Source organism: Festucalex cinctus, chromosome 9 (assembly GCF_051991245.1).
Source record: "Festucalex cinctus isolate MCC-2025b chromosome 9, RoL_Fcin_1.0, whole genome shotgun sequence".
Lineage (NCBI taxonomy): Eukaryota > Metazoa > Chordata > Actinopteri > Syngnathiformes > Syngnathidae > Festucalex > Festucalex cinctus.
In genome coordinates this window covers 28,158,940-28,447,297 of record NC_135419.1, presented here as the reverse complement: position 1 = coordinate 28,447,297, position 288,358 = coordinate 28,158,940, and the positions used below count along the sequence as shown (strand labels likewise).

At 40.5% G+C, this 288,358-nt stretch overlaps 2 protein-coding genes and 2 long non-coding RNA genes across 6 annotated transcripts; 1 reads left to right on the top strand and 3 right to left on the bottom strand.

Annotated features, from left to right (window-relative positions):
• Positions 1 to 60,090: 60,090 nt before the first annotated feature.
• On the bottom strand, positions 60,091 to 282,158 carry LOC144025930 (uncharacterized). The gene is made up of 3 exons (XR_013284993.1): positions 282,101 to 282,158; positions 280,525 to 280,620; positions 60,091 to 60,182 (listed from the first exon to the last, which is right to left on the bottom strand). It is a non-coding gene; the product is annotated as an uncharacterized LOC144025930 (long non-coding RNA).
• On the bottom strand, positions 149,447 to 152,828 carry LOC144025904 (cystatin-B-like). The gene is made up of 3 exons (XM_077532306.1): positions 152,698 to 152,828; positions 152,498 to 152,599; positions 149,447 to 149,642 (listed from the first exon to the last, which is right to left on the bottom strand). Exons 1-3 carry the CDS (start codon positions 152,779 to 152,781, stop codon positions 149,514 to 149,516), a joined length of 315 nt encoding a protein of 104 aa, XP_077388432.1. The 5' UTR covers positions 152,782 to 152,828; the 3' UTR covers positions 149,447 to 149,513.
• Positions 163,728 to 164,883, bottom strand: LOC144025931 (uncharacterized). The gene is made up of 2 exons (XR_013284994.1): positions 164,677 to 164,883; positions 163,728 to 163,981 (listed from the first exon to the last, which is right to left on the bottom strand). It is a non-coding gene; the product is annotated as an uncharacterized LOC144025931 (long non-coding RNA).
• Positions 226,570 to 235,964, top strand: LOC144026024 (uncharacterized). 3 transcript variants are annotated; one of them, XM_077532494.1, is made up of 4 exons: positions 226,570 to 227,132; positions 227,281 to 227,364; positions 234,193 to 234,394; positions 235,327 to 235,964. In XM_077532494.1, exons 1-4 carry the CDS (start codon positions 227,055 to 227,057, stop codon positions 235,482 to 235,484), a joined length of 522 nt encoding a protein of 173 aa, XP_077388620.1. In that variant the 5' UTR covers positions 226,570 to 227,054; the 3' UTR covers positions 235,485 to 235,964. The 3 variants fall into 3 exon arrangements, 2 of the variants coding, with proteins under 2 accessions (XP_077388620.1, XP_077388619.1); XM_077532493.1 differs by lacking the exons at positions 226,570 to 227,132; positions 227,281 to 227,364 and adding exons at positions 233,171 to 233,409; positions 233,558 to 233,641; XR_013285025.1 differs by lacking the exons at positions 234,193 to 234,394; positions 235,327 to 235,964 and adding an exon at positions 228,097 to 228,214.
• Positions 282,159 to 288,358: the final 6,200 nt, after the last annotated feature.

The window sequence follows — 288,358 nt, the reverse complement described above, 5'->3', positions numbered from 1 at the left end:
CTTAGGTCTTGAGATGATAAATACCAAGTTTGAAGTCAATGGGATGAAAAATGTTTGCATAGGGGGAAAAAGCATGACCACAGTGAATGTGCCAAAATAGGCCAAAGTTGGACATTAAAAAATTCATAGCTCACTTCCTGTACATTTTAGCTACATGGTCCCAATAGACTTTTTTGTGCGTCTCGGGGTGCTACACGTGCCTGCCAATTTTCGTTGCTCTAGCTCAAACGTGCCGGGCTTGGTTTTTATTTTTCTATGCTAGGGGGCGCTATAGAGTCGCGTTGTTATAACGACTTCATAATATCAAATTTTTCGCCGGACCTGAGGAGTGTGCAAAGTTCGGTGAGTTTTCGTGAATATTTAGGTACCCAAAATTGCGATTGTTTGCGGAGAATAAAGAAGAAGAATAATAATAATAACTAGAGCTGCGAGCAGCTATAAAGGGCCCTCGCAGCCCGGGCCACGTTGGGGTCCTTGCACGTTGGGGTACTTGTACGTTAGGGTACTGGCACGTTGGGGTACTGGCATATTGGAAGCAAAATTTCTTTGAAAATGGCATAATAAACGTTTACATGTAGAATATTTTTTTTGCCAGTGTGTGTCAAGCTCAACGGGTTTTGGTGATTGTTAAGACCTGCAAAAATCAGCGTCCTTTTTTATTTTTAGGCAATGAGTTGCCCTGATTGGTATTTTTTGTAAAAGTGTATATAGACATCATCGCTCGTTATACTCATTGCACAATGTTACTTTTATTGTCCAAAGGGGCAATCAAAAATGAATAAAACAAAATGGAAACATACATACGTTTGGATCGGTGTGAAGCCAGTGAACAATTTGAGTAGTGGAAACTAAAAGAATATTAATAAATGACTTAGTTATCACACTTAGAATGAGTTTACATTTTTTGTACAAAATACCGTATGTGTTTTTTTTTTTTATGCCTCAAGGGCTAGATGGCGCTTTATTTATAACTGAATGTTTTCATAGAGATACCTTCAGGCCTTGATTATAAGCATACATGTCCAGTGTGGGATTTTTTTTGGAGCATGTACCGTGGAGTTATTAAGCATATCCTTCATTCACGATATTGCTTTTAATGTCCATAGAGGCGATAAAAAATAAATAAAAATATATATATGTTTGGATAAGTCTGATGCCAGTGAACATTTTGAGTGGTGGAAACTAAAAGAATATTCATAAATGACTTAGTTATCACACTTAGAATGAGTTTACATTTTTTGGACAAAATACCGTATGTGGGGTATTTTATTTTATGCCTCAAGGGCTAGGTGGCGCTGTATATATAACTGAATATTGTCATAGAGATACCTTCAGGCCTTGACGATAAACATACATGTCAAGTTTGGGATTTTTTGGAGCATGTACCGGGGAGTTATCAAGCATATCCTTTTTCATTGTGAAACACAAATTTTGATGCCCCGCCCTCATCATATAGTATTTCGAAAAGTCAAGATTTTCCCCCCTGTCGTTGGCTCAGGTCTTGACATGGTCCAGGTCAAGTCTTAACTCAGTTGGATGAAACGTGGAGAAGAAGTGGGCAAAAGTATGCCCCCTGTAAATGTGCAAAAATCATCAAAAATGGGACAATCGGGTTGTGGGGTACTGGCATATTGGAAGCAAAATTTCTTTGAAAATGGCATAATAAACCTTTACATGTAGAATATTTTTTTTGCCAGTGTGTGTCAAGCTCAACGGGTTTTGGTGATTGTTAAGACCTGCAAAAATCAGCGTCCTTTTTTATTTTTAGGCAATGAGTTGCCCTGATTGGTATTTTTTGTAAAAGTGTATATATACATCATCGCTCGTTGTACTCATTGCACAATGTTACTTTTATTGTCCAAAGGGGCAATCAAAAATGAATAAAACAAAATGGAAACGTACATACGTTTGGATCGGTGTGAAGCCAGTGAAAAATTTGAGTGGTGGAAACTAAAAGAATATTCATAAATGACTTAGTCATCACACTTAGAATGAGTTTACATTTTTTTGTACAAAATACCGTATGTGTTTTTTTTTTTTTTATGGCTCAGGTCTTGACATGGTCCAGGTCAAGTCTTAACTCAGTCAGATGAAACGTGTAGGAGAAGTGGGCAAAAGTCTGCCCCCTGTGAATGTGCAAAAATTGTCAAAAATGGGACATTCAAAAATTCGTAGCTCACTTCCTGTTCATTTTAGCATATGGGTCCAAGAGACTTTTTTTGTAGGACTTGGGCTCCCTCATACACCTAAAAATATTCGTCGTTCTTGCTTAAACGTACAACTGGGGCTGTTTCGTTAAAGATTTCTAGGGGGCGCTATTGAGTCATTTTTGTAAAAATAGCACAATCGCCGATAAAAAATTGCTCATTTTGCCAGGCCAGCTGTGTGTGCCAAGTTTCGTGTGTTTCTGTGCCAGTTTAGGCCCTCAAAATTGGCGTTGTTTTCTTGGCGAACAGCGCTTAGCCACGCCCACAGCGACTCGCGAAAACTCACAAACTTCGTGTTGTGACAGCATGAAGGCCGACACCCTCATCTGAGCAAATATGAGGTAGGTCCAGTTAACATGGTTGGAGAAAAACATTGAAGAAAAATCGTAAGAAAAAAAATTGCCAGTAGGTGGCGCTATCAGTAAGATGAAATATAAGTTTGTAGATGTCTTTAGGGCTGGACTCTCATCAATTGTGTACAATTTTGAGAAGATAGCATCATCTCGGTCAAGTTAATGCAGCTTTTGTTGTCACGAGAAATCTTCAGACTTTGCGGCACCGTAGCGGCCACGCCCTTTGGCGAAAAGTTACAATATTCGGTGTGGGGCATGATCAACATCTTAAGGCTTTTCTGACCAATTTTCAACTGGATCCCTTCAACGAGCTCAGCACAGTAGCTAAAAACGTAAAGTATGACAATTATTGTTACCACTAGGTGGCGCTACATGGATAACTGAATTTTATCATATAGATGTTTTTAGGCCGTGACTATTAAGTTGCCTGAGAAGTTTGAGATTTTTTGGAGCTTGAACATGGGAGTTATTAAGCATTTGCTCTTTCTGGACAAATGAAATTTTAAAGGCAATATTTGATGCCCCGCCCCCGTCATATAGTATTTCGAAAAGGCAAGATTTTTTCCCCAGTTGTTCTCTCATGTCTTGAGATGATAAATGCCAAGTTTGAAGTCAATTGGATGAAAAATGTTTGCAAAGGGGGAAAAAGCATGACCACAGTGAATGTGCCAAAATAGGCCAAAATTGGACATTAAAAAATTCATAGCTCACTTCCTGTACATTTTAGCTACATGGTCCCAATAGACTTTTTTGTGCGTCTCGGCGTGCTACACGTGCCTGCCAATTTTCGTTGCTCTAGCTCAAACATGCCGGGCTTGGTTTTTATTTTTCTATGCTAGGGGGCGCTATAGAGTCGCGTTGTTATGACGACTTCATAATATCAAATTTTTCGCCGGGCCTGAGGAGTGTGCAAAGTTTGGTGAGTTTTCGTAAATGTTTAGGTACCCAAAATCGTGATCGTTTACGGAGAAGAAGAAGAAGAAGAATAATAATAATAATAATAATCCGATCGAAAAACAATAGGGACCTCGCAGCGGTAGCTGCTCGGGCCCTAATAATAATTTTTACAAAAACAATAGGGACCTCGCAGCGGTCGCTGCTCGGGCCCTAATAATAATTTTTACAAAAACAATAGGGACCTAATAACTAGAGCTGCGAGCAGCTATAAAGGGCCCTCGCAGCCCGGGCCACGTTGGGGTACTTGCACGTTGGGGTACTTGCACATTGGGGTACTGGCACATTGGAAGCAGAATTTTTTTGAAAATGGCATGATAAACATGTGGATTTTTTTTTTTTTTTGCCAGGTGTGATGAGTGTGTCAAGCTCAATGGGTTGTGGTGATTGTTAAGATCTGCAAAAATCAGCGTCTTTTTTTATTTTTAGGCAATGAGTTGCCCTGATTGGTATTTTTCGTAAAAGTATATATACACACATCATTGCTCGTACTCATTGCACAATGTTGCTTTTATTGTCCATAGAGGCGATCAAAGAAAATGAAACTAAATTAAAAAAGTACATATGTTTGGATCGGTCTGATGCCAGTGAACACATTGAGTGGTGGAAAGTAAAAGAATATTCATAAATGACTTAGTTATCAAACTTACGAGTTTACAATTTTTGCAAAAATACCGTAAGTGAGGCATTTTTTTTTTTTATGCCTTAAGGACTAGGTGGCGCTGTATTTATAACTGAATTTTGTCATAGAGATACCTTCAGGCCTTGACTATAAATATACATTTCAAGTATGGGATTTTTTGGAGCATGTACCTGGGAGTTATTAAGCATAGCCTTCATTCACGATATTGCTTTTAATGTCCATAGAGGCTATCAAAAATACATAAAACTAAATAACAAAAATATGTATGTTTGTTTAGGTCTGATGCCAGTGAACATTTTGAGTGGTGGAAAGTAAAAGAATATTCATAAATGACTTCATGATCACACTGAGAATGAGTTTACAATTTTTGTAAAAATACCGCAAGTGGGGTATTTTTTTTTCATGCCTCAAGGGCTAGGTGGCGCTGTATTTCTAACTGAATGTTGTCATCGAGATACCTTCAGGCCTTGATTATAAGCATACATGTCAAGTGTGGGATTTTTTTTTGGAGCATGTACCGTGGAGTTATTATGCATATCCTTCATTCACGATATTGCTTTTAATGTCCACAGAGGCTATCAAAAATAAATAAAAATATATATATGTTTGGATAAGTCTGATGCCAGTGAACATTTTGAGTGGTGGAAACTAAAAGAATATTCATAAATGACTTCGTTATCACACTTAGAATGAGTTTACATTTTTTGTACAAAATACCGTATGTGGGGTATTTTTTTTATGCCTCAAAGGCTAGGTGACGCTGCATATATAACTGAATGTTGTCATAGAGATAGCTTCAGGCCTTGACGATAAACATATATGTCAAGTTTGGGATTTTTTGGAGCATGTACCGGGGCGTTATTAAACATATCCTTTTTCAGTGCGAAACACAAATTTTGATGCCCCGCCTTCATCATATAGTATTTCGAAAGGTCAAGATTTTTCCCCCTGTCGTTGGCTCAGGTCTTGACATGGTCCAGGTCAAGTCTTAACTCAGTCAGATGAAACGTGTAGGAGAAGTGGGCAAAAGTCTGCCCCCTGTGAATGTGAAAAAATTGTCAAAAATGGGACATTCAAAAATTCGTAGCTCACTTCCTGTTCATTTTAGCATATGGGTCCATTAGACTTTTTTGTAGGTCTTGGGCTCCCTCATACACCTAAAAATATTCGTCGTTCTTGCTTAAACGTACAACCGGGGCTGCTTCGTTAAAAACTTCTAGGGGGCGCTATTGAGTCATTTTTGTAAAAATAGCACAATCAACAATAAAATATTGCTCATTTTACCAGGCCAGATGTGTGTGCCAAGTTTCATGAGTTTCTGTGCATGTTTAGACCCTCAAAACTGGCGTTATTTTCTTGGCGAACAGCGCTTAGCCACACCCACAGCAATTCGCGAAAACTCACAAACTTCGTGTTGTGACATCATGAAGGCCGAAACCCTCATCTGAGCAAATATGAGGTAGGTCCAGTTAACGTGTTTGGAGAAAAACGTAGAAGAAAATTCGTAATAAAAAAAATTGCCACTAGGTGGCGCTATCAGTTAGATGAAATATAAGTCAGTAGATGTCTTTAGGGCTGGACTCTCATCAAATGTGTGGAATTTTGAGAAGATAGGATCATCTCGGTCAAGTTAATGCAGCTTTTATTTTCACGAAAAATCTTCAGACTTTGCGTCACCGTAGCGGCCACGCCCTTTGGCGAAAAGTTACAATATTCGGTGTGGGGCATGATCAACATCTTAAGCCTTTTCTGACCAATTTTCAAATGTATCCCTTCAACAAGCTCAGCACAGTAGCTAAAAACGTAAAGTATGACATTTATTGTAACCACTAGGTGGCGCTATATGTATAACTGAATTTTATCATATAGATGTTTTCAGGCCGTGACTATTACGTTGCCTGAGAAGTTTGAGATTTTTTGGAGCTTGAACATGGGAGTTATTAAGCATTTGCTCTTTCTGGACAAATGAAATTTTAAAGGCAATATTTGATGCCCCGCCCCCGTCATATAGTATTTCAAAAAGGCAAGATGTTTTGCCCAGTTGTTCTATCAGGTCTTGAGATGATAAATGCCAAGTTTGAAGTCAATTGGATGAAAAATGTTTGCAAAGGGGGAAAAAGCATGACCACAGTGAATGTGCCAAAATAGGCCAAAATTGGACATAAAAAAATTCATAGCTCACTTCCTGTACATTTTAGCTACTTGGTCCCAATAGACTTTTTTGTGCGTCTCGGGGTGCTACACGTGCCTGCCAATTTTTGTTGCTCTAGCTCAAACGTGCCGGGCTTGGTTTTTATTTTTCTACGCTAGGGGGCGCTATCGAGTCGCATTGTTATGACGACTTAATAATATCACATTTTTCGCCGGGCCTGAGGAGTGTGCAAAGTTCGGTGAGTTTTCGTGAATGTTTAGGTACCCAAAATCGCGATCGTTTGCGGAGAATAAAGAATAATAATAATAATAATAATAATAATAATTTTTACAAAAACAATAGGGACCTCGCAGCGGTCGCTGCTCGGGCCCTAACTAGAGCTGCGACCAGCTATAAAGGGGCCTCGCAGCCCGGGCCACGTTGGGGTCCTTGCACGTTGGGGTACTGGCATATTGGAAGCAAAATTTCTTTGAAAATGGCATAATAAACGTTTACATGTAGAATATTTTTTTTTGCCAGTGTGTGTCAAGCTCAACGGGTTTTGGTGGTTGTTAAGACCTGCAAAAATCAGCGTCTTTTTTTATTTTTAGGCAATGAGTTGCCCTGATTGGTATTTTTTGTAAAAGTGTATATACACATCATCGCTCGTTGTACTCATTGCACAATGTTACTTTTATTGTCCAAAGGGGCAATCAAAAATGAATAAAACAAAATGGAAACGTACATACGTTTGGATCGGTGTGAAGCCAGTGAACAATTTGAGTGGTGGAAACTAAAAGAATATTCATAAATGACTTAGTTATCACACTTAGAATGAGTGTACATTTTTTGTACAAAACACCGTATGTGTTTTTTTTTATATATATATATATATAAATGCCTCAAGGGCTAGGTGGCGCTGTATTTATAACTGAATGTTGTCATAGAGATACCTTCAGGCCTTGATTATAAGCATACATGTCAAGTGTGGGATTTTTTTTGGAGCATGTACCGTGGAGTTATTAAGCATATCCTTCATTCACGATATTGCTTTTAATGTCCATAAAGGCTATCAAAAATAAATAAAAATATATATATGTTTGGATAAGTCTGATGCCAGTGAACATTTTGAGTGGTGGAAACTAAAAGAATATTCATAAATGACTTAGTTATCACACTTAGAATGAGTTTACATTTTTTGTACAAAATACCGTATGTGGGGTATTTTTTTTTTATGCCTCAAGGGCTAGGTGGCGCTGCATATATAACTGAATGTTGTCATAGAGATAACTTCAGGCCTTGACGATAAACATACATGTCAAGTTTGGGATTTTTTGGAGCATGTACCGGGGAGTTATCAAGCATATCCTTTTTCATTGCGAAACACAAATTTTGATGCCCCGCCCTCATCATATAGTATTTTGAAAAGTCAAAAATTTTCCCCCTGTCGTTGGCTCAGGTCTTGACATGGTCCAGGCCAAGTCTTAACTCAGTCGGATGAAACGTGTAGGAGAAGTGGGCAAAAGTCTGCCCCCTGTGAATGTGCAAAAATCGTCAAAAATGGGACATTCAAAAATTCGTAGCTCACTTCCTGTTCATTTTAGCATATGGGTACAAGAGACTTTTTTGTAGGTCTTGGGCTCCCTCATACACCTAAAAATATTCGTCGTTCTTGCTTAAACGTACAACTGGGGCTGTTTCGTTAAAGATTTCTAGGGGGCGCTATTGAGTCATTTTTGTAAAAATAGCACAATCGCGATAAAAAATTGCTCATTTTGCCAGGCCAGCTGTGTGTGCCAAGTTTCGTGTGTTTCTGTGCCAGTTTAGGCCCTCAAAATTGGCGTTGTTTTCTTGGCGAACAGCGCTTAGCCACGCCCACAGCGACTCGCGAAAACTCACAAACTTCGTGTTGTGACAGCATGAAGGCCGACACCCTCATCTGAGCAAATATGAGGTAGGTCCAGTTAACATGGTTGGAGAAAAACATTGAAGAAAAATCGTAAGAAAAAAAATTGCCACTAGGTGGCGCTATCAGTAAGATGAAATATAAGTTTGTAGATGTCTTTAGGGCTGGACTCTCATCAATTGTGTACAATTTTGAGAAGATAGCATCATCTCGGTCAAGTTAATGCAGCTTTTGTTGTCACGAGAAATCTTCAGACTTTGCGGCACCGTAGCGGCCACGCCCTTTGGCGAAAAGTTACAATATTCGGTGTGGGGCATGATCAACATCTTAAGGCTTTTCTGACCAATTTTCAACTGGATCCCTTCAACGAGCTCAGCACAGTAGCTAAAAACGTAAAGTATGACAATTATTGTTACCACTAGGTGGCGCTACATGGATAACTGAATTTTATCATATAGATGTTTTCAGGCCGTGACTATTAAGTTGCCTGATAAGTTTGAGATTTTTTGGAGCTTGAACATGGGAGTTATTAAGCATTTGCTCTTTCTGGACAAATGAAATTTTAAAGGCAATATTTGATGCCCCGCCCCCGTCATATAGTATTTCGAAAAGGCAAGATTTTTTCCCCAGTTGTTCTCTCAGGTCTTGAGATGATAAATGCCAAGTTTGAAGTCAATTGGATGAAAAATGTTTGCAAAGGGGGAAAAAGCATGACCACAGTGAATGTGCCAAAATAGGCCAAAATTGGACATTAAAAAATTCATAGCTCACTTCCTGTACATTTTAGCTACATGGTCCCAATAGACTTTTTTGTGCGTCTCGGGGTGCTACACGTGCCTGCCAATTTTCGTTGCTCTAGCTCAAACATGCCGGGCTTGGTTTTTATTTTTCTATGCTAGGGGGCGCTATAGAGTCGCGTTGTTATGACGACTTCATAATATCAAATTTTTCGCCGGGCCTGAGGAGTGTGCAAAGTTTGGTGAGTTTTCGTAAATGTTTAGGTACCCAAAATCGTGATCGTTTACGGAGAATAATAATAATAATAATAATAATAATAATAATAATAATCCGATCGAAAAACAATAGGGACCTCGCAGCGGTAGCTGCTCGGGCCCTAATAATAATAATAATAATAATTTTTACAAAAACAATAGGGACCTCGCAGCGGTCGCTGCTCGGGCCCTAATAATAATAATAATTTTTACAAAAACAATAGGGACCTCGCAGCGGTCGCTGCTCGGGCCCTAATAATAATAATTTTTACAAAAACAATAGGGACCTCGCAGCGGTAGCTGCTCGGGCCCTAATAATAATAATAATAATAATTTTTACAAAAACAATAGGGACCTCGCAGCGGTCGCTGCTCGGGCCCTAATAATAATTTTTACAAAAACAATAGGGACCTCGCAGCGGTCGCTGCTCGGGCCCTAATAATAATAATAATAACTAGAGCTGCGAGCAGCTATAAAGGGCCCTCGCAGCCCGGGCCACGTTGGGGTCCTTGCACGTTGGGGTACTTGCACGTTAGGGTACTGGCACGTTGGGGTACTGGCATATTGGAAGCAAAATTTCTTTGAAAATGGCATAATAAACGTTTACATGTAGAATATTTTTTTTGCCAGTGTCTGTCAAGCTCAACGGATTTTGGTGATTGTTAAGACCTGCAAAAATCAGCGTCCTTATTTATTTTTAGGCAATGAGTTGCCCTGATTGGTATTTTTTTGTAAAAGTGTATATACACATCATCGCTCGTTGTACTCATTGCACAATGTTACTTTTATTGTCCAAAGGGGCAATCAAAAATGAATAAAACAAAATGGAAACGTACATACGTTTGGATCGGTGTGAAGCCAGTGAACAATTTGAGTGGTGGAAACTAAAAGAATATTCATAAATGACTTAGTTATCACACTTAGAATGAGTTTACATTTTTTGTACAAAATACCGTAAGTTAGTAGATGTCTTTAGATCTGGACTCTCATCAAATGTGTGAAATTTTGAGAAGATAGGATCATCTCGGTCAAGTTAATGCAGCTTTTATTGTCACGAAAAATCTTCAGACTTTGCGTCACCGTAGCGGCCACGCCCTTTGGCGAAAAGTTACAATATTCGGTGTGGGGCATCATCAACATCTTAAGGCTTTTCTGACCAATTTTCAACTGGATCCCTTCAACGAGCTCAGCACAGTAGCTAAAAACGTAAAGTATGACATTTATTGTAACCACTAGGTGGCGCTATATGTAGAACTGAATTTTGTCATATAGATGTTTTCAGGCCGTGACTATTACGTTGCCTGAGAAGTTTGAGATCTTTTGGAGCTTGTACATGGGAGTTATTCAGCATTTGCTCTTTCTGGACAAATGAAATTTTAAAGGCAATATTTGATGCCCCGCCCCCGTCATATAGTATTTCGAAAAGGCAAGACTTTTTGCCCAGCTGTTCTCTTAGGTCTTGAGATGATAAATGCCAAGTTTGAAGTCAATGGGATGAAAAATGTTTGCATAGGGGGAAAAAGCATGACCACAGTGAATGTGCCAAAATAGGCCAAAATTGGACATTAAAAAATTCATAGCTCACTTCCTGTACATTTTAGCTACATGGTCCCAATAGACTTTTTTGTGCGTCTCGGGGTGCTACACGTGCCTACCAATTTTCGTTGCTCTAGCTCAAACGTGCCGGGCTTGGTTTTTATTTTTCTATGCTAGGGGGCGCTATAGAGTCGCGTTGTTATAACGACTTCATAATATCAAATTTTTCGCCGGACCTGAGGAGTGTGCAAAGTTCGGTGAGTTTTCGTGAATATTTAGGTACCCAAAATTGCGATCGTTTGCGGAGAATAAAGAAGAAGAAGAATAATAATAATAATAACTAGAGCTGCGAGCAGCTATAAAGGGCCCTCGCAGCTCGGGCCACGTTGGGGTCCTTGCACGTTGGGGTACTTGCACGTTGGGGTACTGGCACATTGGGGTACTGGCATATTGGAAGCAAAATTTCTTTGAAAATGGCATAATAAACGTTTACATGTAGAATATTTTTTTGCCAGTGTGTGTGTCAAGCTCAACGGGTTTTGGTGATTGTTAAGACCTGCAAAAATCAGCGTCCTTTTTTATTTTTAGGCAATGAGTTGCCCTGATTGGTATTTTTTTGTAAAAGTGTATATACACATCATCGCTCGTTGTACTCATTGCACAATGTTACTTTTATTGTCCAAAGGGGCAATCAAAAATGAATAAAACAAAATGGAAACGTACATACGTTTGGATCGGTGTGAAGCCAGTGAACAATTTGAGTGGTGGAAACTAAAAGAATATTCATAAATGACTTAGTTATCACACTTAGAATGAGTGTACATTTTTTGTACAAAATACCGTATGTGGGGTATTTTTTATTTTTTTTTATATAAGCCTCAAGGGCTAGGTGGCGCTGTATTTATAACTGAATGTTGTCATAGAGATACCTTCAGGCCTTGATTATAAGCATACATGTCAAGTGTGGGATTTTTTTTGGAGCATGTACCGTGGAGTTATTAAGCATATCCTTCATTCACGATATTGCTTTTAATGTCCATAGAGGCTATCAAAAATAAATAAAAATATATATATGTTTGGATAAGTCTGATGCCAGTGAACATTTTGAGTGGTGGAAACTAAAAGAATATTCATAAATGACTTCGTTATCACACTTAGAATGAGTTTACATTTTTTGTACAAAATACCGTATGTGGGGTATTTTTTTTCATGCCTCAAGGGCTAGGTGGCGCTGCATATATAACTGAATGTTGTCATAGAGATAACTTCAGGCCTTGACGATAAACATACATGTCAAGTTTGGGATTTTTTGGAGCATGTACCGGGGAGTTATCAAGCATATCCTTTTTCATTGCCAAACACAAATTTTGATGCCCCGCCCTCATCATATAGTATTTCGAAAAGTCAAAATTTTTCCCCTTGTCGTTGGCTCAGGTCTTGACATGGTCCAGGCCAAGTCTTAACTCAGTCGGATGAAACGTGTAGGAGAAGTGGGCAAAAGTCTGCCCCCTGTGAATGTGCAAAAATCGTCAAAAATGGGACATTCAAAAATGCGTAGCTCACTTCCTGTTCATTTTAGCATATGGGTACAAGAGACTTTTTTGTAGGTCTTGGGCTCCCTCATACACCTAAAAATATTCGTCGTTCTTGCTTAAACGTACAACCGGGGCTGCTTCGTTAAAAATTTCGAGGGGGCGCTAATGAGTCATTTTTGTAAAAATAGCACAATCAACAATAAAATATTGCTCATTTTACCAGGCCAGATGTGTGTGCCAAGTTTCATGAGTTTCTGTGCATGTTTAGACCCTCAAAACTGGCGTTGTTTTCTTGGCGAACAGCGCTTAGCCACACCCACAGCAATTCGCGAAAACTCACAAACTTCGTGTTGTGACATCATGAAGGCCGAAACCCTCATCTGAGCAAATATGAGGTAGGTCCAGTTAACGTGTTTGGAGAAAAACGTAGAAGAAAATTCGTAAGAAAAAAAATTGCCACTAGGTGGCGCTATCAGTTAGATGAAATATAAGTCAGTAGATGTCTTTAGGGCTGGACTCTCATCAAATGTGTGAAATTTTGAGAAGATAGGATCATCTCGGTCAAGTTAATGCAGCTTTTATTTTCACGAAAAATCTTCAGACTTTGCGTCACCGTAGCGGCCACGCCCTTTGGCGCAAAGTTACAATATTCGGTGTGGGGCATGATCAACATCTTAAGGCTTTTCTGACCAATTTTCAAATGGATCCCTTCTACAAGCTCAGCACAGTAGCTAAAAACGTAAAGTATGACATTTATTGTAACCACTAGGTGGCGCTATATGTATAACTGAATTTTATCATATAGATGTTTTCAGGCCGTGACTATTATGTTGCCTGAGAAGTTTGAGATTTTTTGGAGCTTGAACATGGGAGTTATTAAGCATTTGCTCTTTCTGGACAAATGAAATTTTAAAGGCAATATTTGATGCCCCGCCCCCGTCATATAGTATTTCAAAAAGGCAAGATGTTTTGCCCAGTTGTTCTCTCAGGTCTTGAGATGATAAATGCCAAGTTTGAAGTCAATTGGATGAAAAATGTTTGCAAAGGGGGAAAAAGCATGACCACAGTGAATGTGCCAAAATAGGCCAAAATTGGACATTAAAAAATTCATAGCTCACTTCCTGTACATTTTAACTACATGGTCCCAATAGACTTTTTTGTGCGTCTCGGGGTGCTACACGTGCCTGCCAATTTTTGTTGCTCTAGCTCAAACGTGCCGGGCTTGGTTTTTATTTTTCTACGCTAGGGGGCGCTATCGAGTCGCATTGTTATGACGACTTAATAATATCAAATTTTTCGCCGGGCCTGAGGAGTGTGCAAAGTTCGGTGAGTTTTCGTGAATGTTTAGGTACCCAAAATCGCGATCGTTTGCGGAGAATAAAGAATAATAATAATAATAATAATAATAATAATAATAATAATTTTTACAAAAACAATAGGGACCTCGCAGCGGTCGCTGCTCGGGCCCTAATAATAATAATAATTTTTACAAAAACAATAGGGACCTCGCAGCGGTCGCTGCTCGGGCCCTAATAATAATAATAATAATAATAATAATAATAATTTTTACAAAAACAATAGGGACCTCGCAGCGGTCGCTGCTCGGGCCCTAATAATAATAATAATAATAATAATTTTTACAAAAACAATAGGGACCTCGCAGCGGTCGCTGCTCGGGCCCTAATAATAAAGGTTAGAAACAATATATGTGGGAATGCTGAAAGCATATTTACTGAGATGGGACAAAATATTGCCAGTTTATATTGCTAATGTGTTCCTATTGTCATTATGACTGTTTTTGTGATGTGTGAACCGCGAAAAAAAGAAACCAAACCAAAGTGAACACATCTGACTTGCGCATTTCGTTTAAGTAGCGCTGCTGTACTGACGTCATTGACAAGCTGACGTCATCGGCAGGCGCCCCCTGATCTGGCAGGCCGATCACATCTGGTACCGACGCCGGTTGCCTTCAGTATCTGTTACGTCTTGTGTTGAGGTATCGTGTTGTGTGTGTTTCGTCGTGTCATGCCTCGCCGTGTGTAGCTGCCTCGTCATGTCCACTCATTCCCAACCTCCCCGCCCACTCCATGTGGGCTACCTGGCCGAAGATCAACCTCGTGCCGCTGGCATGCAACAAATGGGGGCTCATCCGGGAGCCGCGGTAGCCACAGGGTTTGGGGTTTGCTTTGGTTTAAGTGGTGCACTTTTGTGCATAGGCTACATTGTAATAAGTTTGTAGTGAAGAATGTTGCAATGAAAAACAATAGATTAACTAAACAGCAGTAATATGCAGTAATATGTGGATGTAAACACTGTTATATGTAAATGGCCGTGCTTATGTAAAAATGTCGAGGAAAAACAAGCAGGAAAAACATGAGAAACTAAAAGCCAGTTTTACGGTGAGTGAGAAGGGAGAGGAGGAGGGGGCCCACTAAATCAGTGAGCCTCATGTCAACACATTCCCCAGGGCCTTCTGAATCCACTGAGCCGAGAATAACAAATGGCAGTCACTGGCCAGGCAAAAAGCTGTGATTATAATTATCACATCCCACACTGACCTTGCATAAACCTTAATCCTTCTCCAATGGAGCATTTAAATGGGCTGCCAAAAGCCACAGCAATGGAGAGCAAAAGAAGGAGGGAGAGAAGTGATGAGAAATAGAGAAGTGCAAAGAGAAGAGAAATGAAGGCGAAGTAAAATATGATTGCTTACCACGTGTGACAATTTAATTAGTTAATTTTTAATGACAAGTAATTTAATTAATTTAATTAAGTAATTTAAATTACTTATGACATCTACAAGCACTTTTTCGAATGCTTTTAAAATATAAGCGTTTCATTATATGTAGTAACAGCTGTATTTTCTTCTTTTTTTTTCTGTTGCCCTCCTTATTTAGGTCCTCCTTGTGCCTTGACTTCGCCTTCATTTCTCAATTGTCACACGTGGTAAGCAATCATATTTTCGGCTGTTACTAATACTATCAAGTCTTTTTAAAATCGATTATCCTATCGATTATTTTTATTATTATCATTATTATTAGGGCCCGAGCAGCTATAGCTGCGAGGTCCCTCTTGTTTTTTATTCGGATTTTTAGGGCCCAGCAGCTCCCGCTGCGAGGTCCCTATTGTTTTTCGTTCGAATTATTATTATTAGGGCCCGAGCAGCGACCACTGCGAGGCCTAAAAACTATTCCGGCACGTTTGACCGACAGCTATGAAAATTGGCTGGCACGTGTAGCACCCTGAGACGCACAAAAAAAAAAAGTCTATTGGGACCATGTAGCTAAAATGTACAGGAAGTGAGCTATGAATTTTTGAATGTCCAATTTTGGCCCATTTTGTCACATTCACTGTGGTCATACTTTTCCCCCATTTACGAACAGTTTTCCTCCGATTGACTTCAAATTTGGCATGTATCATCTCAAGACGTGAGACAACAACTTGGCGAAAAAATCTCGACTTTTCGGAATACTATATGACGGGGGCGGGACATCAAAAATTGCCTTTAAAATTTCATTTGTCCAGAAAGAGCAAATGCTTAATAACTCCCATGTTCAAGCTCCAAAAAATCCCAAACTTCTCATGCAACTTAATAGTCACGGCCTGAAAACATCTATATGATCAATTCTGTTGTGATTGTGATCTCAGGCTGTGTGTTTTTGTTTTTTCTGTTAGCCTCTGATTGAGGGATGGGGCGTGTCCTCCTGCGCTGCACCTGTTTCCCATCCTAAATCAAGCCTTCTTAAGGACTGTGACTGCTGACACTCCTCGTCGGAGTATTGACCTTGCCGTCTTCGCATTGTGCATTATTCTAACCTCGTGTGAATTTGTTAAACCTATAGCCTCGTCTCTTGTTTCCAGTTAGTTTCGTCAGTCCTTTTGATTCATAGTTTTCTGTTGTTTCCTCAGCTTTTACGCTTGATTGTTTGTTATTCTCGTGTTGAGCCGTTTCTGCTCCGTAGTTTTATGTTTCCTCAGCTTCACGCTTGAGAGTTTGTTATTCACGTGTTTTCTACGTCGCCTTTAGTTTTCCGCTTTGTACAGCGTGTTTTGTGTTTTGGTTTTGTTCGTGTAGCGCGGTTTTATAGCGCGGGTGTATTTTTGTTACTTCCTCACCTTGCAGCTTTTGCAAGCATCCTTTGTTAACTGTTTTTCTCCTGGCTTCGTCCAGCGCTTTTTGTTCCAGTCCTTGTCAAATAAATTGTTTAAATTGTCTCTCTGTGTTCTGCATTTTTGGGATCCGTCTTCCGGTTCCATCGGAACCCCTAACATAATACTCCGACCATGGATCCCGCAGAACACAAAGAGGTCCGACACACCCTGGCTAGTCAGGGACGCCGGGTGAGCCAACAGGAGTCCAACATCTCGGAACTCCAGGGAGTTGTTTCCTTGTTGGGTCGTCGGCTGGAGGAGTTGGCAACCCGAATGGAGCGGATACCGGCGGGAGGCGATTCCGAGCCTGAGGTGCCCGCGGTGCGAGTGCCACGGGTCCTGTCCACCTCATTCCGGGAGCCTGGTAGGGGTGGGAATCTCTGACATGAGGCCGATTCAATATGTATCTCGATACACAAGTTGCGATTCGATTGAAAAACGATTATCTTTCAGAACAGAACGTTTTGTGTTTTGGTTTTGTTCGTGTAGCGCGGTTTTATAGCGCGGGTGTATTTTTGTTACTTCCTCACCTTGCAGCTTTTGCAAGCATCCTTTGTTAACTGTTTTTCTCCTGGCTTCGTCCAGCGCTTTTTGTTCCAGTCCTTGTCAAATAAATTGTTTAAATTGTCTCTCTGTGTTCTGCATTTTTGGGATCCGTCTTCCGGTTCCATCGGAACCCCTAACATAATACTCCGACCATGGATCCCGCAGAACACAAAGAGGTCCGACACACCCTGGCTAGTCAGGGACGCCGGGTGAGCCAACAGGAGTCCAACATCTCGGAACTCCAGGGAGTTGTTTCCTTGTTGGGTCGTCGGCTGGAGGATTGGCAACCCGAATGGAGCGGATACCGGCGGGAGGCGATTCCGAGCCTGAGGTGCCCGCGGTGCGAGTGCCACGGGTCCTGTCCACCTCATTCCGGGAGCCTGGTAGGGGTGGGAATCTCTGACATGAGGCCGATTCAATATGTATCTCGATACACAAGTTGCGATTCGATTGAAAAACGATTATCTTTCAGAACAGAACGGTTCGATACGGTTCGATTAAGTTTGGGAACGATACAATTTTCGATTCGATACGATTAATTTCAATATTCAAAACTTATAGTGACATTTGTTGCTTGTAAACATTAATCTTAAAACACCACAAATTTTTACAGTATCTACAAATGTGTAAAAAAAAGAACAACAACAATGTCTTCTATATTTTTATATATTGAATCAATTATTTAAATGGACCGGAACAAAGGGCTGGGCGATATGACTGAAAAATGTATCAGTTTAAATATTTATTAGTTGTTATTGACAGTTATAATTTTTTTTTTTTTTTAATTCAAAATCAGGATCAGGAAAACAAAAGGCTGATAATTCAATTTGAAATATAAATATTTAACCTTTAAAAAGACACCAACACAATTAAACAGAATATGTCCACATTGTGAAGTATTTCAGAAACATAAATTTAAGACATGAAATAAACCTACCGTCCAGCCAAAAGAAATATGAAGCCACCTTATGGAACAATAAATCTATCAAACACATTTTAACAACTTAATATATCCAAAAATATTTCCAAAATTGCATTTCCCTTTTTATTAACAATTTTTGTTTTGAACAATTTTTGTTTTTCTTTGCCATCACATTCATTTTTGGTTAATGTATGACATCTTTTTTGTTTTTTTAATCTGAGACACAATGATGACCACAGAATCACTACTGTTTGTTTTGTTTTTTGGGCTGTCGTTCATTTTGAGTTTGATGACGTAATTGCGGGAACGTCTCAGTTCCCTGCTGCTCATGCTAGTTGTGTACATTGACAGGGAGCCACAAACTGAGAAATGAGATACTTGCAGTGTGCTTTTAGCATAGCTGGTGTGTTGGCTGTGGGACATACCTGTGTCGTTTGAATCCATGCATTGGATCGTCACGGGAGTTATTCTTTTTGGCTCGCGCGCAGTACCAACGCCGGCCCGGGACATAAAAGTGCACCGAGAGGACTCGATAGCCATGGGAAATACCGAGATGTACGGCACCGGCTTCTGCTAACTGTCTCCACTGTTGCATGTTGTCACTCGTTGTGCGCGCGCGCGCCGTGTCGCGAGCACGGCGTTGACGGTAGGCTCCCCCCCAAGGTGCGTAACGTCTTTGCATTATGTTTACAACATCCGGGGAATGAAGCGTCTCTGAGCGCTACTTTGCTAGCTCTCTGTAAACACGGAAGTAGCTTGAATAGTGCTGCTACTGAAATGTAAACAAAACAAGTAGAGCACGGTGCAGAACTCTTGCTATTGTTATGAAAACCATAAAGCCTCACTCGCAACCGATTCACAGCAACGCGATATCCGGTCCACAGCTTTACAAGCAATGTATCTAAGGATTCCCGGCGGATTTTGTATCGGTTGACAAGTCTGCTACCGATACGGCCGTTTAGCTCCCCTTGACGACCGATGGTTCGGTCGAATCGGTTTTTTGTCCCACCCCTACTGTTCTCTCACTCCCTGCACGCTACGATATGGTGAGCCCGCTGATTGTGGCCCGTTTCTACACCACTGCTCGATCATCTTTGATCAGAAACCTCAGACCTATCCTCGCGACAGTGCTAAGGTTGCATTTATGATGAATCTCCTGACTAGTCGGGCAGCAGTATGGGCGATGGCGATTAGCAAGTCTCGGCCGGATCTCCGGTCATCGTGTTCGGATTTTGTTTCCGAGTTCCGACGAGTTTTTGACCATCTCATTCGGGGGCGCGAGGCAGGGAGTCGGCTGATGGTGTGGGATCTGATTTTTGGTGCCGTCTCTTGAACTATTGACCTATTCTAGGCCAAATGTTCAAGTGAAACCCTTTTCATGCTAAACAACTTTATGATTGCTACTTGTGTTTAAATAGCTTAAGGAAACTAAATGCCAGTGTGTATCCTGACTTGTCACAAAGGGAATCATGTATTTGTTATCCTATAATCATTTATTTTACTTAATTTTGTAACTCTAAGGTGCCAGCTGAAAATACAAGAAATCACATATGTTTAATCATTTAGAACCTGTAAAAGAACGGTAAAGGTGTCAAAAACTTGCAAGTTTACTGTGGTCAACTGTTGGGAAAACTGCTCCTTCACGCTTAAGGGCTAATGAACAAATGATATCCTGAAAGTTTACAACCGTCAGCTGACGGGAAGATGCTCAGAGCAAGAATCTTAATTACTTTACAACTGTCAGTTGACGGGAAGATGCTCAGAACAAGGATCTCATTATTTTACAACTGTCAGCTAACGGGAAGATGCTCAGAACAAGGATCTCATTACTTTGGTGTCTGCAAAAGGTTAGTTTTAGCAAATTTATTAGATCATGCAATGTAAATGATAGGTCGGCTTATTATTTATGTATGAATAAGTCCTTTTGATACCAGTAAAAACCTGTTACTACTTCTGGTCTCAAGAATGGGGGGGATGCTGACCACTTTATAACAATTGGATACCAGTAGAAGTCACAAAACTAAGCTCGCACTACCCCCTAGTGGTCAAAAGCGGATACTATTAGCATTCAGTAAACTGCATCTCATAATAAGTGGGTTTGGCCGAGGCTTTACCTTACCAATAAGATCTAAGCGTGAAGTGGGCAGGCAGGTTTGATAGCCAATCAGGAAAAGAGGTTGTACCATGGATGATGCTTTATAAACTGTTGCATTTCCTGAGATTGTCAGATTTTTTCCATTTGCGCAAATTGAATGGTCTCAGTGTGCTTTTGCCAATAAAGCCGCTTTTTGTTCAGCTTGACTTTGGACTCCTGCCTGTTTTTGTTCTGACTTGCTTTTACTTCCAACTCACAACGCCAAAGGGAGACCTGGTGCATCAGCCTGCCAACAGGTGTTGGAACAGGTAAAGCTGCGGCTAGCCTCTCCGGCCCCGGCCTGGCCCGAGAGCCGACATTTTGGTGCCGTGACAACCGGATTTGGACAAAGTTCTGGGGAAAAACGGACAGCGTGTCACGCCAAATCGGTGCGTTACTTCCAGACAAGGCCTACAAAAATTAAGGTAAGCAGACCTTTTATTCTGCTTAATTATTAAAGTCTGGAAACTAACTGCCTGATCACGGCGTGTCTAGCTGTCTGACATATGCCCAGGTCCATTTCGAATTTAGTCAAAAGTAAATTGTAAATTGTAGGAGCCCAAGTCAACCTGACCGCGTGCATGTTGTATGTTTGTCTTGTTGTGTGAAAAACGGCCAAAGTATTAAGTAGAAAGTGTATCGCTAGCTCTGAGGTGAGCTGCAGCTGTGTGTACCCCAAGGAGGGGAGGTCCAGGACGGATCATTTTTTGGATGTGAAAGCCTAAAGGTTAGGCTAGAAGTGTTGTCTGCTCTAAGGTGAGCCATAACACTATTGTTTTAAAATCCCAGGACGGGTCGTCCAGGCGGACGTTGTTGCAGCTGTGTGAGGTTCAGGACGGATCTTTTTTTTTTTTTTTTTTTTTTGGATGTGAAAGCCTAAAGGTTAGGCCAGAAGTGTTCTCTGCTCTAAAGGTGAGCCACAGCTTTGTTGTTTTAAATCCCAGGACGGGTCGTCCGAGGTGGACGCTGTTGTAAGTCCGAGATGGACTCATTGTGATTTGAATTTGACTGGTAACTGAGCACCTGCTTGGGTTAAGGTGACCCTATTTTTCGGCCTCAGGGCAGGCCGAGAAGCATTGTGCTAAGTGTGTGAAATCCGGGTTGGTTTCTAGGTCAAGGAAGACCTTATTTTTTGTGTGTGTGTGTGTGTGTGTCCAAGAGCCTCGGAGTAGGCTAAAGAAATTGTATTGAGCCAAGTGATTGCAGTGTCCCCAGCCAGGAAGGTTTTGGGTCATTAAGGTCACTGTGTTTCTGTCTATAAGCTTAGTTCAAGAGGAACTGTTGTTGTAATATCTTTTGGTCTGTGACAGGCAAATTGTGTGGCAGGCGGCGGACTTGTGGATAAAAGTGGATTGCTAGCAGGAAAAGCATAACTGAAAGTTGTTTTTTAAGAGTCCAGAAGGGATAATCAAGAAAAAGTTGTTAATTGGAAGAAGGTTGCGTAGTGTTGTCTAGTGGCGTTTGAGCAAAGTTGGATGAAAGTGTGCAGAAGAGTGAGAAGGTCAGTGGTTGACGCCTGTGTGCTGGCCAGGTTAGCGAAAGACAAAGGAAGGTTTTCTGAGAAGCTGATATTAAGTAGGTAATTAGGGAAGGATTGTGGGATAGTGGAAATAGTGTTGGAAAGATTTGTGAATCGCATTGTGAATTATTCTGTGGGTTGCATTGTAAACTGTATGGAAAAATAAGAAATAAAATTGTCGAGCCTGCAGTGGGAGGGATAGAAAGGAAGGAGAGTGGGTATAAAAAAATAAAATAAATAAATAAATAAATAAAGTGCCTTTTTGTTATCGGCAATAATAATAATAATAATAATAATAATAATAATAATAATAACGATAGCAATAATAATAAAACAATTAAACGAATAAATAAAGAAAGGAAACAGGAAAGTAGGACAAATAAAAGTAAGGTGAGTGCTATGAACTAATAGTGGATGGAGAACATAATCGTACAGGAAAGTGCCAAAATTAAACATTCCTGATATTGACGAGCCCGAAGTGCAGGGAATAAGAACCCATTTCTGGCTTGAGCGTACCTTTCGTGACAAAAACGGAAAAGAACAGTGGCAAAGTGAGCTATTGATAAATTATAAACTGTGGAAAATAACAGATTTCTGTAATCTTGATTGTATTAAGAAAGATTTTTCTGGTATTGACTGGGACTTGCAACTTATGGAAATTTGGACATCAACAAAGCTAGCCCCTCTGTTGGACTATCTCTGCAGAAAATTTCAAGATCAAGCAGTTGTCCCTCTAAAACCTTTCTTGGGAATCCCCAACCATTTGCCTCTTGCGGGAGAAAACAAAATCTCAGAAGATCCAAAGCTCTGTATCTCAGTGGTTCCCCGAAAAGTGCATTGGGAGGTGGGTAAATTTGGGCAATTAACTAAGGAAATTGACTGTGACGGCGAGGAGCAGCTAAGGTTAACTTTCCACCCCCGAACAAAATTAAAAACTGCTATTACCGCGGGCAAGATAATTGTTTTGATAAAAGTAAGCGCGGACAACGAACCGGCAAGTCTGAATTCACAATCAGGTGAGGTTAAGCAGGGCCTCATGGGTGTTCGACACTCAAAGGGATTTGGGACATCTAGCCCAATGGCATTTGTAATCATGCAAAAACCTGATTTTGAGCAACAAATTCGACAATGTATGGCAAAGTGGCACAAAAGAACCTCTGGCCAATTAAGATGGCCTAAAGAAGGGACCTTTATGGCTGCCTGTTGGGATGAAATTGAGCAAAATATCAAACATTATAAAGCAAAAGACTTTAGCGCAAGCAGGCAAGGAAAGCGTGCTAGAGAACGGGAAGTGCTTCGATTTTTTAGGGAAGAGGGCAGAAAGCGGGCATTTGGAGCATCGCAGCTCCCGCTAAGGGAAGAAAGGCCGTCTCATCCTCAAATTCAAAAAAGTAAAGCTGAGGGGCCACTGTGCCTGCCCACTGCTCCAGCGTTGCAGGGCAATCCACCACCGTATACGTGTGAAAAGGGTGGGGGTCAGTCTGGGCAGTACGTCGTAAGGGGGGAGCAAAATAAAAGTCTAAGCGGGGAAGTTACAGGCACTTTTGAGGTGTCATTCAAAACACAGCCTAAAGCAGACAGAGAATATGGGGGGGTGGTCTTTGATGCAAGTGCTGGGGCGGGCGGTTCTTTGGGCCTGCCAACATCCACTTGTAGTCCTAGTTCACTAGGAGACATTTTAGGTACAGACATGCATGCATGCGCGCACACTGTTGATCCAAGCGAGCTCACACACGCGCGCGCGCACTCCATTGACCCTTTGACCTTTGCACACGGACGCGCTACTGAAGCTCACACACTCACACGCATTAGAGCCAAAGAGAATAATATAGATACATTAGCCCACAACCCCACAGCTCGATCAAGTTCATTCACACATAGACCTGACCCAAATACACGCGCACACACACCCATGATTGATGAGGAGGAACTGGAAGAAAAACTAAGTACCCTCCGTGAAGTAATACGAAAAGTAGGAGTTGATGCCTTGCCCCTGTGGTCGAAAAAAGAAGAAGTTCACAGATGACTCATTGGACTTCATGGAAATGCCAACTCGAGAAACGAGAGACAACAGAAAGCAATACAGAGACATAATGTTAGCAGAGTGCCTTAGAGATCAAGGGCACATTACACGTGCAAATGAGGGTGGCCCCAGCAAAGGGCTCCTTTCACTGGCTGAGATGGAGAAGCGGTACGGAGGGGGTGAAAGCAGGTGCCCAAAATCATCCCTGATCCAGCTGACAGAATGCGCTGCCGACCCGACGCCCCCAATTCTGAGCCCCCAGACTCCCTTGACGGCAAGACGGGAGTTGAACCTGCACCCTGTGCCCACTCCAGAAGGAGGCCAGCATCCACGCCAGAACCCAACGCCCGCTTCCTGCACCGCTCCCACACCCAACCAGGAGGCACTGGTGGACATCCCTGAGACATTTGATCCTCCCCGCTACACCAGCCAGTGGAGCACTGAAAGGCCGCTGCAAGGGGTGGACTATGAAAACACTCCAAGATCACCATTTCCTGGCAGGAATACAGCCAGGCCACATGGGCCTGGCGGGATACTGCACAGCGGAAGGGCATACCACCCAAGCAGCGAGCAGGGAGACCCTCACGGTGCCAGCGTCTCCCAGTGCCCACTGGTCACCAGAAATTATGGAAAGCGCCACTATGTTCCTTGGTCCTTCTGCGACATGATAGGCCTAGCTGACAGGCTGCCTGATTTAACGAACGGGGCTAACAAATGGATCACCGCCCTGGAAGAAAGCACAGCCGGAGTCACGCTGGCCTTGGGAGACATCAAAGCGCTGTTGATGCACCTGGTCGGAAAACATGCAGCGGAAGAGATCCTGGAGAGAGCTGGACTGGATGTGCTGCTGATGGGGAACCAGGCTGATCATGTTGGCTTCAATGGACACCGTGGTGATGTGTGGAAGCAGCTGCGACAATATTATCCAGAAAAAATGGACCCAGCCAAGCTGGAGGGCGAGACACTGAAAGAAGATGAATGCCCCATAAAGTTCCTTCACTCTTTCCAGCGGAAGTGGAGAGAGGAAACAGGCAGCGCCTGGAACTCCAACAGCACCACTGAGAGCCTGTTCAAAGTCATGGTGAAAAAATCAATGCCTGATGAGGTTCAAGGCCGGCTGGACAATGTGGTGGGACTCATGAAAATGGACTGGCCCCTATTCCAAGAGCACCTGGTGCACCATGTGGAGGCCCTGCGGAAAGAAAAACAAAAAGAAGAAGAGGCACATCGTCAGATGAACGCCAAGCTCACCCACTTGCAGCTGACTGAGCTGAGACAAAAGAAGGACAAAGTCAGGACTCAAGCTCCTCTGGTAACGGTGGGAGGTCCCCCGACCCCTGAGCCTCTGGCTCCAACTGTGGCCCCGAATGTGGCCTCCTGCCCCCAGGTGCCCCAAGTAACGGCCTCCATGCCCCAGACGACTGCCTTCACAACACAAGCGCCTGCACCTGTGCCAGCTGCTGTCCTGCCAATCCTCCCACTGGGAGGACCCCTGCTGACTCAGCCTAATGTGCCGCAGACCCTAAACCTTCCCATGCATCCTTCAGTGCCAACTGAATCCACGTGCACTATAATGAGTCAAGGGATGGAAGAAGCCCGCCTACAAGGGAGACTCACAACCATGGAAACCGGCGGACACCTGGTCGTGGAAATGCGGGCCAGCAGAGTGTTCCAGCAGGTCACCACGGGGGACCACCGACCTCATTTGCCGACCCCAGGCGCAACGTGGCTCATTGAGGACCAGCACCCCGGGGCACTTCATCCCAGAACCGCTCCCAGGGAAACGAATGCTGGGGCTGCGGCGAGCCAGGCCACCTCAGATGCGACTGTCCCACCAACCCCTGGATGGATCTCAGGGATCCACAATAGGGGGGCCCGGAGAAGCCTGGGGGAGGAATCATCATGGCGCCAGCAGTAACAATGCAACCACAAGATGTCCCTGTCCCTGTTGTCATTGAAGGATCAGAGCATGACTTCATGGTGGATACAGGGGCTACCTATTCCTGCGTGGGGAGCTCTGGATTAAAACTCCCCCTGTCTGGCTCATCGATTAAGACAATAGGTTTCTCTGGGAAAACACAGCTCATCCCCCTCACTCAACCAATTCCAATGTTGATATCAGGAAGAAAGGTAGTGGCGCCGCTCCTCATCTCTGACCAAACGCCTATCAACCTACTTGGACGAGACATTCTCTGTGCACTAAATGCCAACATCATGTGCACACCAGATGGCATCTGGGTCGAGCTGCCACCAAAAGACTCGCGACCAGCCACCACCCTGATGCCACTTCAGACCCCACGAGAAAAACAGCATTATGCCACTGTATACTCTCTGTTGCTCGTGAAGACTGCACCACTCCAGTCGGACTGGAAATTATGGACTGAATGGATACAAAAAATACTGCCCCATGCAAGAAAGCCATCAATGCCTGAACACTGTACACTCTTCTTTGATGAATTGCAAGACCACAAAGACTATGAGATTTGCTGGAAGGAAATTATGGACAATAATTGCTTCTATGTGCACATAGTCAACATTTATGTAGGACCCCAAGGGGCAGCCGCAGCAATTACACTTCCATTAAGAGCAGCCATATGGTTTCAAGCGCCAAATTCAACACCACACATGACAGTTTGTCGAAAAGGGACACAAATCATGGGAGCTTGGGCCAATGGTGAAAGCAGCATTACAAATTATTGCATGGAAACACACCGACAATCCGCGCGTCCATATTTCACCCGATAGACAATTTATCAAAATTTCATTTTTTGGTGTCAGTGAAGGCCGCGCTGTGACCACATTGGTGCACAGGCCAGCTTTTGTGCAAGCCTCACTGTCAGCAGAACATGAAAGCCTGCTTGGCCAGATACCCTCGCGATTGTGGTCACAACACAAGACAGATATAGGCTTTGTTAAGTCAGCACAGCCAGTTGTTATCAAATTTAAACCAAACGTGACACTGCCCAATAAAAGCCAGTATCCCCTGAAGCCACAAGCAGCCATAGGGATCAAGCCCACTATTGAAGGATTGATAGCAGCAGGGGTCCTGGTCAAAACGCAGAGCCCTTGCAACACCCCAATTTACCCGGTTCCTAAGCCACGCTCACCTGATTACAGACTCGTGCATGATTTACGACCTATTAATGCCATAGTGGATGCTGAGACTCCCGTGGTGCCGGACCCCCACACCTTGCTTTCCAACATCCCACCTGAATCACTCTGGTATACAGTGATTGATTTGTGTTCAGCATTTTTCAGCGTTCCAGTACACCCAACATCACAATACTTGTTTGCATTCACTTATGAAGGGCAGCAATACACCTACACACGCCTACCACAGGGCTATGTTGACAGCCCCACAATCTTCAACAGGGTCATGTCAGAGGATTTAGGTCACCTGGACGTGAGCAGCACTGTCATCCAGTATATGGATGACATTTTGGTTGCCAGTCCGACAAAAGAATATTGCGAGCGTGATTCATTGACTGTCCTCTTAGCACTTGAAAAGGGAGGGCACAAAGTTAGCAGAGACAAGTTGCAGTTCTGTCAAAAGGAGGTAGACTACTTGGGGAGGAGGCTATGTGGCAACTTGCGAAAAATATCTGCTACTCACCTAGAGGCGATTGCTAAAGCCTCACAGCCAAAGACAGTGAGTCAAATTCTAACTTTTTTGGGAATGACAGGATATAGCAGAGCCTGGATCTGTGACTATGCCATAAAAGCGGCCCCTCTGCGTGAAATGATCTGCGCGGCCGCACAGAACAATGGCTCAGCTAACTTGGAGTGGAATGAAAAAGCCCTTCAAGGATTCTCAATGCTAAAACGTGACCTCCAAGAGGCACCTGCTTTGGGTAACCCTGATTACTCAAAGCCATTCCTCTTGTATGTTGCAGAAAAATCTGGGCATGCATGTGCTGTCTTGATGCAGGATACTCCAACTGGGAAGCAGCCGATTGCTTACTATAGTTCTAAATTGGATAATGTTGAGTTAGGGTTGCCTCCATGCTACCAAGGATTAGCATCGGCCTTCTTTGCTTTTCAAAAGGCAGCTGTAATAACCATGGGCCACCCTGTGTCCCTTTTTACCTCACATCAATTGCATGCTTTGCTTACAAGTCCGCGTTTTGTGCTGACTCAAGCCCGGCGTACCGGATACGAAGTAATTTTGTCAGCACCTGAGTTAACGATACAAAGATGTAATACAGTTAATCCAGCTACTCGCATGATGGTCCCGGAATCAGATGTAACGCATGAGTGTATCCAATCAACAGAGGAATTTTTGAAACAGCGTGATGACCTTCATAATCAACCTATCGAGGCGGATCTCACATATTTTGTTGATGGGTCATGTTTTAAGGATGTAACAGGTAACCATGCGGGTTATGCAGTTGTCCAATTGCACTTGGATGGTTCATTATCTAAAGTGCAGGTGAAAAAGGTTCCGCAACCTTGTTCAGCCCAGCTTGCTGAGCTGATGGCATTGACAGCTGCATGTCAATTGGCACGAGACAAGCGTCATAATGCATACACAGATTCTGCATATGCTTATGGTGTGTGTCATATTAATGGAAAAATTTGGCAGCAACGAGGCTTTAAGCGAGCTGATGGTACTCCAGTTGTTCATGCAGAAGCGCTTGCCTCCCTTTTGGAAGCCATGATGCTGCCATCAGCTTTGGCTATCATCAAATGTGCTAGACACCAAAAGAATGACTCTTTGGTTGCCAAGGGGAATAACTATGCAGATGAGGTGGCCAGGGGGGTTGCATCAGCGGGGGCTATGGCCCCCCTGCTGGTTGCGGGTGACTGTGAGCCTTTGACTACATTAGTCTCCCTAATTGGGACCCAGGATGCGGCATCAGTGTATGAAAAGAGTGTTTGGAAGAAGAGGGGCGCTTCCAAATGTTTGACGGATGGCCATCAGAAAGACCTATGGCGCAGCTCGGAGGGACATTTTGTGTTGCCCCTGTCATTGGTGAAAACAGCAATTTTCGCTGCCCATGGCCAAGATCATTGTCATCGGGGTGAAGTGTTGCGCAAGCTAAAAGCGGTTTGGTGGACCCCTTTCCTGGCAGCCATGGTGGATCGGACTTTACACGAGTGCATTGTGTGTGCACAGCACAATGTGAGGAAATCCTTTTCAGCACCACTGGGCCACATACCTATACCAGAAGGACCGTTTCGGCATCTCATGATGGACCACATCGACATGATTGAACGGGTGAGGGGCTACAGATATGTTCTAGTGGTGATTGACAGGTTTAGTAGGTGGATTGAGGCTGTCCCCACGAAGGGTCCTGATGCCAGTTCTGCTGCTAAATTCTTGTGCAGGGAGGTGTTCCCCAGATTTGGCATCCCTGACCTGATCAGCTCAGATAATGGTCCAGCATTTGTTGCCAACATTGTGAAAATTAGCATGAAAATGCTTGGGATAAAACAAAAATTTGGATGTGTCTACCACCCCCAGTCTCAAGGTGTGGTCGAACGTGCTAATGGTACCTTGAAAGCCAAATTAGCCAAAATTAGAGCAAGCAGTAATGGTAAGTTGAATTGGATGGATGCCTTACCGCTAGCTCTCATGTCAATGAGATCACAGTCTAACCGCACGACCCATTTAACCCCGCATGAAATGCTAACTGGCCGGCGCATGCCTGTGCCCTTTTTGAGGGGCCCGTATGAAGGGCCCCCATTAGAACAGTGTGAAATGGAATTGACCTCCTACCTGTACCACTTAACCCAAATACACAAGGCTATCTCTCGACAGGTAATCGAGACCGCAGAGGACCGACAGGCTGAACTCCAGCCTGACCTACAGCGAGTGGTGCCCGGTGATTGGGTGTACGTGAAGACGTTCAAGCGCAGGTGGAACGAGGCTCGACGTGAAGGTCCTTTCAAGGTCATCTTGTCAACTCCGACTTCTGTCAAAGTCCAAGGTAAATCAGTCTGGTTCCACCTCAACCACTGCTGTCCTGCACCGCGGCCTGAAGGGCCTGCTGAAACGCAACCAGGCCTGGCCAGGGATGACCACGCCACCCCGCAGGGAGAAGCCAGGTCTCGGACGCCCGCGGCAGCTAGAGAACCCTCTGTGCAGCGCGCCCCTAGACGGTCCAGAAGGCTAGCACGAGGGGGCGACTCATCATCACCTAGTAGTGGCTCGCTACCTCCGCCTCTGAGCCCTAGCTGCGCAAGCGAGTTGGCATCATCTGACAATGAGCAGCCTAGTCCGGGTGCTGTCACAGGTGATGTTTCCCCCGAGGGGGGGGGGGAGTGCAGCTCTCCCACCCCCCACCACAGGAATGGGTGGAGATGCATCAGTTGGAGGAGACATTGGGGCCGGATCAGTTGACGATGGAGGAGCCGGCCCATCCTCCACCCAGACCGGTCAGGCGGACCCAGACCAGGCTGAGCCGAGTCGGAGTGACTGTGTCCCTTTCTCGACCATTGACCTTGACCTCCTCCGTGAACTGCAGGAATATCAGCCTGACCTTGCTGATCTGGCTGCTAGCCCTGCCGCCCCTGACGTATTTCACCTTTAGCTTAGTGCAGAGTATTGAAGATAGGGAAGTGCGACTTCACCAATGTGCCCTGGCTGCAGGACTTGTAGTTGCAGCACAGGGGGCCTGGGACAACGACTCTGACATAGATCTGACATATGTAAATACTCCCTCGAGCCGCTATACTCTGACTGTAGGACCGACTCATGACAAATTTGCGATGGAGGCACTGACTAGACAATGTTACGTTTATGGTTCAGTCACAATCATGTGCAATGTCACCCACTGTCTCCCGGCTACTGGTTATACAGGCGTTACTATGACCGTAGATGAAGCTTTTACACTGATGCGCGTGGCACACACTCGCTCCCGGCGTGCTGTTAATCTGCCTAATAATAATGAAATTGCTAATAATGATCATTCTGTTAAAATCTTGGGACAGGATAGTAGTCTGTTTTATCAATGGATGGTCTATTCAGCCCGACAAATAAGTAAACGCCCCTGTATAACGTTATAATCGCAAGCGCTTGCCCACTGTGCGGCCCCTGCCGGAATTAAGGGAAAATGATTGTGGTGCTGGATTATGTTTTACGACTTGTGCGCTGTGGTTAGCATCGGGTATTTACCCTGGATGGGTCACAGATAAGTTCCATCGCCCGCGGGTTTTGTCTAAAAATATGTCGGTAGCTGTCCCACCTATGTCGCGTATAGACCGAAATATTGTGCACCCGGTCTGTGTTGCTTTTGGGCTTAAATATAAAAAAATGTGGATAAAGGCAGCTAACCGTTCAATGGATGACCATCTACAAAGAACCCACACCCTGACTAGTGTCATCCTGGGTGGTCGCAGGCTTTGGTCAGTCATAAATTTAGTTAACACAACTGCCCTGTCCCCACTGCAATGTGCGCAGGTCCTCCAGAATGGAGGTGACCTGGTCCATGCTGTAATTGGCACTTCTGGAACCCACAGAGTCATCCCTGTTATTGCAAGTGATGCTCCCAGTACCCCACTCGCTGACGTCTTTTGGCTGTGCGATAATGATGATCACGTTAAGGCTGTAATTCCTGCCCGCTGGCGGGGGTTGTGTGCACCTGTTATGGTGACTGGGCAGTTGGCAGTGTTGGCTATTACTAAAAAGGCTGGGAAGAGGTCTGTTTTGCGTCCAACCGCACTCACTGAGGCCGATTCTGTCTATATTTCGTGGGACCAACAGCCAATAGGGGTCCCGGCTGAGCATTCTGCTATTTCTGAAGATTGGATTCGGTCCGGCCAAGGCACTGGCTGGATTCCGCACATTGGTCCAATTATTAATTCACAATATATTGCTCGCAACAGTAGATGGGTTAATTACTTGTGGTATAATCAACAACGTTTTATTAACTGGACAGTAATGGGTTTAGAGAATATTCATGAGCAGCTCCATGCTACCACTCTAATGACCTTGCAAAATAGACTTGTGTTGGACACTATGTTAGCCGCAGATAATGGCATCTGTTCCATGATTGGTGAAGAATGTTGTGTAGAAATTCCTATGCACACAGGTGAGAAAGGAAACCTCACATTTGTTTTACAACAATTAGTTACGCTGAAAAATGAGCATGTCCATAGTTCAAATTGGAACACCAAAACTGTGTGGCTGGACACACTCGCCAAATGGTTTGAAAGTATGTCTTTCGGGAAGGTTTTGTCCGTCATTGCCTCTGCGCTGGGCCTGCTCCTCTTGCTAGTGTTAATTACCGCCTGTTGTATATTGCCCCTGATCAAAGTGCTAGTTAGGAGATCTATTGATGCTGTAACCCACTTTCCAGTAGTGGTTGATTCTCACGACGCCGACATGCACTTGCCTACTGCCACTTCCTCTTTCCCTTGCGACTCTGTCTATGAAGTTATGACAGATAAATATCTTAACTGATGACTCATAAAATAAATAAGAAACTTAAATTTGGTTTACAGGATATATTGAATGATTTACCCCTCAGCCCCATCCCTTTTTGTCGCTCTATTACCCGATGTGCCCAAAGCAATAAAGTAGTACTTACCCCCTATCACTATATAGGCTCATTCCCCCTTCATGTTGAGGTTAGAGAGGTTGTTATTTACCCCTGGAAATGGTTAAAACATGTTTATGTTTTAAAGGGGGGAATGGCAATTTACACTGACTTATTCCCTGTTCACTACGTGTATGACGTTTTCAGCCAGGACCAACATAAGACTTTGAATACTAGGGCCCTGATAGAGGTGATAACAATTAAGCTAAATGGATATACTTTGTTTTCTACACGGAGAAAACTAGTTGCGGACACTATGAGTGATAGACGTCTTCTTATGACTAGATATCTCCAAAAAATTTACCAATATTGCGTGGCAGCAGGAAAAAGGGAAGTGGCGGTGGCAGATGCGTTTCTCCTTTATATCCCCCTCACCTAAGCAGGAAGAAGGAGATGGGGGAGACTCCCGGGAACTGGTGGCCGTGAGTGATGAGCTGGCTGGAAGGGGGAGTTACAACATACTCCAACCGGCGGGTCCCCCGATGCCGCTGGGGGAGCAACCATTGAACCCATCCAGGCCTTCCCCGACACTGCAACCAATCCGTCTGCGGCTGCGGACGCCTTCGGACCCATCGTCCCCTGACTCACCAGCCAATCCACAAAGGCGACCAACTCCACGGCCAGGGTCACAGCCTTGGGGCCCTCTGCCTGGAAGGCAATCACCTGCGCCAAGGCCACAGCCGTCAGGCCTGCCAACTGATGTTGCTAGGCCCAGCATGTGGTCTCCCCAGGCTCCCACCAGACTCATCCACCTGTTGACTTCCCCCAGTGGATCCTCATCTTATGTGGCCCCCAACCCTCCCCCACAACCGGGAGCAGCAGGGGTGCGAGGAGGTGCTCATCCTGCGTCAGCCCCACACCCGAGGCCAGATGAGGATTTGGCTCCTTGCCGCCATTCTTGGAAGCGGCATAGATTGAGGATGTCCCATGGCTTGTGCTTCCCAAGCTTGGGGCAACAAGGCAACAACTGCGCGACCCTGGCAGTGGAACAGCTGGCTGACATCTCCCGCCTCGAGTTCAGGATCCTGTGCAGCCGGATCCCAGATGACACTAAGGAGCTATACCATGTGTGGCGCGCTGGCATCATGAAAGCCCGTGCCAGACAGAGAGCTGCCTTACAGCGTAATCTAGCCAGGCAGCGTGGCCTAGCTGCACAGCCGAATCCTTAGCCTGAAGAGGCCTCACTTCTGACCACCTGTCCTGTCAACCAAGAAAGGATCTGGGTTGACATTTTCAGTCCCCTGCCGACGCCTGCACCGCCCCTGCGACTCTGGTTCACCTCTTCAGTACAGATGTGCTGTCCAGAGGACAACTGGACATCATGACCACACCTTTGCAGTCACTGTTCTAACTGGGGTATAATAATCCCCAGGGCAGTTGGAAATCCTTCCATCACATCTTGCATTATCACTGTTTTGTTGGGGCATAATAATCCCCACGCAGTGTGGAAATCATGATCGGATGGACGTCGCTGATCCACACACCATCCACCTGGCTCACTCATGAAGGGCACAGAGCCCTTGTTCGCTTACGGACGTTTGACGCCCCACACATGGACATTCGCATTCACACGCACACACGGACTCTCGTCACCGCTGACCCTCTCTATTTCTCTTTTGCATTTACACCCCTCCTTCCACTCATATCGTCCCCCGGACCATTGCAAACATTTTCACCCCCACCCATCATTAGCCCCACTCTCTCAGCCTATGCACTCCCTGAATCCATGCATACACCACTCATATTTTCTCCTGAACTGTCACCCTTCTGAAAGCCTCCCTCTCCCCTCCTCTCCTTGGACATAATATTGCATAGCAAATTTTGAGTACTGTTAGCATGTTGCGTGCTCAGCATTTATCTTAGCATGTTAGACATATATCCTTTGTTCTTGTCTTTGATGTGGTTTTACATTGTGCCATTTTATTGTTTTTGTGCTTTGAGATTTCAGTTTGTTCAAAAAAAATAAAATAAAAATCCACACTATGTTAGCCCTTTAGATCCACACGATTTTTTTTCATTTTTTATTATTTAGCCCTTTAAATCTACACTATTTTAATTTTATTATGATTTTATGCAATTCTTTATGTCTATGCTATTTTTAATTTACCTTTTAAACTTACACTATGTTAATCTGTCCCTTTGGCCGCCAGTCGGCGGATACAACTAATGGCATACAATAATTTCCCCTAGCCTTTCTTTTGGTATTGATGTGCTAAACTCTGTTATTTGTAATGAAGATAGCGAGTGTTAACTTGCCTTTTTGCTTGGTTATTGACTACATGACACTGGGCTGTAGGTGTCTAGTAGATCTTTCATTAGTTTAAGGCCGCATGCTCTTACAAAGAGCAGGTTGACATGTGGCCAGTCCCACGGTGTTAAGGCTCAAGCCGAACCGCTTCCAAGTTCCCCCACACTCTAGGAGGTGCCTGCCCCTCCGACGAAGTGCACACTCGATCTGTTCGGGTTCAATATTGGTCACTTGCAGAGTTTTACTCATAACACTAGTGTTAATGTGGAGGATTGCAAGTGTCGCTGTATGTAGTTATTTACGCTGTATGATTGGTGTTAGCGGTGCCAATAACTCAGAATTTGTATGCTGGTGTCTGTGTTGTGATTTCATGAACAACTAAGCTGTGCTCCTTGTCATCTTTGTCTACTTTGTTCATGATGTATTCACATCATGAAGGGGGGAATGTGGGATCTGATTTTTGGTGCTGTCTCTTGAACTATTGACCTATTCTACGCCAAATGTTCAAGTGAAACCCTTTTCATGCTAAACAACTTTATGATTGCTACGTGTTTAAATAGCTTAAGGAAACTAAATGCCAGTGTGTATCCTGACTTGTCACAAAGGGAATCATGTATTTGTTATCCTATAATCATTTATTTTACTTAATTTTGTAACTCTAAGGTGCCAGCTGAAAATACAAGAAATCACATATGTTTAATCATTTAGAACCTGTAAAAGAACGGTAAAGGTGTCAAAAACTTGCAAGTTTACTGTGGTCAACTGTTGGGAAAACTGCTCCTTCACGCTTAAGGGCTAATGAACAAATGATATCCTGAAAGTTTACAACCGTCAGCTGACGGGAAGATGCTCAGAGCAAGAATCTTAATTACTTTACAACAGTCAGTTGATGGGAAGATGCTCAGAACAAGGATCTCATTATTTTACAACTGTCAGCTGACGGGAAGATGCTCAGAACAAGGATCTCATTACTTTGGTGTCTGCAAAAGGTTAGTTTTAGCAAATTTATTAGATCATACAATGTAAATGATAGGTCGCCTTATTTTTTATGTATGAATAAGTCCTTTTCTCTTCGTCTCTCCAGGCAGCTGCCTGCTGATGACGGTTCGCCCATGCTCCCCCCAAGACGCCACATTCAGCTATCCACTAATCGTCTGACTCCACCAAGCCTCGGCATACAGCTCCCCACCCGCCGACCTCCATCTTTGGCTATGGAGAATCTCAACTACAGCTCGGTCTGATATGTTTTGGGTCCAGACTACATATACAATATAAAAAATGTGTGTTCCCAGAATAAGTCAGGACCCAAGGAAGCTTGTAGCATTCCTGTGATTACAAGAAATAGAAAGTTGGCAAAAGAAATGAGAAGAAATAAGTCAGAAGCTACAAACCTAGTCAGTATAGCTTGTGAACCTCTGACTAAACCAGCGTCTCCGATTGCCACTGTGAGACTAGCGCTACTAAATACAAGATCACTAGTTAACAAATCATTGTTGATTCATGACATTATTATGACATATGATCTTGACTTATTTCTCCTCAGTGAAACATGGCTAACAGAAGGTTCCTGCAACACGGTTCTCAATGAGGCAACACCAACAAATTTTAGTTTCATGAACAAATGTCGTAATGGCAAAAAAGGTGGTGGACTTGCTGCCATTTTTAAATCTCTATTTCAGTGTAAAGAAATTTCATTGGGAAGCTTTAATTCATTTGAATATCTTAGTCTTTTGGTAAAAGGTGAACCAAACATCGTCATTGTCATAATTTATAGACCTCCAAAACAAAAAGGCAGATTCATGGAGGAATTTGAAGAAATGCTGTCAGTAATTTGTACCGACTATGATTATCTGGTCTTAACTGGAGACTTTAACATTCATGTTGACAACAACTTGGATAAAAATACCAAAGAATTTTGTAATATACTTGATACTTTTGGTCTCTCACAACATGTAAAAGGTCCAACACACAATCAAGGTCACATTCTTGATCTCGTCATCTCTAAAGGTGTTGACATTTTATCTGTTGAGGTGAAAGATCTGGCTATTTCAGATCATTCCTGTGTGTTTTTTGAATTACAAACAATCCCAGAAGTTCAAACAACTACTGTCTCGATTAAAAAAAGGTACATAAATGAGAATACAAGCAACATGTTTATGGAATTAATGGCTGCATCACCAACTGTAAATGCAGAGACCGTTGATGAACTTCTGGATGAATTCACCTCAAAAATCTCAAATGTTTTGGATGCTGTTGCTCCTATTAAAACTAAGACCATTTCATCCCGAACTAAAACACCTTGGAGGTGTACTACCAACATAATGACTTTGAAATCTAAATGCAGAAAAGCAGAGCGAAAGTGGAGAAAAACTAAACTCCAAGTTCATTTTGACCTGTACAGACAATGTCTTTGTCATTTTAACCAAGAGTTAGTAATAGCTAGACAACAACACTTTTCTGAAATTATTAGTAGGAACCTCAACAATACACGCACTCTATTTGGCGTGGTTGACAAACTTACAAATCCCCCAAATCAAACAGCGCCAGAACTCCTCTCAACAGATAAATGCAATGAATTTGCCTGCTACTTTAGTGAAAAAGTACAAGCCATCAGGTCAAACATTGTTACAAACCAGCAAAATAACAAAACGATGCTGCACTTAAAATCACCTAGGAATAATTTAATTACCATGACAGAATTTGACTCAGTGGATCAAAATACTGTAGTAGACTTGGTTCAGCAATTGAAACCTTCCACGAGCTGTCTTGACACAATTCCATCTGGCTTTTTCAAAACCATTGTGAAATCTGTTCAGATCGATTTACAACAAATAATTAATTGCTCACTTCAATCAGGTGAACTTCCTAAATGTCTGAAAGTAGCCGCCGTCAAGCCCATTCTAAAAAAGAGAACACTGGATGTCTCCCTGCTAGCAAATTATAGACCAATCGCAAACCTTCCCTTCGTAACTAAAATAGTTGAAAAAGTGGTTTTTAATCAACTCAGCAATTTTTTGAGCTTAAACGGACTTTTGGATAAATTCCAGTCAGGTTTCCGACCTCATCACAGTACAGAAACAGCTCTGATTAAAGTACTGAATGATATAAGATTGAGCACTGATGCAGGGAAGGTATCAGTGCTCGTCTTGTTGGACCTCAGTGCAGCATTTGACACGATTGATCATAATATACTGTTAGACAGGCTGGAAACTTGGGTGGGATTAAATGGAACAGTCCTTAAATGGTTCAGGTCCTATTTGGAGGAAAGGAGTTACTTTGTGACCATTGGAAATTTTGAATCTGATCGAAAGGCCATGATATGTGGGGTCCCTCAAGGGTCAGTCCTTGGACCCCTGTTGTTCAGTCTGTATATGTTACCTTTGGGTCAAATGCTTCAGAACACCGATGTTGACTATCATAGTTATGCAGATGACACACAACTGTATTTATCTATGTCCCCAAATGACAGCAGTTCTATTAACGCATTGTGTCATTCTCTAGAGCAAGTTAACAACTGGATGAACCAAAATTTCCTTCAGCTGAACGAAAACAAAACGGAGCTCATTGTTTTCGGCAATAAAGAAAAGAGGATTGCTGTTAAAAAAACAGCTTGAGTCACTGTCTTTAGAAACTAAAGACCAAGTTCGAAATTTTGGGGTATTAATAGACTCAGATCTGACCTTCAGTAATCATATTAAATTTATCACTAAAACAGCCTTTTACCAGCTGAAAAACATATCCAGACTGAAGGACTGCATGCTTCAAGCAGACCAAGAGAAGCTTATCCATGCTTTTATCTCCAGCAGACTAGACTACTGTAACGGTCTTCTGACTGGACTCTCTCAAAAGAACATGAGACAATTGCAGCTCATTCAGAACGCTGCAGCTCGAGTTCTGACCAAAACAAAAAGATCAGAACATATTACTCCAGTACTTAAGGATTTACACTGGCTCCCTGTCAGCTGTAGAATCGATTTTAAAGTTCTGCTACTCGTCTATAAATCACTAAATGGTTTGGGTCCTGAATATATCCAAGAAATGCTGATTGAGTACAAGCCCAGCAGGGCTCTGAGATCTACAGACTTGGGCCAACTAGTGGAACCCAGAGTTCGAAGCAAACATGGTGACGCTGCATTTAGCTATTATGCTGCACACAGATGGAATAGGCTGCCAACAGAAGTGAAGTCAGCCCCGAGTGTAAATGCTTTCAAATCCAGGTTAAAAACTTTGCTTTTTTCTTATACCTTTGATTAGGGACTTTTAAACAGCTTTAATTAAGTGTTTTTTTTTAATTATTATTTTTATTTTTATTTTTATTTTTATTTTTTTATTTTTTATTTTTATTTTTATTTTTATTTTTATTTTTATTTTTATCATTATCATTTTAAACTTCCTTATGTTAAATTTTTTAAAGTTTGTTGAATAATGTTTTAAGATTGTTAGTTTGTAACCTATTTTCATTTATTTTTCTTCCTCTGAATGTTAACTACTGTTTCTTGATGCTTATGTGTTGTCTTTCCTCGTGTAAAGCACATTGAGTTGCCTTGTGTATGAAATGTGCTATACAAATAAACTTGCCTTGCCTTGCCTTGCCTTTTGATACCAGTAAAAACCTGTTACTACTTCTGGTCTCAAGAATGGGGGGGAGACATATAATCTGCTGACCACTTTATAACAATTGGATACCAGTAGAAGTCACAAAACTAAGTTCGCACTACCCCCTAGTGGTCAAAAGCGGATACTATTAGCATTCAGTAAACTGCATCTCATAATAAGTGGGTTTGGCCGAGGCTTTACCTTACCAATAAGATCTAAGCATGAAGTGGGCAGGCAGGTTTGATAGCCAATCAGGAAAAGAGGTTGTACCATGGATGATGCTTTATAAACTGTTGCATTTCCTGAGATTGTCAGATTTTTTCCATTTGCGCAAATTGAATGGTCTCAGTGTGCTTTTGCCAATAAAGCCTCTTTTTGTTCAGCTTGACTTTGGACTCCTGCCTGTTTTTGTTCTGACTTGCTTTTACTTCCAACTCACAACGCCAAAGGGAGACCTGGTGCATCAGCCTGCCAACAGGTGTTGGAACAGGTGACGCTGTGGCTAGCCTCTCCGGCCCCGGCCTGGCCCGAGAGCCGACAATGGACTGTGGACAGGGAGACGGCACCGTGGCCGACTATTCTATTTATGCCCTCTAGCTCTGCACCACTCGTTTTGGGGTTGCCTTGGCTTAAAATCCACAACCCAGACATTAACTGGACGGTGCCCATTTTAGAGAATTGGAGTGTGTTTTGTTATGGGCAGTGTCTACGCTCTGCTGAGGGGGGCCTCCTTCCACAACCTGCTCATCAGGAGGAAGAGGAGGAAATTTGCCTGGAAAATGTTCCCCAGGAGTACCATGATCTCTGTAAGGTTTTTAGTAAGGACTCAAAATATAAAAGGACGCTGACATTTGCGAATCATAACATTCACCAAAACTCATTGAGCTTCACACCCTCAACACACCTGGCAAAAAAATTCCACATGTAAAGGTTAATTACGCCATTTCAAAGAAATTCTGCTTCCAATGTGCCAGTACCCCAACGTGCCAGTACCCCAACATAGCCCGGGCTGCGAGGGCCCTTTATAGCTGCTCGCAGCTCTAGTTGTTATTATTATTATTATTATTATTATTATTATTAGGGCCCGACAGCCACATACATATACACACACACACATACACACACACACACACACACACACATATATATATATATATATATATATATATATATATATATATATTAGAGCTGTCAAACGATTAAATTGTATTTTAATCAGATTAATCACATCTTAAAATTTAGATTAATCGCGATTAATCGCTTATTTAAAAACTCTTTTTTTTTTCAACATTTTTTGCCCGCCAAATTTAAAATGCACCTCTTATGTGTTAATTTTTTCGGCATTTAATGTTAAGAGGACGTCTCATCCTCTTTTTCTAATCAGTTACATTACTTGCATAATTTAAAGTGGAAAAAAATGACCCATATAGTTTGACATGAACAAATATTCTGAATGTCACATGCAAACATTTATTAAATGCTTCACTTTAATGCATGTTATGTTCATTGTTCAAACACAACCTGTGCTACCTTTAACGTAGCCATCCGCTGTCAAGCTAAAGGATCATCTGCAGTCAAAATTAATAGTGGGATTAATCTGCGTGATTTTTTGTGATTAATTAATTAGTTAACTTTAACTTTGACAGCACTTATATATATATATATATATATATATATATATATATATATATATATATATATATATACAGACCCGTCACCAGAGCCCAGGCTTAAGGGGGGCACATGAAATGCATGGGTGGGCCCAATTATTATGAATACCATACTGACAGCATTAACTTGGCCAATATATTTGGATAAATTTATGTAGCACTGTCGTGCATCTATCCAATGAATGGCGCCTGCTGACAGTATTATCATAGACCGCATTTACAGTACACACACATAAAGTAGACTGAGGTGGCGTCGTGAGTACGTTGACGCCGCAGCCATATTGGAAGAGGCAAAGTGAAGCTATTTGTAAAGATGCATCCTTCTGTTTCTCCTTGGAGATGTATAATCAAGCCACAACTCATTGGATTAATAAGGAATTATTATTACCTTTGATTATATTATCCCATTCAAAGTCAATCTTACTATTTTTGCCGATGTAATGGCAAATACAATTGCCCCTTACAATCGGGCGGATGTGCTGACATATTGCTTCGAACGGGCCACCTGTTTGAACGGTGTCTGCAGCAGAATTAAAAAGAAAAAAGGAAAGCAAAATCCTACCTCATTGTAGATGCCAAAACGATATGTGGGTCCCGTAGTTTTTTTTTTTTTTTTTTCCAAGTGACTCTTTAGTTGCCGAGACGAAAGAAGTTTGTCCCTCCTCACTTGTCTTGTGCGCCAGCGTACTCAGAAACATGCAGCTTCACTTGTACAAAATGTACATGACTCTTGCATTGAACGCCGACATTGACATATTTGTCACGTATACGTATAAGTCAGCGTAAGGCATGCCAAGCATTATTTTCAGTAAGACTGAAACGAATCCCTATACTCTCACATTTTTGGGTGCTGGTGCTAAAAACAAAGGGATTATCAGCAAACTTCAGCTAAAATCAGCACAAATAAGTATGCCATGTCAGTCTACTTAGCACAAAACACAACTCCTCGTCCAATCAGATGGCACCTTAAAGTCACGTCACTTCGGCAGCGTTCCATTCATAACATTATTCATGATCATCAATGGACTATTGCAATTGGCTGGCAACCAGTTCAAGGTGCACTAGGTTCCTACTGCCCGGCTGAGATAGGCTCCAGCAACCCCGCAACCCCTGTGAGACGTAAGCGGCTAAGACGATAGATGGATGGATCATCGGACTAACAGAAAACAAATTTATCAGAAAAACGTCTTCAGAAATTCATTTTGTCATATCTAGTGATTTAAATGCAGTTTATAATGTTATTGTTTGCAAAAAAAAAAAGAAGCATTCACAATCAGTTGGGGTACATCTATATCGCTTAGCATAATGACCCTGGATATATTGCACTTAGTCTAGTTGTGTGAAGGCTGGTGGCCTTCACACATATGTTATTCATTCTTTATTGTGTGAAGGCTGGTGGCCTTCACACATATGTTATTCATTCTTTCTTCTTCTTCTTCTTCTTCTTCTTCTTCTTCTTCTTCTTCTTATTCCACCCACTTTTTTGACGTGTAACTACTTCCACATAATTCATCCGATTTTCGTCATTCCAATTTTAACATATTCCAAATATCCATGACATGCTTGCTTGCATTTTGTTTATTCCAAATATTCACCGTTTACCCACAATTTCCGATTTCATACCCGATTTTTCCCCATTATTCTTAATGGGAGATTCTACATTTCACATTTACTTCCACATTATTCATTCGATTCACTTCATTCCAACTTCACTACATTCCAGTAATTCATGTTATGAGCGATTCCTGCTTTTCAGGTCCAAAATTTACCATTTTTGATTTCGTAGCCGATTATTCCCACATTCTACATTTTGGAGATTCTACATTTCACATTTATTTCCACATTATTCATCCGATTCACTTCATTCCAACTTCAGTACATTCCAGTATTTCATGCTATGAGCGATTCCTGCTTTTCAGTTCCAAAATTCACAATTTCCGATTTCGTAGCCGATTATTCCCACATTATACATTTTCCTTTTACTTCCACATTATTCATCTGATTTACTTCATTCCAATTTCAGAACATTCCAGTATTTCATGCTCTGAGCGATTCCAGCTTTTCAGTTCCAAAATTCACAATTTCCGATTTCGTTGCCGATTATTCCCACATTCAACATTTTGGAGATTCTACATTTCACATTTACTTCCACATTATTCATCCGATTCACTTCATTCCAACTTCAGTACATTCCAGTATTTCATGCTATGAGCTATTCCAGCTTTTCAGTTCCAAAATTCACAATTTCCGATTTCGTAGCCGATTATTCCCACATTATACATTTTCCATTTACTTCGACATTATTCATCCGATTTACTTCATTCCAACTTCAATATATATTCCAGTAATTCACACCATGACCTCTTCCAGATTATCAGTTCCAAAATTCACAATTTCCGATTGCGTAGTCGATTATTCCCACATTCTATATTTTCCATTTACTTTCACATTATTCATCCGATTTACTTCATTCCAACTTAAATATATTCCAGTAATTCACACCATGAGCTCTTTCAGATTTTCAGTTCCAAAATTCACAATTTCCGATTTCGTAGCCGATTATTCCCACATTCTACACTTTCTATTTAATTCCACATTATTCATCCGATTCACTTCATTCCAACTTCAGTACATTCCAGCATTTCATGCTATGAGCTATTCCAGCTTTTCAGTTCCAAAATTCACAATTTCCGATTTCGTAGCCGATTATTCCCACATTATACATTTTCCATTTACTTCGACATTATTCATCCGATTTACTTCATTCCAACTTCAATATATATTCCAGTAATTCACACCATGACCTCTTCCAGATTATCAGTTCCAAAATTCACAATTTCCGATTGCGTAATCGATTATTCCCACATTCTATATTTTCCATTTACTTTCACATTATTCATCCGATTTACTTCATTCCAACTTAAATATATTCCAGTAATTCACACCATGAGCTCTTTCAGATTTTCAGTTCCAAAATTCACAATTTCCGATTTCGTAGCCGATTATTCCCACATTCTACACTTTCTATTTAATTCCACATTATTCATCCTATTTACTTCATTCCAACTTCAGTACATTCCAGTATTTCATGCTATGAGCTATTCCAGCTTTTCAGTTCCAAAATTCACAATTTCAGATTTCGTTGCCGATTATTCCCACATTCTACACTTTCCATTCAACACCATCCATCCATCCATTTTCTTGACCGCTTATTCCTCACAAGGGTCGCGGGGGCTGCTGGCGCCTATCTCAGCTGGCTCTGGGCAGTAGGCGGGGGACACCCTGGACTGGTTGCCAGCCAATCGCAGGGCACATTCAACACCATTCAATATCATTTAGTATCATTCAACACCATTCAAAATCATTCAACATTATTCGGAATCATTCCACAGGTATTCATTCAGTTCTCCAGCCTTCACACGCCATTTCTACAGAAATGGCATCTTCTAGTTATTATTGTTATGCTTTCAGCATTCATTCCCACATGTTGTTTCTAACCTTTATTATACTTATTGTGGGAATGCTGAAAATTCATTCCCACATATGTTGTTGCTAACCTTTATTATTATTGTGGGAATGCTGAAAGCAATTTTTTCTAAATCCCACTTTCCACGCCCACTTCCATACATACAACTGACCATCATTACCAGCTCTCTGATACTGCTGAGTGGCACAGTTGGGAGAGTGCGCTGTACAGTAACCAGGAGGACGCAGGTTCAAATCCCACCTCCAACTGTACATTGCAAATGTATCCGTGGCAATTATGCTAAGGGATATAAAAGTATACTTGACTGTCATATAAGGAAATACATTATACTGATATAATTAAACACGTGTCCCCAATTAGAGCTGCCTTTCAGCATCAGATTGTTATGTCTGTTCTCTTGTGTGCTTTGTCTCCGCCTAATGCAGAGTACTAGTTAGTGGTAGGAGGTGCCTAGGATCACACCTGTCACCCATCACTAATCAGCAGGTATTTAAGGCTGGCGGCAGCAGTCTGCTAGTGTTAAAGGATTGTTTGCTTTCGCCCATGTGCCCATCAGCTGCCTGTTTAGTGCTTGTGAATTAGTGAATTTTATGTACTTACGGGTTTTGTCCTTCGCGTTTAACCCTGCTAACGTAAGTACAAAGTTTTCGTATCTTGTACAAAAGTTATTTTGTGTTGTACTTTGAGGCTGAATTTGAATTTTGAATATAAAACGGATAATATAGAAACGAAATAATGGCGATACAACTTCGCATTAGCATTAGCATGCGAACTTAGCATTAGCATTAACATCTTAACTTATCATTAGCATTAGCATGCTAATATAGCATTAACATTAGCATGCTAAACTTTACATTTGGGAATGCTAACTTAACATTAGCTTAACATGAGAATCCCGGGCGTACCTAATCAATTGGACAAGATGGCTGCTGCACCGTGCGTGTGGGAGTGCGAGAATCCTGGGCATACCTAATCAATTGTCCAACATGGCCGCCGCTCTGTGCGGGAGGGGGCCGAGAATCCTGGGTGTACCTATCAATTGGCCAATATGGGCGCCGCTTCGTGCGCGCTGGGACGAGAATCCTGGGTGTACTTAATCACTTGACCAAGTGGCCGCCGCCCAGGGTGGGCGGGAGTACGATTATCTTGGGTATACCTAATCATTTGTCCAAGGTAGTAGTAGTAGTAGTAGTAGTAGTAGTAGTAGTAGTAGTAGTAGTAGTAATGGGATTTGTAATAGTCGTAGATAGGCCAAGCCTTGATTACACACAGAAAAAAAGGGGGTGAATTGAGTGAATTGAATTCATTCCCTGTATTTTTTTGTGAGGCTTCACATCGCATTCAACAAAAATGCAGAAGCATTCGACGAAAGGTGGGCATTGTCGTTGACAGGAACTGAGGATTTATGGATATGCCCAATGAAGCTTGTACAACTTATTTGTTTCATCCACTGTTCCACATTCACTATTGTGTAAGAATTACACTTCAGATGTAAACCTGCAGCCTCGGTCTCAAAAGCTATACATTCTCTTTGGAGCAGCTGTGCACTGGCACCAGAGCTTTAAAGGAACCTGTCAGCCATATCATTTCTCACCCCCAGTCTTTTGCTTTTTCCTTTGGCTGCATTTAGTTCAGGTTCTAGCACCAGTCATGTAGAAAATACTGTGACGCCTGACTAGTCCCTTGGGTGTATATGTGTGTGAGTTGGACAAATCCTGCAATCTATTACCCAATCCTAGTCCTGTCTCGTCAAACATTGCTCAAGTCAACCCAACTCAAGTTTATTTATATAGCGCTTTCAAACAGCCTCAAAAGCGCTTTACAGAAACACAAAACAAACAAACATAACACTAACACCAATACAATACAATACAATCACAAAGCATCATTGCTTAGGGGTGGGTCAATTTCCCGGTAGTCAATGTTGTACTAAATTCATACATAACGCTCCATATCCTGCTTAGCCACGCTGCCCCCAGCATGTTGTGGGTCGGGGCACGTCAAGCACAATTGTTCCTTCATGTTACTGCACACCTTTGGCGACACTGTTCCAAAATGAGAAAGAGTGTCGTGGAACCTTAATTGAATGGGCTGCTCTTGAAGCTCGCAATTATGTTGCATCTACAAGCATGAAAAGCACCTTTCGGTGAAATTTGCCGTTTTTAAAAGTAAAAGAGGGGTTCTACGTGAATCGTGCAGATGAGAAAAAAATTCTGTGGTGGGGGGAGGCGTGTCACTGAATGGTAGTGTATTTGCATGTCTCTCTCTCTCTCTCTCTCTCTCTCTCTCTCTCTCTCTCAAGAACAACCTCGTGGCACCTCAGCTCGGTACACCTGCACTCAGATAGAAGGACACACGATTGGCCCAGAGTTACAGTTTCATTACCACCCATCCCCATGGGTCCAGAGTCGACGCAGTGGCCTGCCTGGCCCCAGCCCCCTCGTACCGACCCGCCTTCGCGCGGGGCAGGCGCGGGCGCCGGTGGGAGGCGGGCGCAGGCCGCCGGTGGCTCACCCGGGCGGGCCCGACCCAGCCAATCCTTGTCCCGAAGTTAAGGATCTAACTTGCCAACTTCCCTTACCCCCCTTGCTCGAACATGCCAGAGGCTGTTCACCTTGGAGACATGCTGTGGATATAGGTGCGGTCTGGCGCGATATTTACACCCTTTCTCCGGATCTTCAAGGGTTGGCGGGGGCTCACCGCCGGAACAGCGGCGCTTTCCAGGGCGCGGGCCCCTCTCTCGGGGCAAACCCATTCCAGGGCACCCTGCCCTTCACCGAGAAAAGAGAACTCTCCCCGAGGCTCCCGCCGGCTTCTCCGGGATCGTTCGCGTCGCCGCACTGGGCGCATGGGGTTCCGGCTGGGGGCCCGACTCCCCTCGCGGGGGAAAGTGCGACCCCAGGACCGAGCACGGCCAGTGTGCCCCTCTCCACTCCTCCAGGTTCGGGGATCTGAACCCGACTCCCTTTTTATTGGGCTGGGGCGACGTAGGCCATCGCCCTGCGCTTCCAAAAAGCGCCCGCTCATCCCTTAGGACCGACTGACCCATGTTCAACTGCTGTTCACATGGAACCCTTCTCCACTTTGGCCTTCAAAGCTCTCGTTTGAATATTTGCTACTACCACCAAGATCTACACTCACGGTGGCTTCACCCGGGCGCGCGCCTGAGGCTTCCGTGGGCACTGTGGCGGCCTTACTACTCGTCGCGGCGTAGCTCCGACAAGCTCTCCTACTGCCGGCAACTGTGGGCCCGACGCTCCAGCGCCATCCATTTTCAGGCCTAGTTGATGCGGGCAGGCGAATTGTTAAACACTCCTTGGCGGGTTACGACTTCCATGGTCACCGTCCAGCTGTCTATATTGACCAAAACCTTTTCTGGGGCCTTAACCCGGCATTCGGTTCATCCCGCAGCGCCAGTTCTGCTGATCAAAAGTGGCCCACTGGGCATTCCACGCCAATGAGCCGGGCTTCTTACCCATTTAAAGTTTGAGAATAGGTTGAGATCGTTTCGGCCCCAAGGCCTCTAGTCATTGGCTTTACACCGGATAAAATTGAGTGTTGCTCGAGCGCCGACTGTCCTGAGGGAAACTTCGGAAGTAACCAGCTACAAGATTAGTCTTTCGCCCCTATATCCAGGTCGGACGACCGATTTGTACGTCAGGACCGCTGCGGGCCTCCACCAGAGTTTTCTCTGGCTTTGCCCTGCCCAGGCATAGTTCACCAACTTTCGGGTCCTATCGCACGCTCGGGCTCCACCTCACCAATGCGGTGGCCGAGACAGGCCGGTGGTGCGCCCGGAGAATGACCCCACGAGGCCAGGATCCCACCGCGGCTGGCGGCAACTTTCATTACACTGGGTTTGAGATTGGGGTTTGAGACTCCCTCCGACTCACACATGCTTTAGACTCCTTGGTCCATGTTTCAAGACGGATCGGGTGGGCTGCTGACATCGTCATAGACCCCTGACACCCGATATACGTGGGCCGGTCCCTGGACGACACGATGCAGCCGGCACGCACTGGGGGCAGTCCACAGACAGTCGGCCCAGACGGTCTGGGACAGACGACACGCGAGGCGCCCTCCCCCCGCAGCGCAAGGCGCAGCGAGTACGTGTCCGCGGCCCCGGGGAGGCGAGGTCTGGGCGGGGTAGCTCTGTAGAGCATGAGGGGGCCCGCGGCATCTTCGTCCCGAGCCTTTCCAGGCCGAACTGGAGCCGGTCGCGCGACACCGGGGCGGGGGAGGTGCGCCCACCGGGGGGCAGAGTGGCCCGGGGCGGCGGCGGGAGGACCCGCTCCCGAGGGGGCAAGGACACACCTGCCGCCCGCCCGCCATCCTGCTGGGTTGAATCCCCCGAGCGGACTGCGCGGGCCCCACCCGTTTGCCTCTCAACGGTTTCACGGCCTGTTGAACTCTCTCTTCAAAGTTCTTTTAAACTTTCCCTAAACGTACTTGTCGACTATCTGTCTTGTGCCGGTGTTTAGCCTTAGATGGAGTTCACCACCCGCTTTGGGCGGCATTCCTTAACAACCCGACTGCGAGAAGGCCGCGCCCCAGTACGCCGGGGGCCGCTACCGGGCTCACACCGTCCACGGACAGAACCTCCATAAGAAGGACTCGGGCCCCCACATGGCGGGGCAAGGCGGCCTTCCGTACGCCACATGTCCCGCGCCATCCGGCGGGCGGGGATTCGGCGCTGGGCTCTTCCCGCTACTGAGGGAATCCTGTTTAGTTTTTTCCGCTTAGTAATATGCTTAAATTCAGCGGGTCGTCTCTTCTGATCTGAGGTCAGAGGCGAGTGGGTGGAGACGGGGGGGGGAGCTGGGGATTCTCGTCAGGCAGCGCCTCGCCAAGAGGCTCGGTCAGTGGGCCGTGACGCGGGCTGCATGCGGTGGAACGGCTTCCTCCACCAGCGGCAGCTGTGAAGTGCCCCACGGGACAGGGTGGCGCTAGGGTATGCTCTTGGGGAGACGTGGGCCGCCCCAGGGTAGCCCGTGACAGCCCCAGCCGTAAGAACGCAACCGATATTTATGTTTATGTACAGCACTTTTTATACAGCAATACCTGTTCTTAAAGCACTTTATAAATAAAGTTGAGTTGAGTTGAGAGTTGGTGGGAAATAATTAAAAGTCCCAAGTCCCTATAACAAGTGGGGTTCAGAGGGTGAACCGCGCAGGTCAGGGGCACACACTGATCCGCTCAGTCTGGCGCGCGTCGAAATGCATCACAGACCTGTTATTGCTCAATCTCGCGTGGCTGAGCGCCACTTATCCCTCTAAGAAGCTGGACACCGACCGCGCAGGGGCCGCGTAGCTAGTTAGTATGAGTCTCGTTCGTTATCGGAATTAAGCAAACAAATCGCTCCACCAACTAAGAATGGCCATCACTATCAAGAAAGAACTGTCAATCTGTCAATCCTGTCCGTGTCCAGGTTTCCCGTGTTGAGTCAAATTAGCCCGCAGGCTCCACTCCTGGTGGTGCCCTTCCGTCAATTCCTTTAAGTTTCAGCTTTGCAACCGTACTTCCCCCGGAACCCAAAGACTTGGTGGTTTCCCAGGCGCTGCCCGGCAGGTCATGGGAATAATGCCGCCGGATCGCAAGTCGGCATCATTTATGGTCGGAATTACGATGGTAACTGATCGTCTTCGAACCATCGACTTTCATTCTTGATAAATGAAAACATTCTTGGCAAATGCTTTCGCCGTGGCCCGTCTTGCGCCGGTCCAAGAATTTCACCTCTAGCGGTGCAATACGAATGCCCGTGGCAATCCCTCTCAATCATCGCCCCGGTTCAGGAGGGAAAACCCACAAAATAGAACCGGGGTCCTATTCCATCATTCCTAGCTGCGCTATGCAAGGCGGCCACGGGCCTGCTTTGAACACTCTAATTTTTTTCAAACACTTCCGGCCCCGGGCGGGACACGCGTTGGTTTTGGGTCTGATAAATGCGCGCGTCCCTGGGGGTCGGTGCTCGTCTGCATGTATTAGCTCTAGAATTGCCACAGTTATCCAAGTAACGGTGGAGCGATCAAAGGAACCATAACTGATTTAATGAGCCATTCACAGTTTCATTGCACGGGCCGTGTGTACTTAGACTTGCATGGCTTAATCTTTGAGACAATCATATGCTATTGGCCATGAATGAGACCGCCCTCAAGCTCCTCTTCATCGGATATGATGAGCTGGAGCCTCCCTTATGCCGCTTTTCCATCGTGCCCGCACGGCCAGGTACCACACCACACCTATACCTCACGCAACCACACTAGACCGCAACCGCCGGTTTTCCCTTACAACTGGCGCACGGCGAGAAGGCTACATTTGAACCGTCCACGCCAAGCTTGCACTCCCGCATTGCGTGCGGATCTGAGATGACATTTCCCGAGTGGCAAATCGCACCAACATTGAACCTCTGCGCAAATCAGTCCATGCAGAAGCAGACTGATAAAAAAGGCCGAGGAGAAAGTCTAGGGTCTGCACGCGAAGGACCTATCGCCGTGAAACAAATCTGTGGTGCAAATCCTGCTGCATCCCCCTTGCACGCAGGGGATTGCTCCACAATATACCACACAAAAAGAAAAATTGTATAGTTGAAACATCCACACAATTGTAAATAGTAACACGTACACACACCACACATGCACAGTTGCACACATGTGTAAATAGTTTGTAAATAGTTTTCCAAATTGTTTGTTCGGATTGTTACTGTTGAATGTAAATAAACTGTTATTTTGCAATAAAAAAAAAACACTTTTTTTATTGTTGGGGTAATGTTTTATAGAAGTTTAGGTGTTTGTAGAATCACTCATGCAAAAAAAAAGTGTCAAATTCACTAGAGTATATGAAATAACATTTAACAATAACCTTGATTTCTCCGTATTTTGGAAGAAAATAGAGAATTTGGGTGAAACGAAGCTGTTTTCTATTGTTGATTACTGAAAATCTGAATAAGATAGAAACAAACTTTTTCTTTTTAAATGAAAGATGAGAGTTCAATCTTTCATTTGGTAGTATCCGCGTTTCCGTAGTCCTAACACAACATTTTCTGTGGAGCTTGAAATATCGGTAAAATTCTGTAAATCAGCTGGCACTATGGGGTGACCTTTTCCGAAAATGGCTGGCAGTCAAAGAGTTATGGATGAAATATTGCGATTCACGACCAGCTCACGAAGACAGCTATTTCTGAATGGAGAGCTCTGCCGCTGGAGCTATCATTCAAGTGAATAGGAACACACGACCAGCCTCGCGATGTTCTTTTAAAGCCACAAACATTTCAAATCCATCCACAAGTACCTTTTAAATTGTAAATATATTTCAGCGTTGTTGTAAACATTATTATATTTATTGTATATGATGTATTTTTCACGACTAGCCTCGTGATGTTTTTTAAAACCACAAACATTACAAATCCATCCACAAGTACCTTTTAAATTCTAAATATAGTTAAGCGTTGTTGTAAAACATTATTATATCGTATATACTGTATTTTTATGACTTTGGCGAAGACCGGCGGGCGCTTCTGCCTCTCTCGCTTGAAACAAGGAAATGGGCGTGTGCCACGGCGTTGCTTGAGGTGGCAGCGGCGTTGCTGTCGGCCAATCAGATGACATGTGACGTCACGGCCCCGCTAGTCCCCCGACGACCGGCGCTGCAGAACCGCTGCCTAAAGGGTTCTAAACAGTGGTTACAACGGAACGGCTCGGCCCCGAAAAAGTCCCATGGAGACACTAACATCCGGGGACAAAAATTCGCTTCGGTGTGGAACCAGTACAGTGGAAAAGCGCCATTAGAGGCTCTGGAGGTGGACCGGTCAGAGCCAGCGCCGGGGGGTCCACCACCCCCATGACCTTTATGAGGAGTAAGCGGTTTAGAAAATGGATGGATGGATTTTTGTCAAAGTTACTATGCGAATTTGTTTTGTTATGTAACGTATATGTACGTAAGCTGTGCTTATAAATTAACAAGCTAAACTCTTGACGAGCCAGTAACTCTCACACGCACGCGCACCTATTTTGCTTTCTTTCTCTCTCTCTCTCTCTCTCTCTCTCTCTCTCTCTCTCTCTCTCTCTCTCTCTCTCTCTCTCTCTCTCTCTCTCTCTCTCTCTTCGCTCTCTCCCTACTTAAGAATGTTTGGTAGTTAAAAATAAATAAATAAATAAATAAAAATAAACAACAATTCAAGAAAAGCTATCTTGCATATGACATACTTTTGTTCATGCATACTAAGTAGTTCATCATTATTTCCCACTGCATGTGCTGTGTTCAGCAGTATTACATATTATTTTCAAATGTTTTTCTTGAGTTTATAAAAAAAAAAACTTGTTCTGGAAACAGTTCCTTGATCATTGTGATCAAAAACACTGAATCTCAATTCTCAGACTGTTCAGTAAATATTTATTCACGCACATAAAGTTTCTGAGTTTATTAAAAAAAAAAAAACTTGTTCGAAAAATAGTTCTTACTATAGTGATCAGAAGCACTGATTTGAGTCTGAATTAGACTGTTTTGGAACTAGTTTTCAAATAAAAATTATAGCGACTTTTGATCAATACATATTAATTTCACACATTATTTGACCATTTTTTAAAAGTGTGAAATTGAAAAAAAATATTACTACCAAATTGATCTAAGCCCCACTTATTTACGATCAAACCACGGCCACTTACAGTTTAGCTCACTTCCATTTCTGGCTTAGGCCACGACCCCTCTGAATCTTAACTCAATTAAAATCAATTTTAGCATTTCAAGACACAAAATGAGCTACTGTGATAAACTATAATAATAAAAAAAGTTTATTTTTAGAGATCCGTGCCTCAAATGGGTGTCGAATTACGTGTTTCAAATCACATTAACGATCGTTAATGTGAAGGTGGCTTGAGCCACGTTGCTAGCGTCCACTCCAACAACTTTAGTGTGCTCAAGGGACACGCACACACGCTACACACATACACAAAAAAAGCAATGAAAATGTACCCCAACAACTATGATAGACGTAAGACAACCAGATATGACAGACAGGGCATATGGTGGTAAAGGAAGGATAGCTTGTTGAAACTGGAGAATGCCAGTGTCAATCGCGTAGGACAATGTTTTGAGGTGGAGAAAAAAAAAAAACTTTGCCTGTAGTCCGGCTCCTTTCCTCGTCTTTTTCAGCTCTCTACACGCAAGTCATCTCTTCAATTGACCATTAGTATGTTCTTCGACGTCTATACCGGTGAACTTGGCACCAGGGATATCATTCTCTTACAGAATTCGCAGATTTAGCGCCGTAGACATCTCGCTAGTAGACTGTTTACATCCGTTTAGCATGACTGGCCCGCTGAGTTTGACCCTCTTCCCTAGACTCGTGAATATTAATTAAGTCTGGTGACGTGTATCGTGCCGTTCCCCATTCTGGAAAAGTCAGCGATTTGATTAGGTCCGTGAAAACAGCAGGGGGCAGAAGGTAGGGCCGGTTTTCAAACCAGCCATCTCCAGTTTCTATAAATATCGCAGTCTATGAGCAGCTACTAAATGTTACACTTCTGCCGACAGGCGAACGACAGTTGAGCTAGCAGATTCCATGGCTCGATGGGCAATAATAACTTTTAATTTGTAAAATAAAAGTCTCTAAGTACCTAAATCGCTCCGCTACCTGTCCATTTCCATTCAAACGTAATTTCCTTCCGCCGCCCATGGTGGGGTAGTCACGTAGGGTTGCCAACTGTCCCGTATAAGCCGGGACTTCCCGTATTTTGGGCTAAATTGTTATGTCCCGTAAAGTCCTGTAAAATAATGCTGAATTCTGACACGAAATGCATAAAACGGCATCTTTACTATTTTTGGACCACGGCGGCTCCCGTAGGTTGACAAGTGACAAAGAAGTTGCTCGTAGCCAATAAAATGAGTCACTAGGTGTCACGTGAAGTAACTTTTTCACGTTTGGCGATTGACAGCTGAAGTTAGCCAATGACAATTGGGATGGGGGTGGGGGTGGTCAGACGCGGGTCCTTTGACATATGAATCTACTTCCGCGGTAGCTAGAATATGCTCGCCCGCCTGCCGAATTAACACGGATGCCATTTTTATGTAGAAAGCTGGGTCTGCCGTTGCCTTTTTGTGGATTTTAAAAAATGTGATGCAAAGCGACGTATTGCAATGGGAGCCGCCAACACGTCTCGTCCAGGCTGACACAGTTGACATCGCTGGAATTCCTGTGAGTCCTCACGTTATAACATTCACACGATCACGTGTTCAAGTGAGTGGGAAAACGTATTTTAATCAATCAAGCCACACACACACATCCCCAACCACACACACACACCCACCCACACCCCATACTCGTTTTTGCTACATAGTGGGGACTTGATGAGCGAGGGATTTTTTTTTTTTATTGCAACGTGAGGACTTCACTTCAAACATAAAAAAAAGTTATTTATGCAACTCATAAAAAAAAGATTTTAGGACACAATTTTTTTTTGGGTCCGTGCTCACCCAGTAATCACCTTCAAAAGCCATATTTCTTATTTTGTTTTTTTTTCAGGTTTTTGTCACCTCATGGGGACATGTAATGCCATAAACCACCAGCAGATGTCACTATTTTTTTTTAGAGCCTGTTTCAGGTCAGCAGTGGTTAATCAGAATATTTGAAAGGCATGCTCGTCATTTTAAATATTTATATGAGCTGTCAAACGATTTAATTTTATTTTAATCTGATTAATCACAGTTTGGAATTTTGATTAATTACGATTAATCGTTTAATTAAAAGGCTTTTTTAATACATAGTTTTGCCCGCCAAATTTAAAGAGCACGTTGCGTGTTAATTCTTTTAACATTTAATGTTGAGGGCGTCTTCAACATTTTTTGATTAACTGCACATGCTCATCCTTGTCTTTTTCTAATTACTTGCATAATTTAAAATGGAAAAAATGACCCCAATATTTTGACATGAACAAATATTGTGAATGCTATACGCAAACATTTATTACAACCTGTGCTACCTTTAACGTAACCATCCAGCGTCAGCTAAAGTATCATCTGTGGTCAAAATGAATAGTGTGATTAATCTGCGTTAATACATGATTAATGCGATATTTTTTTGTGATTAATTACCGTAATTGGTTAACACTAACTTTGACAGCCCTAATCTGTGCATAGAGTACAAATTCCAATCTTATTTTTTTTAAATTATTAATCTGAAAATTGTGTGCAACAAATGAAGTGGACACTATTTAAAAACGTAGACTGTATAGCATAAAGTAAATGAATAGTGTTCAGGTTATCAGTTTCGAAGACCTCTGGTCTTTTTAATCCACATTTGCCAATCAAAACAATTGCATGCAACAGTGGCAGCAGAAAATTGTTTTCAAAGGGTCACTAAAGAAACACTGTGTTTTGCAGAAGCTCTTTTTAAGGCATCAATGCGGTTTTTCATGTAAAATTTCACTCCCTTCCAAGTTCTCCCATTCAGTACCATTGGCGATGTCTCAATGCAGTTAATGCACTGAGCTTTCTGTGGAACCTTGGCAGACCGGATGCAGTTAATCAACGTTTTCTCCACAGCCTCGATTTCTTCTTCAGTCCACTTCCTCTTTTTGACTCCCGCTTTCCCTAGATAAATGGATAAGTAAATTAATGGGATATTTTTTTCTAATTTTGCAGCTTTCAGGAGTAAAAAGTTAAGTTTTGGCTATGAACAACTTGAGAACGTCAGTATTTCTCATGTACAATTAACACCTTTAAAAAGATATTTTGCCACTTGTTGTCGACTGAAAATGACATCACGTGTTGGGGGTTCAGGTAACAACCAATCATGGCTCATAGCCAATCATAGCCAAAAAAATTGACTTTACTCCTGAAAATTGCAAAATTAGTAAAGTATCCTCTTTAAGATGCCACTGAAAGTTAAGACAGTTCTGTAACAATTTAGTAGTTCTCTTTCGTCCCTCCCGACCGCCAGATGGCGGTGCTTTAAGCACTGAATGTTCCTTTTGCGCATGCGCAGTTCGAGTTATGCATACCAAATTAGTCACCTGTGACCCCTGGGTGACCCTAGAAGGGTATAAGTTCCGGTTTCACCCAAGGTTCGTTTCCTCCGGAATCTTCTCGCATGAACACGAGGATTCCGAGCGACAGGACGCTCTGGCGGTCGTCCGGGACTCATAGAACCGTAGTTACAGTCGTAACTTTCGTTTTAAACCCAGAAAAAAAAAATACCCATTCCCAAGCCCCTAGATAACAGCTTACCTTCAGATGTATTCCCATACAGGAGCGTTTTTTTCCATCCGAACTACCTACCAAAACACAGACATAAGCACATTCAGTTGAACAAAATCAGGTGTACCTATATATTTCTACTAATAATTTAAATGGGAGAAACACAAGTATGAAAACAATGAGACAAAAGTACAATACAGCTCTTTACTATAAGCATTTTTTTCTTGTAATAAAATCACGTGGTTCGTTTCGTTATATTGACTAAGATCACTTTTCCTCTTTCCGGTACATGCTCAGTGGTCTTGTAGTAGAGCGTCTAAGCTCACACTGGGAGGTTGTGGGTTCAATCCCTGGCTGGGTCATACCAGACATTAAATATGGGACTTGTTACCTCCCCGCTTGACACTCTGGCAAAATTGTTCAAATGTAAATAAATCCGTATGTATTTTAAGAAAGTAGTTCTATGTATTACAGCTTGAAAAAAGTAAATATTACTTGTTTTTAGTCTCAAAATACTATTTTCAAGACTGCTGTGGTTGATATGGGCTAAGTATTTTCTTATTTTTCAAAATCTTACAGTTAAATTTAAGTACAATTTTCTTGTTCTGTTGGCAGATAATTTTGCTTATTTGAAGTAAGATTTTTTATTTTACTATTTTTTTTCTTAAATTTTCTATGGTCATTTTTGCAGTGTGCACAAGTCTATTTAGCTTAAAAGGTTTCATTTTGTTTACATTTTAATATCCCCTAATTTAAGGATATTATTTATTTTGCATAACCAAAATATTATTGAGAAAACCTGATTTGGCATATTCTCCTGTGATTTATATACAGCCTGGACATAAGTTGAAGTTGTTCACTGTTGAAATTTCCATAAAATATTGTTGTGCAACGTTTCAAAGAATAAACGGGAGCTGTTGTTCAGAAATGCTGTCTATCCATAAATGTCCTGGGAAGCGAAAAAAGATTTAAACCATATTTTGTAGGATATCTAAATTATCAAACTGAAAAAATAAACAAATGATAATAAAAATAATAATAAGAAGAAGAAGAATACGAAGAAGAAGAATTTTTGCCCACCCAATTTCATGTAAAACAATAACCCCTCACAAGCTACTTGAGAGTAGTATACCTTGGTTTTGCTTCGGTGTGACAGACTTCTTCCTAACCGGCAGCATCTCTCCATCTGACCTACCTATCAAAACAAATGAACACAGAGAAAAGCACAGTCAGTTTGACCCAATCAGTCAAAACATTTATAACAGGCCAAGTATTAAAGCGATACAAGACTATAACTCATTTTACATTATTGGATTAGGCATTGTCTATGAATAATAAAAGTGCAAATATCTCTGGCATCTTCTTCCCTGTACGGTGTATTAGATGTTTATTTTATTTATATATTCATTTCTTCACTTATATAAGTCTTATTAATTTATTGATCGTAAAGTTCACTTACTTTACTGCATGACTGATTTATATTCCATGTACAGCCTTTTGTATACAGGAACTACATTTTCAGAATCAGTCATTGAATTTAAATGTAAAAACGTATCTCCATACCTGCTGATTGTGGAGTTGAAGGTGATGTAGCAGGAGTATCATCTCTCATAGCTTTGCCATCCTCATCTTCTGTGTCTGAAGCGTCACTGTCTACAAATACTGTCTCTGAGGAACAGAGCAACCAAATTGATAAAACTTAGATTATATTACATGAACAAAAAATGTATACATTTACATTCAAAGAAATATTAGGAACAATTACTGTGTCCAGTTATTTTTTAAAGCTATGCAGGCATGTTCTTACCATGTGGATCAACATTAATTTCATCTAGATTTTTGCCCTTAAACTGCGACATCTTTCCCTTTTCTAGAGCGATGAGAACTTTGCTCAACTTTGCGAGCTGCAATGTCCCCTCAGGCAGCCGATAATATTAACGGTGAACTCTGATGTCGTGGCCAAGGAAGTCAGCAAGCTCATCCATTTCATTGTCTTTCAAATTTAAAACTTTGGACATGGTGGCCATGTGCTTCCTCAATTTTGTCGAAGACAATGCTTCCGGGTTGTTTGCCCCACAGCTATGGGCTACTTGGCGAATTACATCAGATCCTCTGAAGTAACTGTGCGCTTGTGGTCTTCCAAAGAAGAATGTATTTTCATCTAACACGCCACATTCATGGCGGGTGTTAACAAGTAAGGCCATGGATGACTGCACTTCAGGTGTGAGCAGAACAGGGACCTTACGCCCTCGTTTCCCTTTTATTTTAATTCTCTGAAAGTGATTACAAAGCTTCCTCTCAAGATCAGACAGAGCCATCTCAACATCTGGATGAGTCGATGAGGTATCCCTTGAAGTAAAAGCTGACAGTGGCATCTTTGACACTTCCCCTTCTCTTCTGCGTTTGAAGAGGATAATTTCACAAAGCGTTACTTTTGCTAGTTCTACCCAGTATTTCCTACTTGGGTCTTCTTTCAATTTAGTTTGATATGCCTGTCTTTGGAGATCGAGATATACATGCATCTTCTTCACATCTTCCGTGAAGGGCAGAAGCTGAGGAACATTCCATTTTGATTCATTGAGATTTCTGAGGGCCTGTGAAGACACACACTCGCTCCACCTGGTGTCACAGATTTGTTTGAACACTTGTGCATTGTTAACTGCATTGTCATCACCTGAGATTAGTCCTTCACATTCAATGATATTTGCTATCTTCTTGAGGTTGTGGCCTAACTTAAGCGCCAATGATGGTGTTTTGAATGTATGCGTATCCACATTTAAGCCAGCCACCTTCTTAACCGCTTCGATTACATGAGGAAAATTAGTTGGAATGAAGAAATCCACCATATCTTTTAGCTTTCCATTTTTCTTCCCTTGAAGAAGGAGTCGTCCTGTCTCTCGCATCTTCTCTCTGATGTAGTCATGTTTTGTGACATCATGGCCATGTTTCCTGAAGAGGTGTTCCCCCAATTTCAGAATTGCTTTCTCTTTGCGCACAGCTTCTGATATTTCATCTTCATTCATAGCAAGCACCAATCTCCAAAATTGCTCATTGGCACCAGCTGGAATTGGCTGAGCATATGCACACACAGTCTGGACCCTTGTTTTCCCTGGTTTCAAATTTTGCATATTTAGATTAAGGTTACATCTCTGCATGTGCCTTCATAGTGATTTCCGCTTGAAATAGCCCAAACAGTTTGCACAGTGCATATAATCTTTGGCATGTGCAGGCTTCTTGGATTGCTGACGTGGTATAAACATTCCTTTTCCTTCTTCGAGTACCCGATTGTTATGGGCTCGGTTCCCTCTGTTTCTCAGTAAACTGAGTTGTATCCTTCGCTCCTTTGATCCAGGTGGAAATTCAAATGCTCTTTTTACATCAGGTTTGTCTTTGTGTTTGGCTTCTAAATGTCGTGCCATTTTTCTGTATGGCTTGGAGCAATACACACAGAAGTATGATTTGTTGTACAACCTACCACCATCTTCTTTCTTCTTTAGAGTCATGACAGTCACATTGGAACCACCAGATGAAGATTCTGTATTGGCGACCCAGGAACTAGCAGACGTCACACGTCTTCTCTTCTGTGGTTGGACATCTACTCCATGGGAACTAGCAGGAGATGGCCTTTTAGATGTATATTCTTGAGGGTTAGCTGTGTTCAGGGAAGTTGAAGGTGTCACACTTTTCTGTGATTTTACATAAACTTTTAGGAAGTTGACCATACGTGCTCGCAGTGTCTTTCTCCTCTTACTCTTGTGTTCCATGATATCTTCTGACGAACTGTCAAGTTCTTTTGAGCTGTCACTTGTTTCTTCTCCAGGTTGAGGAACATATTCATCCTCAGTGTTGTCAGAACACGATGGAGAATATTCTATTTCTTCAACCATTTCTCTGTTAGACTGAGAGAGATAAAAAGAAAGAAAGAAAGAAAGAGAGATTATAAATCACAAACCCACTTTCGAGTTTTGTGATTGTTAGTTACAGTCTTCCCTCGCTATAACGCGGTTCACTTTTTGCGGTCTCGCTGTATCGCGGATTTTTTTTAAGTGCAATTTTGCATATTTTTTTGCAGTAATATACCCATTTTATAAAATTTATGAAGGTTTGAACATTATCAATTTTTGAACAAGAGAGAAATGTGAGAACATGTAAATGCCTCAATGAGAAAAGTGTCGAAATTGTGTGGTAGGGGATTTTAGAGCCTTAAAACATTTATAAGAATTGTAAAACATAAAGCTAACTACTTTGCGGATTTCATTTATTGCGGGTATTTTTTGGAACCTAACCCCAGGGGAAAACGAGGGAACACTGTACATAAACAAGGTATTTATAAAAAAAAAATAAAAAAATAAAAAATAAATAAAAAAAAGCTTACATTCTACGATCTAGAGATGCGCCGGGAAAGCAAAAGAAAAAAAAAACAAGCACGTCATTCCCATTCGGCAGTAAACTCTTGGCGCGTTCAATGACCACTAACACAGTTGGATATTTCAAAACATACATAGAAAAAAGTCATTCACTGTATCAAACAGAAATAAAATACTACGTGAGCACATTGCAGGGGGTGCTTGGAATCGTTTTATAATTAATCCCCCAGATCAAAAATCTGTCATAGACGCAACAAAATCAGAACAGAAGCATTGCGACCTAAATTTCTCATTAAGCTCAGATTTCTTTTTTTTCTCTCCAAAGCATACACATAAACATACAGTGGCTCACGTTTAGCAGCCTGAAGTTTCAGATAAATATATACATTTTCATACAAAATCTTAGTGTACATGCTGTACAATTTTCTAATTAGTATTTTCTGAATTCAAGTACAAAAATAAACTAGAGCTGCGAGCAGCTATAAAGGGCCCTCGCAGCCCGGGCCACGTTGGGGTCCTTGCACGTTGGGGTACTTGCACGTTGGGGTACTGGCACATTGGGGTACTGGCATATTGGAAGCAAAATTTCTTTGAAAATGGCATAATAAACGTTTACATGTAGAATATTTTTTTGCCAGTGTGTGTGTCAAGCTCAACGGGTTTTGGTGATTGTTAAGACCTGCAAAAATCAGCGTCCTTTTTTATTTTTAGGCAATGAGTTGCCCTGATTGGTATTTTTTTGTAAAAGTGTATATACACATCATCGCTCGTTGTACTCATTGCACAATGTTACTTTTATTGTCCAAAGGGGCAATCAAAAATGAATAAAACAAAATGGAAACGTACATACGTTTGGATCGGTGTGAAGCCAGTGAACAATTTGAGTGGTGGAAACTAAAAGAATATTCATAAATGACTTAGTTATCACACTTAGAATGAGTGTACATTTTTTGTACAAAATACCGTATGTGTTTTTTTTTTTTTATATAAGCCTCAAGGGCTAGGTGGCGCTGTATTTATAACTGAATGTTGTCATAGAGATACCTTCAGGCCTTGATTATAAGCATACATGTCAAGTGTGGGATTTTTTTTGGAGCATGTACCGTGGAGTTATTAAGCATATCCTTCATTCACGATATTGCTTTTAATGTCCACAGAGGCTATCAAAAATAAATAAAAATATATATATGTTTGGATAAGTCTGATGCCAGTGAACATTTTGAGTGGTGGAAACTAAAAGAATATTCATAAATGACTGAGTTATCACACTTAGAATGAGTTTACATTTTTTGTACAAAATACCGTATGTGGGGTATTTTTTTTTTTATGCCTCAAGGGGTAGGTGGCGCTGCATATATAACTGAATGTTGTCATAGAGATAATTTTCAGGCCTTGATTATAAGCATACATGTCACGTTTGGGATTTTTTGGAGCATGTACCGGGGAGTTATCAAGCATATCCTTTTTCATTGCGAAACACAAATCTTGATGCCACGCCCTCATCATATAGTATTTCGAAAAGTCAAGATTTTCCCCCCTGTCGTTGGCTCAGGTCTTGACATTGTCCAGGTCAAGTCTTAACTCAGTCGGATGAAACGTGGAGAAGAAGTGGGCAAAAGTATGCCCCCTGTAAATGTGCAAAAATCATCAAAAATGGGACATTCAAAAATTCGTAGCTCACTTCCTGTTCATTTTAGCATATGGGTCCAAGAGACTTTTATGTAGGTCTTGGGCTCCCTCATACACCTAAAATTTTTCGTAGATCTTGCTTAAACGTACAACCGGGGCTGCTTCGTTAAAATTTTCTAGGGGGCGCTATTGAGTCATTTTTGTAAAAATAGCACAATCAACATTAAAATATTGCTCATTTTACCAGGCCAGATGTGTGTGCCAAGTTTCATGAGTTTCTGTGCATGTTTAGACCCTCAAAACCGGCGTTGTTTTCTTGGCGAACAGCGCTTAGCCACGCCCACAGCAATTCACGAAAACTCACAAACTTCGTGTTGTGACATCATGAAGGCCGAAACCCTCATCTGAGCAAATCTGAGGTAGGTCCAGTTAACGTGTTTGGACAAAAACGTAGAAGAAAATTTGTAAGAAAAAAAAAATGCCACTAGGTGGCGCTATCAGTAAGATGAAATATAAGTTCGTAGATGTCTTTAGGGCTGGACTCTCATCAAATGTGTGAAATTTTGAGAAGATAGGATCATCTCGGTCAAGTTAATGCAGCTTTTATTGTCACGAAAAATCTTCAGACTTTGCGTCACCGTAGCGGCCACGCCCTTTGGCGAAAAGTTACAATATTCGGTGTGGGGCATGATCAACATCTTAAGGCTTTTCTGACCAATTTTCAACTGGATCCCTTCAACGAGCTCAGCACAGTAGCTAAAAACGTAAAGTATGACATTTATTGTTACCACTAGGTGGCGCTATATGTATAACTGAATTTTATCATATAGATGTTTTCAGGTCGTGACTATTACGTTTTCTGAGAAGTTTGAGATTTTTCTGAGCTTGAACATGGGAGTTATTAAGCATTTGCTCTTTCTGGACAAATGAAATTTTCAAGGCAATATTTGATGCCCCGCCCCCGTCATATAGTATTTCGAAAAGTCAAGGTTTTTTGCCCAGTTGTTGTCTCAGGTCTTGAGATGATAAATGCCAATTTTGAAGTCAACTGGATGAAAAATGTTTGCAAAGGGGGAAAAAGCATGACCACAGTGAATGTGCCAAAATAGGCCAAAATTGGACATTAAAAAATTCATAGCTCATTTCCTGTACATTTTAGCTACATGGTCCCAATAGACTTTTTTGTGCGTCTCGGGGTGCTACACGTGCCTGCCAATTTTCGTTGCTCTAGCTCAAACGTGCCGGGCTTGGTTATTATTTTTCTACGCTAGGGGGCGCTATAGAGTCGCGTTGTTATGACGCCTTCATAATATCAAATTTTTCGCCGGGCCCGAAGAGTGCGCAAAGTTCGGTGAGTTTTCGTGAATGTTTAGGTACCCAAAATCGCGATCGTTTGCGGAGAATAAAGAAGAAGAATAATAATAACTAGAGCTGCGAGCAGCTATAAAGGGCCCTCGCAGCCCGGGCCACGTTGGAGTCCTTGCACGTTGGGGTACTTGCACATTAGGGTACTGGCACGTTGGGGTACTGGCATATTGGAAGCAAAATTTCTTTGAAAATGGCATAATAAACGTTTACATGTAGAATATTTTTTTTGCCAGTGTGTGTCAAGCTCAACGGGTTTTGGTGATTGTTAAGACCTGCAAAAATCAGCGTCCTTTTTTATTTTTAGGCAATGAGTTGCCCTGATTGGTATTTTTTGTAAAAGTGTATATATACATCATCGCTCGTTGTACTCATTGCACAATGTTACTTTTATTGTCCAAAGGGGCAATCAAAAATGAATAAAACAAAATGGAAACGTACATACGTTTGGATCGGTGTGAAGCCAGTGAACAATTTGAGTGGTGGAAACTAAAAGAATATTCAGAAATGACTTAGTCATCACACTTAGAATGAGTTTAAATTTTTTTGTACAAAATACCGTATGTGTTTTTTTTTTTTTATATAAGCCTCAAGGGCTAGGTGGCGCTGTATTTATAACTGAATGTTGTCATCGAGATACCTTCAGGCCTTGATTATAAGCATACATGTCAAGTGTGGGATTTTTTTTGGAGCATGTACCGTGGAGTTATTAAGCATATCCTTCATTCACGATATTGCTTTTAATGTCCATAGAGGCTATCAAAAATAAATAAAAATATATATATGTTTGGATAAGTCTGATGCCAGTGAACATTTTGAGTGGTGGAAACTAAAAGAATATTCATAAATGACTTAGTTATCACACTTAGAATGAGTTTACATTTTTTGTACAAAATACCGTATGTGGGGTATTTTTTTTTTTATGCCTCAAGGGCTAGGTGGCGCTGCATATATAACTGAATGTTGTCATAGAGATAGCTTCAGGCCTTGACGATAAACATACATGTCAAGTTTGGGATTTTTTGGAGCATGTACCGGGGAGTTATTAAGCATATCCTTTTTCAGTGCGAAACACAAATTTTGATGCCCCGCCTTCATCATATAGTATTTCGAAAGGTCAAGATTTTTCCCCCTGTCGTTGGCTCAGGTCTTGACATGGTCCAGGTCAAGTCTTAACTCAGTCAGATGAAACGTGTAGGAGAAGTGGGCAAAAGTCTGCCCCCTGTGAATGTGCAAAAATTGTCAAAAATGGGACATTCAAAAATTCGTAGCTCACTTCCTGTTCATTTTAGCATATGGGTCCAAGAGACTTTTTTGTAGGTCTTGGGCTCCCTCATACACCTAAAAATATTCGTCGTTCTTGCTTAAACGTACAACCGGGGCTGCTTCGTTAAAAGCTTCTAGGGGGCGCTATTGAGTCATTTTTGTAAAAATAGCACAATCAACAATAAAATATTGCTCATTTTACCAGGCCAGATGTGTGTGCCAAGTTTCATGAGTTTCTGTGCATGTTTAGACCCTCAAAACTGGCGTTGTTTTCTTGGCGAACAGCGCTTAGCCACACCCACAGCAATTCGCGAAAACTCACAAACTTCGTGTTGTGACATCATGAAGGCCGAAACCCTCATCTGAGCAAATATGAGGTAGGTCCAGTTAACGTGTTTGGAGAAAAACGTAGAAGAAAATTCGTAAGAAAAAAAATTGCCACTAGGTGGCGCTATCAGTTAGATGAAATATAAGTCAGTAGATGTCTTTAGGGCTGGACTCTCATCAAATGTGTGAAATTTTGAGAAGATAGGATCATCTCGGTCAAGTTAATGCAGCTTTTATTTTCACGAAAAATCTTCAGACTTTGCGTCACCGTAGCGGCCACGCCCTTTGGCGAAAAGTTACAATATTCGGTGTGGGGCATGATCAACATCTTAAGGCTTTTCTGACCAATTTTCAAATGGATCCCTTCAACAAGCTCAGCACAGTAGCTAAAAACGTAAAGTATGACATTTATTGTAACCACGAGGTGGCGCTATATGTATAACTGAATTTTATCATATGGATGTTTTCAGGCCGTGACTATTACGTTGCCTGAGAAGTTTGAGATTTTTTGGAGCTTGAACATGGGAGTTATTAAGCATTTGCTCTTTCTGGACAAATGAAATTTTAAAGGCAATATTTGATGCCCCGCCCCCGTCATATAGTATTTCAAAAAGGCAAGATGTTTTGCCCAGTTGTTCTCTCAGGTCTTGAGATGATAAATGCCAAGTTTGAAGTCAATTGGATGAAAAATGTTTGCAAAGGGGGAAAAAGCATGACCACAGTGAATGTGCCAAAATAGGCCAAAATTAGACATAAAAAAATTCATAGCTCACTTCCTGTACATTTTAGCTACATGGTCCCAATAGACTTTTTTGTGCGTCTCGGGGTGCTACACGTGCCTGCCAATTTTTGTTGCTCTAGCTCAAACGTGCCGGGCTTGGTTTTTATTTTTCTACGCTAGGGGGCGCTATCGAGTCGCATTGTTATGACGACTTAATAATATCAAATTTTTCGCCGGGCCTGAGGAGTGTGCAAAGTTCGGTGAGTTTTCGTGAATGTTTAGGTACCCAAAATCGCGATCGTTTGCGGAGAATAAAAAAGAAGAAGAAGAAGAATAATAATAACTAGAGCTGCGAGCAGCTATAAAGGGCCCTCGCAACCCGGGCCACGTTGGGGTATTTGCACGTCGGGGTACTGGCATGTTGGGGTACTGTCAAATAGGAAACCATCTAAATTTTAAACGTTTTTGCCATGCTTTGTGTTTGTAAAGTTTCATGGAAAGGCCAAAAATGATGCACAATTAACAAAATAAAATCAAAATGGATTGGCACATGGCTATATAGAATACTTTTTGAATATATTAGGCATGCCTGCCAATATTCACACATCTAGCTGAATCATATAATCGGAAAGACTTCATAAAAATGTCTAGAGGGCGCTATTGAAGCATTTATTGCAAATTTAATAAGAAATCTCTAAAATATTCATGCTTATGACAAGCCTGATGTGTGTGTAAAGTTTCATGAGTTTTTGCACGTTTAGACCAAAAAAAAGCAGCATTTTACTTGGCAAACAATGCATCGCCATGAAACGGCATGCGACAAAATAAATAACTTTCGATAAATTTGTATCTTAAACATCTTAAGATGAAGCACACCAAGTTTGAAGACAGTCGGATAAATTTTGTAGGAGCAGTTCGTTAAAATATGACCCCTAAAAAAGGCACCAAAAAATAGCTACAAATCCCAACGTAAATCAAAATGGCGGACTTCCTGTTTGGTTTAGCAGATGGTTCCAAGAGACTTTTTTGTACATCGTGGGCTCTTATTTATGCCTCTAAATTATCATAGCGCTAGGTGAAACGTACAACCGGGAATGCTTCGTTAAGGAGGAGTTTTTTACCTCAAAATGTGATGACCGGCCCCTACGGGACTTCCTGTTGGGTTTAGCACATGGCACCAAGAGACTTTTTTGTACATTGTGGGCTGTTAAATTTGTCTCCAAATTTTCGTAGCTCTAGCTGCTTCGTACAACTGTGAATGCTTCATTAAGAGGGAAGTTTTTCCTTTGCAAACTGTGCATGCCACGGCAACAGCGTGCGACAAAATAAAAAGCTTTCAATAACTTTTCATCTTCAACATTTTAAGATGAATCACACCAAGTTTGGAGATGATCGGATAAACTCTGTAGGAGGAGTTCGTTAAAATAAGACCCCTATGAAATGGCCCAAAAAATGGCAACACGTTCCAAAGTAAATCAAAACGGCGGACTTCCTGTTCGGTTTAGCATATGGTTCAAAAAGAGTTTTTTGTACCTTGAGGGCTGTTACATATGTCTTCAAATGTTGGTAACTCTAGGTGAAATGTACAGCCGGGAATGCTTCATTAAATAAGAATTTTGAAACACAAAATTTGATGCCTCGCCTCTGGCGGACTTCCTGTTAGGTTTAGCATATGGCACCAACAGGCTTTTTTGTAGATCATAGTCTGTTACATATGTGTACCAATTTTCGTGGCTCTCAATTAAACGTACCATGGCAATGCTTTGTTAAGTAAGAATTTTGAAACTGTAAATTTGATGCCCCGCCACCGTCATATAGTATGTCAAAAACTTTAGATTTTTTACCATGATGTTGTCCCAGGTGTTGAGATGGTACAGCCCAAGTTTGAAGTTAATCGGGTTAACCGTGTAGGAGAAGCGGGCAAAAGTATGACCCCTGTAAATGTGCAAAAATGGGCCAAAATTGGACATTCAAATACTCATACCTCACTTCCTGTCTATTTTAGGGTACACATATCAAAGAGGTTTTTGTTCATCTGGATGTGCTACAGGTGCCACACAATTTTCGTAGCCATAGGACAATCGTAGCGGGACAGGGATCCGTTAAACCTATGTAGGTGGCGCTACAGAGCCATTTTTCTGTTATCATGTATGGCGACTTTAAAATATCAAATTTTTCGCCAGGCCTGATGTGCGTGTAAAGTTTGGTGAGTTTTCGTTCATGTTTAGTGCCTCAAAAATGTGGTTGTTTGCGGAAAAGAATAATAACAAAGAAAAAGAAGAAGAAGAATAATAACTAGAGCTGCGAGCAGCTATAAAGGGCCCTCGCAACCCGTGCCACGTTGGGGTATTTGCACGTCGGGGTACTGGCACGTTAGGGTACTGTTTCATAAGAAACCGTCTAAATTGTAAATGTTTTGCCATGCTTTTTGTGTTTGTTCACATTGCTATGGAATGCTTTGTCGAGGTATTCGGCTGATAGGTATGCCTCCCAATATTCACACATCTAGCTGAATCATATAAAAAAAAAAATTCTTTGCAAACAATGCATCGCTACAGCAAAGGCGTGCCACGTTGGGGTACTTGCACGTCGGGGTACTGGCACGTTGGGGTACTGTCAAATAGGACAAGGACCATCTAAAATGTTTTTGACAAGCCTTGTGTGTGCAAAGTTTAATCAAAACGCAAAATATGGTGTGCAATTCCCAAAATAAATTCAAAATGGCGGACTTCCTTTTAGGTTTAGCATACGGCTACAGAATACTTTTTGTAGGTCTTAAGCTAATAGGTATGCCTCCCAGTTTTCACAAATCTAGGTCAAGTCATCTTTAGTTGTGTATCGCTTGAATCATACAATTGGAAATGCTCCATAAAAATGCATAGAGGGCGCTATTGAGCACAACGTTGGGTTACTTGCACGTCAGGGTACTGGCACGTTGGGGTACTGTTACATGGAACAAGGACCATTTAAAATGTTAGTTTTTTCCATGCCTTGTCTGTGCAAAGTTTAATGAAGAAGGCCAAAAATTATGTATAATTCCCAAAATAAAATCAAAATAGCGGACTTCCTCTTTGGTTTGGCAAATGGCTACATAATACTTTTTTGTAGGTCTAGCATAATCATACAATCGGAAATGCTTCATAAAAATGTCTAGAGGGCGCTATTTATTGCAAATTGCACAATACATCTCTGAAAATTCATGTTCATGACAAGTCTGATGTGTTTGCAAAGTTTCATGAGTTTTCATGTGTATAAAAAAAAAAAAAAGCAGCACTTGACAACTGTTACATGGAACAAGGACCATTTAAAATGTTAGTTTTTTCCATGCCTTGTCTGTGCAAAGTTGAATGAAAAAGGCCAAAAATGATGTATAATTCCCAAAATAAAATCAAAATAGCGGACTTCCTCTTTGGTTTGGCAAATGGCTACATAATACTTTTTTGTAGGTCTAGCATAATCATACAATCGGAAATGCTTCATAAAAAGGTCTAGAGGGCGCTATTTATTGCAAATTGCACAATAAATCTCTGAAAATTCATGTTCATGACAAGTCTGATGTGTTTGCAAAGTTCCATGAGTTTTCATGTGTATAAAAAAAAAAAAGCAGCACTTGACAAACAATGCATTGCTATGGCAACAGCGTGTTACAAAATAAAAAACTTTCGATTACTTTGCATCTTAAACATCTTAAGATGAAACACACCAAGTTTGAAGACAGTCGGATAAATTTTGTAGGAGGGGTTCGTTAAAATATGACCCCTGAAAGTTTTTCCTTGCCCGGTTGGAGGGTTAGATCAGGGGATGTCGCAACTTGTTTGTGGTTAAGTGCTACAGAAGTAAATGTGTCTTAACAACCTCATGATTGAATGTGTTTTCAATTCTCTAGGATGTGATTGGATTGTATCAATTAAATGTTCTTATAACTGATTCAGTGAGTAGTAAAAATAGTGTGTCAAGTATAATGACATGAAATATAAGGAATACAAAAAACAAAACAAGAACCCTCTAAATTACACATTTTGTTCCAGGCTTTATGTGCGTGCATAGTTTGAGTATACACCTAGGTTTAGGCCAGGAGTGTTCAAACCTTTTGCAAAGAGGGGTATGGTAAGGTGAAAATGTGTGGGGCCTAATCAACCATTTAGTTTAGCCTGACATAATTTTTTTACATGCATATGTAAATATATATATGTGGACAAATGTGTACATATGTCTACAAATTTTTGTAGCTCGAGCTGCTTCGTCCAACTGGGAACGCTGCATTAAGAAGGATTTTTTTTCCCTTTGCCAACAGTGCATGCCACGACAACAGCGTGCGACGAAAAAAAAAGCTTTCAATAACTTTTCATCGTCAACATCTTAAGATGAATCACACCAAGTTTGAAGATGATCGGATAAACTCTGTAGGAGGAGTTCGTTAAAATAAGACCCCTATGAAATGGCCAAAAAAATGGCAACATGTTCCAAAGTAAATCAAAATGGCAGACTTCCTGTTAGGTTTAGCATATGGTTCAAAAAGAGTTTTTTGTACCTCGAGGGCTGTTACATATGTCTTCAAATTTTGGTCACTCTAGGTGAAACGTACAGCCGGAAATGCTTCATTAAGTAAAAATTTTGAAATGCAAAATTTGATGCCCTGCCTCTGGCGGACTTCCTGTTAGGTTTAGCATATGGCACCAACAGGCTTTTTTGTAGATCATAGTCTGTTACATATGTGTACCAATTTTCGTAGCTCTAGATTAAACGTATAACCGGCAATACTTCAGATGAAACATGCCAAAGAATGAAGACAATCTGATAAGTTTTGTAGAAAATATGAGGCCTATAAAAGGCCCCCAAAAAATGGCTACAAATAGCAAAGTAAATCAAAATGCCGGACTTCCTGTTTGGCTTAGCATATGGTTCTAAAAGACTTTTTTGTACATCGTGGGCTCTTATGTATGCCTCCGAATTATCATAGCGCTAGGTGAAAGGTACAACCGGGAATGCTTCGTTAAAGAGGAGTTTTTTAGCTCAAAAAGTGATGCCCGGCCCTTGCGGGACTTCCTGTTGGGTTTAGCACAAAGCAGCAAGAGACTTTTTTGTACATCGTGGGCTGTTACATATATCTACAAATTTTCGTAGCTCTAGCTGCTTCGTACAACTGAGAATTCTTCATTAAGAAGAATTTTTTTCCTTTGCAAACAAGTGCATGCCACGACAACAGCGTGCAGCGAAATAAAAAGCTTTCAATAACTTTTCATCTTCAACATCTTAAGATGAATCACACCAAGTTTGAAGATGATCGGATAAACTCTGTAAGAGGAGTTCGTTAAAATAGGACCCCTATGAAATGGCCAAAAAAATGGGAACACGTTCCAAAGTAAATCAAAATGGTGGACTTTCTGTTAGGTTTAGCATATGGTTCAAAAAGAGTTTTTTGTACCTTGAGGGCTGTTACATATGTCTTTAAATTTTGGTAACTCTAGGTGAAACGTACAGCCGGGAATGCTTCATTAAGTAAGAATTTTGAAACTCAAAATTTGATGCCCCGCCTCTGGCGGACTTCCTGTTGGGTTTAGCATATGGCACCAACAGACTTTTTTGTAGGTCATAGTCTGTTACATATGTGTACCAATTTTCGTAGCTCTAGGTTAAACATACAACCGGCAATACTACGTTTAGTAAGAGTTTTGAAACTCTAAATTTGATGCCCCACCGCCGTCATATAGTATGTCGAAAACTTTAGATTTTTTACCATGGTGTTGTCCCAGGTCTTGAGATGGTACATCCCAAGTTTGAAGTCAATTGGATTAACCGTGTAGGAGAAGCAGGCAAAAGTATGACCCCTGTAAATGTGCAAAAATTGGCCAAAATTGGACATTTAAATACTCATATCTCACTTCCTGTCTATTTTAGGGTACACACATCAAAGAGGTTTTTGTTCATCTGGATGTGCTACAGGTGCCACACAATTTTCATAGCCGTCGGACAATCGTAGCGGGCCAGGGATCTGTTTAACCTATGTAGGTGGCGCTATGGAGCCATTTTTCTGTTATCACCTATGGCGACTTTAAAATATCAAATTTTTCGCCAGGCCTGACGTGTGTGTAAAGTTTGGTGAGTTTTCGTTCACGTTTAGTGTCTCAAAAATGTGATTGTTTGCGGAAAAGAATAATAACAAAAAATAAAAAGAAGAACTAGAGCTGCGAGCAGCTATAAAGGGCCCTCGCAACCCGGGCCACGTTGGGGTACTTGCACGTCGGGGTACTGGCACGTTGGGGTACTGTCAAATAGGACAAGGACCATCTAAAATGTTTTTGACAAGCCTTGTGTGTGCAAAGTTTAATCAAAACGCAAAATATGGTGCGCAATTCCCAAAATAAATTCAAAATGGCGGACTTCCTTTTAGGTTTAGCATACGGCTACAGAATACTTTTTGTAGGGCTTAAGCTAATAGGTATGCCTCCCAGTTTTCACAAATCTAGGTCAAGTCATCTTTAGTTGTGTATCGCTTGAATCATACAATTGGAAATGCTCCATAAAAATGCATAGAGGGCGCTATTGAGCACAACGTTGGGTTACTTGCACGTCGGGGTACTGGCACGTTGGGGTACTGTTACATGGAACAAGGACCATTTAAAATGTTAGTTTTTTCCATGCCTTGTCTGTGCAAAGTTTCATGAAAAAGGCCAAAAATGATGTATAATTCCCAAAATAAAATCAAAATAGCGGTCTTCCTCTTTGGTTTGGCAAATGGCTACATAATACTTTTTTGTAGGTCTAGCAAAATCATACAATCGGAAATGCTTCGTAAAAATGTCTAGATGGCGCTATTTATTGCAAATTGCACAATAAATCTCTGAAAATTCATGTTCATGACAAGTCTGATGTGTTTGCAAAGTTTCATGAGTTTTCATGTGTATAAAAAAAAAAAAAAGCAGCACTTGACAAACAATGCATTGCTATGGCAACAGCGTGTTACAAAATAAAAAACTTTTGATTACTTTGCATCTTAAACATCTTAAGATGAAACACACCAAGTTTGAAGACAGTCGGATAAATTTTGTAGGAGGGGTTCGTTAAAATATGACCCCTGAAAAAGGCCACAAAAAATGGCAACAAATCCCATCATAAATCAAAATGGCAGACTTCCTGTTTGGTTTAGCACATGGTTCCAAGAGACTTTTTTTTGTACATCATGGGCTCTTATGTATGCCTGCAAATTATCATAGCGCTAGGTGAAACGTACAACCGGGAATGCTTCGTTAAAGAGGAGTTTTTTAGCTCAAAATGTGATGCCCGGCCCCTGGGGGACTTCCTGTTGGGTTTAGCACATGGCACCAAGAGACTTTTTTGTACATCCTGGGCTGTTACATATGTCTACAATTTTTCGTCGCTCTAGCTGCTTCGTACAACTGGGAATGCTTCATTAAGAAGGATTTTTTTCCTTTGCAAAAAGTGCATGCCACGACAACAGCGTGTGATGAAATAAAAAACTTTCAATAACTTTTCATTTTCAACATCTTAAGATGAATCACACCAAGTTTGAAGATGATCGGATAAACTCTGTAGGAGGAGTTTGTTAAAATATGACCCCTATGAAATGGCCAAAAAAAATGGCAACACATTCCAAAGTAAATCAAAATGGCGGACGCCCTGTTAGGTTTAGCATATGGTTCAAAAAGAGTTTTTTGTACCTCGAGGGCTGTTATATACCTCTACAAATGTTGGTAACTCTAGGTGAAACGTACAGCCGGGTATGCTTTGTTAAAGAGGAGTTTTTTAGCTCAAAATGTGATGCCCGGCCCCTGGGGGACTTCCTGTTGGGTTTAGCACAGGGCACCAAGAGACTTTTTTGTACATCTTGGGCTGTTACATATGTCTACAAATTTTCGTAGCTCTAGCTGCTTCGTACAAATGGGAATGCTTCTTTAAGGATATTTTTTTTCCTTTAAAAACAGTGCATGCCATGACAACAGCGTGCGACGAAATACAAAGCTTTCAATAACTTTTCATCTTCAACATCTTAAGATGAATCACACCAAGTTTGAAGATGATCGGATAAACACTGTAGGAGGAGTTCGTTAAAATAAGACCCCAATGAAATGGCCAAAAAAATGGCAACACGTTCCAAAATAAATCAAAATGGTGGACTTCCTGTTAGGTTTAGCATATGGTTCAAAAAGAGTTTTTTGTAGGTCATAGCCTGTTACATATGTGTACCAATTTTCGTAGCTCTAGATTAAACGTACAACCGGCAATGCTTCGTGAAGTAAGAATTTTTAAACTCTAAATTTGATGCGCCGCCGCCGTCATATAGTATATCAAAAACTTTTCATTTTTCACAATGATGTTGTCCCAGGTGTTGAGATGGTACATCCCAAGTTTGAAGTCAATCGGGTTAACCGTGTAGGAGAAGCGGGCAAAAGTATGACCCCTGTAAATGTGCAAAAATTGGCAAAAATTGGACATTTAAATACTCATACCTCACTTTCTGTCTATTTTAGGGTACACACTTCAAAGAGGTTTTTGTTCATTGGGATGTGCTACAGGTGCCACACAATTTTCATAGCCGTCGGACAATCGTAGCGGGACAGGGATCCGTTTAACCTATGTAGGGGGCGCTAAGGAGCCATTTTTCTGTTATCATGTATGGCGACTTTAAAATATCAAATTTTTCGCCAGGCCTGATGTGCGTGTAAAGTTTGGTGAGTTTTCGGTCACGTTTAGTGTCTCAAAAATGCGATTGTTTGCGGAGAAGAATAATAAGAACTAGAGCTGCGAGCAGCTATAAAGGGCCCTCGCAACCCGGGCCACGTTGGGGTACTTGCACGTCGGGATACTGGCACGTTGGGGTACTGTCAAATAGGACAAGGACCATCTAAAATGTTTTTGACAAGCCTTGTGTGTGCAAAGTTTAATCAAAACGCAAAATATGGTGCGCAATTCCCAAAATAAATTCAAAATGGCGGACTTCCTTTTAGGTTTAGCATACGGCTACAGAATACTTTTTGTAGGTCTTAAGCTAATAGGTATGCCTCCCAGTTTTCACAAATCTAGGTCAAGTCATCTTTAGTTGTGTATCGCTTGAATCATACAATTGGAAATGCTCCATAAAAATGCATAGAGGGCGCTATTGAGCACAACGTTGGGTTACTTGCACGTCAGGGTACTGGCACGTTGGGGTACTGTTACATGGAACAAGGACCATTTAAAATGTTAGTTTTTTCCATGCCTTGTCTGTGCAAAGTTTAATGAAAAAGGCCAAAAATGATGTATAATTCCCAAAATAAAATCAAAATAGCGGACTTCCTCTTTGGTTTGGCAAATGGCTACATAATACTTTTTTGTAGGTCTAGCATAATCATACAATCGGAAATGCTTCATAAAAATGTCTAGAGGGCGCTATTTATTGCAAATTGCACAATAAATCTCTGAAAATTCATGTTCATGACAAGTCTGATGTGTTTGCAAAGTTTCATGAGTTTTCATGTGTATAAAAAAAAAAAAGCAGCACTTGACAAACAATGCATTGCTATGGCAACAGCGTGTGACAAAATAAAAAACTTTCGATTACTTTGCATCTTAAACATCTTAAGATGAAACATACCAAGTTTGAAGACAGTCGGATAAATTTTGTAGGAGGGGTTCGTTAAAATATGACCCCTGAAAAAGGCCACAAAAAATGGCAACAAATCCCATCATAAATCAAAATGGCAGACTACCTGTTTGGTTTAGCACATGGTTCCAAGAGACTTTTTTGTACATCATGGGCTCTTATGTATGCCTGCAAATTATCATAGCGCTAGGTGAAACGTACAACCGGGAATGCTTCGTTAAAGAGGAGTTTTTTAGCTCAAATTGTGATGCCCGGCCCCTGGGGGACTTCCTGTTGGGTTTAGCACATGGCACCAAGAGACTTTTTTGTACATCCTGGGCTGTTACATATGTCTACAATTTTTCGTCGCTCTAGCTGCTTCGTACAACTGGGAATGCTTCATGAAGAAGGATTTTTTTCCTTTGCAAAAAGTGCATGCCACAACAACAGCGTGTGACGAAATAAAAAACTTTCAATAACTTTTCATTTTCAACATCTTAAGATGAATCACACCAAGTTTGAAGATGATCGGATAAACTCTGTAGGAGGAGTTTGTTAAAATATGACCCCTATGAAATGGCCCAAAAAAATGGCAACACATTCCAAAGTAAATCAAAATGGCGGACGCCCTGTTAGGTTTAGCATATGGTTCAAAAAGAGTTTTTTGTACCTCGAGGGCTGTTATATACCTCTACAAATGTTGGTAACTCTAGGTGAAATGTACAGCCGGGTATGCTTTGTTAAAGAGGAGTTTTTTAGCTCAAAATGTGATGCCCGGCCCCTGGGGGACTTCCTGTTGGGTTTAGCACAGGGCACCAAGAGACTTTTTTGTACATCTTGGGCTGTTACATATGTCTACAAATTTTCGTAGCTCTAGCTGCTTCGTACAAATGGGAATGCTTCTTTAAGGATATATTTTTTCCTTTAAAAACAGTGCATGCCATGACAACAGCGTGCGACGAAATACAAAGCTTTCAATAACTTTTCATCTTCAACATCTTAAGATGAATCACACCAAGTTTGAAGATGATCGGATAAACACTGTAGGAGGAGTTCGTTAAAATAAGACCCCAATGAAATGGCCAAAAAAATGTCAACACGTTCCAAAATAAATCAAAATGGTGGACTTCCTGTTAGGTTTAGCATATGGTTCAAAAAGAGTTTTTTGTAGGTCATAGCCTGTTACATATGTGTACCAATTTTCGTAGCTCTAGATTAAACGTACAACCGGCAATGCTTCGTGAAGTAAGAATTTTTAAACTCTAAATTTGATGCGCCGCCGCCGTCATATAGTATATCAAAAACTTTTCATTTTTCACGATGATGTTGTCCCAGGTGTTGAGATGGTACATCCCAAGTTTGAAGTCAATCGGGTTAGCCGTGTAGGAGAAGCGGGCAAAAGTATGACCCCTGTAAATGTGCAAAAATTGGCAAAAATTGGACATTTAAATACTCATACCTCACTTTCTGTCTATTTTAGGGTACACACTTCAAAGAGGTTTTTGTTCATTGGGATGTGCTACAGGTGCCACACAATTTTCATAGCCGTCGGACAATCGTAGCGGGACAGGGATCCGTTTAACCTATGTAGGGGGCGCTAAGGAGCCATTTTTCTGTTATCATGTATGGCGACTTTAAAATATCAAATTTTTCGCCAGGCCTGATGTGCGTGTAAAGTTTGGTGAGTTTTCGGTCACGTTTAGTGTCTCAAAAATGCGATTGTTTGCGGAGAAGAATAATAAGAATAAGAATAATAATAATAAGAAGAATTCCTACAAAAACAATAGGGCCTCGCAGCGGCACCGCCGCCGCCGCTGCTCGGGCCCTAATAAGAATAATAATAATAAGAAGAATTCCTACAAAAACAATAGGGCCTCGCAGCGGCACCGCCGCCGCCGCTGCTCGGGCCCTAACTAGAGCTGCGAGCAGCTATAAAGGGCCCTCGCAACCCGGACCACGTTGGGGTACTTGCACGTCGGGGTACTGGCACGTTGGGGTACTGTCAAATAGGACAAGGACCATCTAAAATGTTTTTGACAAGCCTTGTATGTGCAAAGTTTAATCAAAACGCAAAATATGGTGTGCAATTCCCAAAATAAATTCAAAATGGCGGACTTCCTTTTAGGTTTAGCATACGGCTACAGAATACTTTTTGTAGGTCTTAAGCTAATAGGTATGCCTCCCAGTTTTCACAAATCTAGGTCAAGTCATCTTTAGTTGTGTATCGCTTGAATCATACAATTGGAAATGCTCCATAAAAATGCATAGGGGGCGCTATTGAGCACAACGTTGGGTTACTTGCACGTCAGGGTACTGGCACGTTGGGGTACTGTTACATGGAACAAGGACCATTTAAAATGTTAGTTTTTTCCATGCCTTGTCTGTGCAAAGTTTAAAGAAAGAGGCCAAAAATGATGTATAATTCCCAAAATAAAATCAAAATAGCGGACTTCCTCTTTGGTTTGGCAAATGGCTACATAATACTTTTTTGTAGGTATTAGGCTGATAGGGGTCTGTCCTAATTTTCACAAATCTAGCAGAATCATACAATCGGAAATACTTCATAAAAATGTCTAGAGGGCGCTATTTATTGCAAATTGCACAATAAATCTCTAAAAATTCATGTTCATGACAAGTCTGATGTGTTTGCAAAGTTTCATAAGTTTTCACACATGTATAGATAAAAAAACAAAGCAGCACTTCACTTGGCAAACTGCATCGCTATAGCAGCAGTGTGCGACAAAATAAAAAACTTTTGATAACTTTGCATCTTAAACATCTTAAGATGAAACACACCAAGTTTGAAGACGGTCGGATGAACTTTGTACGAGGAGTTCGTTAAAATATGACAACTGAAAAAGGCCACAAAAAATGGCAACAAATCCCATCGTAAATCAAAATGGCAGACTTCCTGTTTGGTTTATCACATGGTTCCAAGAGACTTTTTTGTACATCGTGGGCTCTTATGTATGCCTGCAAATTATCATCGCGCTAGGTGAAACGTACAACCGGGAATGCTTCGTTAAAGAGGAGTTTTCTAGCTCAAAATGTGATGCCCGGCCCCTGGGGGACTTCCTGTTGGGTTTAGCACATGGCACCAAGAGACTTTTTTGTACACTGTGGGCTGTTACATATGTCTACAATTTTTTGTAGCTCTAGCTACTTCGTACAACTGGGAATGCTTCAGTAAGAGGGATTTTTTTCCTTTGCAAAAAGTGCATGCCACGACAACAGCGTGCAACGAAATAAAGAGCTTTCAATAACTTTTCATCCTCAACATCTTAAGATGAGTCACACCAAGTTTGAAGATGATCGGATAAACTCTGTAGGAGGAGTTCGTTAAAATATGACCCCTATGAAATGGCCCAAAAAATGGCAACACATTCCAAAGTAAATAAAAATGGCGGACATCCTGTTAGGTTTAGCATATGGTTCAAAAAGAGTTTTTTGTACCTCGAGGGCTGTTATATACCTCTACAAATTTTGGTAACTCTAGGTGAAACGTACAGCCGGGTATGCTTTGTTAAAGAGGAGTTTTTTAGCTTAAAATGTGATGCCCGGCCCCTGGGGGACTTCCTGTTGGGTTTAGCACAGGGCACCAAGAGACTTTTTTGTACATCTTGGGCTGTTACATATGTCTACAAATTTTCGTAGCTCTAGCTGCTTCGTACAACTGGCAATGCTTCTTTCAGGATATTTTTTTTCCTTTGCAAACAGTGCATGCCATGACAACAGCGTGCGACGAAATACAAAGCTTTCAATAAATTTTCATCTTCAACATCTTAAGATGAATCACACCAAGTTTGAAGATGATCGGATAAACACTGTAGGAGGAGTTCGTTAAAATAAGACCCCAATGAAATGGCCAAAAAAATGGCAACACGTTCCAAAATAAATCAAAATGGCGGACTTCCTGTGAGGTTTAGCATATGGTTCAAAAAGAGTTTTTTGTAGGTCATAGCCTGTTACATATGTGTACAAATTTTCGTAGCTCTAGATTAAACGTACAACCGGCAATGCTTCATGAAGTAAGAATTTTTAAACTCTAAATTTGATGCGTCGCCGACGTCATATAGTATATCAAAAACTTTAGATTTTTTACAATGATGTTGTCCCAGGTGTTGAGATGGTCCATCCCAAGTTTGAAGTTAATCGGGTTAACCGTGTAGGAGAAGCGGGCAAAAGTATGACCCCTGTAAATGTGCAAAACTGGGCCAAAATTGGACAGTCAGATGATCATACCTCACTTTCTGTCTATTTTAGGGTACACACATCAAAGAGGTTTTTGTTCATCTGGATGTGCTACGGGTGCCACACAATTTTCGTCGCCATAGGACAATCGTAGCGGGACAGGGATCCGTTTAACCTATGTAGGTGGCGCTATGGAGCCATTTTTCTGTTATCATGTATGGCGACTTTAAAATATCAAATTTTTCGCCAGGCCTGATGTGCGTGTAAAGTTTGGTGAGTTTTCGTTCACGTTTAGCGTCTCAAAAATGCGATTGTTTGCGGAGAAGAATAATAATAAGAATAATAATAATAAGAAGAATTCCTACAAAAACAATAGGGCCTCGCAGCGGCACCGCCGCCGCCGCTGCTCGGGCCCTAATAAGAATTCCTTCAGGAACAATAGGGACCTCGCAGCGGTCGCTGCTCGGGCCCTAATAATAATTTTTACAAAAACAATAGGGACCTCGCAGCGGTCGCTGCTCGGGCCCTAATAATAATTCGAACGAAAAACAATAGGGACCTCGCAGCGGTCGCTGCTCGGGCCCTAACTAGAGCTGCGAGCAGCTATAAAGGGCCCTCGCAGCCCGGGCCACGTTGGGGTCCTTGCACGTTGGGCTACTGGCATATTGGAAGCAAAATTTCTTTGAAAATGGCATAATAAACGTTTACATGTAGAATATTTTTTTTTGCCAGTGTGTGTCAAGCTCAACGGGTTTTGGTGGTTGTTAAGACCTGCAAAAATCAGCGTCCTTTTTTATTTTTAGGCAATGAGTTGCCCTGATTGGTATTTTTTGTAAAAGTGTATATACACATCATCGCTCGTTGTACTCATTGCACAATGTTACTTTTATTGTCCAAAGGGGCAATCAAAAATGAATAAAACAAAATGGAAACGTACATACGTTTGGATCGGTGTGAAGCCAGTGAACAATTTGAGTGGTGGAAACTAAAAGAATATTCATAAATGACTTAGTTATCACACTTAGAATGATTGTACATTTTTTGTACAAAACACCGTATGTGGGTTTATATATATATATATATATATATATATATATATATAGGCGGCACGGTAGTCGAGTGGTTAGCACGTCCGCTTCCCAGTTCTGAGGTCTCCGGTTCGAGTCCAGGCTCGGACCTTCCTGGGTGGAGTTTGCATGTTCTCCCCGTGCCCGCGTGGGTCTTCTCCGGGTACTCCGGTCTCCTCCCACATTCCAAATACATGCATGGCAGGTTAATTGGGCGCTCCGAATTGTCCCTAGGTGTGCGTGTGAGTGTGGATGGTTGTTCGTCTCTGTGTGCCCTGCGATTGGTTGGCAACCAGTCCGGGGTGTCCCCCGCCTACTGCCCAGAGCCAGCTGAGATAGGCGCCAGCAGCCCCCGCGACCCTTGTGAGGAATAAGCGGTCAAGAAAATGGATGGATGGATGGATATATATATATATATATATATATATATATATATATATATATATATATATATATATATAAATGCCTCAAGGGCTAGGTGGCGCTGTATTTATAACTGAATGTTGTCATAGAGATACCTTCAGGCCTTGATTATAAGCATACATGTCAAGTGTGGGATTTTTTTTGGAGCATGTACCGTGGAGTTATTAAGCATATCCTTCATTCACGATATTGCTTTTAATGTCCATAAAGGCTATCAAAAATAAATAAAAATATATATATGTTTGGATAAGTCTGATGCCAATGAACATTTTGAGTGGTGGAAACTAAAAGAATATTCATAAATGACTTAGTTATCACACTTAGAATGAGTTTACATTTTTTGTACAAAATACCGTATGTGGGGTATTTTTTTTTTATGCCTCAAGGGCTAGGTGGCGCTGCATATATAACTGAATGTTGTCATAGAGATAACTTCAGGCCTTGACGATAAACATACATGTCAAGTTTGGGATTTTTTGGAGCATGTACCGGGGAGTTATCAAGCATATCCTTTTTCATTGCGAAACACAAATTTTGATGCCCCGCCCTCATCATATAGTATTTTGAAAAGTCAAAATTTTTCCCCCTGTCGTTGGCTCAGGTCTTGACATGGTCCAGGCCAAGTCTTAACTCAGTCGGATGAAACGTGTAGGAGAAGTGGGCAAAAGTCTGCCCCCTGTGAATGTGCAAAAATCGTCAAAAATGGGACATTCAAAAATTCGTAGCTCACTTCCTGTTCATTTTAGCATATGGGTACAAGAGACTTTTTTGTAGGTCTTGGGCTCCCTCATACACCTAAAAATATTCGTCGTTCTTGCTTAAACGTACAACTGGGGCTGTTTCGTTAAAGATTTCTAGGGGGCGCTATTGAGTCATTTTTGTAAAAATAGCACAATCGGCGATAAAAAATTGCTCATTTTGCCAGGCCAGCTGTGTGTGCCAAGTTTCGTGTGTTTCTGTGCCAGTTTAGGCCCTCAAAATTGGCGTTGTTTTCTTGGCGAACAGCGCTTAGCCACGCCCACAGCGACTCGCGAAAACTCACAAACTTCGTGTTGTGACATCATGAAGGCCGAAACCCTCATCTGAGCAAATATGAGGTAGGTCCAGTTAACGTGTTTGGAGAAAAACGTAGAAGAAAATTCGTAAGAAAAAAAATTGCCACTAGGTGGCGCTATCAGTTAGATGAAATGTAAGTTAGTAGATGTCTTTAGAGCTGGACTCTCATCAATTGTGTACAATTTTGAGAAGATAGCATAATCTCGGTCAAGTTAATGCAGCTTTTGTTGTCACGAGAAATCTTCAGACTTTGCGGCACCGTAGCGGCCACGCCCTTTGGCGAAAAGTTACAATATTCGGTGTGGGGTATGATCAACATCTTAAGGCTTTTCTGACCAATTTTCAACTGGATCCCTTCAACGAGCTCAGCACAGTAGCTAAAAACGTAAAGTCTGACAATTATTGTTACCACTAGGTGGCGCTACATGGATAACTGAATTTTATCATATAGATGTTTTCAGGCCGTGACTATTAAGTTGCCTGATAAGTTTGAGATTTTTTGGAGCTTGAACATGGGAGTTATTAAGCATTTGCTCTTTCTGGACAAATGAAATTTTAAAGGCAATATTTGATGCCCCGCCCCCGTCATATAGTATTTCGAAAAGGCAAGATTTTTTCCCCAGTTGTTCTCTCAGGTCTTGAGATGATAAATGCCAAGTTTGAAGTCAATTGGATGAAAAATGTTTGCAAAGGGGGAAAAAGCATGACCACAGTGAATGTGCCAAAATAGGCCAAAATTGGACATTAAAAAATTCATAGCTCACTTCCTGTACATTTTAGCTACATGGTCCCAATAGACTTTTTTGTGCGTCTCGGGGTGCTACACGTGCCTGCCAATTTTCGTTGCTCTAGCTCAAACATGCCGGGCTTGGTTTTTATTTTTCTATGCTAGGGGGCGCTATAGAGTCGCGTTGTTATGACGACTTCATAATATCAAATTTTTCGCCGGGCCTGAGGAGTGTGCAAAGTTTGGTGAGTTTTCGTAAATGTTTAGGTACCCAAAATCGTGATCGTTTACGGAGAAAAAGAATAATAATAATAATAATAATAATAATAATAATCCGATCGAAAAACAATAGGGACCTCGCAGCGGTAGCTGCTCGGGCCCTAATAATAATAATAATAATAATAATAATTTTTACAAAAACAATAGGGACCTCGCAGCGGTCGCTGCTCGGGCCCTAACTAGAGCTGCGAGCAGCTATAAAGGGCCCTCGCAGCCCGGGCCACGTTGGGGTCCTTGCACGTTGGGGTACTTGCACGTTGGGGTACTGGCACATTGGGGTACTGGCATATTGGAAGCAAAATTTCTTTGAAAATGGCATAATAAACGTTTACATTTAGAATATTTTTTTGCCAGTGTGTGTATCAAGCTCAACGGGTTTTGGTGATTGTTAAGACCTGCAAAAATCAGCGTCCTTTTTTATTTTTAGGCAATGAGTTGCCCTGATTGGTATTTTTTTGTAAAAGTGTATATACACATCATCGCTCGTTGTACTCATTGCACAATGTTACTTATATTGTCCAAAGGGGCAATCAAAAATGAATAAAACAAAATGGAAACGTACATACGTTTGGATCGTCCCAATAGACTTTTTTGTGCGTCTCGGGGTGCTACACGTGCCTGCCAATTTTCGTTGCTCTAGCTCAAACGTGCCGGGCTTGGTTTTTATTTTTCTATGCTAGGGGGCGCTATAGAGTCGCGTTGTTATAACGACTTCATAATATCAAATTTTTCGCCGGACCTGAGGAGTGTGCAAAGTTCGGTGAGTTTTCGTGAATATTTAGGTACCCAAAATCGCGATTGTTTGCGGAGAATAAAGAAGAATAATAATAATAATAATAATAATAATAATTTTTACAAAAACAATAGGGACCTCGCAGCGGTCGCTGCTCGGGCCCTAATAATAATAATAATAATAATAATAATAATAATAATAATAATAATTTTTACAAAAACAATAGGGACCTCGCAGCGGTCGCTGCTCGGGCCCTAACTAGAGCTGCGAGCAGCTATAAAGGGCCCTCGCAGCCCGGGCCACGTTGGGGTCCTTGCACGTTGGGGTACTGGCACGTTGGGGTACTGGCATATTGGAAGCAAAATTTCTTTGAAAATGGCATAATAAACGTTTACATGTAGAATATTTTTTTGCCAGTGTGTGTGTCAAGCTCAACGGGTTTTGGTGATTGTTAAGACCTGCAAAAATCAGCGTCCTTTTTTATTTTTAGGCAATGAGTTGCCCTGATTGGTATTTTTTTGTAAAAGTGTATATACACATCATCGCTCGTTGTACTCATTGCACAATGTTACTTTTATTGTCCAAAGGGGCAATCAAAAATGAATAAAACAAAATGGAAACGTACATACGTTTGGATCGGTGTGAAGCCAGTGAACAATTTGAGTGGTGGAAACTAAAAGAATATTCATAAATGACTTAGTTATCACACTTAGAATGAGTGTACATTTTTTGTACAAAATACCGTATGTGGGGTATTTTTTTTTCATGCCTCAAGGGCTAGGTGGCGCTGCATATATAACTGAATGTTGTCATAGAGATAACTTCAGGCCTTGACGATAAACATACATGTCAAGTTTGGGATTTTTTGGAGCATGTACCGGGGAGTTATCAAGCATATCCTTTTTCATTGCGAAACACACATTTTGATGCCCCGCCCTCATCATATAGTATTTCGAAAAGTCAAAATTTTTCCCCCTGTCGTTGGCTCAGGTCTTGACATGGTCCAGGCCAAGTCTTAACTCAGTCGGATGAAACGTGTAGGAGAAGTGGGCAAAAGTCTGCCCCCTGTGAATGTGCAAAAATCGTCAAAAATGGGACATTCAAAAATTCGTAGCTCACTACCTGTTCATTTTAGCATATGGGTACAAGAGACTTTTTTGTAGGTCTTGAGCTCCCTCATACACCTAAAAATATTCGTCGTTCTTGCTTAAACGTACAACCGGGGCTGCTTCGTTAAAAACTTCTAGGGGGCGCTATTGAGTCATTTTTTTTAAAATAGGACCATACATGATAAAATATTGCTCATTTTGCCAGGCCAGATGTGTGTGCCAAGTTTCATGAGTTTCTGCGCATGTTTAGACCCTCAAAACTGGCGTTGTTTTCTTGGCGAACAGTGCTTAGCCACGCCCACAGCGATTCGCGAAAACTCACAAACTTCGTGTTGTGACATCATGAAGGCCGAAACCCTCATCTGAGCAAATATGAGGTTGGTCCAGTTAACGTGTTTGGAGAAAAAATGTACAAGAAAATTCGTAAGAAAAAAAATTGCCACTAGGTGGCGCTATCAGTAAGATGAAATATAAGTTCGTAGATGTCTTTAGGGCTGGACTCTCATCAAATGTGTGAAATTTTGAGAAGATAGGATCATCTCGGTCAAGTTCATGCAGCTTTTATTGTCACGAAAAATCTTCAGACTTTGCGGCACCGTAGCGGCCACGCCCTTTGGCGAAAAGTTACAATATTCGGTGTTGGGCATGATCAACATCTTAAGGCTTTTCTGACCAACTTTCAACTGGATCCCTTCAACGAGCTCAGCGCAGTAGCTAAAAACGTAAACTATGACATTTATTGTCACCACTAGGTGGCGCTTTATGTATAACTGAATTTTGTCATATAGATGTTTTCAGGCCGTGACTATTACATTGCCTGAGAAGTTTGAGATTTTTTGGAGCTTGAACATGGGAGTTATTAAGCATTTGCTCTTTCTGGACAAATGAAATTTTAAAGACAATATTTGATGCCCCGCCTCCATCATATAGTATTTCGAAAAGGCAAGACTTTTTGCCCAGTTGTTCTCTCAGGTCTTGAGATGATAAATGCCAAGTTTGAAGTCAATGGGATGAAAAATGTTTGCATAGGGGGAAAAAGCATGACCACAGTGAATGTGCCAAAATAGGCCAAAATTGGACATAAAAAAATTCATAGCTCACTTCCTGTACATTTTAGCTACATGGTCCCAATAGACTTTTTTGTGCGTCTCGGGGTGCTACACGTGCCTACCAATTTTCGTTGCTCTAGCTCAAACGTGCCAGGCTTGGTTTTTATTTTTCTACGCTAGGGGGCGCTATAGAGTCGCGTTGTTATGACGACTTCATAATATCAAATTTTTCGCCGGGCCTAGGGAGTGTGCAAAGTTTGGTGAGTTTTCGTGAATGTTTAGGTACTCAAAAATGCGATCGTTTACGGAGAAGAAGAAGAAGAAGAAGAATAACTAGAGCTGGGAGCAGCTATAAAGGGCCCTCGCAGCCCGGGCCACGTTGGGGTCCTTGCACGTTGGGGTACTTGCATGTTAGGGTACTGGCACGTTGGGGTACTGGCATATTGGAAGCAAAATTTCTTTGAAAATGGCATAATAAACGTTTACATGTAGAATATTTTTTTGCCAGTGTGTGTGTCAAGCTCAACGGGTTTTGGTGATTGTTAAGACCTGCAAAAATCAGCGTCCTTTTTTATTTTTAGGCAATGAGTTGCCCTGATTGGTATTTTTTTGTAAAAGTGTATATACACATCATCGCTCGTTGTACTCATTGCACAATGTTACTTTTATTGTCCAAAGGGGCAATCAAAAATGAATAAAACAAAATGGAAACGTACATACGTTTGGATCGGTGTGAAGCCAGTGAACAATTTGAGTGGTGGAAACTAAAAGAATATTCATAAATGACTTAGTTATCACACTTAGAATGAGTGTACATTTTTTGTACAAAATACCGTATGTGGGGTATTTTTTTAATTTTTTTTATATAAGCCTCAACGGCTAGGTGGCGCTGTATTTATAACTGAATGTTGTCATAGAGATACCTTCAGGCCTTGATTATAAGCATACATGTCAAGTGTGGGATTTTTTTTGTAGCATGTACCGTGGAGTTATTAAGCATATCCTTCATTCACGATATTGCTTTTAATGTCCATAGAGGCTATCAAAAATAAATAAAAATATATATATGTTTGGATAAGTCTGATGCCAGTGAACATTTTGAGTGGTGGAAACTAAAAGAATATTCATAAATGACTTCGTTATCACACTTAGAATGAGTTTACATTTTTTGTACAAAATACCGTATGTGGGGTATTTTTTTTTCATGCCTCAAGGGCTAGGTGGCGCTGCATATATAACTGAATGTTGTCATAGAGATAACTTCAGGCCTTGACGATAAACATACATGTCAAGTTTGGGATTTTTTGGAGCATGTACCGGGGAGTTATCAAGCATATCCTTTTTCATTGCGAAACACAAATTTTGATGCCCCGCCCTCATCATATAGTATTTCGAAAAGTCAAAATTTTTCCCCCTGTCGTTGGCTCAGGTCTTGAAATGGTCCAGGCCAAGTCTTAACTCAGTCGGATGAAACGTGTAGGAGAGGTGGGCAAAAGTCTGCCCCCTGTGAATGTGCAAAAATCGTCAAAAATGGGACATTCAAAAATTCGTAGCTCACTTCCTGTTCATTTTAGCATATGGGTACAAGAGACTTTTTTGTAGGTCTTGGGCTCCCTCATACACCTGAAAATATTCGTCGTTCTTGCTTAAACGTACAACCGGGGCTGCTTCGTTAAAAATTTCGAGGGGGCGCTATTGAGTCATTTTTGTAAAAATAGCACAATCAACAATAAAATATTGCTCATTTTACCAGGCCAGATGTGTGTGCCAAGTTTCAGGAGTTTCTGTGCATGTTTAGACCCTCAAAACTGGCGTTGTTTTCTTGGCGAACAGCGCTTAGCCACGCCCACAGCAATTCGCGAAAACTCACAAACTTCGTGTTGTGACATCATGAAGGCCGAAACCCTCATCTGAGCAAATATGAGGTCGGTCCAGTTAACGTGTTTGGAGAAAAACGTAGAAGAAAATTCGTAAGAAAAAAAATTGCCACTAGGTGGCGCTATCAGTTAGATGAAATGTAAGTTAGTAGATGTCTTTAGAGCTGGACTCTCATCAAATGTGTGAAATTTTGAGAAGATAGGATCATCTCGGTCAAGTTAATGCAGCTTTTATTGTCACGAAAAATCTTCAGAATTTGCGTCACCGTAGCGGCCACGCCCTTTGGCGAAAAGTTACAATATTCGGTGTGGGGCATCATCAACATCTTAAGGCTTTTCTGACCAATTTTCAACTGGATCCCTTCAACGAGCTCAGCGCAGTAGCTAAAAACGTATGACATTTATTGTAACCACTAGGTGGCGCTATATGTATGACTGAATTTTGTCATATAGATGTTTTCAGGCCGTGACTATTACGTTGCCTGAGAAGTTTGAGATTTTTTGGAGCTTGTACATGGGAGTTATTCAGCATTTGCTCTTTCTGGAAAAATGAAATTTTAAAGGCAATATTTGATGCCCCGCCCCCGTCATATAGTATTTCGAAAAGGCAAGACTTTTTGCCCAACTGTTCTCTTAGGTCTTGAGATGATAAATGCCAAGTTTGAAGTCAATGGGATGAAAAATGTTTGCATAGGGGGAAAAAGCATGACCACAGTGAATGTGCCAAAATAGGCCAAAATTGGACATAAAAAAATTCATAGCTCACTTCCTGTACATTTTAGCTACATGGTCCCAATAGACTTTTTTGTGCGTCTCGGGGTGCTACACGTGCCTACCAATTTTCGTTGCTCTAGCTCAAACGTGCCGGGCTTGGTTTTTATTTTTCTATGCTAGGGGGCGCTATAGAGTCGCGTTGTTATGACGACTTCATAATATCAAATTTTTCGCCGGACCTGAGGAGTGTGCAAAGTTCGGTGAGTTTTCGTGAATATTTAGGTACCCAAAATCGCGATTGTTTGCGGAGAATAAAGAAGAAGAAGAAGAAGAAGAATAATAACTAGAGCTGCGAGCAGCTATAAAGGGCCCTCGCAGCCCGGGCCACGTTGGGGTCCTTGCACGTTGGGGTACTTGCACGTTGGGGTACTGGCACGTTGGGGTACTGGCATATTGGAAGCAAAATTTCTTTGAAAATGGCATAATAAACGTTTACATGTAGAATATTTTTTTTGCCAGTGTCTGTCAAGCTCAACGGATTTTGGTGATTGTTAAGACCTGCAAAAATCAGCGTCCTTATTTATTTTTAGGCAATGAGTTGCCCTGATTGGTATTTTTTTGTAAAAGTGTATATACACATCATCGCTCGTTGTACTCATTGCACAATGTTTACTTTTATTGTCCAAAGGGGCAATCAAAAATGAATAAAACAAAATGGAAACGTACATACGTTTGGATCGGTGTGAAGCCAGTGAACAATTTGAGTGGTGGAAACTAAAAGAATATTCATAAATGACTTAGTTATCACACTTAGAATGAGTGTACATTTTTTGTACAAAATACCGTATGTGGGGTATTTTTTTAATTTTTTTTATATAAGCCTCAACGGCTAGGTGGCGCTGTATTTATAACTGAATGTTGTCATAGAGATACCTTCAGGCCTTGATTATAAGCCTACATGTCAAGTGTGGGATTTTTTTTGGAGCATGTACCGTGGAGTTATTAAGCATATCCTTCATTCACGATATTGCTTTTAATGTCCACAGAGGCTATCAAAAATAAATAAAAATATATATATGTTTGGATAAGTCTGATGCCAGTGAACATTTTGAGTGGTGGAAACTAAAAGAATATTCATAAATGACTTCGTTATCACACTTAGAATGAGTTTACATTTTTTGTACAAAATACCGTATGTGGGGTATTTTTTTTTCATGCCTCAAGGGCTAGGTGGCGCTGCATATATAACTGAATGTTGTCATAGAGATAACTTCAGGCCTTGACGATAAACATACATGTCAAGTTTGGGATTTTTTGGAGCATGTACCGGGGAGTTATCAAGCATATCCTTTTTCATTGCGAAACACAAATTTTGATGCCCCGCCCTCATCATATAGTATTTCGAAAAGTCAAAATTTTCCCCCCTGTCGTTGGCTCATGTCTTGACATGGTCCAGGCCAAGTCTTAACTCAGTCGGATGAAACGTGTAGGAGAGGTGGGCAAAAGTCTGCCCCCTGTGAATGTGCAAAAATCGTCAAAAATGGGACATTCAAAAATTCGTAGCTCACTTCCTGTTCATTTTAGCATATGGGTACAAGAGACTTTTTTGTAGGTCTTGGGCTCCCTCATACACCTGAAAATATTCGTCGTTCTTGCTTAAACGTACAACCGGGGCTGCTTCGTTAAAAATTTCGAGGGGGCGCTATTGAGTGATTATTGTAAAAATAGCACAATCAACAATAAAATATTGCTCATTTTACCAGGCCAGATGTGTGTGCCAAGTTTCAGGAGTTTCTGTGCATGTTTAGACCCTCAAAACTGGCGTTGTTTTCTTGGCGAACAGCGCTTAGCCACGCCCACAGCAATTCGCGAAAACTCACAAACTTCGTGTTGTGACATCATGAAGGCCGAAACCCTCATCTGAGCAAATATGAGGGAGGTCCAGTTAACGTGTTTGGAGAAAGACGTAGAAGAAAATTCGTAAGAAAAAAAATTGCCACTAGGTGGCGCTATCAGTTAGATGAAATGTAAGTTAGTAGATGTCTTTAGAGCTGGACTCTCATCAAATGTGTGAAATTTTGAGAAGATAGGATCATCTCGGTCAAGTTAATGCAGCTTTTATTGTCACGAAAAATCTTCAGACTTTGCGTCACCGTAGCGGCCACGGCCTTTGGCGAAAAGTTACAATATTCGGTGTGGGGCATCATCAACATCTTAAGGCTTTTCTGACCAATTTTCAACTGGATCCCTTCAACGAGCTCAGCACAGTAGCTAAAAACGTAAAGTATGACATTTATTGTAACCACTAGGTGGCGCTATATGTATAACTGAATTTTGTCATATAGATGTTTTCAGGCCGTGACTATTACGTTGCCTGAGAAGTTTGAGATTTTTTGGAGCTTGTACATGGGAGTTATTCAGCATTTGCTCTTTCTGGACAAATGAAATTTTAAAGGCAATATTTGATGCCCCGCCCCCGTCATATAGTATTTCGAAAAGGCAAGACTTTTTGCCCAGCTGTTCTCTTAGGTCTTGAGATGATAAATACCAAGTTTGAAGTCAATGGGATGAAAAATGTTTGCATAGGGGGAAAAAGCATGACCACAGTGAATGTGCCAAAATAGGCCAAAATTGGACATTAAAAAATTCATAGCTCACTTCCTGTACATTTTAGCTACATGGTCCCAATAGACTTTTTTGTGCGTCTCGGGGTGCTACACGTGCCTGCCAATTTACGTTGCTCTAGCTCAAACGTGCCGGGCTTGGTTTTTATTTTTCTATGCTAGGGGGCGCTATAGAGTCGCGTTGTTATAACGACTTCATAATATCAAAATTTTCGCCGGACCTGAGGAGTGTGCAAAGTTCGGTGAGTTTTCGTGAATATTTAGGTACCCAAAATCGCAATTGTTTGCGGAGAATAACGAAGAAGAAGAAGAAGAAGAAGAAGAAGAAGAAGAAGAAGAAGAAGAAGAAGAAGAAGAAGAAGAAGAAGAAGAAGAAGAAGAAGAATAACTAGAGCTGCGAGCAGCTATAAAGGGCCCTCGCAGCCCGGGCCACGTTGGGGTCCTTGCACGTTGGGGTACTTGCACGTTGGGGTACTGGCACGTTGGGGTACTGGCATATTGGAAGCAAAATTTCTTTGAAAATGGCATAATAAACGTTTACATGTAGAATATTTTTTTGCCAGTGTGTGTGTCAAGCTCAACGGGTTTTGGTGATTGTTAAGACCTGCAAAAATCAGCGTCCTTTTTTATTTTTAGGCAATGAGTTGCCCTGATTGGTATTTTTTTGTAAAAGTGTATATACACATCATCGCTCGTTGTACTCATTGCACAATGTTACTTTTATTGTCCAAAGGGGCAATCAAAAATGAATAAAACAAAATGGAAACGTACATACGTTTGGATCGGTGTGAAGCCAGTGAACAATTTGAGTGGTGGAAACTAAAAGAATATTCATAAATGACTTAGTTATCACACTTAGAATGAGTGTAAATTTTTTGTACAAAATACCGTATGTGGGGTATTTTTATTTTTTTTATATATAAGCCTCAAGGGCTAGGTGGCGCTGTATTTATAACTGAATGTTGTCATAGAGATACCTTCAGGCCTTGATTATAAGCATACATGTCAAGTGTGGGATTTTTTTTTGGAGCATGTACCGTGGAGTTATTAAGCATATCCTTCATTCACGATATTGCTTTTAATGTCCATAGAGGCTATCAAAAATAAATAAAAATATATATATGTTTGGAAAAGTCTGATGCCAGTGAACATTTTGAGTGGTGGAAACTAAAAGAATATTCATAAATGACTTAGTTATCACACTTAGAATGAGTTTACATTTTTTGTACAAAATACCGTATGTGGGGTATTTTTTTTTCATGCCTCAAGGGCTAGGTGGCGCTGCATATATAACTGAATGTTGTCATAGAGATAACTTCAGGCCTTGACGATAAACATACATGTCAAGTTTGGGATTTTTTGGAGCATGTACCGGGGAGTTATCAAGCATATCCTTTTTCATTGCGAAACACACATTTTGATGCCCCGCCCTCATCATATAGTATTTCGAAAAGTCAAAATTTTTCCCCCTGTCGTTGGCTCAGGTCTTGACATGGTCCAGGCCAAGTCTTAACTCAGTCGGATGAAACGTGTAGGAGAAGTGGGCAAAAGTCTGCCCCCTGTGAATGTGCAAAAATTGTCAAAAATGGGACATTCAAAAATTCGTAGCTCACTTCCTGTTCATTTTAGCATATGGGTACAAGAGACTTTTTTGTAGGTCTTGAGCTCCCTCATACACCTAAAAATATTCGTCGTTCTTGCTTAAACGTACAACCGGGGCTGCTTCGTTAAAAATTTCGAGGGGGCGCTATTGAGTCATTTTTGTAAAAAATAGCACAATCAACAATAAAATATTGCTCATTTTACCAGGCCAGATGTGTGTGCCAAGTTTCAGGAGTTTCTGTGCATGTTTAGACCCTCAAAACTGGCGTTGTTTTCTTGGCGAACAGCGCTTAGCCACACCCACAGCAATTCGCGAAAACTCACAAACTTCGTGTTGTGACATCATGAAGGCCGAAACCCTCATCTGAGCAAATATGAGGTAGGTCCAGTTAACGTGTTTGGAGAAAAACGTAGAAGAAAATTCGTAAGAAAAAAAATTGCCACTAGGTGGCGCTATCAGTTAGATGAAATATAAGTCAGTAGATGTCTTTAGGGCTGGACTCTCATCAAATGTGTGAAATTTTGAGAAGATAGGATCATCTCGGTCAAGTTAATGCAGCTTTTATTTTCACGAAAAATCTTCAGACTTTGCGTCACAGTAGCGGCCACGCCCTTTGGCGAAAAGTTACAATATTCGGTGTGGGGCATGATCAACATCTTAAGGCTTTTCTGACCAATTTTCAAATGGATCCCTTCAACAAGCTCAGCACAGTAGCTAAAAACGTAAAGTATGACATTTATTGTAACCACTAGGTGGCGCTATATGTATAACTGAATTTTATCATATAGATGTTTTCAGGCCGTGACTATTACGTTGCCTGAGAAGTTTGAGATTTTTTGGAGCTTGAACATGGGAGTTATTAAGCATTTGCTCTTTCTGGACAAATGAAATTTTAAAGGCAATATTTGATGCCCCGCCCCCGTCATATAGTATTTCAAAAAGGCAAGATGTTTTGCCCAGTTGTTCTCTCAGGTCTTGAGATGATAAATGCCAAGTTTGAAGTCAATTGGATGAAAAATGTTTGCAAAGGGGGAAAAAGCATGACCACAGTGAATGTGCCAAAATAGGCCAAAATTGGACATTAAAAAATTCATAGCTCACTTCCTGTACATTTTAGCTACATGGTCCCAATAGACTTTTTTGTGCGTCTCGGGGTGCTACACGTGCCTGCCAATTTTTGTTGCTCTCGCTCAAACGTGCCGGGCTTGGTTTTTATTTTTCTACGCTAGGGGGCGCTATCGAGTCGCATTGTTATGACGACTTAATAATATCAAATTTTTCGCCGGGCCTGAGGAGTGTGCAAAGTTCGGTGAGTTTTCGTGAATGTTTAGGTACCCAAAATCGCGATCGTTTGCGGAGAATAAAGAAGAAGAAGAAGAAGAAGAAGAAGAAGAAGAACTAGAGCTGCGAGCAGCTATAAAGGGCCCTCGCAGCCCGGGCCACGTTGGAGTCCTTGCACGTTGGGGTACTTGCACGTTAGGGTACTGACACGTTGGGGTACTGGCACGTTGGGGTACTGGCATATTGGAAGCAAAATTTCTTTGAAAATGGCATAATAAACGTTTACATGTAGAATATTTTTTTTTGTCAGTGTGTGTCAAGCTCAACGGGTTTTGGTGATTGTTAAGACCTGCAAAAATCAGCGTCCTTTTTTATTTTTAGGCAATGAGTTGCCCTGATTGGTATTTTTTGTAAAAGTGTATATATACATCATCGCTCGTTGTCCTCATTGCACAATGTTACTTTTATTGTCCAAAGGGGCAATCAAAAATGAATAAAACAAAATGGAAACGTACATACGTTTGGATCGGTGTGAAGCCAGTGAACAATTTGAGTGGTGGAAACTAAAAGAATATTCAGAAATTACTTAGTCATCACACTTAGAATGATTGTACATTTTTTTTTACAAAATACCGTATGTGGGGTATTTTTTATTTTTTTTATATAAGCCTCAAGGGCTAGGTGGCGCTGTATTTATAACTGAATGTTTTCATAGAGATACCTTCAGGCCTTGATTATAAGCATACATTTCAAGTGTGGGATTTTTTTTGGAGCATGTACCGTGGAGTTATTAAGCATATCCTTCATTCACGATATTGCTTTTAATGTCCATAGAGGCTATCAAAAATAAATAAAAATATATATATATGTTTGGATAAGTCTGATGCCAGTGAACATTTTGAGTGGTGGAAACTAAAAGAATATTCATAAATGACTTCGTTATCACACTTAGAATGAGTTTACATTTTTTGTACAAAATACCGTATGTGGGGTATTTTTTTTTCATGCCTCAAGGGCTAGGTGGCGCTGCATATATAACTGAATGTTGTCATAGAGATAACTTCAGGCCTTGACGATAAACATACATGTCAAGTTTGGGATTTTTTGGAGCATGTACCGGGGAGTTATCAAGCATATCCTTTTTCATTGTGAAACACAAATTTTGATGCCCCGCCCTCATCATATAGTATTTCGAAAAGTCAAAATTTTTCCCCCTGTCGTTGGCTCAGGTCTTGACATGGTCCAGGCCAAGTCTTAACTCAGTCGGATGAAACGTGTAGGAGAAGTGGGCAAAAGTCTGCCCCCTGTGAATGTGCAAAAATCGTCAAAAATGGGACATTCAAAAATTCGTAGCTCACTTCCTGTTCATTTTAGCATATGGGTACAAGAGACTTTTTTTGTAGGTCTTGGGCTCCCTCATACACCTAAAAATATTCGGCGTTCTTGCTTAAACGTACAACCGGGGCTGCTTCGTTAAAAATTTCGAGGGGGCGCTATTGAGTCATTTTTGTAAAAAATAGCACAATCAACAATAAAATATTGCTCATTTTACCAGGCCAGATGTGTGTGCCAAGTTTCAGGAGTTTCTGTGCATGTTTAGACCCTCAAAACTGGCGTTGTTTTCTTGGCGAACAGCGCTTAGCCACGCCTACAGCAATTCGCGAAAACTCACAAACTTCGTGTTGTGACATCATGAAGGCCGAAACCCTCCTCTGAGAAAATATGAGGTAGGTCCAGTTAACGTGTTTGGAGAAAAACGTAGAAGAAAATTCGTAAGAAAAAAAATTGCCACTAGGTGGCGCTATCAGTTAGATGAAATATAAGTCAGTAGATGTCTTTAGGGCTGGACTCTCATCAAATGTGTGAAATTTTGAGAAGATAGGATCATCTCGGTCAAGTTAATGCAGCTTTTATTTTCACGAAAAATCTTCAGACTTTGCGTCACCGTAGCGGCCACGCCCTTTGGCGAAAAGTTACAATATTCGGTGTGGGGCATGATCAACATCTTAAGGCTTTTCTGACCAATTTTCAAATGGATCCCTTCAACAAGCTCAGCACAGTAGCTAAAAACGTAAAGTATGACATTTATTGTAACCACTAGGTGGCGCTATATGTATAACTGAATTTGATCATATAGATGTTTTCAGGCCGTGACTATTACGTTGCCTGAGAAGTTTGAGATTTTTTGGAGCTTGAACATGGGAGTTATTAAGCATTTGCTCTTTCTGGACAAATGAAATTTTAAAGGCAATATTTGATGCCCCGCCCCCGTCATATAGTATTTCAAAAAGGCAAGATGTTTTGCCCAGTTGTTCTCTCAGGTCTTGAGATGATAAATGCCAAGTTTGAAGTCAATTGGATGAAAAATGTTTGCAAAGGGGGAAAAAGCATGACCACAGTGAATGTGCCAAAATAGGCCAAAATTGGACATTAAAAAATTCATAGCTCACTTCCTGTACATTTTAGCTACATGGTCCCAATAGACTTTTTTGTGCGTCTCGGGGTGCTACACGTGCCTGCCAATTTTTGTTGCTCTCGCTCAAACGTGCCGGGCTTGGTTTTTATTTTTCTACGCTAGGGGGCGCTATCGAGTCGCATTGTTATGACGACTTAATAATATCAAATTTTTCGCCGGGCCTGAGGAGTGTGCAAAGTTCGGTGAGTTTTCGTGAATGTTTAGGTACCCAAAATCGCGATCGTTTGCGGAGAATAAAGAAGAAGAAGAAGAAGAAGAAGAAGAAGAAGAAGAAGAAGAAGAAGAAGAAGAAGAAGAATTTTTACAAAAACAATAGGGACCTCGCAGCGGTCGCTGCTCGGGCCCTAATAATAATAACTAGAGCTGCGAGCAGCTATAAAGGGCCCTCGCAGCCCGGGCCACGTTGGGGTACTTGCACGTTGGGGTACTGGCACGTTGGGGTACTGGCATATTGGAAGCAAAATTTCTTTGAAAATGGCATAATAAACGTTTACATGTAGAATACTTTTTTTGCCGGTGTGTGTGTCAAGCTCAACGGGTTTTAGTCATTGTTAAGACCTGCAAAAATCAGTGTCCTTTTTTATTTTTAGGCAATGAGTTGCCCTGATTGGTATTTTTTGTAAAAGTGTATATACACATCATCGCTCGTTGTACTCATTGCACAATGTTACTTTTATTGTCCAAAGGGGCAATCAAAAATGAATAAAACAAAATGGAAACGTACATACGTTTGGATCGGTGTGAAGCCAGTGAACAATTTGAGTGGTGGAAACTAAAAGAATATTCATAAATGACTTAGTTATCACACTTAGAATGAGTGTACATTTTTTGTACAAAATACCGTATGTGGGGTATTTTTTTTTTTTTATATATAAGCCTCAAGGGCTAGGTAGCGCTGTATTTATAACTGAATGTTGTCATAGAGATACCTTCAGGCCTTGATTATAAGCATACATGTCAAGTGTGGGATTTTTTTGGGAGCATGTACCGTGGAGTTATTAAGCATATCCTTCATTCACGATATTGCTTTTAATGTCCATAGGGGCTATCAAAAATAAATAAAAATATATATATGTTTGGATAAGTCTGATGCCAGTGAACATTTTGAGTGGTGGAAACTAAAAGAATATTCATAAATGACTTCGTTATCACACTTAGAATGAGTTTACATTTTTTGTACAAAATACCGTATGTGGGGTATTTTTTTTTCATGCCTCAAGGGCTAGGTAGCGCTGCATCTATAACTGAATGTTGTCATAGAGATAGCTTCAGGCCTTGACGATAAACATACATGTCAAGTTTGGGATTTTTTGGAGCATGTCCCGGGGAGTTATCAAGCATATCCTTTTACATTGCTTAACACAGATTTTGATGCCCCGCCCTCATCATATAGTATTTCGAAAAGTCAAAATTTTTCCCCCTGTCGTTGGCTCAGGATTTGACATGGTCCAGGCCAAGTCTTAACTCAGTCGGATGAAACGTGTAGGAGAAGTGGGCAAAAGTCTGCCCCCTGTGAATGTGCAAAAATCGTCAAAAATGGGACATTCAAAAATTCGTAGCTCACTTCCTGTTCATTTTAGCATATGGGTACAAGAGACTTTTTTGTAGGTCTTGGGCTCCCTCATACACCTAAAAATATTCGTCGTTCTTGCTTAAACGTACAACCGGGGCTGCTTCGTTAAAAACTTCTAGGGGGCGCTATTGAGTCATTTTTGTAAAAATAGCACAATCAACAATAAAATATTGCTCATTTTACCAGGCCAGATGTGTGTGCCAAGTTTCATGAGTTTCTGTGCATGTTTAGACCCTCAAAACTGGCGTTATTTTCTTGGCGAACAGCGCTTAGCCACACCCACAGCAATTCGCGAAAACTCACAAACTTCGTGTTGTGACATCATGAAGGCCGAAACCCTCATCTGAGCAAATATGAGGTAGGTCCAGTTAACGTGTTTGGAGAAAAACGTAGAAGAAAATTCGTAAGAAAAAAAATTGCCACTAGGTGGCGCTATCAGTTAGATGAAATATAAGTCAGTAGATGTCTTTAGGGCTGGACTCTCATCAAATGTGTGAAATTTTGAGAAGATAGGATCATCTCGGTCAAGTTAATGCAGCTTTTATTTTCACGAAAAATCTTCAGACTTTGCGTCACCGTAGCGGCCACGCCCTTTGGCGAAAAGTTACAATATTCGGTGTGGGGCATGATCAACATCTTAAGGCTTTTCTGACCAATTTTCAAATGGATCCCTTCAACAAGCTCAGCACAGTAGCTAAAAACGTAAAGTATGACATTTATTGTAACCACTAGGTGGCGCTATATGTATAACTGAATTTGATCATATAGATGTTTTCAGGCCGTGACTATTACGTTGCCTGAGAAGTTTGAGATTTTTTGGAGCTTGAACATGGGAGTTATTAAGCATTTGCTCTTTCTGGACAAATGAAATTTTAAAGGCAATATTTGATGCCCCGCCCCCGTCATATAGTATTTCAAAAAGGCAAGATGTTTTGCCCAGTTGTTCTCTCAGGTCTTGAGATGATAAATGCCAAGTTTGAAGTCAATTGGATGAAAAATGTTTGCAAAGGGGGAAAAAGCATGACCACAGTGAATGTGCCAAAATAGGCCAAAATTGGACATTAAAAAATTCATAGCTCACTTCCTGTACATTTTAGCTACATGGTCCCAATAGACTTTTTTGTGCGTCTCGGGGTGCTACACGTGCCTGCCAATTTTTGTTGCTCTCGCTCAAACGTGCCGGGCTTGGTTTTTATTTTTCTACGCTAGGGGGCGCTATCGAGTCGCATTGTTATGACGACTTAATAATATCAAATTTTTCGCCGGGCCTGAGGAGTGTGCAAAGTTCGGTGAGTTTTCGTGAATGTTTAGGTACCCAAAATCGCGATCGTTTGCGGAGAATAAAGAAGAAGAAGAAGAAGAAGAAGAAGAAGAAGAAGAAGAAGAAGAAGAAGAATAATAATAATTTTTACAAAAACAATAGGGACCTCGCAGCGGTCGCTGCTCGGGCCCTAATAATAATAACTAGAGCTGCGAGCAGCTATAAAGGGCCCTCGCAGCCCGGGCCACGTTGGGGTACTTGCACGTTGGGGTACTGGCATATTGGAAGCAAAATTTCTTTGAAAATGGCATAATAAACGTTTACATGTAGAATACTTTTTTTGCCGGTGTGTGTGTCAAGCTCAACGGGTTTTAGTCATTGTTAAGACCTGCAAAAATCAGTGTCCTTTTTTATTTTTAGGCAATGAGTTGCCCTGATTGGTATTTTTTGTAAAAGTGTATATACACATCATCGCTCGTTGTACTCATTGCACAATGTTACTTTTATTGTCCAAAGGGGCAATCAAAAATGAATAAAACAAAATGGAAACGTACATACGTTTGGATCGGTGTGAAGCCAGTGAACAATTTGAGTGGTGGAAACTAAAAGAATATTCATAAATGACTTAGTTATCACACTTAGAATGAGTGTACATTTTTTGTACAAAATACCGTATGTGGGGTATTTTTTTTTTTTTATATATAAGCCTCAAGGGCTAGGTAGCGCTGTATTTATAACTGAATGTTGTCATAGAGATACCTTCAGGCCTTGATTATAAGCATACATGTCAAGTGTGGGATTTTTTTGGGAGCATGTACCGTGGAGTTATTAAGCATATCCTTCATTCACGATATTGCTTTTAATGTCCATAGGGGCTATCAAAAATAAATAAAAATATATATATGTTTGGATAAGTCTGATGCCAGTGAACATTTTGAGTGGTGGAAACTAAAAGAATATTCATAAATGACTTCGTTATCACACTTAGAATGAGTTTACATTTTTTGTACAAAATACCGTATGTGGGGTATTTTTTTTTCATGCCTCAAGGGCTAGGTAGCGCTGCATCTATAACTGAATGTTGTCATAGAGATAGCTTCAGGCCTTGACGATAAACATACATGTCAAGTTTGGGATTTTTTGGAGCATGTCCCGGGGAGTTATCAAGCATATCCTTTTACATTGCTTAACACAGATTTTGATGCCCCGCCCTCATCATATAGTATTTCGAAAAGTCAAAATTTTTCCCCCTGTCGTTGGCTCAGGATTTGACATGGTCCAGGCCAAGTCTTAACTCAGTCGGATGAAACGTGTAGGAGAAGTGGGCAAAAGTCTGCCCCCTGTGAATGTGCAAAAATCGTCAAAAATGGGACATTCAAAAATTCGTAGCTCACTTCCTGTTCATTTTAGCATATGGGTACAAGAGACTTTTTTGTAGGTCTTGGGCTCCCTCATACACCTAAAAATATTCGTCGTTCTTGCTTAAACGTACAACCGGGGCTGCTTCGTTAAAAACTTCTAGGGGGCGCTATTGAGTCATTTTTGTAAAAATAGCACAATCAACAATAAAATATTGCTCATTTTACCAGGCCAGATGTGTGTGCCAAGTTTCATGAGTTTCTGTGCATGTTTAGACCCTCAAAACTGGCGTTATTTTCTTGGCGAACAGCGCTTAGCCACACCCACAGCAATTCGCGAAAACTCACAAACTTCGTGTTGTGACATCATGAAGGCCGAAACCCTCATCTGAGCAAATATGAGGTAGGTCCAGTTAACGTGTTTGGAGAAAAACGTAGAAGAAAATTCGTAAGAAAAAAAATTGCCACTAGGTGGCGCTATCAGTTAGATGAAATATAAGTCAGTAGATGTCTTTAGGGCTGGACTCTCATCAAATGTGTGAAATTTTGAGAAGATAGGATCATCTCGGTCAAGTTAATGCAGCTTTTATTTTCACGAAAAATCTTCAGATTTTGCGTCACCGTAGCGGCCACGCCCTTTGGCGAAAAGTTACAATATTCGGTGTGGGGCATGATCAACATCTTAAGGCTTTTCTGACCAATTTTCAAATGGATCCCTTCAACAAGCTCAGCACAGTAGCTAAAAACGTAAAGTATGACATTTATTGTAACCACTAGGTGGCGCTATATGTATAACTGAATTTTATCGTATAGATGTTTTCAGGCCGTGACTATTACGTTGCCTGAGAAGTTTGAGATTTTTTGGAGCTTGAACATGGGAGTTATTAAGCATTTGCTCTTTCTGGACAAATGAAATTTTAAAGGCAATATTTGATGCCCCGCCCCCGTCATATAGTATTTCAAAAAGGCAAGATGTTTTGCCCAGTTGTTCTCTCAGGTCTTGAGATGATAAATGCCAAGTTTGAAGTCAATTGGATGAAAAATGTTTGCAAAGGGGAAAAAGCATGACCACAGTGAATGTGCCAAAATAGGCCAAAATTGGACATTAAAAAATTCATAGCTCACTTCCTGTACATTTTAGCTACATGGTCCCAATAGACTTTTTTGTGCGTCTCGGGGTGCTACACGTGCCTGCCAATTTTTGTTGCTCTAGCTCAAACGTGCCGGGCTTGGTTTTTATTTTTCTACGCTAGGGGGCGCTATCGAGTCGCATTGTTATGACGACTTAATAATATCAAATTTTTCGCCGGGCCTGAGGAGTGTGCAAAGTTCGGTGAGTTTTCGTGAATGTTTAGGTACCCAAAATCGCGATTGTTTGCGGAGAATAAAGAAGAAGAAGAAGAAGAAAAATAATAACTAGAGCTGCGAGCAGCTATAAAGGGCCCTCGCAGCCCGGGCCACGTTGGGGTCCTTGCACGTTGGGGTACTTGCACGTTGGGGTACTGGCACATTGGGGTACTGGCATATTGGAAGCAAAATTTCTTTGAAAATGGCATAATAAACGTTTACATGTAGAATATTTTTTTGCCAGTGTGTGTGTCAAGCTCAACGGGTTTTGGTGATTGTTAAGACCTGCAAAAATCAGCGTCCTTTTTTATTTTTAGGCAATGAGTTGCCCTGATTGGTATTTTTTTGTAAAAGTGTATATACACATCATCGCTCGTACTCATTGCACAATGTTACTTTTATTGTCCAAAGGGGCAATCAAAAATGAATAAAACAAAATGGAAACGTACATACGTTTGGATCGGTGTGAAGCCAGTGAACAATTTGAGTGGTGGAAACTAAAAGAATATTCATAAATGACTTAGTTATCACAGTTAGAATGAGTGTACATTTTTTGTACAAAATACCGTATGTGGGGTATTTTTTTTATTTTTTATATAAGCCTCAAGGGCTAGGTGGCGCTGTATTTATAACTGAATGTTGTCATAGAGATACCTTCAGGCCTTGATTATAAGCATACATGTCAAGTGTGGGATTTTTTTTGGAGCATGTACCGTGGAGTTAAGCATATCCTTCATTCACGATATTGCTTTTAATGTCCATAGAGGCTATCAAAAATAAATAAAAATATATATATGTTTGGATAAGTCTGATGCCAGTGAACATTTTGAGTGGTGGAAACGAAAAGAATATTCATAAATGACTTAGTTATCACACTTAGAATGAGTTTACATTTTTGTACAAAATACCGTATGTGGGGTATTTTTTTTTTATGCCTCAAGGGCTAGGTGGCGCTGCATATATAACTGAATGTTGTCATAGAGATAGCTTCAGGCCTTGACGATAAACATACATGTCAAGTTTGGGATTTTTTGGAGCATGTACCGGGGAGTTATTAAGCATATCCTTTTTCCGTGCGAAACACAAATTTTGATGCCCCGCCTTCATCATATAGTATTTCGAAAGGTCAAGATTTTTCCCCCTGTCGTTGGCTCAGGTCTTGACATGGTCCAGGTCAAGTCTTAACTCAGTCAGATGAAACGTGTAGGAGAAGTGGGCAAAAGTCTGCGCCCTGTGAATGTGCAAAAATTGTCAAAAATGGGACATTCAAAAATTCGTAGCTCACTTCCTGTTCATTTTAGCATATGGGTCCAAGAGACTTTTTTGTAGGTCTTGGGCTCCCTCATACACCTAAAAATATTCGGCGTTCTTGCTTAAACGTACAACCGGGGCTGCTTCGTTAAAAACTTCTAGGGGGCGCTATTGAGTCATTTTTGTAAAAATAGCACAATCAACAATAAAATATTGCTCATTTTACCAGGCCAGATGTGTGTGCCAAGTTTCATGAGTTTCTGTGCATGTTTAGACCCTCAAAACTGGCGTTGTTTTCTTGGCGAACAGCGCTTAGCCACACCCACAGCAATTCGCGAAAACTCACAAACTTCGTGTTGTGACATCATGAAGGCCGAAACCCTCATCTGAGCAAATATGAGGTAGGTCCAGTTAACGTGTTTGGAGAAAAACGTAGAAGAAAATTCGTAAGAAAAAAAATTGCCACTAGGTGGCGCTATCAGTTAGATGAAATATAAGTCAGTAGATGTCTTTAGGGCTGGACTCTCATCAAATGTGTGAAATTTTGAGAAGATAGGATCATCTCGGTCAAGTTAATGCAGCTTTTATTTTCACGAAAAATCTTCAGACTTTGCGTCACCGTAGCGGCCACGCCCTTTGGCGAAAAGTTACAATATTCGGTGTGGGGCATGATCAACATCTTAAGCCTTTTCTGACCAATTTTCAAATGGATCCCTTCAACAAGCTCAGCACAGTAGCTAAAAACGTAAAGTATGACATTTATTGTAACCACTAGGTGGCGCTATATGTATAACTGAATTTTATCATATAGATGTTTTCAGGCCGTGACTATTACGTTGCCTGAGAAGTTTGAGATTTTTTGGAGCTTGAACATGGGAGTTATTAAGCATTTGCTCTTTCTGGACAAATGAAATTTTAAAGGCAATATTTGATGCCCCGCCCCCGTCATATAGTATTTCAAAAAGGCAAGATGTTTTGCCCAGTTTTTCTCTCAGGTCTTGAGATGATAAATGCCAAGTTTGAAGTCAATTGGATGAAAAATGTTTGCAAAGGGGGAAAAAGCATGACCACAGTGAATGTGCCAAAATAGGCCAAAATTGGACATAAAAAAATTCATAGCTCACTTCCTGTACATTTTAGCTACATGGTCCCAATAGACTTTTTTGTGCGTCTCGGGGTGCTACACGTGCCTGCCAATTTTTGTTGCTCTAGCTCAAACGTGCCGGGCTTGGTTTTTATTTTTCTACGCTAGGGGGCGCTATCGAGTCGCATTGTTATGACGACTTAATAATATCAAATTTTTCGCCGGGCCTGAGGAGTGTGCAAAGTTCGGTGAGTTTTCGTGAATGTTTAGGTACCCAAAATCGCGATCGTTTGCGGAGAATAAAGAAGAAGAAGAAGAAGAAGAAGAAGAAGAAGAAGAAGAAGAAGAAGAAGAAGAAGAAGAAGAATTTTTACAAAAACAATAGGGACCTCGCAGCGGTCGCTGCTCGGGCCCTAATAATAATAATTTTTACAAAAACAATAGGGACCTCGCAGCGGTCGCTGCTCGGGCCCTAATAATAATAATAATAATAATTTTTACAAAAACAATAGGGACCTCGCAGCGGTCGCTGCTCGGGCCCTAATAATAATAATAATTTTTACAAAAACAATAGGGACCTCTCAGCGGTCGCTGCTCGGGCCCTAATAATAATAATTTTTACAAAAACAATAGGGACCTCGCAGCGGTCGCTGCTCGGGCCCTAATGAAGAAAAATAATCTCAATAATCAATTTATAGATTTGTATTGGGATTAATCGGTATTTAATTGAATCATGAACTATGAATCGTGATGGAAATTCCCACCCCTAATGCACAGATTACCGACGCACAGTTAGCATTTTAGCCGCTACCAAGTAGCCGTGCAGCCGCCAGACCAAAAGAGCAATCAATCGTGTAATTAGGGCCCGAGCAGCGGCGGCGGCGGTGCCGCTGCGAGGCCCTATTGTTTTTGTCGGAATTCTTATTATTATTATTATTAGGGCCCGAGCAGCGGCGGCGGCGGTGCCGCTGCGAGGCCCTATTGTTTTTGTAGGAATTCTTCTTATTAGGGCCCGAGCAGCGACCGCTGCGAGGTCCCTATTGTTTTTGTAAAAATTATTATTAGGGCCCGAGCAGCGATCGCTGCGAGGTCCCTATTGTTTTTCGTTCGAATTATTATTATTATTATTATTATTATTCTCCGTAAACGATCGCATTTTTGAGTACCTAAACATTCACGAAAACTCACCAAACTTTGCACACTCCTCAGGCCCGGCGAAAAATTTTATATTATGAAGTTTTTTTTCTTACGAATTTTCTTGTACATTTTTTCTCCAAACACGTTAACTGGACCAACCTCATATTTGCTCAGATGAGGGTTTCGGCCTTCATGATGTCACAACACGAAGTTTGTGAGTTTTCGCGAATCGCTGTGGGCGTGGCTAAGCACTGTTCGCCAAGAAAACAACGCCAGTTTTGAGGGTCTAAACATGCGCAGAAACTCATGAAACTTGGCACACACATCTGGCCTGGTAAAATGAACAATATTTTATTGTTGATTGTGCTATTTTTACAAAAATGACTCAATAGCGCCCCCTAGAAATTTTTAACGAAGCAGCCCCGATTGTACGTTTAAGCAAGATCTACGAAAATTTTTACGTGTATGAGGGAGCCAAAGACCTACAAAAAAGTCTCTTGGACCCATATGCTAAAATGAACAGGAAGTGAGCTACGAATTTTTGAATGTCCCATTTTTTACGATTTTTGCACATTTTCAGAGGGCATACTTTTGCCCACTTCTCCTACACGTTTTATCCGACTGACTTATGACTTGACCTGGACCATGCCAAGACCTGAGCCAACAACAGACGGAAAAATCTTGACTTTTGGAAATACTATATGATGAGGGCGGGGCATCAAAATTTGTGTTTCGCACTGAAAAAGGATATGCTTAATAACTCCCCGATACATGCTCCAAAAAATCCCAAACTTGACATGTATGTTTATCGTCAAGGCCTGAAGGTATCTCTATGACAACATTCAGTTATATATGCAGCGCCACCTAGCCCTTGAGGCATGAAAAAAAAATACCCCACTTACGGTATTTTGTACAAAAAATGTAAACTCATTCTAAGTGTGATAACTAAGTCATTTAGGAATATTCTTTTACCTTCCACCACTCAAAATATTCACTGGCATCAGACCTAACCAAACATACATATTTTTGTTATTTAGTTTTATGTATTTTTGATAGCCTCTATGGACATTAAAAGCAATATCGTGAATGAAGGCTATGCTTAATAACTCCCAGGTACATGCTCCAAAAAATCCCATATTTGAAATGTATATTTAGAGTCGAGGCCTGAAGGTATCTCTATGACAAAATTCAGTTATAAATACAGCGCCACCTAGTCCTTGAGGCATAAAAAAAAATGCCTCACTTACGGTATTTTTGCAAAAATTGTAAACTCATTGTAAGTGTGATAACTAAGTCATTTATGAATATTCTTTTACTTTCCACCACTCAATATGTTCACTGGTATCAGACCGATCCAAACATACGTATTTTTTATTTAGTTTTATTTTATTTTTTTATCGCCTCTATGGACAATAAAAGCAACATTGTGCAATGAGTACGAGCGATGATGTGTGTATATATACTTTTACGAAAAATACCAATCAGAGCAACTCATTGCCTAAAAATAAAAAAAGACGCTGATTTTTGCAGATCTTAACAATCACCAAAACCCATTGAGCTTGACACACTCATCACACCTGGCAAAAAAAAAAAAAAAAAGTCCACATGTTTATCATGCCATTTTCAAATAAATTCTGCTTCCAATGTGCCAGTACCCCAATGTGCAAGTTCCCCAACGTGCAAGTACCCCAACGTGGCCCGGGCTGCGAGGGCCCTTTATAGCTGCTCGCAGCTCTAGTTAGGGCCCGAGCAACTACCGCTGCGAGGTCCCTATTGTTTTTCGATCGGATTATTATTATTATTATTATTATTATTATTCTTTTTCTCCGTAAACGATCACGATTTTGGGTACCTAAACATTTACGAAAACTCACCAAACTTTGCACACTCCTCAGGCCCGGCGAAAAATTTGATATTATGAAGTCGTCATAACAACGCGACTCTATAGCGCCCCCTAGCATAGAAAAATAAAAACCAAGCCCGGCATGTTTGAGCTAGAGCAACGAAAATTGGCAGGCACGTGTAGCACCCCGAGACGCACAAAAAAGTCTATTGGGACCATGTAGCTAAAATGTACAGGAAGTGAGCTATGAATTTTTTAATGTCCAATTTTGGCCTATTTTGGCACATTCACTGTGGTCATGCTTTTTCCACCTTTGCAAACATTTTTCATCCAATTGACTTCAAACTTGGCATTTATCATCTCAAGACCTGAGAGAACAACTGGGGAAAAAATCTTGCCTTTTCGAAATACTATATGACGGGGGCGGGGCATCAAATATTGCCTTTAAAATTTCATTTGTCCAGAAAGAGCAAATGCTTAATAACTCCCATGTTCAAGCTCCAAAAAATCTCAAACTTATCAGGCAACTTAATAGTCACGGCCTGAAAACATTATATGATAAAATTCAGTTATCCATGTAGCGCCACCTAGTGGTAACAATAATTGTCAGACTTTACGTTTTTAGCTACTGTGCTGAGCTCGTTGAAGGGATCCAGTTGAAAATTGGTCAGAAAAGCCTTAAGATGTTGATCATGCCCCACACCGAATATTGTAACTTTTCGCCAAAGGGCGTGGCCGCTACGGTGCCGCAAAGTCTGAAGATTTCTCGTGACAACAAAAGCTGCATTAACTTGACCGAGATGATGCTATCTTCTAAAAAATTGTACACAATTGATGAGAGTCCAGCTCTAAAGACATCTACTAACTTACATTTCATCTAACTGATAGCGCCACCTAGTGGCAATTTTTTTTCTTACGAATTTTCTTCTACGTTTTTCTCCAAACACGTTAACTGGACCTACCTCATATTTGCTCAGATGAGGGTTTCGGCCTTCATGATGTCACAACACGAAGTTTGTGAGTTTTCGCGAGTCGCTGTGGGCGTGGCTAAGCGCTGTTCGCCAAGAAAACAACGCCAATTTTGAGGGCCTAAACTGGCACAGAAACACACGAAACTTGGCACACACAGCTGGCCTGGCAAAATGAGCAATTTTTTATCGCCGATTGTGCTATTTTTACAAAAATGACTCAATAGCGCCCCCTAGAAATCTTTAACGAAACAGCCCCAGTTGTACGTTTAAGCAAGAACGACGAATATTTTTAGGTGTATGAGGGAGCCCAAGACCTATAAAAAAGTCTCTTGTACCCATATGCTAAAATGAACAGGAAGTGAGCTACGAATTTTTGAATGTCCCATTTTTGACGATTTTTGCACATTCACAGGGGGCAGACTTTTGCCCACTTCTCCTACACGTTTCATCCGACTGAGTTAAGACTTGGCCTGGACCATGTCAAGACCTGAGCCAACGACAGGGGGAAAAATTTTGACTTTTCAAAATACTATATGATGAGGGCGGGGCATCAAAATTTGTGTTTCGCAATGAAAAAGGATATGCTTGATAACTCCCCGGTACATGCTCCAAAAAATCCCAAACTTGACATGTATGTTTATCGTCAAGGCCTGAAGTTATCTCTATGACAACATTCAGTTATATATGCAGCGCCACCTAGCCCTTGAGGCATAAAAAAAAAATACCCCACATACGGTATTTTGTACAAAAAATGTAAACTCATTCTAAGTGTGATAACTAAGTCATTTATGAATATTCTTTTAGTTTCCACCACTCAAAATGTTCACTGGCATCAGACTTATCCAAACATATATATATTTTTATTTATTTTTGATAGCCTTTATGGACATTAAAAGCAATATCGTGAATGAAGGATATGCTTAATAACTCCACGGTACATGCTCCAAAAAAAATCCCACACTTGACATGTATGCTTATAATCAAGGCCTGAAGGTATCTCTATGACAACATTCAGTTATAAATACAGCGCCACCTAGCCCTTGAGGCATTTATATATATATATATATATATATATATATATATATATATATATATATATATATATATATAAAAACCCACATACGGTGTTTTGTACAAAAAATGTACACTCATTCTAAGTGTGATAACTAAGTCATTTATGAATATTCTTTTAGTTTCCACCACTCAAATTGTTCACTGGCTTCACACCGATCCAAACGTATGTACGTTTCCATTTTGTTTTATTCATTTTTGATTGCCCCTTTGGACAATAAAAGTAACATTGTGCAATGAGTACAACGAGCGATGATGTGTATATACACTTTTACAAAAAATACCAATCAGGGCAACTCATTGCCTAAAAATAAAAAAGGACGCTGATTTTTGCAGGTCTTAACAACCACCAAAACCCGTTGAGCTTGACACACACTGGCAAAAAAAAATATTCTACATGTAAACGTTTATTATGCCATTTTCAAAGAAATTTTGCTTCCAATATGCCAGTAGCCCAACGTGCAAGGACCCCAACGTGGCCCGGGCTGCGAGGGCCCTTTATAGCTGCTCGCAGCTCTAGTTATTATTCTTCTTCTTCTTCTTCTCCGTAAACGATCGCATTTTTGAGGACCTAAACATTCACGAAAACTCACCAAACTTTGCACACTCCTCAGGCCCGGCGAAAAATTTTATATTATGAAGTCGTCATAACAACGCGACTCTATAGCGCCCCCTAGTGTAGAAAAATAAAAATCAAGCCTGGCACGTTTGAGCTAGAGCAACGAAAATTGGCAGGCACGTGTAGCACCCCGAGACGCACAAAAAAGTCTATTGGGACCATGTAGCTAAAATGTACAGGAAATGAGCTATGAATTTTTTTATGTCCAATTTTGGCCTATTTTGGCACATTCACTGTGGTCATGCTTTTTCCCCCTCTGCAAACATTTTTCATCCAATTCACATCAAACTTGGCATTTATCATCTCAAGACCTGAGAGAACAACTGGGCAAAAAGTCTTGCCTTTTAGAAATACTATATGACGGGGGCGGGGCATCAAATATTGTCTTTAAAATTTCATTTGTCCAGAAAGAGCAAATGCTTAATAACTCCCATGTTCAAGCTCCAAAAAATCTCAAACTTCTCAGGCAACGTAATAGTCACGGCCTGAAAACATCTATATGATAAAATTCTGTTATACATATAGCACCACCTAGTGGTAACAATAAATGTCATACTTTACGTTTTTAGCTACTGCGCTGAGCTCGTTGAAGGGATCCAGTTGAAAGTTGGTCAGAAAATCCTTAAGATGTTGATCATGCCCCACACCGAATATTGTAACTTTTCGCCAAAGGGCGTGGCCGCTACGGTGCCGCAAAGTCTGAAGATTTTTCGTGACAATAAAAGCTGCATGAACTTGACCGAGATGATCCTATCTTCTCAAAATTTCACACATTTGATGAGAGTCCAGCCCTAAAGACATCTACGTACTTATATTTCATCTTACTGATAGCGCCACCTAGTGGCAATTTTTTTTCTTACGAATTTTCTTGTACATTTTTCTCCAAACACGTTAACTGGACCAACCTCATATTTGCTCAGATGAGGGTTTCGGCCTTCATGATGTCACAACACGAAGTTTGTGAGTTTTCGCGAATCACAGTGGGCGTGGCTAAGCACTGTTCGCCAAGAAAACAACGCCAGTTTTGAGGGTCTAAACATGCACAGAAACTCATGAAACTTGGCACACACATCTGGCCTGGTAAAATGAGCAATATTTTATTGTTGATTGTGCTATTTTTACAAAAATGACTCAATAGCGCCCCCTAGAAGTTTTTAACGAAGCAGCCCCGGTTGTACGTTTAAGCAAGAACGACGAATATTTTTAGGTGTATGAGGGAGCCCAAGACCTACAAAAAAGTCTCTTGGACCCATATGCTAAAATGAACAGGAAGTGAGCTACGAATTTTTGAATGTCCCATTTTTGACGATTTTTGCACATTCACAGGGGGCAGACTTTTGCCCACTTCTCCTACACGTTTCATCTGACTGAGTTAAGACTTGACCTGGACCATGTCAAGACCTGAGCCAACGACAGGGGGAAAAAATCTTGACCTTTCGAAATACTATATGATGAAGGCGGGGCATCAAAATTTGTGTTTCGCACTGAAAAAGGATATGCTTAATAACTCCCCGGTACATGCTCCAAAAAATCCCAAACTTGACATGTATGTTTATCGTCAAGGCCTGAAGCTATCTCTATGACAACATTCAGTTATATATGCAGCGCCACCTAGCCCTTGAGGCATAAAAAAAAAATACCCCACATACGGTGTTTTGTACAAAAAATGTAAACTCATTCTAAGTGTGATAACTAAGTCATTTATGAATATTCTTTTAGTTTCCACCACTCAAAATGTTCACTGGCATCAGACTTATCCAAACATATATATATTTTTATTTATTTTTGATAGCCTCTGTGGACATTAAAAGCAATATCGTGAATGAAGGATATGCATAATAACTCCACGGTACATGCTCCAAATAAAATCCCACACTTGACATGTATGCTTATAATCAAGGCCTGAAGGTATCTCTATGACAACATTCAGTTATAAATACAGCGCCACCTAGCCCTTGAGGCATAATATATATAAAATAAAAAAAAACACATACGGTATTTTGTACAAAAAATGAAAACTCATTCTAAGTGTGATAACTAAGCCATTTATAAATATTCTTTTAGTTTCCACCACTCAAATTGTTCACTGGCTTCACACCGATCCAAACGTATGTACGTTTCCATTTTGTGTTAGTCATTTTTGATTGCCCCTTTGGACAATAAAAGTAACATTGTGCAATGAGTACAACGAGCGATGATGTATATATGCACTTTTACAAAAAATACCAATCAGGGCAACTCATTGCCTAAAAATAAATAAGGACGCTGATTTTTGCAGGTCTTAACAATCACCAAAACCCGTTGAGCTTGACAAACACTGGCAAAAAAAATATTCTACATGTAAACGTTTATTATGCCATTTTCAAAGAAATTTTGCTTCCAATATGCCAGTACCCCAACGTGCCAGTACCCTAACGTGCAAGTACCCCAACGTGCAAGGACCCCAACGTGGCCCGGGCTGCGAGGGCCCTTTATAGCTGCTCGCAGCTCTAGTTATTAGGGCCCGAGCAGCGACCGCTGCGAGGTCCCTATTGTTTTTGTAAAAATTATTATTATTATTATTATTATTATTATTATTATTATTATTCTTTATTCTCCGCAAACGATCGCGATTTTGGGTACCTAAACATTCACGAAAACTCACCGAACTTTGCGCACTCTTCGGGCCCGGCGAAAAATTTGATATTATGAAGGCGTCATAACAACGCGACTCTATAGCGCCCCCTAGCGTAGAAAAATAATAACCAAGCCCGGCACGTTTGAGCTAGAGCAACGAAAATTGGCAGGCACGTGTAGCACCCCGAAACGCACAAAAAAAAGTCTATTGGGACCATGTAGCTAAAATGTACAGGAAATGAGCTATGAATTTTTTAATGTCCAATTTTGGCCTATTTTGGCACATTCACTGTGGTCATGCTTTTTCCCCCTTTGCAAACATTTTTCATCCAGTTGACTTCAAAATTGGCATTTATCATCTCAAGACCTGAGACAACAGCTGGGCAAAACATCTTGCCTTTTCGAAATACTATATGACGGGGGCGGAGCATCAAATATTGCCTTTAAAATTTCATTTGTCCAGAAAGAGCAAATGCTTAATAACTCCCATGTTCAAGCTCCAAAAAATCTCAAACTTCTCAGGCAATGTAATAGTCACGGCCTGAAAACATCTATATGATAAAATTCAGTTATACATATAGCGCCACCTAGTGGTTACAATAAATGTCATACTTTACATTTTTAGCTACTGTGCTGAGCTCGTTGAAGGGATCCAGTTGAAAATTGGTCAGAAAAGCCTTAAGATGTTGATGATGCCCCACACCGAATATTGTAACTTTTCGCCAAAGGGCGTGGCCGCTACGGTGACGCAAAGTCTGAAGATTTTTCGTGACAATAAAAGCTGCATTAACTTGACCGAGATGATCCTATCTTCTCAAAATTTCACACATTTGATGAGAGTCCAGCTCTAAAGACATCTACTAACTTACATTTCATCTAACTGATAGCGCCACCTAGTGGCAATTTTTTTTCTTACGAATTTTCTTCTACGTTTTTCTTCAAACACGTTAACTGGACCTACCTCATATTTGCTCAGATGAGGGTTTCGGCCTTCATGATGTCACAACACGAAGTTTGTGAGTTTTCGCGAATTGCTGTGGGCGTGGCTAAGCGCTGTTCGCCAAGAAAACAACGCCAGTTTTGAGGGTCTAAACATGCACAGAAACTCCTGAAACTTGGCACACACATCTGGCCTGGTAAAATGAGCAATATTTTATTGTTGATTGTGCTATTTTTACAAAAATGACTCAATAGCGCCCCCTCGAAATTTTTAACGAAGCAGCCCCGGTTGTACGTTTAAGCAAGAATGACGAATATTTTTAGGTGTATGAGGGAGCCCAAGACCTACAAAAAAGTCTCTTGTACCCATATGCTAAAATGAACAGGAAGTGAGCTACGAATTTTTGAATGTCCCATTTTTTACGATTTTTGCACATTCACAGGGGGCAGACTTTTGCCCACTTCTCCTACACGTTTCATCCGACTGAGTTAAGACTTGGCCTGGACCATGTCAAGACCTGAGCCAACGACAGGGGGAAAAATTTTGACTTTTCGAAATACTATATGATGAGGGCGGGGCATCAAAATTTGTGTTTCGCAATGTAAAAGGATATGCTTGATAACTCCCCGGGACATGCTCCAAAAAATCCCAAACTTGACATGTATGTTTATCGTCAAGGCCTGAAGTTATCTCTATGACAACATTCAGTTATATATGCAGCGCCACCTAGCCCTTGAGGCATGAAAAAAAAATACCCCACATACGGTATTTTGTACAAAAAATGTAAACTCATTCTAAGTGTGATAACGAAGTCATTTATGAATATTCTTTTAGTTTCCACCACTCAAAATGTTCACTGGCATCAGACCTATCCAAACATATATATATTTTTATTTATTTTTGATAGCCTCTATGGACATTAAAAGCAATATCGTGAATGAAGGATATGCTTAATAACTCCACGGTACATGCTCCAAAAAAAATCCCACACTTGACATGTATGCTTATAATCAAGGCCTAAAGGTATCTCTATGACAACATTCAGTTATAAATACAGCGCCACCTAGCCCTTGAGGCTTATATAAAAAATAAAAAAAATACCCCACATACGGTATTTTGTACAAAAAATGTACACTCATTCTAAGTGTGATAACTAAGTCATTTATGAATATTCTTTTAGTTTCCACCACTCAAATTGTTCACTGGCTTCACACCGATCCAAACGTATGTACGTTTCCATTTTGTTTTATTCATTTTTGATTGCCCCTTTGGACAATAAAAGTAACATTGTGCAATGAGTACAACGAGCGATGATGTGTATATACACTTTTACAAAAAAATACCAATCAGGGCAACTCATTGCCTAAAAATAAAAAAGGACGCTGATTTTTGCAGGTCTTAACAATCACCAAAACCCGTTGAGCTTGACACACACACTGGCAAAAAAATATTCTACATGTAAACGTTTATTCTGCCATTTTCAAAGAAATTTTGCTTCCAATATGCCAGTACCCCAATGTGCCAGTACCCCAACGTGCAAGTACCCCAACGTGCAAGGACCCCAACGTGGCCCGGGCTGCGAGGGCCCTTTATAGCTGCTCGCAGCTCTAGTTAGGGCCCGAGCAGCGACCGCTGCGAGGTCCCTCTTGTTTTTGTAAGAATTATTAGGGCCCGAGCAGCGACCGCTGCGAGGTCCCTATTGTTCCTGAAGGAATTCTTATTAGGGCCCGAGCAGCGACCGCTGCGAGGTCCCTATTGTTTTTCAAGGAATTCTTATTATTAGGGCCCGAGCAGCGACCGCTGCGAGGTCCCTATTGTTTTTCAAGGAATTCTTATTAGGGCCCGAGCAGCGACCGCTGCGAGGTCCCTATTGTTCCTGAAGGAATTCTTATTATTATTCTTCTTCTTCTTTTTCTTTGTTATTATTCTTTTCCGCAAACAACCACATTTTTGAGGCACTAAACATGAACGAAAACTCACCAAACTTTACACGCAGATCGGGCCTGGCGAAAAATTTGATATTTTAAAGTCGCCATACATGATAACAGAAAAATGGCTCTGTAGCGCCACCTACATAGGTTTAACGGATCCCTGTCCCGCTACGATTGTCCTATGGCTACGAAAATTGTGTGGCACCTGTAGCACATCCAGATGAACAAAAACCTCTTTGATATGTGTACCCTAAAATAGACAGGAAGTGAGGTATGAGTATTTGAATGTCCAATTTTGGCCCATTTTTGCACATTTACAGGGGTCATACTTTTGCCCGCTTCTCCTACACGGTTAACCCGATTGACTTCAAACTTGGGCTGTACCATCTCAACACCTGGGACAACATCATGGTAAAAAATCTAAAGTTTTAGACATACTATATGACGGTGGCGGGGCATCAAATTTACAGTTTCAAAATTCTTACTTAACAAAGCATTGCCGGTGGTACGTTTAATTGAGAGCCACGGAAATTGGTACACATATGTAACAGACTATGATCTACAAAAAAGCCTGTTGGTGCCATATGCTAAACCTAACAGGAAGTCCGCCAGAGGCGAGGCATCAAATTTTGTGTTTCAAAATTCTTATTTAATGAAGCATTCCCGGCTGTACATTTCACCTAGAGTTACCAACATTTGAAGACATATGTAACAGCCCTCAAGGTACAAAAAACTCTTTTTGTACCATATGCTAAACCGAACAGGAAGTCCGCCATTTTGATTTACTTTGGAACGTGTTGCCATTTTTTGGGCCATTTCATAGGGGTCTTATTTTAACGAACTCCTCCTACAGAGTTTATCCGATCATCTCCAAACTTGGTGTGATTCATCTTAAAATGTTGAAGATGAAAAGTTATTGAAAGCTTTTTATTTCGTCGCACGCTGTTGCCGTGGCATGCACAGTTTGCAAAGGAAAAAAATTCCCTCTTAATGAAGCATTCCCAGTTGTACGAAGCAGCTAGAGCTACGAAAATTTGGAGACAAATTTAACAGCCCACGATGTACAAAAAAGTCTCTTGGTGCCATGTGCTAAACCCAACAGGAAGTCCCGTAGGGGCCGGTCATCACATTTTGAGGTAAAAAACTCCTCTTTAACGAAGCATTCCCGGTTGTACGTTTCACCTAGCGCTATGATAATTTGGAGGCATACATAAGAGCCCACGATGTACAAAAAAGTCTCATGGAACCATCTGCTAAACCAAACAGGAAGTCCGCCATTTTGATTTACGTCGGCATTTGTAGCCATTTTTTGTGGCCCTTCCTAGGGGTCATATTTTCACGAACTCCTCGTACAAAATTCATCCGACCGTCTTCAAACTTGGTGTGTTTCATCTTAAGATGTTTAAGATGCAAAGTTATCGAAAGTTTTTTATTTTGTCACATGCTGTTGCCATAGCGATGCATTGTTTGCCAAGTAAAGTGCTGCTTATTTTTTTGGTCTATACATGTGTGAAAACTCATGAAACTTTGCACACACATCAGACTTGTCATGAACATGAATTTTTAGATGTTTCTTGTGTAATTTGCAATAAATCGCGCCCTCTATACATTTTTATGGAGCATTTCCGATTGGATGATTCAAGCGCGAAATAACTAAAGATGACTTGACTTGACCGAGATTTGTGAAAACTCAGAGGCATACCTATTAGTCTAAGACCTACAAAAAGTATTCTGTAGCCGTATGCTAAACCTAAAAGGAAGTCCGCCATTTTGAATTTATTTTGGGAATTGCGCACCATATTTTGCGTTTTGATTCAACTTTGCACACACAAGGCTTGTCAAAAACATTTTAGATGGTCCTTGTCCTATTTGACAGTACCCCAACGTGCCAGTACCCCGACGTGCAAATACCCCAACGTGGCCCGGGTTGCGAGGGCCCTTTATAGCTGCTCGCAGCTCTAGTTCTTCTTCTTTTTATTTATTATTATTCTTTTCCGCAAACAATCACATTTTTGAGACACTAAACGTGAACGAAAACTCACCAAACTTTACACACACGTCAGGCCTGGCGAAAAATTTGATATTTTAAAGTCGCCATAGGTGATAACAGAAAAATGGCTCCATAGCGCCACCTACATAGGTTAAACAGATCCCTGGCCCGCTACGATTGTCCGACGGCTATGAAAATTGTGTGGCACCTGTAGCACATCCAGATGAACAAAAACCTCTTTGATGTGTGTACCCTAAAATAGACAGGAAGTGAGTTATGAGTATTTAAATGTCCAATTTTGGCCAATTTTTGCACATTTACAGGGGTCATACTTTTGCCTGCTTCTCCTACACGGTTAATCCAATTGACTTCAAACTTGGGATGTACCATCTCAAGACCTAGGACAACACCATGGTAAAAAATCTAAAGTTTTCGACATACTATATGACGGCGGTGGGGCATCAAATTTAGAGTTTCAAAACTCTTACTAAACGTAGTATTGCCGGTTGTATGTTTAACCTAGAGCTACGAAAATTGGTACACATATGTAACAGACTATGACCTACAAAAAAGTCTGTTGGTGCCATATGCTAAACCCAACAGGAAGTCCGCCAGAGGCGGGGCATCAAATTTTGAGTTTCAAAATTCTTACTTAATGAAGCATTCCCGGCTGTACGTTTCACCTAGAGTTACCAAAATTTAAAGACATATGTAACAGCCCTCAAGGTACAAAAAACTCTTTTTGAACCATATGCTAAACCTAACAGAAAGTCCACCATTTTGATTGACTTTGGAACGTGTTCCCATTTTTTTGGCCATTTCATAGCGGTCCTATTTTAACGAACTCCTCTTACAGAGTTTATCCGATCATCTTCAAACTTGGTGTGATTCATCTTAAGATGTTGAAGATGAAAAGTTATTGAAAGCTTTTTATTTCGCTGCACGCTGTTGTCGTGGCATGCACTTGTTTGCAAAGGAAAAAAATTCTTCTTAATGAAGAATTCTCAGTTGTACGAAGCAGCTAGAGCTACGAAAATTTGTAGACATATGTAACAGGCCACGATGTACAAAAAAGTCTCTTGCTGCTTTGTGCTAAACCCAACAGGAAGTCCCGCAAGGGCCGGGCATCACTTTTTGAGCTAAAAAACTCCTCTTTAACGAAGCATTCCCGGTTGTACCTTTCACCTAGCGCTATGATAATTTGGAGGCATACGTAAGAGCCCACGATGTACAAAAAAGTCTTTTAGAACCATATGCTAAGCCAAACAGGAAGTCCGGCATTTTGATTTACTTTGCTATTTGTAGCCATTTTTTGGGGGCCTTTTATAGGCCTCATATATTCTACAAAACTTATCAGATTGTCTTCATTCTTTGGCATGTTTCATCTGAAGTATTGCCGGTTATACGTTTAATCTAGAGCTAGGAAAATTGGTACACATATGTAACAGACTATGATCTACAAAAAAGCCTGTTGGTGCCATATGCTAAACCTAACAGGAAGTCCGCCAGAGGCAGGGCATCAAATTTTGCATTTCAAAATTTTTACTTAATGAAGCATTTCCGGCTGTACGTTTCACCTAGAGTGACCAAAATTTGAAGACATATGTAACAGCCCTCGAGGTACAAAAAACTCTTTTTGAACCATATGCTAAACCTAACAGGAAGTCTGCCATTTTGATTTACTTTGGAACATGTTGCCATTTTTTTGGCCATTTCATAGGGGTCTTATTTTAACGAACTCCTCCTACAGAGTTTATCCGATCATCTTCAAACTTGGTGTGATTCATCTTAAGATGTTGACGATGAAAAGTTATTGAAAGCTTTTTATTTCGTCGCACGCTGTTGTCGTGGCATGCACTTTTTGCAAAGGAAAAAAATCCTTCTTAATGAAGCATTCCCAGTTGTACGAAGCAGCTAGAGCGACGAAAAATTGTAGACATATGTAACAGCCCAGGATGTACAAAAAAGTCTCTTGGTGCCATGTGCTAAACCCAACAGGAAGTCCCCCAGGGGCCGGGCATCACAAATTGAGCTAAAAAACTCCTCTTTAACGAAGCATTCCCGGTTGTACGTTTCACCTAGCGCTATGATAATTTGCAGGCATACATAAGAGCCCATGATGTACAAAAAAGTCTCTTGGAACCATGTGCTAAACCAAACAGGAAGTCTGCCATTTTGATTTATGATGGGATTTGTTGCCATTTTTTGTGGCCTTTTTCAGGGGTCATATTTTAACGAACCCCTCCTACAAAATTTATCCGACTGTCTTCAAACTTGGTGTGTTTCATCTTAAGATGTTTAAGATGCAAAGTAATCGAAAGTTTTTTATTTTGTAACACGCTGTTGCCATAGCAATGCATTGTTTGTCAAGTGCTGTTTTTTTTTTTTTTTTTATACACATGAAAACTCATGAAACTTTGCAAACACATCAGACTTGTCATGAACATGAATTTTCAGAGATTTATTGTGCAATTTGCAATAAATAGCGCCCTCTAGACATTTTTATGAAGCATTTCCGATTGTATGATTATGCTAGACCTACAAAAAAGTATTATGTAGCCATTTGCCAAACCAAAGAGGAAGTCCGCTATTTTGATTTTTTTTGGGAATTATACATCATTTTTGGCCTTTTTCATTAAACTTTGCACAGACAAGGCATGGAAAAAACTAACATTTTAAATGGTCCTTGTTCCATGTAACAGTACCCCAACGTGCCAGTACCCTGACGTGCAAGTAACCCAACGTTGTGCTCAATAGCGCCCTCTATGCATTTTTATGGAGCATTTCCAATTGTATGATTCAAGCGATACACAACTAAAGATGACTTGACCTAGATTTGTGAAAACTGGGAGGCATACCTATTAGCTTAAGACCTACAAAAAGTATTCTGTAGCCGTATGCTAAACCTAAAAGGAAGTCCGCCATTTTGAATTTATTTTGGGAATTGCGCACCATATTTTGCGTTTTGATTAAACTTTGCACACACAAGGCTTGTCAAAAACATTTTAGATGGTGCTTGTCCTATTTGACAGTACCCCAACGTGCCAGTACCCCGACGTGCAAGTACCCCAACGTGGCCCGGGTTGCGAGGGCCCTTTATAGCTGCTCGCAGCTCTAGTTCTTCTTTTTATTTGTTATTATTCTTTTCCGCAAACAATCACATTTTTGAGACACTAAACGTGAACGAAAACTCACCAAACTTTACACACACGTCAGGCCTGGCGAAAAATTTGATATTTTAAAGTCGCCATAGGTGATAACAGAAAAATGGCTCCATAGCGCCACCTACATAGGTTAAACAGATCCCTGGCCCGCTACGATTGTCCGACGGCTATGAAAATTGTGTGGCACCTGTAGCACATCCAGATGAACAAAAACCTCTTTGATGTGTGTACCCTAAAATAGACAGGAAGTGAGATATGAGTATTTAAATGTCCAATTTTGGCCAATTTTTGCACATTTACAGGGGTCATACTTTTGCCTGCTTCTCCTACACGGTTAATCCAATTGACTTCAAACTTGGGATGTACCATCTCAAGACCTGGGACAACACCATGGTAAAAAATCTAAAGTTTTCGAAATACTATATGACGGCGGTGGGGCATCAAATTTAGAGTTTCAAAACTCTTACTAAACGTAGTATTGCCGGTTGTATGTTTAACCTAGAGCTACGAAAATTGGTACACATATGTAACAGACTATGACCTACAAAAAAGTCTGTTGGTGCCATATGCTAAACCCAACAGGAAGTCCGCCAGAGGCGGGGCATCAAATTTGGAGTTTCAAAATTCTTACTTAATGAAGCATTCCCGGCTGTATGTTTCACCTAGAGTTACCAAAATTTAAAGACATATGTAACAGCCCTCAAGGTACAAAAAACTCTTTTTGAACCATATGCTAAACCTAACAGAAAGTCCACCATTTTGATTTACTTTGGAACGTGTTCCCATTTTTTTGGCCATTTCATAGGGGTCCTATTTTAACGAACTCCTCTTACAGAGTTTATCCGATCATCTTCAAACTTGGTGTGATTCATCTTAAGATGTTGAAGATGAAAAGTTATTGAAAGCTTTTTATTTCGCTGCACGCTGTTGTCGTGGCATGCACTTGTTTGCAAAGGAAAAAAATTCTTCTTAATGAAGAATTCTCAGTTGTACGAAGCAGCTAGAGCTACGAAAATTTGTAGACATATGTAACAGCCCACGATGTACAAAAAAGTCTCTTGCTGCTTTGTGCTAAACCCAACAGGAAGTCCCGCAAGGGCCGGGCATCACTTTTTGAGCTAAAAAAACTCCTCTTTAACGAAGCATTCCCGGTTGTACCTTTCACCTAGCGCTATGATAATTTGGAGGCATACATAAGAGCCCACGATGTACAAAAAAGTCTTTTAGAACCATATGCTAAGCCAAACAGGAAGTCCGGCATTTTGATTTACTTTGCTATTTGTAGCCATTTTTTGGGGGCCTTTTATAGGCCTCATATTTTCTACAAAACTTATCAGATTGTCTTCATTCTTTGGCATGTTTCATCTGAAGTATTGCCGGTTATACGTTTAATCTAGAGCTACGAAAATTGGTACACATATGTAACAGACTATGATCTACAAAAAAGCCTGTTGGTGCCATATGCTAAACCTAACAGGAAGTCCGCCAGAGGCAGGGCATCAAATTTTGCATTTCAAAATTTTTACTTAATGAAGCATTTCCGGCTGTACGTTTCACCTAGAGTGACCAAAATTTGAAGACATATGAACAGCCCTCGAGGTACAAAAAACTCTTTTTGAACCATATTCTAAACCTAACAGGAAGTCTGCCATTTTGATTTACTTTGGAACATGTTGCCATTTTTTTGGCCGTTTCATAGGGGTCTTATTTTAACGAACTCCTCCTACAGAGTTTATCCGATCATCTTCAAACTTGGTGTGATTCATCTTAAGATGTTGACGATGAAAAGTTATTGAAAGCTTTTTATTTCGTCGCACGCTGTTGTCGTGGCATGCACTGTTGGCAAAGGAAAAAAAAATCCTTCTTAATGCAGCGTTCCCAGTTGGACGAAGCAGCTCGAGCTACAAAAATTTGTAGACATATGTACACATTTGTCCACATATATATATTTACATATGCATGTAAAAAAATTATGTCAGGCTAAACTAAATGGTTGATTAGGCCCCACACATTTTCACCTTACCATACCCGGCCCTCTTTGCAAAAGGTTTGAACACTCCTGGCCTAAACCTAGGTGTATACTCAAACTATGCACGCACATAAAGCCTGGAACAAAATGTGTAATTTAGAGGGTTCTTGTTTTGTTTTTTGTATTCCTTATATTTCATGTCATTATACTTGACACACTATTTTTACTACTCACTGAATCAGTTATAAGAACATTTAATTGATACAATCCAATCACATCCTAGAGAATTGAAAACACATTCAATCATGAGGTTGTTAAGACACATTTACTTCTGTAGCACTTAACCACAAACAAGTTGCGACATCCCCTGATCTAACCCTCCAACCGGGCAAGGAAAAACTTTCAGGGGTCATATTTTAACGAACCCCTCCTACAAAATTTATCCGACTGTCTTCAAACTTGGTGTGTTTCATCTTAAGATGTTTAAGATGCAAAGTAATCGAAAGTTTTTTATTTTGTAACACGCTGTTGCCATAGCAATGCATTGTTTGTCAAATGCTGCTTTTTTTTTTTTTATACACATGAAAACTCATGGAACTTTGCAAACACATCAGACTTGTCATGAACATGAATTTTCAGAGATTTATTGTGCAATTTGCAATAAATAGCGCCCTCTAGACCTTTTTATGAAGCATTTCCGATTGTATGATTATGCTAGACCTACAAAAAAGTATTATGTAGCCATTTGCCAAACCAAAGAGGAAGTCCGCTATTTTGATTTTATTTTGGGAATTCTACATCATTTTTGGCCTTTTTCCTTCAACTTTGCACAGACAAGGCATGGAAAAAACTAACATTTTAAATGGTCCTTGTTCCATGTAACAGTTGTCAAGTGCTGCTTTTTTTTTTTTTTATACACATGAAAACTCATGAAACTTTGCAAACACATCAGACTTGTCATGAACATGAATTTTCAGAGATTTATTGTGCAATTTGCAATAAATAGCGCCCTCTAGACATTTTTATGAAGCATTTCCGATTGTATGATTATGCTAGACCTACAAAAAAGTATTATGTAGCCATTTGCCAAACCAAAGAGGAAGTCCGCTATTTTGATTTTATTTTGGGAATTATACATAATTTTTGGCCTTCTTCATTAAACTTTGCACAGACAAGGCATGGAAAAAACTAACATTTTAAATGGTCCTTGTTCCATGTAACAGTACCCCAACGTGCCAGTACCCTGACGTGCAAGTAACCCAACGTTGTGCTCAATAGCGCCCTCTATGCATTTTTATGGAGCATTTCCAATTGTATGATTCAAGCGATACACAACTAAAGATGACTTGACCTAGATTTGTGAAAACTGGGAGGCATACCTATTAGCTTAAGACCTACAAAAAGTATTCTGTAGCCGTATGCTAAACCTAAAAGGAAGTCCGCCATTTTGAATTTATTTTGGGAATTGCGCACCATATTTTGCGTTTTGATTAAACTTTGCACACACAAGGCTTGTCAAAAACATTTTAGATGGTCCTTGTCCTATTTGACAGTACCCCAACGTGCCAGTACCCCGACGTGCAAGTACCCCAACGTGGCACGCCTTTGCTGTAGCGATGCATTGTTTGCAAAGAATTTTTTTTTTTATATGATTCAGCAAGATGTGTGAATATTGGGAGGCATACCTATCAGCCGAATACCTCGACAAAGCATTCCATAGCAATGTGAACAAACACAAAAAGCATGGCAAAACATTTACAATTTAGACGGTTTCTTATGAAACAGTACCCTAACGTGCCAGTACCCCGACGTGCAAATACCCCAACGTGGCACGGGTTGCGAGGGCCCTTTATAGCTGCTCGCAGCTCTAGTTATTATTATTAGGGCCCGAGCAGCGACCGCTGCGAGGTCCCTATTGTTCCTGAAGGAATTCTTATTATTAGGGCCCGAGCAGCGGCGGCGGCGGTGCCGCTGCGAGGCCCTATTGTTTTTGTAGGAATTCTTCTTCTTATTATTATTATTATTATTCTTATTATTATTATTCTCCGCAAACAATCACATTTTTGAGACACTAAACGTGACCGAAAACTCACCAAACTTTACACGCACATCAGGCCTGGCGAAAAATTTGATATTTTAAAGTCGCCATACATGATAACAGAAAAATGGCTCCTTAGCGCCCCCTACATAGGTTTAACGGATCCCTGTCCCGCTACGATTGTCCGACGGCTATGAAAATTGTGTGGCACCTGTAGCACATCCCAATGAACAAAAACCTCTTTGAAGTGTGTACCCTAAAATAGACAGAAAGTGAGGTATGAGTATTTAAATGTCCAATTTTTGCCAATTTTTGCACATTTACAGGGGTCATACTTTTGCCCGCTTCTCCTACACGGTTAACCCGATTGACTTCAAACTTGGGCTGTACCATCTCAACACCTGGGACAACATCATGGTAAAAAATCTAAAGTTTTTGACATACTATATGACGGTGGCGGGGCATCAAATTTACAGTTTCAAAATTCTTACTTAACAAAGCATTGCCGTGGTACGTTTAATTGAGAGCCACGAAAATTGGTACACATATGTAACAGACTATGATCTACAAAAAACTCTTTTTGAACCATATGCTAAACCTAACAGGAAGTCCGCCAGAGGCGAGGCATCAAATTTTGTGTTTCAAAATTCTTATTTAATGAAGCATTCCCGGCTGTACATTTCACCTAGAGTTACCAACATTTGAAGACATATGTAACAGCCCTCAAGGTACAAAAAACTCTTTTTGAACCATATGCTAAACCGAACAGGAAGTCCGCCATTTTGATTTACTTTGGAACGTGTTGCCATTTTTTGGGCCATTTCATAGGGGTCTTATTTTAACGAACTCCTCCTACAGAGTTTATCCGATCATCTCCAAACTTGGTGTGATTCATCTTAAAATGTTGAAGATGAAAAGTTATTGAAAGCTTTTTATTTCGTCGCACGCTGTTGCCGTGGCATGCACAGTTTGCAAAGGAAAAAATTCCCTCTTAATGAAGCATTCACAGTTGTACGAAGCAGCTAGAGCTACGAAAATTTGGAGACAAATTTAACAGCCCACAATGTACAAAAAAGTCTCTTGGTGCCATGTGCTAAACCCAACAGGAAGTCCCGTAAGGGCCGGTCATCACATTTTGAGGTAAAAAACTCCTCTTTAACGAAGCATTCCCGGTTGTACGTTTCACCTAGCGCTATGATAATTTAGAGGCATACATAAGAGCCCACGATGTACAAAATAGTCTCTTGGAACCATCTTCCAAAACAAACAGGAAGTCCGCCATTTTGATTTACGTTGGGATTTGTAGCCATTTTTTGTGGCCTTTTTTAGGGGTCATATTTTAACGAACTCCTCCTACAAAATTTATCCGACTGTCTTCAAACTTGGTGTGCTTCATCTTAAGATGTTTAAGATACAAAGTTATCGAAAGTTATTTATTTTGTCCCACGCCGTTTCATGGCGATGCATTGTTTGCCAAGTAAAATGCTGCTTTTTTTTTTGGTCTAAACATGTGCAAAAACTCATGAAACTTTACACACACATCAGGCTTGTCATAAGCATGAATATTTTAGAGATTTCTTATTAAATTTGCAATAAATGGTTCAATAGCATCCTCTAGACATTTTTATGAAGTCTTTCCGATTATATGATTCAGCTAGATGTGTGAATATTGGCAGGCATGCCTAATATATTCAAAAAGTATTCTATATAGCCATGTGCCAATCCATTTTGATTTTATTTTGTTAATTGTGCATCATTTTTGGCCTTTCCATGAAACTTTACAAACACAAAGCATGTCAAAAATGTTTAAAATTTAGATGGTTTCCTATTTGACAGTACCCCAACATGCCAGTACCCCGACGTGCAAATACCCCAACGTGGCCCGGGTTGCGAGGGCCCTTTATAGCTGCTCGCAGCTCTAGTTATTATTATTATTATTATTCTCCGCAAACGATCACATTTTTGAGACACTAAACGTGACCGAAAACTCACCAAACTTTACACGCACATCAGGCCTGGCGAAAAATTTGATATTTTAAAGTCGCCATACATGATAACAGAAAAATGGCTCCTTAGCGCCCCCTACATAGGTTAAACGGATCCCTGTCCCGCTACGATTGTCCGACGGCTATGAAAATTGTGTGGCACCTGTAGCACATCCCAATAAACAAAAACCTCTTTGAAGTGTGTACCCTAAAATAGACAGAAAGTGAGGTATGAGTATTTAAATGTCCAATTTTTGCCAATTTTTGCACATTTACAGGGGTCATACTTTTGCCCGCTTCTCCTACACGGTTAACCCGATTGACTTCAAACTTGGGATGTACCATCTCAACACCTGGGACAACATCATTGTGAAAAATGAAAAGTTTTTGATATACTATATGACGGCGGCATCGCATCAAATTTAGAGTTTAAAAATTCTTACTTCACGAGGCATTGCCGGTTGTACGTTTAATCTAGAGCTACGAAAATTGGTACACATATGTAACAGACTATGACCTACAAAAAACTCTTTTTGAACCATATGCTAAACCTAACAGGAAGTCCACCATTTTGATTTATTTTGGAACGTGTTGCCATTTTTTTGGCCATTTCATTGGGGCCTTATTTTAACGAACTCCTCCTACAGTGTTTATCCGATCATCTTCAAACTTGGTGTGATTCATCTTAAGATGTTGAAGATGAAAAGTTATTGAAAGCTTTGTATTTCGTCGCACGCTGTTGTCATGGCATGCACTGTTTGCAAAGGAAAAAAAATATCCTTAAAGAAGCATTGCCAGTTGTACGAAGCAGCTAGAGCTACGAAAATTTGTAGACATATGTAACAGCCCAAGATGTACAAAAAAGTCTCTTGGTGCCCTGTGCTAAACCCAACAGGAAGTCCCCCAGGGGCCGGGCATCACATTTTGAGCTAAAAAAAACTCCTCTTTAACAAAGCATACCCGGCTGTACGTTTCACCTAGAGTTACCAAAATTTGTAGAGGTATACAACAGCCCTCGAGGTACAAAAAACTCTTTTTGAACCATATGCTAAACCTAACAGGACGTCCGCCATTTTGATTTACTTTGGAATGTGTTGCCATTTTTTTTTGGCCATTTCATAGGGGTCATATTTTAACAAACTCCTCCTACAGAGTTTATCCGATCATCTTCAAACTTGGTGTGATTCATCTTAAGATGTTGAAAATGAAAAGTTATTGAAAGTTTTTTATTTCGTCACACGCTGTTATCGTGGCATGCACTTTTTGCTGACACGATGCGAGGAGGTAGGACTCAGACGCAGAGTGTAAGTTGGCCAACAAGGCTGCAGCTTTAATCCAATGAACCAAAAAACACCTCTCAAGGAGGGAAAAAAGGCAGAACAAAAAGAGCTCCAAACTGGAGAATAAACAAGGGCACTCAAAAACAGGGACAACTAAAGGCGCTCCGCTAGGGAGGAAAACAAGGGGCAAACTAAGGGCGCAAGACAAAGCAAGGCAAGACATCGAACAAGGACTGTGGAACAAGGACTGTGAGGACGCTTCCATGCACTGAGATGTGACACTTCGGCAACGGAGGGGAGAATGCAGGTGGCTTTTATGTCCGGGTTGATTGGGAGCAGGTGGAAACAATCATGGGCGTGGACCGGTGATTACTGTGCAGGAGGAAGGGCAAGTGACCTGAGGTGAGAGGGTGGTTAATGACTTCAAAATAAAACAGGAACCTGACTGTGAAATAAAAGCATGACCCGCCACTCTGGTGGCGGCGTGACATTACCCCCCCCTCAACGGCCGGCTCTCGACGGCCCAGGAACCTCGGGGTGTTCATCATAAAAATCGTCGATGAGGGAGGGGTCTACAATGAACCGGGCGGGCACCCATTGCCGTTCTTCAGGCCCGTAACCCTCCCAGTCAACCAGGTATTGGTGCCCCCGGCCCCGCTTTCGGACGTCCAATAATTTTCTGACCTTATAAACTGGGCCCCCCTCCACCATCTCCGGAGGGGGCGGCGCAGGCTCGGGCGGGACCAGGGAACTGTCCTGAACAGGCTTGACCTGGCTCACATGGAAGGTAGGGTGGGTGCGGAGGGATCGAGGCAGGCGCAGGCGCACGGCGGCTGGACCTACTGTCTTGGTGATCGGGAATGGCCCCACGAATCTAGGGGCCAACTTTGGACAAGGTACATTTAGATGAAGGTTCTTCGTCGATAGCCATACCTTTTGACCTGGTTGATACTGGGGTGCGGCCCTCCTCCTCCGGTCAGCAGCTCTTTTCATCCTGTCGCCTTGACGTTGTAGTGCCAGTCGAGCCGCTGACCAGATTCGGCGGCACCGGCGGACCATGGCGAGAACCGAGGGAACTGAGGCTTCCTCCTCCAGGTCTGCGAAGTAAGGTGGGTCGTAACCATGCACACATTTGAACGGCGTGATTCCTGTGGCAGAGGTGGGTAACGAGTTATGAGCCAGTTCAACCCAAACCAAGTTTTTGCTCCAGGTGGACGGATCTTGGGAGACCAAGCACCGGAGTCCGGTCTCCAGCTGTTGATTTAGCCTCTCGGCTTGTCCATTGGCTTCCGGGTGGTAGCCCGAGGTTAAGTTCGCCTTGGCCCCTATGGCTCTGCAGAACTCTTTCCAGAAACGAGAGACGAACTGGGGCCCGCGGTCGGACACAATGTGTCGCGGGAATCCATGGGTTCTGAATACTTGGTCTATCATTATTTCTGCTGTTTTCTTGGCGGAGGGTAACTTGGGTAATGGAATAAAGCGGACCATCTTTGAGAAGCGATCAACAACTGTAAGTATTGTGGTTTTACCATGTGATGTGGGAAGTCCAGTGACAAAGTCCATTGATATTTCAGCCCAGGGTCTTGAGGGGATCGGTAGTGGCTGAAGGAGGCCCATCCGAGGTTGATTAGATGATTTATTTCGGGCACAGACTGGGCAGGCCCTTACATATTCCTGTACCGAGGCTTCCATGGAAGGCCACCAGAATCTTCGGGCGACAGCGAACAGGGTCCTGCGAGTACCTGGGTGACAAGATAGACGAGAGGTGTGTGCCCAGTTGATCACCTGTGCTCTTAGGGCCTCCGGGACGAAAAGCCGTCGTGGTGGGCATTCTTTCGGGGTGATCGTGTCTTGAAGGGCGTCCTTGACTTCCTCTTCTATCTGCCAGGACAGGGCTCCTACTATGCAGTCTCTCGGCAGGATGGGTTCAGGTTCGGTTGCTGTGGATTCCGGGTCATGAATACGTGAAAGGGCATCTGCTTTAACATTCTTGCTTCCGGGTCTGTAGGTCAGAGAAAACGAAAATCTGTTAAAAAACAATGACCACCTGGCCTGTCGGGGGTTCAGTCTTTTTGCTTGGCGCAGGTACTCCAGGTTGCGGTGATCTGTCCAAATGATGAAGGAGTGTTCTGCGCCCTCCAGCCAGTGCCTCCACTCTTCTAGGGCGACCTTGACCGCCAGTAGTTCCCGATCTCCAACGCTGTAATTGCGCTCGGCCTTGGAGAGCTTCCTGGACAAGAATGCGCAGGGGTGCACCTTTCCATCCTCCTGGCTCCTTTGGGATAGGACGGCCCCGACGCCCAGATTGGAGGCATCTACCTCAACCACGAACTGGCGGGTAGGGTCGGGAACTCTGAGTATCGGAGCCTCTGTGAAACGTTTCTTGAGTGTGTTGAACGCGGCGTTGGCCTCCGGAGTCCAGACGAAGCGTTGCTGTGGCGAGGTCAAGGCATGGAGTGGAGCTGCGATGGAGCTGAAGTTGCGGATGAATCGTCTGTAAAAGTTGGCGAATCCCAGGAACTGTTGCACCTTCTTTCTGGACTCAGGTGTGGGCCAGTCCCTGACCGCGCTGACCTTCTCTGATTCCATCTCGACTTTGCCAGGAGATACGACGAATCCCAGAAATGAGATGGTATCGGCGTGGAAAAGGCTCTTCTCAGCCTTCACGTAGAGCCGGTGTTCAAGCAGGCGTTTCAAGACTTGGGTGACATGGTGCTGGTGGGTTTTCAAGTCCGGTGAGTAAATCAATATGTCGTCCAAATAAACATATACGAACTGGTCGATGAAGTCCTTGAGCACGTCATTGATCATGGCCTGGAAAACAGCTGGCGCATTCGTGAGTCCAAATGGCATGACTAAGTATTCATAGTGGCCTCGGGGAGTATTGAAGCCAGTTTTCCACTCATCCCCTGCACGAATACGGACGAGATGATAGGCGTTGCGGAGATCCAGTTTGGTGAATATCTTGGCTTGCTAGAGCTGGTCGAATACTGAGGACATCAAGGGCAGAGGATAACGATTCTTGACTGTGATTTCATTCAGGGGACTGTAGTCAATGCAAGGGCGTAATGAGCCATCCTTCTTGCCCACAAAGAAAAAACCGGCTCCAGCTGGCGATGACGAGGGCCGAATAAGTCCGGCTTTCAAGGAAGTGTCTATGTACTCGTTTAGGGCCTTGCGTTCGGGACCCGAAACAGAGTACAATCTCCCCTTGGGGATGGTAGATCCAGGAATCAACTCGATCGCACAGTCATAGGATCGATGTGGGGGAAGTGACATGGCCTTGGTCTTGCTGAACACCTCCCTGAGAGGATGATAGCAGGTGGGAACGGTGTTCAGGTCCGGGTAATCCTGGTCATTCACGAGAGACACCTGTCGGATGGCAGCGGGAGGTGCCTCTGCCGCTGGCCGCTCCACCCCATGGTGTTCACAATCATCTCCCCAGTCCAGGACTCGCCCCGATCGCCAGTCGATGCGGGGGTTGTGCAACTGCAACCAGGGATGACCCAGGACCAGTGTGTGTGATGGGGAACGGAAGACATGGAAGCGAAGAAGTTCTCGGTGCTGTCCAATATGGATCTCAAGAGGCTCTGTGACATGTGTGATGAGGAATAAGTCTTTCCCATTGAGCGCCCTGGCCCTCATATGGGTGGAAAGTGGCTCCGTGCCTGCCTGCAATTTTTCCACCAGACCCCAATCCATGAGGCTCTCGTCCGCTCCGGAGTCAATGAGAGCTAGTAGGTCTGTGGAAATGGCATTGCAGGAAATCTTGACTTGCGTGAGTTTTCGGTTTTTGCCTTGCTTGTGAGTCGCGGTACCCACCGGAGAGCCTCTCTTGGTGGGACAAGCTACCACCAGATGGCCTTGTTCTCCACAGTAGTAGCATCGCCCCTCTTGACGACGTCGCTGGCGTTCGTGGTGAGACAATCGGGCGCGGTCCAGCTGCATCGGCTCCTCGTCACTCTCGCTGGGCCTTCCCGCGGTGGGCGACTGGGGAAGGGCACCTCGCGGAGGGCCTCTTGCTTCTGGGTGCCGGAAGAATCCGGAGCCGTGTCCCCGTTGATGTCCGCTGGTCTGCAAAAGATCGCGCCGTCGATGATCTGTGCGGATGGCCAACGAGATCAATGAGTCCAAATCGCCAGGTAAGTCCACTGGCAATAAGAGTTCTTGCATGGCTGTGGAAAGCCCCTTTAAAAAGTGGTCAAAAAGGGCTGTGTCATTCCAGCCACTCTTGGCCGCTAGAGTTCGGAATCGGATTGCGTAATCATTCACCGATTCTCGGCCTTGTCTGAGGTTGCTAAGCTCTCGAGTCTTTTCCCGATCCATGTTGGTTGGATCGAACACGAGGCGAAGTGCCCTGCTAAACCCGGCTGCGGTTGAGCAAGTCGGGGAGTGCCGTGCCCATTCCGTGGTGGCCCAGTCTCTGGCTCGTCCAGTCAGATGGGAAATCATGAAGGCCACACGGGAACGGTCGGTGGGAAAAGCCTGTGGCGAAAGTTCAAAATGTAAGTCGCATTCGGTCAGGAATGCCTGACATTGTCCTTGGTCTCCCGAGTATCGCTCCGGGGGAGCCAGTCTCAACCCCGCCCCGGTCAAGGCTGGAGTTGGGATCGGTGGTTCTGCGGTCTCTGGTTTCGTGATGGCCGGCGTGGAGTGTCGCAGGTGGCTCATTAGCTCCTGCACCTGTCCAGCGAGCACTCCCATCCGGGTGACCATCGCCTGCTGGAGCTCCTCTGTCTGCGACAGGCGGGCGGCCTGTCGTCGAAGTGCAGCCTCCAACTTCTCCGCTGGGTCCATGCTGGCCGAAGTGTACTGACACGATGCGAGGAGGTAGGACTCAGACGCAGAGTGTAAGTTGGCCAACAAGGCTGCAGCTTTAATCCAATGAACCAAAAAACACCTCTCAAGGAGGGAAAAAAGGCAGAACAAAAAGAGCTCCAAACTGGAGAATAAACAAGGGCACTCAAAAACAGGGACAACTAAAGGCGCTCCGCTAGGGAGGAAAACAAGGGGCAAACTAAGGGCGCAAGACAAAGCAAGGCAAGACATCGAACAAGGACTGTGGAACAAGGACTGTGAGGACGCTTCCATGCACTGAGATGTGACACTTCGGCAACGGAGGGGAGAATGCAGGTGGCTTTTATGTCCGGGTTGATTGGGAGCAGGTGGAAACAATCATGGGCGTGGACCGGTGATTACTGTGCAGGAGGAAGGGCAAGTGACCTGAGGTGAGAGGGTGGTTAATGACTTCAAAATAAAACAGGAACCTGACTGTGAAATAAAAGCATGACCCGCCACTCTGGTGGCGGCGTGACATTTGCAAAGGAAAAAAATCCTTCTTAATGAAGCATTCCCAGTTGTACGAAGCAGCTAGAGCGACGAAAAATTGTAGACATATGTAACAGCCCATGATGTACAAAAATGTCTCTTGGTGCCATGTGCTAAACGCAACAGGAAGTCCCCCAGGGGCCGGGCATCACATTTTGAGCTAAAAAAACTCCTCTTTAACGGAGCATTCCCGGTTGTACGTTTCACCTAGCGCTATGATAATTTGCAGGCATACATAAGAGCCCACGATGTACAAAAAAGTCTCTTGGAACCATGTGCTAAACCAAACAGGAAGTCCGGCATTTTGATTTAGGCCTTTTTTAGGGGTCACATTTTAACGAACTCCTACGAAATTTATCCGACTGTCTTCCAACTTGGTGTGTTTCATCTTAAGATGTTTAAGATGCAAAGTTATCGAAAGTTTTTTTGATTTTGTCGCAAGCCGTTGCCATAGCGATGCATTATTTGCCAAGTAAAATGCTGCTTTTTTTTTTTTTTTGTCTAAATGAGCGAAAACTCATGAAACTTTACACACACATCAGACTTGTCATAAACATGAATATTTTAGAGATTTCTTGTGCAATTTGCAATAAATGGCTCAATAGCGCCTTATAGATATTTTTATGAAGCTTTTGGAAATGTATGATTCAGCTAGATTTGTAAAAATTGGGATACCTATCAGCCTAAGACTGACAAAAAAGTTTCTAAAGCCATATGCTAAACCAAACAGGAAGTCTGCCATTTTGATTTACTTTGCTATTTGTAGCCATTTTTTGGGGCCTTTTATAGGCATCATATTTTCTACAAAACTTATCAGATCGTCTTCATTCTTTGGCGTGTTTCATCTGAAGATATTTAAGATGAAAAGTTATTGAAATTGTTTGTCACGCCTTTGCTCTAGCGATGCATTGTTTGCAAAGAAAAATACTTTTTTTTTTGAAAGTCTAAACATGAGCGAAAACTCAAAACTTTGCACACAGATCAGACCTCTCAAGAACATGAATATTTTAGAGATTTGTTGTGCAATTTGTAATAAATGGCTCAATAGCGCCCTCTAGACATTTTTATGAAGTATTTCCGATTATATGATTCAGCTTAATTGTGTGAATATTTGGAGGCACACCTATCAGTCTAATACCTACAAAAATTATTCTATAGCCATGTGCCAAACCATTGTGATTTTATTTTGTTAATTGTGCATCATTTTTGGCCTTTCCATGAAACTTTGCAAGCACAAAGCATGGCAAAAACATTTACAATTTAGACGGTTTCCTATGAAACAGTACCCCAACATGCCAGTACCCCGACGTGCAAGTACCCCAACGTGGCCCAGGTTGCGAGGGCCCTTTATAGCTGCTCGCAGCTCTAGTTAGGGCCCGAGCAGCGACCGCTGCGAGGTCCCTATTGTTCCTGAAGGAATTCTTATTAGGGCCCGAGCAGCGACCGCTGCGAGGTCCCTATTGTTCCTGAAGGAATTCTTATTATTCTTCTTCTTCTTCTTTTTCTTTGTTATTATTCTTTTCCGCAAACAACCACATTTTTGAGGCACTAAACATGAACGAAAACTCACCAAACTTTACACGGAGATCGGGCCTGGCGAAAAATTTGATATTTTAAAGTCGCCATACATGATACATGAAAAATGGCTCTGTAGCGCCACCTACATAGGTTTAACGGATCCCTGTCCCGCTACGATTGTCCTATGGCTACGAAAATTGTGTGGCACCTGTAGCACATCCAGATGAACAAAAACCTCTTTGATATGTGTACCCTAAAATAGACAGGAAGTGAGGTATGAGTATTTGAATGTCCAATTTTGGCCCATTTTTGCACATTTACAGGGGTCATACTTTTGCCTGCTTCTCCTACACGGTTAACCCGATTGACTTCAAACTTGGGCTGTACCATCTCAACACCTGGGACAACATCATGGTAAAAAATCAAAAGTTTTTGACATACTATATGACGGTGGCGGGGCATCAAATTTACAGTTTCAAAATTCTTACTTAACAAAGCATTGCCGTGGTACGTTTAATTGAGAGCTACGAAAATTGGTACACATATGTAACAGACTATGATCTACAAAAAACTCTTTTTGAACCATATGCTAAACCTAACAGGAAGTCCGCCAGAGGCGAGGCATCAAATTTTGTGTTTCAAAATTCGTATTTAATGAAGCATTCCCGGCTGTACATTTCACCTAGAGTTACCAACATTTGAAGACATATGTAACAGCCCTCAAGGTACAAAAAACTCTTTTTGAACCATATGCTAAACCGAACAGGAAGTCCGCCATTTTGATTTACTTTGGAACGTGTTGCCATTTTTTGGGCCATTTCATAGGGGTCTTATTTTAACAAACTCCTCCTACAGAGTTTATCCGATCATCTCCAAACTTGGTGTGATTCATCTTAAAATGTTGAAGATGAAAAGTTATTGAAAGCTTTTTATTTCGTCGCACGCTGTTGCCGTGGCATGCACAGTTTGCAAAGGAAAAAATTCCCTCTTAATGAAGCATTCACAGTTGTACGAAGCAGCTAGAGCTACGAAAATTTGGAGACAAATTTAACAGCCCACAATGTACAAAAAAGTCTCTTGGTGCCATGTGCTAAACCCAACAGGAAGTCCCGTAGGGGCCGGTCATCACATTTTGAGGTAAAAAACTCCTCCTTAACGAAGCATTCCCGGTTGTACGTTTCACCTAGCGCTATGATAATTTAGAGGCATACATAAGAGCCCACGATGTACAAAAAAAGTCTCTTGGAACCATCTGCTAAACCAAACAGGAAGTCCGCCATTTTGATTTACGTTGGGATTTGTAGCTATTTTTTGGTGCCTTTTTTAGGGGTCATATTTTAACGAACTCCTCCTACAAAATTTATCCGACTGTCTTCAAACTTGGTGTGCTTCATCTTAAGATGTTTAAGATACAAAGTTATCGAAAGTTATTTATTTTGTCGCACGCCGTTTCATGGCGATGCATTGTTTGCCAAGTAAAATGCTGCTTTTTTTTTTGGTCTAAACATGTGCAAAAACTCATGAAACTTTACACACACATCAGGCTTGTCATAAGCATGAATATTTGAGAGATTTCTTATTAAATTTGCAATAAATGCTTCAATAGCGCCCTCTAGACATTTTTATGAAGTCTTTCCGATTATATGATTCAGCTAGATGTGTGAATATTGGCAGGCATGCCTAATATATTCAAAAAGTATTCTATATAGCCATGTGCCAATCCATTTTGATTTTATTTTGTTAATTGTGCATCATTTTTGGCCTTTCCATGAAACTTTACAAACACAAAGCATGGCAAAAACGTTTAAAATTTAGATGGTTTCCTATTTGACAGTACCCCAGCATGCCAGTACCCCGACGTGCAAATACCCCAACGTGGCCCGGGTTGCGAGGGCCCTTTATAGCTGCTCGCAGCTCTAGTTATTATTATTCTTCTTCTTTATTCTCCGCAAACGATCGCATTTTTGAGGGCCTAAACATTTACGAAAACTCACCAAACTTTGCAGTCTCTTCGGGCCCGGCGAAAAATTTGATATTATGTAGTTGTCATAACAACGCGACTCTATAGCGCCCCCTAGCGTAGAAAAATAAAAACCAATCCCGGCCCGTTTGAGCTAGAGCTACGAAAATTGGCAGGCACGTGTAGCACTCCGAGACGCACAAAAAAGTCAGTGGAAGCCATTTCCTAAAATGTACAGGAAGTGAGCTATGAATTTTTTAATGTCCAATTTTGGCCTATTTTGGCACATTCACTGTGGTCATACTTTTTCCCCCTATGCAAACATTTTTCATCCCATTTACTTTAAACTTGGCATTTATCATCTCAAGACCTAAGAGAACAACTAGGCAAAAAATCTTGCCTTTTCGAAATACTATATGACGGGGGCGGGGCATCAAATATTGCCTTTAAAATTTCATTTGTCCAGAAAGAGCAAATGCTGAATAACTCCCATGTACAAGCTCCAAAAAATCTCAAACTTCTCAGGCAACGTAATAGTCACGGCCTGAAAACACCTATATGAAAAAATTCAGTTATACATATAGCGCCACCTAGTGGTTACAATAAATGTCATACTTTATGTTTTTAGCTACTGTGCTGAGCTCGTTGAAGGGATCCAGTTGAAAATTGGTCAGAAAAGCCTTAAGATGTTGATGATGCCCCACACCGAATATTGTAACTTTTCGCCAAAGGGAGTGGCCGCTACGGTGACGCAAATTCTGAAGATTTTTCGTGACAATAAAAGCTGCATGAACTTGACCGAGATGATCCTATATTCTCAAAATTTCACACATTTGATGAGAGTCCAGCCCTAAAGACATCTACGAACTTATATTTCATCTAACTGATAGCGCCACCTAGTGGCAATTTTTTTTCTTACGAATTTTCTTGTACATTTTTCTCCAAACACGTTAACTGGACCAACCTCATATTTGCTCAGATGGGGGTTTCGGCCTTCATGATGTCACAACACGAAGTTTGTGAGTTTTCGCGAATCGCTGTGGGCGTGGCTAAGCACTGTTTGCCAAGAAAACAACGCTAGTTTTGATGGTCTAAACATGCGCAGAAACTCATGAAACTTGGCACACACATCTGGCCTGGCAAAATGAGCAATATTTTATCATGTATTGTCCTATTTTTACAAAAATGACTCAATAGCGCCCCCTAGAAATCTTTAACGAAGCAGCCCCGATTGTACGTTTAAGCAAGATCTACGAAAATTTTTAGGTGTATGAGGGAGCCAAAGACCTACAAAAAAGTCTTTTGGACCCATGTGCTAAAATGAACAGGAAGTGAGCTACAAATTTTTGAATGTCCCATTTTTGACAATTTTTGCACATTTTCAGGGGGCATACTTTTGCCCACTTCTCCTACACGTTTCATCCGACTGAGTTAAGACTTGACCTGGACCATGTCAAGACCTGAGCCAACAACAGACGGAAAAATCTTGACTTTTGGAAATACTATATGATGAGGGCGGGGCATCAAAATTTGTGTTTCGCACTGAAAAAGGATATGCTTAATAGCGCCACCTAGCCCTTGAGGCATGAAAAAAAAATACCCCACATACGGTATTTTGTACAAAAAATGTAAACTCATTCTAAGTGTGATAACTCAGTCATTTAGGAATATTCTTTTACTTTCCACCACTCAAAATATTCACTGGCATCAGACCTAACCAAACATACATATTTTTGTTATTTAGTTTTATGTATTTTTGATAGCCTCTATGGACATTAAAAGCAATATCGTGAATGAAGGCTATGCTTAATAACTCCCCGGTACATGCTCCAAAAAATCCCATACTTGAAATGTATATTTATAGTCAAGGCCTGAAGGTATCTCTATGACAAAATTCAGTTATAAATACAGCACCACCTAGTCCTTGAGGCTTAAAAAAAAAATGCCTCACTTACGGTATTTTTGCAAAAATTGTAGACTCATTGTAAGTGTGATAACTAAGTCATTTATGAATATTCTTTTACTTTCCACCACTCAATATGTTCACTGGCATCAGACCGATCCAAACATACGTATTTTTTATTTAGTTTTATTTATTTTTTTGATCGCCTCTATGGACAATAAAAGCAACATTGAGTACGAGCGATGATGTGTGTATATATACTTTTACGAAAAATACCAATCAGGGCAACTCATTGCCTAAAAATAAAAAAAAAGACGCTGATTTTTGCAGATCTTAACAATCACCAAAACCCATTGAGCTTGACACACTCATCACACCTGGCAAAAAAAAAAAAAAAAATCCACATGTTTATCATGCCATTTTCAAAGAAATTCTGCTTCCAATGTGCCAGTACCCCAATGTGCAAGTTCCCCAACGTGCAAGTACCCCAACGTGGCCCGGGCTGCGAGGGCCCTTTATAGCTGCTCGCAGCTCTAGTTAGGGCCCGAGCAGCGACCGCTGCGAGGTCCCTATTGTTTTTGTAAAAATTATTATTATTATTATTATTATTATTAGGGCCCGAGCAGCGACCGCTGCGAGGTCCCTATTGTTTTTGTAAAAATTATTATTATTATTATTATTATTATTATTAGGGCCCGAGCAGCGACCGCTGCGAGGTCCCTATTGTTTTTGTAAAAATTATTATTAGGGCCCGAGCAGCGACCGCTGCGAGGTCCCTATTGTTTTTCGTTCGAATTATTATTATTAGGGCCCGAGCAGCGACCGCTGCGAGGTCCCTATTGTTTTTGTAAAAATTATTATTATTATTATTATTATTATTATTATTATTATTATTATTAGGGCCCGAGCAGCGACCGCTGCGAGGTCCCTATTGTTTTTGTAAAAATTATTATTATTATTATTATTATTATTATTATTATTCTTTATTCTCCGCAAACGATCGCGATTTTGGGTACCTAAACATTCACGAAAACTCACCGAACTTTGCACACTCCTCAGGCCCGGCGAAAAATTTGATATTATTAAGTCGTCATAACAATGCGACTCGATAGCGCCCCCTAGCGTAGAAAAATAAAAACCAAGCCCGGCACGTTTGAGCTAGAGCAACAAAAATTGGCAGGCACGTGTAGCACCCCGAGACGCACAAAAAAGTCTATTGGGACCATGTAGCTAAAATGTACAGGAAGTGAGCTATGAATTTTTTTATGTCCAATTTTGGCCTATTTTGGCACATTCACTGTGGTCATGCTTTTTCCCCCTTTGCAAACATTTTTCATCCAATTGACTTCAAACTTGGCATTTATCATCTCAAGACCTGAGAGAAAAACTGGGCAAAACATCTTGCCTTTTTGAAATACTATATGACGGGGGCGGGGCATCAAATATTGCCTTTAAAATTTCATTTGTCCAGAAAGAGCAAATGCTTAATAACTCCCATGTTCAAGCTCCAAAAAATCTCAAACTTCTCAGGCAACGTAATAGTCACGGCCTGAAAACATCTATATGATAAAATTCAGTTATACATATAGCGCCACCTAGTGGTTACAATAAATGTCATACTTTACGTTTTTAGCTACTGTGCTGAGCTTGTTGAAGGGATCCATTTGAAAATTGGTCAGAAAAGGATTAAGATGTTGATCATGCCCCACACCGAATATTGTAACTTTTCGCCAAAGGGCGTGGCCGCTACGGTGACGCAAAGTCTGAAGATTTTTCGTGAAAATAAAAGCTGCATTAACTTGACTGAGATGATCCTATCTTCTCAAAATTTCACACATTTGATGAGAGTCCAGCACTAAAGACATCTACTGACTTATATTTCATCTAACTGATAGCGCCACCTAGTGGCAATTTTTTTTATTACGAATTTTCTTCTACGTTTTTCTCCAAACACGTTAACTGGACCTACCTCATATTTGCTCAGATGAGGGTTTTGGCCTTCATGATGTCACAACACGAAGTTTGTGAGTTTTCGCGAATTGCTGTGGGTGTGGCTAAGCGCTGTTCGCCAAGAAAACAACGCCAGTTTTGAGGGTCTAAACATGCACAGAAACTCATGAAACTTGGCACACACATCTGGCCTGGTAAAATGAGCAATATTTTATTGTTGATTGTGCTATTTTTACAAAAATGACTCAATAGCGCCCTCTAGAAGTTTTTAACGAAGCAGCCCCGGTTGTACGTTTAAGCAAGAACGACGAATATTTTTAGGTGTATGAGGGAGCCCAAGACCTACAAAAAAGTCTCTTGGACCCATATGCTAAAATGAACAGGAAGTGAGCTACGAATTTTTGAATGTCCCATTTTTGACAATTTTTGCACATTCACAGGGCGCAGACTTTTGCCCACTTCTCCTACACGTTTCATCTGACTGAGTTAAGACTTGACCTGGACCATGTCAAGACCTGAGCCAACGACAGGGGGAAAAATCTTGACCTTTCGAAATACTATATGATGAAGGCGGGGCATCAAAATTTGTGTTTCGCACTGAAAAAGGATATGCTTAATAACTCCCCGGTACATGCTCAAAAAAATTCCAAACTTGACATGTATGTTTATCGTCAAGGCCTGAAGCTATCTCTATGACAACATTCAGTTATATATGCAGCGCCACCTAGCCCTTGAGGCATATAAAAAAAATACCCCACATACGGTATTTTGTACAAAAAATGTAAACTCATTCTAAGTGTGATAACTAAGTCATTTATGAATATTCTTTTAGTTTCCACCACTCAAAATGTTCACTGGCATCAGACTTATCCAAACATATATATATTTTTATTTATTTTTGATAGCCTCTGTGGACATTAAAAGCAATATCGTGAATGAAGGATATGCTTAATAACTCCACGGTACATGCTCCAAAAAAAATCCCACACTTTACATGTATGCTTATAATCAAGGCCTGAAGGTATCTCGATGACAACATTCAGTTATAAATACAGCGCCACCTAGCCCTTGAGGCTTATATAAAAAAAAAAACCCACATACGGTATTTTGTACAAAAAAATGTAAACTCATTCTAAGTGTGATGACTAAGTCATTTCTGAATATTCTTTTAGTTTCCACCACTCAAATTGTTCACTGGCTTCACACCGATCCAAACGTATGTACGTTTCCATTTTGTTTTATTCATTTTTGATTGCCCCTTTGGACAATAAAAGTAACATTGTGCAATGAGTACAACGAGCGATGATGTATATAAACACTTTTACAAAAAATACCAATCAGGGCAACTCATTGCCTAAAAATAAAAAAGGACGCTGATTTTTGCAGGTCTTAACAATCACCAAAACCCGTTGAGCTTGACACACACTGGCAAAAAAAATATTCTACATGTAAAGGTTTATTATGCCATTTTCAAAGAAATTTTGCTTCCAATATGCCAGTACCCCAACGTGCCAGTACCCCAACGTGCCAGTACCCTAACGTGCAAGTACCCCAACGTGCAAGGACTCCAACGTGGCCCGGGCTGCGAGGGCCCTTTATAGCTGCTCGCAGCTCTAGTTATTCTTCTTCTTCTTCTTCTTCTTCTTCTTTATTCTCCGCAAACAATCGCGATTTTGGGTACCTAAATATTCACGAAAACTCACCGAACTTTGCACACTCCTCAGGTCCGGCGAAAAATTTGATATTATGAAGTCGTTATAACAACGCGACTCTATAGCGCCCCCTAGCATAGAAAAATAAAAACCAAGCCCGGCACGTTTGAGCTAGAGCAACGTAAATTGGCAGGCACGTGTAGCACCCCGAGACGCACAAAAAAGTCTATTGGGACCATGTAGCTAAAATGTATAGGGAGTGAGATATGAATTTTTTAATGTCCAATTTTGGCCTATTTTGGCACATTCACTGTGGTCATGCTTTTTCCCCCTATGCAAACATTTTTCATCCAATTGACTTCAAACTTGGTATTTATCATCTCAAGACCTAAGAGAACAGCTGGGCAAAAAGTCTTGCCTTTTCGAAATACTATATGACGGGGGAGGGGCATCAAATATTGCCTTTAAAATTTCATTTGTCCAGAAAGAGCAAATGCTGAATAACTCCCATGTACAAGCTCCAAAAAATCTCAAACTTCTCAGGCAACGTAATAGTCACGGCCTGAAAACATCTATATGACAAAATTCAGTTATACATATAGCGCCACCTAGTGGTTACAATAAATGTCATACTTTACGTTTTTAGCTACTGTGCTGAGCTCGTTGAAGGGATCCAGTTGAAAATTGGTCAGAAAAGCCTTAAGATGTTGATGATGCCCCACACCGAATATTGTAACTTTTCGCCAAAGGGCGTGGCCGCTACGGTGATGCAAAGTCTGAAGATTTTTCGTGACAATAAAAGCTGCATTAACTTGACCGAGATGATCCTATCGTCTCAAAATTTCACACATTTGATGAGAGTCCAGCCCTAAAGACATCTACTGACTTATATTTCATCTAACTGATAGCGCCACCTAGTGGCAATTTTTTTTCTTACGAATTTTCTTCTACGTTTTTCTCCAAACACGTTAACTGGACCTATCTCATATTTGCTCAGATGAGGGTTTCGGCCTTCATGATGTCACAACACGAAGTTTGTGAGTTTTCGCGAATTGCTGTGGGCGTGGCTAAGCGCTGTTCGCCAAGAAAACAACGCCGGTTTTGAGGGTCTAAACATGCACAGAAACTCCTGAAACTTGGCACACACATCTGGCCTGGTAAAATGAGCAATATTTTATTGTTGATTGTGCTATTTTTACAAAAATGACTCAATAGCGCCCCCTCGAAATTTTTAACGAAGCAGCCCCGGTTGTACGTTTAAGCAAGAACGACGAATATTTTCAGGTGTATGAGGGAGCCCAAGACCTACAAAAAAGTCTCTTGTACCCATATGCTAAAATGAACAGGAAGTGAGCTACGAATTTTTGAATGTCCCATTTTTGACGATTTTTGACATTCACAGGGGGCAGACTTTTGCCCACCTCTCCTACACGTTTCATCCGACTGAGTTAAGACTTGGCCTGGACCATGTCAAGACCTGAGCCAACGACAGGGGGAAAAATGTTGACTTTTCGAAATACTATATGATGAGGGCGGGGCATCAAAATTTGTGTTTCGCAATGAAAAAGGATATGCTTGATAACTCCCCGGTACATGCTCCAAAAAATCCCAAACTTGACATGTATGTTTATCGTCAAGGCCTGAAGTTATCTCTATGACAACATTCAGTTATATATGCAGCGCCACCTAGCCCTTGAGGCATGAAAAAAAAATACCCCACATACGGTATTTTGTACAAAAAATGTAAACTCATTCTAAGTGTGATAACGAAGTCATTTATGAATATTCTTTTAGTTTCCACCACTCAAAATGTTCACTGGCATCAGACTTATCCAAACATATATATATTTTTATTTATTTTTGATAGCCTCTATGGACATTAAAAGCAATATCGTGAATGAAGGATATGCTTAATAACTCCACGGTACATGCTCCAAAAAAAATCCCACACTTGACATGTATGCTTATAATCAAGGCCTGAAGGTATCTCTATGACAACATTCAGTTATAAATACAGTGCCACCTAGCCGTTGAGGCTTATATAAAAAAAATAAAAAAAATACCCCACATACGGTATTTTGTACAAAAAATGTACACTCATTCTAAGTGTGATAACTAAGTCATTTATGAATATTCTTTTAGTTTCCACCACTCAAATTGTTCACTGGCTTCACACCGATCCAAACGTATGTACGTTTCCATTTTGTTTTATTCATTTTTGATTGCCCCTTTGGACAATAAAAGTAAACATTGTGCAATGAGTACAACGAGAGATGATGTGTATATACACTTTTACAAAAAAATACCAATCAGGGCAACTCATTGCCTAAAAATAAATAAGGACGCTGATTTTTGCAGGTCTTAACAATCACCAAAATCCGTTGAGCTTGACAGACACTGGCAAAAAAAATATTCTACATGTAAACGTTTATTATGCCATTTTCAAAGAAATTTTGCTTCCAATATGCCAGTACCCCAACGTGCCAGTACCCCAACGTGCAAGTACCCCAACGTGCAAGGACCCCAACGTGGCCCTGGCTGCGAGGGCCCTTTATAGCTGCTCGCAGCTCTAGTTATTCTTCTTCTTCTTCTTCTTCTTTATTCTCCGCAAACAATCGCGATTTTGGGTACCTAAATATTCACGAAAACTCACCGAACTTTGCACACTCCTCAGGTCCGGCGAAAAATTTGATATTATGAAGTCGTTATAACAACACGACTCTATAGCGCCCCCTAGCATAGAAAAATAAAAACCAAGCCCGGCACGTTTGAGCTAGAGCAACGAAAATTGGCAGGCACGTGTAGCACCCCGAGACGCACAAAAAAGTCTATTGGGACCATGTAGCTAAAATGTACAGGAAGTGAGCTATGAATTTTTTAATGTCCAATTTTGGCCTATTTTGCCACATTCACTGTGGTCATGCTTTTTCCCCCTATGCAAACATTTTTCATCCCATTGACTTCAAACTTGCCATTTATCATCTCAAGACCTAAGAGAACAGCTGGGCAAAAAGTCTTGCCTTTTCGAAATACTATATGACGGGGGCGGGGCATCAAATATTGCCTTTAAAATTTCATTTGTCCAGAAAGAGCAAATGCTGAATAACTTCCATGTACAAGCTCCAAAAAATCTCAAACTTCTCAGGCAACGTAATAGTCACGGCCTGAAAACATCTATATGACAAAATTCAGTTCTACATATAGCGCCACCTAGTGGTTACAATAAATGTCATACTTTACGTTTTTAGCTACTGTGCTGAGCTCGTTGAAGGGATCCAGTTGAAAATTGGTCAGAAAAGCCTTAAGATGTTGATGATGCCCCACACCGAATATTGTAACTTTTCGCCAAAGGGCATGGCCGCTACGGTGACGCAAAGTCTGAAGATTTTTCGTGACAATAAAAGCTGCATTAACCTGACCGAGATGATCCTATCTTCTCAAAATTTCACACATTTGATGAGAGTCCAGCTCTAAAGACATCTACTAACTTACATTTCATCTAACTGATAGCGCCACCTAGTGGCAATTTTTTTTCTTACGAATTTTCTTCAATGTTTTTCTCCAACCACGTTAACTGGACCTACCTCATATTTGCTCAGATGAGGGTTTCGGCCTTCATGATGTCACAACACGAAGTTTGTGAGTTTTCGCGAATTGCTGTGGGCGTGGCTAAGCGCTGTTCGCCAAGAAAACAACGCCAGGTTTGAGGGTCTAAACATGCACAGAAACTTCTGAAACTTGGCACACACACCTGGCCTGGTAAAATGAGCAATATTTAATTTTTGATTGTGCTATTTTTAAAAAAATGACTCAATAGCGCCCCCTCGAAATTTTTAACGAAGCAGCCCCGGTTGTACGTTTAAGCAAGAACGACGAATATTTTTAGGTGTATGAGGGAGCTCAAGACCTACAAAAAAGTCTCTTGTACCCATATGCTAAAATGAACAGGAAGTGAGCTACGAATTTTTGAATGTCCCATTTTTGACGATTTTTGCACATTCACAGGGGGCAGACTTTTGCCCACTTCTCCTACACGTTTCATCCGACTGAGTTAAGACTTGGCCTGGACCATGTCAAGACCTGAGCCAACGACAGGGGGAAAAATTTTGACTTTTCGAAATACTATATGATGAGGGCGGGGCATCAAAATGTGTGTTTCGCAATGAAAAAGGATATGCTTGATAACTCCCCGGTACATGCTCCAAAAAATCCCAAACTTGACATGTATGTTTATCGTCAAGGCCTGAAGTTATCTCTATGACAACATTCAGTTATATATGCAGCGCCACCTAGCCCTTGAGGCATGAAAAAAAAATACCCCACATACGGTATTTTGTACAAAAAATATAAACTCATTCTAAGTGTGATAACTAAGTCATTTATGAATATTCTTTTAGTTTCCACCACTCAAAATGTTCGCATCAGACTTATCCAAACATATATATATTTTTATTTATTTTTGATAGCCTCTATAGACATTAAAAGCAATATCGTGAATGAAGGATATGCTTAATAACTCCACGGTACATGCTCCAAAAAAAATCCCACACTTGACATGTATGCTTATAATCAAGGCCTGAAGGTATCTCTATGACAACATTCAGTTATAAATACAGCGCCACCTAACCGTTGAGGCTTATATAAAAAAAATTAAAAAAATACCCCACATACGGTATTTTGTACAAAAAATGTACACTCATTCTAAGTGTGATAACTAAGTCATTTATGAATATTCTTTTAGTTTCCACCACTCAAATTGTTCACTGGCTTCACACCGATCCAAACGTATGTACGTTTCCATTTTGTTTTATTCATTTTTGATTGCCCCTTTGGACAATAAAAGTAAACATTGTGCAATGAGTACAACGAGCGATGATGTGTATATACACTTTTACAAAAAAATACCAATCAGGGCAACTCATTGCCTAAAAATAAATAAGGACGCTGATTTTTGCAGGTCTTAACAATCACCAAAATCCGTTGAGCTTGACAGACACTGGCAAAAAAAATATTCTACATGTAAACGTTTATTATGCCATTTTCAAAGAAATTTTGCTTCCAATATGCCAGTACCTCAACGTGCCAGTACCCTAACGTGCAAGTACCCCAACGTTTAAGGACCCCAACGTGGCCCGGGCTGCGAGGGCCCTTTATAGCTGCTCGCAGCTCTAGTTTTCTTTTGTTGTTGTACTTCCAGTTTTAGCCTGACCTGTGGTGGCGCCATTGAGACTGCACAGCTGCTACTAATCAGCAATTGTCTTGTTTATTTAAGAGGCAACTTCTGCCACAGTCTTTTGTCGGACTATTCACTTGCCAGCCACCAATGCCCAAGCCTTGCCTCGACTATTCTTCGATCTCCGCTTCGCCTGTACTTCGATTTTGCCTAGCCCTTGAGAGTTTTATAGTGTAGTGATTTTTTGTATTCTGACTCTTACCTTTTTGTGTAAGCACTTTCAGTTAATCTCCTTGCCCATTTGGTGCAAGCCTTTTAGTTAGTTACTTCCGCGTTGTTACGTGCGCTTTTTGTTACCGTTTTTTCCTCCTTGCTTTGCAAGCGATGTTTGGATATTTTGTGTGCGTGTCTATTTTGTAAATAAATTTTTGTAAGTTGCTCTGTTGTCCGCGTTTCTGGGATCCACACTCGCGCCATAACATTTCCTAATTTTGTATCAATAATTGGGTCTTTAATTACTGCAGGTGGGTTTGTCAAACACCGAGTTCATCTTTCCCGTGAAACAGCATGAAGTCGCTGACACGTTTGTGACGTTCGAGGCCTCGTTTGCAGTGGTCACGTGATTTTCAGCATGTCCGAAGCAGTTGTACTGCTTCGACATGCCTCCGCTTCATTTGCTCAATCAGATTCGAGCAGGAAGGCTTGAGCGTAACATCTCTAAGTTGGCACTCTTATCTCTTGCACATTTTGTATCAATAACTTTGTGGGTTACCGGCTCTATGCTCGGGTCTGACCTGCATGACGTAGTTGTGGTTATTGTCCAATGACACGCTTCGAAATGGGCCTTCTTGGTTTGTTTTTCCGGGTTTGTACGCAGTCGTGATCTGTCATGTTTAAGCGCTATCGTAGTTGATACCTTTTATATAGGGTATATGCCTCGGAAGAGGCGCAACTGTTTTTTGCACAACTGTTTGTTTCCGGTTCGGTTTGCGACATGTGGGCTGCGTCAAAAATGCTTGCGCTAGCGCTTTCGCAACCTGGACCGGAAATAAAATGATGTGCAAAATCACGTCCCGCCTCTTCCGTGGCATATACCCCATTACAACACACATCGACACATTTATTGCTAAAATAACACTTTTGTACACCAGGCTCTTTCAGAAAGGTAAAATGCGTCAACATCGTTGAAGTTCGTCTTAAAACTTGACTGGGAATAGTCCTTAATAAGGACTCCTTATTGTCACTTCTTTTGAAAAGTCATCCTTTCTTTTTAAAATTTAAGGCTAACAATGTCTTGTTATTGCGATCTTTGGACATGATAAGACGGATCTCCCACATTTGATCTACAGTATGTGCTTTTTTTTTTTTTTTTTTTCCTTGAACAAACAAGGTAAAAAATATTTCCTAATAGTCTGCATATGTCACAAAAATGAGCTACACAATTAAACGCCCACATTTGTTGAAACTATTTTCTTGCTGACTAAACAGAAATGACATAAGCGACAGGACGTGACATAAGCGATTGATAATGACAGAAACAGCAGATAAGTGTACGTAATCATTTACATGAATATAAAGTATTTGCAAGCTGTCCACATAAGGAGGAACTGCTTTTTTGAGCAAGTAGTTCGGAGAATTTCAATTCTGATCTGAGAAATGTACTAAAGTAACTGTGAAAAACTAAAACAACCCAAGATGGGAAAATCTCAAGCCTTTTAATTCACAAACCAGAACATCAATCTTTTCTTTACGGAATCAACTCCTATTAAAATGGTTATGATCATGCAGTACATAGCACATTATTACTATTTGCAATGTACTAGTTGCTGTAAAGACAAACTCAATGTTTGCCATTCAGAAGTACTCAATAGGGTCATCGTGAGTCTTGGAATCCTGGATGTCTCTCAGCTCCAGGTTCGACCCAGCGTGTCGCAGACTTTGGAAGACACGAATGTGGACGTGGTCGTCTCCTCCCACGTGCACCTGCAAAAGGGTGATAACACCAACATTTAGTAAAAGTTTTCACCGGCTACTACTGGTGTCTGGATGCACTATATTGTAACCAACTGCACATTTCGGAGCAGATTTCCCCAAATGACAAATGGAAAAAGACCATACTGAATTGTCATGACAACATACAGAAACACTTCCAAAAATATATTACGGTATGTACGTTATTTTTAGATTTTAAGCTCTGGCAAAAGGGTCTACATGTGCAAAAAGATCAAAATTGAGATATTGATATATTTAAATTCTGCACTTAATTCCCTTTAAAATGATATATAAAATGGACGTACCTCAAAAATTGACAAAGTAACAGAAGTTTTCATGTTGGAAGGTAGAAATCGCTAGTTTTGAGAAAAAGGGGTTTAAAGTTTTGGTACTTGCATCTTTCAAATGTCCATAGCAACCAGTACCCGAGGAAAAGATATGAACCTGAAATTTTCAGGAACTGTTCAAATGTCAATGGAAAGTCAATTCCAATAATTGAGATTTTAACTTTAAACGTTTTGGAAGTTTGACCTCTCAAGAGTTGAAATCAGCCTCAACTTTGAAGATCACATTCTGCTTACAATTCATTTTCTGAGGCATCAGCCAAAGTTTGGTTATTTTATTATTACTCCTTGTAGTATTATCATGTGTAAATGAGGTCATATTATCACAGTGGGAAATTTGATTTAATAATTTTGTGTCAATTAAAAGATTTGCCATTTGATGAGTGTTTTGTTGATAACTTATCATGGATGTGGTATCTCAAATGCTTTTGGTCACATGAAGAACATGAAAATGGTTTGTTTGTTTTGTTTTGTCCCACCACCCCACCGCAAGTAATACACAAGTTCACATACTATTTGTATGTGAATGCAGAAGTCAATGCCCCGTGGCATTATGGGGAAATGTTGAAGACATAACGATAAATCATAAAATTACAAATAATCAATGTTTATTTTAATTTACAAACATAATGGTGTAATACAGTAGGCCAAAAGAAAAAAAAAATGATTTGAACTATATATGTGCAAATCAACACCGCATGGTATTAAATAGGTATGTAACGATATCCAAACATCACGATACGATATTATCACGATATGAAGGTCACGATACGATAATTATCACGATATTGTGGGGGGGGGGTTGGCGATATTTAAAAAAGGTCACAATATTGTAAAAATAAAAGCGATCATACCAAAAAAAGCACAATATTGTGCTTTTGTAATGTTGAGGCGCTTACTTGTTAATGCACGCACACATTAAGTTCATCCACATATTGACTCGCTTCACAAGCATATTACGTTCCCCTTCATCTGACAATTAGCACAGATTTTAAACATAGAAGGCCAAAACATCCCTAATGAAAATTAGATTGCACTAATAAACTAGCCACCAGAGGGTGCGAGAACTGCACAAATTGAAATCAATCTGACCTTTTTGATGTCCATCCATCCATTTCCCTTTAAATGTTGTGAACATGACGACGACGATATTGTTGCAGTTTTAATATCACAATATCGCGATATTGCCCTTATCGTTACTTCCCTAGCATTAAGGGAGAAATATATATATATATATATATATATATATATTTATATATATAAATATTAGGGGTGTCAAAATTAGTGCGTTAATTCTGAGTTAATTTAAAGTTCTTTTAACGTCACTATTTCTTTTAACGCACGATTAATTTTAACTTACTTATTTGGAAAGCCTGTACCGGGGGAATTCCAAATGCAACATAGCAGACAGGTCCATGTCAAAATCTAGAATTGTTTTTAATAATATGCATGTATTTGTGGAGACTGGGTTCAAGTTATATTTTACAATTTTAAAAATGTGCAGAATTTCACAAATTTTAAAGATTAGATAGCTCACTTGTCTTTTTTTACAGTACATCTTTTTAATTTTAACTAAATTTGATGAATTATTATGAAATTACTGTATTAACGACTAAAATATGCAGCCATATTTCTATTAGTTCAACATTTTTGCCCCCACTTATGTAAACAAGAGTATGAAAATTTGGAAAAAAAATATTTTTTTTGTACATTTTATTGTACATTTAAAACAGGCATAAAATTTGTGATCATGAGTTAACTATGGAAGTCATGCGATTAATTACGATTGAAAGTTTTACCCCTAATACATATATATATATATATATATATATATATATATATATATATATATATATATATATATATATATATATATATATATATATCCATCCATCCATCCATTTTCTTGACCGCTTATTCCTCACAAGGGTCGCGGGGGGTGCTCGCGCCTATCTCAGCTGGCTCTGGGCAGTAGGCGGGGGACACCCTGGACTGGTTGCCAGCCAACCGCAGGGCACACAGAGACGAACAACCATCCACCCTCACAAGCACACCTCGGGACAATTCGGAGTGCCCAGTCAACCTGATATGCATGTCTTTGTCTTTATATATATATATATATATATATACATATATATATATATATATATACACATATATACATATATATATATATATATATATATATATATATATACACACATATATATATATATATATATATATATACACACATATATATATATATATATATATATACACACATATATATATATATATATATATATATATATATATATATATATATATATATATATATATATATTTGTAAAACACTTAGAATTAATTGAAAACCACTAAATTTTATATGTTTTTAGGACTACTACTACTACTACTACTACTACTACTACTACTACTACTACTACTAATAATAATAATAATAATAATAATGCCCCTAAACAAACAAACATTATAAAATCAAGTGTCTGATGCTGTGCTTACCTTGATGAAGTAGTTGGTCCCAGCCACAATTTGTGTTTTGTAACTTTTGGCGATGAAAAGGTTGTACTTCTTCCCAGTTTTTTTCTCAGCTTGAGACTTCACCTGGAAATCATTGTTTTTATTAATGTTTTGTTTTGGTTTTTTTGCATTGTTAACTTTCAAAGCAAGCAACAATAAATGTGTCAAGTTTCGATACTCACATTATCACAGATTTTCTGAATCTGTTCGTCGGCTTTTTCAACATCTGAGAGCCGTCCGGTCATCGGGCAGGTGACTGTTGTCATGTTGAGAGGCAATTAAGGAGCAGGAGAACTAAACTGCAGTGCGTCTGTTGAGGTTCAGCGCTACCAGAGTAACTGATTGCTGCTTTTATAAGCAGATAAAGGGGAGGGTTTGATGTTTTTCTGCAAGATCTCAGTGCTGCTTTCGACACAGTTAACCACGCTATTAGTCACTAGGTGGAGCTCAGAGACACTGCCCTGAGTTGCTTTTACTCCTCTTATATTTACACAAGACCTTTGTGGTCACCATAGGCTACACTGTAACAAACTACAGTGTAAAATACAGTTAATTGCTGGCAGCTGGGTTGCCAGTTTGTTACTGTTATTTTACAGCAAGACTTCATGTTGAGCTCTGTAAGAAAGGCCTCTACCGCAGCTAAACTTCTCACTGAATCAAATAGACATCGTCATCCCACACCAATTTTGAGCAACCTCCCAGTCTGTTTTACAATTGATTTCAACATTTTACTGATAACTGTGAAAGTACGTTGGGGCCTGACTCATCTGACCCACCTCAAATCCTTACCTTCTTAACCAAGATTGTCCAAAAAGTGTTTTTTTTAATCAATTAAGTGACTTTTTGATAAATTCCAGTCAAGTTTCTGACTGAATTTGTATTTGTATACAGTTAATCTCATTTAGAGATGCATACTTCTCCACCCCAACACATTCTCTAGGGTGGCCACTTCCATAAGGTCAAAAAGGAGGACATATTTTAGAAAAAAAAAATTAAAGGGGGGTGCTGGTGCCTATCTCAGCTGGCTCTGGGCAGTAGGCGGGGTACACCCTGGACTGGTTGCCAGCTAATCGCAGGCGTTTGAATTAATAATAATAATAATAAGAATAATAATAATAATAAGTTTTGCATGGTTTATAGATCATATTTGTGTAACTAATTGTTAAAAAAAAATATTAATAGAAACTCAAACTTTACAGTAGCTACCATATTTTTAAACCACTAAGCAGCACGTCATCCCTTTGGCTGTGAGCGAGTCACGAAAAATCTCTCTGTCCACTTTCACACCGCAGTCTACACTTCTGTAGTTGTTTGTTTGTTTTACCAGCAAAGAGTACATCAGCTGCTCTGTGTAGTTTGTAGCTACAACAACAAAAGCACATGAAAAGAACTCGGTCGTAATTAGGAGTTTCTGACAGTCTTGGGATAACCACAATCAACAATGTTGGAAAAAATAATGTTTATTTCAGCTCTTGACTTCATGTATTGATACAAACATTATTTATTTTCACTTAATTCTAACCAGTTATGAAGCAGGCAATAATGTACTGGTCAAGAACAAGCAAACTAGCAATCATTCGTCCAACACAAATGCAATATGTGCGCACATACAATGGCAAAAAAAAAGAAAGAAAAAAGAAAAAAAAAGCCATATAATATATGTATATATTCCATCTACTCTTTCTATTTCAATCATACCGGTAAATGTTTAAGAGTAAATGTTTGTCTACAGCCTTGGTATTGGCGATTTACACAGTGTACCGCTACAGACGTCGGCATTTCCGTACACAACGCATAGTCTGAGAAAGGTTTCCTGGGAGAAGCAAGATGGCAGTCAAGCTACTTCATGATTCTTAGCCTATCGGCCATCCAGTCCTTTAATATAGGTCAGTGTATATACCCCATAGGTTAAAAGGGAAACCCGGTACCCATAGAGCCAGAAACAAACACTGTTCCTCTGTCCAATTGGGTTTCCTTGTTTTTGTCTTCTCCATTGTTTTTCACTGGTTGGGTAGATGGGGAAAGCCAACCACAACTGCTTGCTGAAGTCTAGTCAGCAATCACAGACATTGATGAAAACTGAGCTGTTAGAGCCATAGAAAAAATATGAATAGGTTCGTTCAAATGTGAATATATGTTTATTTGTATTCCATTTGAATAGTTTTTGTTTATTAATCAGAAACCTGTATTTGGCATTTTATTTTTGTTATTTTGTGTAATGTAGATTTACTTAGAATATTTGAGTAATTGTGCTTAATTTTTTTTGTCCTGCTTGATAGGCTGTCGTAAAGTAAGGAGTTGTAAAGTGTGTTGATGACGTAAAGAAAACAGAAAATGCAAATAGGGCTAGGAGCAACAACTTTGATTTGATTTGATTTGATTTATTTGTTCATTTTTCCTTTCGGACAGCATTGTGACAAACAAACATTTCAACATACAATTTTAACATATGATAACCGAAAAGAAAAAGGGCTGGCAGGAAGAAGCAAAAAAGCTTATAAATTCCTGCCCCCATACTAATCTAGGACGCATAAAATCAAGAGTAATAGTTAAGGATCAGCAGAGATGATAAAATTTCACACAGTTCATCAAGTCCATGAAGTTGATTATCCAGTTGATTACATTCGGAAACTTTTGATTCAGCAAATGGATTATAGAAAGTTCAATCAGTTCATCTTCACCAGTGATTTGATCGAAAGTAGTTCATGAGAGTAGATTCGTTCAAATTAATTGTTGATCACTTGTTGATTAGTACCATGTGGATTATCACAGTCCAGCAGCTTTAGATAAACTTTATCTAACCGTGCCAATCGAGTTAATAGTGCTAGGTTTATGCTTTTGTAGCCACTGTTGATTTTTTTTTGTAAATAAAGTGGAAACATTTTTTGTTCACCAGCAACGGCGTTTTGCATTTGTGGTCATTGCTGAGGAGGAAAGAGCGATGACGGTTGGTGCGTGTTAGAGACTCAGGCCCTGCTTACGTAGTGACAAAAGGAAGGAAAAATGCCGCTACATGAGAAATTTTACACTTGTTAATACTAAATTGAGTTGAAATGTTGAAAGTGCAAAAACTGCCAGCATAACAGTTAATATAAGCAAATACATTAAATATAACTATCACTATGTGAATACTATGAAAGTGGAGCTCAGTTTTCACACATTTTTAAGAACAATTTTAAACTACAGCTTACTATTTATTTAACAAAAATATTGTTTACAATTATACAGTCTGTATACGATTAAGATTCTATGGTTAAATTTATGGGAGAGTAGGGTAAGTAGTGCCAATCTTTACTTAAAGTGCTTTTACACAAGGGGATTACAGGAATGCCCCCAACTAAAATATGTTCATTAAGTTTGGGATGTTGTACATCCATGGGAGCACTCACTTTGGATCTTCGGAAAACTGTTTGAGAAATATAGCTTTAGAAAAAAAAAGTGGTTTTGTGGCACAACTTGCCGCCAGTGCGGGGTAGGTTGTGCTATTAGTCATAATTCAGTGGGGTAATTGTGCCATTGATAACGGAAGTAAAAAAAAAAGATAATTTAATCTCACATCAGAGGCCTTTTCTTTCATTCTTTTTATTTTACTGTTCAGCCTTTTTATCTTCTCTTTATTTGTGAGCCTTTTCCAATTCCATCCTCTCAAGTGTCACAATTCTTGTTTTCACTTTTTTTTTTTAACTCAATTCTGTTATTTCTGTGGATTTTGGGAAAGGAAAAATAACTTCTGAAGACACATAACCCAAGTGAGCAGAACAACCAGATTTGTCACTTGGTGAGTGCTTGGGAGGGTAAGCCTGGGCCTATTTTTTTCCTTATCCCTGTATTATTTTTATGACCACCCTGCAGATTTTTCATCTCCTTTCAAACTAGACGTATGGTCTTCCTGTCTTTCACTGCTCTTTCCAACTCCTCAAGAGGAGTTGGAATCCTGTCTGCCTTTCTTTTGTATCTGATGGCATAATGAATTTTGGTCAAACATTAAGAATGGCACATACTTCAAGTGATCAAATGTAAGAATACAGTTTACAACAACAATAAAATACAATAACATGATATAAAGTAAATAATCATAATTTAGGGGATGTTGTGCCATTGGCACAAATTACCCCAAGCCCACCATTTTGAATAAATAAATGCATCCCAGCTGTTTTGATCCAGCAACCAACCATATAGATTCATGATGTAGCTTACTAAAGCACTAAACATGTGTGAACTGTTTTCAAAGTTTTCAATAATTGTTCATACACAGCCATAAAAAGAAAAAAAAACAAAAAAAACTTAAAGGCCGATGACGCAGGATTCAGAGTTTTTGCACATTTGCGACCCCTCTGGCGAAACGCGAAACGGACGCCAGCGATGTTTTTTGTTGTTGTTGTTGTTGTTGTTTTTTTAATTGCTTTATTGAACAAATTGTAATCTAAAGTCAAACATGGCAAATACCAAACTAACAATCCCCATCACTCAACAATCTCACAATAACAGTAAAGGAAAAGGGAAGGGAAAAAAATACAATAAAATAAAAAATAAAACAAATATAAAAGAAAAATTGCCAGGGGTCTTAAGCTAAGAAATATTAAAAACACCAAACTGAGAACACAAAATCATTGTCAAAAGGACATGCCATGTTCGTGACAAAAGTGGACTTTACGCTATAGACTGCAGGCGCCGCAGCGGCCTGAATGAATGAGGAAATGAATTGTTGTGTGTGGCTGAAAGGAGGCGGGTACAGGGAAAAACTCGAGGTTCATTGTGAAAAACCTGCTACCGACCAGTAGGGATGAAAGGCTCGAGCATAACATCTCTACCGACCAGGTTAGGGTTACCCTAACCCTAGGTACAGGCAGGCACCAGCGAGCCACCGGCGACGACGCTCCTCTGGGTGCAGACGTCCACCACCCATTTGCATGGGCTCCCCTCCATTGTCCGGCGGTCCAGAAAGGGTGCGGGCGGCGGCGTCGTTGAGGGAGAGTCTGCACATGTCCTCGTTCGCGGCTGCTCCATGCCGCTCCACAGCGCGTTCTCGGCCCCGTTCCCGTATCCGATTGTCCAAACGGATCGTGAGTTCAATGAGACCCTCTAACGAGCTCGTGTCGTTGCGGACTGCCAGTTCATCCTTGAGCTGTGTATTCAGTCCTCGACGAAATACACTCCGCAACGCACAGTCTCCAAACCCACTCTCGGCGGCCAGTATGCGAAACTCGATGGAATAATCAGCGACCGATTTTTTCCACTGAATGAAATCTAGCAACCGACCCCCGGCCTCTCTCCCCCTAACCGGATGATCGAACACGCGTTGAAATTCACCCACAAAATTTGGAAAAGAGGACCGAAGGTCTGGTCGCGCGTTGCTCACCACCATAGCCCAGGTAGCGGCTTGACCAGTCAGGAGGCTCATAACGAACGCTACTTTGGACTGATCACGAGCGTAAGTAAACGGTTGCTGGTCAAAAACGAGCGAACACTGATGCAAAAATTGACCGCAACCTCCAGGCTGTCCATCGTAGCGTGACGGGTGGGGCAAAACGGGTTCTCTATGTGTAACCGGGAGCGCCGGCATAGCAGTGTCCGAACGCGGAAGTTCCGGGTTGTGCACCCCGCGGGAACTGAGTTGCTCGAGCCTCCCGAACATCTCCTCACACCGATGAGCAAGCCTGCCCACCACCTCTTGGAGACCGGCCAAGGTGGTCTCGGTTTGCCCGAACCGTTGTCCCTGACTGGCCAAGGCCCTTCTCACCTTTTCCGAGTCTGCGGGATCCATGGTCGGATTATTCTGACACGACTCGGCTGAGTCGAAGAAGAACGGATCCCAAAAAGGCAGGCTCAGAGAAGGAAAACAATCACAGTTTATTTCTTTGAACAACCGAAGAAGTAAATCTTGCTCGCAGGCAAGATTACGCGGATCACAATATTCACTTGCACACTGCAAGGAACCCGAAGGAAACACAAAACACTTGCAAAAGGCAAGGAACACGAAGTTAACAAAAAACACTTGCAAAAGGCAAGGAGCACGACAGTAATACATAACACTTGCAACCGGCAAGGAACGCGAATGTAACATAAAGCACTTGCAACGGCAAGGAACACGGAAGTAACAAAAACCACTTGCAAAAGGCAAGGACAGAATGGCAAACATAAAACACTTGCACCCGGCAAGGACTACTCGAAATGTAATGCGGAAACAATCAAAAAAGGCGGAATAAACAACAGAAAGCGACGCGGATATACACACGGGAAGACAGAGTAACTAAAGGACGAAAACAGATTCTAGGACTTTACCAAACTTGAAAACGCGGAGAACACTTGGACACACTGGTGAGCAAATAATAATCCGACGAAGTGCTGTGCTCCTCGGAGTCCTTTTAAAGCCATAATTGTCAATGCCCTGCATGTGCGGAGCTGGGGAACGCCCCCCTCGTTGCAGGCACTGGAACACACACACACACAAGCACAACAGGCTGAGAACCGAACCATGACAAAACCTAATTAAAAGGTCCAAAAACACGATGTGAATCGTCATAACATCGTGGAACTACATCAAGGTAAGGATCGCAGGTTAAATTTGGTCCTTTTTTTTTTTCTTTTTTTTTCTCCCTTTTAAAGACAACATGATTTAACATTCATTTTTGACAGCTTTACTTTTAATATTGGTTCGTTGTGAATTATATCTTCAACAGACATTTATGTGTAATGGAGGTTAACTTTGGTATAAAAGTGAACATGTAGCAAACGTCTACATTTAATATATTACACGAGAGGTCTAGGCGTAGATGTCTAATAGACGTCTAAACTTAGACGTCTAAAAAGCTTTCATTTTTAGACCATTTGTAGACCTTTTTTAGCTGTCTAAAAGACGTTAAGCTTAGCCGTCTAAAAGACGTTTAAGCTTAGACGTCTAATAGACGTCTAGATGTAGACGTCTAAAAAACTTTCACTTTTAGACCATTTGTAGACGGTTTTTAGCCTAGACGTCAAAGCACCATTTAGACGTCTATTAGACGTCTTTTAGACCGAAAAATGCTGGGTGGGAAGTATAACCTGAATAGCACTACTATGAGTGTTAAAGGCCCAGTATGCCGGTTTCACTCAGGAAAATGCACTTTTTAAATACAGGATGTACACACTTTTAACTTTCTCTCAGTCTACACATCTGTGTTTATGTTAATCTTTGGTGGTAATTTTGTCCTAAACCCCCACACCCCCAGCCTGTATTTTGTCATTTTGTGTTTGTTTTGTAAATAGCGGGACGTTTCTGTGAAAAGACAGTGTTTACACGCTTCCAGCCAATCGCAGAGGGGTGGCGTGTCGCAAACGGGGCCGGGCGAACGTATCGGCTGCATGACGTCACTCCCGCGGCAATTTGAAAGCACGCACGGATTATTATTTTTTTTTCACTCACTCACTCACAGTAGCTTACGTGTGTGAATGAGTGAGTGAAGAAAAAAAAAATCCGTGCGTGCTTTCAAATTGCCGCGGGAGTGAATGTGGGATCTGATTTTTGGTGCTGACTCTTGAACTATTGACCTATTCTAGGCCAAATGTTCAAGTGAAACCCTTTTCATGCTAAACAACTTTATGATTGCTACTTGTGTTTAAATAGCTTAAGGAAATTAAATGCCAGTGTGTATCCTGACTTGTCACAAAGGGAATCATGTATTTGTTACCCTATAATCATTTATTAGGGCCCGAGCAGCGACCGCTGCGAGGTCCCTATTGTTTTTGTAAAAATTATTATTATTATTATTATTAGGGCCCGAGCAGCGGCGGCACCGGCGGCGGTGCCGCTGCGAGGCCCTATTGTTTTTGTAGGAATTCTTCTTCTTATTATTATTATTATTCTCCGCAAACAATCGCATTTTTGAGACACTAAACGTGAACGAAAACTCACCAAACTTTACACGCACATCAGGCCTGGCGAAAAATTTGATATTTTAAAGTCGCCATACATGATAACAGAAAAGTGGCTCTGTAGCGCCACCTACATAGGTTTAACGGATCCCTGTCCCGCTACGATTGTCCGACGGCTATGAAAATTGTGTGGCACCTGTTGCACATCCCGATGAACAAAAACCTCTTTGATGTGTGTACCCTAAAATAGACAGAAAGTGAGGTATGATCATCTGAATGTCCAATTTTGGCCCAGTTTTGCACATTTACATGGATCATACTATTGCCCGCTTCTCCTACACGGTTAACCCGATTGACTTCAAACTTGGGCTGTACCATCTCAACACTTGGGACAACATCATGGTAAAAAATCAAAAAATTTTGACCTACTATATGACGGGGGTGAGGCATCAAATTTAGAGTTTCAAAACTCTTACTAAACGTAGTATTGCCGGTTGTACGTTTAACCTAGAGCTACGAAAATTGGTACACATATGTAACAGACTATGATCTACAAAAAAGTCTGTTGGTGCCATATGCTAAACCCAACAGGAAGTCCGCCAGAGGCGGGGCATCAAACTTTGCGTTTCAAAATTCTTACTTAAAGAAGCATTCCCGGCTGTACGTTTCACCTAGAGTTACCAAAATTTGAAGACATATGTAACAGCTAGGGGTGTTAAAAAAAATCGATTCGGCGATATATCGCGATACTACATCGCGCGATTCTCGAATCGATTCAATAATCGGCAGAATCAATTTTTTTTTTTTAGGATTCACACCTTGAGCATGGAAGAATGTTATATGAACGGCACATTAAGCCTTAATATTTTTATTTTAATGCTGTTCAAATGTGAAACAGATTGCAAACTGTGTACAGTGGCTCACGGTTATAAGCCTCAAGTTTAGTTTTAGATAAATATATTCATACAAATCTTACAGTGTACATGTACAAATTTACTGATAGTATTTTCTAAATTGAATGGAAAAAAATCGCAACAATCGACTTATAAATTCGTATCGGGATTAATCGGTATCGAATCGTGACCATTCGTATCGGGATTAATCGGTATCGAATCGAATCGTGACCTGTGAATCGTGATACGAATCGAATCGTCAGGTACTAGGCAATTCACACCCCTAGTAACAGCCCTCAAGGTACAAAAAAACTCTTTTTGAACCATATGCTAAACCTAACAGAAAGTCCACCATTTTGATTTACTTTGGAACGTGTTGCCATTTTTTTGGCCATTTCATAGGGGTCTTATTTTAACGAACTCCTCCTACAGAGTTTATCCCATCATCTTCAAACTTGGTGTGATTCATCTTAAGATGTTGAAGATGAAAAGTTATTGAAAGCTTTTTATTTCGTCGCACGCTGTTGCCGTATGGAGAGAAATTTGTGTCTTTATTTTCAATCAAACAAAAAAGGAATTTACAATCAAAAAAAAATTTCAATCAAACAAAAAGGGGATTTGCAATCAAAAAAAAAATTCAATCAAACAAAAAGGGGATTTGCAACCTCAAATAAATTTTAATCAAACAAAAAAGGGTTTTCATATAAAATAAAAATTTGCAAACAAAAACAAACATTTCAAACATGGATTTGTATTTTAATAAAATCTTTTGCAAGTATTTTTTTTCGTTTTGTTTGCGAATCTGTTTTTTGGTTGCGGATCTGTTTTTTGATTGAAACCTGTTTTTTGGTTGCGAATCTTTTTCTGTGTTGTGTGGGCGGGGTCCTCCGTTCAACCGATGATAGAAGCCTTGTCATTGGTCAGCTTGGAAGCCGCTGCGACAACTTTCATTGGTCAGATAGGAATGGGGGTGTGACAATGTTCGTCTGACTATTTCCTGGTTCATTTTGTCCAGTCGCCGCCAGCATCGAGGTAAATATGACACCCCCCCCCACTTCTAGTTTTCCGTTTTGTTTATCTGACATTTATCTAAAAGCAACCCTTGATCTATCGTTTATCCGGTGATTTGTTCTAACCATTACAATTAACGTAATCACTCACTCAGCATTGCTTAGCCATGTTAGCTAGCTAGGTAACTGATGGTCCGATACATGAGTCAGTCATGAAGCTATGTTGTTGGCAGTCAAAACACAAATATACGGCTAATTTGGGATAGCTGTTAGGATGAAGTTTTTTTGTTTTTTTTTTATACTCATAAAGAAACCTTTGCATTTGTTTCACATACAGGCAGGGCTGGGAATCGAATTTATTTACACTAGCTGCTTCCCCTAAATCTTGGATGTTTGAAGTAGAGATTAAATTCGTGATAATTCTGTGATTATTATTTATTGGTCCTGGTTGTTTACTGTACGAGTCAGGTTGAAAAAGAGGGGGAACTCATGCACCGTCAAAGCGGTGACACTGCTACTACTAGGATCCAGGCCACGTAACCGTTTGATTTTGGTTAGTCTAGTCATGAATCGTGATGTTTTGTTGGTACGAGAAACGGCCCAAATAAACGGCCTGCTGAGATAGCTGTTATTATGCTTATTCATGATTATTTTATTACATTACATCATTACATTAATAAAATGCTAATTATTAATCACTTATGAGAAGTTCTGGTCATTGAAATAAGTAGCCTCTGCTACATTTATTATGTCTTGGGTGTTTGAAATACAGAGGAAGTGACAGATTACGTAATATAAATACATTTAGTTCCTGTGATTGTTTCATTGTAGTTTTCCTGTTTCAATAATGTTCAAAACATGTGTCAAACATAACTTTGTCAGAATTATTTTTTTTACATGTTTGGTACTTAATTCAAGCACACTTTTCTTTACTTTTTAGATGCAGAAGATGAAGTTGGTGGTTGGTCACCTCTCTTCATGAGGTGATGCTGTGGATAACTGAGCAGGGCCACAAGAACCTGCTTATGTCAGACAGAGAGCAATTTAAAATATCAATAAACTTTGACCACAATTGTGAGGTACAAATGCCAGGTCACACATTATGTTACCCCCTGCACAAACACCATTACATTTCCAACTGCTCATATGAGTGATTACCATTCCTTTAAATCACATCTACTGACTGCTATCACCTTTGATGCCAGATTTGACACAGTGTAATTGAAAGGGCAAAAAAAAAAAATCACATCCATTTCATTTTTTTTGAGTAATTACAGGCTGTTCCTACCAAAATGTTTGTTTTAAGTTTAACAGTTCATTTTCTGAGCTTTCTTGATTTCTTGTTGGCAGGCCAATCATTTCTTGAGAAAAATGTCTGTATAAAATCTATAAAATGCTGAATAATTGACTGGTTGTTAGTTCATATGCATGCTTTTTTTTATGAAATAAAAGTCAAACTGTTTTACACAGGAATTTATTTTCATTTTTTACATAAATTTAAATGACCCTTTGGGCCGCAAGACACTAGCACTAGAAGCAACATTGAGAGTCTGCAAATAAATGACGCGACCAAAACTCAAGGACTCCTTGTTTGGATTGATTTGCCGTAAAGCAACAAGTCTTTCCTCAGGTAAACGACAGTGGATGTCAGGTATAACGATCCCGTGTTCACCGTGATGGTCCAAGGGTAGTGTCTCTTCAGCTTGCTGGATCTGTAATATCAAATACATTTATGAAAGCTACAGTAACTCCAAGAACTTTTACTCATATAAATTTGTTTCCTCTGGTTATGTACGCTTTTACCAGCAATAAAACTGCCCTGGCCTGCTCCTCTTACAGTAAACATGCATCTCGCTATGTCTACATTTTCTACCCCTTGGTCTGCTCGCACTCTAAAAGAAAAAATCTAGTCAGTGTAATTGCAAAAGTACACCTACAACTCAGATTCCCCTTCTGTTTCAATCTGACTCGTACAGTAAACAACCAGGACCAATAAATAATAATCACAGAATTATCACGAATTTAATCTCTACTTCAAACATCCAAGATTTAGGGGAAGCAGCTAGTGTAAATAAATTAGATTCCCAGCCCTGCCTGTATGTGAAACAAATGCAAAGGTTTCTTTATGAGTATAAAAAAAAAAAAAAAAAACTTCATCCTAACAGCTATCCCAAATTAGCCGTATATTTGTGTTTTGACTGCCAACAACATAGCTTCATGACTGACTCATGTATCGGACCATCAGTTACCTAGCTAGCTAACATGGCTAAGCAATGCTGAGTGAGTAATTACGTTAATTGTAATGGTTAGAACAAATCACCGGATAAACGATAGATCAAGGGTTGCTTTTAGATAAATGTCAGATAAACAAACCGGAAAACTAGAAGTGGGGGGGTGTCATATTTACCTCGATGCTGGCGGCGACTGGACAAAATGAACCAGGAAATAGTCAGACGAACATTGTCACACCCCCATTCCTATCTGACCAATGAAAGTTGTCGCAGCGGCTTCCAAGCTGACCAATGACAAGGCTTCTATCATCGGTTGAACGGAGGACCCCGCCCACACAACACAGAAAAAGATTCGCAACCAAAAAACAGGTTTCAATCAAAAAACAGATCCGCAACCAAAAAACAGATACGCAACCAAAAAACAGATTCGCAAACAAAACGAAAAAAATGCTTGCAAAAGATTTTATTAAAATACAAATCCATGTTTGAAATGTTTTTGTTTTTTTTGCAAATTTTTATTTTATATGAAAACCCTTTTTTGTTTGATTAAAATTTATTTGAGGTTGCAAATCCCCTTTTTGTTTGATTGAATTTTTTTTTTGATTGCAAATCCCCTTTTTGTTTGATTGAAAAAAATTTTTGATTGCAAATTCCTTTTTTGTTTGATTGAAAATAAAGACACAAATTTCTCTCCATATTGCCGTGGCATGCACTTGTTTGCAAAGGAAAAAAATTCTTCTTAAGGAAGAATTCCCAGTTGTACGAAGCAGCTAGAGCTATGAAAATTTGTAGACATATGTAACAGCCCACGATGTACAAAAAAGTCTCTTGGTGCCATGTACTAAGCCCAACAGGAAGTCCCCCATTTTGTGCTAAAAAAACAACAACTCCTCTTTAACGAAGCATTCACGGTTGTACGTTTCACCTAGAGCTATTATAATTTGGAGGCATACATAAGAGCCCACGATGTACAAAAAAGTCTCTTGGAACCATATGCTAAACCAAACAGGAAGTCTGACATTTTGATTTACTTTGGTATTTGTAGCCACTTTTTGGGGCCTTTTATAGGGGTCATATTTTCTGCAAAACTTATCACATCGTCTTCATTCTTTGGCATGTTTCATCTTAAGATATTTAAAAAGTTGATGAAAAGTTATTGAATTTTTTTATTTTGTCACACGCCTTTGCTGTAGCGATGCATTGTTTGCAAAGAAGTTTTTTTTTTGAGAGTCTAAACATGGGTAAAAACTCACAAAATTATGCACACAGATCAGATCTCTCACGAACATGAATATTTTATAATTTGTTGTGCCATTTGTAATAAATGGCTCAATAGCGCCGTCTAGATATTTTTATGAAGTATATCCGATTATATGGTTCAGCTAGATGTGTGAATATTGGGAGGCATACATATCAGCCTAATACTTCCAAAAATTATTCTATAGCCATGTGCCAATTCATTTTGATTTTATTTTAATTGTGCATAATTTTTGGCCTTCCATGAATGTCAAAAACATTTACAATTTAGACGGTTTCCTATGAAACAGTACCCCAACATGCCAGTACCCGGACATGCAAATACCCCAACGTGGCCCGGGTTGCGAGGGCCCTATATAGCTGCTCGCAGCTCTAGTTATTAGGGCCCGAGCAGCGACCGCTGCGAGGTCCCTATTGTTTTTGTAAAAATAATTATTATTATTATTATTATTAGGCCCGAGCAGCGGCGGCGGCGGTGCCGCTGCGAGGCCCTATTGTTTTTGTAGGAATTCTTCTTATTATTCTTATTCTTCTTCTCCGTAAACAATCGCATTTTTGAGACACTAAACGTGAACGAAAACTCACCAAACTTTACACGCACATCAGGCCTGGCGAAAAATTTGATATTTTAAAGTCGCCATACATGATAACAGAAAAATGGCTCTGTAACGAAGCAGCCCCGGTTGTACGTTTAAGCAAGAATGACGAATATTTTTAGGTGTATGAGGGAGCCCAAGACCTACAAAAAAGTCTCTTGGACCCATATGCTAAAATGAACAGGAAGTGAGCTACGAATTTTTGAATGTCCCATTTTTGACGATTTTTGCACATTCACAGGGGGCAGACTTTTGCCCACTTCTCCTACACGTTTCATCTGACTGAGTTAAGACTTGACCTGGACCATGTCAAGACCTGAGCCAACGACAGGGGGAAAAATCTTGACCTTTCGAAATACTATATGATGAAGGCGGGGCATCAAAATTTGTGTTTCGCACTGAAAAAGGATATGCTTAATAACTCCCCGGTACATGCTCCAAAAAATCCCAAACTTGACATGTATGTTAATCGTCAAGGCCTGAAGCTATCTCTATGACAACATTCAGTTATATATGCAGCGCCACCTAGCCCTTGAGGCATAAAAAAAAAATACCCCACATACGGTATTTTGTACAAAAAATGTAAACTCATTCTAAGTGTGATAACTAAGTCATTTATGAATATTCTTTTAGTTTCCACCACTCAAAATGTTCACTGGCATCAGACTTATCCAAACATATATATATTTTTATTTATTTTTGATAGCCTCTGTGGACAAATATCGTGAATGAAGGATATGCTTAATAACTCCACGGTACATGCTCCAAAAAAAAATCCCACACTTGACATGTATGCTTATAATCAAGGCCTGAAGGTATCTCTATGACAACATTCAGTTATAAATACAGCGCCACCTAGGCCTTGAGGCTTATATAAAAAAAAAAATAAATACCCCACATACGGTATTTTGTACAAAAAATGTACACTCATTCTAAGTGTGATAACTAAGTCATTTCTGAATATTCTTTTAGTTTCCACCACTCAAATTGTTCACTGGCTTCACACCGATCCAAACGTATGTACGTTTCCATTTTGTTTTATTCATTTTTGATTGCCCCTTTGGACAATAAAAGTAACATTGTGCAATGAGTACAACGAGCGATGATGTATATATACACTTTTACAAAAAATACCAATCAGGGCAACTCATTGCCTAAAAATAAAAAAGGACGCTGATTTTTGCAGGTCTTAACAATCACCAAAACCCGTTGAGCTTGACACACACTGGCAAAAAAAATATTCTACATGTAAACGTTTATTATGCCATTTTCAAAGAAATTTTGCTTCCAATATGCCAGTACCCCAACGTGCCAGTACCCCAACGTGCCAGTACCCTAACGTGCAAGTACCCCAACGTGCAAGCACTCCAACGTGGCCCGGGCTGCGAGGGCCTTTTATAGCTGCTCGCAGCTCTAGTTATTATTCTTCTTCTTCTTCTTCTTCTCCGTAAACGATCGCATTTTTGAGGGCCTAAACATTTACGAAAACTCACCAAACTTTGCAGTCTGTTCGGGCCCGGCGAAAAATTTGATATTATGTAGTTGTCATAACAACGCGACTCTATAGCGCCACCTAGCGTAGAAAAATAAAAACCAATCCCGGCCCGTTTGAGCTAGAGCTACGAAAATTGGCAGGCACGTGTAGCACTACGAGACGCACAAAAAAGTCAGTGGAAGCCATTTCCTAAAATGTACAGGAAGTGAGCTATGAATTTTTTAATGTCCAATTTTGGCCTATTTTGGCACATTCACTGTGGTCATACTTTTTCCCCCTATGCAAACATTTTTCATCCCATTGACTTTAAACTTGGCATTTATCATCTCAAGACTTAAGAGAAAAACTAGGCAAAAAATCTTGCGTTTTCGAAATACTATATGACGGGGGCGGGGCATCAAATATTGCCTTTAAAATTTCATTTGTCCAGAAAGAGCAAATGCTGAATAACTCCCATGTACAAGCTCCAAAAAATCTCAAACTTCTCAGGCAACGTAATAGTCACGACCTGAAAACACCTATATGAAAAAATTCAGTTATACATATAGCGCCACCAAGTGGTTACAATAAATGTCATACTTTACGTTTTTAGCTACTGTGCTGAGCTCGTTGAAGGGATCCAGTTGAAAATTGGTCAGAAAAGCCTTAAGATGTTGATGATGCCCCACACCGAATATTGTAACTTTTCGCCAAAGGGCGTGGCCGCTACGGTGACGCAAAGTCTGAAGATTTTTCGTGACAATAAAAGCTGCATGAACTTGACCGAGATGATCCTATCTTCTCAAAATTTCACACATTTGATGAGAGTCCAGCCCTAAAGACATCTACGAACTTATATTTCATCTAACTGATAGCGCCACCTAGTGGCAATTTTTTTTCTTACGAATTTTCTTGTACATTTTTCTCCAAACACGTTAACTGGACCAACCTCATATTTGCTCAGATGGGGGTTTCGGCCTTCATGATGTCACAACACGAAGTTTGTGAGTTTTCGCGAATCGCTGTGGGCGTGGCTAAGCACTGTTCGCCAAGAAAACAACGCTAGTTTTGATGGTCTAAACATGCGCAGAAACTCATGAAACTTGGCACACACATCTGGCCTGGCAAAATGAGCAATATTTTATCATGTATTGTCCTATTTTTACAAAAATGACTCAATAGCGCCCCCTAGAAATTTTTAACGAAGCAGCCCCGATTGTACGTTTAAGCAAGATCTACGAAAATTTTTAGGTGTATGAGGGAGTCCAAGACCTACAAAAAAGTCTCTTGGACCCATGTGCTAAAATGAACAGGAAGTGAGCTATGAATTTTTGAATGTCCCATTTTTGACGATTTTTGCACATTTTCAGGGGGCATACTTTTGCCCACTTCTCCTACACATTTCATCCGACTGACTTTAGACTTGACCTGGACCATGTCAAGACCTGAGCCAACTACAGGCAGAAAAATCTTGACTTTTGGAAATACTATAATATGAGGGCGGGGCATCAAATTTTGTGTTTCGCACTGAAAAAGGATATGCTTAATAACTCCCCGGTACATGCTCCAAAAAATCCCAAACTTGACATGTATGTTTATAGTCAAAGCCTGAAGGTATCTCTATGACAAAATTCAGTTATATATGCAGCGCCACCTAGCCCTTCAGGCGTGAAAAAAAAATACCCCACATACGGTATTTTGTACAAAAAATGTCAACTCATTCTAAGTGTGATAACTCCCATGTTCAAGCTCCAAAAAATCTCAAACTTCTCAGGCAACGTAATAGTCACGGCCTGAAAGCATCTATATGATAAAATTCAGTTATACATATAGCGCCACCTAGTGGTAACAATAAATGTCATACTTTACGTTTTTAGCTACTGTGCCGAGCTCGTTGAAGGGATCCAGTTGAAAATTGGTCAGAAAAGCCTTAAGATGTTGATCATGCCCCACACCGAATATTGTAACTTTTCGCCAAAGGGCGTGGCCGCTACGGTTACGCAAAGTCCGAAAAATTTTCGTGACAATAAAAGCTGCATGAACTTGACCGAGATGATCCTATCTTCTCAAAATTTCACACATTTGATGAGAGTCCAGCCCTTAAGACATCTACGAACTTATATTTCATCTTACTGATAGCGCCACCTAGTGGCAATTTTTTTTCTTACGAATTTTCTTGTACATTTTTCTCCAAACACGTTAACTGGACCAACCTCATATTTGCTCAGATGAGGGTTTCGGCCTTCATGATGTCACAACACGAAGTTTGTGAGTTTTCGCGAATCGCTGTGGGCGTGGCTAAGCACTGTTCGCCAAGAAAACAACGCCAGTTTTGAGGGTCTAAACATGCGCAGAAACTCATGAAACTTGGCACACACATCTGGCCTGGTAAAATGAACAATATTTTATTGTTGATTGTACTATTTTTACAAAAATGACTCAATAGCGCCCCCTAGAAATTTTTAACGAAGCAGCCCCGATTCTACGTTTAAGCAAGATCTACGAAAATTTTTACGTGTATGAGGGAGCCAAAGACCTACAAAAAAGTCTCTTGGACCCATATGCTAAAATGAACAGGAAGTGAGGTACGAATTTTTGAATGTCCCATTTTTGACGATTTTTGCACATTTTCAGGGGGCATACTTTTGCCCACTTCTCCTACATGTTTTATCCGACTGACTTATGACTTGACCTGGACCATGCCAAGACCTGAGCCAACAACAGACGGAAAAATCTTGACTTTTGGAAATACTATATGATGAGCGCGGGGCATCAAAATTTGTGTTTCGCACTGAAAAAGGATATGCTTAATAACTCCCCGATACATGCTCCAAAAAAATCCCAAACTTGACATGTATGTTTATCGTCAAGGCCTGAAGGTATCTCTATGACAACATTCAGTTATATATGCAGCGCCACCTCGCCCTTGAGGCAAAACAAAAAAATACCCCACATACGGTATTTTGTACAAAAAATGTAAACTCATTCTAAGTGTGATAACTAAGTCATTTATGAATATTCTTTTACTTTCCACCACTCAAAATGTTCACTGGCATTAGACTTATCCAAACATGTACTTTTTTATTTATTTTTGATAGCCTCTAATGGACATTAAAAGCAATATCGTGAATGAAGGATATGCTTAATAACTCCACGGTACATGCTCCAAAAAAATCCCACACTTGACATGTATGTTTAGAGTCAAGGCTTGAAGGTATCCCTATGACAACATTCCATTATATATACAGCGCCACCTAGCCCTAGAGGCATAAAAAAAAATACACCAACTTAACGGTATTTTTACAAAAAAAAAAAAAATCCACATGTCAAGGTTTATCATGCCATTTTCAAAGAAATTCTGCTTCCAATGTGCCGTACCTAAACTTGCCAGTACCCCAACGTGCCAGTACCCCAACGTGCAAGTACCCCAACGTGCCAGTACCCCAACGTGGCCCGGGCTGCGAGGGCCCTTTATAGCTGCTCGCAGCTCTAGTTAGGGCCCGAGCAGCGACCGCTGCGAGGTCCCTATTGTTTTTGTAAAAATTATTCTTCTTCTTCTTCTTCTTCTTCTTTATTCTCCGCAAACGATCGCGATTTTGGGTACCTAAACATTCACGAAAACTCACCGAACTTTGCACACTCCTCAGGCCCGGCGAAAAATTTGATATTATTAAGTCTTCATAACAATGCGACTCGATAGCGCCCCCTAGCGTAGAAAAATAAAAACCAAGCCCGGCACGTTTGAGCTAGAGCAACAAAAATTGGCAGGCACGTGTAGCACCCCGAGACGCACAAAAAGGTCTATTGGGACCATGTAGCTAAAATGTACAGGAAGTGAGCTATGAATTTTTTTATGTCCAATTTTGGCCTATTTTGGCACATTCACTGTGGTCATGCTTTTTCCCCCTTTGCAAACATTTTTCATCCAATTGACTTCAAACTTGGCATTTATCATCTCAAGACCTGAGAGAACAAATGGGCAAAACATCTTGCCTTTTTGAAATACTATATGACGGGGGCGGGGCATCAAATATTGCCTTTAAAATTTCATTTGTCCAGAAAGAGCAAATGCTTAATAACTCCCATGTTCAAGCTCCAAAAAATCTCAAACTTCTCAGGCAACGTAATAGTCACGGCCTGAAAACATCTATATGACAAAATTCAGTCATACATATAGCGCCACCTAGTGGTTACAATAAATGTCATACTTTACGTTTTTAGCAACTGTGCCGAGCTCGTTGAAGGGATCCAGTTGAAAATTGGTCAGAAAAGCCTTAAGATGTTGATGATGCCCCACACCGAATATTGTAACTTTTCGCCAAAGGGCGTGGCCGCTACGGTGACGCAAAATCTGAAGATTTTTCGTGACAATAAAAGCTGCATTAACTTGACCGAGATGATCCTATCTTCTCAAAATTTCACACATTTGATGAGAGTCCAGCTCTAAAGACATCTACTAACTTACATTTCATCTAACTGATAGCGCCACCTAGTGGCAATTTTTTTTCTTACGAATTTTCTTCTACGTTTTTCTCCAAACACGTTAACTGGACCTACCTCATATTTGCTCAGAGGAGGGTTTCGGCCTTCATGATGTCACAACACGAAGTTTGTGAGTTTTCGCGAATTGCTGTAGGCGTGGCTAAGCGCTGTTCGCCAAGAAAACAACGCCAGTTTTGAGGGTCTAAACATGCACAGAAACTCCTGAAACTTGGCACACACATCTGGCCTGGTAAAATGAGCAATATTTTATAGTTGATTGTGCTATTTTTACAAAAATGACTCAATAGCGCCCCCTCGAAATTTTTAACGAAGCAGCCCCGGTTGTACGTTTAAGCAAGAACGCCGAATATTTTTAGGTGTATGAGGGAGCCCAAGACCTACAAAAAAGTCTCTTGTACCCATATGCTAAAATGAACAGGAAGTGAGCTACGAATTTTTGAATGTCCCATTTTTGACGATTTTTGCACATTCACAGGGGGCAGACTTTTGCCCACTTCTCCTACACGTTTCATCCGACTGAGTTAAGACTTGGCCTGGACCATGTCAAGACCTGAGCCAACGACAGGGGGAAAAATTTTGACTTTTCGAAATACTATATGATGAGGGCGGGGCATCAAAATTTGTGTTTCACAATGAAAAAGGATATGCTTGATAACTCCCCGGTACATGCTCCAAAAAATCCCAAACTTGACATGTATGTTTATCGTCAAGGCCTGAAGTTATCTCTATGACAACATTCAGTTATATATGCAGCGCCACCTAGCCCTTGAGGCATGAAAAAAAAATACCCCACATACGGTATTTTGTACAAAAAATGTAAACTCATTGTAAGTGTGATAACGAAGTCATTTATGAATATTCTTTTAGTTTCCACCACTCAAAATGTTCACTGGCATCAGACTTATCCAAACATATATATATTTTTATTTATTTTTGATAGCCTCTATGGACATTAAAAGCAATATCGTGAATGAAGGATATGCTTAACTCATTCACTGCCTTGGACGAGTAGGTTCGTTAAAGTGAAAAATAGCGCCCCCTGCCTTCGACGAGTTAATTCGTCAATCCCTTTTTTTAATGGCAAACTGTGGATAAAGGTCTGGGGCATCCGATGTGTGATTTTCAAGGTTGTAGCCTATTTACTTCCACCACTAGATGGCAGCACTGCCTTGGGAGTGAGCTTATCCATCGTGACGCACCAACGGAAGTTGAGGAGTAGTTGAGGAGCGGAGCAGAGCGGAGCATATTAGCATAGCAGAGCATATTAGAATAGCAAATCCAGCATTATGTCTACTTTTAGACAGCTTACACTGGAGGAGAGTTTGTTGAAACCAAAGTCCAGCCAGAAACGTGGAGGATCGTCATCTTTGGACGAAAATGACGATCAAAGAAGGGAAAAGATGACGTTGAGGAGCAAGGTACCACGTGTGCAAACGGAGCCGCATGTTAGTCAGCCCGTGAGCTCACAATGCAGTCAGGAGGAATCTGTTGCTGCATCCATCGATTCCACTGAATGGACGGACACGTCATGCGACTCATCGGATGAGTATCTGCCCACAAAAACCCCTGAATGGAGCGAAGACTCGGACACATCGCAGAGTAGCGATGACGGTGAGAGCTAACTCTCTAACTTTGCCTTTACTCGCGATCTCCTCGTCTTTCCGTTATATGCACTTCATTTATTACACTGTTGCCACAGTTGCCATTACTAACAGCTGTACAGATGATGCATTTTATTGCTGTGGACGTAAATGTGTTGTGATAATGAGCTAACTTGCGCGATCGTCAAATCCTGTACGAGTTGTGGTTTTCTGTCGATGTGGGTGGGGATAAAAATGTGATACGGAGTACAGCATTGATGCTAGAAGGACTAGTTAGTCTTATTTATTGTTCTTCTTTCAGTGATCGACATCTGTGCATGTATATAAAAAGCTAGACGAAGTCAAGCAATGAGGAGAAAATGACAAGTGTAAATCTAAGTGTATGAAAGGGCAGGAAAATGTTTAGCAAAGGTAAAGAGGAAAAAAAATCCAGGCAGCAGTAAAAATCATATGCTGCTATTATTTACAGAGGGGCCATCCACCAGTCGGGTCTCACAGATTGGCAGAGCAAAGAGAGGTAAAAAAAAATAAATAAAAAAATCCGCAAAAAAATATAGCAATAAAACAAAAAGTAATCTTTTGATTCTATGTTTCACAGCAGGTACATCCAGAAAAACTGCGGCTGCTTTGGGTGGTGCTAAAAGAGGTAAAAACGTTTTTAGTACAAATCACACCACATCAATAAATAAAAAATTCATGGTATTTATTTTTCTGTAATTTACAGTTGGATCATTGAACCGAAGTGAGGATCAATCCTGGAAGCAGACACACTGGAGGCCAAAAAGGATTCGCTTCACCGCTAAGCCCGGACCCCAGGGCTCTGCTGCGGAGCTGGAGTCAGACCTGCCGGTCGATTTTCTCGAGCTTTTCATCACCAATGAGCTGCTGCAGCATATTGTTGATGAGACAAATGCCAACGCGCTTGATTGGTTGCAGGAAAACCCCTGTGGACTTCCATACAGTAGAAGTCACGACTGGAGGCCACTTACTGTAGAAGAACTCAAAACCTTCCTTGGCCTAAGTTTCATTACAGGGTTCATCAAGAAACCTGTCTTGGAAGACTACTGGAGTGTAGAGGAATTTGAGAGCACACCTTTTTTTGGACAAACAATGTCCAGAAATAGATATCAAATTATTTGGAGGTATTTGCACTTCAATGGCACTGCACATGATTCATCGGACAAAATGCACAAGGTCCGCCCAGTCCTGGACTATGTAGTGGCCAAATTCAAAGATCTGTACACTCCAAAAAAAAACATTTGTATAGATGAGGGCATGATGATGTGGCGTGGTCGGCTCTCCTTCAAAGTGTACAACCCCCAAAAACCCATCAAATATGGGATTAAATCATATATTCTTTGTGATTCTGAGACTGGCTACTGCTTCAACTTGATGCCATACATTGGTGTATCCCATACCCTGCCTGACATTGTTTTTACACTACTTGACCGCCTCACAGGTCAGGGATATACCCTGTTTATGGACAATTTCTATAACTCTATTGGCCTCTGTGAGCGTCTTCTTTCAGCAAAGACGAATGTGTGTGGGACACTCCGAAAGAACCGTGGGGAGCCTCAGCTCATAAGAGAGGCAAACAAGACAAGCTTGGGGGCAAATGGCAAGCTTGTCTGTCACAATGAGAAGGTGATGGTTGTTGCATGGCAGGACAAGCGGACTGTCAAGATGGTGACAACCTGCCATAAAGACAGAACGCATCCTGTCGAAGTGTGGCAGAAGGGGAACAAGGAGAAAGTCACCATTCTCAAACCGGAATGTGTTGTGGAGTACAATGGTTCAATGAATGGGGTGGACAAACTAGACCAAAACATTGTTTATTACCCCTTCCTCAGGCGCTCTGTCAATTGGTCAATGAAGTTTGTCACTTATCTTTTTCAATTGTGCATGTTCAATGCACATGTTCTATACAGGGTCAAAAACCCACAGAAGCCTGCAACCTTACTTGCGTTTATAAAAAAGGTTGTTGTTTCATGGACCGTGAAAAAGCAAGTTGGACAGGGTGATGAGCAAGCTGTGGGGAATCAAACAAGGGCCCCATACATGAAAGACCCGGAGAGCAGGCTTGATGGGCAAATGGGCAGACATCGGCTGGAGAAGTTGGTGCCCACCAGCAAGAAGTTGGTGCCAACAAGAAGGTGTCGGGTGTGCCAACGAAAAGGCCTAAGGAGGGAGACCACCATGTGGTGTGCAGCTTGCCATGTACCCTTGCACCCAGGAAGCTGCTTCACATCATACCACACCAAAAAACAATACACATCATAGGGGCGATACACATTCTCTCACATGCACACGCACACATGCACCCACACACACTTGTAAATAGTTGAAAGTTCATACAAGCAGTGCACACCCACATACTCGTGCATATGCACAAAACATGTATATAGTTCAAAATGAATTTATTTTTTTGTTGTTGTAAATATTGTAAATAGTTGTATTGTTGTATGTAGTTCAAAATTTTTCCCACTTGTATATGTAGTTCAAAATGTTTTTGTTTTGCTTCATCTGAATTGTCAATAGTTATCAATAAATTTACCATCAAAATACATTTTTCTGTGTTTTTTATGTTGTTGTAACGAAGGAAAGGACTGTTCAGATGTTTGAGATGCCACAAAAGCAGAGAGTATTGGCATCAAAGTCAAAATTTAACTCAAAAGGAACCTTTTCACAAAAAGCTGTTTTTCTCCGTTTTCTAGTCAAAAACAGAAAAATTGGTTAAACTTAGTGTTGTTCTAATGCGAATAACTAGAGAAGGGAGAATGTTAGAAACTTACTTTTTTTTTTAAATGAAAGAAGAGGGTTTAACCTTTCATTTGGTGGGTTCCATGTATATATACCTATAGAACAAAATATTCTGTGGGTCTTCAAAAATGAGTCAAAATCCTCAAAAATGGCTGGCAAGCTGAAGCTCGCTTTTCTGAAAATGGCTGGCAGTGAATGAGTTAATAACTCCACGGTACATGCTCCAAAAAAAATCCCACACTTGACATGTATGCTTATAATCAAGGCCTGAAGGTATCTCTATGACAACATTCAGTTATAAATACAGCGCCACCTAGCCCTTGAGGCTTATATAAAAAAAAATAAAAAATACCCCACATACGGTATTTTGTACAAAAAATGTACACTCATTCTAAGTGTGATAACTAAGTAATTTATGAATATTCTTTTAGTTTCCACCACTCAAATTGTTCACTGGCTTCACACCGATCCAAACGTATGTACGTTTCCATTTTGTTTTATTCATTTTTGATTGCCCCTTTGGACAATAAAAGTAACATTGTGCAATGAGTACAACGAGCGATGATGTGTATATACACTTTTACAAAAAAATACCAATCAGGGCAACTCATTGCCTAAAAATAAAAAAGGACGCTGATTTTTGCAGGTCTTAACAATCACCAAAACCCGTTGAGTTTGATACACACACTGGCAAAAAAATATTCTACATGTAAACGTTTATTATGCCATTTTCAAAGAAATTTTGCTTCCAATATGCCAGTACCCCAATGTGCCAGTACCCCAACGTGCAAGTACCCCAACGTGCAAGGACCCCAACGTGGCCCGGGCTGCGAGGGCCCTTTATAGCTGCTCGCAGCTCTAGTTATTATTAGGGCCCGAGCAGCGACCGCTGCGAGGTCCCTATTGTTTTTGTAAAAATTATTATTATTAGGGCCCGAGCAGCGGCGGCGGCGGTGCCGCTGCGAGGCCCTATTGTTTTTGTAGGAATTCTTCTTATTCTTCTTCTTTTTCTTCTCCGCAAACAATCGCATTTTTGAGACACTAAACGTGAACGAAAACTCACCAAACTTTACACGCACATCAAGCCTGGCGAAAAATTTGATATTTTAAAGTCGCCATACATGATAACAGAAAAATGGCTCTGTAGCGCCACCTACATAAGTTTAACGGATCCCTGTCCCGCTACGATTGTCCTACGGCTACGAAAATTGTGTGGCACCTGTAGCACATCCCAATGAACAAAAACCTCTTTGAAGTGTGTACCCTAAAATAGACAGGAAGTGAGGTATGATCATTTGAATGTCCAATTGTGGCCCATTTTTGCACATTTAAAGGGGTCATACTTTTGCCCACTTCTCCTACACGGTTAACCCAATTGAGTTCAAACTTGGGATGTACCATCTCAACACCTGGGACAACACCATGGTAAAAAATCTAAAGTTTTTGACATACTATATGACGGCGGCGGGGCATCAAATTTAGAGTTTCAAAATTCTTACTTAACATAGTATTGCCTGTTGTACGTTTAACCTAGCGCTACGAAAATTGGTACACATATGTAACAGACTATGATCTACAAAAAAGTCTTTGGTGCCATATGCTAAACCCAACAGGAAGTCCGCCAGAGGCGGGGCATCTAATTTTGAGTTTCAAAATTCTTAATTAAAGACGCATTCCCGGCTGTACGTTTCACCTAGAGTTACCAAAATTTGAAGACATATGTAACAGCCCTCAAGGTACAAAAAACTCTTTTTGAACCATGTGCTAAACCTAACAGAAAGTCCACCATTTTGATTTACTTTGGAACGTGTTGCCATTTTTTTGGCCATTTCATAGGGGTCTTATTTTAACGAACTCCTCCTACAGAGTTTATCCCATCATCTTCAAACTTGGTGTGATTCATCTTGAGATGTTGAAGATGACAAGTTATTGAAAGCTTTTTATTTCGTCGCACGCTGTTGCCGTGGCATGCACTTGTTTGCCTAAGAAAAAAAAATCTTCTTAATGAAGAATTCCCAGTTGTACGAAGCAGCTAGAGCTACGAAAATTTGTAGACATATGTAACAGCCCACAATGTACAAAAAAGTCTCTTGGTGCTATGTGCTAAACCCAACAGGAAGTCCCCCAGGGGCCGGGCATCACATTTTGAGCTAAAAAACTCCTCTTTAACGAAGCATTCCCGGTTGTACGTTTAATCGAGAGCTACGAAAATTGGTACACATATGTAACAGACTATGATCTACAAAAAAGCCTGTTGGTGCCATATGCTAAACCTAACAGGAAGTCCGCCAGAGGCGAGGCATCAAATTTTGTGTTTCAAAATTCTTACTTAATGAAGCATTCCCGGCTGTACATTTCACCTAGAGTTACCAAAATTTGAAGACATATGTAACAGCCCTCAAAGTACAAAAAACTCTTTTTGAACCATATGCTAAACCGAACAGGAAGTCCGCCATTTTGATTTACTTTGGAACGTGTTGCCATTATTTGGGCCATTTCATAGGTCTTATTTTAACGAACTCCTCCTACAGAGTTTATCCGATCATCTCCAAACTTGGTGTGATTCATCTTAAGATGTTGAAGATGAAAAGTTATCGAAAGTTATTTATTTTGTCGCACGCCGTTGTCATGGCGATGCATTGTTTGCCAAGTAAAATGCTGCTTTTTTTTTGGTCTAAACGTGCAAAAACTCATGAAACTTTACACACACATCAGGCTTGTCATAAGCATGAATATTTTAGAGATTTCTTATTCAATTTGCAATAAATGGTTCAATAGCACCCTCTAGACATTTTTATGAAGCTTTTGCAAATGTTTTGTATTTTATGATTCAGCTAGATTTGTAAAAATTGGGATACCTATCAGCCTAAGACTTACAAAAAGGTTTCTAAAGCCATATGCTGAATCAAAAAGGAAGTCTGCCATTTTGATTTACTTTGGTATTTGTAGCCATTTTTTGGGGCCTTTTATAGGGGTCATATTTTCAACAGAACTTATCAGATCGTCTTCATTCTTTGGCATGTTTCATCTTAAGATATTTAAGATGAAAAGTTATTGAATTTTTTTATTTTGTCACACGCCTTTGCTGTAGCCATGCATTGTTTGTGAAGACAAATGCTTTTTTGAGAGTCTAAATATGGGCGAAAACTCACAAAACTTTGCACACACACCAGACCTGTCTGGAACATGAATATTTTATTTAGAGATTTGTTGTGCAATTTGTAATAAATTGCTCAATAGCGCCCTCTAGACATTTTTGTGAAGTCTTTCCGATTATATGATTCAGCTAGATGTGTCAATATTGGCAGGCATGCCTAATATATTCAAAAAGTATTCTATATTGCCATGTGACAATCCATTGTGATTTTATTTTGTTAATTGTGCATCATTTTTGGCCTTTCCATGAAACTTTACAAACACAAAGCATGGCAAAAACGTTTAAAATTTAGATGGTTTCCTATTTGACAGTACCCCAACATGCCAGTACCCCGACGTGCAAATACCCCAACGTGGCCCGGGTTGCGAGGGCCCTTTATAGCTGCTCGCAGCTCTAGTTATTATTATTAGGGCCCGAGCAGCGACCGCTGCGAGGTCCCTATTGTTTTTGTAAAAATTATTATTATTATTATTATTATTATTATTATTATTATTATTATTATTATTAGGGCCCGAGCAGCGACCGCTGCGAGGTCCCTATTGTTTTTGTAAAAATTATTATTATTATTATTATTATTATTATTATTATTATTATTATTATTATTATTATTATTATTATTATTCTTCTTCTTCTTTATTCTCCGCAAACAATCGCGATTTTGGGTACCTAAATATTCACGAAAACTCACCGACCTTTGCACACTCCTCAGGTCCGGCGAAAAATTTGATATTATGAAGTCGTTATAACAATGCGACTCGATAGCGCCCCCTAGCGTAGAAAAATAAAAACCAAGCCCGGCACGTTTGAGCTAGAGCAACAAAAATTGGCAGGCACGTGTAGTACCCCGAGACGCACAAAAAAGTCTCTTGGGACCATGTAGCTAAAATGTACAGGAAGTGAGCTATGAATTTTTTTATGTCCAATTTTGGCCTATTTTGGCACATTCACTGTGGTCATGCTTTTTCCCCCTTTGCAAACATTTTTCATCCAATTGACTTCAAACTTGGCATTTATCATCTCAAGACCTGAGAGAACAACTGGGCAAAACATCTTGCCTTTTTGAAATACTATATGACGGGGGCGGGGCATCAAATATTGCCTTTAAAATTTCATTTGTCCAGAAAGAGCAAATGCTTAATAACTCCCATGTTCAAGCTCCAAAAAATCTCAAACTTCTCAGGCAACGTAATAGTCACGGCCTGAAAACATCTATATGATAAAATTCAGTTATACATATAGCGCCACCTAGTGGTTACAATAAATGTCATACTTTACGTTTTTAGCTACTGTGCTGAGCTTGTTGAAGGGATCCATTTGAAAATTGGTCAGAAAAGCCTTAAGATGTTGATCATGCCCCACACCGAATATTGTAACTTTTCGCCAAAGGGCGTGGCCGCTACGGTGACGCAAAGTCTGAAGATTTTTCGTGAAAATAAAAGCTGCATTAACTTGACCGAGATGATCCTATCTTCTCAAAATTTCACACATTTGATGAGAGTCCAGCCCTAAAGACATCTACTGACTTATATTTCATCTAACTGATAGCGCCACCTAGTGGCAATTTTTTTTCTTACGAATTTTCTTCTACGTTTTTCTCCAAACACGTTAACTGGACCTACCTCATATTTGCTCAGATGAGGGTTTCGGCCTTCATGATGTCACAACACGAAGTTTGTGAGTTTTCGCGAATTGCTGTGGGTGTGGCTAAGCGCTGTTCGCCAAGAAAACAACGCCAGTTTTGAGGGTCTAAACATGCACAGAAACTCATGAAACTTGGCACACACATCTGGCCTGGTAAAATGAGCCATATTTTATTGTTGATTGTGCTATTTTTTACAAAAATGACTCAATAGCGCCCCCTAGAAGTTTTTAACAAAGCAGCCCCGGTTGTACGTTTAAGCAAGAACGACGAATATTTTTAGGTGTATGAGGGAGCCCAAGTCCTACAAAAAAGTCTCTTGGACCCATATGCTAAAATGAACAGGAAGTGAGCTATGAATTTTTGAATGTCCCATTTTTTACGATTTTTGCACATTCACAGGGGGCAGACTTTTGCCCACTTCTCCTACACGTTTCATCCGACTGAGTTAAGACTTGGCCTGGACCATGTCAAGACCTGAGCCAACGACAGGGGGAAAAATTTTGACTTTTCGAAATACTATATGATGAGGGCGGGGCATCAAATTTTGTGTTTCGCAATGAAAAAGGATATGCTTGATAACTCCCCGGTACATGCTCCAAAAAATCCCAAACTTGACATGTATGTTCATCGTCAAGGCCTGAAGTTATCTCTGTGACAACATTCAGTTATATATGCAGCGCCACCTAGCCCTTGAGGAATAAAAAAAAAATACCCCACATACGGTATTTTGTACAAAAAATGTACACTCATTCTAAGTGTGATAACGAAGTCATTTCTGAATATTCTTTTAGTTTCCACCACTCAAAATGTTCACTGGCATCAGACTTATCCAAACATATATATATTTTTATTTATTTTTGATAGCCTCTATGGACATTAAAAGCAATATCGTGAATGAAGGATATGATTAATAACTCCACGGTACATGCTCCAAAAAAAATCCCACACTTGACATGTATGCTTATAATCAAGGCCTGAAGGTATCTCTATGACAACATTCAGTTATAAATACAGCGCCACCTAGCCCTTGAGGCTTATATAAAAAAAAATAAAAATACCCCACATACGGTATTTTGTACAAAAAATGTACACTCATTCTAAGTGTGATAACTAAGTCATTTATGAATATTCTTTTAGTTTCCACCACTCAAAATGTTCACTGGCATCAGACTTATCCAAACATATATATATTTTTATTTATTTTTGATAGCCTCTGTGGACATTAAAAGCAATATCGTGAATGAAGAATATGCTTAATAACTCCACGGTACATGCTCCAAAAAAAATCCCACACTTGACATGTATGCTTATAATCAAGGCCTGAAGGTATCTCGATGACAACATTCAGTTATAAATACAGCGCCACCTAGCCCTTGAGGCTTATATAAAAAAAAAACCCACATACGGTATTTTGTACAAAAAAATGTAAACTCATTCTAAGTGTGATGACTAAGTCATTTATGAATATTCTTTTAGTTTCCACCACTCAAATTGTTCACTGGCTTCACACCGATCCAAACGTATGTACGTTTCCATTTTGTTTTATTCATTTTTGATTGCCCCTTTGGACAATAAAAGTAACATTGTGCAATGAGTACAACGAGCGATGATGTATATATACACTTTTACAAAAAATACCAATCAGGGCAACTCATTGCCTAAAAATAAAAAAGGACGCTGATTTTTGCAGGTCTTAACAATCACCAAAACCCGTTGAGCTTGACACACACTGGCAAAAAAATATTCTACATGTAAAGGTTTATTATGCCATTTTCAAAGAAATTTTGCTTCCAATATGCCAGTACCCCAACGTGCCAGTACCCCAACGTGCCAGTACCCTAACGTGCAAGTACCCCAACGTGCAAGGACTCCAACGTGGCCCGGGCTGCGAGGGCCCTTTATAGCTGCTCGCAGCTCTAGTTATTATTATTATTCTTCTTCTTCTTCTTCTTCTTCTCCGTAAACGATCACGATTTTGGGTACCTAAACATTTACGAAAACTCACCAAACTTTGCACACTCCTCAGGCCCGGCGAAAAATTTGATATTATGAAGTCGTCATAACAACGCGACTCTATAGCGCCCCCTAGCATAGAAAAATAAAAACCAAGCCCGGCATGTTTGAGCTAGAGCAACGAAAATTGGCAGGCACGTGTAGCACGCCGAGACGCACAAAAAAGTCTATTGGGACCATGTAGCTAAAATGTACAGGAAGTGAGCTATGAATTTTTTAATGTCCAATTTTGGCCTATTTTGGCACATTCACTGTGGTCATGCTTTTTCCCCCTTTGCAAACATTTTTCATCCAATTGACTTCAAACTTGGCATTTATCATCTCAAGACCTGAGAGAACAACTGGGGAAAAAATCTTGCCTTTTCGAAATACTATATGACGGGGGCGGGGCATCAAATATTGCCTTTAAAATTTCATTTGTCCAGAAAGAGCAAATGCTTAATAACTCCCATGTTCAAGCTCCAAAAAATCTCAAACTTCTCAGGCAACTTAATAGTCACGGCCTAAAAACATCTATATGATAAAATTCAGTTATCCATGTAGCGCCACCTAGTGGTAACAATAATTGTCATACTTTACGTTTTTAGCTACTGTGCTGAGCTCGTTGAAGGGATCCAGTTGAAAATTGGTCAGAAAAGCCTTAAGATGTTGATCATGCCCCACACCGAATATTGTAACTTTTCGCCAAAGGGCGTGGCCGCTACGGTGCCGCAAAGTCTGAAGATTTCTCGTGACAACAAAAGCTGCATTAACTTGACCGAGATGATGCTATCTTCTCAAAATTGTACACAATTGATGAGAGTCCAGCCCTAAAGACATCTACAAACTTATATTTCATCTTACTGATAGCGCCACCTACTGGCAATTTTTTTTCTTACGATTTTTCTTCAATGTTTTTCTCCAACCATGTTAACTGGACCTACCTCATATTTGCTCAGATGAGGGTGTCGGCCTTCATGCTGTCACAACACGAAGTTTGTGAGTTTTCGCGAGTCGCTGTGGGCGTGGCTAAGCGCTGTTCGCCAAGAAAACAACGCCAATTTTGAGGGCCTAAACTGGCACAGAAACACACGAAACTTGGCACACACAGCTGGCCTGGCAAAATGAGCAATTTTTTATCGGCGATTGTGCTATTTTTACAAAAATGACTCAATAGCGCCCCCTAGAAATCTTTAACGAAACAGCCCCAGTTGTACGTTTAAGCAAGAACGACGAATATTTTTAGGTGTATGAGGGAGCCCAAGTCCTACAAAAAAAGTCTCTTGGACCCATATGCTAAAATGAACAGGAAGTGAGCTACGAATTTTTGAATGTCCCATTTTTGACAATTTTTGCACATTCACAGGGGGCAGACTTTTGCCCACTTCTCCTACACGTTTCATCTGACTGAGTTAAGACTTGACCTGGACCATGTCAAGACCTGAGCCAACGACAGGGGGAAAAATCTTGACCTTTCGAAATACTATATGATGAAGGCGGGGCATCAAAATTTGTGTTTCGCACTGAAAAAGGATATGCTTAATAACTCCCCGGTAAATGCTCCAAAAAATCCCAAACTTGACATGTATGTTTATCGTCAAGGCCTGAAGCTATCTCTATGACAACATTCAGTTATATATGCAGCGCCACCTAGCCCTTGAGGCATAAAAAAAAAATACCCCACATACGGTATTTTGTCCAAAAAATGTAAACTCATTCTAAGTGTGATAACTAAGTCATTTATGAATATTCTTTTAGTTTCCACCACTCAAAATGTTCACTGGCATCAGACTTATCCAAACATATATATATTTTTATTTATTTTTGATAGCCTCTGTGGACATTAAAAGCAATATCGTGAATGAAGGATATGCTTAATAACTCCACGGTACATGCTCCAAAAAAAATCCCACACTTGACATGTATGCTTATAATCAAGGCTTGAAGGTATCTCGATGACAACATTCAGTTATAAATACAGCGCCACCTAGCCCTTGAGGCTTATATAAAAAAAAAAAACCCACATACGGTATTTTGTACAAAAAAATGTAAACTCATTCTAAGTGTGATGACTAAGTCATTTATGAATATTCTTTTAGTTTCCACCACTCAAATTTTTCACTGGCTTCACACCGATCCAAACGTATGTACGTTTCCATTTTGTTTTATTCATTTTTGATTGCCCCTTTGGACAATAAAAGTAACATTGTGCAATGAGTACAACGAGCGATGATGTATATATACACTTTTACAAAAAATACCAATCAGGGCAACTCATTGCCTAAAAATAAAAAAGGACGCTGATTTTTGCAGGTCTTAACAATCACCAAAACCCGTTGAGCTTGACACACACTGGCAAAAAAAATATTCTACATGTAAAGGTTTATTATGCCATTTTCAAAGAAATTTTGCTTCCAATATGCCAGTACCCCACAACCCGATTGTCCCATTTTTGATGATTTTTGCACATTTACAGGGGGCATACTTTTGCCCACTTCTTCTCCACGTTTCATCCAACTGAGTTAAGACTTGACCTGGACCATGTCAAGACCTGAGCCAACGACAGGGGGGAAAATCTTGACTTTTCGAAATACTATATGATGAGGGCGGGGCATCAAAATTTGTGTTTCACAATGAAAAAGGATATGCTTGATAACTCCCCGGTACATGCTCCAAAAAATCCCAAACTTGACATGTATGTTTATCGTCAAGGCCTGAAGGTATCTCTATGACAATATTCAGTTATATATACAGCGCCACCTAGCCCTTGAGGCATAAAATAAAATACCCCACATACGGTATTTTGTCCAAAAAATGTAAACTCATTCTAAGTGTGATAACTAAGTCATTTATGAATATTCTTTTAGTTTCCACCACTCAAAATGTTCACTGGCATCAGACTTATCCAAACATATATATATTTTTATTTATTTTTTATCGCCTCTATGGACATTAAAAGCAATATCGTGAATGAAGGATATGCTTAATAACTCCACGGTACATGCTCCAAAAAAAATCCCACACTGGACATGTATGCTTATAATCAAGGCCTGAAGGTATCTCTATGAAAACATTCAGTTATAAATAAAGCGCCATCTAGCCCTTGAGGCATAAAAAAAAAAAACACATACGGTATTTTGTACAAAAAATGTAAACTCATTCTAAGTGTGATAACTAAGTCATTTATTAATATTCTTTTAGTTTCCACTACTCAAATTGTTCACTGGCTTCACACCGATCCAAACGTATGTATGTTTCCATTTTGTTTTATTCATTTTTGATTGCCCCTTTGGACAATAAAAGTAACATTGTGCAATGAGTATAACGAGCGATGATGTCTATATACACTTTTACAAAAAATACCAATCAGGGCAACTCATTGCCTAAAAATAAAAAAGGACGCTGATTTTTGCAGGTCTTAACAATCACCAAAACCCGTTGAGCTTGACACACACTGGCAAAAAAAATATTCTACATGTAAACGTTTATTATGCCATTTTCAAAGAAATTTTGCTTCCAATATGCCAGTACCCCAACGTGCCAGTACCCTAACGTACAAGTACCCCAACGTGCAAGGACCCCAACGTGGCCCGGGCTGCGAGGGCCCTTTATAGCTGCTCGCAGCTCTAGTTATTATTATTCTTCTTCTTCTTTATTCTCCGCAAACGATCGCGATTTTGGGTACCTAAACATTCACGAAAACTCACCGAACTTTGCACACTCCTCAGGCCCGGCGAAAAATTTGATATTATTAAGTCGTCATAACAATGCGACTCGATAGCGCCCCCTAGCGTAGAAAAATAAAAACCAAGCCCGGCACGTTTGAGCTAGAGCAACAAAAATTGGCAGGCACGTGTAGCACCCCGAGACGCACAAAAAAGTCTATTGGGACCATGTAGCTAAAATGTACAGGAAGTGAGCTATGAATTTTTTAATGTCCAATTTTGGCCGATTTTGGCACATTCACTGTGGTCATGCTTTTTCCCCCTTTGCAAACATTTTTCATCCAATTGACTTCAAACTTGGCATTTATCATCTCAAGACCTGAGAGAACAACTGGGCAAAACATCTTGCCTTTTTGAAATACTATATGACGGGGGCGGGGCATCAAATATTGCCTTTAAAATTTCATTTGTCCAGAAAGAGCAAATGCTTAATAACTCCCATGTTCAAGCTCCAAAAAATCTCAAACTTCTCAGGCAACGTAATAGTCACGGCCTGAAAACATCTATATGATAAAATTCAGTTATACATATAGCGCCACCTAGTGGTTACAATAAATGTCATACTTTACGTTTTTAGCTACTGTGCTGAGCTTGTTGAAGGGATCCATTTGAAAATTTGTCAGAAAAGCCTTAAGATGTTGATCATGCCCCACACCGAATATTGTAACTTTTTGCCAAAGGGCGTGGCCGCTACGGTGACGCAAAGTCTGAAGATTTTTCGTGAAAATAAAAGCTGCATTAACTTGACCGAGATGATCCTATCTTCTCAAAATTTCACACATTTGATGAGAGTCCAGCCCTAAAGACATCTACTGACTTATATTTCATCTAACTGATAGCGCCACCTAGTGGCAATTTTTTTTCTTACGAATTTTCTTCTACATTTTTCTCCAAACACGTTAACTGGACCTACCTCATATTTGCTCAGATGAAGGTTTCGGCCTTCATGATGTCACAACACGAAGTTTGTGAGTTTTCGCGAATTGCTGTGGGTGTGGCTAAGCGCTGTTCGCCAAGAAAACAACGCCAGTTTTGAGGGTCTAAACATGCACAGAAACTCATGAAACTTGGCACACACATCTGGCCTGGTAAAATGAGCAATATTTTATTGTTGATTGTGCTATTTTTACAAAAATGACTCAATAGCGCCCCCGAGAAGTTTTTAACGAAGCAGCCCCGGTTGTACGTTTAAGCAAGAACGACGAATATTTTTAGGTGTATGAGGGAGCCCAAGACCTACAAAAAAGTCTCTTGGACCCATATGCTAAAATGAACAGGAAGTTAGCTACGAATTTTTGAATGTCCCATTTTTGACAATTTTTGCACATTCACAGGGGGCAGACTTTTGCCCACTTCTTCTACACGTTTCATCTGACTGAGTTAAGACTTGACCTGGACCATGTCAAGACCTGAGCCAACGACAGGGGGAAAAATCTTGACCTTTCAAAATACTATATGATGAGGGCGGGGCATCAAAATTTGTGTTTCGCACTGAAAAAGGATATGCTTAATAACTCCCCGGTACATGCTCCAAAAAATCCCAAACTTGACATGTATGTTAATCGTCAAAGCCTGAAGCTATCTCTATGACAACATTCAGTTATATATGCAGCGCCACCTAGCCCTTGAGGCATAAAAAAAAAAATACCCCACATACGGTATTTTGTACAAAAAATGTAAACTCATTCTAAGTGTGATAACTAAGTCATTTATGAATATTCTTTTAGTTTCCACCACTCAAAATGTTCACTGGCATCAGACTTATCCAAACATATATATATTTTTATTTATTTTTGATAGCCTCTGTGGACATTAAAAGCAATATCGTGAATGAAGGATATGCTTAATAACTCCACAGTACATGCTCCAAAAAAAATCCCACACTTGACATGTATGCTTATAATCAAGGCCTGAAGGTATCTCGATGACAACATTCAGTTATAAATACAGCGCCACCTAGCCCTTGAGGCTTATATTAAAAAAAAAACCCACATACGGTATTTTGTACAAAAAAATTTAAACTCATTCTAAGTGTGATGACTAAGTCATTTCTGAATATTCTTTTAGTTTCCACCACTCAAATTGTTCACTGGCTTCACACCGATCCAAACGTGTGTACGTTTCCATTTTGTTTTATTCATTTTTGATTGCCCCTTTGGACAATAAAAGTAACATTGTGCAATGAGTACAACGAGCGATGATGTATATATACACTTTTACAAAAAATACCAATCAGGGCAACTCATTGCCTAAAAATAAAAAAGGACGCTGATTTTTGCAGGTCTTAACAATCACCAAAACCCGTTGAGCTTGACACACACTGGCAAAAAAAATATTCTACATGTAAACGTTTATTATGCCATTTTCAAAGAAATTTTGCTTCCAATATGCCAGTACCCCAACGTGCCAGTACCCCAACGTGCCAGTACCCTAACGTGCAAGTACCCCAACGTGCAAGGACTCCAACGTGGCCCGGGCTGCGAGGGCCCTTTATAGCTGCTCGCAGCTCTAGTTATTATTATTATTCTTCTTCTTCTTTATTCTCCGCAAACAATCGCGATTTTGGGTACCTAAATATTCACGAAAACTCACCGAACTTTGCACACTCCTCAGGTCCGGCGAAAAATTTGATATTATGAAGTCGTTATAACAATGCGACTCGATAGCGCCCCCTAGCGTAGAAAAATAAAAACTAAGCCCGGCACGTTTGAGCTAGAGCAACAAAAATTGGCAGGCACGTGTAGTACCCCGAGACGCACAAAAAAGTCTATTGGGACCATGTAGCTAAAATGTACAGGAAGTGAGCTATGAATTTTTTTATGTCCAATTTTGGCCTATTTTGGCACATTCACTGTGGTCATGCTTTTTCCCCCTTTGCAAACATTTTTCATCCAATTGACTTCAAACTTGGCATTTATCATCTCAAGACCTGAGAGAACAACTGGGCAAAACATCTTGCCTTTTTGAAATACTATATGACGGGGGCGGGGCATCAAATATTGCCTTTAAAATTTCATTTGTCGAGAAAGAGCAAATGCTTAATAACTCCCATGTTCAAGCTCCAAAAAATCTCAAACTTCTCAGGCAACGTAATAGTCACGGCCTGAAAACATCTATATGATAAAATTCAGTTATACATATAGCGCCACCTAGTGGTTACAATAAATGTCATACTTTACGTTTTTAGCTACTGTGCTGAGCTTGTTGAAGGGATCCATTTGAAAATTGGTCAGAAAAGCCTTAAGATGTTGATCATGCCCCACACCGAATATTGTAACTTTTCGCCAAAGGGCGTGGCCGCTACGGTGCCGCAAAGTCTAAAGATTTTTCGTGAAAATAAAAGCTGCATTCACTTGACCGAGATGATCCTATCTTCTCAAAATTTCACACATTTGATGAGAGTCCAGCCCTAAAGACATCTACTGACTTATATTTCATCTAACTGATAGCGCCACCTAGTGGCAATTTTTTTTCTTACGAATTTTCTTCTACGTTTTTCTCCAAACACGTTAACTGGACCTCCCTCATATTTGCTCAGATGAGGGTTTCGGCCTTCATGATGTCACAACACGAAGTTTGTGAGTTTTCGCGAATTGCTGTGGGCGTGGCTAAGCGCTGTTCGCCAAGAAAACAACGCCAGTTTTGAGGGTCTAAACATGCACAGAAACTCATGAAACTTGGCACACACATCTGGCCTGGTAAAATGAGCCATATTTTATTGTTGATTGTGCTATTTTTTACAAAATTGACTCAATAGCGCCCCCTAGAAGTTTTTAACAAAGCAGCCCCGGTTGTACGTTTAAGCAAGAACGACGAATATTTTTAGGTGTATGAGGGAGCCCAAGACCTACAAAAAAGTCTCTTGTACCCATATGCTAAAATGAACAGGAAGTGAGCTATGAATTTTTGAATGTCCCATTTTTGACGATTTTTGCACATTCACAGGGGGCAGACTTTTGCCCACCTCTCCTACACGTTTCATCCGACTGAGTTAAGACTTGGCCTGGACCATGTCAAGACCTGAGCCAACGACAGGGGGAAAAATTTTGACTTTTCGAAATACTATATGATGAGGGCGGGGCATCAAATTTTGTGTTTCGCAATGAAAAAGGATATGCTTGATAACTCCCCGGTACATGCTCCAAAAAATCCCAAACTTGACATGTATGTTTATCGTCAAGGCCTGAAGTTATCTCTGTGACAACATTCAGTTATATATGCAGCGCCACCTAGCCCTTGAGGCATGAAAAAAAAATACCCCACATACGGTATTTTGTACAAAAAATGTAAACTCATTCTAAGTGTGATAACGAAGTCATTTATGAGTATTCTTTTAGTTTCCACCACTCAAAATGTTCACTGGCATCAGACTTATCCAAACATATATATATTTTTATTTATTTTTGATAGCCTCTATGGACATTAAAAGCAATATCGTGAATGAAGGATATGCTTAATAACTCCACGGTACATGCTCAAAAAAAAAATCCCACACTTGACATGTATGCTTATAATCAAGGCCTGAAGGTATCTCTATGACAACATTCAGTTATAAATACAGCGCCACCTAGCCCTTGAGGCTTATATAAAAAATAAAATAAAATACCCCACATACGGTATTTTGTACAAAAAATGTACACTCATTCTAAGTGTGATAACTAAGTAATTTATGAATATTCTTTTAGTTTCCACCACTCAAATTGTTCACTGGCTTCACACCGATCCAAACGTATGTACGTTTCCATTTTGTTTTATTCATTTTTGATTGCCCCTTTGGACAATAAAAGTAACATTGTGCAATGAGTACAACGAGCGATGATGTGTATATACACTTTTACAAAAAATACCAATCAGGGCAACTCATTGCCTAAAAATAAAAAAGGACGCTGATTTTTGCAGATCTTAACAATCACCAAAACCCGTTGAGCTTGACACACACACTGGAAAAAAAAATATTCTACATGTAAACGTTTATTATGCCATTTTCAAATAAATTTTGCTTCCAATATGCCAGTACCCCAACGTGCCAGTACCCTAACGTGCAAGTACCCCAACGTGCAAGGACCCCAACGTGGCCCGGGCTGCGAGGGCCCTTTATAGCTGCTCGCAGCTCTAGTTATTATTATTATTATTATTCTTCTTCTTCTTTATTCTCCGCAAACGATCGCGATTTTGGGTACCTAAACATTCACGAAAACTCACCGAACTTTGCACACTCCTCAGGCCCGGCGAAAAATTTGATATTATTAAGTCGTCATAACAATGCGACTCGATAGCGCCCCCTAGCGTAGAAAAATAAAAACCAAGCCCGGCACGTTTGAGCTAGAGCAACAAAAATTGGCAGGCACGTGTAGCACCCCGAGACGCACAAAAAAGTCTATTGGGACCATGTAGCTAAAATGTACAGGAAGTGAGCTATGAATTTTTTTATGTCCAATTTTGGCCTATTTTGGCACATTCACTGTGGTCATGCTTTTTCCCCCTTTGCAAACATTTTTCATCCAATTGACTTCAAACTTGGCATTTATCATCTCAAGACCTGAGAGAACAACTGGGCAAAACATCTTGCCTTTTTGAAATACTATATGACGGGGGCGGGGCATCAAATATTGCCTTTAAAATTTCATTTGTCCAGAAAGAGCAAATGCTTAATAACTCCCATGTTCAAGCTCCAAAAAATCTCAAACTTCTCAGGCAACGTAATAGTCACGGCCTGAAAACATCTATATGATAAAATTCAGTTATACATATAGCGCCACCTAGTGGTTACAATAAATGTCATACTTTACGTTTTTAGCTACTGTGCTGAGCTTGTTGAAGGGATCCATTTGAAAATTGGTCAGAAAAGCCTTAAGATGTTGATCATGCCCCACACCGAATATTGTAACTTTTCGCCAAAGGGCGTGGCCGCTACGGTGACGCAAAGTCTGAAGATTTTTCATGAAAATAAAAGCTGCATTAACTTGACCGAGATGATCCTATCTTCTCAAAATTTCACACATTTGATGAGAGTCCAGCCCTAAAGACATCTACTGACTTATATTTCATCTAACTGATAGCGCCACCTAGTGGCAATTTTTTTTCTTACGAATTTTCTTCTACGTTTTTCTCCAAACACGTTAACTGGACCTACCTCATATTTGCTCAGATGAGGGTTTCGGCCTTCATGATGTCACAACACGAAGTTTGTGAGTTTTCGCGAATTGCTGTGGGTGTGGCTAAGCGCTGTTCGCCAAGAAAACAACGCCAGTTTTGAGGGTCTAAACATGCACAGAAACTCATGAAACTTGGAACACACATCTGGCCTGGTAAAATGAGCAATATTTTATTGTTGATTGCGCTATTTTTACAAAAATGACTCAATAGCGCCCCCGAGAAATTTTTAACGAAGCAGCCCCGGTTGTACGTTTAAGCAAGAACGACGAATATTTTTAGGTGTATGAGGGAGCCCAAGACCTACAAAAAAAGTCTCTTGGACCCATATGCTAAAATGAACAGGAAGTTAGCTACGAATTTCTGAATGTCCCATTTTTGACTATTTTTGCACATTCACAGGGGGCAGACCTTTGCCCACTTCTCCTACACGTTTCATCTGACTGAGTTAAGACTTGACCTGGACCATGTCAAGACCTGAGCCAACGACAGGGGGAAAAATCTTGACCTTTCGAAATACTATATGATGAAGGCGGGGCATCAAAATTTGTGTTTCGCACTGAAAAAGGATATGCTTAATAACTCCCCGGTACATGCTCCAAAAAATCCCAAACTTGACATGTATGTTTATCGTCAAGGCCTGAAGCTATCTCTATGACAACATTCAGTTATATGCAGCGCCACCTAGCCCTTGAGGCATAAAAAAAAAAATACCCCACATACGGTATTTTGTACAAAAAATGTAAACTCATTCTAAGTGTGATAACTAAGTCATTTATGAATATTCTTTTAGTTTCCACCACTCAAAATGTTCACTTGCATCAGACTTATCCAAACATATATATATTTTTATTTATTTTTGATAGCCTCTGTGGACATTAAAAGCAATATCGTGAATGAAGGATATGCTTAATAACTCCACGGTACATGCTCCAAAAAAAATCCCACACTTGACATGTATGCTTATTAGGGGTGTCACGATTCGCCAACTCCACGATTCGATTTAAATTTCGATTTTGGGGTCACGATTCGATTTTTTTTTCGATTTTTTTTTTTTTTTTTTTTTTTCCGCTCCCCCACTTTATAACACAGAGGCATATGCTTCTGTAGGCTAAGGCTAGTCTATGATCATTGGTTCTATTCATTGTACAGTAAATCTTATTTCAAAAGATCGGCTACATATAGGTGATGCAATTTCCATATTATTTTTGTGTAAATTTATGTAATATATGATAATTGACATTAGGCAGGAATGATCAAATTCAAAGAATTTATTTACAATATAAAGTTAACCGTCTTGTTCTTACTGAAGTGTAAAATAAAAAATAAAAAAACAAAAACAAAAAGTCACAGTGGGTGCCTGCCATCTATTGACTGTTTTTGGTTACAACAGTGTGCTGTGCGTTCCTCTTAAAATAATGTGCAATGTGCAACAACAACAAAAAATATATTGTATCCAAAGTCATGGAACAAATACAGCCTGAACAAACTATATCCCAACATTTACAGTTGCTGGGCATACTGTAGCGTGGTTCAAGTACACTAATTAAATGTTTGAATCCAGCGTTTTCCAAGGCTGCAGGTCTGCTGCTATAAATAGACCTATGGATCTGGCGTTTCGCGCGAGCTGAAGTGTGTGGAAGTTTCACTGTAAATGAGGATGAAATAGTTGGTTGGACCGTTGTTTTCCCACTTCTAGTTGAATTTGATAAATCTAAATCTTTGTGATGCCTGCGTAAATGTCCCGTCATGTTTGTCGTTTTTCCCGTTGTTACGGCTGGCGGCTCGGGCCCGCCGCCGGCTCCGCTCCCCTAGTATGTATGTGTGTGTTTGTGTCGGCTGGTGCCCGTATAATGGTACTTCAGTTTGAATGCGCCAGCGCGACACTCTGATTGGAGGACTGTGCCAGCGCGACACTCCGATTGGACGACTGTGCCAGCGCGACACTCCGATTGGACGACTGTGCCAGCGCGACGCTATTGTGTATCAGATGTTAAAGTCGACCCGTGTTTATCTACTCTATATTTTCTGTTATTGTGTTACTTCCCTTCCCCTTGACGAGCCGGGCGTAACACCGTGGCCGAGTACAGTACGCGCACATAGCATATCTTGCAACTGTGGTCTTTTTATCGACAACGTGAACGTTGTCGACATAACTCACCGGGAACGCAAAATGTTTCCAAACTGGTGACGAGAGAAGCGGGAGCGGCTTGAAGCACCATTGCTGTGTCTGTCCGCGCTTGCCATCATGACTGCAGGAGAAGTCAGCTAACAAGTGCCGTTAGCTAGTAGCTGAATGGCTGCGTCTCATTTGCTTTCCTGGGAGGTGGCGGTGGCGGCGGTGGCGGCGGGCGCGGGGGGGGGGGGGGGGGGGGGGGGTGGGCGGGGGGGGGGGGGGGGCATGGAATCGTGTGTCCTCTCTTCTATTTCGATGCTCGAAATCGTGACGTAATTTCGATCGATTTCGATAAAAAAACGAAATCGTGACACCCTTAATGCTTATAATCAAGGCCTGAAGGTATCTCGATGACAACATTCAGTTATAAATACAGCGCCACCTAGCCCTTGAGGCTTATATAAAAAAAAAAAAACACATACGGTATTTTGTACAAAAAATGTAAACTCATTCTAAGTGTGATGACTAAGTCATTTATGAATATTCTTTTAGTTTCCACCACTCAAATTGTTCACTGGCTTCACACCGATCCAAACGTATGTACGTTTCCATTTTGTTTTATTCATTTTTGATTGCCCCTTTGGACAATAAAAGTAACATTGTGCAATGAGTACAACGAGCGATGATGTATATATACACTTTTACAAAAAATACCAATCAGGGCAACTCATTGCCTAAAAATAAAAAAGGACGCTGATTTTTGCAGGTCTTAACAATCACCAAAACCCGTTGAGCTTGACACACACTGGCAAAAAAAATATTCTACATGTAAACGTTTATTATGCCATTTTCAAAGAAATTTTGCTTCCAATATGCCAGTACCCCAACGTGCCAGTACCCTAACGTGCAAGTACCCCAACGTGCAAGGACTCCAACGTGGCCCGGGCTGCGAGGGCCCTTTATAGCTGCTCGCAGCTCTAGTTATTCTTCTTCTTCTTCTTCTTTATTCTCCGCAAACAATCGCGATTTTGGGTACCTAAATATTCACGAAAACTCACCGAACTTTGCACACTCCTCAGGTCCGGCGAAAAATTTGATATTATGAAGTCGTTATAACAATGCGACTCGATAGCGCCCCCTAGCGTAGAAAAATAAAAACCAAGCCCGGCACGTTTGAGCTAGAGCAACAAAAATTGGCAGGCACGTGTAGTACCCCGAGACGCACAAAAAAGTCTCTTGGGACCATGTAGCTAAAATGTACAGGAAGTGAGCTATGAATTTTTTTATGTCCAATTTTGGCCTATTTTGGCACATTCACTGTGGTCATGCTTTTTCCCCCTTTGCAAACATTTTTCATCCAATTGACTTCAAACTTGGCATTTATCATCTCAAGACCTGAGAGAACAACTGGGCAAAACATCTTGCCTTTTTGAAATACTATATGACGGGGGCGGGGCATCAAATATTGCCTTTAAAATTTCATTTGTCGAGAAAGAGCAAATGCTTAATAACTCCCATGTTCAAGCTCCAAAAAATCTCAAACTTCTCAGGCAACGTAATAGTCACGGCCTGAAAACATCTATATGATAAAATTCAGTTATACATATAGCGCCACCTAGTGGTTACAATAAATGTCATACTTTACGTTTTTAGCTACTGTGCTGAGCTTGTTGAAGGGATCCATTTGAAAATTGGTCAGAAAAGCCTTAAGATGTTGATCATGCCCCACACCGAATATTGTAACTTTTCGCCAAAGGGCGTGGCCGCTACGGTGCCGCAAAGTCTAAAGATTTTTCGTGAAAATAAAAGCTGCATTAACTTGACCGAGATGATCCTATCTTCTCAAAATTTCACACATTTGATGAGAGTCCAGCCCTAAAGACATCTACTGACTTATATTTCATCTAACTGATAGCGCCACCTAGTGGCAATTTTTTTTCTTACGAATTTTCTTCTACGTTTTTCTCCAAACACGTTAACTGGACCTACCTCATATTTGCTCAGATGAGGGTTTCGGCCTTCATGATGTCACAACACGAAGTTTGTGAGTTTTCGCGAATTGCTGTGGGTGTGGCTAAGCGCTGTTCGCCAAGAAAACAACGCCAGTTTTGAGGGTCTAAACATGCACAGAAACTCATGAAACTTGGCACACACATCTGGCCTGGTAAAATGAGCCATATTTTATTGTTGATTGTGCTATTTTTTACAAAATTGACTCAATAGCGCCCCCTAGAAGTTTTTAACAAAGCAGCCCCGGTTGTACGTTTAAGCAAGAACGACGAATATTTTTAGGTGTATGAGGGAGCCCAAGTCCTACAAAAAAGTCTCTTGGACCCATATGCTAAAATGAACAGGAAGTGAGCTATGAATTTTTGAATGTCCCATTTTTTACGATTTTTGCACATTCACAGGGGGCAGACTTTTGCCCACTTCTCCTACACGTTTCATCCGACTGAGTTAAGACTTGGCCTGGACCATGTCAAGACCTGAGCCAACGACAGGGGGAAAAATTTTGACTTTTCGAAATACTATATGATGAGGGCGGGGCATCAAATTTTGTGTTTCGCAATGAAAAAGGATATGCTTGATAACTCCCCGGTACATGCTCCAAAAAATCCCAAACTTGACATGTATGTTTATCGTCAAGGCCTGAAGTTATCTCTGTGACAACATTCAGTTATATATGCAGCGCCACCTAGCCCTTGAGGAATAAAAAAAAAATACCCCACATACGGTATTTTGTACAAAAAATGTACACTCATTCTAAGTGTGATAACGAAGTCATTTCTGAATATTCTTTTAGTTTCCACCACTCAAAATGTTCACTGGCATCAGACTTATCCAAACATATATATATTTTTATTTATTTTTGATAGCCTCTATGGACATTAAAAGCAATATCGTGAATGAAGGATATGCTTAATAACTCCACGGTACATGCTCCAAAAAAAATCCCACACTTGACATGTATGCTTATAATCAAGGCCTGAAGGTATCTCTATGACAACATTCAGTTATAAATACAGCGCCACCTAGCCCTTGAGGCTTATATAAAAAAAAATAAAAATACCCCACATACGGTATTTTGTACAAAAAATGTACACTCATTCTAAGTGTGATAACTAAGTCATTTATGAATATTCTTTTAGTTTCCACCACTCAAATTGTTCACTGGCTTGACACCGATCCAAACGTATGTACGTTTCCATTTTGTTTTATTCATTTTTGATTGCCCCTTTTGACAATAAAAGTAACATTGTGCAATGAGTACAACGAGCGATGATGTGTATATACACTTTTACAAAAAAATACCAATCAGGGCAACTCATTGCCTAAAAATAAAAAAGGACGCTGATTTTTGCAGGTCTTAACAATCACCAAAACCCGTTGAGCTTGACACACACACTGGCAAAAAAATATTCTACATGTAAACGTTAATTATGCCATTTTCAAAGAAATTTTGCTTCCAATATGCCAGTACCCCAATGTGCCAGTACCCCAACATGCAAGTACCCCAACGTGCAAGGACCCCAACGTGGCCCGGGCTGCGAGGGCCCTTTATAGCTGCTCGCAGCTCTAGTTATTATTCTTCTTCTTCTTCTTCTTTATTCTCCGCCAACAATCGCGATTTTGGGTACCTAAATATTCACGAAAACTCACCGAACTTTGCACACTCCTCAGGTCCGGCGAAAAATTTGATATTATGAAGTCGTTATAACAACGCGACTCTATAGCGCCCCCTAGCATAGAAAAATAAAAACCAAGCCCGGCACGTTTGAGCTAGAGCAACGAAAATTGGCAGGCACGTGTAGCACCCCGAGACGCACAAAAAAGTCTATTGGGACCATGTAGCTAAAATGTACAGGAAGTGAGCTATGAATTTTTTAATGTCCAACTTTGGCCTATTTTGGCACATTCACTGTGGTCATGCTTTTTCCCCCTATGCAAACATTTTTCATCCCATTGACTTCAAACTTGGCATTTATCATCTCAAGACCTAAGAGAACAGTTGGGCAAAAAGACTTGCCTTTTCGAAATACTATATGACGGGGGCGGGGCATCAAATATTGCCTTTAAAATTTCATTTTTCCAGAAAGAGCAAATGCTGAATAACTCCCATGTACAAGCTCCAAAAAATCTCAAACTTCTCAGGCAACGTAATAGTCACGGCCTGAAAACATCTATATGACAAAATTCAGTTATACATATAGCGCCACCTAGTGGTTACAATAAATGTCATACTTTACGTTTTTAGCTACTGTGCTGAGCTCGTTGAAGGGATCCAGTTGAAAATTGGTCAGAAAAGCCTTAAGATGTTGATGATGCCCCACACCGAATATTGTAACTTTTCGCCAAAGGGCGTGGCCGCTACGGTGACGCAAAATCTGAAGATTTTTCGTGACAATAAAAGCTGCATTAACTTGACCGAGATGATCCTATCTTCTCAAAATTTCACACATTTGATGAGAGTCCAGCTCTAAAGACATCTACTAACTTACATTTCATCTAACTGATAGCGCCACCTAGTGGCAATTTCTTTTCTTACGAATTTTCTTCTACGTTTTTCTCCAAACACGTTAACTGGACCTACCTCATATTTGCTCAGATGAGGGTTTCGGCCTTCATGATGTCACAACACGAAGTTTGTGAGTTTTCACGAATTGCTGTGGGCGTGGCTAAGCTCTGTTCGCCAAGAAAACAACGCCAGTTTTGAGGGTCTAAACATGTACAGAAACTCCTGAAACTTGGCACACACATCTGGCCTGGTAAAATGAGCAATATTTAATTGTTGATTGTGCTATTTTTACAAAAATGACTCAATAGCGCCCCCTCGAAATTTTTTAACGAAGCAGCCCCGATTGTACGTTTAAGCAAGAACGACGAATATTTTTAGGTGTATGAGGGAGCCCAAGACCTACAAAAAAGTCTCTTGTACCCATATGCTAAAATGAACAGGAAGTGAGCTACGAATTTTTGAATGTCACATTTTTGACGATTTTTTCACATTCACAGGGGGCAGACTTTTGCCCACTTCTCCTACACGTTTCATCCGACTGAGTTAAGACTTGGCCTGGACCATGTCAAGACCGGAGCCAACGACAGGGGGGAAAATTTTGACTTTTTGAAATACTATATGATGAGGGCGGGGCATCAAAATTTGTGTTTCGCAATGAAAAAGGATATGCTTGATAACTCCCCGGTACATGCTCCAAAAAATCCCAAACTTGATATGTATGTTTATCGTCAAGGCCTGAAGTTATCTCTATGACAACATTCAGTTATATATGCAGCGCCACCTAGCCCTTGAGGCATGAAAAAAAAATACCCCACATACGGTATTTTGTACAAAAATGTAAACTCATTCTAAGTGTGATAACTAAGTCATTTATGAATATTCTTTTAGTTTCCACCACTCAAAATGTTCACTGGCATCAGACTTATCCAAACATATATATATTTTTATTTATTTTTGATAGCCTCTATGGACATTAAAAGCAATATCGTGAATGAAGGATATGCTTAATAACTCCACGGTACATGCTCCAAAAAAAATCCCACGCTTGACATGTATGCTTATAATCAAGGCCTGAAGGTATCTCTATGACAACATTCAGTTATAAATACAGCGCCACCGAGCCCTTGAGGCTCATATAAAAAAATAAAATAAATACCCCACATACGGTATTTTGTACAAAAAATTTACACTCATTCTAAGTGTGATAACTAAGTCATTTATGAATATTCTTTTAGTTTCCACCACTCAAATTGTTCACTGGCTTCACACCGATCCAAACGTATGTACGTTTCCATTTTGTTTTATTCATTTTTGATTGCCCCTTTGGAGAATAAAAGTAACATAGTGCAATGAGTACAACGAGCGATGATGTGTATATACACTTTTACAAAAAATACCAATCAGGGCAACTCATTGCCTAAAAATAAAAAAGGACGCTGATTTTTGCAGGTCTTAACAATCACCAAAACCCGTTGAGCTTGACACACACACTGGCAAAAAAATATTCTACATGTAAACGTTTATTATGCCATTTTCAAAGAAATTTTGCTTCCAAGATGCCAGTACCCCAACGTGCAAGGACCCCAACGTGGCCAGGGCTGCGAGGGCCCTTTATAGCTGCTCGCAGCTCTAGTTAGGGCCCGAGCAGCGACTGCTGCGAGGTCCCTATTGTTTTTCGTTCGAATTATTATTATTATTATTATTATCATTATTACTATTATTATTATTATTATTATTATTATTATTATTCTCCGTAAACGATCGCATTTTTGAGGACCTAAACATTCACGAAAACTCACCAAACTTTGCACACTCCTCAGGCCCGGCGAAAAATTTTATATTATGAAGTCGTCATAACAACGCGACTCTATAGCGCCCCCTAGCGTAGAAAAATAAAAACCAAGCCCGGCACGTTTGAGCTAGAGCAACGAAAATTGGCAGGCACGTGTAGCACCCCGAGACGCACAAAAAAGTCTATTGGGACCATGTAGCTAAAATGTACAGGAAGTGAGCTATGAATTTTTTAATGTCCAATTTTGGCCTATTTTGGCACATTCACTGTGGTCATGCTTTTTCCCCCTCTGCAAACATTTTTCATCCAATTCACATCAAACTTGGCATTTATCATCTCAAGACCTGAGAGAACAACTGGGCAAAACATCTTGCCTTTTTTAAATACTATATGACGGGGGCGGGGCATCAAATATTGCCTTTAAAATTTCATTTGTCCAGAAAGAGCAAATGCTTAATAACTCCCATGTTCAAGCTCCAAAAAATGTCAAACTTCTCAGGCAACGTAATAGTCACGGCCTGAAAACATCTATATGATAAAATTCAGTTATACATATAGCGCCACCTAGTGGTTACAATAAATGTCATACTTTACGTTTTTAGCTACTGTGCTGAGCTTGTTGAAGGGATCCATTTGAAAATTGGTCAGAAAAGCCTTAAGATGTTGATCATGCCCCACACCGAATATTGTAACTTTTCGTCAAAGGGCGTGGCCGCTACGGTGACGCAAAATCTGAAGATTTTTCGTGAAAATAAAAGCTGCATTAACTTGACCGAGATGATCCTATCTTCTCAAAATTTCACACATTTGATGAGAGTCCAGCTCTAAAGACATCTACTGACTTATATTTCATCTAACTGATAGCGCCACCTAGTGGCAATTTTTTTTCTTACGAATTTTCTTCTACGTTTTTCTCCAAACACGTTAACTGGACCTACCTCATATTTGCTCAGATGAGGGTTTCGGCCTTCATGATGTCACAACACGAAGTTTGTGAGTTTTCGCGAATTGCTGTAGGCGTGGCTAACCGCTGTTCGCCAAGAAAACAACGCCAGTTTTGAGGGTCTAAACATGCACAGAAACTCATGAAACTTGGCACACACATCTGGCCTGGTAAAATGAGCAATATTCTATTGTTGATTGTGCTATTTTTACAAAAATGACTCAATAGCGCCCCCTAGAAGTTTTTAACGAAGCAGCCCCGGTTGTACGTTTAAGCAAGAACGACGAATATTTTTAGGTGTATGAGGGAGCCCAAGACCTACAAAAAAGTCTCTTGGACCCATATGCTAAAATGAACAGGAAGTGAGCTACGAATTTTTGAATGTCCCATTTTTGACAATTTTTGCACATTCACAGGGCGCAGACTTTTGCCCACTTCTCCTACACGTTTCATCTGACTGAGTTAAGACTTGACCTGGACCATGTCAAGACCTGAGCCAACGACAGGGGGAAAAATCTTGACCTTTCGAAATACTATATGATGAAGGCGGGGCATCAAAATTTGTGTTTCGCACTGAAAAAGGATATGCTTAATAACTCCCCGGTACATGCTCCAAAAAATCCCAAACTTGACATGTATGTTTATCGTCAAGGCCTGAAGCTATCTCTATGACAACATTCAGTTATATATGCAGCGCCACCTAGCCCTTGAGGCATAAAAAAAAAATACCCCACATACGGTATTTTGTACAAAAAAATGTAAACTCATTCTAAGTGTGATGACTAAGTCATTTCTGAATATTCTTTTAGTTTCCACCACTCAAATTGTTCACTGTCTTCACACCGATCCAAACGTATGTACGTTTCCATTTTGTTTTATTCATTTTTGATTGCCCCTTTGGACAATAAAAGTAACATTGTGCAATGAGTACAACGAGCGATGATGTATATATACACTTTTACAAAAAATACCAATCAGGGCAACTCATTGCCTAAATATAAAAAAGGACGCTGATTTTTGCAGGTCTTAACAATCACCAAAACCCGTTGAGCTTGACACACACTGGCAAAAAAAATATTCTACATGTAAACGTTTATTATGCCATTTTCAAAGAAATTTTGCTTCCAATATGCCAGTACCCCAACGTGCCAGTACCCTAACGTGCAAGTACCCCAACGTGCAAGGACTCCAACGTGGCCCGGGCTGCGAGGGCCCTTTATAGCTGCTCGCAGCTCTAGTTATTATTCTTCTTCTTCTTTTTCTTTGTTATTATTCTTTTCCGCAAACAACCACATTTTTGAGGCACTAAACATGAACGAAAACTCACCAAACTTTACACGCACATCAGGCCTGGCGAAAAATTTGATATTTTAAAGTCGCCATACATGATAACAGAAAAATGGCTCTGTAGCGCCACCTACATAGGTTTAACGGATCCCTGTCCCGCTACGATTGTCCTATGGCTACGAAAATTGTGTGGCACCTGTAGCACATCCAGATGAACAAAAACCTCTTTGATATGTGTACCCTAAAATAGACAGGAAGTGAGGTATGAGTATTTGAATGTCCAATTTTGGCCCATTTTTGCACATTTACAGGGGTCATACTTTTGCCCGCTTCTCCTACACGGTTAACCCGATTGACTTCAAACTTGGGCTGTACCATCTCAACACCTGGGACAACATCATGGTAAAAAATCTAAAGTTTTTGACATACTATATGACGGTGGCGGGGCATCAAATTTACAGTTTCAAAATTCTTACTTAACAAAGCATTGCCATGGTACGTTTAATTGAGAGCCACGAAAATTGGTACACATATGTAACAGACTATGATCTACAAAAAAGCCTGTTGGTGCCATATGCTAAACCTAACAGGAAGTCCGCCAGAGGCGAGGCATCAAATTTTGTGTTTCAAAATTCTTATTTAATGAAGCATTCCCGGCTGTACATTTCACCTAGAGTTACCAACATTTGAAGACATATGTAACAGCCCTCAAGGTACAAAAAACTATTTTTGAACCATATGCTAAACCGAACAGGAAGTCCGCCGTTTTGATTTACTTTGGAACGTGTTGCCATTTTTTGGGCCATTTCATAGGGGTCTTATTTTAACGAACTCCTCCTACAGAGTTTATCCGATCATCTCCAAACTTGGTGTGATTCATCTTAAAATGTTGAAGATGAAAAGTTATTGAAAGCTTTTTATTTCGTCGCACGCTGTTGCCGTGGCATGCACAGTTTGCAAAGGAAAAACTTCCCTCTTAATGAAGCATTCACAGTTGTACGAAGCAGCTAGAGCTACGAAAATTTGGAGACAAATTTAACAGCCCACAATGTACAAAAAAGTCTCTTGGTGCCATGTGCTAAACCCAACAGGAAGTCCCGTAGGGGCCGGTCATCACATTTTGAGGTAAAAAACTCCTCCTTAACGAAGCATTCCCGGTTGTACGTTTCACCTAGCGCTATGATAATTTAGAGGCATAAATAAGAGCCCACGATGTACAAAAAAGTCTCTTGGAACCATCTGCTAAACCAAACAGGAAGTCCGCCATTTTGATTTACGTTGGGATTTGTAGCTATTTTTTGGTGCCTTTTTTAGGGGTCATATTTTAACGAACTCCTCCTACAAAATTTATCCGACTGTCTTCAAACTTGGTGTGCTTCATCTTAAGATGTTTAAGATACAAAGTTATCGAAAGTTATTTATTTTGTCGCATGCCGTTTCATGGCGATGCATTGTTTGCCAAGTAAAATGCTGCTTTTTTTTGGTCTAAACGTGCAAAAACTCATGAAACTTTACACACACATCAGGCTTGTCATAAGCATGAATATTTTAGAGATTTCTTATTAAATTTGCAATAAATGCTTCAATAGCGCCCTCTAGACATTTTTATGAAGTCTTTCCGATTATATGATTCAGCTAGATGTGTGAATATTGGCAGGCATGCCTAATATATTCAAAATGTATTCTATATAGCCATGTGCCAATCCATTTTGATTTTATTTTGTTAATTGTGCATCATTTTTGGCCTTTCCATGAAACTTTACAAACACAAAGCATGGCAAAAACGTTTAAAATTTAGATGGTTTCCTATTTGACAGTACCCCAACATGCCAGTACCCCGATGTGCAAATACCCCAACGTGGCCCGGGTTGCGAGGGCCCTTTATAGCTGCTCGCAGCTCTAGTTATTATTATTCTTCTTCTTCTTTATTCTCCGCAAACGATCGCGATTTTGGGTACCTAAACATTCACGAAAACTCACCGAACTTTGCGCACTCTTCGGGCCCGGCGAAAAATTTGATATTATGAAGGCGTCATAACAACGCGACTCTATAGCGCCCCCTAGCGTAGAAAAATAATAACCAAGCCCGGCACGTTTGAGCTAGAGCAACGAAAATTGGCAGGCACGTGTAGCACCCCGAGACGCACAAAAAAGTCTATTGGGACCATGTAGCTAAAATGTACAGGAAATGAGCTATGAATTTTTTAATGTCCAATTTTGGCCTATTTTGGCACATTCACTGTGGTCATGCTTTTTCCCCCTTTGCAAACATTTTTCATCCAGTTGACTTCAAAAATGGCATTTATCATCTCAAGACCTGAGACAACAACTGGGCAAAACATCTTGCCTTTTTGAAATACTATATGACGGGGGCGGGGCATCAAATATTGCCTTTAAAATTTCATTTGTCCAGAAAGAGCAAATGCTTAATAACTCCCATGTTCAAGCTCCAAAAAATCTCAAACTTCTCAGGCAACGTAATAGTCACGGCCTGAAAACATCTATATGATAAAATTCAGTTATACATATAGCGCCACCTAGTGGTTACAATAAATGTCATACTTTACGTTTTTAGCTACTGTGCTGAGCTTGTTGAAGGGATCCATTTGAAAATTGGTCAGAAAAGGCTTAAGATGTTGATCATGCCCCACACCGAATATTGTAACTTTTCGCCAAAGGGCGTGGCCGCTACGGTGACGCAAAGTCTGAAGATTTTTCGTGAAAATAAAAGCTGCATTAACTTGACCGAGATGATCCTATCTTCTCAAAATTTCACACATTTGATGAGAGTCCAGCCCTAAAGACATCTACTGACTTATATTTCATCTAACTGATAGCGCCACCTAGTGGCAATTTTTTTTATTACGAATTTTCTTCTACGTTTTTCTCCAAACACGTTAACTGGACCTACCTCATATTTGCTCAGATGAGGGTTTCGGCCTTCATGATGTCACAACACGAAGTTTGTGAGTTTTCGCGAATTGCTGTGGGTGTGGCTAAGCGCTGTTCGCCAAGAAAAAAACGCCAGTTTTGAGGGTCTAAACATGCACAGAAACTCATGAAACTTGGCACACACATCTGGCCTGGTAAAATGAGCAATATTTTATTGTTGATTGTGCTATTTTTACAAAAATGACTCAATAGCGCCCCCTAGAAGTTTTTAACGAAGCAGCCCCGGTTGTACGTTTAAGCAAGAACGACGAATATTTTTAGGTGTATGAGGGAGCCCAAGACCTACAAAAAAGTCTCTTGGACCCATATGCTAAAATGAACAGGAAGTGAGCTACGAATTTTTGAATGTCCCATTTTTGACAATTTTTGCACATTCACAGGGCGCAGACTTTTGCCCACTTCTCCTACACGTTTCATCTGACTGAGTTAAGACTTGACCTGGACCATGTCAAGACCTGAGCCAACGACAGGGGGAAAAATCTTGACCTTTCGAAATACTATATGATGAAGGCGGGGCATCAAAATTTGTGTTTCGCACTGAAAAAGGATATGCATAATAACTCCCCGGTACATGCTCCAAAAAATCCCAAACTTGACATGTATGTTTATCGTCAAGGCCTGAAGTTATCTCTATGACAACATTCAGTTATATATGCAGCGCCACCTAGCCCTTGAGGCATGAAAAAAAAATACCCCACATACGGTATTTTGTACAAAAAATGTAAACTCATTCTAAGTGTGATAACGAAGTCATTTATGAATATTCTTTTAGTTTCCACCACTCAAAATGTTCACTGGCATCAGACTTATCCAAACATATATATATTTTTATTTATTTTTGATAGCCTCTATGGACATTAAAAGCAATATCGTGAATGAAGGATATGCTTAATAACTCCACGGTACATGCTACAAAAAAAATCCCACACTTGACATGTATGCTTATAATCAAGGCCTGAAGGTATCTCTATGACAACATTCAGTTATAAATACAGCGCCACCTAGCCGTTGAGGCTTATATAAAAAAAATACAAAAAATACCCCACATACGGTATTTTGTACAAAAAATGTACACTCATTCTAAGTGTGATAACTAAGTCATTTATGAATATTCTTTTAGTTTCCACCACTCAAATTGTTCACTGGCTTCACACCGATCCAAACGTATGTACGTTTCCATTTTGTTTTATTCATTTTTGATTGCCCCTTTGGACAATAAAAGTAAACATTGTGCAATGAGTACAACGAGCGATGATGTGTATATACACTTTTACAAAAAAATACCAATCAGGGCAACTCATTGCCTAAAAATAAATAAGGACGCTGATTTTTGCAGGTCTTAACAATCACCAAAATCCGTTGAGCTTGACAGACACTGGCAAAAAAAATATTCTACATGTAAACGTTTATTATGCCATTTTCAAAGAAATTTTGCTTCCAATATGCCAGTACCCCAACGTGCCAGTACCCCAACGTGCAAGTACCCCAACGTGCAAGGACCCCAACGTGGCCCGGGCTGCGAGGGCCCTTTATAGCTGCTCGCAGCTCTAGTTATTCTTCTTCTTCTTCTTCTCCGTAAACGATCGCATTTTTGAGGGCCTAAACATTTACGAAAACTCACCAAACTTTGCAGTCTCTTCGGGCCCGGCGAAAAATTTGATATTATGTAGTTGTCATAACAACGCGACTCTATAGCGCCACCTAGCGTAGAAAAATAAAAACCAATCCCGGCCCGTTTGAGCTAGAGCTACGAAAATTGGCAGGCACGTGTAGCACTACGAGACGCACAAAAAAGTCAGTGGAAGCCATTTCCTAAAATGTACAGGAAGTGAGCTATGAATTTTTTAATGTCCAATTTTGGCCTATTTTGGCACATTCACTGTGGTCATGCTTTTTCCCCCTATGCAAACATTTTTCATCCCATTGACTTTAAACTTGGCATTTATCATCTCAAGACTTAAGAGAAAAACTAGGCAAAAAATCTTGCGTTTTCGAAATACTATATGAAGGGGGCGGGGCATCAAATATTGCCTTTAAAATTTCATTTGTCCAGAAAGAGCAAATGCTGAATAACTCCCATGTACAAGCTCCAAAAAATCTCAAACTTCTCAGGCAACGTAATAGTCACGGCCTGAAAACACCTATATGAAAAAATTCAGTTATACATATAGCGCCACCTAGTGGTAACAATAAATGTCATACTTTACGTTTTTAGCTACTGTGCCGAGCTCGTTGAAGGGATCCAGTTGAAAATTGGTCAGAAAAGCCTTAAGATGTTGATCATGCCCCACACCGAATATTGTAACTTTTCGCCAAAGGGCGTGGCCGCTACGGTGACGCAAAGTCTGAAGATTTTTCGTGACAATAAAAGCTGCATTAACTTGACCGAGATGATCCTATCTTCTCAAAATTTCACACATTTGATGAGAGTCCAGCCCTTAACACATCTAAAAACTTATATTTCATCTTACAGATAGCGCCACCTAGTGGCAATTTTTTTTCTTACGAATTTTCTTCTACGTTTTTCTCCAAACACGTTAACTGAACCTACCTCATATTTGCTCAGATGAGGGTTTCGGCCTTCATGATGTCACAACACGAAGTTTGTGAGTTTTCACGAATTGCTGTGGGTGTGGCTAAGCGCTGTTCGCCAAGAAAACAACGCCAGTTTTGAGGGTCTAAACATGCACAGAAACTCATGAAACTTGGCACACACATCTGGCCTGGTAAAATGAACAATATTTTATTGTTGATTGTACTATTTTTACAAAAATGACTCAATAGCGCCCCCTAGAAGTTTTTAACAAAGCAGCCCCGGTTGTACGTTTAAGCAAGAACGACGAATATTTTTAGGTGTATGAGGGAGCCCAAGTCCTACAAAAAAGTCTCTTGGACCCATATGCTAAAATGAACAGGAAGTGAGCTACGAATTTTTGAATGTCCCATTTTTGACAATTTTTGCACATTCACAGGGGGCAGACTTTTGCCCACTTCTCCTACACGTTTCATCTGACTGAGTTAAGACTTGACCTGGACCATGTCAAGACCTGAGCCAACGACAGGGGGAAAAATCTTGACCTTTCGAAATACTATATGATGAAGGCGGGGCATCAAAATTTGTGTTTCGCACTGAAAAAGGATATGCTTAATAACTCCCCGGTACATGCTCCAAAAAATCCCAAACTTGACATGTATGTTTATCGTCAAGGCCTGAAGCTATCTCTATGACAACATTCAGTTATATATGCAGCGCCACCTAGCCCTTGAGGCATAAAATAAAAATACCCCACATACGGTATTTTGTACAAAAAATGTAAACTCATTCTAAGTGTGATAACTAAGTCATTTATGAATATTCTTTTAGTTTCCACCACTCAAAATGTTCACTGGCATCAGACCTATCCAAACATATATATATTTTTATTTATTTTTGATAGCCTCTGTGGACATTAAAAGCAATATCGTGAATGAAGGATATGCTTAATAACTCCACGGTACATGCTCCAAAAAAAATCCCACACTTGACATGTATGCTTATAATCAAGGCCTGAAGGTATCTCGATGACAACATTCAGTTATAAATACAGCGCCACCTAGCCCTTGAGGCTTATATAAAAAAAAAAACCCACATACGGTATTTTGTACAAAAAAATGTAAACTCATTCTAAGTGTGATGACTAAGTCATTTATGAATATTCTTTTAGTTTCCACCACTCAAATTGTTCACTGGCTTCACACCGATCCAAACGGTATGTACGTTTCCATTTTGTTTTATTCATTTTTGATTGCCCCTTTGGACAATAAAAGTAACATTGTGCAATGAGTACAACGAGCGATGATGTATATATACACTTTTACAAAAAATACCAATCAGGGCAACTCATTGCCTAAAAATAAAAAAGGACGCTGATTTTTGCAGGTCTTAACAATCACCAAAACCCGTTGAGCTTGACACACACTGGCAAAAAAAATATTCTACATGTAAACGTTTATTATGCCATTTTCAAAGAAATTTTGCTTCCAATATGCCAGTACCCCAACGTGCCAGTACCCCAACGTGCCAGTACCCTAACGTGCAAGTACCCCAACGTGCAAGGACTCCAACGTGGCCCGGGCTGCGAGGGCCCTTTATAGCTGCTCGCAGCTCTAGTTAGGGCCCGAGCAGCGACCGCTGCGAGGTCCCTATTGTTTTTGTAAAAATTATTATTATTATTATTATTATTATTATTATTATTATTATTCTCCGTAAACGATCGCATTTTTGAGGGCCTAAACATTTACGAAAACTCACCAAACTTTGCAGTCTCTTCGGGCCCGGCGAAAAATTTGATATTATGTAGTTGCCATAACAATGCGACTCTATAGCGCCCCCTAGCGTAGAAAAATAAAAACCAATCCCGGCCCGTTTGACCTAGAGCTACGAAAATTGCCAGGCACGTGTAGCACCCCGAGACGCACAAAAAAGTCAATGGAAGCCATTTCCTAAAATGTACAGGAAGTGAGCTATGAATTTTTTAATGTCCAATTTTGGCCTATTTTGGCACATTTATTGTGGTCATACTTTTTCCCCCTTTGCAAATATTTTTCAGCCAATTAACTTCAAACTTGGCATTTATCATCTCAAGACGTGAGAGAACAACTGGGCAAAAAGTCTTGCCTTTTTGAAATACTATATGATGGGGGCGGGGCATCAAATATTGCCTTTAAAATTTCATTTGTCCAGAAAGACCAAATGCTTAATAACTCCCATGTTCAAGCTCTAAAAAATCTCAAACTTCTCAGGCAATGTAATATTCACGGCCTGAAAACATGTATATGATAAAATTCAGTTATACATATAGCGCCACCTAGTGGTAACAATAAATGTCATACTTTACGTTTTTAGCTACTGCGCTGAGCTCGTTGAAGGGATCCAGTTGAAAATTGGTCAGAAAAGCCTTAAGATGTTGATCATGCCCCACACCGAATATTGTAACTTTTCGCCAAAGGGCGTGGCCGCTACGGTGCCGCAAAGTGTAAAGATTTTTCGTGACAATAAAAGCTGCATTAACTTGACCGAGATGATCCTATCTTCTCAAAATTTCACACATTTGATGAGAGTCCAGCCCTAAAGACATCTATGAACTTATATTTCATCTTACAGATAGCGCCACCTAGTGGCAATTTTTTTTCTTACGAATTTTCTTCTACGTTTTTCTCCAAACACGTTAACTGGACCTACCTCATATTTGCTCAGATGAGGGATTCGGCCTTCATGATGTCACAACACGAAGTTTGTGAGTTTTCGCGAATCGCTGTGGGCGTGGCTAAGCACTGTTCGCCAAGAAAACAACGCCAGTTTTGAGGGTCTAAACATGCGCAGAAACTCATGAAACTTGGCACACACATCTGGCCTGGTAAAATGAACAATATTTTATTGTTGATTGTGCTATTTTTACAAAAATGACTCAATAGCGCCCCCTAGGAATATTTAATGAATCAGCCCCGGTTGTACGTTTAAGCAAGATCTACGAAAATTTTTAGGTGCATGAGGGAGCCAAAGACCTACAAAAAAAGTCTCTTGGACCCATATGCTAAAATGAACAGGAAGTGAGCTACGAATTTTTGAATGTCCCATTTTTGACGATTTTTGCACATTCACAGGGGGCAGACTTTTGCCCACTTCTCCTACACGTTTCATCTGACTGAGTTAAGACTTGACCTGGACCATGTCAAGACCTGAGCCAACGACAGGGGGAAAAATCTTGACCTTTCGAAATACTATATGATGAAGGCGGGGCATCAAAATTTGTGTTTCGCACTGAAAAAGGATATGCTTAATAACTCCCCGGTACATGCTCCAAAAAATCCCAAACTTGACATGTATGTTTATCGTCAAGACCTGAAGCTATCTCTATGACAACGTTCAGTTATATATGCAGCGTCACCTAGCCCTTGAGGCATAAAAAAAAAATACCCCACATACGGTATTTTGTACAAAAAATGTAAACTCATTCTAAGTGTGATAACTAAGTCATTTATGAATATTCTTTTAGTTTCCACCACTCAAATTGTTCACTGGCTTCACACCGATCCAAACGTATGTACGTTTCCATTTTGTTTTATTCATTTTTGATTGCCCCTTTGGACAATAAAAGTAACATTGTGCAATGAGTACAACGAGCGATGATGTATATATACACTTTTACAAAAAATACCAATCAGGGCAACTCATTGCCTAAAAATAAAAAAAAGGACGTAGATTTTTGCAGGTCTTAACAATCCCCAAAACCCGTTGAGCTTGATACACACTGGCAAAAAAAATATTCTACATGTAAACGTTTATTATGCCATTTTCAAAGAAATTTTGCTTCCAATATGCCAGTACCCCAACGTGCCAGTACCCTAACGTGCAAGTACCCCAACGTGCAAGGACTCCAACGTGGCCCGGGCTGCGAGGGCCCTTTATAGCTGCTCGCAGCTCTAGTTAGGGCCCGAGCAGCGACCGCTGCGAGGTCCCTATTGTTTTTGTAAAAATTCTTCTTCTTCTTCTTCTTCTTCTTCTTCTCCTCCGTAAACGATCGCATTTTTGAGGGCCTAAACATTTACGAAAACTCACCAAACTTTGCAGTCTCTTCGGGCCCGGCGAAAAATTTGATATTATGTAGTTGCCATAACAATGCGACTCTATAGCGCCCCCTAGCGTAGAAAAATAAAAACCAATCCCGGCCCGTTTGACCTAGAGCTACGAAAATTGCCAGGCACGTGTAGCACCCCGAGAAACACAAAAAAGTCAATGGAAGCCATTTCCTAAAATGTACAGGAAGTGAGCTATGAATTTTTTAATGTCCAATTTTGGCCTATTTTGGCACATTCACTGTGGTCATGCTTTTTCCCCCTTTGCAAACATTTTTCATCCAATTGACTTCAAACTTGGCATTTATCATCTCAAGACCTGAGAGAACAACTGGGCAAAACATCTTGCCTTTTTGAAATACTATATGACGGGGGCGGGGCATCAAATATTGCCTTTAAAATTTCATTTGTCCAGAAAGAGCAAATGCTTAATAACTCCCATGTTCAAGTTCCAAAAAATCTCAAACTTCTCAGGCAACGTAATAGTCACGGCCTGAAAACATCTATATGATAAAATTCAGTTATACATATAGCGCCACCTAGTGGTTACAATAAATGTCATACTTTACGTTTTTAGCTACTGTGCTGAGCTTGTTGAAGGGATCCATTTGAAAATTGGTCAGAAAAGCCTTAAGATGTTGATCATGCCCCACACCGAATATTGTAACTTTTCGCCAAAGGGCGTGGCCGCTACGGTGACGCAAAGTCTGAAGATTTTTCGTGAAAATAAAAGCTGCATTAACTTGACCGAGATGATCCTATCTTCTCAAAATTTCACACATTTGATGAGAGTCCAGCCCTAAAGACATCTACTGACTTATATTTCATCTAACTGATAGCGCCACCTAGTGGCAATTTTTTTTCTTACAAATTTTCTTCTACGTTTTTCTCCAAACACGTTAACTGGACCTACCTCATATTTGCTCAGATGAGGGTTTCGGCCTTCATGATGTCACAGCACGAAGTTTGTGAGTTTTCGCGAATTGCTGTGGGTGTGGCTAAGCGCTGCGCCAAGAAAACAACGCCAGTTTTGACGGTCTAAACATGCACAGAAACTCATGAAACTTAGCACACACATCTGGCCTGGTAAAATGAGCAATATTTTATTGTTGATTGTGCTATTTTTACAAAAATGACTTAATAGCGCCCCCTAGAAGTTTTTACCGAAGCAGCCCCGGTTGTACGTTTAAGCAAGAACGACGAATATTTTTAGGTGTATGAGGGAGCCCAAGACCTCCAAAAAAGTCTCTTGGACCCATATGCTAAAATGAACAGGAAGTGAGCTACGAATTTTTGAATGTCCCATTTTTGACGATTTTTACACATTCACAGGGGGCAGACTTTTGCCCACTTCTCCTACACGTTTCATCCGACTGAGTTAAGACTTGACCTGGACCATGTCAAGACCTGAGCCAACGACAGGGGGAAAAATCTTGACCTTTCGAAATACTATATGATGAAGGCGGGGCATCAAAATTTGTGGTTCGCACTGAAAAAGGATATGCTTAATAACTCCCCGGTACATGCTCCAAAAAATCCCAAACTTGACATGTATGTTTATCGTCAAGGCCTGAAGCTATCTCTATGACAACATTCAGTTATATATGCAGTGCCACCTAGCCCTTGAGGCATAAAAAAAAAATACCCCACATACGGTATTTTGTACAAAAAATGTAAACTCATTCTAAGTGTGATAACTAAGTCATTTATGAATATTCTTTTAGTTTCCACCACTCAAAATGTTCACTGGCATCAGACTTATCCAAACATATATATATTTTTATTTATTTTTGATAGCCTCTGTGGACATTAAAAGCAATATCGTGAATGAAGGATATGCTTAATAACTCCACGGTACATGCTCCAAAAAAAATCCCACACTTGACATGTATGCTTATAATCAAGGCCTGAAGGTATCTCTATGACAACATTCAGTTATAAATACAGCGCCACCTAGCCCTTGAGGCATAATATATATATAAAAAAAAAACACATACGGTATTTTGTACAAAAAATGAAAACTCATTCTATGTGTGATAACTAAGTCATTAATGAATATTCTTTTAGTTTCCACCACTCAAATTGTTCACTGGCTTCACACCGATCCAAACGTATGTACGTTTCCATTTTGTTTTATTCATTTTTGATTGCCCCTTTGGACAATAAAAGTAACATTGTGCAATGAGTACAACGATCGATGATGTATATATACACTTTTACAAAAAATACCAATCAGGGCAACTCATTTCCTAAAAATAAAAAAGGACGCAGATTTTTGCAGGTCTTAACAATCCCCAAAACCCGTTGAGCTTGATACACACTGGCAAAAAAAATATTCTACATGTAAACGTTTATTATGCCATTTTCAAAGAAATTTTGCTTCCAATATGCCAGTACCCCAACGTGCCAGTACCCTAACGTGCAAGTACCCCAACGTGCAAGGACTCCAACGTGGCCCGGGCTGCGAGGTCCCTTTATAGCTGCTCGCAGCTCTAGTTATTATTAGGGCCCGAGCAGCGGCGGTGGCGGTGCCGCTGCGAGGCCCTATTGTTTTTGTAGGAATTCTTATTATTATTAGGGCCCGAGCAGCAACCGCTGCGAGGTCCCTATTGTTCCTGAAGGAATTCTTATTAGGGCCCGAGCAGCGGCGGCGGCGGTGCCGCTGCGAGGCCCTATTGTTTTTGTAGGAATTCTTATTATTATTAGGGCCCGAGCAGCGGCGGCGGCGGTGCCGCTGCGAGGCCCTATTGTTTTTGTAGGAATTCTTATTATTATTATTCTTATTATTATTCTTCTCCGCAAACGATCACATTTTTGAGACACTAAACGTGACCGAAAACTCACCAAACTTTACACGCACATCAGGCCTGGCGAAAAATTTGATATTTTAAAGTCGCCATACATGATAACAGAAAAATGGCTCCTTAGCGCCCCCTACATAGGTTAAACGGATCCCTGTCCCGCTACGATTGTCCGACGGCTATGAAAATTGTGTGGCACCTGTAGCACATCCCAATGAACAAAAACCTCTTTGAAGTGTGTACCCTAAAATAGACAGAAAGTGAGGTATGAGTATTTAAATGTCCAATTTTTGCCAATTTTTGCACATTTACAGGGGTCATACTTTTGCCCGCTTCTCCTACACGGTTAACCCGATTGACTTCAAACTTAGGATGGACCATCTCAACACCTGGGACAACATCATTGTGAAAAATGAAAAGTTTTTGATATAATATATGACGGCGGCGGCGCATCAAATTTAGAGTTTAAAAATTCTTACTTCACGAGGCATTGCCGGTTGTACGTTTAATCTAGAGCTACGAAAATTGGTACACATATGTAACAGACTATGACCTACAAAAAACTCTTTTTGAACCATATGCTAAACCTAACAGGAAGTCCACCATTTTGATTTATTTTGGAACGTGTTGCCATTTTTTTGGCCATTTCATTGGGGCCTTATTTTAACGAACTCCTCCTACAGTGTTTATCCGATCATCTTCAAACTTGGTGTGATTCATCTTAAGATGTTGAAGATGAAAAGTTATTGAAAGCTTTGTATTTCGTCGGACGCTGTTGTCATGGCATACACTGTTTGCAAAGGAAAAAAAAATATCCTTAAAGAAGCATTGCCAGTTGTACGAAGCAGCTAGAGCTACGAAAATTTGTAGACATATGTAACAGCCCAAGATGTACAAAAAAGTCTCTTGGTGCCCTGTGCTAAACCCAACAGGAAGTCCCCCAGGGGCCGGGCATCACATTTTGAGCTAAAAAAACTCCTCTTTAACAAAGCATAACCGGCTGTACGTTTCACCTAGAGTTACCAAAATTTGTAGAGGTATATAACAGCCCTCGAGGTACAAAAAACTCTTTTTGAACCATATGCTAAACCTAACAGGACGTCCGCCATTTTGATTTACTTTGGAATGTGTTGCCATTTTTTTTGCCCATTTCATAGGGGTCATATTTTAACAAACTCCTCCTACAGAGTTTATCCGATCATCTTCAAACTTGGTGTGATTCATCTTAAGATGTTGAAAATGAAAAGTTATTGAAAGTTTTTTATTTCGTCACACGCTGTTGTCGTGGCATGCACTTTTTGCAAAGGAAAAAAATCCTTCTTAATGAAGCATTCCCAGTTGTACGAAGCAGCTAGAGCGACGAAAAATTGTAGACATATGTAACAGCCCAGGATGTACAAAAAAAAGTCTCTTGGTGCCATGTGCTAAACCCAACAGGAAGTCCCGTAGGGGCCGGTCATCACATTTTGAGCTAAAAAAACTCCTCTTTAACGAAGCATTCTCGGTTGTACGTTTCACCTAGCGCTATGATAATTTAGAGGCATACATAAGAGCCCACGATGTACAAAAAAGTCTCTTTGAACCATGTGCTAAACCAAACAGGAAGTCCGCCATTTTGATTTATGATGGGATTTGTTGCCATTTTTTGTGGCCTTTTTCAGGGGTCATATTTTAACCAACCCCTCCTACAAAATTTATCCGACTGTCTTCAAACTTGGTATGTTTCATCTTAAGATGTTTAAGATGCAAAGTAATCGAAAGTTTTTTATTTTGTCACACGCTGTTGACATAGCAATGCATCGAATTGCACACCATATTTTGCGTTTTGATTAAACAGACAAAGCATTCCCGGTTTTACGTTTCACCGAAAGCTATGATAATTTGCAGGCAAACATAAGAGCTCAGGATGTACAAAAAAAGTCTCTTGGAGCCATATGCTAAACCAATCAGGAAGTCCACCATTTTGATTTACGTTGGGATTTGTAGCCATTTTTTGTGGCCTTTTTTAGGGGTCATATTTTAACGAACTCCTCCTACAAAATTTATCCGACTGTCTTTAAACTTGGTGTGCTTCATCTTAAGATGTTTAAGATGCAAAGTTATCGAAAGTTATTTATTTTGTCGCACGCCGTTGTCATGGCGATGCATTGTTTGCCAAGTAAAATGCTGCTTTTTTGTTTTGGTCTAAACATGTGCAAAAACTCATGAAACTTTACACACACATCAGGCTTGTCATCAGCATGAATATTTTAGAGATTTCTTATTCAATTTGCAATAAATGGTTCAATAGCGCCCTCTAGACATTTTTATGAAGCTTTTGCAAATGTTTTGTGTTTTATGATTCAGCTAGATTTGTAAAAATTGGGATACCTATCAGCCTAAGACTTACAAAAAGGTTTCTAAAGCCATATGCTGAATCAAAAAGGAAGTCTGCCATTTTGATTTACTTTGGTATTTGTAGCCATTTTTTGGGGCCTTTTATAGGGGTCATATTTTCAACAGAACTTATCAGATCGTCTTCATTCTTTGGCGTGTTTCATCTTAAGATATTTAAGATGAAAAGTTATTGAATTTTTTTATTTTGTCACACTCCTTTGCTGTAGCCATGCATTGTTTGTGAAGAAAAATGCTTTTTTGAGAGTCTAAATATGGGTGAAAACTCAACAAAACTTTGCACACACACCAGACCTGTCTGGAACATGAATATTTTATTTAGAGATTTGTTGTGCAATTTGTAATAAATGGCTCAATAGCGCCCTCTAGACATTTTTATGAAGTATTTCCGATTATATGATTCAGCTAGATGTGTGAATATTGGCAGGCATGCCGAATATATTCAAAAAGTATTCTATATAGCCATGTGCCAATCCATTTTGATTTTATTTTGTTAATTGTGCATCGTTTTTGGCCTTTCCATGAAACTTTAAAAACACAAAGCATGGCAAAAACGTTTACAATTTAGATGGTTTCCTATTTGACAGTACCCCAACATGCCAGTACCCCGACGTGCAAATACCCCAACGTGGCCCGGGTTGCGAGGGCCCTTTATAGCTGCTCGCAGCTCTAGTTAGGGCCCGAGCAGCGGCGGCGGCGGTGCCGCTGCGAGGCCCTATTGTTTTTGTAGGAATTCTTCTTATTATTCTTCTTTTTCTTCTCCGCAAACAATCGCATTTTTGAGACACTAAACGTGAACGAAAACTCACCAAACTTTACACGCACATCAGGCCTGGCGAAAAATTTGATATTTTAAAGTCGCCATACATGATAACAGAAAAATGGCTCCTTAGCGCCCCCTACATAGGTTAAACGGATCCCTGTCCCGCTACGATTGTCCGACGGCTATGAAAATTGTGTGGCACCTGTAGCACATCCCAATGAACAAAAACCTCTTTGAAGTGTGTACCCTAAAATAGACAGAAAGTGAGGTATGAGTATTTAAATGTCCAATTTTTGCCAATTTTTGCACATTTACAGGGGTCATACTTTTGCCCGCTTCTCCTACACGGTTAACCCGATTGACTTCAAACTTGGGATGTACCATCTCAACACCTGGGACAACATCATTGTGAAAAATGAAAAGTTTTTGATATACTATATGACAGTGGCGGCGCATCAAATTTAGAGTTTAAAAATTCTTACTTCACGAAGCATTGCCGGTTGTACGTTTAATCTAGAGCTACGAAAATTGTTACACATATGTAACAGGCTATGACCTACAAAAAACTCTTTTTGAACCATATGCTAAACCTAACAGGAAGTCCACCATTTTGATTTATTTTGGAACGTGTTGCCATTTTTTTGGCCATTTCATTGGGATCTTATTTTAACGAACTCCTCCTACAGTGTTTATCCGATCATCTTCAAACTTGGTGTGATTCATCTTAAGATGTTGAAAATGAAAAGTTATTGAAAGTTTTTTATTTCGTCACACGCTGTTATCGTGGCATGCACTTTTTGCAAAGGAAAAAAATCCTTCTTAATGAAGCATTCCCAGTTGTACGAAGCAGCTAGAGCGACGAAAAATTGTAGACATATGTAACAGCCCAGGATGTACAAAAATGTCTCTTGGTGCCATGTGCTAAACGCAACAGGAAGTCCCCCAGGGGCCGGGCATCACATTTTGAGCTAAAAAAACTCCTCTTTAACGAAGCATTCTCGGTTGTACGTTTCACCTAGCGCTATGATAATTTGCAGGCATACATAAGAGCCCACGATGTACAAAAAAAGTCTCTTGGAACCATGTGCTAAATCAAACAGGAAGTCCGCCATTTTGATTTATGATGGGATTTGTTGCCATTTTTTGTGGCCTTTTTCAGGGGTCATATTTTAACGAACCCCTCCTACAAAATTTATCCGACTGTCTTCAAACTTGGTATGTTTCATCTTAAGATGTTTAAGATGCAAAGTAATCGAAAGTTTTTTATTTTGTCACACGCTGTTGACATAGCAATGCATCGAATTGCACACCATATTTTGCGTTTTGATTAAACAGACAAAGCATTCCCGGTTGTACGTTTCACCTAAAGCTATGATAATTTGCAGGCAAACATAAGAGCTCAGGATGTACAAAAAAAGTCTCTTGGAGCCATATGCTAAACCAATCAGGAAGTCCACCATTTTGATTTACGTTGGGATTTGTAGCCATTTTTTGTGGCCTTTTTTAGGGGTCATATTTTAACGAACTCCTCCTACAAAATTTATCCGACTGTCTTTAAACTTGGTGTGCTTCATCTTAAGATGTTTAAGATGCAAAGTTATCGAAAGTTATTTATTTTGTCGCACGCCGTTGTCATGGCGATGCATTGTTTGCCAAGTAAAATGCTGCTTTTTTGTTTTGGTCTAAACATGTGCAAAAACTCATGAAACTTTACACACACATCAGGCTTGTCATCAGCATGAATATTTTAGAGATTTCTTATTCAATTTGCAATAAATGGTTCAATAGCGCCCTCTAGACATTTTTATGAAGCTTTTGCAAATGTTTTGTGTTTTATGATTCAGCTAGATTTGTAAAAATTGGGATACCTATCAGCCTAAGACTTACAAAAAGGTTTCTAAAGCCATATGCTGAATCAAAAAGGAAGTCTGCCATTTTGATTTACTTTGGTATTTGTAGCCATTTTTTGGGGCCTTTTATAGGGGTCATATTTTCAACAGAACTTATCAGATCGTCTTCATTCTTTGGCGTGTTTCATCTTAAGATATTTAAGATGAAAAGTTATTGAATTTTTTTATTTTGTCACACTCCTTTGCTGTAGCCATGCATTGTTTGTGAAGAAAAATGCTTTTTTGAGAGTCTAAATATGGGTGAAAACTCACAAAACTTTGCACACACACCAGACCTGTCTGGAACATGAATATTTTATTTAGAGATTTGTTGTGCAATTTGTAATAAATGGCTCAATAGCGCCCTCTAGACATTTTTATGAAGTCTTTCCGATTATATGATTCAGCTAGATGTGTGAATATTGGCAGGCATGCCGAATATATTCAAAAAGTATTCTATATAGCCATGTGCCAATCCATTTTGATTTTATTTTGTTAATTGTGCATCGTTTTTGGCCTTTCCATGAAACTTTAAAAACACAAAGCATGGCAAAAACGTTTACAATTTAGATGGTTTCCTATTTGACAGTACCCCAACATGCCAGTACCCCGACGTGCAAGTACCCCAACGTGGCCCGGGTTGCGAGGGCCCTTTATAGCTGCTCGCAGCTCTAGTTATTATTATTATTCTTATTATTATTCTTCTCCGCAAACGATCACATTTTTGAGACACTAAACGTGACCGAAAACTCACCAAACTTTACACGCACATCAGGCCTGGCGAAAAATTTGATATTTTAAAGTCGCCATACATGATAACAGAAAAATGGCTCCTTAGCGCCCCCTACATAGGTTAAACGGATCCCTGTCCCGCTACGATTGTCCGACGGCTATGAAAATTGTGTGGCACCTGTAGCACATCCCAATGAACAAAAACCTCTTTGAAGTGTGTACCCTAAAATAGACAGAAAGTGAGGTATGAGTATTTAAATGTCCAATTTTTGCCAATTTTTGCACATTTACAGGGGTCATACTTTTGCCCGCTTCTCCTACACGGTTAACCCGATTGACTTCAAACTTGGGCTGTACCATCTCAACAACTGGGACAACATCATGGTAGTGTTTATCCGATCATCTTCAAACTTGGTGTGATTCATCTTAAGATGTTGAAGATGAAAAGTTATTGAAAGCTTTGTATTTCGTCGCACACTGTTGTCATGGCATGCACTGTTTTTAAAGGAAAAAAAATATCCTTAAAGAAGCATTCCCATTTGTACGAAGCAGCTAGAGCTACGAAAATTTGTAGACATATGTAACAGCCCAAGATGTACAAAAAAAGTCTCTTGGTGCCCTGTGCTAAACCCAACAGGAAGTCCCCCAGGGGCCGGGCATCACATTTTGAGCTAAAAAACTCCTCTTTAACAAAGCATACCCGGCTGTACGTTTCACATAGAGTTACCAAAATTTGTAGAGGTATATAACAGCCCTCGAGGTACAAAAAACTATTTTTGAACCATATGCTAAACCTAACAGGACGTCCGCCATTTTGATTTACTTTGGAATGTGTTGCCATTTTTTTTGGCCATTTCATAGGGGTCATATTTTAACAAACTCCTCCTACAGAGTTTATCCGATCATCTTCAAACTTGGTGTGATTCATCTTAAGATGTTGAAAATGAAAAGTTATTGAAAGTTTTTTATTTCGTCACACGCTGTTATCGTGGCATGCACTTTTTGCAAAGGAAAAAAAATCTTATTAATGAAGCATTCCCAGTTGTACGAAGCAGCTAGAGCGACGAAAAATTGTAGACATATGTAACAGTCCAGGATGTACAAAAAAAGTCTCTTGGTGCCATGTGCTTAACCTAACAGGAAGTCCCCCAGGGGCCGGGCATCACATTTTGAGCTAAAAAAAAACTCCTCTTTAACGAAGCATTCCCGGTTGTACGTTTCACCTAGCACTATGATAATTTGCAGGCATACATAAGAGCCCATGATGTACAAAAAAGTATCTTGGAACCATGTGCTAAACCAAACAGGAAGTCTGCCATTTTGATTTATGATGGGATTTGTTGCCATTTTTTGTGGCCTTTTTCAGGGGTCATATTTTAACGAACCCCTCCTACAAAATTTATCCGACTGTCTTCAAACTTGGTGTGTTTCATCTTAAGATGTTTAAGATGCAAAGTAATCGAAAGTTTTTTATTTTGTAACACGCTGTTGCCATAGCAATGCATTGTTTGTCAAGTGCTGCTTTTTTTTTTTTATACACATGAAAACTCATGGAACTTTGCAAACACATCAGACTTGTCATGAACATGAATTTTCAGAGATTTATTGTGCAATTTGCAATAAATAGCGCCCTCTAGACCTTTTTATGAAGCATTTCCGATTGTATGATTATGCTAGACCTACAAAAAAGTATTATGTAGCCATTTGCCAAACCAAAGAGGAAGTCCGCTATTTTGATTTTATTTTGGGAATTATACATCATTTTTGGCCTTTTTCATTCAACTTTGCACAGACAAGGCATGGAAAAAACTAACATTTTAAATGGTCCTTGTTCCATGTAACAGTTGTCAAGTGCTGCTTTTTTTTTTTTTTTATACACATGAAAACTCATGAAACTTTGCAAACACATCAGACTTGTCATGAACATGAATTTTCAGAGATTTATTGTGCAATTTGCAATAAATAGCGCCCTCTAGACATTTTTATGAAGCATTTCCGATTGTATGATTATGCTAGACCTACAAAAAAGTATTATGTAGCCATTTGCCAAACTAAAGAGGAAGTCCGCTATTTTGATTTTATTTTGGGAATTATACATAATTTTTGGCCTTCTTCATTAAACTTTGCACAGACAAGGCATGGAAAAAACTAACATTTTAAATGGTCCTTGTTCCATGTAACAGTACCCCAACGTGCCAGTACCCTGACGTGCAAGTAACCCAACGTTGTGCTCAATAGCGCCCTCTATGCATTTTTATGGAGCATTTCCAATTGTATGATTCAAGCGATACACAACTAAAGATGACTTGACTTAGATTTGTGAAAACTGGGAGGCATACCTATTAGCTTAAGACCTACAAAAAGTATTCTGTAGCCGTATGCTAAACCTAAAAGGAAGTCCGCCATTTTGAATTTATTTTGGGAATTGCGCACCATATTTTGCGTTTTGATTAAACTTTGCACACACAAGGCTTGTCAAAAACATTTTAGATGGTCCTTGTCCTATTTGACAGTACCCCAACGTGCCAGTACCCCGACGTGCAAGTACCCCAACGTGGCACGCCTTTGCTGTAGCGATGCATTGTTTGCAAAGAATTTTTTTTTTTATATGATTCAGCTAGATGTGTGAATATTGGGAGGCATACCTATCAGCCGAATACCTCGACAAAGCATTCCATAGCAATGTGAACAAACATAAAAAGCATGGCAAAACATTTACAATTTAGACGGTTTCTTATGAAACAGTACCCTAACGTGCCAGTACCCCGACGTGCAAATACCCCAACGTGGCACGGGTTGCGAGGGCCCTTTATAGCTGCTCGCAGCTCTAGTTATTATTAGGGCCCGAGCAGCGACCGCTGCGAGGTCCCTATTGTTCCTGAAGGAATTCTTATTAGGGCCCGAGCAGCGACCGCTGCGAGGTCCCTATTGTTTTTCAAGGAATTCTTATTATTAGGGCCCGAGCAGCGACCGCTGCGAGGTCCCTATTGTTCCTGAAGGAATTCTTATTATTATTATTCTTCTTCTTCTTTGTTATTATTCTTTTCCGCAAACAACCACATTTTTGAGGCACTAAACATGAACGAAAACTCACCAAACTTTACACGCAGATCGGGTCTGGCGAAAAATTTGATATTTTAAAGTCGCCATACATGATAACAGAAAAATGGCTCTGTAGCGCCACCTACATAGGTTTAACGGATCCCTGTCCCGCTACGATTGTCCTATGGCTACGAAAATTGTGTGGCACCTGTAGCACATCCAGATGAACAAAAACCTCTTTGATATGTGTACCCTAAAATAGACAGGAAGTGAGGTATGAGTATTTGAATGTCCAATTTTGGCCCATTTTTGCACATTTACAGGGGTCATACTTTTGCCCGCTTCTCCTACACGGTTAACCCGATTGACTTCAAACTTGGGCTGTACCATCTCAACACCTGGGACAACATCATGGTAAAAAATCTAAAGTTTTTGACATACTATATGACGGTGGCGGGGCATCAAATTTACAGTTTCAAAATTCTTACTTAACGAAGCATTGCCGGTGGTACGTTTAATCTAGAGCTACGAAAATTGGTACACATATGTAACAGACTATGATCTACAAAAAAGCCTGTTGGTGCCATATGCTAAACCTAACAGGAAGTCCGCCAGAGGCGAGGCATCAAATTTTGTGTTTCAAAATTCTAACTTAATGAAGCATTCCCGGCTGTACATTTCACCTAGAGTTACCAATATTTGAAGACATATGTAACAGCCCTCAAGGTACAAAAAACTCTTTTTGAACCATATGCTAAACCGAACAGGAAGTCCGCCATTTTGATTTACTTTGGAACGTGTTGCCATTTTTTGGGCCATTTCATAGGGGTCTTATTTTAACGAACTCCTCCTACAGAGTTTATCCGATCATCTCCAAACTTGGTGTGATTCATCTTAAGATGTTGAAGATGAAAAGTTATTGAAAGCTTTTTATTTTGTCGCACGCTGTTGCCGTGGCATGCACAGTTTGCAAAGGAAAAAATTACTTCTTAATGAAGCATTCCCAGTTGTACGAAGCAGCTAGAGCTACGAAAATTTGGAGACAAATGTAACAGCCCACGATGTACAAAAAAGTCTCTTGGTGCCATGTGCTAAACCCAACAGGAAGTCCCGTAGGGGCCGGGCATCACATTTTGAGCTAAAAAACTCCTCTTTAACGAAGCATTCCCGGTTGTACGTTTCACCTAGCGCTATGATAATTTAGAGGCATACATAAGAGCCCACGATGTACAAAAAAGTCTCTTGGAACCATGTGCTAAACCAAACAGGAAGTCCGCCATTTTGATTTATGATGGGATTTGTAGACTTTTTTTGTGGCCTTTTTTAGGGGTCATATTTTAACTCCTCCTACAAAATTCATCCGACCATGTTCAAACTTGGTGTGTTTCATCTTAAGATGTTTAAGATGCAAATTTATCGAAAGTTTTTTATTTTGTCGCACGCTGCTGCTATAGCGATGCATTGGTTGCCAAGTAAAGCGCTGCTTTGTTTTTTTTTATCTATACATGTGTGAAAACTCGTGAAACTTTGCACACACATCAGACTTGTCATTAACATGAATTTTTAGAGATTTCTTGTGCAATTTGCAATAAATCGCACCCTCTATACATTTTTTATGGAGCATTTCCGATTGGATGATTCAAGCGCAAAATAACTAAAGATGACTTGACTTGACCTAGATTTGTGAAAACTCAGAGGCATACCTATTATATTATTATTATTTTTTGTACCTTACAAGATTATCTCTTGTGCCACATTAAACCCCTTTGCAGGCCTGAGCCAAACCACGGTCCATACATTTGATACCACTGCTTTATTTCAATGGTCAAGTACTTCATAACCACACCTACTTATGCTTGTCCTTGCATATATAGTAGACAACAAAGAGCTCTTTCAACAAAAGACATTTCCATCTACAAAGTCATACAAGGTAAGCACTCTATAAATTCTGCAATCACTACACTTCTATTCCTAAATTATCACTTCAAATACCAACAATGGTTAATACAGCTACAAATTTCTTGTATGTTTATGAAGTATGATACTGTATTTATTTCTACTCCTTTGCTTTTCTACAGAACATGAACAAATCAACAAGCAAATTCTCTTTTGATAAAGACCCTCTAATCATCTCCATACGCAAAGATTGCCAACTTTTTTCCGTAAGTATACAATACATAAACTAAACAGGACAACTTTCTCAATCATATACAGTATGCCATACATATATGTATTAAGTTCTCATTTATTAACAGGTTTGTTAAAGGCACCTTTAGTGTGTTTTTCTGTTTGTAATGTTTCTCCACGAGCACGTCTAGCCATTGATATCATGTAGAACACATATGCTAACCTTTTAGAGACAATTGAAGCTTACTTGCACAGTAGCCACTATCTTAACCACTTAATTCACATGTCTACTTGACAACTTATTACATGTAGTGAAATGGTACTTTGTGCATCTTATGCTTTTTTCTGAACACTGCTTTTCAACTCTTTCCTTAAAACCAATACATGCGGCACTGTTATACTGTATAAATATATATGTCCGTGTGTATATATAACCATTTATGTACCTGTCGTATCCTTACTTTTATTCATCATTTCATCACACAATCCTAAAACATTGCTTTTTGACCCAGAGGATTCAACTATACCATTTTTGCGTGTCTTATTACTTACTAGCTATATTATTTATTAACGGGCAAAAACTATGAATATAAGATCACCGTCAAATATTATGTCTGTAATATCCATATACAGTGCATTACATAATATGCATTTGTATTAAGACACTACCATGCTAAAAATATGCACACGACTGTTCTGTAAACTACACCTAAGACAACCAAACTTCACAGATCTAACATGATTCTTCATTCTTTTTTGTTCTACAGATGTATCAAATGCTGCCACACAGACAGAAGAAGCCACTGAGGACATGCACGAAGACGATGATCACAATATAACAGGACAGGTTAACCCCCCTGAAGTTTTAGCCCGCAGATCAAAGCGTCCTAGGACTAATTCATCCATGGAGGTTACATTATCCTAAGACAGACTATGTGCTAACCCAAACTCTTTGACCCCAAGGGATTCATCTGTCCCAGAAAACTTTTACACTAAAGAGTTTATCTGTCCTAGGGCGCTGTTAACCCCAGGTTAAAGTGTTATTTAATCTGTCCTGTTACAACAGCTATACATAAACAGCTGCATTCCTCTCCTGTTCCATCTCTCGCACTTCTTTCATCTCTTTTTCTCCTCTACTTATACCTATGCTTGCTCATGTGCTTTTTTCCCCTTTAGATGATGTCATTGGTTAGCCTGCTTCAAAGCTACATTTTTTCTTGAATAACTGTCACACATTTACTGTTTGCTGGACCCTACAAAACTGTCACAATACTTCACTATGTCATGAATACATATGTGTTGCACAGCGACACCACATTAAGAGTCATCAAAAAGCTTTTTATTTGATCACACACCATCTCTGTGCCATGCAATGTTTTCAAATAAACAGATGCTGGTTTTGAATATCAAACGAGCGACTTTTCATGAAACTTTGCACACACATCAGAAAGTCCACACTTTTGAATTTATTTTGGGAATTGTGCATCATTTTTGGCCTTTTACTGCACCTTTTTACACACAAGGCACGGCAAATGCATTTCTATTTTCCATGGTCCTTGTCTATTTAACAGTACCCCAACGTGCAAGTCCCCCGACTTGCATATACCCCAACGTGGCCCGGGTTGCGAGGGCCCTTTATAGCTGCTCGCAGCTCTAGTTAGGGCCCGAGCAGCGACCGCTGCGAGGTCCCTATTGTTCCTGAAGGAATTCTTATTATTATTCTTCTTCTTCTTCTTCTTTTTCTTTGTTATTATTCTTTTCCGCAAACAACCACATTTTTGAGGCACTAAACATGAACGAAAACTCACCAAACTTTACACGCAGATCGGGTCTGGCGAAAAATTTGATATTTTAAAGTCGCCATACATGATAACAGAAAAATGGCTCTGTAGCGCCACCTACATAGGTTTAACGGATCCCTGTCCCGCTACGATTGTCCTATGGCTACGAAAATTGTGTGGCACCTGTAGCACATCCAGATGAACAAAAACCTCTTTGATATGTGTACCCTAAAATAGACAGGAAGTGAGGTATGAGTATTTGAATGTCCAATTTTGGCCCATTTTTGCACATTTACAGGGGTCATACTTTTGCCCGCTTCTCCTACACGGTTAACCCGATTGACTTCAAACTTGGGCTGTACCATCTCAACACCTGGGACAACATCATGGTAAAAAATCTAAAGTTTTTGACATACTATATGACGGTGGCGGGGCATCAAATTTACAGTTTCAAAATTCTTACTTAACGAAGCATTGCCGGTGGTACGTTTAATCGAGAGCTACGAAAATTGGTACACATATGTAACAGACTATGATCTACAAAAAAGCCTGTTGGTGCCATATGCTAAACCTAACAGGAAGTCCGCCAGAGGCGAGGCATCAAATTTTGTGTTTCAAAATTCTAACTTAATGAAGCATTCCCGGCTGTACATTTCACCTAGAGTTACCAATATTTGAAGACATATGTAACAGCCCTCAAGGTACAAAAAACTCTTTTTGAACCATATGCTAAACCGAACAGGAAGTCCGCCATTTTGATTTACTTTGGAACGTGTTGCCATTTTTTGGGCCATTTCATAGGGGTCTTATTTTGACGAACTCCTCCTACAGAGTTTATCCGATCATCTCCAAACTTGGTGTGATTCATCTTAAGATGTTGAAGATGAAAAGTTATTGAAAGCTTTTTATTTTGTCGCACGCTGTTGCCGTGGCATGCACAGTTTGCAAAGGAAAAAAATACTTCTTAATGAAGCATTCCCAGTTGTACGAAGCAGCTAGAGCTACGAAAATTTGGAGACAAATGTAACAGCCCACGATGTACAAAAAAGTCTCTTGGTGCCATGTGCTAAACCCAACAGGAAGTCCCGTAGGGGCCGGGCATCACATTTTGAGCTAAAAAACTCCTCTTTAACGAAGCATTCCCGGTTGTACGTTTCACCTAGCGCTATGATAATTTAGAGGCATACATAAGAGCCCACGATGTACAAAAAAGTCTCTTGGAACCATGTGCTAAACCAAACAGGAAGTCCGCCATTTTGATTTATGATGGGATTTGTAGACTTTTTTTGTGGCCTTTTTTAGGAGTCATATTTTAACTCCTCCTACAAAATTCATCCGACCGTGTTCAAACTTGGTGTGTTTCATCTTAAGATGTTTAAGATGCAAATTTATCGAAAGTTTTTTATTTTGTCGCACGCTGCTGCTATAGCGATGCATTGGTTGCCAAGTAAAGTGCTGCTGTCACAGGAGTGGGGTGTTGAAGGCAGGACCCAAATGCAGGAGGCAACCAAAAAACAGGGCAAGGCAGGGATGCAGGTAAAAAAGGGGATTTAATTAACAAAAACTATAAACAAGGTACTATGAAAAAATTAACAAGATCAAAAAACAAACACAAGGCATGGCATGGCATGGAACACAGGGACAACAACAGGCACAACAGATACTATGACTCCACAAGAACCGAACGGAAAACAGGGGACTAAATACACACAGGCTAATGACAATGACTAGACACAGCTGGGCAAGACACAAGTGGCAGGGGAAGCTGATTGGTGGATACACTGGGAAGGGAAGAAACACTCAGGTGGACGTGGTTTGACATAACGGGACAAGGGAAGAAACAAGGAACACATGACAAACGACCAAAAGACAACAAAAACCCACCCCCACCAAACCAAAACATGACATAACCCCCCCCTCAAGGGACGGCTCCCAGACGTCCAACATAAAAAGTCCAAAAACAAGGGCGGGCGGAAGGGGGCACGGAGGAGGGCACACGGCCCACCCATCCGTCCCAGACAAAAAGCAGTTCAGGAGGGCGTCCTCGACGCCCGACAAGAGAGTCCCAGCGGGGCCAGTCAGGAGGGCGTCCTCGACGCCCGACAAGGAGCAGAGGTGGCGGCGGGGTGTTCGCCGCCAGATGAGGAGCAGGAGACGGGCGCTGGCCGGGCGCCGCCGGAACTGGTGCAGGCGATGGCGGCCGCTGGCCGAGCGCCGCCGGAACAGGTGCAGGCGATGGCGGCCGCTGGCCGGGCGCCGCCGGAACTGGTGCAGGCGGTGGCGGCCGCAATCCATGCGCCGCCGGACGAGGAACAGGAGGTGGCGGCCGCATTCCATGCGCCGCCTGACGAGGAACAGGAGGTGGCAGCCCAGGCGAAGCGGCCAGGGGCTGCGGCGGCGGCGGCCCAGGCGAAGCGGCCAGGGGCTGCGGCGGCAGCGGCCCAGGCGAAGCGGCCAGGGGCTGCGGCGGCAGCGGCCCAGGCGAAGCGGCCAGGGGCTGCGGCGGCAGCGGCCCAGGCGAAGCGGCCAGGGGCTGCGGCGGCAGCGGCCCAGGTGAAGCGGCCAGGGGCTGCGGCGGCAGCGGCCCAGGCGAAGCGGCCAGGGACTGCGGCGGCAGCGGCCCAGGCGAAGCGGCCAGGGACTGCGGCGGCAGCGGCCCAGGCGAAGCGGCCAGGGACTGCGGCGGCAGCGGCCCAGGCGAAGCGGCCAGGGACTGCGGCGGCAGCGGCCCAGGCGAAGCGGCCAGGGACTGCGGCGGCAGCGGCCCAGGCGAAGCGGCCAGGGGCTGCGGCGGCAGCGGCCCAGGCGAAGCGGCCAGGGGCTGCGGCGGCAGCGGCCCAGGCGAAGCGGCCAGGGGCTGCGGCGGCAGCGGCCCAGGCGAAGCGGCCTGGGGCTGCGGCGGCAGCGGCCCAGGCGACGCGGCCAGGGGCTGCGGCGGCAGCAGACAAGGTTCCGGAGCGAGAGGTTGCAGCAGACAAGGTTCAGGAGCGAGAGGCTGCAGCAGACGAGGTTCAGGAGCGAGAGGCTGCAGCAGACGAGGTTCAGGAGCGAGAGGCTCCAGCAGACAAGGTTCAGGAGCGAGAGGCTCCAGCAGACGAGGTACAGGAGCGAGAGGCTCCAGCAGACGAGGTTCAGGAGCGAGAGGCTCCAGCAGACGAGGTTCAGGAGCGAGAGGCTCCAGCAGACGAGGTTCAGGGACTTGAGGCCGGTCTGACCCGTCACTCCCGACGCCACGGAGCAAAGCCAGTACCTCCTTTAGCCCGGCAATGGCTCGGTCGCAGGCTTCAAGCCCCTCCTTCTGCCCGGCAATGGCTCGGTCGCTGGCCTCAAGCCCCTTCTTCGCCCAGGGCTCCCATTCCGCCATTGCCCCCGCTGGGTCCAGTTCTGGTGGAGTCATTCTGTCACAAGAGTGGGGTGTTGAAGGCAGGACCCAAATGCAGGAGGCAACCAAAAAACAGGGCAAGGCAGGGATGCAGGTAAAAAAGGGGATTTAATTAACAAAAACTATAAACAAGGTACTATGAAAAAATTAACAAGATCAAAAAACAAACACAAGGCATGGCATGGCATGGAACACAGGGACAACAACAGGCACAACAGATACTATGACTCCACAAGAACCGAACGGAAAACAGGGGACTAAATACACACAGGCTAATGACAATGACTAGACACAGCTGGGCAAGACACAAGTGGCAGGGGAAGCTGATTGGTGGATACACTGGGAAGGGAAGAAACACTCAGGTGGACGTGGTTTGACATAACGGGACAAGGGAAGAAACAAGGAACACATGACAAACGACCAAAAGACAACAAAAACCCACCCCCACCAAACCAAAACATGACAGCTGCTTTGTTTTTTTTTTATCTATACATGTGTGAAAACTCGTGAAACTTTGCACACACATCAGACTTGTCATTAACATGAATTTTTAGAGATTTCTTGTGCAATTTGCAATAAATCGCACCCTCTATACATTTTTTATGGAGCATTTCCGATTGGATGATTCAAGGGCAAAATAACTAAAGATGACTTGACTTGACCTAGATTTGTGAAAACTCAGAGGCATACCTATTATATTATTATTATTTTTTGTACCTTACAAGATTATCTCTTGTGCCACATTAAACCCCTTTGCAGGCCTGAGCCAAACCACGGTCCATACATTTGATACCACTGCTTTATTTCAATGGTCAAGTACTTCATAACCACACCTACTTATGCTTGTCCTTGCATATATAGTAGACAACAAAGAGCTCTTTCAACAAAAGACATTTCCATCTACAAAGTCATACAAGGTAAGCACTCTATAAATTCTGCAATCACTACACTTCTATTCCTAAATTATCACTTCAAATACCAACAATGGTTAATACAGCTACAAATTTCTTGTATGTTTATGAAGTATGATACTGTATTTATTTCTACTCCTTTGCTTTTCTACAGAACATGAACAAATCAACAAGCAAACTCTTTTTTGATAAAGACCCTCTAATCATCTCCATACGCAAAGATTGCCAACTTTTTTCCGTAAGTATACAATACATAAACTAAACAGGACAACTTTCTCAATCATATACAGTATGCCATACATATATGTATTAAGTTCTCATTTATTAACAGGTTTGTTAAAGGCACCTTTAGTGTGTTTTTCTGTTTGTAATGTTTCTCCACAAGCACGTCTAGCCATTGATATCATGTAGAACACATATGCTAACCTTTTAGAGACAATTGAAGCTTACTTGCACAGTAGCCACTATCTTAACCACTTAATTCACATGTCTCCTTGACAACTTATTACATGTAGTGAAATGGTACTTTGTGCGTCTTATGCTTTTTTCTGAACACTGCTTTTCAACTCTTTCCTTAAAACCAATACATGCGGCACTGTTATACTGTATAAATATATATGTCCGTGTGTATATATTTGTATATTCTTTCAAATAAACTCGTTTTGACACACACAGCCATTGAGTAACATGCAACACGACCACAACGTTTTGCACCAACACGTTACCTCTGCTATTTAGAATCATGGAATCTAACATGACTGATTTTCATTGAATGCTTTGTCATTACAGTATGCATGCATTGATCATGCTTTCAGTCGCAACGACTTATACCAGCGCAGCCTTGATCTTCATTCCCAAATGAACCAACTAGTCCATGTGACTCGAGTCAATCGAGCACTTGAAAAACAGATAGACTTCAAAACCAAGCTTGTGAAAGAACTCCAGACTGCATTGGATATAAAGGATGCATGTGATGCATTTGTCCGTGATGGTAAGCTATATGACATGGAAGACACACAAACACTAACACAGCAAGCATCCCCATCCTACACATTGTGTATAATGAATGACATGTTTGACAATGGACAATTTTACATTTTTTTGTTAATGCACGTTCCTTTTTTTCTGTTAGGAATATCTTGAAGGTAACATTGGACTGTTAACTAAAACACTGACTGATTATTGAGCCGCAATTTCTCAATGTATATAATGTGAATACATACTACACTTGATTACTTTCAAATGTGACTGATATCATGTAGCTATGCTGTGATCTTGCCCTCTTTCATCCACTGATAGACACTTCAAAGTTCTTTTTTTTCTGTATCTTCTCAAAATAACTGACATATTCATGGAAAAGATTGTATTTAAATTCTATCATTATTAATTACTATTATTATGTTTATGTCTTTGCCCCTGATTATGATGTTTCTATACCATAGATTTTTTTTTTAAAATTTTTTGGACATACTGTGACTTGACCTTTACAATACTAATTTTTACTAAGAAAAAATCAATCACACACCATAATATTTTATACTTATCCTGCATGTATCTGGACACACCATGCCAAATTTTACACTTACATAACCATTTATGTACCTGTCGTATCCTTACTTTTATTCATCATTTCATCACACAATCCTAAAACATTGCTTTTTGACCCAGAGGATTCAACTATACCATTTTTGCGTGTCTTATTACTTACTAGCTATATTATTTATTAACGGGCAAAAACTATGAATATAAGATCACCGTCAAATATTACGTCTGTAATATCCTTATACAGTGCATTACATAATATGCATTTGTATTAAGACACTACCATGCTAAAAATATGCACACGACTGTTCTGTAAACTACACCTAAGACAACCAAACTTCACAGATCTAACATGATTCTTCATTCTTTTTTGTTCTACAGATGTATCAAATGCTGCCACACAGACAGAAGAAGCCACTGAGGACATGCACGAAGACGATGATCACAATATAACAGGACAGGTTAACCCCCCTGAAGTTTTAGCCCGCAGGTCAAAGCGTCCTAGGACTAATTCATCCATGGAGGTTACATTATCCTAAGACAGACTATGTGCTAACCCAAACTCTTTGACCCCAAGGGATTCATCTGTCCCAGAAAACTTTTACACTAAAGAATTTATCTGTCCTAGGGCGCTGTTAACCCCAGGTTAAAGTGTTATTTAATCTGTCCTGTTACAACAGCTATACATAAACAGCTGCATTCCTCTCCTGTTCCATCTCTCGCACTTCTTTCATCTCTTTTTCTCCTCTACTTATACCTATGCTTGCTCATGTGCTTTTTTCCCCTTTAGATGATGTCATTGGTTAGCCTGCTTCAAAGCTACATTTTTTCTTGAATAACTGTCACACATTTACTGTTTGCTGGACCCTACAAAACTGTCACAATACTTCACTATGTCATGAATACATATGTGTTGCACAGCGACACCACATTAAAAGTCATCAAAAAGCTTTTTCTTTGATCACACACCATCTCTGTGCCATGCAATGTTTTCAAATAAACAGATGCTGGTTTTGAATATCAAACGAGCGACTTTTCATGAAACTTTGCACACACATCAGAAAGTCCACACTTTTGAATTTATTTTGGGAATTGTGCATAATTTTTGGCCTTTTACTGCACCTTTTTACACACAAGGCACGGCAAATGCATTTCTATTTTCCATGGTCCTTGTCTATTTAACAGTACCCCAACGTGCAAGTCCCCCGACTTGCATATACCCCAATGTGGCCCGGGTTGCGAGGGCCCTTTATAGCTGCTCGCAGCTCTAGTTCTTCTTTTTATTTGTTATTATTCTTTTCCGCAAACAATCACATTTTTGAGACACTAAACGTGAACGAAAACTCACCAAACTTTACACACACGTCAGGCCTGGCGAAAAATTTGATATTTTAAAGTCGCCATAGGTGATAACAGAAAAATGGCTCCATAGCGCCACCTACATAGGTTAAACAGATCCCTGGCCCGCTACGATTGTCCGACGGCTATGAAAATTGTGTGGCACCTGTAGCACATCCAGATGAACAAAAACCTCTTTGATGTGTGTACCCTAAAATAGACAGGAAGTGAGATATGAGTATTTAAATGTCCAATTTTGGCCAATTTTTGCACATTTACAGGGGTCATACTTTTGCCTGCTTCTCCTACACGGTTAATCCAATTGACTTCAAACTTGGGATGTACCATCTCAAGACCTGGGACAACACCATGGTAAAAAATCTAAAGTTTTCGAAATACTATATGACGGCGGTGGGGCATCAAATTTAGAGTTTCAAAACTCTTACTAAACGTAGTATTGCCGGTTGTATGTTTAACCTAGAGCTACGAAAATTGGTACACATATGTAACAGACTATGACCTACAAAAAAGTCTGTTGGTGCCATATGCTAAACCCAACAGGAAGTCCGCCAGAGGCGGGGCATCAAATTTGGAGTTTCAAAATTCTTACTTAATGAAGCATTCCCGGCTGTATGTTTCACCTAGAGTTACCAAAATTTAAAGACATATGTAACAGCCCTCAAGGTACAAAAAACTCTTTTTGAACCATATGCTAAACCTAACAGAAAGTCCACCATTTTGATTTACTTTGGAACGTGTTCCCATTTTTTTGGCCATTTCATAGGGGTCCTATTTTAACGAACTCCTCTTACAGAGTTTATCCGATCATCTTCAAACTTGGTGTGATTCATCTTAAGATGTTGAAGATGAAAAGTTATTGAAAGCTTTTTATTTCGCTGCACGCTGTTGTCGTGGCATGCACTTGTTTGCAAAGGAAAAAAATTCTTCTTAATGAAGAATTCTCAGTTGTACGAAGCAGCTAGAGCTACGAAAATTTGTAGACATATGTAACAGCCCACGATGTACAAAAAAGTCTCTTGCTGCTTTGTGCTAAACCCAACAGGAAGTCCCGCAAGGGCCGGGAATCACTTTTTGAGCTAAAAAACTCCTCTTTAACGAAGCATTCCCGGTTGTACCTTTCACCTAGCGCTATGATAATTTGGAGGCATACATAAGAGCCCACGATGTACAAAAAAGTCTTTTAGAACCATATGCTAAGCCAAACAGGAAGTCCGGCATTTTGATTTACTTTGCTATTTGTAGCCATTTTTTGGGGGCCTTTTATAGGCCTCATATTTTCTACAAAACTTATCAGATTGTCTTCATTCTTTGGCATGTTTCATCTGAAGTATTGCCGGTTATACGTTTAATCTAGAGCTACGAAAATTGGTACACATATGTAACAGACTATGATCTACAAAAAAGCCTGTTGGTGCCATATGCTAAACCTAACAGGAAGTCCGCCAGAGGCAGGGCATCAAATTTTGCATTTCAAAATTTTTACTTAATGAAGCATTTCCGGCTGTACGTTTCACCTAGAGTGACCAAAATTTGAAGACATATGAACAGCCCTCGAGGTACAAAAAACTCTTTTTGAACCATATGCTAAACCTAACAGGAAGTCTGCCATTTTGATTTACTTTGGAACATGTTGCCATTTTTTTGGCCATTTCATAGGGGTCTTATTTTAACGAACTCCTCCTACAGAGTTTATCCGATCATCTTCAAACTTGGTGTGATTCATCTTAAGATGTTGACGATGAAAAGTTATTGAAAGCTTTTTATTTCGTCGCACGCTGTTGTCGTGGCATGCACTGTTGGCAAAGGGAAAAAAAATCCTTCTTAATGCAGCGTTCCCAGTTGGACGAAGCAGCTCGAGCTACAAAAATTTGTAGACATATGTACACATTTGTCCACATATATATATTTACATATGCATGTAAAAAAATTATGTCAGGCTAAACTAAATGGTTGATTAGGCCCCACACATTTTCACCTTACCATACCCGGCCCTCTTTGCAAAAGGTTTGAACACTCCTGGCCTAAACCTAGGTGTATACTCAAACTATGCACGCACATAAAGCCTGGAACAAAATGTGTAATTTAGAGGGTTCTTGTTTTGTTTTTTGTATTCCTTATATTTCATGTCATTATACTTGACACACTATTTTTACTACTCACTGAATCAGTTATAAGAACATTTAATTGATACAATCCAATCACATCCTAGAGAATTGAAAACACATTCAATCATGAGGTTGTTAAGACACATTTACTTCTGTAGCACTTAACCACAAACAAGTTGCGACATCCCCTGATCTAACCCTCCAACCGGGCAAGGAAAAACTTTCAGGGGTCATATTTTAACGAACCCCTCCTACAAAATTTATCCGACTGTCTTCAAACTTGGTGTGTTTCATCTTAAGATGTTTAAGATGCAAAGTAATCGAAAGTTTTTTATTTTGTAACACGCTGTTGCCATAGCAATGCATTGTTTGTCAAATGCTGCTTTTTTTTTTTTATACACATGAAAACTCATGGAACTTTGCAAACACATCAGACTTGTCATGAACATGAATTTTCAGAGATTTATTGTGCAATTTGCAATAAATAGCGCCCTCTAGACCTTTTTATGAAGCATTTCCGATTGTATGATTATGCTAGACCTACAAAAAAGTATTATGTAGCCATTTGCCAAACCAAAGAGGAAGTCCGCTATTTTGATTTTATTTTGGGAATTCTACATCATTTTTGGCCTTTTTCATTCAACTTTGCACAGACAAGGCATGGAAAAAACTAACATTTTAAATGGTCCTTGTTCCATGTAACAGTTGTCAAGTGCTGCTTTTTTTTTTTTTTCATACACATGAAAACTCATGAAACTTTGCAAACACATCAGACTTGTCATGAACATGAATTTTCAGAGATTTATTGTGCAATTTGCAATAAATAGCGCCCTCTAGACATTTTTATGAAGCATTTCCGATTGTATGATTATGCTAGACCTACAAAAAAGTATTATGTAGCCATTTGCCAAACCAAAGAGGAAGTCCGCTATTTTGATTTTATTTTGGGAATTATACATAATTTTTGGCCTTCTTCATTAAACTTTGCACAGACAAGGCATGGAAAAAACTAACATTTTAAATGGTCCTTGTTCCATGTAACAGTACCCCAACGTGCCAGTACCCTGACGTGCAAGTAACCCAACGTTGTGCTCAATAGCGCCCTCTATGCATTTTTATGGAGCATTTCCAATTGTATGATTCAAGCGATACACAACTAAAGATGACTTGACCTAGATTTGTGAAAACTGGGAGGCATACCTATTAGCTTAAGACCTACAAAAAGTATTCTGTAGCCGTATGCTAAACCTAAAAGGAAGTCCGCCATTTTGAATTTATTTTGGGAATTGCGCACCATATTTTGCGTTTTGATTAAACTTTGCACACACAAGGCTTGTCAAAAACATTTTAGATGGTCCTTGTCCTATTTGACAGTACCCCAACGTGCCAGTACCCCGACGTGCAAGTACCCCAACGTGGCACGCCTTTGCTGTAGCGATGCATTGTTTGCAAAGAATTTTTTTTTTTATATGATTCAGCAAGATGTGTGAATATTGGGAGGCATACCTATCAGCCGAATACCTCGACAAAGCATTCCATAGCAATGTGAACAAACACAAAAAGCATGGCAAAACATTTACAATTTAGATGGTTTCTTATGAAACAGTACCCTAACGTGCCAGTACCCCGACGTGCAAATACCCCAACGTGGCACGGGTTGCGAGGGCCCTTTATAGCTGCTCGCAGCTCTAGTTATTCTTCTTCTTCTTCTTCTTTTTCTTTGTTATTATTCTTTTCCGCAAACAACCACATTTTTGAGGCACTAAACATGAACGAAAACTCACGAAACTTTACACGGAGATCGGGCCTGGCGAAAAATTTGATATTTTAAAGTCGCCATACATGATACATGAAAAATGGCTCTGTAGCGCCACCTACATAGGTTTAACGGATCCCTGTCCCGCTACGATTGTCCTATGGCTACGAAAATTGTGTGGCACCTGTAGCACATCCAGATGAACAAAAACCTCTTTGATATGTGTACCCTAAAATAGACAGAAAGTGAGGTACGAGTATTTGAATGTCCAATTTTGGCCCATTTTTGCACATTTACAGGGGTCATACTTTTGCCCGCTTCTCCTACACGGTTAACCCGATTGACTTCAAACTTGGGCTGTACCATCTCAACACCTGGGACAACATCATGGTAAAAAATCAAAAGTTTTTGACATACTATATGACGGTGGCGGGGCATCAAATTTACAGTTTCAAAATTCTTACTTAACAAAGCATTGCCGTGGTACGTTTAATTGAGAGCCACGAAAATTGGTACACATATGTAACAGACTATGATCTACAAAAAACTCTTTTTGAACCATATGCTAAACCGAACAGGAAGTCCGCCATTTTGATTTACTTTGGAACGTGTTGCCATTTTTTGGGCCATTTCATAGGGGTCTTATTTTAACGAACTCCTCCTACAGAGTTTATCCGATCATCTCCAAACTTGGTGTGATTCATCTTAAAATGTTGAAGATGAAAAGCTATTGAAAGCTTTTTATTTCGTCGCACGCTATTGCCCTGGCATGCACAGTTTGCAAAGGAAAAAATTCCCTCTTAATGAAGCATTCACAGTTGTACGAAGCAGCTCGAGCTACGAAAATTTGGAGACAAATTTAACAGCCCACAATGTACAAAAAAGTCTCTTGGTGCCATGTGCTAAACCCAACAGGAAGTCCCGTAAGGGCCGGTCATCACATTTTGAGGTAAAAAACTCCTCTTTAACGAAGCATTCCCGGTTGTACGTTTCACCTAGCGCTATGATAATTTAGAGGCATACATAAGAGCCCACGATGTACAAAATAGTCTCTTGGAACCATCTTCCAAAACAAACAGGAAGTCCGCCATTTTGATTTACGTTGGGATTTGTAGCCATTTTTTGTGGCCTTTTTTAGGGGTCATATTTTAACGAATTCCTCCTACAAAATTCATCCGACTGTCTTCAAACTTGGTGTGCTTCATCTTAAGATGTTTAAGATACAAAGTTATCGAAAGTTATTTATTTTGTCCCACACCGTTTCATGGCGATGCATTGTTTGCCAAGTAAAATGCTGCTTTTTTTTTTGGTCTAAACATGTGCAAAAACTCATGAAACTTTACACACACATCAGGCTTGTCATAAGCATGAATATTTTAGAGATTTCTTATTAAATTTGCAATAAATGCTTCAATAGCGCCCTCTAGACATTTTTATGAAGTCTTTCCGATTATATGATTCAGCTAGATGTGTGAATATTGGCAGGCATGCCTAATATATTCAAAAAGTATTCTATATAGCCATGTGCCAATCCATTTTGATTTAATTTTGTTAATTGTGCATCATTTTTGGCCTTTCCATGAAACTTTACAAACACAAAGCATGGCAAAAACTTTTAAAATTTAGATGGTTTCCTATTTGACAGTGCCCCAGCATGCCAGTACCCCGACGTGCAAATACCCCAACGTGGCCCGGGTTGCGAGGGCCCTTTATAGCTGCTCGCAGCTCTAGTTATTATTATTATTAGGGCCCGAGCAGCGACCGCTGCGAGGTCCCTATTGTTTTTGTAAAAATTATTATTATTATTATTATTATTATTATTATTATTATTCTTTATTCTCCGCAAACGATCGCGATTTTGGGTACCTAAACATTCACGAAAACTCACCGAACTTTGCACACTCCTCAGGCCCGGCGAAAAATTTGATATTATTAAGTCGTCATAACAATGCGACTCGATAGCGCCCCCTAGCGTAGAAAAATAAAAACCAAGCCCGGCACGTTTGAGCTAGACTAGAGCAACAAAAATTGGCAGGCACGTGTAGCACCCCGAGACGCACAAAAAAGTCTATTGGGACCATGTAGCTAAAATGTACAGGAAGTGAGCTATGAATTTTTTTATGTCCAATTTTGGCCTATTTTGGCACATTCACTGTGGTCATGCTTTTTCCCCCTATGCAAACATTTTTCATCCCATTGACTTCAAACTTGGCATTTATCATCTCAAGACCTAAGAGAACAGCTGGGCAAAAAGTCTTGCCTTTTCGAAATACTATATGACGGGGGCGGGGCATCAAATATTGCCTTTAAAATTTCATTTGTCAAGAAAGAGCAAATGCTGAATAACTCCCATGTACAAGCTCCAAAAAATCTCAAAGTTCTCAGGCAACGTAATAGTCACGGCCTGAAAACATCTATATGATAAAATTCAGTTCTACATATAGCGCCACCTAGTGGTTACAATAAATGTCATACTTTACGTTTTTAGCTACTGTGCTGAGCTCGTTGAAGGGATCCAGTTGAAAATTGGTCAGAAAAGCCTTAAGATGTTGATGATGCCCCACACCGAATATTGTAACTTTTCGCCAAAGGGCGTGGCCGCTACGGTGACGCAAAGTCTGAAGATTTTTCGTGACAATAAAAGCTGCATTAACCTGACCGAGATGATCCTATCTTCTCAAAATTTCACACATTTGATGAGAGTCCAGCTCTAAAGACATCTACTAACTTACATTTCATCTAAGTGATAGTGCCACCTAGTGGCAATTTTTTTTCTTACGAATTTTCTTCTACGTTTTTCTCCAAACACGTTAACTGGACCTACCTCATATTTGCTCAGATGAGGGTTTCGGCCTTCATGATGTCACAACACGAAGTTTGTGAGTTTTCGCGAATTGCTGTGGGCGTGGCTAAGCGCTGTTCGCCAAGAAAACAACGCCAGTTTTGAGGGTCTAAACATGCACAGAAACTCCTGAAACTTGGCACACACATCTGGCCTGGTAAAATGAGCAATATTTTATTGTTGATTGTGCTATTTTTAAAAAAATGACTCAATAGCGCCCCCTCGAAATTTTTAACGAAGCAGCCCCGGTTGTACGTTTAAGCAAGAACGACGAATATTTTTAGGTGTATGAGAGAGCCCAAGACCTACAAAAAAAGTCTCTTGTACCCATATGCTAAAATGAACAGGAAGTGAGCTACGAATTTTTGAATGTCCCATTTTTGACGATTTTTGCACATTCACAGGGGGCAGACTTTTGCCCACTTCTCCTACACGTTTCATCCGACTGAGTTAAGACTTGGCCTGGACCATGTCAAGACCTGAGCCAACGACAGGGGGGAAAATTTTGACTCTTCGAAATACTATATGATGAGGGCGGGGCATCAAAATGTGTGTTTCGCAATGAAAAAGGATATGCTTGATAACTCCCCGGTACATGCTCCAAAAAATCCCAAACTTGACATGTATGTTTATCGTCAAGGCCTGAAGTTATCTCTATGACAACATTCAGTTATATATGCAGCGCCACCTAGCCCTTGAGGCATGAAAAAAAAATACCCCACATACGGTATTTTGTACAAAAAATGTAAACTCATTCTAAGTGTGATAACTAAGTCATTTATGAATATTCTTTTAGTTTCCACCACTCAAAATGTTCACTGGCATCAGACTTATCCAAACATATATATATTTTTATTTATTTTTGATAGCCTCTATGGACATTAAAAGCAATATCGTGAATGAAGGATATGCTTAATAACTCCACGGTACATGCTCCAAAAAAAATCCCACACTTGACATGTATGCTTATAATCAAGGCCTGAAGGTATCTCTATGACAACATTCAGTTATAAATACAGCGCCACCTAGCCCTTGAGGCTTATATATAAAAAATAAAATAAAATACCCCACATACGGTATTTTGTACAAAAAATGTACACTCATTCTAAGTGTGATAACTAAGTCATTTATGAATATTCTTTTAGTTTCCACCACTCAAATTGTTCACTGGCTTCACACCGATCCAAACGTATGTACGTTTCCATTTTGTTTTATTCATTTTTGATTGCCCCTTTGGACAATAAAAGTAACATTGTGCAATGAGTACAACGAGCGATGATGTGTATATACACTTTTACAAAAAAATACCAATCAGGGCAACTCATTGCCTAAAAATAAAAAAGGACGCTGATTTTTGCAGGTCTTAACAATCACCAAAACCCGTTGAGCTTAACACACACACTGGCAAAAAATATTCTACATGTAAACGTTTATTATGCCATTTTCAAAGAAATTTTGCTTCCAATATGCCAGTACCCCAACGTGCCAGTACCCCAACGTGCAAGTACCCCAACGTGCAAGGACCCCAACGTGGCCCGGGCTGCGAGGGCCCTTTATAGCTGCTCGCAGCTCTAGTTATTATTATTATTATTATTATTATTATTATTATTATTATTATTCTTTATTCTCCGCAAACGATCGCGATTTTGGGTACCTAAACATTCACGAAAACTCACCGAACTTTGCACACTCCTCAGGCCCGGCGAAAAATTTGATATTATTAAGTCGTCATAACAATGCGACTCGATAGCGCCCCCTAGCGTAGAAAAATAAAAACCAAGCCCGGCACGTTTGAGCTAGAGCAACAAAAATTGGCAGGCACGTGTAGCACCCCGAGACGCACAAAAAAAGTCTATTGGGACCATGGAGCTAAAATGTACAGGAAGTGAGCTATGAATTTTTTAATGTCCAATTTTGGCCTATTTTGGCACATTCACTGTGGTCATGCTTTTTCCCCCTTTGCAAACATTTTTCATCCAATTGACTTCAAACTTGGCATTTATCATCTCAAGACCTGAGAGAACAACTGGGCAAAACATCTTGCCTTTTTGAAATACTATATGACGGGGGCGGGGCATCAAATATTGCCTTTAAAATTTCATTTGTCCAGAAAGAGCAAATGCTTAATAACTCCCATGTTCAAGCTCCAAAAAATCTCAAACTTCTCAGGCAACGTAATAGTCACGGCCTGAACACATCTATATGATAAAATTCAGTTATACATATAGCGCCACCTAGTGGTTACAATAAATGTCATACTTTACGTTTTTAGCTACTGTGCTGAGCTCGTTGAAGGGATCCAGTTGAAAATTGGTCAGAAAAGCCTTAAGATGTTGATCATGCCCCACACCGAATATTGTAACTTTTCGCCAAAGGGCGTGGCCGCTACGGTGATGCAAAGTCTGAAGATTTTTCGTGAAAATAAAAGCTGCATTAACTTGACCGAGATGATCCTATCTTCTCAAAATTTCACACATTTGATGAGAGTCCAGCCCTAAAGACATCTACTAACTTATATTTCATCTAACTGATAGCGCCACCTAGTGGCAATTTTTTTTCTTACGAATTTTCTTCTACGTTTTTCTCCAAACACGTTAACTGGACCTACCTCATATTTGCTCAGATGAGGGTTTCGGCCTTCATGATGTCACAACACGAAGTTTATGAGTTTTCGCGAATTGCTGTGGGCGTGGCTAAGCGCTGTTCGCCAAGAAAACAACGCCAGTTTTGAGGGTCTAAACATGCACAGAAACTCATGAAACTTGGCACACACATCTGGCCTGGTAAAATGAGCAATATTTTATTGTTGATTGTGCTATTTTTACAAAAATGACTCAATAGCGCCCCCTAGAAATTTTTAACGAAGCAGCCCCGGTTATACGTTTAAGCAAGAACGACGAATATTTTTAGGTATATGAGGGAGCCCAAGACCTACAAAAAAGTCTCTTGGACCCATATGCTAAAATGAACAGGAAGTGAGCTACGAATTTTTGAATGTCCCATTTTTGACGATTTTTGCACATTTACAGGGGGCAGACTTTTGCCCACTTCTACACGTTTCATCCGACTCAGTGAAGACTTGACCTGGACCATGTCAAGACCTGAGCCAACGACAGGGGGAAAAATCTTGACTTTTCGAAATACTATATGATGAAGGCGGGGCATCAAAATTTGTGTTTCGCACTGAAAAAGGATATGCTTAATAACTCCCCGGTACATGCTCCAAAAAATCCCAAACTTGACATGTATGTTTATAGTCAAGGCCTGAAGCTATCTATATGACAACATTCAGTTATATATGCAGCGCCACCTAGCCCTTGAGGCATGAAAAAAAAAATACCCCACTTACGGTATTTTTACAAAAATTGTAAACTCATTCTCAGTGTGATAACTAAGTCATTTATGAATATTCTTTTACTTTCCACCACTCAAAATGTTCACTGGCATCAGACCTATCCAAACATACGTATTTTTTATTTAGTTTTATTTATTTTTGATAGCCTCTATGGACGTTAAAAGCAGTATCTCTGAATGAAGGATATGCTTAATTAATAACTCCCCGGTGCATGCTTCAAAAAATCCCAAACTTGACATGTATATTTATAGTCAAGGCGTGAAGGTATCTCTATGACAAAATTCAGTTATAAATACAGCGCCACCTAGTCCTTGAGGCATAAAAAAAAAAAAAAAAACTCCACTTACGGTATTTTGTACAAAATTTGTGAACTCATTGTAAGTGTAATAACTAAGTCATTTATGAATATTCTTTTACTTTTTCCACTACTCAAGATGTTCACTCGTATCAGACCGATCCAAACATATGTACTTTATTTTGTTTTATTTATTTTTGATAGCCTCTATAGACAATAAAAGCAACATCGTGCAATGAGTACGAGCGATGACGGGTATATATACTTTTGCAAAAAATACCAATCAGGTCAACTCATTCCCTAAAAATAAAAAAGGACGCTGATTTTTGCAGATCTTAACAATCACCAAACCCCATTGAGCTTGACACACACATCACACCTGGCAAAAAAAATCCACATGTAAAGGTTTATCATGCCATGTTAAAAGAAATTTTGCTCCTAATGTGCCAGTACCCCAATGTGCCAGTACCCCAACGTGCAAGTACCCCAACGTGCAAATACTCCAATGTGGCCCGGGCTGCGAGGGGCCTTTTCGCTGCTCGCAGCTCTAGTTATTCTTCTTCTTCTTCTTTTTCTTTGTTATTATTCCTTTCCGCAAACAACCACATTTTTGAGGCACTAAACATGAACGAAAACTCACCAAACTTTACACGCAGATCGGGCCTGGTGAAAAATTTGATATTTTAAAGTCGCCATACATGATAACAGAAAAATGGCTCTGTAGCGGCACCTACATAGGTTTAACGGATCCCTGTCCCGCTACGATTGTCCTATGGCTACGAAAATTGTGTGGCACCTGTAGCACATCCAGATGAACAAAAACCTCTTTGATATGTGTACCCTAAAATAGACAGGAAGTGAGGTATGAGTATTTGAATGTCCAATTTTGGCCCATTTTTGCACATTTACAGGGGTCATACTTTTGCCCGCTTCTCCTACACGGTTAAGCCGATTGACTTCAAATTTGGGCTGTACCATCTCAACACCTGGGACAATATCATGGTAAAAAATCTAAAGTTTTTGACATACTATATGACGGTGGCGGGGCATCAAATTTACAGTTTCAAAATTCTTACTTAACGAAGCATTGCGGTGGTACGTTTAATCTAGAGCTACGAAAATTGGTACACATATGTAACAGACTATGATCTACAAAAAAGCCTGTTGGTGCCATATGCTAAACCTAACAGGAAGTCCGGCAGAGGCGAGGCATCAAATTCTTACTTAATGAAGCATTCCCGGCTGTACATTTCACCAAGAGTTACCAAAATTTGAAGACATATGTAACAGCCCTCAAGGTACAAAAAACTCTTTTTGAAGCATATGCTAAACCGAACAGGAAGTTCGCCATTTTGATTTACTTTGGAACGCGTTGCCATTTTTTGGGCCATTTCATAGGGGTCATATTTTAACGAACTCCTCCTACAGAGTTTATCCGATCATCTCCAAACTTGGTGTGATTCATCTTAAGATGTTGAAGATGAAAAGTTATTGAAAGCTTTTTATTTCGTCGCACACTGTTGCCGTGGCATGCACTTGTTTGCAAAGGAAAAAAGATCCTTCTTAATGAAGCATTCCCAGTTGTACGAAGCAGCTAGAGCTACGGAAATTTGGAGACATATGTAACAGCCCACGATGTACAAAAAAAGTCTCTTGGTGCCATGTACTAAACCCAACAGGAAGTCCCCCATTTTGTGCAAAAAAAAAATAACAACTCCTCTTTAACGAAGCATTCACGGTTGTACGTTTCACCTAGAGCTATGATAATTTGGAGGCATACATAAGAGCCCACGATGTACAAAAAAAGTCTCTTGGAACCATATGCTAAACCAAACAGGAAGTCTGACATTTTGATTTGTCTGACATTTTGATTTACTTTGGTATTTGCAGTTGTACGAAGCAGCTAGAGCTACGAAAATTTGTAGACATATGTAACAGTCCAGGATGTACAAAAAAGTCTCTTGGTGCCATGTGCTAAACCCAACATGAAGTCCCGCAGGGGCCGGGCATCACATTTTGAGCTAAAAAACTCCTCTTTAACGAAGCATTCCCGGTTGTACGTTTCACCTAGCGCTATGATAATTTGCAGGCATACATAAGAGCCCACGATGTACAAAAAAAGTCTCTTGGAACCATGTGCTAAACCAAACTGGAAGTCCGACATTTTGATTTACGATGGGATTTGTTGCCATTTTTTGTGGCCTTTTTCAGGGGTCATATTTTAACGAACTCCTCCTACAAAATTCTTCCGACTGTCTTCAAACTTTGTGTGTTTCATCTTAAGATGTTTAAGATGCAAAGTTATCGAAAGTTTTTTATTTTGTCACACGCTGTTGCCATAGCAATGCATTGTTTGCCAAGTTCTGCTTTTTTTTTTTTTTTATCTATACATGTGTGAAAACTCATGAAACTTTGCACACACATCAGCCTTGTCATGAACAAGAATTTATAGAGATTTATTGTGCAATTTGCAAAAAATAGCGCCCTCTAGACATTTTTATGAAGCATTTCCGATTTTATGATTATGCTAGATTTATGAAAATTAGGACAGACCCCTATCAGCCTAAGACCTACAAAAAAGTATTATGTAGCCATTTGCCAAACCAAAGAGGAAGTCCGCTATTTTGATTTTATTTGGGGAATTATACATCATTTTTGGCCTTTTTCATTAAACTTTGCACAGACAAGGCATGGAAAAAACTAACATTTTAAATGGTCCTTTTTCCATGTAACAGTACCCCAACGTTCCAGTACCCTGACGTGCAAATAACCCAACGTTGTGCTCAATAGCGCCCTCTATGCATTTTTATGGAGCATTTCCAATTGTATGATTCAAGCGATACACAACTAAAGATGACTTGACCTAGATTTGTGAAAACCGAGAGGCATACCTATTAGCTTAAGACCTACAAAAAGTATTCTGTAGCCGTATGCTAAACCTAAAAGGAAGTCCGTCATTTTGAATTTATTTTGGGAATTGCACACCATCTTTGGCCTTTTGATAAAACTTTGCACACACAAGGCTTGTCAAAAACATTTTAGATGGTCCTTGTCCTATTTGACAGTACCCCAACGTACCAGTACCCCGACGTGCAAGTACCCCAACGTGGCCCAGGTTGCGAGGGCCCTTCATAGCTGCTCGCAGCTCTAGTTATTATTATTATTCTTCTCCGCAAACAATCGCATTTTTGAGACACTAAACGTGAACGAAAACTCACCAAACTTTACACGCACATCAGGCCTGGCGAAAAATTTGATATTTTAAAGTCGCCATACATGATAACAGAAAAATGGCTCTGTAGCGCCACCTACATAGGTTTAACGGATCCCTGTCCCGCTACGATTGTCCTATGGCTCCGAAAATTGTGTGGCACCTGTAGCACATCCAGATGAACAAAAACCTCTTTGATATGTGTACCCTAAAATAGACAGGAAGTGAGGTATGAGTATTTAAATGTCCAATTTTGGCCCATTTTTGCACATTTACAGGGGTCATACTTTTGCCCGCTTCTCCTACACGGTTAACCCGATTGACTTAAAACTTGGGCTGTACCATCTCAACACCTGGGACAACATCATGGTAAAAAATCTAAAGTTTTTGACATACTATATGACGGTGGCGGGGCATCAAATTTACAGTTTCAAAATTCTTACTTAACGAAGCATTGCCGGTGGTATGTTTAATCTAGAGCTACGAAAATTGGTACACATATGTAACAGACTATGATCTACAAAAAAGCCTGTTGGTGCCATATGCTAAACCTAACAGGAAGTCCGCCAGAGGCGAGGCATCAAATTTTGTGTTTCAAAATTCTTACTTAATGAAGCATTCCCGGCTGTACATTTCACCTAGAGTTACCAACATTTTAAGACATATGTAACAGCCCTCAAGGTACAAAAAACTCTTTTTGAACCATATGCTAAACCGAACAGGAAGTCCGCCATTTTGATTTACTTTGGAACGTGTTGCCATTTTTTTGGCCATTTCATAGGGGTCTTATTTTAACGAACTCCTCCTACAGAGTTTATCCGATCATCTCCAAACTTGGTGTGATTCATCTTAAGATGTTGAAGATGAAAAGTTATTGAAAGCTTTTTATTTCGTCGCACGCTTTTGCCGTAGCATGCACAGTTTGCAAAGGAAAAAATTCCTTCTTAATGAAGCATTCCCAGTTGTACGAAGCAGCTAGAGCTCCGAAAATTTGGAGACACATGTAACAGCCCACGATGTACAAAAAAGTCTTGGTGCCATGTGCTAAACCCAACAGGAAGTCCCGTAGGGGCCGGGCATCACATTTTGAGCTAAAAACTCCTCTTTAACGAAGCATTCCCGGTTGTACGTTTCACCTAGCGCTATGATAATTTAGAGGCATACATAAGAGTAGAGATAGACCGATATGCTTTTTTCAGGGCCGATACCGATTCCGATTATCGGTAGTCAAGGAGGCAGATAACCGATATTTGAAGCCGATATTCATTTGCAGTAAAAGTTAAAATGTTGGCACCAAATTTTTGAATAATGCAAACCCTAACAGTTCTTTACAATGGATTCTCACACTGCACTTTTCATTTTACATCCTTCTATCTGCAATAAGACGTTGGTGGCGGGGGGAGTTAAATGTGGGGCCAATGTGACATTACCTTTTATAGCATTTGGGATACTTGTAGTTTTATTCTATAAATGTTATATTTTTATATTTTGAAGTAATAGGAGGAACCCTGTCATTCAAAATGTGCATCAGCTGTGGCATTACTTATTACTACAGCAAAAAAAATTAAAAAATTCCATGAGAAAAACTATTCATCCCTGAACACCATACAGTTCTTGTAGACCTTATTATGATTATTGTTATTGTTACCATATAGACAGTTTTGATAAGCTGAGGATCTTAAATCGAGAACAGCAATATCATGCTACTCCTCTCTACAAGAGAACTGTCAAAAGACACTTCATCATGTAATTTACTGCCACTTAGGATGCCCCAATCAACGCAGAAAAAGGTAGAGTAAAATAACTTGGTTATAATAATAGTAAGAATAACTTGGTTAAACAGACATTGTTGCGGTGGACCGCTGCCAGTTTCTGCTGTTTAATGTGTTTTACACTTATAGACACGTGTGTGTATATGGGCACACTATTCTCTCACTACTGTACTGTACTGTATCACTTAATGGCACAGATGTACTTGTCTAAATAATAACTGGGCTGCAACATTGCTAATTCACATTAACAAGCACTATCTTAGCTGTCCACATGAATAGTTACTAACACACGAGAAAGTTATACAACACACCAAACATGAGCTCATTATTCAAAGTATGATGCACGTAACGAAATTACATCACTGAACATTAATTGCAGCCGTGTACGGCCGTAGATGTTACATATTAGTGGCATCCATTGAGAGGATAATGTCCCAACTGACGGCAGACATGACGTGAAAAGAGAGACAAAACGAGCAAATAAGCACACTATACTTTAGTGCACTTCTCTACTAATGCCAAACATATGGAAGAGAACACGTTCATGTAGTTAAACGGTGTTTGAGACACTTAATTTGTTACGGAGCGGACTTTAACGAGGTGCACAACGAGCTGTCAATCAAATCGACGTCGAAGCTTAAGGCACACAATGGCAAACCAGTGCGACAAATAAACACAATATAAAGTAACTAAACGCTATTTAGTGTCACTGTGGCATCTAACTGCATAATAACCGCTATGCAACAAGTAGTGGACGTGACCCAGAATGCAATGTGTGCGTCACGAGAGGTAAATATAATGACATTACTCTACTCTTAACATGGAACTAGACAATATAATAATGACAACTGTTAATATTTGGAACCTTTCTAACAAACATTATTTACTTAATTAAGTGAAAATGTGTGTGATTCCCTCCCCGAGTAGTTCAAGTAGCGAATTAGCTACTGGGTGTTAGCCTCCATGCTAAGCTGAACACACCACTGTTAGCTAGTGGGGATTCAATGCAAGGCAATGCAGCTCCATTCATATAGTGCATTTAATACACAACATAATTCAATGTGTTTAGCTTATCATGGTGAAAAGTTCAGCGGAGTCTCTTCTCTTTTAACTTACCTTCGAAGCATGTGTCTCACGTTGTAGGTGCGTGTGTGACCGTCTACTGTGATACACGGCATACACTACTGATTGGTTCTGGCTCTTGCACGGCTAACCAATCAAATGCTGCTATGGGCGTTACGTTGCTGGAGTTGGACTCCATAACAGACAGAGACGCTCTGGGCTGCATTCGAAGCGAAAAGACAGAGTTTTAAATGGATCGCTCATATCGGCCGTCAGATTAATAAAACAGACCGATACCGATATGTACCAATATGTCAAATATCGGCCCCGATTATCGGTCCGGCCGATTATCGGTCTATCTCTACATAAGAGCCCACGATGTACAAAAAAGTCTCTTGGAACCATCTGCTAAACCAAACAGGAAGTCCGCCATTTTGATTTACGTTGGGATTTGTAGCCATTTTTTGTGGCCTTTTTTAGGGGTCATATTTTAACGAACTCCTCCTACAAAATTTATCCGACTGTCTTTAAACTTGGTGTGCTTCATCTTAAGATGTTTAAGATGCAAAGTTATCGAAAGTTATTTATTTTGTCGCACGCCATTGTCATGGCGATGCATTGTTTGCCAAGTAAAATGCTGCTTTTTTTTTGGTCTAAACATGTGCAAAAACTCATGAAACTTTACACACACATCAGGCTTGTCATAAGCATGAATATTTTAGAGATTTCTTATTCAATTTGCAATACATGGTTCAATAGCGCCCTCTAGACATTTTTATGAAGCTTTTGCGAATGTTTTGTATTTTATGATTCAGCTAGATTTGTAAAAATTGGGATACCTATCAGCCTAAGACTTACAAAAAGGTTTCTAAAGCCATATGCTGAATCAAACAGGAAGTCTGCCATTTTGATTTACTTTGGTATTTGTAGCCATTTTTTGGGGCCTTTTATAGGGGTCATATTTTCAACAGAACTTATCAGATCGTCTTCATTCTTTGGCGTGTTTCATCTTAAGATATTTAAGACGAAAAGTTATTGAATTTTTTTATTTTGTCACATGCCTTTGCTGTAGCCATGCATTGTTTGTGAAGAAAAATGCTTCTTTGAGAGTCTAAATATGGGCGAAAACTCACAAAATTTTGCACACACACCAGACCTGTCTGGAACATGAATATTTTATTTAGATATTTGTTGTGCAATTTGTAATAAATGGCTCAATAGCGCCCTTTAGACATTTTTATGAAGTCTTTCCGTTTATATGATTCAGCTAGATGTGTGAATATTGGCAGGCATGCCGAATATATTCAAAAAGTATTCTATATAGCCATGTGCCAATCCATTTTGATTTTATTTTGTTAATTGTGCATCATTTTTGGCCTTTCCATGAAACTTTACAAACACAAAGCATGGCAAAAACGTTTACAATTTAGATGGTTTCCTATTTGACAGTACCCCAACATGCCAGTACCCCGACGTGCAAATACCCCAACGTGGCCCGGGTGTTGCGAGGGCCCTTTATAGCTGCTCGCAGCTCTAGTTAGGGCCCGAGCAGCGACCACTGCGAGGTCCCTATTGTTCCTGAAGGAATTCTTATTATTATTAGGGCCCGAGCAGCGACCGCTGCGAGGTCCCTATTGTTTTTGTAAAAATTATTATTATTAGGGCCCGAGCAGCGACCGCTGCGAGGTCCCTATTGTTTTTGTAAAAATTATTATTAGGGCCCGAGCAGCGACCACTGAATTATCGAATTATTATTATTATTATTATTATTCTTGTCCGTAAACGATCGCATTTTTGAGGACCTAAACATTCACGAAAACTCACCAAACTTTGCACACTCCTCAGGCCCGGCGAAAAATTTTATATTATGAAGTTGTCATAACAACGCGACTCTATAGCGCACCCTAGCGTATAAAAATAAAAACCAAGCCTGGCACGTTTGAGCTAGAGCAACGAAAATTGGCAGGCACGTGTAGCACCCCGAGACGCACAAAAAAAGTCTATTGGGACCATGTAGCTAAAATGTACAGGAAATGAGCTATGAATTTTTTTATGTCCAATTTTGGCCTATTTTGGCACATTCACTGTGGTCATGCTTTTTCCCCCTCTGCAAACATTTTTCATCCAATTGACATCAAACTTGGCATTTATCATCTCAAGACCTGAGAGAACAACTGGGCAAAAAGTCTTGCCTTTTCGAAATACTATATGATGGGGGCGGGGCATCAAATATTGTCTTTAAAATTTCATTTGTCCAGAAAGAGCAAATGCTTAATAACCCCTATGTTCAAACTCCAAAAAATCTCAAACTTCTCAGGCAACGTAATAGTCACGGCCTGAAAACATCATATGATAAAATTCAATTATACATATAGCGCCACCTAGTGGTAACAATAAATGTCATACTTTACGTTTTTAGCTACTGCGCTGAGCTCGTTGAAGGGATCCAGTTGAAAGTTGGTCAGAAAACCCTTAAGATGTTGATCATGCCCCACACCGAATATTGTAACTTTTCGCCAAAGGGCGTGGCCGCTACGGTGCCGCAAAGTCTGAAGATTTTTCGTGACAATAAAAGCTGCATGAACTTGACCGAGATGATCCTATCTTCTCAAAATTTCACACATTTGATGAGAGTCCAGCCCTAAAGACATCTACTAACCTATATTTCATCTTACTTATAGCGCCACCTAGTGGCAATTTTTTTTCTTACGAATTTTCTTGTACATTTTTCTCCAAACACGTTAACTGGACCAACCTCATATTTGCTCAGATGAGGGTTTCGGCCTTCATGATGTCACAACACGAAGTTTGTAAGTTTTCGCGAATCGCTGTGGGCGTGGCTAAGCACTGTTCGCCAAGAAAACAACGCCAGTTTTGATGGTCTAAACATGCGCAGAAACTCATGAAACTTGGCACACACATCTGGCCTGGCAAAATGAGCAATATATTATCATGTATTGTCCTATTTTTACAAAAATGACTCAATAGCGCCCCCTAGAAATTTTTAACGAAGCAGCCCCGATTGTACGTTTAAGCAAGATCTACGAAAATTTTTAGGTGTATGAGGGAGCCAAAGACCTACAAAAAAAGTCTCTTGGACCCATATGCTAAAATGAACAGGAAGTGAGCTACGAATTTTTGAATGTCCAATTTTTGACGATTTTTGCACATTTTCAGAGGGCATACTTTTGCCCACTTCTCCTACACGTTTTATCCGACTGACTTATGACTTGACCTGGACCATGCCAAGACCTGAGCCAACAACAGACGGAAAAATCTTGACTTTTGGAAATACTATATGATGAGGGCGGGGCATCAAAATGTGTGTTTCGCACTGAAAAAGGATATGCTTAATAACTCCCCGATACATGCTCCAAAAAATCCCAAACTTGACATGTATGTTTATCGTCAAGGCCTGAAGGTATCTCTATGACAACATTCAGTTATATATGCAGCGCCACCTAGCCCTTGAGGCATGAAAAAAAAATACCCCACTTACGGGATTTTGTACAAAAAATTTAAACTCATTCTAAGTGTGATAACTAAGTCATTTAGGAATATTCTTTTAGTTTCCACCACTCAAAATGTTCACTGGCATCAGACTTATCCAAACATATATATATTTTTATTTATTTTTGATAGCCTCTATGGACATTAAAAGCAATATCGTGAATGAAGGCTATGCTTAATAACTCCCAGGTACATGCTCCAAAAAATCCCATACTTGAAATGTAAATTTATAGTCAAGGCCTGAAGGTATCTCTATGACAAAATTCAGTTATAAATAGAGCGCCACCTAGTCCTTGAGGCATAAAAAAAAAATGCCTCACTTACGGTATTTTTGCAAAAATTGTAAACTCATTGTAAGTGTGATAACTAAGTCATTTATGAATATTCTTTTACTTCCCACCACTCAATATGTTCACTGGTATCAGACCGATCCAAACATATGTATTTTTTATTTAGTTTTATTTATTTTTTGATCGCCTCTATGGACAATAAAAGCAACATTGTGCAATGAGTACGAGCGATGATGTGTGTATATATACTTTTACGAAAAATACCAATCAGGGCAACTCATTGCCTAAAAATTAAAAATAAGACGCTGATTTTTGCAGATCTTAACAATCACCAAAACCCATTGAGCTTGACACTCATCACATCTGGCAAAAAAAAAAAAAAATCCACATGTTTATCATGCCATTTTCAAAGAAATTCTGCTTCCAATGTGCCAGTACCCCAATGTGCAAGTTCCCCAACGTGCAAGTACCCCAACGTGGCCCGGGCTGCGAGGGCCCTTTATAGCTGCTCGCAGCTCTAGTTATTATTAGGGCCAGAGCAGCGGCAGCGGCGGTGCCGCTGTGAGGCCCTATTGTTTTTGTAGGAATTCTTCTTATTAGGGCCCGAGCAGCGACCGCTGCGAGGTCCCTATTGTTCCTGAAGGAATTCTTATTCTTATTAGGGCCCGAGCAGCGACCGCTGCGAGGTCCCTATTGTTCCTGAAGGAATTCTTATTATTAGGGCCCGAGCAGCGGCGGCGGCGGTGCCGCTGCGAGGCCCTATTGTTTTTGTAGGAATTCTTATTATTATTAGGGCCCGAGCAGCGGCGGCGGCGGTGCCGCTGCGAGGCCCTATTGTTTTTGTAGGAATTCTTATTATTATTATTAGGGCCCGAGCAGCGACCGCTGCGAGGTCCCTATTGTTCCTGAAGGAATTCTTATTATTATTCTTCTTCTTCTTTTTCTTTGTTATTATTCTTTTCCGCAAACAACCACATTTTTGAGGCACTAAACATGAACGAAAACTCACCAAACTTTACACGGAGATCGGGCCTGGCGAAAAATTTGATATTTTAAAGTCGCCATACATGATACATGAAAAATGGCTCTGTAGCGCCACCTACATAGGTTTAACGGATCCCTGTCCCGCTACGATTGTCCTATGGCTACGAAAATTGTGTGGCACCTGTAGCACATCCAGATGAACAAAAACCTCTTTGATATGTGTACCCTAAAATAGACAGGAAGTGAGGTATGAGTATTTGAATGTCCAATTTTGGCCCATTTTTGCACATTTACAGGGGTCATACTTTTGCCCGCTTCTCCTACACGGTTAACCCGATTGACTTCAAACTTGGGCTGTACCATCTCAACACCTGGGACAACATCATGGTAAAAAATCTAAAGTTTTTGACATACTATATGACGGTGGCGGGGCATCAAATTTACAGTTTCAAAATTCTTACTTAACAAAGCATTGCCGTGGTACGTTTAATTGAGAGCCACGAAAATTGGTACACATATGTAACAGACTATGATCTACAAAAAACTCTTTTTGAACCATATGCTAAACCTAACAGGAAGTCCGCCAGAGGCGAGGCATCAAATTTTGTGTTTCAAAATTCTTATTTAATGAAGCATTCCCGGCTGTACATTTCACCTAGAGTTACCAACATTTGAAGACATATGTAACAGCCCTCAAGGTACAAAAAACTCTTTTTGAACCATATGCTAAACCGAACAGGAAGTCCGCCATTTTGATTTACTTTGGAACGTGTTGCCATTTTTTGGGCCATTTCATAGGGGTCTTATTTTAACGAACTCCTCCTACAGAGTTTATCCGATCATCTCCAAACTTGGTGTGATTCATCTTAAATTGTTGAAGATGAAAAGTTATTGAAAGCTTTTTATTTCGTCGCACGCTATTGCCGTGGCATGCACAGTTTGCAAAGGAAAAAATTCCCTCTTAATGAAGCATTCACAGTTATACGAAGCAGCTCGAGCTACGAAAATTTGGAGACAAATTTAACAGCCCACAATGTACAAAAAAGTCTATTGGTGCCATGTGCTAAACCCAACAGGAAGTCCCGTAAGGGCCGGTCATCACATTTTGAGGTAAAAAACTCCTCTTTAACGAAGCATTCCCGGTTGTACGTTTCACCTAGCGCTATGATAATTTAGAGGCATACATAAGAGCCCACGATGTACAAAATAGTCTCTTGGAACCATCTTCCAAAACAAACAGGAAGTCCGCCATTTTGATTTACGTTGGGATTTGTAGCCATTTTTTGTGGCCTTTTTTAGGGGTCATATTTTAACGAATTCCTCCTACAAAATTTATCCGACTGTCTTCAAACTTGGTGTGCTTCATCTTAAGATGTTTAAGATACAAAGTTATCGAAAGTTATTTATTTTGTCCCACACCGTTTCATGGCGATGCATTGTTTGCCAAGTAAAATGCTGCTTTTTTTTTTGGTCTAAACATGTGCAAAAACTCATGAAACTTTACACACACATCAGGCTTGTCATAAGCATGAATATTTTAGAGATTTCTTATTAAATTTGCAATAAATGCTTCAATAGCGCCCTCTAGACATTTTTATGAAGTCTTTCCGATTATATGATTCAGCTAGATGTGTGAATATTGGCAGGCATGCCTAATATATTCAAAAAGTATTCTATATAGCCATGTGCCAATCCATTTTGATTTTATTTTGTTAATTGTGCATCATTTTTGGCCTTTCCATGAAACTTTACAAACACAAAGCATGGCAAAAACGTTTAAAATTTAGATGGTTTCCTATTTGACAGTACCCCAGCATGCCAGTACCCCGACGTGCAAATACCCCAACGTGGCCCGGGTTGCGAGGGCCCTTTATAGCTGCTCGCAGCTCTAGTTATTATTATTATTCTTATTATTATTCTTCTCCGCAAACGATCACATTTTTGAGACACTAAACGTGACCGAAAACTCACCAAACTTTACACGCACATCAGGCCTGGCGAAAAATTTGATATTTTAAAGTCGCCATACATGATAACAGAAAAATGGCTCCTTAGCGCCCCCTACATAGGTTAAACGGATCCCTGTCCCGCTATGATTGTCCGACGGCTATGAAAATTGTGTGGCGCCTGTAGCACATCCCAATGAACAAAAACCTCTTTGAAGTGTGTACCCTAAAATAGACAGAAAGTGAGGTATGAGTATTTAAATGTCCAATTTTTGCCAATTTTTGCACATTTACAGGGGTCATACTTTTGCCCGCTTCTCCTACACGGTTAACCCGATTGACTTCAAACTTGGGATGGACCATCTCAACACCTGGGACAACATCATTGTGAAAAATGAAAAGTTTTTGATATAATATATGACGGCGGCGGCGCATCAAATTTAGAGTTTAAAAATTCTTACTTCACGAGGCATTGCCGGTTGTACGTTTAATCTAGAGCTACGAAAATTGGTACACATATGTAACAGACTATGACCTACAAAAAACTCTTTTTGAACCATATGCTAAACCTAACAGGAAGTCCACCATTTTGATTTATTTTGGAACGTGTTGCCATTTTTTTGGCCATTTCATTGGGGCCTTATTTTAACGAACTCCTCCTACAGTGTTTATCCGATCATCTTCAAACTTGGTGTGATTCATCTTAAGATGTTGAAGATGAAAAGTTATTGAAAGCTTTGTATTTCGTCGGACGCTGTTGTCATGGCATGCACTGTTTGCAAAGGAAAAAAAATATCCTTAAAGAAGCATTGCCAGTTGTACGAAGCAGCTAGAGCTACGAAAATTTGTAGACATATGTAACAGCCCAAGATGTACAAAAAAGTCTCTTGGTGCCCTGTGCTAAACCCAACAGGAAGTCCCCCAGGGGCCGGGCATCACATTTTGAGCTAAAAAAAACTCCTCTTTAACAAAGCATACCCGGCTGTACGTTTCACCTAGAGTTACCAAAATTTGTAGAGGTATATAACAGCCCTCGAGGTACAAAAAACTCTTTTTGAACCATATGCTAAACCTAACAGGACGTCCGCCATTTTGATTTACTTTGGAATGTGTTGCCATTTTTTTTGCCCATTTCATAGGGGTCATATTTTAACAAACTCCTCCTACAGAGTTTATCCGATCATCTTCAAACTTGGTGTGATTCATCTTAAGATGTTGAAAATGAAAAGTTATTGAAAGTTTTTTATTTCATCACACGCTGTTATTGTGGCATGCACTTTTTGCAAAGGAAAAAAATCCTTCTTAATGAAGCATTCCCAGTTGTACGAAGCAGCTAGAGCGACGAAAAATTGTAGACATATGTAACAGCCCAGGATGTACAAAAATGTCTCTTGGTGCCATGTGCTAAACGCAACAGGAAGTCCCCCAGGGGCCGGGCATCACATTTTGAGCTAAAAAAAACTCCTCTTTAACGAAGCATTCTCGGTTGTACGTTTCACCTAGCGCTATGATAATTTGCAGGCATACATAAGAGCCCACGATGTACAAAAAAGTCTCTTGGAACCATGTGCTAAACCAAACAGGAAGTCCGCCATTTTGATTTATGATGGGATTTGTTGCCATTTTTTGTGGCCTTTTTCAGGGGTCATATTTTAACGAACCCCTCCTATAAAACTTATCCGACTGTCTTCAAACTTGGTATGTTTCATCTTAAGATGTTTAAGATGCAAAGTAATCGAAAGTTTTTTATTTTGTCACACGCTGTTGACATAGCAATGCATCGAATTGCACACCATATTTTGCGTTTTGATTAAACAGACAAAGCATTCCCGGTTGTACGTTTCACCTAAAGCTATGATAATTTGCAGGCAAACATAAGAGCTCAGGATGTACAAAAAAAGTCTCTTGGAGCCATATGCTAAACCAATCAGGAAGTCCACCATTTTGATTTACGTTTGGATTTGTAGCCATTTTTTGTGGCCTTTTTTAGGGGTCATATTTTAACGAACTCCTCCTACAAAATTTATCCGACTGTCTTTAAACTTGGTGTGCTTCATCTTAAGATGTTTAAGATGCACAGTTATCGAAAGTTATTTATTTTGTCGCACGCCGTTGTCATGGCGATGCATTGTTTGCCAAGTAAAATGCTGCTTTTTTGTTTTGGTCTAAACATGTGAAAAAACTCATGAAAATTTACACACACATCAGGCTTGTCATCAGCATGAATATTTTAGAGATTTCTTATTCAATTTGCAATAAATGGTTCAATAGCGCCCGCTTTTGCAAATGTTTTGTGTTTTATGATTCAGATACATTTGTAAAAATTGGGATACCTATCAGCCTAAGACTTACAAAAGGTTTCTAAAGCCATATGCTGAATCAAAAAGGAAGTCTGCCATTTTGATTTACTTTGGTATTTGTAGCCATTTTTTGGGGCCTTTTATAGGGGTCATATTTTCAACAGAACTTATCAGATCGTCTTCATTCTTTGGCGTGTTTCATCTTAAGATATTTAAGATGAAAAGTTATTTAATTTTTTTATTTTGTCACACTCCTTTGCTGTAGCCATGCATTGTTTGTGAAGAAAAATGCTTTTTTGAGAGTCTAAATATGGGTGAAAACTCACAAAACTTTGCACACACACCAGACCTGTCTGGAACATGAATATTTTATTTAGAGATTTGTTGTGCAATTTGTAATAAATGGCTCAATAGCGCCCTCTAGACATTTTTATGAAGTCTTTCCGATTATATGATTCAGCTAGATGTGTGAATATTGGCAGGCATGCCGAATATATTCAAAAAGTATTCTATATAGCCATGTGCCAATCCATTTTGATTTTATTTTGTTAATTGTGCATCGTTTTTGGCCTTTCCATGAAACTTTAAAAACACAAAGCATGGCAAAAACGTTTACAATTTAGATGGTTTCCTATTTGACAGTACCCCAACATGCCAGTACCCCGACGTGCAAATACCCCAACGTGGCCCGGGTTGCGAGGGCCCTTTATAGCTGCTCGCAGCTCTAGTTAGGGCCCGAGCAGCGGCGGCGGCGGTGCCGCTGCGAGGCCCTATTGTTTTTGTAGGAATTCTTCTTATTATTATTATTCTTATTATTATTATTCTCCGCAAACAATCGCATTTTTGAGACACTAAACGTGACCGAAAACTCACCAAACTTTACACGCACGTCAGGCCTGGCGAAAAATTTGATATTTTAAAGTCGCCATACATGATAACAGAAAAATGGCTCCTTAGCGCCCCCTACATAGGTTAAACGGATCCCTGTCCCGCTACGATTGTCCGACGGCTATGAAAATTGTGTGGCACCTGTAGCACATCCCAATGAACAAAAACCTCTTTGAAGTGTGTACCCTAAAATAGACAGAAAGTGAGGTATGAGTATTTAAATGTCCAATTTTTGCCAATTTTTGCACATTTACAGGGGTCATACTTTTGCCCGCTTCTCCTACACGGTTAACCCGATTGACTTAAAACTTGGGATGTACCATCTCAACACCTGGGACAACATCATTGTGAAAAATCTAAAGTTTTTGATATACTATATGACGGCGGCGGCGCATCAAATTTAGAGTTTAAAAATTCTTACTTCACGAAGCATTGCCGGTTGTACGTTTAATCTAGAGCTACGAAAATTGGTACACATATGTAACAGGCTATGACCTACAAAAAACTCTTTTTGAACCATATGCTAAACCTAACAGGAAGTCCACCATTTTGATTTATTTTGGAACGTGTTGCAATTTTTTTGGCCATTTCATTGGGGTCTTATTTTAACGAACTCCTCCTACAGTGTTTATCCGATCATCTTCAAACTTGGTGTGATTCATCTTAAGATGTTGAAGATGAAAAGTTATTGAAAGCTTTGTATTTCGTCGCACGCTGTTGTCATGGAATGCACTGTTTTTAAAGGAAAAAAAATATCCTTAAAGAAGCATTCCCATTTGTACGAAGCAGCTAGAGCTATGAAAATTTGTAGACATATGTAACAGCCCAAGATGTACAAAAAAGTCTCTTGGTGCCCTGTGCTAAACCCAACAGGAAGTCCCCCAGGGGCCGGGCATCACATTTTGAGCTAAAAAACTCCTCTTTTACAAAGCATACCCGGCTGTACGTTTCACATAGAGTTACCAACATTTGTAGAGGTATATAACAGCCCTCGATGTACAAAAAACTCTTTTTGAACCATATGCTAAACCTAACAGGACGTCCGCCATTTTGATTTACTTTGGAATGTGTTGCCATTTTTTTTGGCCATTTCATAGGGGTCATATTTTAACAAACTCCTCCTACAGAGTTTATCCGATCATCTTCAAACTTGGTGTGATTCATCTTAAGATGTTGAAAATGAAAAGCTATTGAAAGTTTTTTATTTCGTCACACGCTGTTGTCGTGGCATGCACTTTTTGCAAAGGAAAAAAATCCTTCTTAATGAAGCATTCCCAGTTGTACGAAGCAGCTAGAGCGACGAAAAATTGTAGACATATGTAACAGCCCAGGATGTACAAAAAAGTCTCTTGGTGCCATGTGCTAAACCCAACAGGAAGTCCCCCAGGGGCCGGGCATCACATTTTGAGCTAAAAAACTCCTCTTTAACGAAGCATTCCCGGTTGTATGTTTCACCTAGCGCTATGATAATTTGCAAGCATACATAAGAGCCCATGATGTACAAAAAAGTCTCTTGGAACCATGTGCTAAACCAAACAGGAAGTCTGCCATTTTGATTTATGATGGGATTTGTTGCCATTTTTTGTGGCCTTTTTCAGGGGTCATATTTTAACGAACCCCTCCTACAAAATTTATCCGACTGTCTTCAAACTTGGTGTGTTTCATCTTAAAATGTTTAAGATGCAAAGTAATTGAAAGTTTTTTATTTTGTAACATGCTGTTGCCATAGCAATGCATTGTTTGTCAAGTGCTGCTTTTTTTTTTTTTTATACACATGAAAACTCATGAAACTTTGCAAACACATCAGACTTGTCATGAACATGAATTTTCAGAGATTTATTGTGCAATTTGCAATAAATAGCGCCCTCTAGACATTTTTATGAAGCATTTCCGATTGTATGATTATGCTAGACCTACAAAAAAGTATTATGTAGCCATTTGCCAAACCAAAGAGGAAGTCCGCTATTTTGATTTTATTTTGGGAATTATACATCATTTTTGGCCTTTTTCATTAAACTTTGCACAGACAAGGCATGGAAAAAACTAACATTTTAAATGGTCCTTGTTCCATGTAACAGTACTCCAACGTGCCAGTACCCTGACGTGCAAGTAACCCAACGTTGTGCTCAATAGCGCCCTCTATGCATTTTTATGGAGCATTTCCAATTGTATGATTCAAGCGATACACAACTAAAGATGACTTGACCTAGATTTGTGAAAACTGGGAGGCATACCTATTAGCTTAAGACCTACAAAAAGTATTCTGTAGCCGTATGCTAAACCTAAAAGGAAGTCCGCCATTTTGAATTTATTTTGGGAATTGCGCACCATATTTTGCGTTTTGATTAAACTTTGCACACACAAGGCTTGTCAAAAACATTTTAGATGGTCCTTGTCCTATTTGACAGTACCCCAACGTGCCAGTACCCCGACGTGCAAGTACCCCAACGTGGCCCGGGTTGCGAGGGCCCTTTATAGCTGCTCGCAGCTCTAGTTATTATTATTATTCTTATTATTATTATTCTCCGCAAACGATCACATTTTTGAGACACTAAACGTGACCGAAAACTCACCAAACTTTACACGCACATCAGGCCTGGCGAAAAATTTGATATTTTAAAGTCGCCATACATGATAACAGAAAAATGGCTCCTTAGCGCCCCCTACATAGGTTAAACGGATCCCTGTCCCGCTACGATTGTCTGACGGCTATGAAAATTGTGTGGCACCTGTAGCACATCCCAATGAACAAAAACCTCTTTGAAGTGTGTACCCTAAAATAGACAGAAAGTGAGGTATGAGTATTTAAATGTCCAATTTTTGCCAATTTTTGCACATTTACAGGGGTCATACTTTTGCCCGCTTCTCCTACACGGTTAACCCGATTGACTTCAAACTTGGGCTGTACCATCTCAACACCTGGGACAACATCATGGTAAAAAATCTAAAGTTTTTGACATACTATATGACGGTGGCGGGGCATCAAATTTACAGTTTCAAAATTCTTACTTAACAAAGCATTGCCGTGGTACGTTTAATTGAGAGCCACGAAAATTGGTACACATATGTAACAGACTATGATCTACAAAAAACTCTTTTTGAACCATATGCTAAACCTAACAGGAAGTCCGCCAGAGGCGAGGCATCAAATTTTGTGTTTCAAAATTCTTATTTAATGAAGCATTCCCGGCTGTACATTTCACCTAGAGTTACCAACATTTGAAGACATATGTAACAGCCCTCAAGGTACAAAAAACTCTTTTTGAACCATATGCTAAACCGAACAGGAAGTCCGCCATTTTGATTTACTTTGGAACGTGTTGCCATTTTTTGGGCCATTTCATAGGGGTCTTATTTTAACGAACTCCTCCTACAGAGTTTATCCGATCATCTCCAAACTTGGTGTGATTCATCTTAAAATGTTGAAGATGAAAAGTTATTGAAAGCTTTTTATTTCGACGCACGCTGTTGCCGTGGCATGCACAGTTTGCAAAGGAAAAAATTCCCTCTTAATGAAGCATTCACAGTTGTACGAAGCAGCTAGAGCTACGAAAATTTGGAGACAAATTTAACAGCCCACAATGTACAAAAAAAGTCTCTTGGTGCCATGTGCTAAACCCAACAGGAAGTCCCGTAAGGGCCGGTCATCTCATTTTGAGGTAAAAAACTCCTCTTTAACGAAGCATTCCCGGTTGTACGTTTCACCTAGCGCTATGATAATTTAGAGGCATACATAAGAGCCCACGATGTACAAAATAGTCTCTTGGAACCATCTTCCAAAACAAACAGGAAGTCCGCCATTTTGATTTACGTTGGGATTTGTAGCCATTTTTTGTGGCCTTTTTTAGGGGTCATATTTTAACGAACTCCTCCTACAAAATTTATCCGACTGTCTTCAAACTTGGTGTGCTTCATCTTAAGATGTTTAAGATACAAAGTTATCGAAAGTTATTTATTTTGTCCCACGCCGTTTCATGGCGATGCATTGTTTGCCAAGTAAAATGCTGCTTTTTTTTTTGGTCTAAACATGTGCAAAAACTCATGAAACTTTACACACACATCAGGCTTGTCATAAGCATGAATATTTCAGAGATTTCTTATTAAATTTGCAATAAATGCTTCAATAGCACCCTCTAGACATTTTTATGAAGTCTTTCCGATTATATGATTCAGCTAGATGTGTGAATATTGGCAGGCATGCCTAATATATTCAAAAAGTATTCTATATAGCCATGTGCCAATCCATTTTGATTTTATTTTGTTAATTGTGCATCATTTTTGGCCTTCCATGAAACTTTGCAAACACAAAGCATGTCTAAACATTTACAATTTAGACGGTTTCCTATGAAACAGTACCCCAATATGCCAGTACCCCGACGTGCAAATACCCCAACGTGGCCCGGGTTGCGAGGGCCCTTTATAGCTGCTCGCAGCTCTAGTTATTATTCTTATTATTATTCTTCTCCGCAAACGATCACATTTTTGAGACACTAAACGTGACCGAAAACTCACCAAACTTTACACGCACATCAGGCCTGGCGAAAAATTTGATATTTTAAAGTCGCCATACATGATAACAGAAAAATGGCTCCTTAGCGCCCCCTACATAGGTTAAACGGATCCCTGTCCCGCTACGATTGTCCGACGGCTATGAAAATTGTGTGGCACCTGTAGCACATCCCAATGAACAAAAACCTCTTTGAAGTGTGTACCCTAAAATAGACAGAAAGTGAGGTATGAGTATTTAAATGTCCAATTTTTGCACATTTACAGGGGTCATACTTTTGCCCGCTTCTCCTACACGGTTAACCCGATTGACTTCAAACTTGGGATGTACCATCTCAACACCTGGGACAACATCATTGTGAAAAATGAAAAGTTTTTGATATACTATATGACGGCGGCGTCGCATCAAATTTAGAGTTTAAAAATTCTTACTTCACGAGGCATTGCCGGTAGTACGTTTAATCTAGAGCTACGAAAATTGGTACACATATGTAACAGACTATGACCTACAAAAAACTCTTTTTGAACCATATGCTAAACCTAACAGGAAGTCCACCATTTTGATTTATTTTGGAACGTGTTGCCATTTTTTTGGCCATTTCATTGGGGCCTTATTTTAACGAACTCCTCCTACAGTGTTTATCCGATCATCTTCAAACTTGGTGTGATTCATCTTAAGATGTTGAAGATGAAAAGTTATTGAAAGCTTTGTATTTCGTCGCACGCTGTTGTCATGGCATGCACTGTTTGCAAAGGAAAAAAAATATCCTTAAAGAAGCATTGCCAGTTGTACGAAGCAGCTAGAGCTACGAAAATTTGTAGATATATGTAACAGCCCAAGATGTACAAAAAAGTCTCTTGGTGCCCTGTGCTAAACCCAACAGGAAGTCCCCCAGGGGCCGGGCATCACATTTTGAGCTAAAAAAACTCCTCTTTAACAAAGCATACCCGGCTGTACGTTTCACCTAGAGTTACCAAAATTTGTAGAGGTATACAACAGCCCTCGAGGTACAAAAAACTCTTTTTGAACCATATGCTAAACCTAACAGGACGTCCGCCATTTTGATTTACTTTGGAATGTGTTGCCATTTTTTTTGGCCATTTCATAGGGGTCATATTTTAACAAACTCCTCCTACAGAGTTTATCCGATCATCTTCAAACTTGGTGTGATTCATCTTAAGATGTTGAAAATGAAAAGTTATTGAAAGTTTTTTATTTCGTCACACGCTGTTATCGTGGCATGCACCTTTTGCAAAGGAAAAAAATCCTTCTTAATGAAGCATTCCCAGTTGTACGAAGCAGCTAGAGCGACGAAAAATTGTAGACATATGTAACAGCCCAGGATGTACAAAAATGTCTCTTGGTGCCATGTGCTAAACGTAACAGGAAGTCCCCCAGGGGCCGGGCATCACATTTTGAGCTAAAAAAACTCCTCTTTAACGAAGCATTCCCGGTTGTACGTTTCACCTAGCGCTATGATAATTTGCAGGCATACATAAGAGCCCACGATGTACAAAAAAGTCTCTTGGAACCATGTGCTAAACCAAACAGGAAGTCCGGCATTTTGATTTAGGCCTTTTTTAGGGGTCACATTTTAACGAACTCCTACGAAATTTATCCGACTGTCTTCCAACTTGGTGTGTTTCATCTTAAGATGTTTAAGATGCAAAGTTATCGAAAGTTTTTTTTATTTTGTCGCAAGCCGTTGCCATAGCGATGCATTATTTGCCAAGTAAAATGCTGCTTTTTTTTTTTTTTTGTCTAAATGAGCGAAAACTCATGGAACTTTACACACACATCAGACTTGTCATAAACATGAATATTTTAGAGATTTCTTGTGCAATTTGCAATAAATGGCTCAATAGCGCCTTATAGATATTTTTATGAAGCTTTTGGAAATGTATGATTCAGCTAGATTTGTAAAAATTGGGATACCTATCAGCCTAAGACTGACAAAAAAAGTTTCTAAAGCCATATGCTAAACCAAACAGGAAGTCTGCCATTTTGATTTACTTTGCTATTTGTAGCCATTTTTTGGGGCCTTTTATAGGCCTCATATTTTCTACAAAACTTATCAGATCGTCTTCATTCTTTGGCGTGTTTCATCTGAAGATATTTAAGATGAAGTTATTGAAATTGTTTGTCACGCCTTTGCTCTAGCGATGCATTGTTTGCAAAGAAAAATACTTTTTTTTTTGAAAGTCTAAACATGAGCGAAAACTCAAAACTTTGCACACAGATCAGACCTCTCAAGAACATGAATATTTTAGAGATTTGTTGTGCAATTTGTAATAAATGGCTCAATAGCGCCCTCTAGACATTTTTATGAAGTATTTCCGATTATATGATTCAGCTAGATGTGTGAATATTTGGAGGCACACCTATCAGTCTAATACCTACAAAAATTATTCTATAGCCATGTGCCAAACCATTGTGATTTTATTTTGTTAATTGTGCATCATCTTTGGCCTTTCCATGAAACTTTGCAAGCACAAAGCATGGCAAAAACATTTACAATTTAGACGGTTTCCTATGAAACAGTACCCCAACATGCCAGTACCCCGACGTGCAAGTACCCCAACGTGGCCCAGGTTGCGAGGGCCCTTTATAGCTGCTCGCAGCTCTAGTTATTCTTTTTATTTGTTATTTTTCTTTTCCGCAAACAATCACATTTTTGAGACATTAAACGTGAACGAAAACTCACCAAACTTTACACGCAGATCGGGCCTGGCGAAAAATTTGATATTTTAAAGTCGCCATACATGATAACAGAAAAATGGCTCTGTAGCGCCACCTACATAGCTTAAACGGATCCCTGTCCCGCTACGATTCTCCTACGGCTATGAAAATTGTGTGGCACCTGTAGCATATCCAGATGAACAAAAACCTCTTTGATCTGTGTACCCTAAAATAGACAGGAAGTGAGATATGAGTATTTAAATGGCCAATTTTGGCCAATTTTTGCACATTTACTGGGGTCATACTTTTGCCCGCTTCTCCTACATGGTTAATCCGATTGACTTCAAACTTGGGATGCACCATCTCAAGACCTGGGACAACACCATGGTAAAAAATCTTAAGTTTTTGACATACTATATGACGGTGGCGGGGCATCAAATTTACAGTTTCAAAATTCTTACTTAACGAAGCATTGCCGGTGGTACGTTTAACCTAGAGCTATGAAAATTGGTACACATATGTAACAGACTATGATCTACAAAAAAGCCTGTTGGTGCCATATGCTAAACCTAACAGGAAGTCCGCCAGAGGCGAGGCATCAAATTTTGTGTTTCAAAATTCTAACTTAATGAAGCATTCCCGGCTGTACATTTCACCTAGAGTTACCAAAATTTGAAGACATATGTAACAGCCCTCAAGGTACAAAAAACTCTTTTTGAACCATATGCTAAACCGAACAGGAAGTCCGCCATTTTGATTTACTTTGGAACGTGTTGCCATTTTTTGGGCCATTTCATAGGGGTCTTATTTTAACGAACTCCTCCTACAGAGTTTATCCGATCATCTCCAAACTTGGTGTGATTCATCTTAAGATGTTGAAGATGAAAAGTTATTGAAAGCTTTTTATTTCGTCGCACGCTGTTGCTGTGGCATGCACAGTTTGCAAAGGAAAAAAATCCTTCTTAATGAAGCATTCCCAGTTGTACGAAGCAGCTAGAGCTACGAAAATTTGGAGACAAATGTAACAGCCCACGATGTACAAAAAAGTCTCTTGGTGCCATGTGCTAAACCCAACCGGAAGTCGCGTAGGGGCCGGGCATCACATTTTGAGCTAAAAAAAACTCCTCTTTAACGAAGCATTCCCGGTTGTACGTTTCACCTAGCGCTATGATAATTTGGAGGCATACATAAGAGCCCACGATGTACAAAAAAGTCTCTTTGAACCATATGCTAAACCAAACAGGAAGTCCGGCATTTTGATTTACGCCTTTTTTAGGGGTCACATTTTAACGAACTCCTACGAAATTTATCCGACTGTCTTCCAACTTGGTGTGTTTCATCTTAAGATGTTTAAGATGCAAAGTTATCGAAAGTTTTTTTTATTTTGTCGCTAGCCGTTGCCATAGCGATGCATTATTTGCCAAGTAAAATGCTGCTTTTTTTTTTTTTGTCTAAACGAGCGAAAACTCATGAAACTTTACACACACATCAGACTTGTCATAAACATGAATATTTTAGAGATTTCTTGTGCAATTTGCAATAAATGGCTCAATAGCGCCCTATAGACATTTTTATGAAGCTTTTGGAAATGTATGATTCAGCTAGATTTGTAAAAATTGGGATACCTATCAGCCTAAGACTGACAAAAAAGTTTCTAAAGCCATATGCTAAACCAAACAGGAAGTCTGCCATTTTGATTTACTTTGCTATTTGTAGCCATTTTTTGGGGCCTTTTATAGGCCTCATATTTTCAGATTGTCTTCATTCAAGATGAAAAAGTTATTGAAATTGTCACCCTTTGCTCTAGCGATGCATTGTTTGCAAAGAAAAATACTAAGTCTAAACATGAGCGAAAACTCAAAACTTTGCACACAGATCAGACCTCTCAAGAACATGAATATTTTAGAGATTTGTTGTGCAATTTGTAATAAATGGCTCAATAGCGCCCTCTAGACATTTTTTATGAAGTATTTCCAATTATATGATTCAGCTAGATGTGTGAATATTTGGAGGCACACCTATCAGTCTAATACCTACAAAAATTATTCTATAGCCATGTGCCAAACCATTTTGATTTTATTTTGTTAATTGTGCATCATTTTTGGCCTTTCCATGAAACTTTGCAAGCACAAAGCACGGCAAAAACATTTACAATTTAGACGGTTTCCTATGAAACAGTACCCCAACATGCCAGTACCCCGACGTGCAAGTACCCCAACGTGGCCCAGGTTGCGAGGGCCCTTTATAGCTGCTCGCAGCTCTAGTTATTCTTCTTCTTCTTCTTCTTCTTCTTCTCCGTAAACGATCGCATTTTTGAGGGCCTAAACATTTACGAAAACTCACCAAACTTTGCAGTCTCTTCGGGCCCGGCGAAAAAATTGATATTATGTAGTTGCCATAACAATGCGACTCTATAGCGCCCCCTAGCGTAGAAAAATAAAAACAAATACCGGCCCGTTTGACCTAGAGCTACGAAAATTGCCAGGCACGTGTAGCACCCCGAGACGCACAAAAAAAGTCAGTGGAAGCCAGTTCCTAAAATGTACAGGAAGTGAGCTATGAATTTTTTAATGTCCAATTTTGGCCTATTTTGGCACATTCATTGTGGTCATACTTTTTCCCCCTTTGCAAATATTTTTCAGCCAAATAACTTCAAACTTGGCATTTATCATCTCAAGACGTGAGAGAACAACTGGGCAAAAAGTCTTGCCTTTTTGAAATACTATATGATGGGGGCGGGGCATCAAATATTGCCTTTAAAATTTCATTTGTCCAGAAAGAGCAAATGCTTAATAACTCCCATGTTCAAGCTCCAAAAAATCTCAAACTTCTCAGGCAATGTAATAGTCACGGCCTGAAAACATCTATATGATAAAATTCAGTTATACATATAGCGCCACCTAGTGGTAACAATAAATGTCATACTCTACGTTTTTAGCTACTGCGCTGAGCTCGTTGAAGGGATCCAGTTGAAAATTGGTCAGAAAAGCCTTAAGATGTTGATCATGCCCCACACCGAATATTGTAACTTTTCGCCAAAGGGCGTGGCCGCTACGGTGCCGCAAATTCTAAAGATTTTTCGTGACAATAAAAGCTGCATGAACTTGACCGAGATGATCCTATCTTCTCAAAATTTCACACATTTGATGAGAGTCCAGCCCTAAAGACATCTATGAACTTATATTTCATCTTACTGATAGCGCCAACTAGTGGCAATTTTTTTTCTTACGAATTTTCTTCTACGTTTTTTCTCCAAACACGTGAACTGGACCTACCTCATATTTGCTCAGATGAGGGATTCGGCTTTCATGATGTCACAACACGAAGTTTGTGAGTTTTCGCGAATCGCTGTGGGCGTGGCTAAGCACTGTTCGCCAAGAAAACAACGCCAGTTTTGAGGGTCTAAACATGCGCAGAAACTCATGAAACTTGGCACACATATCTGGCCTGGCAAAATGAGCAATATTTTATCATGTATTGTCCTATTTTTACAAAAATGACTCAATAGCGCCCCCTAGAAATTTTTTACGAAGTAGCCCCGATTGTACGTTTAAGCAAGATCTACGAAAATTTTTAGGTGTATGAGGGAGCCAAAGACCTACCTAAAAAGTCTCTTGGACCCATATGCTAAAATGAACAGGAAGTGAGCTACGAATTTTTGAATGTCCCATTTTTGACGATTTTTGCACATTCATAGGGGGCAGACTTTTGCCCACTTCTCCTACACGTTTCATCTGACTGAGTTAAGACTTGACCTGGACCATGTCAAGACCTGAGCCAACGACAGGGGGAAAAATCTTGACTTTTCGAAATACTATATGATGAAGGCGGGGCATCAAATTTTGTGTTTCGCACTGAAAAAGGATATGCTTCATAACTCCCCGGTACATGCTCCAAAAAATCCCAAACTTGACATGTATGTTTATCGTCAAGGCCTGAAGCTATCTCAATGACAACATTCAGTTATATGTGCAGCGTCACCTAGCCCTTGAGGCATAAAAAAAAAAATACCCCACATACGGTATTTTGTACAAAAAATGTAAACTCATTCTAAGTGTGATAACTAAGTCATTTATGAATATTCTTTTAGTTTCCACCACTCAAAATGTTCACTGGCATCAGACTTATCCAAACATATATATATTTTTATTTATTTTTGATAGCCTCTGTGGACATTAAAAGCAATATCGTGAATGAAGGATATGCTTAATAACTCCACGGTACATGCTCCAAAAAAAATCCCACACTTTACATGTATGCTTATAATCAAGGCCTGAAGTTATCTCGATGACAACATTCAGTTATAAATACAGCGCCACCTAGCCCTTGAGGCTTATATAAAAAAAAAAAAAAACACATACGGTATTTTGTACAAAAAATGTAAACTCATTCTAAGTGTTATAACTAAGTCATTTATGAATATTCTTTTAGTTTCCACCACTCAAATTGTTCACTGGCTTCACACCGATCCAAACGTATGTACGTTTCCATTTTGTTTTATTCATTTTTGATTGCCCCTTTGGACAATAAAAGTAACATTGTGCAATGAGTACAACGAGCGATGATGTATATATACACTTTTACAAAAAATACCAATCAGGGCAACTCATTGCCTAAAAATAAATAAGGACGCTGATTTTTGCAGGTCTTAACAATCACCAAAACCCGTTGAGCTTGACAGACACTGGCAAAAAAAATATTCTACATGTAAACGTTTATTATGCCATTTTCAAAGAAATTTTGCTTCCAATATGCCTGTACCCCAACGTGCCAGTACCCTAACGTGCAAGTACCCCAACGTGCAAGGACCCCAACGTGGCCCGGGCTGCGAGGGCCCTTTATAGCTGCTCGCAGCTCTAGTTCTTCTTCTTTTTCTTTGTTATTATTCTTTTCCGCAAACAACCACATTTTTGAGGCACTAAACATGAACGAAAACTCACCAAACTTTACACGCAGATCGGGCCTGGCGAAAAATTTGATATTTTAAAGTCGCCATACATGATAACAGAAAAATGGCTCTGTAGCGCTACCTACATAGGTTTAACGGATCCCTGTCCCGCTACGATTGTCATATCGCTATGAAAATTGTGTGGCACCTGTAGCACATCCAGATGAACAAAAACCTCTTTGATATGTGTACCCTAAAATAGACAGGAAGTGAGGTATGAGTATTTGAATGTCCAATTTTGGCCCATTTTTGCACATTTACAGGGGTCATACTTTTGCCCGCTTCTCCTACACGGTTAACCCGATTGACTTCAAACTTGGGATGTACCATCTCAACACCTGGGACAACATCATTGTGAAAAATGAAAAGTTTTTGATATACTATATGACGGCGGCGGCGCATCAAATTTAGAGTTTAAAAATTCTTACTTCACGAGGCATTGCCGGTTGTACGTTTAATCTAGAGCTACGAAAATTGGTACACATATGTAACAGACTATGACCTACAAAAAACTCTTTTTGAACCATATGCTAAACCTAACAGGAAGTCCACCATTTTGATTTATTTTGGAACGGGTTGCCATTTTTTTGGCCATTTCATTGGGGCCTTATTTTAACGAACTCCTCCTACAGTGTTTATCCGATCTGTCTGATCTCGCTTACCTGGGTTAAGGCCCCCCTTTTATCTCAAACCGTAGTAACACGGGATTTACAGAGATGACGGGGACGCTTCAAGCTGGCGTCGAAAAGGATTCGTTTAGGTTCTCACCGCCCCAGTTTTAGAGTGTCAGCCCCGGCTTCCATTAGACTACACCCTTAAAGAGTAACCTTTGATGATTTAAGGATATAAAATCTAATCACACTCTTTTTACAGCGGCTCCTTTCCTTATGATCGGTTGCACTTAGAATGACCTAAATATGTTTTACTGTCCTTGTTAGAACCGTAAGGGCTTGTTTTATTTGTTTATGTAAGCCGAAATAACCTTTCAGGAATTTTTGGGAACGCAGCCGACATGTAGATGGAACTATTATCTATTCAATAAGGTATCTCTAAGTATGACTCAAATAGTGAGAGAAAAGTGTTAAAGCAGGAAAGTGAAGGTTGGGTTTAAGAAAGCAATGATTAATGTGACCATACACATAAAAACTCTAAACTACTTCTTGTCTTTCTTGATTTATTACTTGATCAGTGTTCAAACCAATAGCAAAGCAAAATTTGTACAATAATGAATATATGTTGATTAATGACAAAAGATAATAATTCACATCATAAATTCAAACAGAACAGAATCACACGTACTCACAATTTGTTGCTCCTTACTCCAGATCATCAATTGAAGAAACAAGAAAAAATAAAAAGAAAAGAAAAATCAAAAACCAAAAAGAAGGGCAAAAGCTTTGAAAAAGAATTATTCCTTTGCTGGGTGGTCACGACAGGTAGCTATTCTGTGATGAACCACCTGGGCCTAATTATCTTTGAGCTAAACTAGTAGCTCAAAGAAAATAATTGAGGAAGTTTACCATTTACTATCCCGGCTATTTAATTTAATAAAACTGATCAAAACAAGGGGAACTATTATCTTCTAACAGCCAATCAAGACAATGTGTCTACCACAAATTACTCTTATTTTGATTGTTAGAATTACTTCCTCATTTAGCATATAGGGGTAAATGGGGCACAGAGACGAAAATGCCCTTCTCGGCAGAGAGAGAGCCTCGCTCTTTTTTGCCCGCCCGCCTCGTTTTGTCCCCGCCAATTTATAACCTCGGGATGCTGAACATAGCATGACTAAGCACAGATGAGTGTGTTCCAGTCAGTCCGTACCAAAGTTTGAACTGCTGAGTTCTAAATGTCTGGTGCTTACTTCCTCTTCTCAGTTCCTCTTAAAAATGCGACCTTAACAGCTTTGCAAAACACATTTGTTGACAAGGTCCAATTTTTTATGCCGATAAAACATTCATGACTTTAAAATAAACCGTACTTCCCATTTGTGAATAAAATCCCTTCAAAGCTTTTTACTCATAATGCCCCACACCAATACTGATTAATATAAAAATTCAAACCAAACTCCAAACAAAATACATGGTATGTTAAAACCACGTCTCTTGCAATCTTGTGGTGGCATGTCAAAACCACATTTCTTGCCACCTCATAGTGACAGGCCAAAATCTTTACTCCCGTACTCCATATAAGTATGTGTTCTATGGCAGATGAGTGTGTGTTGTGTGTATGCAACTGTGTTACCGTAAATGGATGTATGTGTATGTGTTGTGTTTTATGCTGGCTGCTGGTTCACAAGTATATTTACCAATTATGGGGAATGTTTAAACGCTAATGAAGTTGACACTTACACCAAAGACATTTCAGACTAGTGTTGTGTGACATACCAGTTTTGTGTGACATAGCGATTATCTCAAACAATCATTGCATCGTTGCATTCATTTGTTAATACATGGCACAGGTTCACATTATTTATGTTAGTGACATCATACATATTTTAACTTTTGGTGACATCTGCTCAGCCCTCAGCCCGTGTTATCCGTCAGATCATCTTCAAACTTGGTGTGATTCATCTTAAGATGTTGAAGATGAAAAGTTATTGAAAGTTTTGTATTTCATCGCACGCTGTTGTCATGGCATGCACTGTTTGCAAAGGAAAAAAAATATCCTTAAAGAAGCATTGCCAGTTGTACGAAGCAGCTAGAGCTACGAAAATTTGTAGACATATGTAACAGCCCAAGATGTACAAAAAAGTCTCTTGGTGCCCTGTGCTAAACCCAACAGGAAGTCCCCCAGGGGCCGGGCATCACATTTTGAGCTAAAAAAACTCCTCTTTAACAAAGCATTCCCGGTTGTACGTTTCACCTAGAGTTACCAAAATTTGTAGAGGTATATAACAGCCCTCGAGGTACAAAAAACTCTTTTTGAACCATATGCTAAACCTAACAGGACGTCCTCCATTTTGATTTACTTTGGAATGTGTTGCCATTTTTTTTGGCCATTTCATAGGGGTCATATTTTAACAAACTCCTCCTACAGAGTTTATCCGATCATCTTCAAACTTGGTGTGATTCATCTTAAGATGTTGAAAATGAAAAGTTATTGAAAGTTTTTTATTTCGTCACACGCTGTTATCGTGGCATGCACTTTTTGCAAAGGAAAAAAATCCTTCTTAATGAAGCACTCCCAGTTGTACGAAGCAGCTAGAGCGACGAAAAATTGAAGACATATGTAACAGCCCAGGATGTACAAAAATGTCTCTTGGTGCCATGTGCTAAACGCAACAGGAAGTCCCCCAGGGGCCGGGCATCACATTTTGAGCTAAAAAACTCCTCTTTAACGAAGCATTCCCGGTTGTACGTTTCACCTAGCGCTATGATAATTTGCAGGCATACATAAGAGCCCACGATGTGCAAAAAAGTCTCTTGGAACCATGTGCTAAACCAAACAGGAAGTCCGCCATTTTGATTTATGATGGGATTTGTTGCCATTTTTTGTGGCCTTTTTCAGGGGTCATATTTTAACGAACCCCTCCTACAAAATTTATCCGACTGTCTTCAAACTTGGTATGTTTCATCTTAAGATGTTTAAGATGCAAAGTAATCGAAAGTTTTTTATTTTGTCACACGCTGTTGCCATAGCAATGCATTGGAATTGCACACCATATTTTGCGTTTTGATTAAACAGACAAAGCATTCCCGGTTGTACGTTTCACCTAAAGCTATGATAATTTGCAGGCAAACATAAGAGCTCAGGATGTACAAAAAAGTCTCTTGGAGCCATATGCTAAACCAATCAGGAAGTCCACCATTTTGATTTACGTTGGGATTTGTAGCCATTTTTTGTGGCCTTTTTTAGGGGTCATATTTTAACGAACTCCTCCTACAAAATTTATCCGACTGTCTTTAAACTTGGTGTGCTTCATCTTAAGATGTTTAAGATGCAAAGTTATCGAAAGTTATTTATTTTGTCGCACGCCGTTGTCATGGCGATGCATTCTTTGCCAAGTAAAATGCTGCTTTTTTTTTTTTGGTCTAAACATGTGCAAAAACTCATGAAACTTTACACACACATCAGGCTTGTCATCAGCATGAATATTTTAGAGATTTCTTATTCAATTTGCAATAAATGGTTCAATAGCGCCCTCTAGACATTTTTATGAAGCTTTTGCAAATGTTTTGTGTTTTATGATTCAGCTAGATTTGTAAAAATTGGGATACCTATCAGCCTAAGACTTACAAAAAGGTTTCTAAAGCCATAGGCTGAATCAAAAAGGAAGTCTGCCATTTTGATTTACTTTGGTATTTGTAGCCATTTTTTGGGGCCTTTTATAGGGGTCATATTTTCAACAGAACTTATCAGATCGTCTTCATTCTTTGACGTGTTTCATCTTAAGATATTTAAGATGAAAAGTTATTGAATTTTTTTATTTTGTCACACGCCTTTGCTGTAGCCATGCATTGTTTGTGAAGAAAAATGCTTCTTTGAGAGTCTAAATATGGGTGAAAACTCACAAAACTTTGCACACACACCAGACCTGTCTGGAACATGAATATTTTATTTAGAGATTTGTTGTGCAATTTGTAATAAATGGCTCAATAGCGCCCTCTAGACATTTTTATGAAGTCTTTCCGATTATATGATTCAGCTAGATGTGTGAATATTGGCAGGCATGCCGAATATATTCAAAAAGTATTCTATATAGCCATGTGCCAATCCATTTTGATTTTATTTTGTTAATTGTGCATCGTTTTTGGCCTTTCCATGAAACTTTAAAAACACAAAGCATGGCAAAAACGTTTACAATTTAGATGGTTTCCTATTTGACAGTACCCCAACATGCCAGTACCCCGACGTGCAAATACCCCAACGTGGCCCGGGTTGCGAGGGCCCTTTATAGCTGCTCGCAGCTCTAGTTATTATTATTTTTTTAATTACCCCAACCCATGTGAATTGCTAATGACTGCTGGTCCGTGGCGCAACAAAAGGTTGGGGTTTGGGTCTTTAAGCCATTCAAACTATTAGTTGCATGAGAAATGACCCCCCCCAAAAAAATAAACTAACAAAATTTGGGGGCACCATCACACTCTTAATTAGGGCACCCAAAGGGGTAGCAGCGGCACTGATCAAATTACTTCACAATGAAAGAAATTTCAACAACAGTACAGATGGGTTTCTCTCCACATTAGGGGTGTGCTCAAAAAATCGATACGGCAATATATCGTTGCGGGCCTCATTACAATACACGTATCGATACGCAGGCGTCAGAATCGATATTGCTCGTTAACTTTAAATAGGCAGTTAACGTTTGCCTTTGCAGGTTGCATTGCACCTAAAAAATAAAAACCAGCAGCGTATTTGAAGTTAATTGCCTTCAATTAATACAAAAATAGCTCACCAGTGATTGGACACTGTGTCTTACTAAGAAAAATGAAAGCAGAGGAAGAATATCAACATTTATGTACTTATAAACTGAACATGGCACGTGTCTTAATGTACCAATTTTCCTATATTTTGTTAAAAAATAAATAAATAAATAAATAAAATGTCTTATGTGGGATACATATGTATCGCAATACGTATCGTATCGTGGCCCCTGTATCGTGGTACGTATCGTATCGTGAGGTTGGTGGCAATACTCAGCCCTACTCCACATGCAGTTGGCAGAAGTCTGAAGATTTTACACAGCAACCGAAGACCTAAATCTTGTCTCTACCTAAGTATTGTTGCACTTGATCACACAGTATAAAAACAAGGACTTCTTACTCACCTTATTTGACATATTTGCTTGAGCCTTTTCATATGCATTCTCACATGCATCATGGTGTTCTTTCAATTTTTTAATGCGCCGCATCCATCTGTCAGCCTGAAAACACACAGGATGTATGTTTAGAGATGGTAATTAAGTAGTTAATTTTTATTGTCTTTTGTGGCATTTTTTTTTTGAACACACTAGACATAGGCTATCAATGTGTCACGTGTAGAGTAAAGGAATGCTTCATTTATAAAACAGCTTCATTGTTGCACTAAACTTCCGGTCTTAATTCTCCCATGAAAGGGTTGATACTAAATAAGCCTCTTCCCATACTTTCTATATTCCATTGATTTTTCCACATCTTAATTTCTTTAATTAATTGCTTTGATTTACGGTTTATCTTTACTAATATTACTGGATAGTCATTTGTAAGGGCTTGCTTTGAGTAAAAACTAGAAATGTGCAAGTCTCCCCACAAAAAATATCAGTTCCTAGACTCCTCACTCTGCAATATAACGTTGTAAATACTTCACATATAAGCTCTTGTCAAATAATGTATTACTAAACAAAGCAAATTCTGTACTAAAACAAAAATACTTTGTTTTTCAGAATATAAACTGAGTACAGAGACTGAATGAGAGTTAATTATGGACTTTACTAAATGTACTTTCTAGCCTGGAGTCGTGGTGATTTACAGTTTTGGTAATTCAATAAATACTCAAGTTCTGAAATGAATAATTGTGTTTATTAATTCAATCATGATTTATATCTTACAAAATAAATCCAAGATCTATCCAATGCAATGAACAACATGATTAGTGTTATCATTTCTGCTGGGAAGCCTGATAAACGACATAGTAACGTTTTTGCTGTTCCTTTCTTTAGCTGTTTGGAGTTATAGTGTGTATTTTGAACACAACGCTATTTTCTCTTTGCATTATCTTAACGATAAAATCGACTTGCATCAACCATGGTGGATGCGGTGGGATACATCAGTCTTGCAAAGAGATTTTTTGTAGCTCGTTTTTTGACAACATCGGTTTGGCCTGCTGAACCAAGCTGAAATTGGCTCTCGACAGTCGCGAAATTACGGAGCCCCTAAGGTGACATGGTAGAAAACAAAAAAACAACTTTGCGTTCCCTCACAAAACAACTTTGCGTTCCCTCGCAATCTTTGCGAGGGAACGCAAAGGTTTTTTTTGTTTTTTTTGTTTTTTTTCCCTACCATGTCACCTTAGGGGCTCCCTACGAAATTGCTGCCAATGTTTAACATTATGCCGATTGATGCGCCTCCGCGTATGCGCTTAATAGGCCAACCGTGCACTGTACTCACAACACAAAAATAGGTTCCTAATATTGAATAAAGTAACATACAAAGTACCTTTTTAAGACGTAAAGTAGACGAAGCCATAAGGGCATTAGCGTTTAGTCATTATCCACCTGCAGTAGCTTGTGACGTTAATTTCAGGCTAGAAGCACTTGTTGCCAATTGACGCTACCTCTAGCACACTGCAGCAAATGCGGTCACAGCGTGTCCTAACAGAAGGCAAACAGCACCAAAATACAATGCAAATAAAACATGTGTACTCACCATTTTCCTACAACGGGGTTTCTGAATCCTGTCTTTCTTGAGTTACTTCCACTTCTCTCTATCAGAGATCTCCAACAACCCGCGCCGAAATGTGAAAGGAAGGAAGCGCTCGATTTATGGTACAGCTCACACCAGACCATCAACGCATTTTTTCCACAAACAGAAGAATTCAGGGACGTCCTTGTCTCAACGCAAGCGCACCCTCGATCGCGCAGCGCTGTACAATATGGCACTTTGTAAGAGAGTGGGGGAGGGGTCGGTGTTTGGTATTAAATTTGGAAACACATTGCGATGTTGCTCTATGTTTTTAATACAGGTACTGGAAAGACACATTGAGATGTTGCTCTTCATTTTTTATGCATTCATTACGTTGCTCATGTTGCACAAGTATTTCACATTTTAAACTACATTATAAACTGTCATTAAAATTATGTCTTTATACATTCAAAAGTCTTACAAATTTTGTGCACCAACTGTCAAGTCATTTTAGCCATTACTGGTCAGAAGTCAGAAATTTATAGTTAAGACTTATAAGATTTATAATGACTTACAATACATCTAAAATAGCAGACCCGTCACCAGAAAGAAATTGCAGGGGGGCATTAACTTGTTTTTTTTTTGTGGGGGGGGGGGGTTAATATAATGTTCATCAGGTTGAACAGCGGCATTGTGACAACTGAAAAAGTGCTCAGAAATAGTTTCTGTCACTTAAAAGCGGCAGTTCATTCTGAAATCTAAGACAAATGGAAAAAAATGTGTAGTTCATTTTGCATTTATTCAACTCAAAAGTTAATTTGCAACAAAACCACTTGTCACTTCTGTAAACTATGTCACCCCCACCCCACCCCTCAAGATCCCAATTGTCATTGGCTAGCCTTAGCTGTCAATCAAAGCCCGATTTGAAAGGAGGTATGTGGTTGGCCGCGACCCTTGTGAGGAATAAGCGGTCAAGAAAATGGATGGATGGATGGATGGTATGTGGTTGGCTGGCGTGCCATGCTTTATTTTAAACATAAGGCGCAAGTTTACGTGACTGATCGGAGGAATAGTTGGTGAGGCATCTTGCTAGGGCGGGCACAGCTGACGGGTCCGTAAAATAGTAAATGAGCATTCACATTAGAAAAAACAACAACAACAACTTAAGGAAATAAACTTAATGGATACACTTAATTTTTATCAGAAGAATGCCTGTTTGTTTGTTTTTACACTGTATGAGTGTCACACTGTTACTGTGCTGATCAGTACTAAAGCATGATGAATATGGGTTTAAACATCTATAATCCCCACATTTAAAAAATACATACAGTACCTTTTTTTTTTTTTTATGCCAATCTGTTTGCCGAATCTTGCAACGAATCTGCTGCTGATCAACACAACAGGGTGGGGGATGGGCAAAGACACGGTGGGGACTAAAAAAACATGGATGCCGTGGCGCTCTCGAAGCAGTGAGAAACAGTTAACTCATATTAGTGTTGTTCTGATACCGTTTTTTGGCCCCCAATACCAATTCCGATACCCAGCTTTGCAGTATTGGCCGATACCGATAAGATCCCAATACCGACATTTTTTTTTACTCAACATGAAAAAGCTGTCCTGCCATTGGTTGAGAGCATTCAAAGGCCAATCGGATATCTTGGCTCGGCATGCAGTGAACATGTCACACATCCGTTAATGTCGTGCACGAGCAAGACACAAGACACTGCATCCAAAGTCCTACATTAGCGTCGGAATTAATGGTATCGGTTACTTGTTACTAGTCACTGATGCCAATACCACTGTTTTAATGCAGTATCTGGACCTCTGCCGAAACCAGTATCGGTATCGGAACAACACAAATTTTTATGAGCAGAAGATCTCTCTTACATTCCCTTCAACTCTACACAATTTAGGCAAGTCATTATTTTACATGTCATGCACAATTACGGTGTCTAGATCTGCTGCTGATCAACAACGGGGTGGGGGATGGGCATAGACACGGTGGGGACTAAAAAGCATGGATGTGTATTGTGGCGCTCACGAGGCAGTGAGGAACAGTTCACTGTAAACGGAAGCTCTCTCTTATGCAAGGCTGACACTTGCATGATTTTGTGGCACGAATTAGCACGACTCGAGTCGTCCCAGTGCGCGAACTAGTCTTGAAGTTATGTGAAGTTTACGTAAACCCGTCGTGACTGCGTGCCATGTCATGACAAAAATTTTGAAATGTTCAAAATTTTTGTCAGGACAAGATTTTGCGACCGGGTCGTGAACTATGCGCAAACTGTTCGTGAACTCGTCGAGACGATGTGGGAAGGACATGCGCCAGTGCGTGGCAGTGCGCCAGGAGGGGGTCCGAACACGAGGTCAAAGGGGGTCCCAAGCTCTTGTCTGAACAAGAGAGCCACTGGGGTGCATTTTGCAGACGCCTGGACTACCATCTGGTATGCCCACAGGGCCAGGGGCAAATGCAAGTCCTAGTCACGTTGCTGGAGGCCGGTTAAGATGGCAAGCTGGGTGCCCAGGGTGCGGTTGAACCGTTCCACCAATCCATCACTTTTGGGATGCTGTGGCGTGGTGTGGGTCTTCCTGATCCCGAGCCTCTTGCAGACATTGCCAAAGACCTTGGCCTCAAAATTCCTCCCCTAGTCCCTGTGCAATTCCTCTAGAGCACCAAGCTGACAGAACATCTCCTTCACCAGGTGGTCGCGCACTAATCAGATACGGCATAATATTCAGGCCACTTGGTAAAATAGTCCATTGCCACCAGGACATAGTGGTTTCCCCGATCTGTGGTTGGAAAAGGGGCCCAGGATGTCAGTGGCCACATGCTCCATGGGTGCCCGCACCTGGTACTGCTGCAGAGGTCATGTGAGTGCTGCGTTGGCCCCTACTGTGCTGTGCAAGTGTTACAACTGTGCACGTGAATCTCTACATCTTGGTGACACACTGGCCAGTCGAACCGAGAACGGAGGCACAGCAGAGTCTTGGTGACCCCAAAGTGACCAGTTCCAGCCAAGCCATGGACTAGCTGATTAACTTGCATCCTCAGGTTACATAGCACCAGAAGTTGGAGGGCGTCGAGGACATCGCAGGTACTGGCCAGATTCTTCCACAGGCAGTAGAGTAGCTGGTCATGAAAGATGAGACCAGTCCACTGCGAGTGGAGTGCTTTAGACTCTTGGTTGAGCATGGAAATGGCTGCCCATGCTGGTCGCTAGTCAGCCGCCGGCCATCTTCGAACACGGCCAAGGACATCCTCCTCTTGTGCGCTTTGTAATTCTGCCAACTCAACCTCTGCCATGATTGGAGACGCTGCTGTCGCATGGCTTCTTGAAGGGCTGCTGTCACTCGAGCCAGCGGTTCTCATTCCTCCTGGTGTTGGCAATGGCGACGATCTGTTCAGGGTAGTCAAGACAGGGCATCAACGTTGGTGTGCTGGCGCCCTGATCGATGTTGGACTTGAAAGTCATAGTCCTGCTATGTCGCCATTAAACCAGCTGCCCCTCAGGCTCTCGGATGGCACTTCTTGGGGTGGAGACGAAGCCCATCTTGCCGGATAGCATTGAACACCTTCCACAGATTGTCTACCTCAGTCGAGAAGTTTGCAGCCTTGACCAGGAGATCCATCCATCCATTTTCTTGACCGCTTATTCCTCACTAGGGTCGCGGGGGTTGCTGGCGCCTATCTCAGCTGGCTCTGGGCAGTAGGCGGGGGACACCCTGGACTGGTTGCCACCAAATCGCAGTGTCCAGGAGATCGTTCTCTGAAATGAGGGCTTAGTCTTTCATTTGACTGCTTCTCCGAGCCAACGCAGGGTTCTACGTTGAGCCTTTTCGGGTGGTTCCCCGACAGCCAAATTGTGGTGGTCCTGTTGTGGGTGTTGACTTGTCTGTCCACTCTCTCCCACTCTCAGCCAGGGCTGCACAGAAAGGCGGGGCAGAGCTGCTGGAGAGCAGAGCTCGTTTACAGCTACACTTGCATGAAATCAGCAAGCAGCCGGCTTCTTCAGCCGGCTCCCAACTCTCTTCTCCTGCCAGATGATTTTTTTCTCTCATGGTTGCTTCACATAGCTCTGCTCTCCAGCAGTTTTCAAGCCTCTAGTGTCTTACTCTAGTTTTAGTGAGTTTTTCCCCTCATGGTGATTTTGTGTTCGTATTTTTCTTAGTTGAGTAGTAGTAGTTTCTTAGTTTTCTTAGTTTCTTAGTTCTCTGTTTCTTTTCTCTGGCTTTCTGAGCCATCACCCTTTCCGTTTTGCTTTCCATCAAGACATCATGACATCATTTGTAGTATCGCTTATCAACATGCTTCGTCTTAGGAAAGCAGTGTTGAATTGAGTGGGTCAGATGTAACGCCATATCATGTAAAATGAGATAATAAATTAATGGACTAGACTCAATTCTTAGTTCGAGACCAATTGGTGTCTACATGAGTGAAAACCAAAACCAAATGGCCTCTGTGTGTAGCTCCCTAAAGCAACCACCAGATGCCGCCAAACCTGTACAACCAAGCCGCACTCAGCACAGCCCGGACATACCATATAAGGTAATAGCCTTGACATCCTGTATAAGGATAAATACAAGTTAAGTGAAAATAAATGGGATCCTGAATAATACACATATACACAATCTATATTCGACAATTGTTAACCTGATTTAAGGATCAATGATTACAGCACATTGATGCCAACTATGAAGTTTTGCTGTCTTTTCTTTTCTTTTCTTTACAAGCGATACTGTCTTCATCGCTGATAACATTGCTGTAACTGCATTGAGTGAAAAGATTACCTGTATGTATTGTCCTCTCAACAATGACATGCAAGATGTAGAACAAGAACTAGAATTAACCTGTTAAGTTCCCATGAGAGAATCTGGGATTAACATGTCATGTATATACATGTTATTCATGCTGGCTTAATTATGGTTAAGAACATTTTATATGTATTAAATGTTTATGATTGCTGAGTAGAGCCGAGACCCTTGACATATGCTTATAAGCAGCATAGGAGTGTCAGAATGACAAAAACAGGAAATGGTTGCGCTCCGTGGTGTGCGTAGCTTAGCAACCAGTTTCCTCTGTAAGTCTAGTTCCGTTATGCGCGTATGACTCAATTGTGTGGAAAGTACCGAGAGCAAAAGTCCCCTTGCGCATTGATATGTGAAAGGACTGGAAATCCCCCAAGAACGCGGAAGGACACACTCACACTGAGGAAACCAGTGACACGGACCAGAGGTTATAAAGATCTTCCCGAACGAGGATCTACGCTCTCTCTTCTTCGTCACCCTGCGATGTGATCTGGATGGAGTGTGTTGCTGAAGACGGATTCGCGGCTTCGTGGGACTTAGGTTTCTTCATGAAGGGACTTTGACTTTTTGCCGTGAGTGGATCATTCTTCACAGATTGGGTAAAGTACAAAACTTTTATTAATAAGGTGTTTAAGAAAAAGATATGAAAGATAAAGCGCGTGTAGGGTAAGAGCCATTTAACCACTCCCATATCTTTAAATTATATTTGGCCAAAAACGCCTTTTTCTTAATCGGGTCTTGAGTTCTTTTGAGAAATGATCAATCTTAGAAAGCTCTTATAAAAGGTTTAAATATTATCTTTGATTTTCTGTTTCCTATTTCATTTTATTTTTCATTGATTTTTATGTTTTATTTCTAAATGTGATTTTTATGAATTATATTTGCTATCTCATTATTGTCAATAAAATTATTAAAAGACAATTTTTGAATTAATTATTTTATTTGTTTCTTTTCATTTTGTTTTATTTCTTTTGGACATTTTATAAGTCCAAGGTCATTTAATAAGACCAAATAAAATAATTAAAAACCAGTTGTGAATTAATTATTTTATTTGTTTCTTTTCATTTTGTTTTATTTCTTTTGGACATTTTATAAGTCCAAGGACATTTTATAAGACCCAATAAAATGATTGAAAACCAAGTTTGAATTAATTATTTTATTTGTTCCTTTACATTTTTATTTTATTCCTTTTGGACATTTTATAAGTCCGCATTGTTTTCCTTCGAGACGGACACAACAGCAACGGACGTCAAGAAAGAGGTAAGTGCACTCGAATGACATCTAACCAGTATTTCCATCTGTATTAATAAAGTCAAATACTCCTGCTTGATATGAAACAAATCCGTATGATCCTCACAAGGATTATTAAATGACTAGGTCAATAACAAATGCAAACAACTCAGAGAAGTGGAGCTGCCAATGTAAGTGAGGTGTTCAGACTATTATTCCTGGGCTCTGTGTGGTTATTCACTCAGG

Bases quoted from the DNA above. Each gene is read 5' to 3' on its own strand.
- LOC144025904 (XM_077532306.1), bottom strand. From the start codon at position 152,781: ATGACAACAGTCACCTGCCCGATGACCGGACGGCTCTCAGATGTTGAA. The intron at 152,600-152,697 runs GTGAGTATCGAA...AATGATTTCCAG, and splicing joins TTCAGAAAATCTGTGATAAT to GTGAAGTCTCAAGCTGAGAA. The intron at 149,643-152,497 runs GTAAGCACAGCA...ACCCTTTTGCAG, and splicing joins GGACCAACTACTTCATCAAG to GTGCACGTGGGAGGAGACGA.
- LOC144026024 (XM_077532494.1), top strand. From the start codon at position 227,055: ATGCTTGTCCTTGCATATATAGTAGACAACAAAGAGCTCTTTCAACAA. The intron at 227,133-227,280 runs GTAAGCACTCTA...GCTTTTCTACAG, and splicing joins CATCTACAAAGTCATACAAG to AACATGAACAAATCAACAAG. The intron at 227,365-234,192 runs GTAAGTATACAA...TTGTCATTACAG, and splicing joins AAGATTGCCAACTTTTTTCC to TATGCATGCATTGATCATGC.